The sequence below is a fragment of the Urocampus carinirostris genome, chromosome 1 (assembly GCF_059441175.1).
Source record: "Urocampus carinirostris isolate Australia breed hairy pipefish chromosome 1, RoL_Ucar_1.0, whole genome shotgun sequence".
Lineage (NCBI taxonomy): Eukaryota > Metazoa > Chordata > Actinopteri > Syngnathiformes > Syngnathidae > Urocampus > Urocampus carinirostris.
This window is the reverse complement of record NC_142349.1, coordinates 34,484,855-34,750,067: the sequence shown is the minus strand read 5'-3', so window position 1 is coordinate 34,750,067 and position 265,213 is coordinate 34,484,855. Positions and strand designations below refer to the sequence as shown.

Sequence of the window (265,213 nt, the reverse complement as noted above, 5' to 3'; positions counted from 1 at the left end):
TGGCTTGGCCGAGGTACTACTAGTGGTACTTTAAAACATCAAAAAGCTCCCGAGCAAAGCACTGGGCTCTGCGACTTTGTTGATGACAATGTCATTGTCCATATACATGAGAATTTCCTTCTCAGTGTACATCAACATGAATACAGTGAGTTTCTTAGCCTAGTTTTTACACAGTTTAGAGTAGAGAAGCTCCGCTCAAATGTAACCAAGTACAGGAAAGGGCCAACAGAAACTTGTATGCCAGCACAATGACATGTTAGACATCTGTGAGGAAGTTATTCTGTGAGGGGACCTGTTTTTGGGCTTTTCCTTCTTTTTTCTCATTTTCCTTTTATTTTTATTCTTCGAGCATTTCATCTCCGTTTTCCTTCCTTAATTATTGTTTCTTCTTTTTTCGCTCTTTAAGCCTCTAGTTAATTTTTTCTTCTGTTGTTTTATTTTACATTCTAGTCTTTTTTCTTCGTAAGCTTTGTTTGTCCCCCAAAAGTAATTGTGTGCATGATGTTAAATAATGTGTGTTATTTTTATGGATTAAAGCAACAAGATAAATCTGAAGAGCCATTTAGGAGCCGAAAGAGCCAGCTCTTTTTAGTGAGCCGAGCTGTGAAAGTCGGTTTTCGAAAAACCGCTGTTTTTTCTCAAACTTGTGCAACTTTGAAATTGACTTCAAAATATTGCATTTAAAACACACCACCAAAGGAACCCCATGTTGTTTTTACCTACATGCATTGTAATTTGAGATTAATTTGCTCCTGAATTCTAAAGTTTGAAGCCTGATTTTTATGTGCTGTATAATATATATATATATATATATATATATATATATATATATATATATATATATATATATATATATATATATATATATATATATATATATATACTGGTATATATATATATATACTGGTATATATATATATATATATATACAGGGAGTGCAGAATTATTAGGCAAGTTGTATTTTTGAGGATTAATTTTATTATTGAACAACAACCATGTTCTTAATGAACCCAAAAGTCTCATTAATATCAAAGCTGAATATTTTGGAAGTTGGAGTGGGGCTTTTTTAGTTTTAGCTATTTTAGGAGGATATCTGTGTGTGCAGGTGACTATTACTGTGCATAAGTATTAGGCAACTTAACAAAAAACAAATGTATACCCATTTCAATTATTTATTTTCATCAGGGAAACCAATATAACAGCTCAACATTCACAAATATACATTTCTGACATTCAAAAACAAAACAAAAACAAATCAGTGACCAATATAGCCACCTTTCTTTGCAAGGACACTCAAAAGCCTGCCATCCATGGATTCTGTCAGTGCTTTGATCTGTTCACGATCAACATTGCGTGCAGCAGCAACCACAGCCTCCCAGACACTGTTCAGAGAGGTGTACTGTTTTCCCTCCTTGTAAATCTCACATTTGATGAGGGACCACAGGTTCTCTATGGGGTTCAGATCAGGTGAACAAGGAGGCCATGTCATTAGTTTTTCTTCTTTTAGACCCTTTCTTGCCAGCCACGCTGTGGAGTACTTGGATGCGTGTGATGGAGCGTTGTCCTGCATGAAAATCATGTTTTTCTTGAAGGATGCGGACTTCTTCCTGTACCACTGCTTGAAGAAGGTGTCTTCCAGAAACTGGCAGTAGGACTGGGAGTTGAGCTTGAGTCCATCCTCAACCCGAAAAGGCCCCACAAGCTCATCTTTGATGATACCAGCCCATACCAGTACCCCACCTCCACCTTGCTGGCGTCTGAGGCGGACTGGAGCTCTCTGCCCTTTACCGATCCAGCCACGGGCCCATCCATCTGGCCCATCAAGACTCACTCTCATTTCATCAGTCCATAAAACCTTGGAAAAATCCGTCTTGAGATTTTTCTTGGCCCAGTCTTGACGTTTCAGCTTGTTTGTCTTGTTCAGTGGTGGTCGTTTTTCAGCCTTTCTTACCTTGGCCATGTCTCTGAGTATTGCACACCTTGTGCTTTTGGGCACTCCAGTGATGTTGCAGCTCTGAAATATGGCAAAACTGGTGGCAAGTGGCATCTTGGCAGCTGTACGCTTGACTTTTCTCAGTTCACGGGCAGTTATTTTGCGCCTTGGTTTTTCTACACGCTTCTTGCGACCCTGTTGACTATTTTGAATGTAACGCTTGATTGTTCGATGATCACGCTTCAGAAGCTTGGCAATTTTAAGAGTGCTGCATCCCTCTGCAAGATATCTCACAATTTTTGACTTTTCAGAGCCTGTCAAGTCCCTCTTCTGACCCATTTTGCCAAAGGAAAGGAAGTTGCCTAATAATTATGCACACCTGATATAGGGTGTTGATGTCATTAGACCACACCCCTTCTCATTACAGAGATGCACATCACCTGATATGCTTAATTGGTAGTAGGCTTTCGAGCCTATACAGCTTGGAGTAAGACAACATGCATAAAGAGGATGATGTGGTCAAAATACTCATTTGCCTAATAATTCTGCACTCCCTGTATATATATATATATATATATATATATATATATATATATATATATATATATATATATATTACAAACATTCGAGTTATGAAAAACGGTAGATACGAACATTTTTTTCGGGATGTCGAAAAATACTTAACTAAGTAAGTTAGATTTTGTATTCTGCACCTTTTTCCGAGTAAAGGACACTATTGTAGTGCTTCTTTCCGCCACTACCGGCGTGTTACTCTGTGAGAGGTCACCCAGCGTCCACCCCGAAGAAGAAATCTGGCTTCCTCTTCCTAGTTTGTGTGCAAACATACTCCAGCGCATTAAGAACTTTGACATTTATTGTTTAATATCTCGTGCATCCATTCAATATGGTTGGTGTAAAATGTAAAAACGATGCGAGCCGTTTCTTTTCAAATGAAAGTGGAATAAGAAAGCTTGATGCGGTTGAGAAAATGGTTGGATCGCATTTTTTCGTCCACTTTTTGCCACAAGAGAGGAAGTCGCCTAACTCTTGAAGCTCGTCTTCCAAAAGTAAGTTAAACTTAATTGTATTCGTCTTTATAGAGCATTATTTTAAGAAATGTTTTTTAGTACAAAACCATACAGATTACTTATACATGCCTAAATCCTAATTACATAAACCTTAACCATACAAAACATAGCACTGAAGGAAATAAGGAACTAATTCAACTTACGAACGATTGTCCGTAAGTAGGGCATCATCTGTATATATTGTTTCGTGAGCGGAGGTCTGGAGGTTGCGCAACTGCGCAGTTGCACAGTTTATAGGGAACATTCGCAACCTGGGGTTGCGCTAAATGTGGCAAAACAGGTGACTAGAGAATGAATGCACAAGTAATGTTAGACAGTGCAAGTGACAGATAGAAATTGTTTTTCTCATCTCACCAGCACAAACTCCGCCTTGACATGAGCCGACCCGTCGGGAAATCTCCCGTTCTTCCCGATTAGCCACTCCAGCATTGGTTGCGGCTCTATTTATTTACCTTACCTGAAGCGCAGTTTTCCTAAAGACCGCCTGAGGGAGCCCTTCTCATTCCTCTTGTGAAAGGGAGGTTCAGCAAGTGGATGAGGGGCTTTGTGATGAGGATGATGATGAGGATGGGGGCTACAATGATGGCAAGAGGTGGGAGGGGGTTTGCTGAGGAAGGGGGGGGGGGGGTACAGGGGGAGCGAGCAGACCCTGGTAAGCCGCTCAAACGCCACTAGAGCGCTGCGAGGAACAGACGTACGTGAACGCAACGTTTGAAAGTGCACACCAGCCAACGAGTGGAGGATTCGATTTTCGCCCGTTTTTAAACTTAAATATGAACAACAGTCTAATAATCTAATGAACAGGGACCGGTTGGAGTCGGCGGTGGCGCACGTGGCTTGGGGCAACGACGTGAACGCATCATGAAGCAACCTTTGTGGATCCTAACTTTGCTCCTTACTTTTCCGACAGGTGAGCACGCATACGCAATCTACGCTATGCCCAAAGGGGTATATGCGTCTGTTGCTTTGTTTTCCCTTTGTTCATAATAGTGTCCTCTTCAGTTGTCGTTTAAAAGAAGTCCCTTGACGTTCCTTCTCGCTGTCATCTTTGCAGAACGAGAGCTTTCAAGTAGATAAAAGGTGCTTTGGAGGTTCGCCCACTTTCAATTATGCTTTGCACGAACAAAGATACAGCAGTGTGGATTGTAATGTACCTCAAGTGGAAACTCTTAAGAGTTATGTGTGTTTGAGTGCTTTATGTGCCTGTTTTCCAGTCCGCACCTGGGTCTGGTCAAGTTTTACGAACTGTCTTTGTCTTCTTTCTATTGGTGTGCAGTGAGGTTATTGTCGGATGAGGCACTGTGAGATTTACAAATGAATGAACCTACCTCTTATTCATAATTTGATTGACAGAGAACGAAAGCAGTATCATACCTGTCAACCTCAACCAATTGATCCCTTAATAACGATTGAAAATCTCCTTATTAAGCGATCTGAACCTTACAAACACACCGCAGTACCTATTTACTAACAGCAAGACAGACTCTGTACAATACTGAGACAATATTTGTGATCCATGATGACATTGTCGCCTGCCAAGAGTGACAGAGGCAATCCAGATGAGAGCCGAAAGGGGCAAGACAAGATTGGTCTAACTAAAAACAAGTATCAGTATTTTTTTTTTCCAAACACAAAAAGTGTTATACTGTGACTACGTTTACATGCACAGAAAATACTGACTCGGATCAGAATCCGGATTTTGGGCCAATCCAAACGAATCGTTTACATGCGTAATAACAAACAAATCACCTCTTATAAATCCTATTTCTGATTAAATTGGAATTGAGTGAAGCAATAACATCATTAGGTAAACATACATTGTTTCTGCATTAAATGTTTGCCATCGATAAAGGTCTTTTTTTTATTCATGTCTCATACTTAAATCCACAAAGTAAACATGTTGGTTGTTAACAAGTTGTTCTCAGAAGCATGGACTTACACTATATATGTATGGATTCAACCATAGTATTTTCGCTATAGGGCAGAAAATAAAAGGCAAATTTCCCAGGCAATCCACCTCAGATCAATCTCAGATAAGCCTCTTTTAGTATGTTTTCATGTTTCACTATTTTCTAGTCAAGTCTTATTTATTTGTTTAGCCCTTTATCACAAAAAAAGTCTCAAAGGGCTGTACAGAGCACAACAACCACAAAATAACTAGATAAAATATGACATCAGCTTTATAAAATATTTTTGTAGGAATGGGAAAAATTTAAGCAGCTGTTCTTTGCGGCACCAAAATATCCTAAAAGGAGGAAACTGCACATGCAAAAGTAATGGCTATTTATGGATTTTGCATGGTATTTACATGGTCAAGTCATGTTTATTTGAATAGCCCTTAATAATGGCTTTACATAACTGGAATACTAGTAATAATTTCCAGACATGGGACCAAGTCACACATGTGCAAGTCTCAAGTAAGTCTCAAGTCTTCACCTTCAAGTCCCAAGTAAGTCCCAAGTATTTTTTTCTTGGGCAAGTCAAGTCACAAGTCAAGTCCCGAGTCTTAGATTGCCAAGTCCAAGTCAAGTCACAAGTCATAAAAACAGCGACTCGAGTCGACTCGAGTCCAAGTCACTAAGTCTCAAGTCCCCATGTCTGATAATTTCCCTCATTGAACACAGTTTAGTGATTGACCGGATTTCACCGTTAAGTGCTGGAAGAATTAATAGACATGCAGTCAATAAGCTCATGTTACTGCAAAACTTCGATCATGAAAAAAACGGATGCAAAATCCATCCTTGCCAGTATAAAAATGAATTGCTTATCAAAGCGATGTAGCTAACTTTTGTCCGTCTTAACCTAATGTTGATACTCGCAAAATCGTAAATGTGCATTAATACAAAAAAAGTAGCCTATATAATAGTATCTGGTTTGCTTTAGGCTTGAGCAGGGTCAGGCTGAATTTTATTAGGTCTGATCCTGCCTCTAATTCTGCTATGCTTACTTGGTAAGCTAATACCTCAATTCTGCCTTTTAAAACTGATATTTTACAGTTTTTTTCAAAGTCACATGCAAGTTGGAATCACCCTGCTTTTATTCCTGTTTTTGTATTCGTAAAACACATCAAAGTGGCTGTGAAGTAGGATGTCAAGAAAAAGGGCAAGAGAAAGAGTTATCTCTCTTTCAAGTGTTTCTCTTGTCGTTGGTGAATGAAGCGCCCACGTGAAAATCCATTGAGGCGCATCTTGACGAATAACAACCAGCAGAGCTTGTTTAATCAATCGTGCCCTTCGACAAAAGATCATAATCACACACTTTTGTTTGTTTGTGTGAAAGAAAATATGTGTTTGAATGGGAAAGTGTGATGAACGCTAGCATAGACATTCCAGTTAGAGTTAAATTCAACTTGCAACTGTATATGGGTGAAAATGCAGATTTTATAATATATTATGCTGCAGGAGATGGTTTGTTGATAATGCTTAAAAAGTTACCACCAAAGGTCGCTGTAGCATAGAAAAGCACTGGAGGGTGTGTGTTAGAATAAGTTGCACTACGGAAGCCAGAATATAACATATGGCACAATTAAGAAGCCTTATTCCACATTATTATCTTGCTTTTATCAAGATGCATTAGAACAAGCAACAACCATAGACAGACCAAACTGGATTTACTCGGAACTGCTAAAAAGAGTGACTCCCTGGAGTGGGTCAGGGCTTGTGTCGGCCCCAGTCAAGTGGCTAACTTTAGCAGCTAGCAAGACCGGCTACAAAAAAATGCCAATAAAAGCTTGCCAGAGCAAAGCAAAACTTGCCAAGCAGCTGAATCATGCGACTTAACTGTCATTCAACTGTGTGATAGTGTTTTATTTAAATGAACGAAATATGTTTTACACCACACTGGGGATTTTTAAATATATTACAAATAATTACCTATAAGCGTAGGTTTGGTCGCGGCATTGGTGTCATAGCACATTTTTCAAGTGTCCACATGATATCGGTGTGGATAAAACAATGATTGGTGGATATTGGTTCGGCTCATATCAAAACGATGCCCTTGCCTATCAGAGGTAAGGTACTTATCGTACAAGTTGGGATCCACACAGCTTTACTGTCACGCTATCATTCTGGGTTCTATTTTCAGGCCCATTCTGCTTTTATTATTTTTGCTTTTGATGCGCTGGGTTCCGTCTTGAATGAAGAAAGAGAGTTCCTTCCTTAGCTATGCAAACTACAGCAGATCTATGTTCCCTTAGTCCCTGGTGTTATCTGCCTGGACGATGACGATAAAAACTCGTCGCAGCCGAGCAACTCTGCCCTGTGCATCATCTACTAAGAGGTGGGCTTAATAGCAGCATTGTGAAACGCTCGTTGAATTAAGTGTGAAGGATCAATACTATGTCAATATTGCATCCGGAGACGTCTGTCTGGGGCCGCTCTTGACCACAATTATTGAATAGCTGGCATTTGCTCATAAATTGCATTGAAATCAAATCTGGTTTATTGGAAATGGAATACGTAAAAACGAAGGGTGAATATCTGAACAGCGCTGAATTTGTTTGTGGAAATTTTCTGTTAACCACATTTATAATAATAGCAATAGTAAATTGTACTTTGTGTTACAATGTCAATAACTATGTTTTCATGCAGGGAATAGTGCGAGTGAAATCAGAAATTGGATTTTTGGGACAATCTCAATTAATCTTTCACGTGACTAGTGACTGACGAGCATTCCCGTATACATGGCTTTTGTGAATAATTGGATTACAAGGGAAACGTGGGAGTGTTGTCGTTACGCAAATAGATGTAATTTCAGTATTTTTCTTTTGACATTACATAAAGGATGATTTTATTTACCGGTATATCAAGTTAAGTCATGTTATTTGTTTAGCCCTTTTCCAACAAAATCCAAAAAGTACGGCGCTTGTTTGCTCCTCACTCCAAAAGTATGCTCTGTTGTTGCGTCCCGTCTGTTTAAAAATTGGGTTCATACTCTTACTATGTACTTACACTGTATATTGGTGGATACAACTGTGGAGGAAGAAAATGGATTGGAGTTCGATAAAATGCCAAGAAATTGTATCACTACTTAGAATTTCATGAGCGCGAAAGGTGAAGAAAAATATTTGACGTGACCTTCGTTATAGTAAGCGTTAGAATATTGTTGCAATATTGATACTTTGATGCTGTAGTTGTATTTAGAATGACTACATTGTATTATTGTTTCTGGGGTTAGTTCATATACAAGAAATAAAAACAATGAGCTAACAAGCTTGTGATGTAAGTAGCACCTAAAACTAAACTGTTACGGGTTTAATTTTTCTTTCACCCTGGTCATGTGTCAAGTTATCTATCTATCTATCTATCTATCTATCTATCTATCTATCTATCTATCTATCTATCTATCTATCTATCTATCTATCTATCTATCTATCTATCTATCTATCTATCTATCTATCTATCTATCTATCTATCTCTCTACCTTGGTCATATCTCTCAATAATAATAATAATAATAATAATTTCCTTTGTATTGTCATTCTGTGTAACAATGTACACAGAACGAAATGTCGATACACCTGACCCGTTGTAGCGAGTCGGTGCAGCCGCAGCCAGAGGGCGCCGCCATTATACCAATTAGGTATGTCTCGGTCGAGGCGCGAACCAGCGACCTCCCAGTCTCAAAGAGGGGTGACCGACAGCAAGACAAACACATACAATAACAAAGAAATCAAAACAGGGAAAAGAAATAGCAAAAAAACACACTCAAATATTTTTGTCCAACCCGAATGCCCAAACACCCAAACAAGTTAGGCACCTCAGCACCTAAGTTGGTCATGCTTTCGTCCCTCCAGATGAAACGGGACACAATTATTTAGTATATTATTAGCACTCAATACTACAACTCAATACAACATTTTATTTATATCTGTACATTCAAGGAAACTGTGCGGGTCAGATGTATCGACATTTCGTTCTGTATACACGTGTACTAGAATGACAATAAAGTAGATCTGAATCTGAATCTGAAAGAAAGTGGTCATGTCACTCGGGTCAGGGTGTCACAACACACTCATTTGTTCAACAGCAGGGCCCGACAGCTTTCACTGGTTTACCCCTGCCGCATCATACAGGTGCCCTGCCCATCCCTTAAAACGCGTTCAAACATCCGACTATCCTGTTACAACACCTCTCCACTCATTTCTATCACCAACAAGAACTCGAGCTTCCACTAGATTTAGACCTCTTTCCTGTAGTGCAGTCATACCACGATCCATCCACGTCAATCGCGGCCTTCCTCTTGGTCTCCTTCCATTTACTTCCGCTCTGTAGATCCTCTTCAACATTCGCTGCTCATCCATCCTCTCCATGTATCCAAACCAACCGAGTACTCTTTTATCCCCACGCTTGCTCTGTTCCACTACTTACTCCAGTTCTGTCTCTCACAACACATTCATTTCTCAATCCATCCAATCTTTACACTCCTAACATACTCCTCAAACACTTTATCTCAAAAACATTTAATTTCCTTCTCAAATCTGCATTCAGGCTACAAGTCTCTGCACCATACAACACAGTCGGCATCACACTCTCATACAGTCCCCTCTTAACATCCATACTCATACTCTTGCAGTGTTCATTTTACCTCTGAAAAGTGATGGGTCCCGGGGACTCGCATGCTCAAAAATATATGGGTCCCAACAGAGATCTATGGGTCCCCAAAATTTAGTGTTATCGAGGTTGAAATTGTAAGTCGGCGACAAATATATAAATAAATATATAAATCTATATATTCATTCAGTTTTAACCATCACACTTAATTGGTAATACAAAGCAGTTATCACTTCAGATTTTTCACTTCACAAAAATATTGTACATTATACAAAATAATATTGCTGAAATATTAGTCTATATATCCATGCAGTTTTAATCACTTCAGATTTTTTAGTTCATATATTCTTCCTGGTTTGCAGTCCCGCCACAGTTGTAATACCTTCTCAAGGTCCAATTGCAGCAACGGAATTTCCATAGCTAATTTGTGGTTTTCATTGTCGTTGTGCCGATCCAATGTGCTTTTCTGAAAGTTCGTATTGCGAAATGATTTATGCAATCCACTTTTTTGTAACGCTGGGTGCACGCATCACAGAACATGTAGCCTCTATTATCATCCTCCTCATAGCGTAACCAGGGATATAATTGAGTCCATTTTGGCAGAAAAGTCCTTTTCTTGCTAGGAGTATTCTTTTGTTTATCTTTCGTCGAATCGTTCGCTTCAAAACACGTGTTTTCCTTGCCTGACGCGGTCTTCTGAAGAATTTCTCCACCGTTTTTTCGTGACGGAATTATTGCCGTTGTTACCACTTTCTGTGTTATGTTTTGACTTATTGACACTGAAGAAATAACCAATTTTTTGTTGATTTGCACCTAATACCAACTGTTTTTATGAAGGCATACTTCACTTTCACTCGACAACCACCAAAACAATTACGTCATCTTGAAGCAACGAGACCTCGTTTGCCGATATCGGCACGAGGCCAAAACAACAATGGCGATCTGCCTGACGAAAAGTTTGGAGTGCGGTAAATATTTGTTTTTCAAAAAAAAGTAATCGGGTAATAATGACAATTCTGTGTCAAAAAAGTTGCGTCCCGGGGATGCACGTTGATTTGACACAATGCGTCAACTTCTTCCAGCACCTGTCCATGCAACCTTATTTCTAACGCCATGCCAACTCTATCACGTGAACACGTCATCACCTTACTCTTCCCAACATTCACACATAATTTACGTCTATCACATACTCTTCCAAACTCCATTACTCAATGTTTCTGCAGAATCAGCCACAAGTGCTGTGTCATCTGCAAACATCAACTGACTAACCTGCCACACCGTTCCACTGTTATCGATCATCTCTACACCTCTGCCAAATACTCTTACATTCACCTCTCTGACCATTCCATCCATGTACACATTAAACAGCCATGGTGACATCAAGCACCCCTGTCTCAAACCAGTTAACACAGGGAACCTCTCACTTGTCTCACTCCCTACCCTTACGTAAGGTCTGCTGTTCACATACAAACTCTTCAATGCTTCCAACAACTTTCCAACCACTTCATACATTACCATCACTTGCCACAACGCCTCTCTATCAACTCTGTCATACGCCTTTTCCAAGTCCTTGAAAGCCAAATAAACATCCTTACCTTTTGCAAAAATATTTCTCACACACCTGTCGTACTGCAAACACCTGATCCACACATCCTCTTCCTTTCCTGAAACCACTCTGCTCCTCCATTACCACCTCATTCGTTTTTCCTCTCACTCTCTTAATCAAGACTCTTCCATACAGCTTACTCGGCACAAACAACAAACTGATACCTCTCGAATTGCTACATTCATACTTATCACCTTTACCCTTATACAACGGCACCACACATGCACTACACCAATCAACAGGAATCACACCACTTAAAAAGCATACATTCAACAAGCGTACTAACTAGTCAATCATAGCTGTGCCACATTTTTTCAAGCATTCAGCAGTACAACATTCCAACCCGGATGCCTCCCCCCCTTTCATATCTTTAACTGCCTCTTGCACCTCCCATGATTCCACATTGAAATCACCCAAAACGGGCATTCTCCCCATATCATTGATCGCCTCGACTCTCACTTCTCTCCCATCCTCCACATTTAGAAACTACTCTGCCCATCTTGTCCTGACTGTACTACCGCTAACCAGCAATCTGCCAATCTACCGTGTCAAGGTAAACTTGCAGTATTTCATCATAAAAGGCTACTTATATATATTAGTACAATTACTTTTTACTAAGTAAGCTGTATCATTCTCCATTATCCTAATCTCTACACTCTACACTGCATAAATTATTGTCCTATTTCATTGCCAGAAAATTTTGCTTCTTTGAAATATACATATTATTTCTTATTTTGCTACTTATTTCTGTCGTAATATAAAATAACTAACTGACTACATTTTCCGATATGGCTTAAGGTAGTTATTTTTTCAATTTCTTTAGAAAATAATATACCTGATTTTTCCCGATGATATGTCGCATTTTTTTGCATAGTCTGGCAGGTTCTGCGGCTTATACTCAGGTGAGACTTGTATGTGAAATTATTTACACGTTATTATATAATTGAGTTGATTTTAAATTGCTTCTCAAGATGACATTTATGTTTTTGTTGTTGGATTTTATCAAAATAACTTCCTCCAAAAAAAGCGACTCATACTGCAAGGGCGTCTTATACATGTTTTTTCCCTTTTAAAGATGCATTTTTGGGCCTGCGCAACTTATACTCCAGAAAGACTTTCAGTCCGGAAAATACGTTAATTAAAATGAGTGAAACTGTTTTCCATTTTCCATATCGGACAATTTTTCTTAATTTAAGTATTTCTTTCACTCGTAAAACATTATTAATGGTGCTGTATGGAATTTTGAACTTTGTTACCCGTTGACGCCATCTTTTGGTTTGTGTCTTCATTGCTGCCTATGTCTTGCTCCTTTAAGTTGCCGGTGCAAGTACGGGCATTTCTTAGATGCACTTGATTAAACTCTTCCTTTTTCCTCTTTTTGGGTGTTTGGGTTGGTGTTTTGAAACAGGCAGCCCAAACAGTTCTGCTAAAAATAATATAAAAGCAGTTAGGCGTGGTGGGAATAAAATATAAGGGCTCATTGAACTCAGTTGGGCATTTTTAACTCTTACTTAAAAGAGAAAATATTATATTTTCTACGTTTTAAGGACATCTCAAGCAACTCACCTTACTTTTAAGGGGTTTGATGAATGTAGGATAAAATGTTATCAAAATATACTAAAATTAAAAAAATACTGAAGTGAAACGTTATGCTGGTAACGTGTTTTTTTAACAAACTGCAATATTGTCTTATTTGATTTGGAATCAATTTAGCTTTTGCCAAATTATTATTTACATTGTTTAATTTGACCTTTACTTGAGTCATGATACTGTGTACATTTTAACATTTCAAAAATCAACATTTTTGGTGGGGCAAAGCACGAGGAGTCTTGTGAATTTGAGGTATCGATTTGAGCACTTTTTATGCATCCGATAACCGTCATTCATTAAATGATAACGAGCAAGGTACAGTCTTGCAGGAGTATTGCTACTGTGTAGTGTTTAAGCTCAGGACCACATAGATGATCACGATTGTGATCATGGGCAATATTGCGATGATTAAAAATATAAAAGCCATGTGGGGTATTCATAATACAGGTGTGCAACACATCAATATCTTGTTAGGTTTCAACAGACATGGGACCAAGTCACACATGTGCAAGTCTCAAGTAAGTCTCAAGTCTTCACCTTCAAGTCCCAAGTAAGTCCCAAGTATTTTTTTCTTGGGCAAGTCAAGTCACAAGTCAAGTCCCGAGTCTTAGATTGCCAAGTCCAAGTCAAGTCACAAGCCATAAAAACAGCGACTCGAGTCGACTCGAGTCCAAGTCACTAAGTCTCAAGTCCCCATGTCTGGGTTTCAAGGCCTCAGTACAATGCGGCACAACGGCATATCGCAGTTGTGATTTATCGTATCAGAAGTGGAGATAAGGGCATCACCCACGCAACCTCACCACTGATATGCGAATTGAAACACAAGCTGGCGGCAGCGTGGGTGGCGACCGATTCCGCCTTTCATCCTATCTAATCAACATGGTCATCCATCGCAGTTTACAAGGGAAGCGCACGGAAGCGGGATATTTCCGCCCAAAAGACGAAAAGCGCTTTTGCCACAATAAAAGGGTTTGCTTGCAGCAGCCAGTTCAATTTCAGATAAGGGGAATGCGTCGGGGAACCACTGCAAGGTACTAAAATGTTCAATTGCGGCCGGGACGATAGCGCGACCGGAGGCCTGACGCAGATTACCCGGCACTGATTCAATATTAACAACTTTTTCCGCTTCAACGTCCCTTTGGTGAAACGCATCTGAAAGTGCTGATATGCTAATGACATTTAATTAAAATGGTCAAGTGTCATATGACATTTCTGCAGATAAAAGTTACGCTTTTCAAAAATATTAATGGGACTTTTGACGCCAGTTCCGCTTAAGATCAAAGTAAAACCTACCAAATGAAATACGGCTAACGTTTGACTCATGTTGATAATTTTTATCACTTTTTAAGAATTAAATTGATTTATAAAAGTCGGTAAAAAACTGTATAGAATATGCAGCCACTCCAACTTTGTAGACATTAAAAATTTGTATTTGAAGGCTTTTTCATTGATGCATGTGTCAATGGCCAAGATATACAGAAAAGGGTTCGACTGTTTAACCACCTGGACATTGATGACCCCTAAAGGGAAAATGTGCATTATTCACTGCCTCCTAGTGGTAAAAAACGTCATTCATTGAAGAAAAAAACAATAATACAAGAAAAACACTCATATGGTTGAGAAATTAGCATTTATTTTACAAAGCATCTGCCTCACGTAAAGGGAGGGAGTTGACATAATTGTTTGCCATTATGCTATTACAGGTACCCGCCACAAAAAAAGTAAAATGCTGTTTTAAATTTTTCACAGCTCCTTTAAGCGTGATTACATACTGTAAGACTGAATACTAATTAACACAACAATAATAAATAACAATTTTAAGCCAGGAAATCATACTAAATTTGATCCGCCCGAAACGGCTCTGCTAAAAGTAAGATAAGAGCAGATAGACACAGTGGAAAATAAAGCATAAGGGCTCTTTAAACTTACTTAGATATTGTTAACACATACTCAATAGAGACAATATTTAATTTAAATGTTTTAAGCATACCCCAAACAATGCACTCCACCAAAATGATGCATAGTAATACGTAGAAGATGTGTAATTTTATTGCCCATGGTGGTTCCCTTTTACTTTCAAACACAAGTTCTGCAAGTATTCATCCTCCCTGTCCCCACCAACTAACCCCTACTCTGAGAGTGACATTTACACTACGCCACAGTGTAAATAAAGGTAAAAGCAATGTGACCAACAAATGTCACCAAGCTAACATCTGGTGGCTTTCAAGGTGTAAAAAGCACTTACTATGCAGTATAGTGAAAGTGAGAGGATGTTGAACAGGGGGCTAGGTGGGTTGTCTAAAAAAAAAAAAGATAATTTGTTCCTCTTTTAAATAACTGTGTTTCCATAGTAACTGGCCGCTGAAGGAGAAAAGAGGGGAAAGTGGGGGTGTACCAGCGGGATTGAGATTGAGACGGCGTTACCGTGGCAACAGAGGAAAGGGAAAATAAAGAAAGTTTGAAAGGGGAAAAAAATACGAGGGTTTAAAATAACAGACATAGCGCAGTTAAAATTTAATTAAACTGGCGAGAGTTAATTGAAAATGTAATGAATTAGTCAGAACATGCAAGTGTCAGGAAGCCCAGGACGGACGCCTGTCGTTAAGTCGTCAAAGAAGCCATTATTTCCTTATGAGTCCATCTAATGAGGAGAAAGGTGGCCTACAACTTGCATTCGGATTGCACGAAATGGACCTGATGTGAAACCATGTTCATGGTGCACGTAGACCTAGACTGTGTGCATAGTCGAGGCACCACTGAGGATGCACTCTGGACAGCTTTCTTTACTGCCGTCGGTACCTGGCCTGTGTTTGGGTCGTGGCAAAGTTGGCACCAGTCCATTCCTTGACGTCGTAGGCCCAGTTCTTCCTCTCCTCCTGCCACGCTGGACTGTGGCCTGGAGAATGATGTTGGCCAGTCCTGATGATCTTCTGACATGACCTTACCACTCTAGTTTTTATCTTTGCACAGTTGACAACAGTTCTTGGTAGGGTCCAATGTGCCCTCTGATGGTGTTGCGCACTGTTTCGTTTGTCACATGGGCTAAGTAGCTGATGCCTAGAAGTTTCCTGTAGCATCGCATTCCATGACCTTGATCTCCCTTTCCAAATTTGAGGTGAGAATCCATGTTTCGCAAGTGTAGAGGAAGATAGAAGTAACCAGCGCAAGTCTGCTCTTTGATTTTACTGCTATGTTCTTGTCTCTCCAGTCTGGCAAGTGCGGCTGTAGGTTGAGCTATCCTGGCTATGATTTCTGGTTCTGACATAAATTCTAAACTGATAGAACTAAGGTTTTATAATTTGATAAGAAGTTCAAGCTCTTGGTGGTTGAGGGTGATGTTTGTGGTGATACCTTGGGTTTTTTTTCAGATTTTTTTGGTGCTGATTTCCATCGCATGCTTTGTACAGGCAATTGACCAGATCTCTGAGTTCCTCTTCTTATCCTGCCAGTACGGCAATATCATCAGAAAAACGGGGTACGTGACGTTATGACCCCCAATGCTCTCTGTGCCTTCATGTTGCTCCAGGGCTTCAGTTGTGGTCCTCTCCGGGAAATTGTTGAATAGAGTTGGAGAGAGAATGCAGACTTATCCCACACTGACTGCTTTGAAATCAGGCTCCAATCGAGTCAAACCAACAAATGAATTGCCATTTTTTTCCACTAACAAACTAACAAGATGTATTGTAGTTAAAGATTGTTTGATTTGACATTATCTCAAAAGAGAAATATTTGCTTATTCGCAGGACTCAATCTGGCCCTTTTTTGTATAATTTATTGTAACATTATTTACTGATTCAAAGTGTTTTTATCCCTTTTGAATTGAGGGCCAAATGATAAAACATCTTTTTTTTCTTAAAGAAAAAAAAATTGTTCTAATTTGTGTGATTAATCCTATAAACAATAAAGTAGCTTAGTATTAATTAGCATCTGTACATATGTATAATTTACAAATCTGTAATTTGGCTTTTTTTATTTCATCATGAAATCAATCTACTATATGAACAGTTTAATTTAATTTCCAATTACTATTATTACATAAAGAATTAGTCAAAATATACACTCAAAACAGGATGTAGCCTAGCATATGGAGGAGAAAACAGGTATTATCTTAGCTAGCAGTTTTTATTTTTTCATTTGAGCTGTTGTTTTTTGGGTTGTTTTTTCAATGTCGATTTTTGTTGCTTTCTTCACATTTTGTTAGTATTAAAGGTTACGTTTGTTTTGATTTTTCTATTGAAAATATTAGATGTTAGTTTTAAAGGTATTACATCCATGTATGTTACACAATTTATGAAAACAAAATGTAGAATAGCATGTAGATAAACAAAAACAAGTATAAGCCTATCTAGAGTTTTTGTTTTTTAATTAAGTCACATTTAGTAGTAATAAAGGTTAAACTTGTTTTAATTGCCAATGGAAAACATTATTTGTTCAACTTAAAAGTAATAGATACGCACATGTCACGTAATTTACAAAAAAAACTAAGCATAGAATAGCATGTGAATCAACAAAAACAAATATAAATGCAGCATTAATTAGCTTGGATTGGGTAACGATACACAAAACATTAAATCTGTAACATTGTCCAAAAAAATCCATGACATGCCAGCCGTCTGGTCGATGTAGATGATGACATGCTTCAGGTCAAGGTGGTGGTTCGCCGACTCATCCCTATACTTCCTTCTCCCTCATTTCACCAACTAGGCTGCTGGAAACGACAGAAAAAGAAAAGTATGAGGTCAGCATCAATCACAAGCTATACAATAGTAGTGTGTCCTAAGTCAAGATTTTAGAACTTCCACTGAGGAGGCAGGGTATTCCACTGCACCGGGGCCAGTTGGAGATCGCTCTCAAGCTTGCAGATTTCTTCTTGGCTCTTGGAGTCACAATTAGACCAGCATTATCCAGACAGAGGCTCAGTGCTGGAACATAGGGGAAAAAAATAAAAGAGTGCCAATTTTTAGCCCAGCCGTCTGTAAAGTTGTCCCCAACTTTTCTGCTGCTTCAGAATGGTTATGGCTCTGTTGTCTTGAAAGCGGGAGAAAAATCCGCAAACTTAGCAGCAGCGCGTCAAGGAACAAAAGGATTTTTTTCCCAAAGAGTTCCCGACTATTCCCCTCGCTGGCGCATAATCCCCAGTAATTAGTCTTCTTGTTTGCCGAGGAATATCCTTCCCTCTGCCGCTTCTTCCCCCTGTGAGTCGGGAGATAAAAGTGCGTCGTGAAAAAAAAAATGTCCTCTTCCGCCTTGTAAACACTCTTGGTCTCTTTCTGAAGCGCACTTATGTGACACGTGCTCATTAATCATTTCTGTTTGCTGCACTCGAGCTCGCCAGGCTAATTATTTTGCACAAGGAACGGCCATTAGATTTTCTCGGGCATAAATTCATTTTTTCTTCGCCGCGTGCGCTCAGACATAAAATGGGAAATCGTTTTTCTTCCCGATTTTTTTTTACGGCGGGATAATGAGACGCGCGTGCGTACGGTACGGCGCGGTGTTCGGGTGCACCAGCGCGGGACAGCTGTCTATTTTAAGCTATAGCTGCTGGCCAGCCAAGCGCTGGCCTGTTTTACATGGATAGCAAATAGCTATTAGGCCTAACTGCCAGCCAGTTAGCCGGCGGCCATCTGCCGCACGCCGCAATTATGCGGAGGGAAATATACTCGTTATGAGCGTGCCGCGCATTAACGACCCGGCGCGGTGCTAAAGACGCCGGCGGTGGAGAAAGGAGGATTTTTGGGGGAACGAGTAACATGGCGGCCGGGGTCTGAACGTCTTCTTTGAATGGTGTGTTGTGTTTAGGAACAATACGGGAACAGACATGGAGCAATATAGAACAATCAATTTCATCAAAGATTCTAAATTATTTTTGATAAGGTATGGTTTTAAGGCCGGTTTTCAAGTCATAATATTTTCGGTATGTCAAACATGTATGCGTCGATTCCCTAGGTCATTTCTATTAAATGTTGTTTTTTTCAAATAAATGCAAGCCAGAGGGCTGTAACGGATATACTCCCAGTTTTAGGAGGCCATGCTTAGAGGTAAGATTTTGAGCCTAAATGTTAGGGTTGGGCATAAAATATCAATCATTAGGTTTGGGTTCAGGCCATCTTCTCTTTTGCTGACCTTTTTTTATAATCATCCACTCGTCATTGCTCTTTGTTTCTTTTTCTTTGTCTTAAGAATGTACCTGTAGTGGTTTGTGGTCCGATTTTTAAGTCTTCAAAATAACGAACGGCCTTTAAATTTCCCTGTCAGCGCTTGAAAAAAATTAATGTAACTTCAGCAGACACAGAAATATAAAAGATGTAAATGTTTATATAGTTGTGTTTAACTTATATTTTGTTAAAAGACAGTTGCATGACGAGGGCTACGCGAGCGCAGCGTTGGCCATAATCAACCCTCCTCTCTATTTATTTATAGTTATTTCAAACCAGTGTGAAATGTAAGGTAAGGATTCCATTTTTTTCATAGCTCCTGCTTGAGTTTGTATAGAGTGGTGAGTTTGTTCAGGTGTAAAACTGCATTCCCTCAACTATTTAAATAAATTTACCACTATGAAGTGCAATATAATACACAAACAAGTGTGTCTTTTTGACTTATCATATGACAAATATTTGACATAACATGAACCTCCTCTAAAGGAAGCTGACATAATCGTCGGCCATCTTGCAGTTATGGGTGCCCTAAAATTAGAATTAAAACTCATGATAGGCTGGGCAATAAATGAGAGAAAAATTGTGGCCTTTGCTCACTTTCAGTAGTTTGTATTCCGGTCAGCACCTTTTTGGCTGCTCGCCTTTGTTATATCACCTGTGACACAACGCTTAGGAATCCTCTACAAAAACTACCAAAACTACACTCAAAACACTCGTAACCTCTTCGAGTATATCACGTACAAAAAATGGCTACTGGCTTGCTTAGGGTGCTGGTGTTCCTCAGATGATGTCACAGCTCAAGTTGACAAAGACATCGTGCATTATCCCAATGAATAATTAGAACCTTTCAAAACCATGAACCATTTCTTCTCAATTTGCATGTTTAAGAATTTGGGAAGACCTTTAAGTCATGGTTGCGCTTTCAACTCTCATCCATCTATTGACTTACTAATTGACGCCTACGTTCGTCATCCAATTCCTTCAATTTGATCCCGTTTTGAGCCGGCAGCCCCGGGACAATTCGGCACAAGCTCACAACATTGCCACGCGTGTTTGCCGAGGACTAATTAGCAGCTCCTGATAAGCTTTGCCAGTGAGCGCTTATCTCAATTCTATGTTATTGTCTCATGCGCTTGCACACACACACACACACACACACACACACACACACACACACACACACGGCCGTCACAATCTCGAAAACGAAACGCGGAGCACACCGTCTCTAATCTTCCTTTTTGTTGCACACGTTCAGTGGGGAGGCGCGGGGTCGACACACTGTGCATCAAACCGGGGATTTTTTTCTGCAAATGAATCCTTAAAGATGTGAAAATGGATACTGCAAAGATTGTATTTTAATAGCGAAATAAATCTGATTAGCGGTCTGAAATTAAGGTTTCAAATCTACATTAAAATTCTTAAGAGGGTACCTTAGGTTTCATATTAGTTTTCCATAAGTGTTGTAAGATTAGTTTGGGCTTTTAAACAAACAATTTAGGTTAAACCAGTAAGATTTTGAGTTTTGTGGAAAAGTTTTAATCCCGGGCTTCAAAAAGGGGGTTAGGTTAATATTTACAATTAGGGTTTAAAGTTTGGAATAATTTCCAAGCAGGGTTCAGGTTTGTTTAGCATTGTTTAGACCTGGAAATTTGGGTTTCATGCAAGAACTACTGTGTTACATATAAAAAGAAGGGTTAAGGTTCCAAAATAGAAATCAGTGAATCTGAGTTTTATATTAAGATATAAGCAGGTTTTTGAATTACTTAAAAATGCTTGAACTGTACAGTTCTCTTTTTAAGAATTGAAAAGTTATTGAATTTTGGCTGAAGTGCTTGTAAATGCTTGCAATTGTTGCCATTTTTCTCAACAAGCATGCTTAAAAATGATGATGACACTGCTCTGTGGTGGCTTCACTTTGCTATTGAATTTCTTCTTCCCCCATAATTAACTGCAGCTGGCATTAGTTTGTACGGCGTTGTCCTATGAAGTGCCATTGCCCCATACGGGTCACGCCCAAGAGGAAAGGTGAATGCTACACCTAAACAAAGCAGTATGAAATGTGTATTAGTGCAAGGATTATATATCAATTATGGACATTTATTATGGGCCATGCAAAAATTTAAGGTAGCGTTTCCCAGTAGTCAACTGTAATGGAAAGAACTTCTTGCAACTGAAAATGTAAGCTACGTATTACAGTCATTTTTACCCATTGAATTATCTTGAAAACAAATATATTCGCAATTTACTTAAGTTTTAAAAATCACATGTCTTAGAAAATGCACACGCATGATTAAAAATTGCCTTGTAAATCACAGATATCTTCGTGGCTCTGAACATTACGTGATTCACACTGGATTTTTTTAGGTTTAATGGTACTTGAGAAATTGGAAGCTGGGCAGTGGCAGAGTTCTTTTAATGGTTTGATATAATGGTTTCAAAGTAGGGTTTCAAACCCGTGTTGTCGTTTTATTAAAGCCATCTGTTGTGTGAAAACACTGAACTGGTTTGCAATCTAAGGAAAGACCTTTTTTTTCTGCTTTCTTTTTCTCGTTTTCCCTCTGGTATGTGTTTAGGCCTCACTCTGATTCCTGCGTTACCATGACAGCGGCATGCTTCCCTCATCTCTCCTTTGTCCCTGTTACCATGGCAATTTGTCTCTTGGCCTGCCCGCTACCTGTTTGCCTCTCTTTGTCCTCTCTATTCCTTTCCTCCTTTCTTCCCGATCCCGGCCGTTTGTGGCTTTCCTGTCTCATTGTCATGTTAGTCTTCCTTTTCCTTCTCCTCTCGGCATTTGACAATCTGCAACCAAATTTGTCGGTGTTTTATTTTTTATTTTTAACTACCAGGGGCAATGTGGTATTTTTTTCTGATGGTAGCTGTTGCCATGGTGACACAACTTTTGGATTTGCAGTGCGTGGCGAGAGATGAATGAGGGAGGATTGAAAGGCAAGAGGGAAGAGGAGTTGTGGAGTGGAGAAAAGCGCTCCAATTTGTCTCTCTTGCCAAAACGCAGACAAGTGCATTTGTGACGGGAAGACAAAAACACAGCTCCAAAATGAATTAGGGGTTTGCGGGGGCACTTGGGGGGGGGGGGGGGGGGGGCGCTGCCCAATTATAAAACATCAATTTTTTATTTCACACTTTTCCTCATGCGTCCATAAATGGTCCACAACGCTTTTGTCTCATCTAATGCCAAGACTGAGATCTGAAGTGAACAAATGTCATTAGTGAAAACTGCGTTTTGGGTTATAAAGTTCTTACAAGAAGTTAAATAGAAAAAAAAGTTAACAAATATTGTGCATGATTTATCGTTAATTGGATTAAAAATGATAAAATGGATTTTTAACTTGTCAACTGTGACATTGTTGAAGAAAGTAGGTATTAGGGCTGCACGATTAACTAATCGATATTGCGATGTGACAGTGCGATTGTGTAATCGCAAGACACTGCGGTTCGAGCAGAAACCCTAACAAGGCTCCCCAGAAGAATGGGCTGTTCTCTTAACAAAACAAGTCAATATGATTAAACCTCATGTTGTCATCATTTTATGAACCACTGAAGTATTTTTTATACAACTTACATGAAAATGTGAATAAAACCAACATTTCATTTTCCAACTGTTGGGACCAATCTAGGGAAAGTCATAACATTTGAAAGTAAATAGAATAAAATTCAAAGGACTTTTCTGGATATTTTACAACACAGTGGCAGGTCGTTTTGACCCAGACATAACAGGAGGGGTTGAGTACTCCCAAAAAAGAACTTAGCACAGAAAATGTTCTTTTCTTTTAAAATCAAAAATTGCGTCAAAATTGCAACACAGGTCTGAAAATGTGCAAATAAGTTGTGCAGGCCTGTGAGTTATTAATAAAAAAATGAATGCTTAACATTTTATGGGAGCTCTACAGAATTCAGAATTTTCTAACTCTCTACTGTCATCTCCTGGTTTAAAGTCATGATTACACTGGTAATAAGCTCATTCTTGATGCGCGCGTGAATACGTGCATTTTTCAAACGCGCTCGAATAAACTCTTCTTTTTTCATCATTTTGCGGGTTTGGGTTGGTGTTTGGTTTCCATTACAAGCAGGCCTTTTCTTACTTTTTGGGGTTTTATCTTTGGTTTGAATGTCTAATATACTATTTGATTGTATAATTATTGTAGAACGTCACGGATTTTGCGTATCACGGGTTCTTTTAGAAATGTACCCCCAGCAATATATAAGGGTTCACTAAAGATAAGACTAGTCCCTCAGCGCTTAGAGAACGACCAATTACAGCTGAGCCTCAGAAAGTACATGAGCCATGTTTTTACATTGAATTTACTTTCATCTGCATTTTCTACCTCTGTCAAAACGGAAAAACACTGGTTAGAAATCTAGGATGATGCGTTTGTGACTCTTGCAAAAATCGAAATTCCAATAATGATAATAAAGAGTTTAGTAATTTATCAAACGCAGCAACTACTTGGCTGATTATATGAACCGACGGAGGCAATACGTAAGGGATCTAATGTCAAGAGAGACGTGTATCTGGTTGTGTAGGTGGAGTTATTGTGAGGGTCCAGATTGTATGTTTGACGGGGTAGTTTAATTTGGGTCGAGCAAACAAACAATGAGGCGGCGGGAATGTTAAGCGCTCCCTTGTCGAACACAAAGTGGTTCCTCAAAGGTCACGCTTGACAGTTGATGAAATCGAAGGCAATGACGAATAACGCCCCACCCCCCACCTTATTTTTTTCTACTGCCTGTCATTTCCTAACCCCCACTCACCCCTTTCTGTTCTCTATCGCAGTGGTCGGCAACCACCAGGCTGCGGACCGGTACAGAGCCATCGGTAAATTGGTCCGGCCCTTACAGAAAGGAGGAAAAAAAAATCCTTATTTTTTTGCATATACCGTATTCATACGTTTATATCCAGCCTCTGATGAGATGCTCATCATCGCTACAAAAATAATAGCCCAACAAACACAGACATACAACCTGGCCCCGTGATAGCATTTGTTGTATGCTGTCTGCTGCAGAACACAATGCACGGTCCGTTTATATCAATGACAATAAAGACGATTCAGTTCAAAATTCGCAAGCAGTGAACCAGCTATAACCCAAGTAGTGAGGGATTATTGTAAATTATAATTTTTGTTAGATTTATTTTGTATTGGTTATGCTGCACAGCGGCTGGATGGTTAGCGGGCAGATGCAGAGGTCCAGGGATAAATTACAGCTACCGCGGCCTTCCCCTGAGAAGTTTGCATGTTCTCCCCGTGCTTGCGTGGGCTTCCTCCGGGCACTATGGTTTCCTCCCACATTCCAAAAACATGCACTTCAGGTTAATTGTCCGGTCCAAATTGTGATAAAGAGTGAGTGAGTGAGTGAGTGAGTGAGTGAGTAAGCAAGCAAGCTAGCTAGCTAGTTAATTAGTTAAATAGTTAGTTAGTTAGTTAGTTGTCTGTTTCTTTGCCCTGCAACTTGCTGGCAAGGAGTTCTGGGTGTCCGCTGCCCATTGTCCAAACATGGCTGGGATAGGCTCCTGCACCCCCGTGGCCCTTGTGGGGATAAGCGGTGCAGAAAACAGATGGATTTTAATTATAGAAATTATTTTAACTAAAATCAAATACAAACGAACTATAATTTACTTATTTTTTTCACATATTTTCCATTCATGTTTTCATATCTTAATTTTTCTATTTTCTCTTGTTGATCTTTGTCCTCCTCATTTGCTGTAATAATATGTAAAATGTGACATTTTGTCAAGTGTGTTCTGTTGTCTGGGGGGTGTCCAATTGAGGCCGAGAATTGGCCGCAGGCTGGCCCCTGACCCTTACCCTTGCTCCCCTCCTTTATGCTAATGCTGGTGTGCTAATTTCCTTTTTTGGACGTGTTGCGTGAGTTTATTGATAAGATCCCAGCCGCCCTCAGTGAGCTTCTTTCAGATTCCAGCATGCGTAGTTTGAATCAATGGTGTTCCCTAGCTAATTCCGCAGCGCTGCATCCATACCCCAAGGCTCGCATCTCCCCCTCATGAATATTCAGATGAATATTTTAATGGCTTTCCTCTTTTCATAATATGTTGCACTTGTGCTGTGTTTTGTCTAGCTATATGGTTTCATCTTTTTGTTTTCAAACTTCCATCAATGCTAAAAATATTTAATTAAAAAAAAAAAAAAAGAATGGGGATGTTTAGTTCATTCAAGATAATATATTTTCTGGGGGGTTTTCCACAATCACCAAACATACCATTAATTGTGCTTCGCATTTGAAAAGAATGGACTTTAACCAATTGCTTGAAAACTGAATTAGAAAGCTTCTATTGAAACGTGAATAAAAAATTAAATGTGGAATGGGGAAATACAAATACCACATACAGTGAACTCTCGTTTAATACAGGGGTTACATTTCATAATGAACCCTTGATAGGGGAGAGCTAGGAGATCAGATAATCCAAAAACCTATAATACGTTAAAACGAAAGAAAAAAATCTTACCTGGCTCAAGGATTTGTTTTACCAATAAGAGTTATTTATTGTGCATTGTGCACTGCATTTTGACTGGCTAAACAGTCGGCTTGCCCCATTTCTGCCTGTGTCTGCCTGTGCGTTAATAACATCGTGGTCTGAGTTATATGAGTACATAAAATAGCTTGACAAACCTACATTATATATCTAAAATTCATCATGTCGACAAAACGTTCTGGAACGACAAAAGGACCCAAAAATAGAAAAAGATACTTTCTATCAACAACAAATCGAATTTCTGGACTCTCTAAACTTGTTCTTGTCCTTTTCCAAAATGTTTAATTACGAAAAAAAATATGGTTTCTGTAGGAGGACAAACAGGACACATGTTTATCCATCCATTATCTGCACCGCATATCCTCAGTAGGGTCGTGGGGGTGCTGGAGCCCATCTCAGCTGTCTTCTGGCAGTGGGCAGGGGACACCCTGAACTGATTGCCACCCAGTCGCAGGGCACACAGGGACAGACAATTAGCTCGCTCATTCACTCCTAGGGACAATTTGGACCGGCCAATTAACCTGTCAAGCTTGTTTTTGGAATGTAGGAGGAAACAAGTGCCCGGAGGAAACCCACGCAAGCACAGGGAGAACATGCAAACTCCACACAGGAGGTCCGATCTCATGACCTCAGAACTGTGCTGCACACGCACTAACCACTGCCCCGCCGTGCTGCCGACACATGTTTAATGTTTTACAATAATATACTGTAGATAAAAACAGCATATGTTAAAAGCTTATACATTATAGAGCTTTTCGTTTTTTGCGGCTCCGGACATTTTTGGGGTTGGGGTATATTATGGCTCCTTCAACATTTTGGGTATCCTTAAGGAAGGTAAATGCAGTTAAAATGTAGTGTCCTGAAATCATTCACCAGCCCATGGAAGTCTTTCCAGGCTCTGCGAAACAGCAACAGATCATTCTACATTCCTAGCAGTTTACCCCGCAAAATAGGCTGCTCTCTGCCAACACATAACAGGCATTCTCATCGGCTGGGATGGAAAAATGTTGAGGAGATCCCAGTGTATACCATTTAGAAACTGGTTATTTGGGAAAATAAGCATCTGCTTCTCACTACCTAGCCCTTTTCGAACATGTTTTGTAACATTATTTTGTTGTTGAGTCATTGTTTTTGTCCTGTTTTTATTTTTATGTTCGAAATAAAGTTTTTCATTCATTCATTCATTCATTTTTGCACCTTAGTGCAATACATGCAGCAAGATTATTAAAATGATGATTTAGCAGTACATTTATTTGTCAAATAAATGCTTGAGCCTGTTTTTTGGAATGCAACTGCTGTGAAAAATGACAGCGAACTGTACTGTACCTGTAAAAATATATTCTATTTATTTTTACCAGTACTGTACTTATTCGCTTTCAGGCTGTTTAGCCAATCATAGTGCAGAACACAATGCATGAGGAAAATCCATGAGATCCGATCTAATTGATGAATTTCTTTTCAATATATCAAGCCGCTAAAAGCTCGCTGTCGCCGGGATTGGCATTGGTGGACACATTGACTACTGCGCCCGTCCTGTTGTTTGACTGGCAGTATACACCAGCCTATCACAGTCGCGCACACACACAGTCACACCGACCCGACACAAGTTCTCCCTAACTCGCTCCCATCATAAGATTTGCTGTGTGCTATCTGCTCAGAACAAGTTGATATCCACGTTGATATCCATAAAAAAAAGACCATTCAATTCAATATCCACAAAACAGTGAATCAGCGATAACCGAAGTGCAAATTAGCAAGGGATTACTGTACTTGACTATAGTACGAGCAGTGCTGAGAAAACAAATTCACCGTGAAGGGCCCCAAAGTTATAACGTACAAAAGAAGGAACCTGCAATGCTTAGAGCTCGACGCTCTTGTGCTTTGAACCGCTTTTTTTATGGTTGCACAACACAATACAGCGGCATCTAGTGGTTAAATAATACACACTTTTCCTTTAAAGATACATAACACTGCAAAAGTCTAGTCATGCGCGTACTCGTCGTCGCTACAAAAACGCAATCCTTCCCTCGCAATTCCTCCGAGGTTTGCCTGTCGCAGCACACAGAAAACACAATTTTTTCCTCGCTGATGATTTTTACAGGCAACTGAAAAATTCATCAATTTGTAAAAACGTTGCAGGACTTTGAAAGGGTTGTCTCTACTTGTGTGTGCCTGTCTCGTTTTATGGACGCGCGTGTGTTTGTGTGTTGCGATGCAGCTTTTCTGTGTCACTCTTAATGCCGCTGCCGCCGCAACCTCCGGGGGGCTGCGGTCCACAATCACGCGCACGCATATTATATTTATATGGCTCTACGTGCACGTCTGTACTGCTTGCATATGCACCAAGGAAAAAATACAAAACGCAACGCAATGCTACACATACTTTTCATGGCACTCGCCTGAGTAAAACAGACAAATCCGTGCTACTTGTCATAAACACATTGTGTGTGTGCGTGAGTGAGTGTGTGTTGTCACGCAGAGGAGCAGAGGTTGACCCCAGGCTAGCACAGCTAATTAGAACTGTTCCAGCAAAAAACATGGAGGAAAGTGAGTGGGTGGTGATGAAAAGCAGACACAGAGATGAGTAAGTTAGTGCACTAACGTGTGTGAGTGTGTGATTGTGTGCGCTTGTTTATGAATTGACTGGTGTGCCACTGACAGATTTGTTGATTGCTCCCCAATAGGTATTTTCTATTTCATTTGATTGCATTCCCCACGGTTGTTTTTAGCTATTTTCTAGATTGTGCCTTTGGTTTTCAGCTTTGATCCACACAGATTCCAGCCCTAAGTGGGTTACCTGGGATGAAAGAAATTCTACTGAGATGATGCTGAGAGAAGCAGAAGAAAACAATGACCTAAAGCAGGGAGGTCTTAGTTTGGCCCTGGGGCGGGTAACAGACTTTCTTTTCTCAGGCGAGTCTAATTCATAAAAGACAGTCAACATTAAATGTTTAGCTTACCGTAGTATTTCAGTATTATGCTTTATCATTCAGCCTACTTTACTAGCCTATTCTACCTATTATAATCATGGATGACAAGGGATCTTTTCCAAGCATTACACATTTATTCACAAACAACAAGATTTTCCTCCTTGGCACTTATTGTGTTAACTGGTTTGTTTAAATCATTGAATGAATGCAAATTTACACCTGAACAAGTCACTACAATCTCAAGTGGGAGCTGTGCTTATTAATCATAATTTTTGTATTAATTTTGGTACTGGTGTAAAAATAAATAAAAATAAAAGTTTTAGCAGTGCATGCTAACCCCCCTCGGATGGGTCTGGCCTTGATGCGGCGAGGGGGGCTTGCGTGTTCCAGTGACCCTGGAGAGCGATACCGTCGGGAGCTTGCTCCTGGTAGGGTCACCCATGGCGGGCCGGTCTCCGGGGTAGGTTCCAGACAAACAAAGACCCCAGCGTGTCGGTACGCTGTGAGGTGGCAGCCCCACCAACCGACTATCCTGCGGAGGGCTAACAACTCACCCAGGAGAAACACACTTTGTTACGAAACTGACCAGAGAAAGAAGCCGGACTGACCAACACGGTAACGGACCCCAGCCTGCCCCCGACCAACGAGTACGGATCGATCTTCGTCATAAGACCCGTGTCGCCACCTGGAATGTCCAGACACTCCTTCGGCCCGGAGCTGCCACCCTGCTGTCCCGAGAGCTCTGTCGCTATAACATCACCATGGCAGGGCTCTGTGAAGTACGATGGCAAGGCAATGGTGAAACAACAGCTGGCAACCATTGCTACATCTGGAGTGGCCCCGAGAGTCGGACCGGCCTTTACGGTGTAGCTCTTGCCATTCCAAAAGCCCTCCAGAGGTCCCTCATCAGCTGGACACCAATAAGCGACAGACTACTGTCTACTCGATTCCTCCACCATCACGGCAAGATGACAGTGATCGTTGCCTACGCCCCCACCGATGTCGCTGATGAGGATGCGAAGGACGCGTTCTTTGACCAACTCCACCAGGCTGTCAACCAAGCCCCACCACACGACGTCACCATCATCCTCACTGATGCCAACGCCACTCTATCCAGCAATGATCGGTCCCCCGGCTCACCTGTCGGCACCACCTTCGTTGACAGCACAACAAACGACAATGGCAACCGCCTCCTCCTCCTCTGCCACCAAAACAACCTTTGTGTTGCTGACACCTGGTTTCCCCGGAAATGCATCCATCACTGGACGTGGTACAGCCCAGATGGCAGAACCAGGAAGGCATTGGACCACATCCTGATATCACGACGCTGGAAGTCGTTTGTAACCAACTGCCGGGTGTTCAGAGGAGCACAGCTTGGCAACACAGACCATCGTCTGCTGGTGGCCCAGCTCAAGCTAAAGCTCCGAGCCAACCAGCACAAGACTCTGCCTCGCCCCGACTCCTCCCGACTCAGCGACCCCAACATCGCCAGAGACTTCAGTTGCTCCATCCGCCGCTCTCTTGATACCCTGGCTCCTGACAAGCTGACAGACTGGGCGGCCTTCAAGGAAAGTGTCCTCCAGTCTGCTCACAATGTCCTCGGACGCCCGCGATCCTCCCCGAGAAAGCCCTGGATATCAGAGAGGACACTAAACATCATAGACCAGCGGCGTGAGGCCCGACTCCGAGGCGACCTCACAGAGTATCGGAGACTGAATCGCCTGCGCAATGTGGCCATTGCTGAAGATAGGGAGAGGTTTTGGCAGGCAGAAGCCCAACAGCTTGAGTCCGCGGCCAACAACAACAACATGAGCCGCGTATTCAGTCTACTACGCCAAGCCCGTAGCGGCCCACACATAAAGACAGCCCTGGTAAAGGACTCAGACGGCAACCTCATCATGACAGAAGCCAACTGCCTCGAGCGCTGGAAGGAGCACTTTAGCCTCCTCTTGCAGCACAGCACCATCCCGGCTGATCCCACCCTCCTAGGGGCTGCGAGCACAGCACCTCCTAACGACACCTGCTGCACAGACCCTGTAACACCCGAGGAAGTGAGAGCTGCTCTGAAGAAGCTGAACACCAAGAAAGCCCCCGGCATCTGTGCCATTACCGGCGAGATGCTCAAGGCCGGCGGTGATGGCATGGTGGAGTGGCTAACCCGCCTATTCAACCAGGTGTGGGAATCGGAGCAGCTGCCCACCGACTGGACCAGAGGAGTCATCTTGCCCTTCTGGAAATGCAAGGGCGACAGGCTTGTCTGTGGAAACCACAGAGGCATAACCTTACTCTCCATCCCGGGCAAGGTCTTTACCAGGATCTTGCTCAGCCGTGCCCTTCCAGCAATCAGAAGCTGCCGCCGTCCCCAGCAGGCTGGCTTTATGCCCAACCGCTCCACAACGGACCACATCTCTGCCGTCCGTTTGCTGATAGAAAAGACCCGTGAATTCCGTAAAGATCGCCATCTTTATATCGGATTCATTGATCTGAAGGCCGCCTTTGACACCGTCTGCCACTCTTCACTGTGGAACATCCTCCAAGCTCTCGGAGCACCACCCAAGATCATAGCCCTGTTCAAGCTGCTCTACAGCAACACAGAGAGCTGTGTCCGTATCAACGGCATTGACTCCGACTGTTTTGCTATCTCCAGCGGCGTTCGCCAAGGCTGTGTGGCTGCTCCCGACCTTTTTAATTGCATCATCGACCATCTGATGTTCAGGGTTAGTGAGCGCATCCCCGGAGTGTCTTTCGGCAACTACCACCTGACTGACCTGGAGTATGCTGACGACACCATCATTCTCAGCACTTCCTACAGCCAGCTGAGAGACGCTCTGGGCATTTACAGCGAAGAGGCAGCGCGGCTTGGCCTGTAAGTGAGTTGGACGAAAACCAAGTTCATGTATGTCGGTGATGGACCAGATCCACCTCCCATCCAAATTGGTAGCGACATCGTAGAGCCTGTCAAGAGCTTTGTATATCTGGGGTCCATGGTGACAGACAATGGGGACCTAAAACCAGAGATTCTCCGCAGAAGAGCCCTGGCAGCATCTGCTCTGCAGTCTCTCTGGAAACCACTCTGGCGGCACCAGACCATCGCACGCAAGACGAAGCTCCGCATTTACAACCTCGCCGTACTCCCTATCCTGCTTTATGGCTCAGAAACATGGCCCCTGAACGACACCCTGGCCACAAGAATCGATGGTTTTGATAGCAGGGCTCTCAGAACCATCGAGAACATCAGGTGGCCCCAGCGAGTCTCCAATAAAGAGCTCAGAGCCCGCACGTGCCAGCCCCAAGCATCTTCCTTGGTCGCACAACGCCGCACCCGCTGGTTTGGCCATGTCCTTCGTCTACCACCAGACCATCCGACACGAGCCATTCTCCAGTTTGACCCAAAGGCCGCAGGCTGGAGACGACCACGAGGGAAACCCCGCACTCGATGGCTCGACGTCGTTGCGGGCGACCTCCAACAACACGGAGTTGCCGTAGAGGATGCAGAACAGCTGGCACAAGACCGCCAGCATTGGAAAAACCTGGTTCATCTGGTCGGCTCAACGCACAGGGACGGGACCCCCCGACCTTCGCTGGAGCAATAAGAAGAAGAAGAAGAGTGCATGCTAACAAAGCTGATAATATGACCTTTACAGCTGGCCCTCAAGCAGCCAGAGGAAGCATTTGGTTTAGATTTACTTTATAAATCTTAACTTTTAAAAGAAGACTAGAGACTCGCCTGTTTTTATGACCTACTCAGAAATTCTTGATGGGCCTCATTCAATCATCTAACAGGCCAGGTCCAGCCCACGGGCCGTATGTTTGATGCGGCTGACCTAGAGTTTTAAATATGTCCACTGAATGTCGCCAAAGCCAAACGCCACTCAAACAACCCACGCTAGCTATATATGCTGACGACCATTTATCAGAGTATGTGGGGAAACGCCCATACTGATGTTATTTTACTTAACATAAAAGTCTTAGCTGGTGTCCCTTTGTGTACCCTTATAAAAACTATATTCTTCATTACACTCATGGCCAACATTTAAATAGCTGGCTTCATTATTCTGCATCTGCTTTTTTTGGGGTTGTTGTTTAGCAAGATATTGCATTTTATTCAACAAAACACTTTTGAAGTGGCCCTATTGCATTGAGTCTTTCAATGAAAATGATCAAATTTAGTGCTTAAAAAGGGCGATATTACTTTGTTCTTACTCTTAATTTAATTTTTGGTTTGTAAATGAATATATTCATTTATATATTTTCAGTGTTTCGAAACAAATTGGATGATATGGTCCTTTTCTAAACATACTGAAACACAAACTGTGCATGTAAATGAAAACCAGAAAAAAATTGATTGGCTTATATTATTGTCCTCATGCAATCCAAAGTATCAGATTAGAGACTCTATCTGCATATACACAAAATAAACACAACAACCATCTATTTTTTTCAGCCCCTGTGCATTTTTTTAACCAATCCTAATTAAATAAATCAATTCATTTTATCTAACTCGATTTTTTTCTTATTTGTTTATATCTCGTCCTCATTGCTTGCACTTCCACACTCCAAAGTCATTTTTTTTCTAAATACTTTCACAAAAGGGACATGAAAAACACATTTTGAAAGGTTATTATGTTTGATATGGAGCAATTGCAACAAGAAAAAAAACAGATCAATGTTTAAATTACTACTTCAGTATGTCAAGAAAGTAAGTACACCTCTCACATTTCTGCAGGAATTTCATTACAATCCTCGGTAGCCTAGATGGTAGGGCGCCCGCTCCGAGACTGGGAAGTTGCTGGTTCAAGCCTCGGCCAAGTCATACCTAAGACTTACAACATTGGTACTCATTGCCTCCCTGCTTGGCGCTCGGCATTAAGGGTTGGAATTGGGGGGTTTGCTCACCTAATGACTAAAATGGCTGCGCCCTGTTTGGCTGCGGCTGCATCGGCTCGCTACAGTTTAACTGTACGGGTCAGGTGTATCGACATTTCGTTCTGTGTACATTGTTACAAAGAATGACAATAAAAGTAAATTCTATTCTATAATGTTTAAAAGAACATCACTAAAGGAACATCGGTTTGACGCAATGTAAAGATATATGTCATCAAAGGCCATGGCTTACTGGTAAGATATCCTCTCCTCTGATGAGACAAAGAGGAATTTATTTGGCTCAGATGGTGTGTAGCATGTGTGGTGGCAACCAAGTGAGGAGTACAAAGATGTTTGTGTCGTGCTTAAAGTCAAGCATGGTGTTGGGAATATCATGTTGGGGGCTGCATCAGTGCAACTGGAATTAGGTAATTGCATTTCTTTAAGGGAAACACAATCTCAAGTATGTACTTGGTGAAGAGGATGATCCCCTTTCTCCAAAAATTAGGTTTTAGGGTAATGTTTCAGCCTTACAATGACCACAAATACACTACTAAGCTGACCGGGGTGTTTCTAAAGGCTCTAAGGGTAAAGGGGATGGACTGGCCAAGCCTATCTCCAGGTCTAATCCCAATAGAACATCTTTGGGGCATCCTCAAGCGGAAGGTGGAGAAGCACCAGATCTTAAATATCCCCCAACTTAGTCATGTCATGGAGGAGTGGAAGAGCATTCCAGTGGAAATGTGTGAGGCTCTCGGGAAATCCATGGCCAGGAGTGTTAAAGTAGTTCTGCAAAATCATGGTGGCCACACAAAATATTGAACTTTTGGGACTTTGACGTAAGGGTGTACTCACTTTTGTTTCAAGGGGTTTAGGTATTAAAGGCTATATTTTGAGGGGGGAAATGAATTTACACCGCTATATCAGCTTTCCACAGACTACCTTCTATTGTGTCAAAATGATGTTTATTTAGGGGTTGTTAAATCAACATAATGATGAAATCTCTTTTGAGGAGTGTCGTCACTTTTGTTAATCACTGTAAATACATAATGCTAAGCTACAGTACCGTAAGCAACTAAAAGTTTATAGCGTTAGCTTTTTAAGCAAGAATAATTTGCTATATGTCGATTCCATATTATTTTTTTATCATGATATACATACCCAAATTGTTGCTCCCCTAACATGAAACAGATATCATGTTATCAGCTGTGGAAGAAGCTCCCTTTTCTGACACAGATACAGCACCTGCATCTGGTCACCATTGTTTTTTTGGTGTAAAAATAATGGCGACCATCATCCCAGACCTTGGCATGGACGGCAATGTATGGTTACAATAGTGTTATAGGTCCTTTATCACTGGGAAAAACCTATTTTTTTTCTGGTTTAGTGTTACTGCGGATAAAAAGGCCTGCAATGACATCAGCCTATTGTTGATTGGACACGTTCATGGACTAGGGGCTAATGATACTGTATATCTTGCAGTTAGCAGTGCAAGCTAATGTGTGTCATAGCTAGCAAAAAAGACTAAGCCTCGCAACGGAATCAATGAAAGGGAAGTGAAAGGCATGAACCTTACAAGCAACAAATACTCAACAGTTTGAGTATGTTTATTGGCATTTTGTCAAAATACTTATCTACTGGAGTCTTTGACTCTTGTATCAATTGTATTACTAAGGCATCATATAAAAGCATGCTGGGAAAAAAAGCAGGTAGGTTGCCCGTTAAGAAAGTGAAGAGGCATTGAAGCAGGAAGCTGGGGCAATGGTTGGTGTTGAGCGTGTGATGAAACCTGCAGTAACATTTTAAATCAATAGCGCCTGCTGCTTTGACGGGAGGCGTGCTAAGAGCTGCGAAAGCTTGTGTACATTTTACTTTTGTACTGACAACGTACCCAAATAGCTTTCATCAGTTGACATTCTTGCTAATTGCCAGCAGTGAGGCAAGGTTTTGCATACCAAAAGGAATAGTATCTCCAAAAAGAGCAACTGTTATTAGAAAATGGATTTGAACGTTGTATTGTGGTCAGCTTGACAGAAGTTATTTTTGTTGTTGGTTAAAGGTTTTCTGGACATGTTGAGTAAAAATTCAGCTTAACATACCTCGTTTTAAGGACCGTTAGGTGCCGCCAAAAGCAAAATTGGCCAGAAGTTCGAACGTGCACCACATAATTTGGTGCTACTTCCGTACAGAAAAAAAATTGAACATTCACACCGGTTTATCATATGTGTGCAATTATTGATCTGTCAACATTTAGCGCTGATTACAATGCAAACCCAGAAAGCAACAGTGAGAGGGAAAATCTGTAAATTGAATGATGTTCTTGAACTGTTTGGAGAGTAAGGACAGTTTTGCTCTCTTTTAAAAGAGGTTTTGTCCAGAAAAAAAGTAATCGCTACTAACATTGAGTAATCTTAGTTGGAACACACAGAAATGTAAATACAGTATATTTTTTAAAATCTTATTTTAATTAAAACACAAGAATGGATATGTTCCTTTAAATACCGCACTCTAAATGAGGCTTAAAACAATTATTTGAAACCTTCATTTTCTTTTACCACTATTTGGAAACTCTACCCTAAATGTATTTTTTGTATAATGGTTCGATTAAACTCTAATCCGAAACCTTAAAGGGACACTGTATAATGTTCAACCACTACATGCCGCTGTATCATGAAGTGGAATCAAGAATGAGTGCTACAAAGCACAAGGAAGAGAACAAACTACAGAACCTAAAAGTGAACAAAACGCATCACTTTCCTCTCATTTTCTCTGCCCCGCCTTTCGTAAGTTTTTTGGGGGTACCCGTTGTAGCAAGATGGCGGACAATCGTGTCCGCTTTTTTGAGATAAGCCTCATGTTATGTGAAAAAGACCAATTTCTCGACCTACAGGTTTTTTAAGAAATGTATATTTGTTTTGTAGTACATGTACATTTTTTATTGTAGTACATTTACAAATAACATTTTTTTTTTTTTTTTTTTTTTTTTAATATGAATAAAGTTTTATATCACTAGGAGGGTTTACACAATACACAATGTACCCTTAACGTCAGCTTTCAACCTATGGTCAATGGTTTAAAAGCCTAACTATGGCTCCTAGATATTTTAAAATTTCTATGGAAATGCTTTAGGTAGAAATAAATTGTTTTTTAAGCTAAACAACTACTAATGGACAAGGGTCATTTACACAATTATACGTCCCGCATGTAATTTATATCATTTTGAGCAGTCATGATAACTTTTTTAATCGTCCGTCTATTTCCAAATTGCTTATCTCCGTGTTCATGTATTGTTAATAAACTTGCAAGTTAACCTCCAATTGACACTTCATTACGTGTCCTATTTACTGTTGCGAAACTGTCGCGTGAAATCGTATTCGATGAAACCCCAAAGTGGACAGAGAACTCAGAACTTCACCACAAAAAGGGGAAAAAAAGTGAGAAAAGTCGAGAAGGCGCCAAGTCGAGTGTGAAAATGTGTGAAAGCGTGAACATGTGACTCATTGACCTAGACTTGGAAACACTTTTTGAAAGTACATCAGTTGCCTTTATTATTTCAGTTCTGTTTTTTTTTTTCTGGATGACACATAAGAAGTACGTAGGACGTCAATGTTTTATTTATGGTGCCGCAAATACACAATCGATGTCTCCTTTTATATAATTCATTGCTGGTTTTAAATATTTCACTGTCAACAAGCCAATTAGCTTCACATGTATGTCAGGTTTTTTTGAGGGTTGCGGGGGTTGGGAGTAAAATTTCAGATTGAAGTTTGATCTGCTGCTTGTCCCACTTCCTCTGCTCAAGAACCCCCCAGGAGACCAACGGAAAGAAGGCATATTTTTCGTTTTTCTCTTTTTTTTTTTTCTTTTTTTTTTTAGGTTCGTGCTTGTGCAAGATGCCGCAACCTCAAAGAGGCAAAACAGATACACAGATAAACAGACGGATGGAAATAGTCAAAGTGACAGCTAGAGGGGGCTGAGCATGAAGGTGGGGGCTGGGGCTATATGTCAGTAGCTTGACAGCAGAATTATAACCCTTTTGGAAATTAAATCTTTGTATTTTTGACATTTTTAGACTGTTAACGTTATGTATTTTAAATGAATGTTTACCTTTTTTGTCATACCATTTGTACATGTACTGTGTTTTGACATCGTTTTGTGTACTTATAGTGACCTATGATAGTTTTTTTTAGATGTTTACTTTGTATTACGTTCGATAATTCTTTGATTTAAAGAACAGTGATCCCTAGTTAGTTGCGGTTAATAGGGACCAGAACCCCCCTCAACGAGTGAATATACGCAAACTAGCGTCACACCTTCAGAAAAGGCCCCAAGAGTCAAACTTACATCCAGATGATGTCATTACTGACTGAGAGTATACAACTGTAACAAAATAACAACTCAGAACACAGAAATAGTTGAATGGATGCTCTTTATTGTCATTATACAAAAGTACAATAAAATTGTAGGGCTTCTCCTTTTAGTGTAAGATAGCAATTTAGAGAACGGCTGACAAGCTGCACGCTAGCATCTGGTATGTTCAAATTAAGCCAGGTCTCAGCAATAATTGGAATACAAATGTCCTGAATGTAGCAGCTTCCCACAATTTGTAGCTTCAGGTCATCTGTTTCATAGGTAATGGATCTGGAATTGGTGTGATAAAGGCTTGGCAGTGGTAGATGAGAGTTGTTCCGTAGCCTAGCCCTAGCAGTTGGCTGGACCTGCAGTACAGCTTACCGCACCCGGTAATTATTCTGGTGATTGCCATTTCTTTCTGCTTTTGTGACTTTCCTCAGAGTATGATTTAATTTATGAATTTCTTTTCAACGCATTGAGCCGCTAAAATCTAGCTGTTGCCATGCTTTGCACTTTGTTTTGATGGCCACATTGACTTGTGCACCCAACTTTGAAGGGAAATTGCTCATATTGCGCTTCGACTAATTAAAAAGCTAAATATTTCGCAATGCTGGTGTTCCTCTGATGACATGACAGCTCAGGATGACAAAGACAAGACATTTTGCTTCAAAATGCATTATTTCGCAAGATAATTGGAATATACAGATTAAATTTATATAGCTTTCATGCCCAAAAACTTACTATTTCCTCACATTTTGCATGTTTAAGCATTTGTGATTACCTTTAAGGTGCACATCAGCAACTGTGAGGATTTTGATCCTGGCTGCTTGTTTACACCTTTAAGCACTGAAACATATGCATTCATATATATACAGTAGATTTTTTCCTGAGTAGATGATAAAAGCCAACTTCTATCTGCCGCTTAGAAGAATCACTACTAATGCCTTGCCCGATTGCTATCCGAAGTACAAAAAGAGCTTCCGTCGTCTCGCTTGAACAAGTCGTACATTAGAGATCAATTCTTGGAACGCCCGCGCACCGAATCAATCCTCTTCTCGGGCCCCGCCACAGCGCCGGCTCATTTGCATGCGTCACATCCTCTGCCGCATCCCACTCCTGTTTCAAAAATTCCCTTTACATTGCCCCTGCGCTTCCCGCGGCAACATTTCCACGGTTTCCCTACGTCGTGGTTGCCAAAAAAAGCACATTGGCAGACCTGAAAACATTCAACATTCATTATGTTTCCCTCTGATGTCAGCGCAAGATACCTCATCTGTGCTTTGAACATCTTTACACGGAGAGAGACGTCGCTTTCAGTCGGCCTTGTTTTATGTTAAACTCTGCTGTAGCTTTTAGACGGGAAGTGTGGATTTCCCTTTGAAAGGAAGTCGTACGTTTCCCACTTAATTGCGGATTTGAGAAGCAGGCGCTGATATTCCAGAGCTCTAACGCAACTCGTCGATATGTTTTAATGAGATTTTGTGTGTGTGTGTGTGTGTGTGTGTGGCCAAAGTTCAATCACAGAAAACTTCTCCTTAGGAGCTCACTACATCTTAAAGACAAAAAAGGTTTACTGTCTACATAAACAAATTTGAGTTTGACTCTATACTTTAATATATTTCATATTTTCCAGTGTTTTGCTAAGAGGTAGGAATAAAACTACAGTACTGTAAAATTCGAACCATAAGGTGCACCTGATTATAAGCCGCACCCAAGTACATTTTAAAAGGATAAACAACTTTTTGTACACACATAAGCCGCAACTGACTTTAAGCTGCATGTGCCCACATTGAAACATGAAACATTTACAAAGAGTTTTAATAATATACGATACCTTAACCCAGGGGTCTCAAACTCATTTTAACCCGGGGGGCCTCACGATAGAACAAACATTCTCTCAGGGCCCTGACAAGTAGATTAGAGCGAAAGAAAAGGAATAAGTGAAAGGGAGGGAGAGAAAAAGAGAGAGTGTTAGACAAAGAAAGAGAGGATTGGAGAGAGAGAGAGAGAGAGAGAGAGAGACAGAGAGAGATAATGTGAAAAACAAAAAAGTGAAATAGTGAGAGAGGGGGAAAGAAAGGGAGAGATTGAAAGAAATGCAAAAAGAAATTGAAAGAGAGAAAGACAGAAAGAGATAGAGAAGGGGAAAGCAAGAGAGAAAAAATAAAAAAGGTAGAGAGAGCAAAACAAGGTAAAAAGACACAGAGAGAGAAAGAGATCAGGCAGGAAACAGGGCAAAACAGGTCGATGGCCGGGACGGAAGAGCAGGGCAGAAACGGGTCCAGAAACAGGTCGGCAACAGGTAACAGGCAGGAGAAAACAGAGCAGGAGATTGTCAGAGGGTACGGTGCTTCCCTAGCAAAAGCGTAGGTTCCCAGGACGGTCTGACATCTTCCTCTTGGAAGCCGGGGGTTTAAAAGGAGTCAGGGAACCAATCAGCGCTCAGGGCTGTTAGCGCCAACGGGGCATTTGCAGGTGCCCCGAATCAGCAATAATGACAGATCGAGTGAGAGAAATACAAGTACAGCATTTGTGAGAGGCACCTGGCTTTGGCAACATCAAGTGAATATATTTCAACCTGCAGTTCGTTTTCTCTTACACTTCAGCATTGCCTCGAGGGTCGGATTCAATCCCTTCGCAGGCATGGCCCATGGGCCGCCTGTTTGACAACCCTGCCTTAACCCCCTTAATGTTCAGATGGCCCGCCAGTCACCGAAATCGGTCATGCCACATATCATTGGAAAGCTCTAATAATATACCTATCGGAGAAACATCAAGATCAGTCTGAAACAAGATACCCAAAAACTATGAAGCCGAGGTGACTCAACCTTACGTCTCCTGGCCGTCTTCAACCTCTTTTAATGTCCATGAACATGGCTTCTTTACATCAAGGACAATCCATAAAATCCAACTGTGTAAAATATGTATTCCAAAACACACGATAATGCAGTTTTGTGAACATTGTTTTCAACGAGATTAGACATGACACTCCAGGATAAACCTTTAATGAAGACTTAAAGGATAAAAGAATGTCAGGAAAAATAGTCAAAATAGTTACAAGGTAGTTCTTGGAGAATGTCATAATGATCGTTCTGTATCCTCGCAGATTACTTTGCTTGTAAGTGAACAAACACACTAAGTAATATATAATTAGAACATTGTGAGTTAATCTAAAAATGAAAGCAAACTGTTCAAAAAAAGTAAATTTTTCTGATGAAAAAAAAGACCAGTAGCACACTAAAAGAATGTATTTAGATGAACTCTTTGGTCTCATAACTGATCAAATATTCCCTTTTGTGCAGTCTGCAAGATCCTTGATAACTGTTTAATGCAGCCGAGCCGGTCTCTTCAAATTGAAATAATTACTTTTATGATCATCTACGGGCTACATTTACAGGGCGCTGGAAGCCCACCGAATGGGTAGAGTTTTAATGTTTTGTCACGCATTAAGACACTCTTTATCGTCAGAAAAATGATCGTGAGGGGAGCAATTTAGGAGGGGGGGCAGGGTGTTTAAGTGCTAATGACACGTGATTACATACAATGTTGGCTCGTTTAATCAGAGCAAACTTTATGAGGTGCCTTGTACAGGGTTGATCAGCTAATATGGCTTTTTCTGTCAGATTATGTCATCAAGACATCTTTTAATCACTTAATTTTTCGGTGGTATTTAAAGTTACGTTATTTACCTGTCCCACAAAATGGGAAAATGACAGAATTGCTACTGCTGCTCAGTTCAAATATATTTATCAAGGCTAAAAAAATATGAAACACACTGTTGCTAGCTCAAAGTTGTGAAAACGCTCAAATAAGGTTTTGCAACCAACGTGAATAAAAATAGCATTAATCTGGTTTTGTTTGCATAATTTTTATTCATGTATGACAAAATAATAACCTCAATTATGATGTGTCACTGCATATACCAGACCTGGGCACTCCGGTCCTGGAGGGCCGCACGTCCTGCCAGATTTTGAAGTTTGCTCTTCTTTAACTCAGGTGATACAAATTATAACCTCGTTAGCAAGCTAGCAAGTGCTCGTTAACGATACTGGTGATTGGAATCACCTGTATTGGATCAGAGAAACCTCAAAAATCATGCAGAACATGCGGCCCTCCAGGACCGGAGTGCCCAGGTCTGGCATATACCGTAAATTGCGGACTACAAGCCGCTACTTTTTTCCCAAACGTTCAACCCTGCGGCTTATTCAGTGATGCGGCCAATTTATGTAATTTTTCTATCAGCCGCCAGCGGCGCTCGAGTACAAAAGGTAAGATTTAGACCGGTGGAATATATGCGCCGAGGAAGACTGCAGCTTCTAAGCTTATGCACAAATTAAATTAGCACAGACATATCCTCATCATGCAACTTGCAAAAAAAATGGCGCATGACGCAGCTTTCAAGCTAAACGCAACCGAGCAGTCCGACAAAGAAGGAAACAGAGCAACAGCACGTAAACTTTACTTTGCGAGCGTATTGCTAGCGTGTCTTTGAATAAGGGAGCGTGGATCGACGTCTATATGACAAAGTCTCTTCCCCATACTGAAGGAAGACGGCTTTGATGACGTCGATTGTAAGGAGGATGATGAGAACGGTTTACCGTGGTTTCTACATGTACGGTATGTTTTTCTTAACAGCCGCTTGCTGTGTTGCGAGCGTGTTGCTAGTAGCGTTTTGCTACCCTTCACAGGCACGGTTTGGGATGAAAGTTATAATATTATTGTTACAGCTTTGAAAACTCTCTCGGTGTACCGTCTTTCTTTGTAAATATGTGTAACCATGTATAATATGTATTTGCAACTGTATATTTTTGTAATGTATTTATTTTAGAGACTTATTCTGATATGTTTTCCACGGGCGAATCAAAAAGAAGGGGCGAATACAAAGGGGGCTGACGGGAAGTGGAGTAAAGGTGAGACGTGTTTGTGGACGCAGCGGACAATAGTGGATATATATTTTTCCCGCCTTTTACCTTTGGAAATATACTTTTTTTTCCCTTGGATTATTTTCAACGGGACCCGGACTCTGCAGGTCTGCATCAAACCTTAAGTACCTGTATAATTTTCCGTCTATTTTGCCGGCTGTGGTCTATAGATTGTGTACGTTATATTCAGTTACAATCGCGTGACTCAAAGTCGGGTTTGGGTCAATTTTGTGATTGTGTTACATGTTTTAATGTGGACGCATGCGGCTTATATACAGGTGCGGCTTGTGTAAGTACAAAAGCGGTTATCTTAAAATGTGGTGGGTGCGGCTTATAATCAGGTGCGCTCTATAGTCCGGATTTTACGGTAGTCATATTTCTGTGAGTTTCTTTTTATATATTTTTCCTTCTTTCAAATCATCACATCAATATTTCAACCGAGTTAATCTTTTAGTGGTAATTAATGCACCTTATGATTGTTCATACAGGCTAATGTACTTAATTCTTGATTTATCACTTATCTTCACAATATATTAATTTATCTTGTCGTTATATAGTCCGTACATGTTTAAATTTTGTTCCGATTTTCTCTTGGGAGGGAGGATTTCAGTCTTATCAAACCACCTGCAAGATTCCGTCTAGACAAGGGACTTGTATAAATCTGGGATAGTGTTGTTGTTTATTCCAAAGCTAAGGTTGACTCTTTAAAATTTTGGGAAGTTCCCACTAACTTTAGTTTTGCCCCTTTGATTGTCAGCCGTTTTGAAGTCACACTTGTGAAACAATCAATGACCTGTTCTGTACTCAGAAGCCCAGAATATTCAGTTTCATTTATCTAATGTGTTTTGTCGTAATATAAACATTAAAGTAGTCTATCCAGCGGTTGCCTTTACCCGCCTGGTCTCGTGACCCAGATGTTGATCAAAACATGCGAAGAAGAAAACTTTTGTTCTCTTTCAACAATGGATAGATGCCACAGATCAATGTGTGTGTGTGTGATTTGTGCCATCTATTTGTTGTGTAAGGAGAACAACCACATTCATATATATATGTAAACAGAATGTTATTAAATAGTTTATTAAAAACAGAATATATTCCAACCCTTTAGAATTCTCGAATCAAGTGAGAATATGACACAAGTGGGCACTTTCCATCATATGTGCATAAGATTTATTTTTTTACCAGGCAGGCAGAAGTGTGGACAGAAAACAAAGAAAAGACAAACATCAATTCCTCCCCAAAAGTGCCAAAACAGTTTTACGTTTATTTTTCAAAACTATCTGACTAGGTAAGATTAACGCAGTGTTTGCCAACCGTTTCGGAAATGGGGCACACTTTTTTTCATGAGAAAAATTTGAGTCACACCGTCCATCCAAAGACTTTACAAAATTATTTGGGATATTGCTATCATACCTGTTTTACAATATATTTTCATCTTTTTTTTCTTGAAAGTCAACAAAAATAATCCTGCAAAAGAGCACTTTCTAACTTTGTTTTACTAAAATAATTACCATAAATCATCAAAAATGTGTGCAAGGCTTTAACTTTAATCTTTCGAGTATTTTGTTGAGAAACTGCTCCTGAAACGAAATGAGTTAACTAATATGTTTCCTTTTACTATCTCATTACCAGATAATTGGGATATAACAAGAAAACAAATGTAATCTTCTGCCACCTATTTATATGTATAAATCTCACTGTTACTTGGTTTATCAGCGAAAGAAAGCAAACATACTGAAAAATGGCATGCTTTTTAATTCTGCACTTTCCTGCAGCACACTCGTTTGCCCTGGCACACTTGTTAAAACATACTAGTTGACGAGTAGTGCAAGATGAGGTATTAATATCAAATTATATTCAAATTGTTGTGTTGCTAAACAAAATCAATAACATCTTGCAATATCCCAATGTTGCCAACCAAATGTTGGCACCTGTTGACATTTTTTCCCAGTAGCAGAGGACGCTTGAGGAAAAGAGGTAAAGAGTCTGGCACCATCCTGCCGGCTTGTCGGTCTTTTTTTTGTTTGTGGCTCCGCTGTCTGTTTAGATTTGTTCCCGGGCTGTGCCCCAGCTCAGCCTCCTCCACTCAGAACAACTGTGCTCTATTTGCCCTCGTCCTTTTTCAGAATGTAGGCATATCAAACAAAGGTAGAAATTGTGTTGTGGAACACATCCAGGTAAAGCTTCGAGTGTTACTTGGCCAGAATAGTAGACGGATGTGTCAACATGTGTAAGATAGTCACATTGTTTTATTTATATATATATATATATATATATATATATATATATATATATGAGGGAATAAATATGGAGCAAAGGACATATAGCATCATCACTTAGAGTGGACAAGCACTTGACTGTCTTCTTGTTACTTGTTGATGAGACGGCTACAATAGTGTTGTTGTTTATTCCAAAGCTAAGGTTGACTCTTTAAAATATACTTTTGTGGACCTCTAATACGCAATGTTATTTATCTAGGTGAGTCCTTATTTATATGTAATTTAGGGTTCGTACGGGAGCTTGAAATCCTTGAAAATTGTAATATTGCGCTTTCAAGGTGCTTAATTATTCCGGTCAAGTGCTTGTAAAAGCTCTAAATTGTTGTCATGTTTCTCGGCAGTCTGACCATGCCTTAAATATAAAAAATTCAAACAAGTCTGCTTAAAAATGACGCCAACACACCTGATCTGCCGGCTTTGTCATTTAATTTCTTCTTCCCTTGTGATTAACTGCATTACTTTGTATTCTGCATTGTCATTTGAAGGGTCATTGTTCCCTCCGGGTCGTTCCCAAAAAGCACAAGATGCCGCTTTAATGAATGATGGCTAGAAAACTAAAAATACAAACAATAGCTAAAATGTGGAATAAATCCAGGCATAGCATGCTGAAAAGTATGTAAGAAAACAGAGATCCAACTCTTCACAAGGTGAGAGTTAGCTCTCTCCAGTCATGTGAAAGGTAATTCATGGAGATGACTAGCTTAACTACGTTTTTTTTTTGCTACACCTAAACAGGACTCTATGAAATTTCTAAATGGGTATTAGTCTTATTATTACATAACAATTATGGACATTTATTATGGGCCATGTGAAAAACTAATATAGGGTTTGCCAGTGGTAAATTGTAATTGGAAATACTTTCTGCAACTGAAAATGTAAGACAAATATTATTGTAAAACACCTAACCTCTATATAGGTAGAGATGTGTCTCTAAAACAAATTAATTGTCGATTTACGCTAGATCTTGATAAATGCACACGCTTGATTAAAAATGTAATTCACAGATGTATTTGTGTATCTGCAAAATACACGATTCACACCAGATTTCTTATTTTAATGGCACTGGAGAAATTGAAAAATTGGCTTTGAAAGTCCTTAAAAGTGCTTGGCCATGACATTGTGTACGAACCCTCTTAACTAATCAAAATAATTGCGGGTTATAGAAGTCAACAGATCACTGGTTTAAAATATTAACAGAGGGGTGCATCGTTTCTATAGCCCTAAAGATAATTGAAAGTTAAATATTGTCTATATTTGGTACGTGTTAACAATACCCAACTGAGTTCAACAAATGCTGATGCTTTTTTTTACAAGGCGCCTATCTGCTTTTTAGCCTACTTTTAGCAAAGCTATTCGGTACGCACAGTAATGGGGGAACGGAGATTCGGGGCGAGTGGTGAAGAGTGATGGCATGCTCACCCTCATGTTTTTTTGTTTCTATTTAAATTTGTTTCTACCAAAAAATGAAAGTAAGAAAAGGCCTGCTTCGAGTAATTTTCAAACGCTGACCCAACGACCAACAAAAATGAAAAAACAGCGCGTTTAAGAAATACACATACCTACACACGGATCATGAAGGAAATTGACAGAAACTTTAAGGAAGCCACAAGCCAGAGGTGGCAGGTGCAAGTGAAAACGTTCTATATTCTGTATATATAACAAATGATCTCGAATAAAACAATAATTTGCCTCACAAATATACACCATATTTAAATAAACTATTATTCTGCCTTCTGAGTCCCTTTATCATACCTGTCAACGTATACGTTTTTGCCGTACAAAGTACGTTTATTATGCATTTTAAGACGTGTACGACGTACAAGAAAATCTGTACGGAAAAACAAATTTGTCAATTATGGGTACCATACGGTAAACACCGACTATCACGAAACGGCAAATCAATCAAGTCCAACGAGTTCGCCGCGGAAGCCTCTGTCTCGGTATCGTTTTTTTTGTTGCAAACTCAGCAAGCGGTTTTATGCTACTGTGCGCATGCGTCTGCCGCCTGGGGATTTCCCATCATGCATCATTCCGAAGAAAAAAAATATGGTATACGATTATTTTGTATTTTGTACGAGAAAATACGACAGTTTGTACGGGCATGGAGCCGTGGAGGTTGACAGGTATGCTTTATATTATTTTTTTTACTATGCGGCAATTGTATTCTTTACTACTTTCAGTGTAATCATTATACCGACAACTTTTGTCCCACCACAAACAACTTCCATTTATCCACTCATCCCATCTCCTCCTAGCTTCTTGGAAATGTTGTTTTCTGAGCTTGTTCCTTTTCTTTTCTCATCATCTGATTGCATTTATTCCCTCTCCGCTGGAATCTCATCATCTGGTTACGCCTGAGCGGACTGCTCACATCGCCGATTCTTATTGAAGAGGAAGTAACATCGCGGCAGTCGCTGCTGACTGAGCGCGGCGCTTATTTGGATAATGACTCATCTGCTTGCACGGCGGGCCAGGTCGCGCTCTGTGGATGTGGCTAATGATGGGGATGCTGCATTGTCTGGGAATTTGTGCATTCGCACACACACACACACACACACACACACACACACACACACTACAAGTAGGACTGATCAGCGCTACTTTTTCTCTTGAAATGCTTGGCAGCTCTCAGGATCACGTCCCATGCTGACTCGGTCCATGTTCACGGTTTACGTTAAAAATAAGTTATGTACTTCAAAATAAAGGAAACAAAAAGGAGAAATCCATGCCTCAAATGTGTGTGAAATACGAATTTTCCATTTCCTTTTGGATTTGGATTTTAATACAGCGGTCAGCAAAAACAAAAGTTTTCATTGTCTTTTGATATTTTCATGGCCCTGTCCAGGGGCAGCATTACACATGCTCTTTACCCTTTTTCTCAAATAGTTATAATGATAATATTAATTACATCTATAACATATATAGCAATGACAACACTTATAACACTTATAATAATAATGAACGTTTAAGTATGTGGAACAATTGGATGTCTTTGGAACATCACAACACAATCACTTTTCAGTTTTTAAACATCTTATCAAGGGTCGCCAGCGTGCTAGGTGCATCCCAGCCATGTTTTGGGGATAGGAAATGAAACCAAAATACCCAATGAAATGGGGAGAACATGCAAAATCCACTCAAGGAGGCCGGTAGCTGGAATTCAAGCCGGGACCTCTAGTTGGTCAGGCGGACGTGCTAATGGCAACACACTCTGGTCGCTAGGGTAAAGTTTAACGCAAAACGTCACATCGATCCGTAATTTAAAATACAAAGTAGCCAAATTAACCCGAAAAGCTAGTTGGTGTTATGGGGTTCTTGACTTAGCAATCTATGCATCCTTCAAATCTGTCGCCAGGAGTTTTGTTTACAATCGTTCAAGTGAATGTTATTGACCATTCTCCAAGCAGATTGGCCATAAGCTCATAAAGTTGGTTTGATTTATCCTTCACAATATAATAGGCAGGCCGAAATCCTTGTTTTCAAGATGATTGTTGCACTGCCAGACAGTTGACTGTGCCCGTTCGTGCGAACACACTGATTTAAATTTTAAAATACCACCGCAGTTGACACCAGGCTGGGAATAAAATTTAAGAAATGGGTGTTAATTTGTTGGTTTTATGGCTGTTCAAGCCTGTGGCTTTAAAACTGGTGCGGCTCGTGTTGAGACAATTTGAGCTTTATTCTTGAATTTGAGCCTGCAACTTTTAATCAGGCACACTCTAAAGGGCTGCCACTTAATGATATGGATGAATGTTATTTACTTGGCTGATCAATAGGAGGAATCAAATATATTGAACAATGGCATGCTTTATTGCAAATATAAAACTGGACAATTTCGTGCCCCACACAGGACAAGGTCTAAAGGCACACCAGTGTGCCCTGGCACACTGGTTAAAAACACTGCTCTAGAAAAAGAGTAACGTCAGACTGAAGCAGCTTTGTCCTAAAATGTCCGAAAAACCTAGATGTCTGTATTTGATTCTCTTTCCCCTGTTTCATAAATCTTAAGAACCGCAGGGTATCCCTGTGTTGGGTGGTTGTAGAATTTGGAGCAGGATTCTGTCCAACTCTTTTTCTGTAGTTAGCTTATAACCTGCCGAATTTTGACTGTTGTCTATGCCGGGGGTCAGCAACTTAAAATATTGAAAGAAGCATATTAACCCAAAAAAGACCAAAACAAGTTTGTCTAGAGCCGCAAAAAAATAAAAAACATTTACAAGCCTTTTAACGTGGCCTCCTTTTTATAGCTTAGAATTTAGTTATTTGTTTAATACTAGTGGTTGTATATTAAAAGTGTTGTTTTTATTGAAATTACTTTGTTGAATGCAGATGATAGTCTAGCAGTGCCACCAAATACTGCAAATCTTCTCTAGTTTACTAGGCCTGTTTATAGTAAATTACAAAATACCTATTCTGTACGACAACTTCACAGTTCACGGATCCCGTAACTGCTTGGGTCATCGGAGCACCAATAAGGATGCAACTCTGGAAAGCTTTCCACTTCTGATCATTCCTGGCCTGAGTTTGGGTCGTGGCAAAGTTGACACCAGTCCATTCCTTCACATGTTGTAGGCCCACTTCTTGTTCTGTCTTCCTCTCCTCCTGTTCCCTTCGACTGTGCCCTGGAAAATAATCTTGGCCACTCCGGATGATCTTGTAATGTGCCATAACCACTGCAGTTTTCGTTCGCGCACAGTTCACACAGTTCTTTGTAGGGTCCAATGTACCTTCTTATGGTTTTGCACGTTGTTGTTGTGTTTGTCACATGCTCTATGTGGCTAATACCTAGAAATTTGCTATAGTATCGCACCTGCACAGCCTGAATTTTCTTTTCTTCCTTTGAAAATATTTTATTTTACTGCAATGTCCTTGTCTCTGCAGCTTGGGTTTAACTTTAGAAAGTGCGGTTGTGGTTTGAGACATTAAAACTAAATGTAAAAAAATGAAACGATGCTCATTTCAATCTATTGACGGTTTAGATTGTTCAATGATTATTTATCATATAATAGCTCTGTATTTTCTTAACACTTGCAGTAACAGCAGGTTCCATGTGCCGTTTTGGTTTAAGGGACACTTTTTAACAACCACTTTCCACATAAAAGTGGTGCTTAAAATACAACCAAAACAGGTTTTTCAAAATCTGAAAATATCCATTTTGAAAAATGATGTCCAATGTGTTGTGGCTCCAGCATAGTTTTATCTAAACATCTGGAATCCTGCCTTGGCTGGGCACGAAACTGCACAGAAAATCAGCGTCAAACTTGCACACAATATACGCCTCGTCTTATTTTTACAGACCACTCAACATTTACATCCTCCCACCGCACATGCAACAAAAAAGACAACGACTCACGCACATACATACACGATACACACACTTTGCGTTCATTGGCTGATGCTAATACTATCAGACGTTTACAGTGTGCTCTAACAACAAAAGAGAAGCAAGAATGCGTAGGGGGAGACAAGCACACATTTGCGCACTTAGCACTCTCAAAAAGCAATTAAGAGCCGGCCAGAGTAACAGTAGTAGTTGAGAAAGAAGATGGAGGAAGACGGGGTGAATTAAACATCGGCGCCACCAGATGGGGAAAAAATCGGACGGGGAAGAAGGAGAGACGATGAATAATTGAAGGCGTCATAGAAAGGAATAAAAGTGAAATAAGAGGAGAGATTAAATGTAAGGAAGAACATGTCAATTACAGACCAGGCTGAAGAGAGACAACGAATGTGTGTTAGCGTGTGTGTGTGTGTGTGTGTGTGTGTGTGTGTGTGTGTGTGTGTGTGTGTGTGTGTGTGTGTGTGTGTGTGTGTGTGTGTGTGTGTGTGGTGTGTGTCCTTGTGCAAAGTATTGTGTGTGCACTTTTCTCTGTGTATGTATGTGGGTAGTAGCTAAGCTGTGTGCAATATGTATGCGTCTTCAAATCTTCTCCAGGATTTAATACAAAGCAAAGACAAATAAGTGGGCTCCATCCATCCATCCATCCATCCATTATCTGCACCGCTTATACTCAGCAGTGTCGCGGGGGTGCTGGAGCCTATCCCAGCTATCTTCTGGCAGTCGGCAGGGGACACTCTGAACTGGTTGCCAGCAAGTCGCAGGGCACACAGAGACGTACAACTCACTCGATCATTCACACCTAGAGACAGTTTGGACCGGCCAATTAAACTGACATCCATGTTTTTGAAATGTGGGAGGGAAATGAGTGAGAGGAGGAAACCCATGCGTGGACTCATCATTGGAAATTCTTCACCCCTCATGTCACTTCTTATGCCAAGTGTCACAGAATATTCTGAGATGCTATGTAGCTGTTTTATAAAGGAAGAAAGCAGCGGCAAGTTTCTATCAGCAGGCAACATTACATCTACGTATTGAAGCTGTGAATTGTTTTTTACAGCCTTTCTTCTTGAAATGGATAGCTTTCTCCACTGTTGACGGTTCCTGGCCTGTTTTTGGGTCATGGCAAAGTTGTCACCAGTCCATTCCTTAATTTTGTCGGCCCAGTTCTTTTATGTTTTACTCTCCACTTGCCCCTTTGGACTGTGCCGTGGAGAATGATTTTGGTCAGTCCTGATGATCTTCGGACGTGACCATACCACTGAAGTTTCTGTCCGTGCACAGTTGACAACAGTTCTTCGAAGGATCCAATGTGCCCACTGATGGTGTTGCGCACCGTTTTGTTTGGGCTAAGTAAGTAGCTGATGCCTAGAAGTTTCCTGTAGTTTCCCATCTCCAAGGCCTGGATTTTCTTTTCCAGTTCCTAGGTAGGTTTTTGTTATCCGTGGTTGATGCTGATGTTTGTGGTGTTACCTTGGGGATTGTTGGTCAATACTTTAGTTTTTTTCAGTGCTGGTTTCCATCCTATACTGGCTAGTACTGCACTGTTGTTCTTCAGCAAGTTAATTGCCGCTTCTACTTCTCTAAGGAAAGGGAAGTCATCTCTTTCTCCTGTTTCATAATTCTTAAGGACTGCAGGGTATCCCTCCGCCAGGTGATTGTAGAATTTGGAGCATAATTTTGTCCAACTCTTTTTCTGTAGTTAGCTCATACCTGCCTCATCCTGAATGCTGCCGACTTTTGCCTGTTTGGTTTTTGTGAGGTGTTTCATAATCTAGAAGGCTTATTTTAAATTCTTCTTGTTGATGCATTCTTCTAACTCTGAGCATTGGTCTTTGATCAATTTCTCCTTTGCTTCTCTCAAGCTTTTTCTAATTTTCTTCCAGTGTTTTCCTACAATTTATTTTGCTGCTTCAGTCATTATTTCTGAGAACTTGAAGGTCAGGGTTTTAACATCTTTCACCGCCGGTAAAGGCCCGGAAGCTCTCAACCACCTTTGGGTCTTTCAGTCGCTCAAGGTCAAACTGGGTCCATGGGATCTGTGACTTCTTAACCTTGGAGGTGAACTCGGAGGTTCATCATGACCAAATCGTCATTGCTTCCCACATGGCTCATGGATGTATGCACGTACTTGCTGTCTTGATTCCACTTTTGAAACATTGTGGAATCATGATGCAGTCAACCTGACCGTGGTGGATTCCATCCAGTTGGTGCCATGTCCATTTTCTGGAGTTCTTGTGGTTGCCATACACCAGATTGTTGTAGCTAGCTAGTTCAAGAAGCCGTTGTCCCCAACATTTATGTGTAGGTTAGAGCTTGTTCCACATATTTTCTTCCTGTCATTCACACCAATTTGGGCTTTCGGGTCACCTTCCAAGATTAGGATATATTTCTTTAAAGGTTTTTCTATGATGTCTTGAACCTGGGCATAAAAGTCCTCATTTTCTTTGTCACTGTGTTCCAAGGTTAGTGCATCGGCCTGGGTGACTGTGATTTTAAAAGGCAAGGCATTGAGGTGTGTTGTAATGAGACTGCTTGAGACTGTGCAGCATCGTAATACAGAGACCTTGATGTTTTTGTGTGACAAGAATTCCATACTATAAATGTGCTTGTTAGTTTCTCTACTATAGTAGAAGACATGGCCCTCAACAGTTGTTATTTCTGCAAAGTATTTCTACCTGGTCTCACAAAGACCCTAAAAGTACCAAGAGGATCTCTGTCTCATATATGAGTTCTTTCAACTGTCTTTGTGATTTAAGGTGCGGATGTTCCATGTGGCAGTGGTTAAGGTGTTCCTATCTAGCAATCTAAGTGTATTCCTACCAGTCACACACTGTACCGCTGTCCTCCCTGTTATATGTCGAAGTGTCCTTGGGCAAGACACTAAATCCCTAATGCCCCCAATAAGCAGGTTGGCTCCTTGCATGGCTGCATGGCCGCTATTAGTGTGTGAGTGAGTGTGTGAATGGGTAAGTTTGAAGCACATTGTAAAGCGCTTTGGGAGGTCTTCATTGATTTGAAGTGCGCTATATAAATGCAGACCATTTACCATTTACCTAAATTTAGCTGTTTATGTCCATCTTGTAGTGTGTCTTGGGCAAGTACGGCCTGGCGGCGCCCATCCCTCTCCAGACAGTTTTTTTTGGGGGGGAGTTTGCTTTCCCACATGAAACACATAGCACTGGATTCCATGGTTACCAGTAGCAGGAGAAGCCTCCTGATCTGACTATGCGTACAACAAACACACAAAAATAATACAAACACCAACCAAACTTTCTCTATATTCATAATATAATGTGAAATGTAGTCGATTTAAAAAAAAAATCCCCAATTTGTGAACTCAAGTGAAAAAGTACTTTAACACTGAATACATTTTACAGTATATATATATATATATATATATATATATATATATATATATATATACCGGCTCAGTAGCCTAGATGGTAAGGCGCCCGCTTTGAGACTGGGAGGTCGGTGGTTCGCGCCCCGGCCGAGTCATTCCTAAGACTTAAAAAGTGGTCGGCGGCGCCCTCTGTTGGCTGCGGCTGCATCGGCTCGCTACAACGGGTCAGGTGCAATCGACATTTCGTTCTGTGTGCATTGTTACACAGAATGACAATACAAATAAATTATTATTATTATTATTATTATATATATATATAATATATATATATCCATGAAATTTTATGTGAACGATGATGAGTGAGGCCCTGACTGCACGTTACTGTTGTGCTTTGATATTTGTAAGTTGGCGCGATATTACCCATATGGGTCAATGGGATCATCCCATGACTTTTGCTTGCCATGATTAAGAAACACATCTAGCAGAATACATTTTTTGAAACTTTTAAACATTTTGAACCCCAATTCCTAATAAAAAAACAGTCAATGTGTTTTTTTCCCCAACTGTCCGTGAGAATTCTAGCATACTCTTGTCCTCCGAGCATCGCCCCTCCCATTTCATTAAAACTGCTAAATGTATACTTTGGTGTGCACAACTGTGGCGACACTTCACAGCAGTATACACTGTACCTTTGAGCAAGTAACTAAAAAAAGAATAAATTAGATGCCGATCTCAGAAATGGCATCCATACAAGAATTCCCAGGCAAAAACCACTGTTGCACAAAACACATAGAGTTGTCTCACATATGCCAAAAAAGCCTCTCGATTATCCTCAAGACTTTTGGAGAAACAAGTCAAAAATGTAACTTTTTGGAAAGTCTGCAGCCCTTTACATCGGGCATAAAAATTACACAGCATTTGACAAAAAAACATGCCAAAAAGTAAAGCATGCTGGTGGCAGCGTGTTGGTCTGGGGCTTCTTTGCTGCCCCAGGGCCAGGAAAACATGCTGTGGTTGACAGAATAATGAATTCCTGTGTTTATCAAAAGATCCTGAGAGAATGCCAGGGCATCAGTTCGTGCCCTAAACTTCAAGCGCTCATTGATCATGCAACAGGATAATGATCTAAAACACACCAGCAAGTCCACTTCCGAATGCCTAAGAAAATAAGGTTTTGGAGTGGCCAAGTCAAAGTCTGGATTTAAATCCAATTGAGATTCTGTAGTGTGACCTTAAACTAGCTCTTTATGCTAGAAAACCCTCCAATTTGGTGATTTGAAACAAGTTTGCAAAGAAGAGTGAGCCAAAATTCTCCCACAGTGGCGTGAAAGACTTTAACACTTATCGTAAACATTTGCTATCTATTATCATTGCCAAAGATGGCCCACTCGCTATTAGGTTCAGGGTCACACTACTTTTTCAAGGGATTTTTTTTTTCTTCATAAATAGAATTAGCATTTCAAAACAGCATTTTGTATTTCCTTGGGTTTTCTGTGTCATATTAATTTTGTTTGATGATCTGAACCTTTGTGAGTGATAGTAAAAGACACTGGGAAGGGTGGCAAATACTTTTTCACCGCACTGAATTGAAGGCATTGCATGTGTTTGCATTTATTATGGCGAGGGAAGTTGAGTCATGTTTCTATGTGTCAGAATGTTTGTTTGTTAAATGCCCTTGGTTGAGGTATTTGTTGTGAGTGTGTGTGATTTTCTATAACTGCTCAGTTTGATCGCCGTCTCCCCAGTGTCTGGTATTGTTCTCCTGCGCCTCTCCATTGAAAGAGAATAGGAAAAGGTGGCATGGGGATGCTGGAAATCAACAAACGAGAACAAAGAGCTACTGGTGTGCGTCTCTGGGATTTAGATATGTGTATTTGTCTTTGTTTGTATAGATTGTGTGCGTGCATCAAGGGTTTTTGTAACATGTACAGTACGACTGAAGTCTGTATTTGTGTGTGTAGTATCAATGATTGTCTTGCTGTTTGTGTTGTATGTGAGTGGGAATGTGGAGTGTGTTTGGATGTTTCAAGCCACACATTGGACAGTGCACTTTGGCAGTTTTGTGGAGAGTAAAACGTAATTTTGGGCATGATTGATTATTATTTTATACATATATTTTTATATTTCACATTTGATTATCTTTTAGAGCATGTTGCAACAAACAAAAACAACCAAAAAGGATAACGGAACGAAGCCAAAGGCTTAGAAGAGACCCATCCACTAACCTAAATAACCTTTTCTATTAATTTTTTCAAACCGATATTATGTCCTATCACATTGTAACAGTCATTTTGGGTCAATTGCGAAATGGTCACGTTGTTTGTATCACAATTGACTTTTAAATTTCACAGTTTCTGAGTTTTCCCCCTATTCATCTCCTTACACTCTAGCATTAATTCAATGTGTAAAACCCGAGACGAATAGGCATTTTTTTCATGTAATTTTTTTAAATAGGATCAGACATGAATGAAACGGACAACGGGCCATCAGGTTCTCTACCCTGCCCCCCACTTCCATCATGTGCTTTCTTGCAGCTCAATTGGTGGTCGAGACTGTGTGGACATTCAGCCCTTGCTGTATCCCATACAGCAGTGATCCCCTTCCTTTCCTGTACCATTGAATTGTTTAATTTTTGACAATACTCTTACGGCCCAGTTCAATTATAACATTACTAATAATAACAATAAAAATGATAAGCCTAAATCCACTAGACTAGTGGGGATGTAGATTAACTTGGAAAACTCCTTTAGATTTTATCTTACCATCACACTATTTTTACTCATTGTACCAGGGACGAATGTTAGAGAATGGCGAAAACAGAAAGTCGTCCCTAAAGATATAAAGACAAGCAAAAAAGCCTGAAGAGGGTAACAACTCTTTGGTGCATCTGATGATCAATCAGACTTTGAAGGAATTTAAATATATTGCCATTTTAATTTTGGTATTAATAGTTTTCTTTGTTAATAAGTAAATGTAATCATGGGCCCATGTATTCAACAATGTGGTACCCTAAAAATTGTGTAAAGATGAGATAAAAGCGAATGCCTTTTACTATGTCATCTATATCCCTAGTGGTTAGGAATCGGCGCTCTCACCACTGCTATCCAGGTTCGATTCAATGATGTGAAATGTGGTAAGCTATATTTTTCGACGGATCAATAATTCCTCAAATACGGAATTAACTATCATCACAACATTGTGTGTTACACGCACCCCCACTTTGAGTTCATTTGTGGGTAAGCAATAAATGCGCATTATGAATGGAATCAGCAAAAAATAAGGAAACTTTTTACTCTCAGTAAGACAGACTATGTCGAATAAAATCAAAGATAATTTGTCTGAAACAAGTTCATTTTAGTTACTAAAGAAACAAAACAAACGATCTTTTCAAGATCTTTCTTAGTTCTTTCCCCATTTGCAGGAAATTTAGTGTTGCCTTTTATACGTACCAGTGCAGGATTTTGCAGACTTCATCTGTTTTGAAAATAAATGCTTGATCGAGGATATCATGCAAGTGTACCGCAACAATATTAGCAGTTTACAATGACGTTGTCGTTTGCTACCAGTGAGTGAGATATTCCGGATTCACTCCAACACACACAGAAAAAAAAAAAAAAAAATATATATATATATATATATATATATATATATATATATATATATACATATATATATATAGTATGTTCTCCCCGTGCTTGCGTGGGTTTCTTCCGGGCACTCCGGTTTCCTCCCACGTTCCAAAAACATGCATTTCAGGTGAATTGGCCGGTCCAAATTGTCCCTAGGTGTGAATGAGCGAATGAGTTGTCTGTCCCTGTGTGCCCTGCGATTGGCTGGCAACCAGTTGAGTGTGTCCCCTGCCCACTGCCCGGAGATGGCTGGGATGGGCTCCAGCCCCCCCGCGACCCTAATGAGGATAAGCGGTACGGCTGATGAGATGAGATGAGATATATATATATATATATATATATATATATATATATATATATATATATATATATATGTGTGTGTTTCTTTTATTGTATTTTTTTCCCGGTGCAAAAAATTGAAATGATGAAAATATGTACAAAATACGGGAGAAAACATAAGTTGGCAGGTTTGCGTTGCTATTTAGTATGTAATAAGTTGTTGCTTTTGATTCGGTGGCACATTCAGATGTTGAAGGTTCAATCCCTGACTTTTGTCAAATGTCAAAGTGTCAATCAACATGATACTGAAGCCCCACTTGCTCCTGATGTTAGGTACTATACATACAAAGTCAGTGTGAAGTTCTTTCATTGTCTCAATTTCAAAAGTATCGGATTAGTTGAAAACTTATTACAAAACCATTTTGAATTCGTTTGCAATATTTATGTTTAGAGACCTTAAAATTGAATGTTTTTTTATATAAAAGAAATATAAATGTGTATAGTATAGTGTAACTGTTTTCATTTAATCAGATGGCAATTTTAAATTTTGGTGCATTATTAAACATTTATATTTTGCGACAATAAGTGGTTATATTGATACTACATGTTATTCAAAAGATCAATTTTAATTAAAAAAAAGACAAACCTATGAGAATATGAGTGCTTTCTCTCACTGACTATGAATGCCACTCAATAGCTTTGATGCAGTCAACATAGACTGCTAAAAACTAATACAAAAGAAAAAGAAAACAAACCAGTCAGCAATAAAAGCAACCAATCTGCATGTATTCATCCACACGGTAAACTCTTGTGTTCATCAGTCTAACATGACCTGATTCCTGATTCATGCATCCTGGTGTGTTTCCTCGCTCCCTGGTGAGTGTGAGGCTCAACACCGACCGGGCTCCGGTGATGACTAAGCGCCACTATCATGCGAGTGCAGTGACTCACAAAGCCCACTTTTACAATCACATGCACAAAATTGTTCAGATGCATACACACAAACACAATTGAGAGTTGCAGGAGTTTTGTCTCGCCTAATTACACACAAATATCTTCTGGTTGACACAGGCTTTCCAAATCAGATTGTGGTGTCTGAACCTATCTCACTAACTAAATGAACAATAATGTATATTATTTAAAGGGGGATTTTGTTCTCATTTCTGTTAGGTAGTCATAAAGGCCAGAGCTAGATCCTTGAATGCAACATTGCTTTTTGGACATGGAATTTCCAGCTCTGTGTGAATGTGTGGGTGTACTTCCACAGCGGCTAACCAGATTTTTTGATCTGTCTTTTTATAAGTCACTTTTTTGGGGACAAATAAATAGCATAGAAAAATATTTTATTGTCTCACCTTAACTTATAAATGAAGTCTATGCGCTGCTCCTTTTTGATTAAAACATCAATAAATATTATTAAAAAAAAGTCCATGTAATGACAGAATAAATCAATGGATGGTTTGACTTGCTGTTAGCTTAATAATGCCATCACTAGTTCTTTTGTTCCTTCTTAAAACACACTTCTACTCTATAGCATATGAATCACCTATACTTTTTGTGGACAATATATCTGTATTATTTGTAATTGCAACATCCTTTGCAGTCTGGTAATCCTGAAAGGGGGATATCACATGTGCGGTCCCTTCTCAAGGTTTTTTCATTTTCCTCATGTTGAGGTTTTTGAGTTTTTCCTTGCCCTCATGTTGGTTCCAGATCAGGGGATGGTGTAATAATTGTCTGAAATAATAATATGTGCAATAACCTGTGCAGCCCTTTGAGACTATTTGTGATTAAGGGCTATACAAATAAAAATGACTTGACTTGACTTGTTTGGGCCTGAGGTATGCAGAAAATCAGAATCCTTGGTCTCACTATCGTCCTCTGACATGAGGCAAGAAAATTACATGCCTCACTCTGACACCTTTGACGCTCAGCACAGTAATACATTATGTACTAATTCTATTAATAATATTTATAATTTTGTTTGAAAATTCAGCAATTTAGAAAAGAACATCAAAAAATTGTGAGATAAACCCTAGAAAACCCAAGAACCCTTTTCATTTTGGAACATTACGACCTGCGGGTTCTACAGGGTTCAAAACAAAAGGGCTTCATTTTATTTTTGTTGTTGTTGCCAACCAGACTTCATAAGGGCTTTGGGTATAGCCCTGAAGAGATCCAGAGAACTGTTACAAATGAAGTGAAATTGGCTTTATAGAACTCTCATTACACACATTACAATAATACGCATTATATTAAAGACTAAGTCTTTGATCTTCTTGCTCAAATATTCAAGGTCGAACCATAGCGTCATTCTTTGTAAATTTATGGACATTATAGGGATGTGTGCATGCGCGTTTTTGTGTGTGTGCGCTGGTTCCTGTCAGCCTGCAGCGGCGGCGGCTCATATTTTAGACAGGAGAATCGTACTGACAGAGAACAGAGATGTAATTAACCCTACGGGAAACACTGCTGCCCTCCTCTTCCTCCTTCCCGCTGCAAAACCCTCACCCAGGAACGCACACACACTTGTCGGCATTCTCCACCATCAGTATTCCCCGGTGATTTCCTCTCCTGTTTGCTCACTCTCTTTTATTTACAACATCCTTTTCTTGTTTCTCCTTGATTTTTCTTCAGCTCAGACAATCTACATATTGGAATGCTCCAAATTAGGACAGTTTGGCCTTGCCCGAGTTAGCTTAAAGCTGGCATGATTGCCTGAGAAAACCGCAGAATCTACCGCAAAAGTATGTGCATAAAAGGACAATGAAGTCGCGTGTGCAAGAGCTTGATGCAATAATAGGTGTTGCTGTGCAGGACTAACCAGACTAGTTGCATTAATTTATGAGTGCTTCTGGATCAGAGAAGAAATGTCTTCTAAGAATCTGATCGTATCAATGCCCTTGGAAAGGTAATGACGTGATCCTAGATGAATGACTACTTTCACAAGCATGTGTGTCACAAGTCTGAAATGGACCCCAGACTGGCCCCTAAGTAAAGAACCGCGGACTAATGTGTGGTTCATAGGGAGAGCAGACAGCATCTGTTTCTTTTTTTTTTTTTTTTTTCATTTCAACATCTTGACTAACTGATATGTTTATTGTTTTTGTTTTTTTTGTTTTTTTTAGTTCTGTAGTTTAACTTAATTGTGTTGCTGGACAGACATTACCCTGCAGTTCAACAAAATGAGTGACACGGTTTGGTTTGGTTTTCAGGTCTCACACAAAGAACGTAAGGTGCAGTTTTGTCAGTCAGGGAAGGCAAAGCCAATTCTGTCGTCATGGCAATACAAAATTAAAAATATGTTAAACACTTAAAAGTGTTTAGTGTTAAAGTAATTTCTTATTTAGGGTTGTCCATTTTAGAGGTCTAAAAGTCAATTATCACCTTGAGGGAAGATGTTTTAGGTGTACTGAATTTTGAGCTACTGGTCCTTGTCAATTTTAGACATGATTTGGTTCAAAAACTAATATCAAATATGGGATTGTGTTAAGCCTATCCACCGTGAAGCACAATTTGTCCTAAAATCATCATGCGTCTACCTCAGCCTATGTGGCAAAAATGTTCAAAAAAAGACTTTCTTTAAATCTTAAATTCCTCGAGTTCAATCAACAAAGCTAGTTATTGATTGTCTCTATATTGATCATTATACCTGTAGTCCAGGGGTTTGAAACATTTTTGAATCCCAAGAGCATTAAAGCAAAATATAGAAAATTAAAAAAAAAACTAAGTGAGAGCATATAATTTAGTAAAAAAATAAATGAAGCCACTTAACCAAATCTCTAGACAAAACATGGATTGTCTATTATTCTATTTTGTGACGTTTGATGATTTCATTACATACTGTATATGAAATCATGAAAAGGCCAGAGCCTGTGTTTCAACAAATATTCTACTTAGAATTTGTCCCCTGCATTCACTTAGGATCGTTGAGGGTCATTTTGATCATTATTTTTGCCGTGAATAATAGTTTCCAACAAGGTGCGAGCAGTGTTCTTTTGTAGAAAAGTCACTAAATACTGCAAACGAGAAGGATACAGATGTATTTATCTTCAGCTTTGTGCCGTGGTCACAGTTCTTACCTTAGATATTGAGTGGTCATTATTTGTCCTCCATTCTGTTTTATGGATGTAAATCTTCAACATAACTGAAATCTACAAACATTCTCTTAAAATTCTTGATCCACATTGTTGATCAGCCTTCATTTTTGTATAAAAAAACTTTAAGCTTGAAGAAATATCCAGGAAATAGGAAAATGCCAATGTCGCCCTGGCATGTGTATTCTTATGCATCTCATTGGCTCAAAGACACGGAATACATTTTAGTGACATTTTTTTCTCACCAGCGCTAAAGGTACAAAGCTATACACAGCTCTGGCGCTAGTGGTAGAAAAGATGGCACTTTGGCCTAAATTCGGTAAAAAGAAAATTGAAATTTATCTAAGAGCTATATATTTATTTATTTATTTATTAAAAATTAATTTGCCTGTTTCCGAGTTCCCAAAAGTGACAAAAGTTAACCCTAGATGGATAGATATGAAACACATATTCCTGATCACTAAAAACATTCAGAAAGTAACTAAACATAAAAATACAGTAATGAGATAAATAAGATTAAATTAACGAAATAAAATATGAGTTTATCATGAACACTCACCATATAGAGATTCCTTAGTTGGTAATGTGAGGGAGGGAGTTGCGGGAGGAGTGGCGTACGAGAGACTTGATGATACATAAGCACTAACTGTACTTTTAAAGTTAAAAGTTACTGTAACTTTAAATAAACAACACAAAAACATGTTCAGCGCATATTGTTTTTAATTTATTTATTTTATTTTAATAAAGTAAGGCATTGCGTGATCGCTTCCTCTTTTTTATCTGCCCTTGCTGTACCAGAGTGTATGCCAGTCCTCCGTCTAGAATTTCTCAAACCAGCATTGGCTGGCCTTGAAATCCCTTCTGGTTGTACCCGACACTGATTCCCCGTTTGTTGACGATGCCTCAAGTTTCCAGTCCTGGTAGATAGACGGCAACTTTTGCTTTCCGTGTTGCTATCTTCTGCTAGCCCCTTGTCGAATATTCACAATAAATGATAACAATAAACAATGTCTTCCCTAGCAAAGTACTTTGAGAGATTTCACAAAAAGCTACCATTTGACCAAGTCCACAGAAGCACAAAAAGTGATCCAACTTTCCCCGGCCGCGTCATCTCGCCTTAACAGTTTTCAGCCACCCTTCCCTGATTTGCACCTTGCCACCTTGGGGCCATTGAACTCTCACCTTATTAGCCCATGTTGTCGCCTTCATTAGCTAACGAGATTGTTTTTAAAAGGTCAAAATCACTTGTGTGGAAGACGAACACCAAACTTCTGTGTGCCGCCTTAGCATCAATGACCTGCTTTGTGCTTAAAATTACTCAAAGCTTTGTTGCATGTTTGTATTTGCTAATCTGGTATTTTTGAAAATGTAGGTATACGTGAGTGTCTTTGGGAGAAAGGAGTTTGTGTGAGTGTGTTTATGTGTATGTTTTTGTGTGAATATAAGGCACTTTCTCTTCCTTAATAAGCGTGCAAGACTTGCTTTGAGAATGACGAAACGTCACCTGATGATGCAAACGCCTCCTCATCTGATTTTTGTGTGATCTTATGGGTCTGTGTGTGCGTTATGCATGCCGCACTTGTAGTCTTTACACGCCGAGTGCTCCAGCGGGCTGATGCGGTAGCCAAAAGGCTTATTTGCCGGGGGAAATGCCAGCGTGTAAGGAGAATCCTTTGTACTGCGTGATAGAGGTTTGGAAAAAAAAGAGAGCAGCTTTGCAGTGATGTTCTTACAACACACTCAAAAAATGGCTCCATTCTCAAATGTACGCACATGCACACGCACGCGCACACGCCAAACTCACGTACAAACAAAATCTCCTGAGAGACCTTGAAAAGTCATCGAGAAGGAGAAGAAAATACAAACGAGAGATGAGAATGCAAATGAGACTTTTTTATTGTTTTAAAGGAGCTCTCTTTTTTTGCTACAAACACAAGAGTTTGGCTATATCCTATGGTATTAGCATTGGCTGGTTAGCAAAGAATCAGTAGAATCTGCCATTTGAAGGGGCTAAAATTGTGTCGCACAGATGGAACATAAAATTGCTGATCAAATGAAATTTCAACTGCCTTATGTTGCTTCACTATTACAGGTACTCTACCCATTTACAGTTATTAGAATTGTTTTGATGAAAATTGAGCTAACTACAATCTATTTTAAGTTTCACAAAACATGTGGACCTATAATCCAAAATTGTATCTGAAGAAACGATACAATATTTTAAAATCCTTGTCAACCTGGGCCAATTGCTCCCCTTACTAGTGATTGTAATTCCCCATATTAGGCAATAATAAACATGGCACCTATTTACTCACAGACAGACTGTAGAATAAAAACTAAGCTAATATGTGTAAATTGCAGGACCACCAGGTTCCACAATATTCTTGTCCCGCTGGCCATTAGACTGTTAAATGGTCAATCAAACACATAGTAAATCTAAACTGTTGCTAATCTGTACATCTGTTGGTTTTGTTTGACTTTTTTGCACTACTGGCAGTTCTTTATAGCTAGCCACTCCTTGCACATCTGTTCTCCTCTGCACTATCGTACTACAGTGTTATTGTTACTGTTTACCTGACTTGTTTACCTGACTGCCCATTTTGCACATCTGGTTAGCTGCTCCTCTTGCACTCTTTGCACTACTGTAAAATTCTATACATAGCCATAATTATTTAGTATATTATTAGTACTCAATACTCCAACTCAATACAACATTTTATTTATATCTGTACATTCAAGGAAACTGTGCGGGTCAGATGTATCGACATTTCGTTCTGTATACACGTGTACTAGAATGACACTAAAGTAGATCTGAATCTGAATCTGAATCGGAAAACAATTGTGTTTTGTTTAACAAATAAACTATAAGAACAATTCTTTCGGCATCTTTTTTAGTTCTTTCCCCACTTGTAGTAAATTCAGTGTTGCTTATTATGCATACTGTAGCAGTGTGTTAAAAAATCCTGTGCAAAATTTCAAAATGCTCAAAAAATGTTTAAAATACAGGAAAACACACTTATTTTTTTTAAAGCATTTTTGAAGGGGCGTCGCTATTTCGCAGATTTTCACTTTTCACGGGTGGTTTTGGTCCCCATTAACCGTGACAACCGAGGTCCCACTGTAATTATATGGAACTATGGTTTATTGAATGTGCTCCACTAATTTGTGAAAATTTGGAGGCCTGCCTCACTGAGGTAAAAAGAAGGATGTCATTTAACGTCTTGCGCCACAACCCTGAGAAACTGAAATGTTAATTATTGGTCCTTCTCAATGCCGTGACTTGTTCTCAAACACTGTTTTGAGCTTTGACAAATGTAATATCACCCAGAGTTAGTCGGTCAAAAATGTTTGTGTCACATTTGACCTCAATCTGAATATTACTGGAACAGCTTTTTTCTCCATCTTTGTAACATTGCAAAAATTTGCTCTAATTGTCCTAGTCTGATGCCGAGATTATAATTCATGTGTTTGTTACCTCCAATCTCAATTACAGTGGAACCTCGGTTTTCGACCATAATCCGTTCCAGAACCCTGTTCAAAAAACGATTTGTTCGATCACCAAAAATCGTTTTTCCCATTAAAAGTAATGTAAAATCGTTTTAATCTGTTCCAACACCCTGAATGTTTACCATGAATGTAAACATGAAGCTAATCCAGGCTAATCGTACGTCCGCGTTAGCGTAAACTTCCGTACGAAAGATTACGCTAACATGAACGTGTAAAAATTAAAAAATCAAGTCGTTTATACGTCATTTAGCACCCGGGTCTCCACAAAAAGTGGTGAGAGGTTAAAGGATAAAGAAAAGAATTATGAATAGGATTTCTTACCTTTGTGGTGGTCTACAGAAGCCATGCTCTATTCCCTCGAAAGAAGGAAAACTCGCACACCTTCTTCATTTTGCTATTATTTCTTTCTTAAATGCAATAGTTGTACGCACTACTCTTCTTTTTTCACCTGTAGCAACTTTGCTGCTTGCACCGACCTTCTTCGGAGGCATAATTAGGGGCTAAAACACTCATAACGTCATAACATTTCTTCACGAGGGGTGGGGGCAATCTACACAATCTACACCCGTACGCCGCTCAGCATCGCACCCTAGCGTACCGGCGTTCAAACTCCGATTTTTTGAACGAGAAGCGAAGCAAAAATTTCTCGAAATTTTTGGTCGAGAACCGATTTGTTCGAACTGAGAGGCGTTCGAAAACCGAGGTTCCACTGTATTGTAATGTACTTCTCTCCGGTCTTCTGAAGTCTAGCATCAAAAGCTTGCAGCTGTTAGTGAATGCTGCATGGAGGCTTTTAAGTAAGACTCTTTAGAAAGTTTGATCACATTACCCCGATTTTGACTGACTTGCACTGGCTCCTTGTCAGTTTAAGATGTGATTTGAAGGTTCTGTTGGTACCATACAAAATTATGCATGGACTTGCCTTCTCATATCTTTCAGATGTATTTTCCCCCTATGTTCCTTCTCTGAGCCTTTGCTTGGAAATTACTGTTCTAGTCGTGATCCCAAGTGCCAAGAAGAAATCCGCAGTTTCCAGGGCGTTCTCTATTCGGTCCCCCTGTGCTGTGGAATGCTCTGTCCTGAGATTCAATCGGCAACCTCAGTGGAGATGTTTAAATCAAGGCTTAAAACACACTTGTATTCAATAGGTTATGATTGATGTTGACCTCAGGAAGCTGTCAACTGGAGACTATGTTATTACCTATGTATTTCTTGTTGATGTCTGTGTATTGTCTTTACAGCGCTTTGAGACTGTTTGTGATGAAGCGCTATACAAATAAACATGACTTGACATCTATTTCATTTACTTTTTAAATGATGATTTAAGAAGTAAATGAAATAGTGTATGATTTGTAAATTATTTACTTAACACTGTCCCTCAATAATCCTTATGTCATTTTTGTTATATTGTTTGACCTGCTGTTTCTAAATGGTTTTATGTATTGTACAGCACTTTGTAAGGTTGTTTTAGAGCAGACCTGGGCACTTCGATCCTGGAGGGCCATACGTCCTGCCAGATTTTGAAGTTTGCTCTTCTTTAACTCAGGTGATACAAATTATAACCTCGTTAGCAAGCTAGCAAGTGCTCGTTAACGATACTGGTGATTGGAATCACCTGTATTGAATCAGAGAAACCTCAAAAATCATGCAGAACATACGGCCCTCCAGGACCGGAGTGCCCAGGTCTGTTTTAGAGGAAGGCTGAGATCACACCGTATATTTCAATGATAAATTATTTTACTTTGAAATCAATCGTGATTTGTTAGCATCCTCATTTAGCAGCTATCGCCAGCATAGCTGGGTTAACACGCGGTTAGCATGCACTGTAGCTATTTGGGCATCTATTTCAGCAACGAGCATGTTAATCATAAAAGGACACTCAAAGACCACTCTATTTGTGTCTCAAAGGCAGAACTGTATTGTATAATTGTTACTATGCATTTCTAATTTTACCAACAATATTTTCTGATATATAAGGTGCACCAGATTATTACTTTCCAAATTTGGGATTTTTAGGTGCGCTTTATAGTACAGAAAATCCAGCATCCATCCATTATTTGCACCGCTTATCCTCAGTAGGGTCGCAGGGGTGCTGGAGCCCATCCCAGCTATCTTCGGGCAGTGGACAGGGGACAACCCGAACTGGTTGTCCTTTACACCATAACATCTCAAATTCCTATTTGAGTACTCTATACTGATTATACAAATCTGTATTAACAAATCTGTAACTCTTTGGTCACTATTTCGTCTTTGTTTTTTGTCCACAGCTCGGTGCGTTCACTTTTCCCAGGAGCCGGCTGACCAATCTGTGGTGCTTGGTGAGCGAGTAGTCCTTTCCTGCGTAATTTTCAACTACAGTGGCATCGTCCAGTGGACTAAAGATGGCTTGGCACTCGGTGTCGGCGAGGGCCTACGAGGTCAGACACGTTTGTATTAATACACAGCAGTTGCTAGTTTGCTTGATGCATGCTTAATTCAAATCATTCGGATTTATATGCAGGATTGCTTGAATTTTGACGTTGTGTTTCCAAGGATCAAAACGTGCTTAAATTTTGGGTAAATCGCTTGTACATCTTTGAAATTGTTGCCATTTTTCTTAACAAGTTTGCTTAAAAATTATGTCTCCACTGCTTTCTGGTGCCATTGCATTTTTTCTTCCCTCGTGATGAACGAGAGTTGGCATTAGTTCGTATATTGATGTTCTATGAAACGTCATTGCCCCCTATAGATCATGCCCAAGAGGATAGCTGCATGCTACACCTACACCTATGAAATGTGTATTAGTTAAAGCATTATGTATCAATTATGGACCATGCAAAAAAGAAAGGTAATATTTCCCAATTGTAAATTATAATGGGAAGATTTCCCTGCAACTGGAAATAGGCTACATATTACTATGATTAGTTATTTTGATAAACGCAAATGTAAATTGCAGATATATATTTGGTTCAGCAAAATACATGATTCGCACAGGAATCAGCTTTTAATGGTACTGGAGAAATTGTAGAATTGGCTTTGAAAGTCCTTAAAAAATGTTTCAATTAAGCCATGAAAAAGATGCTGGAACCATGCAAATGAGAAGAAAAATCATGCAGTTCAGTCACTTTGAATCTTTGTAGTTTTTCTTCTTACTTGTGCTTTTCAGCACTCGTTTTGGTGGCACAAAACAATACAACAGCGTTTAAAAGCAAAATAAAACACTGTCCCTTTATAAATAAAAACGTTTTTTATACAAACTATTTTAATAATTTAGTTTTTGAGGGTCAACAGTTCCAGATGAAATGTACCTACTGATAGATGCGTTTCAAACATTGATATAGAATGTTTAAATACAGAAAGCATTGATGAGTTGTTTTATTATAAGAAGTTTTATTGTTAATGATGCTGTCTTTTACATTGCTTTTATAAGTCAACAAAGCCAGTTAAACCCAGTGAATTCTGCCTACCAATAAGTGGCCCACACTTTGTAAAAAAATCTGCCGCCATCACTGCCGTTAACAATCGGGTTATTCTATAGTGTAGCCTAGGCGAAGGATTTTCTCGTTGCCTTTACGAGCAGCGATTAACGTCAGGGCGACACTTGAAGAATGGACGCTTGCTCGTACTCCCTCGCTCTCTTTGCAGCTTTTTATTGTCCGAGGCGAGCGCGGCAGCATCTGCGGTCGCCGCCAGAATCTCAATAAAAAGTTATTAAATGTCAAGTGCCGTGGCTTAATGGTGGCTTTATAATCACTTTAGCATATCCCGCGGACAAAATGTGTACAGTTTATTAATTGTGGCGCGAGAGAATGAACCTTGAAGCGTTTGTGGGGAGCTTACCGACTTTTATTGGCCTACGAGCCATATTTGATCGCTTTACCTGAGCGGCGTTCAAAACTGTGGGCTGGTGGGAGAACCACATGACCAGTGTTAGCAATTGTGAAATTGAAAAAAAAACTAAATAAATGCTTACAAAAAGGAATAATAATTTATCAAATCTTTTTTGGTGGTAAATTCAAATGAAAAATATTTAATTTTCGGAATCACATTAGTTTACAGTAATGCCTGTTTTTTTAACTTTTTATTCTTTTACTCATTCTCATTAGCTTTGTTTGCATTCCCCCATGTCCGTTCACTCTTCTTTCTTTCATTCATTCACTCTCCATCACTCTCCATCACCAGGAGGCAAGACCCCAGGTACAAAACATGACTATATGACCAAAAACAGTGCCATATAGATAAAGACCAACTATTGAGACATCACCAAACAAGAATGAACAAAATAAATAAAAGATTGCATGTTAAAGTTTATCGGTTTCCTACCTTGTTGAATCATTCTGAATAAGTAATAATCATTAAAAATCATCCATCCATCCATTAGCTGCACCGCTTATCCTCAGTAGGGTCGCGGGGGTGCTGGAGCCCATCCCAGCTATCTTCGTGCAGTGGGCAGGGGACACCCTGAACTGGTTGCCAGCCAATTGCAGGGCACACAGGGACAGACAACTCGCTAGCTCATTCACACCTAGGGACAATTTGGACCGGCCAATTCACCTGAAATGCATGTTTTTGGAATGTGGGAGGAAACCGGAGTGCCCGGAGGAAACCCACGCAAGCACGGGGAGAACATACAAACTCCGCACAGAAAGGCCGGAAGCTGGATTTGAACCCACGCAGGAGGTTCCCACGACCTCAGAACTGTGCCGTACACGCGCTAACCACTGCCCCGCCGTGCTGCCTCATTAAAAATCAGTTCTCACATAAAATATCAGTAAGATAGAAAACTAAATTAATTCCATCCATCCATTATCTGCAACGCTTATCCTCAGTAGGGTCGCGGGGGTGCTGGAGCCCATCCCAGCTATCTTCGGGCAGTGGGCAGGGGACACCCTGAACTGGTTGCCAGCCAGTCGCAGGGTACACAGGGACAGACAATTCGCTCGCTCACACCTAGGGACAATTTGGACCGGCCAATTCACCTGAAATACATGTTTTTGGAATGTGGGAGGAAACCGGAGTGCCCGGAGAAAACCCACACAAACACGGGGAGAACATGCAAACTCCACACAGGAGGTTCGATCTCATGACCTCAGAACTGTGCCGCACACGCGCTAACCACTGCGCCGTCGTGCTGGCCAAGAATTAACATATAAATGAAATAACATGAAAGTGAATTATTTAATGCCCTCTTCCACAACATCCTTCACGCATTCATTTCATGCACTCATTTTCACGTGTCCACAATTGTGTCCTTCATTATTTTAATCATTGACAATGGAGAGACAAGGAAAGGTGACAAGACATCCGAGATTCTTTTGGAAATTTGGAAAGTCAACCATTTTGGGTTCTTAATGTGCTCTTGATATGTACTAAAACAGAGCATATCTTGTTTGCCATCTAAAATATAGTTTTGTTTTTGCTTTATACACTATACTACTTGGTTTATATGTGAGCAATGCAAACAACTACATGATCTTGGTTTCCTATATTTCTTCTCAAAGCTTACATTGTTCATGTATCCTAAACAACAATTTGCAAATGTATGTATATTACGTTTATGTTGTCTTTTATTAGCATATTTGAAAAGCAATCGAAAGAAATGAAAGTGCATTACTTTAAGATGATGTTACCGATTACATTTTTCAACAGGTAACTAGTAACTGTAACGGATGACATTTTTAAAGTAACCCTCACAATGTGTACATATGTGTACAACTTAGACCACAACGTTATAGAAGCAAAAGGAGACACGTGCAGAAAAGAGGCGGGGGGATTATTTAGCCAATCAGAATGCAGATCACAATGCATGATGAAAATCCGAAAAGTAGCGAAACCGCAAAAAGTCGACCACATTAGGGCAAGGGATTACCTTATTCAACTCATAAACAAGGATGCTTATCTTTGGTTATTAATATTAAAAGTAAACATATTTTAGGGCTGTCTGAGATCTTTTCTTATTGTGATAAAGTTCTTATTTTCTGTAATACAATTACAAAGTTAAAAATGTCAGACATTCCGGATTAATTTCAAATCAACTGAAATATTACAGGTCGCATTGCTTTAATATTAATGATTTTTGCGAAAACTCAATTATTCAACCCTAAAATTATACAACATCATGAAATAGTGTACTAGTAAGCTGTAAGCCATGATTGGAAATATTAAGATAATAAGGTACGCAGCATTCAGTTTAGTTGTATGAATGACATGTTATTATTTTTTTTTAAATGCACTATGTCCGTAGTGCAGCTTTTAGCACATTCGCCTGACACGAGAAAGATCCCCAGTTGGAGACATGGAAACTTGTTTCCCTGGAAAGGGATGGGCGCAACCAAGACACACCCCAGGAAATGGTGCTCCTACAACACTAGTGGTTAAGGGATCCAACCAACCAAACATTACAGTGTTGGGTCAGCAATGTGCGTAAAAGACTCAACTCTGCGCTTCTGAGTTTTGGCAAAGTACTGATGAAATATGCATGTATATGATTTTATTGGCATGGCGCCTGGGTGGTTAGCGCGCAGCCCCACATCGCAGAGGTCCAGCATTCAATTCCAACTGGTCTTTTCTTACTTTCACCATTTTCATGCTACACTAACAAATAGAAAGGGAAAACATGCGGGGATGAGAACGAAGTTACTCTCCAAAACCAACCCCCACTCGCCCATTCCTCCTACCTAATGTGTTCTGAGACCCAAACAGCTTTGCTAAAAGTAAAATGAAAGCAGATATAGGCAGTGGAGAAAAAATAAAAGTGCTCCTTGAAGTCAGTTGGACATTGTTGACACAAACTTAATAGAGAGAATATTCTACTTTCATCTTTTTAAGAATACCTCAAACGACGCAATCTACCGTTAAATCTGGAGAAATACAAGAAAAGATTGAAATCAAAGAAGCAAAGAAGTCAATGTCAGGTGACAACATATTAGAAAACTGAATATAAATCAAATAATAAGGATGAACAAAAGGATTAAACAGATATGCGCTTTAGTTCTTTTCTTCCATGAGAATTTTGTGTTCAAATAATCAGTCAAGGCCAAAACGCATGCGTGCGCACTCAGTCACACGCGCACACCTCTATCGTCAGTGGCTTTATGCGACTGCCTCAACCCCTACCTCCTCCCCTTTCCTTTCTTTTTATGCGCTCTTTGTCCTTGCAGCCGTCGTCTCCGCTAGCCAGGAAAGCGTCTGCATTTGATCAACACGACGTCCCCGTCGGCCCCTCTACCCTCTTTCACCACCACCCACCGACCATTCGTCTTCTTTAAAAGGAACGCGTCGTGACAAAGTGTCGTCCTTCTTTGTCGTCATTGCCACTAAAAAGACACAAAACGCAGCCGCTACCATTTTGATGCCATCAGTCTATGCCAGGGGTTTGTAACCTATGGCTTGCACTTTTCATGAGTACATATGGCTCGTAGATAAAATAGAACTTGTACAATTTTTAGTATGTTGCTTCATGCAAAACTAAGTGTCACACCAGAGGAGCCAAAACTAAGCCAATTCACAAAGGGTTTGGTCCACTATACATGGGACACAATTTTTACTACAGTTTACAGTCAAGGTGTCCCCCCAACAGACCGCTTATTGGTTGTTAATCGCTAAATCATCGTTTATATGGAAGCTCATCAAACAATCTATGTTCATTGTTGAGGCACTTTATCATGAAAAGGCACAAAACAAACTAACCCAAAACAAACGTTTTACCTGGAAGATCTAGCAAAGCACCAAGACCAATTTTATCGGGTGAGCGGGACGAACGGGCAGAGCTGTGGACAGGGCGCGACCACCTTCTCCTTTGCCCAGCGCCGTCTGCACTGGAATTGATAGTTGATATCCTTGTTTGCAGTATTTGGTGACATTTTTTACAAAGGAACTCCCCGTGTTTGCTTGCAACTTCTTTTGAAACCATTATTTAGGACAAAAATGAGCCTCAACACTTTTCTGTTAACTGAGGAAGTTTTAAGTGGTATACATAATATGATATGGGAGACAGGCTCTGGCATAATTATTATTTCATATTTAGTTTTATCAAATCATCTAATTTCACACGATGCAATAAAATGAGGTGAATAATTAGATTTTGTCTGGACAGCGGGTTTGGTGGATTGTTGATTTTGTATTTATGCTGTGGCTCTCTAAAAACAAAATAAAAATAATTTTGCTTTAATGGTTCTTGGGTCAAAAAGGTTCCAGAACCCTGGTCTATGCATTTCTTTTTGTTCCCATGGTTCATGGATCCCTTAACCGATTGTTAGGGCCTCACTTTCTTTTTGTGTGTCTTTGGCAAGTACAGCCTGCCGGGGCCCGTCCTTCTCCAGGCCATTTTTTGGGGTAGGAGTTTGCTCCCCTACATGAAACAGATAGTACTGGTTTCTACAGTTACCAGAAGCAAGAGAAGTCTCTTGATCTGACTCAGATACAGCACCTTCATCATCTGGTCCCGGTTGTTTTTCCGTGTATAGTTTCATGACACTCTTCAAAGATGAGCTGGACCTCAGTATTGACAAGCAGCGGTGTGTGTGACAATGCTTATAGCTTGAGTGACCATGTATCAGTCCAATTTATGCTGGTTTTTCAAATTGATAACTCTGACATTAGCCATTAAGCCAACAATCACCTCCAATTTTCACCAGAAAAATTATAGACCATGGACTTACCCAAAGCACTGAGGAAGAGGGATTTATTGGAAGTCGAATTCTGTCAGGATTGTCATTACTATAACGCATTACGCTTGTTTATCCCCTTTAAAATGTTCATATCATAATTTGATGAACAAAAATATATATATATATATATACAAGCTATTATACACAAGATGTTTCCACTGAATCAGTGCAATGATTGATTAGTTGAAAAATATCGCTGACCACAATCGCAAAAGTTTGGATGCAACAGGAAACAAACCCAAGTCGTGGCGGTGAAAACGTTCAATCCTAACCACCAAACCAGTGGTCAGCAACCTATTCTGTTCTGGGGCCTGGCCCACCAATAACATTACTAGTGATCTAGATGACATACGAAAAGGCATCAGATCTCATCATGACACTATTATTACTCACAGTATGATGTTGTCTTGCCTTTTTTTATATTAGAGGCGTACGTGATTAGTCAATGTTTATACAACGTTCCCGTTGTAATGGAGCATTATGGAAAACAACGTTGTTCAACATGGCCTTATGAGTACAAAAATTTTGATGAGGAGATAAAACCTCATGCCTTTTGCTTCTACTTCCACATCGCTCTCCCCGCTGCGATTCAGGTTTGATTCCCATCGCATTAAATGCTGAGCAATTGCTGTCGGTGATTTTTGAAGACTGACCAATCATCAATTTCAGTGACATTACCGTAAAACATCAGTGTAACGCACACTACTAATTATAAGGCTTATTTTTTCTTTTTGTGTGGTCAGCTAAAGGTCCTCAGCCCGGTGGTTGCCGACCACTACACTAGAACACCAGTGATATACATTTATAAAATAAAAATGTTTCATTTTATTACTACAGGTATGTTGTTATTACATTACGACCATGTTACTACCAGGTTCTATAATCGGAAGCAGAGTTAAATAGATTCAGTCACCCCAAAAAAATCCTTTGAATAGAAAATCACAATGATCAAGCAATGGTGAGCTATTTCCAGAACGGGTCCAGAAGCACCTCAGCTTTCTTTGGGGGGCACTGCGTTGGCGACCCCTGATCTATGTCATGTTTTTGCTACATTGCTGCATTACTTCTTTTTTTAGTCTTCATTTTCTCATCCACCTCCTTCTCTCACTCTCCTGGGCACCGTCCCCTCTCTGGTTGCTATGCTCTGAGGTGCCCGAGTGCATGATGTAATCTCCACTAATACTTTTGTCCAAAATTGCACCCCTCCACCCTCCTTTCGAATCATACCTCATCTCCCCTGACTACCTTTTTTTCTCCTCACTTGCTGCAACCACCTGCTTCACTGCTTCCAGCTTCTGAATCTATTAAGTGATGTTCATTAGGTTGTGTCGGAGAACATCTCCGAGTGTAGCACCTCACTGTTAGCTTGTTTGCCTCAATGTGGACCAGGGGTGTTCACGCTTTTTCAGCATGCGAGCAATTTAAAAAGTTGACCAATTCGAAATGATCAACCCACCACAAAAAAAAACAAAAAACACTGATTTCATAGCGGGGACTCAAAAGTTAGCCATTTTTTAAATAATACACACATATAAGGAAAACCAGACTTTAAGGAGCTTGAGATTTTAACTACTCTAAGAGCACTGGTTGCATAAAATAAACATCAGAAAATTTAAAAAAAGATCACAAACAAGTAGAACAAAATGATTAATTCCCAAATGGTTGCTGTTTGTAGTGGCATTTCATAGTATTTATTCGTACATTGCCAATTTTATTTTTTGCAGTGTTTCCTGGTCTATGGAACACACCAGGATGTTAAGAAGCACTTAAATGTGTCTTATATTCTGGAAAATACGGTAATTATTTTCAAATGTATTGAGGATTTTTGTTTCTTCTTTAATCCTTCCATCCATTATCTGCTCCGCTTATCCTCAGTAGGATGGTGGGGGTGCTGGAGCCCATCCCAGCTATCTTAGGGCAGCGGGCAGTGAACACCCTGAACTGGTTGCTAGCCAGTCACATGGCACACAGAAACAGACAACTCACTCGCTTAGTCACACCTATGGAAGATTTGGACAGGCCAATGAATCTGCCGTGCATGTTTTTGGAATGTGGAAGGAAACCAGAGTGCCAGGAGGAAACCCACGCAAGCACTGGAGAACATGCAAACTCCACACAGGAAGGTTTGATCCAATAACCTCAGAAATGTGCCACACATGCGTTATTTACTGTGCTGCCATGCTGCCCACCATCTTTAATCACACCAAAAATTAAAACAAATAAAAATCTATGGGCAGTTTATCAGGGCAGCAGGGCAGCGCTGTGGTTGGCGCATGTGAGGCAAACCTTCCTGTGTGGAGTTTGCATGTTCTCCCGGTGCTTGCGTGGGTTTCTTCCGGGCACTCCGGTTTCCTCCCACATTCTAAAAACATGGCAGTCCAAATTGTCCCTCATTATGAATGAGCGAGTGAGTTGTCTGTCTCTCTGTGTGCCCTGCAACTGGCTGGTAACCAGTTTAGAGTGTTTCCTGCCCACTGCCTGAAGATAGCATGGATGGGCTCCAGTACCCCCCACGACCCTACTGAGGATAAGCGGTGCAGATAATGGATGGATGGGCAGTTTATCATAAAAAATTGTCCTAATTTGTCTAATTGAATGCTGACACTATTTTTCAATGCCCGGTCTTCAGGTAACCCCCCTAGACCATCTGAGTAGCTCACGGACAGGTTCCGAAAATATATCACGGGTCGAGATTTTCAAGGAAATTTATTTTCTAAGGGCATGATGTTTAGTAGTTGAGCAAGCCTTTATTAAACTCCAATAATTATAATAATTACAATTTGGTGATAACATAGTAATGACATAGTAACAACATAGTAATAACATGTTATTTTAGAACTGCAAATCAAACATGTTGCCTGACACGCTAAACAATAACCAAAAATATCTGGCAGCCTCAAAAAGGTTGGTGATCACTGCTCTAGACAGTGTGAGTGATTTTGAAAAAGAACAACAAATAAGGCATGTTCCACACACAAGAAACGAGCAAAGACAAACAAACAATTAGAAAATTGACGGACAAGTATGTCATAAAAAAGAAAGGTACAAAATAAACGTTTTGTGTGAAGTTACTTTGTGTTAGTTTGGAATCCACCGCAGTCAGGTTGACTACATAATGATTTTACAACGTTTGATAAATGAAATCAATGACGCAGGCATGCGCAGATATCCAGGAGCCGATGTGGGAAGCGATCGTGACCTGGTCATGATGAACGTCAGAGTTCGCGTCCAGAAGGTTAAGAATTCATGGTACCCACGGATTAAGTTTGACCTTGAGCGACTGAAAGACCCACATGTTGTCAAGAGCTTTCAGGACTTTATTGGCGGAAAGTTTGCTCCTTTGCCCCCCTTCGACAAGGATGTCGAAACCCTGACCACCAAGTTCTCAGAAGGGTTGGCAGTCGTTTGGCCGCATGGAACAAAGGAAAAAGAAACCTTTCTCAGAAGAGTCTCTCCATCCTTTTTGTCCTTATCCTTCAGCCAAAGGATAGGGAAAATGAAAACCATTGTTTGGTTTGGCCATGTTTCCTGGCTGGGGAGACAAGGCGGTGGCTTTCAGCCTTCTTGGTCCCCATTGTCCTCATGCTGCATGAAAGGCGAGGCCTTTGACAAGGTATCACCACATAGTGTACATCACCATCAACCACAGAGAGCTAGAACCTGTCACCAAATGTAAATATCTTGGAGCTGCCATATAAAATCGGGGGTTACAACCAGAAATTATGGCCAGGATAGCGCAGACCAGAGCTGCACGTACCAGACTTAAACCCTGCTGGAGGGACAAGATCATCGCAGTGAAATCAAAGATCAGACTCATGCAAACACAGGTCACTTCCATCTTTCTCTAGTATAGCATCCTAAGTGGGCTGAATCTCATGTAAAGGATGGATTTCAATTATTCAGCATCAAAAAGGAGGTGCAGAGGCACGGACTCAGTTTGCTGCTTTTGTTTTTGTCAGATGGCCAATGTGTGCTCTCAAGCATTTATTTATATGATTATTAACTGCCCTTATGCAAAACATGTTCAAAGTAACGTTGTGGGCCAAAAGTAACTTTGTGACCTATCTATCAGTTTTCCTTTGAAATTGTCATTTCTTCGTACAAGACGTTTTAATCAGGCGTAGCCCCTTGGGTGTGCATAACACAGTTTGGAAATCCCTGACCTGATTACATATAAAAGTAACATATTTTTAGCAGACATGTTTGAAGTTTTTTGGACTTCAAATGCTACCAAAAGCATCCTCATGTTCGCAAAAATACTTTTTTCGTATTGGGTAAACGTCACCGTGGCTATTGCTTTGCTGCTATTTCATGGTATTTTGTTGTTGTTTTTATTCTATTCCCAGCATGGCCTCGGTACAGAGTTCTGCGTGATATGGAGACGGGCCAGTACAACCTGGAGATCTCCCGTGCCGAGCTATCTGACGATTCTTTGTACGAGTGCCAGGCCACTGAGGCCGCCCTACGATCCCGAAGGGCCAAGCTCAATGTCCTCAGTAAGTCAGCCGGACTTGTTGGCAAAAATATAGAACAATTAAACATTAATTATCCAACATCCAAACCATTTCTTCACAAGAGTTGCGGCTGATGTATATATAGTATATGCAAAACTCAATAATAATTATCAATGATGCATTTGAATCCTTTATTATTTTAATTATTTTTGACTCACTCAGATAAAAGGATTCTCTTGTCAGAAACCAGCAATTCTGAGAAAATGACAACTCAAACATTATAACGTAAACCAGGGCCCAAAGGGGGAGAATAAGGCCATTATGTCCTCTTTCGATTACTCAATTAATCTTGGTTTTTTTTTTAAATGTAGAGTTCTACTTGCAAAAGAAGTAAATATGCCACCACATGAGTACATTTAACTTGTTTAATCCTCGTCTTCTCACCAGATTTCAATTTTTTTCCTGTCTCGCAGCGCCATCAGTAGGAATTTAAATTCCATAACACACCACACATAAAACCTGTATAAAAATGTTGTTGGTTCATTGCCTTCCTTTATTTTGTTTTCTAGCTGGTCATTAATGGTGAGAGCGAATAAATTGGGAAAGGTTCGGGCTCTCTCGACCTATTTTCTTGAAAGGAGGCTTGAGCCACTTAGGCGCAAACCCTTTACGTACCTTTACATTTACTTCGAAATCCAGCAATGCGCTTCCGCGATGAGTGTAAGCATTCGGACCCTCCACAAAGTATGGAGTAAGGCGAAAAGTGAGGGACACAAGCCCTTTCCTCATCAAGGCAGGTCGGGAGCACCATAGCTTTTCGCTAGTCGTGCACTCTCAGCATTACTGGATGCAATCATGGGCGGGAATTAACCCATTTCCTGTTGAATCGCTTTATAGAATGTATATTCCTACAGAGGGCGTTGTGAGATAAGAAAAAACACAGATGTCCAGGAGAGGTGGTTGCAGTCAAGACGAGGAAAAATAAATGGGAGTGGGCGCAGTAGTAATCTGGCGGCATGCTCATTTATTTTTCAAGTTCAACATTAGCTCATTGTTGTAACCAGTTCTGATGTTTCTGTTTTAAAGTGAGTATTAAAGAAATGAACAATTGTTATATGTATTACATCACAAAAAGCTCAGCTCAATGCGTTGACCTGGTAAGCAAAAGATGTACGTTCTCAATTCCAAAAAGAATCATTCCTTCACCCAAAAATTGGAAGGGAAACAAGAAATATAAGACAAAGTGGGTACGTGAAAGAGAGAGTAAAAGGAATGTGCCTTACTCTACCCCCTTTCCTCCTACTCTTTGAAGAAATATAGTATGGTCAAAATGCTAGAGGAAGAAGGGAAAGAGGAGGAGATATAATATCTTCAGCTCGAGTCCGACCCAAATTTAAGGTCGGGTTGGGTCATTGTTTTTTAAATTCCCCACCTGCCATTGTTCTTCTTTGTCCCTCTGCCTCTCTCCATCTTAAAGTGCCGCACTACATTCTTAAGGAGAGCTGTTGTGGTTTTTGGCCCGATTTTCAACCGGTCAAAATGACCGTCAGGCTTAAAATGTTTCCATCAATTCTAAAAAATTCCAAAAATGATGGAAAATTGGCAGTAAATGTAACCTCACACAGAAACACAAAAATATAAAAGATGTAAATGTTTATACAATCTATTTTAAATCAGATTTTGTTACAAAAGACAGGCTTCAATATGTTATTATAAATCACCTCCCCTCTTCCTAAATCCTAATATCTGGCTTAGCTTGGGCTCGGTCCTACAAATCAAGTTAAATGGTCGGGCTCAGGCTGTTTCAGGCTTTGATATCCATATACCTGGGTTAGGTCGAGCTGGAATTTTCTAGGCCCGATCTTACCTCTGGTTGATCCTTGCTAGCGCTGATTAGCATGCATATTGCTAAGGATTGAGCTGACCTTTACTACCTGCGGGACTGGACTTTTGTGTATTAAATTGATAAAAATTGACAAATTGACAAAGATTGGTAACAAAACCTTCATTGACCATCCTCATGTGCCAAAGCTTTAAATGCATTTTTACCAAAACTCAAAATTCAAACATGAAACATTTTGCTTGAAATTGATTTAACACTGACGTTTATTTAAAACTGTTTTGAGCTTAATTGAGTCAAAATATTAATATTCACTCGGCTAGACCTCCACTACATTCATAATTGCACACACATGCCTAAAGAGAAATGATGAGTAATGTGTGTGTGTGTGTGTGTGTGTGTGTGTGTGTGTCTGTGTGTGTGTGTGTGTGTGTGTGTGTGTGTGTGTGTGTGTGTGTGTGTGTGTGTGTGTGTCCATCTTGCAGTCCCACCCGAGGACCCGATGTTGGATGGATCCCCGGAGTTGTTGCTCACAGCAGGCACACCGCACAACCTTACCTGTGTCACCCGCGGCGCCAAGCCAGCAGCGCACATCCAGTGGGTCAAGAACGGGATGCCCATCGACGGTGCCCACCAGTCCACGGTGACTTCAGCACACTGCCCATACACGTCAACAACACTACGCTATTTTCTGGACTATAAGGCGTACGCAAAAACCCCAAATTGCCCAGAAACTAGAACGGGCACCTTATAATCCGATGTTCCATATATATGGACGAAATTGGAAATGCGTTACAGCATTTGTGCAATTATTGGCCAGTCGGTACCTTTTATTGCAGACCACAATTGCGTCATAAAAGTGGCAACAGGGATCGAACTGGATATCAACGGTAAGAGTATCAAATCCACCAGTTTGCTAGCGATAGGGATGGTTCACAATTGCATAACATTTTATGCTAAAGTCATTGTAGCCAGATCACGACGTGGAATGTGCCAGAACCTGTACAATGGACCTCAAGCGAGACACATGAATCATGAAAATGCATTTGATTTTATCTCATTATCACACTACAATTAGTCACAGTGCCAGAAATGTTGGAGTACAGAGAATGTTGTTTCACTTTTCTCATATCAAACTAAGCATTGTAAAGTGACAAACGATTTTGAATACGTGCAGCCGTGTGTTTTTTAATATTTTTAGGATGACCGAATTACTCTCCAAAATTCCCTTCATTTCATAGAGTTCAGAATCTCTTGTACTTAGTGAACAATTGCTAAGACGGCCCTACCTCAAACTGGTCTAATGTCAATATCTTGCAGCCCTGCCCAGTAATAACAACAATCAACAATTTGGCACCGTGATTAGAATTAGTGTAATGATGAGATAAGACCTAAAGACTTACCGTTTGTCGTCTGTATCTCTTGTGGTTCGGCTGATGGGATCTGGCACGCCGCACCCCATAATATTGGTTTGATTCCCATTGTATCAAATGCTATACAATCGTATGCAAATGCATCGGCCCAGCTATAGATTAGCATTGCCTGCCTTTGCGCATCGCTAGTGTCAAATAGCCCGATGGCTTGAATAAAAGTTTGAAAAGATTCTAACCAGCAGAGCCAAGGGACTGGCGGTTCGCCAGGCAGGGCGAGGAACAGAGGAAGGGGTGAGGGCTGAGACTCCATCCTTGTCACCAATGTTATGTTCAATAAGGCACGTAGAAACCGGCTCTATAGTGCGGAAAATAAGGTACTCTAGAACGAGTCCGGATGACATTAATGTCTCTGACCCTGCCTGCAAATGACACTTTTCATTTGAATAAAATAAGATGGACCATCGACGAGACATCTAAATCTTTCCAAGGAAAGCAGCCTAAAAAGCAGGCGAACAAACAGATGATTCCAGCAAATCCGCAGCTAATCTCACACGCCGAGCGCTGGATTAAAGAGGGGTTATGGTGCAAATTCCCCTACAAAAGCAGAACAAGTTATCTTAAAATTCTCAGCAAAGCTACTTCAGCCTGTTTGTTGGCTCATTTTTTATGCTCTCTGCTTCTGGCCCAGAAAAGTGGAATTAAGGGACTATCTACTCCAAAGTAGATACGAACCTCAGAATCCTGTGTCCGGTAGAAACAAAAACTGGGATCGACTAGCAGGAAAGATAATTATTTGTACTGCCGTATTACCAAAAAAAGTTACATAACATGGGTGATCTGTTCCCGCGAATGTTTTAAGTTCAACATCTTGTGCTCATTTTGTCATCAAGAGTGTTAGATACTGTATTGCAACACTAATTTCAATATTGGAAAAAATATTAAGGAAAAAGAAAAACTCAATAGTCTTCCAATATAATTTTTCATGCATTAATCATATTTCAATTGAAAGCCTCCAAAAAGAACCCCGGCCCTCCAGCCAAGGCACTCTTTTTCTGGTGTTAATTTACTAGTCTAGCCACCGTTAAGAATAGTTTTAGGGAATTCCACAAGAAGGGCCCTGCACGGGTCCGATGTTCCCTCCCGTCACCCTTGTGAACATCCGCCTTGCAAAAAGAAAAAAAAGAGTAAGCTATAGTGTTGTTTAAAAAGGAAAACAGTAGAGGCTCTTGGACCAAAATTTATGGTACTCAAACTCTTTGCGTTCGACGACACATTGGAGAAAGACTAAACCCAACGTGTGTAATAACGTCAGTGAGAGGTGGAAGAGGAAGTGTCATGGTTTGGGGCATGTTTTTGCAGCAGGAGTTGAGCTTCTTGTACAGCTACATGGCCAAGGGAATGCAAATGTGTATCAGAACCTTCTTCAACAGCACATGTGTTCTTACTTGCGTTCATTGCTCAATCAGCCTGCAGTCCTCTGTCACACAGCAAAACAATGTGTGAGACCAGTGTGGCCAAGGATGTGCTGAGATCATTCACAGCAGCGCCCTGTACAATTTTTGCTAATCGCTGACAGTTGTAACCTTTAGAATTTTTTCAATGCAAAAGTCATTGTTCTCTCATTTTGATTAGTGTGTTCTCTGATTTTGATCAAAGCGTTTTCTGAAAATAAATTTTTGTTTTTAATGAATCCTATACTTTTTTCCTGATTTCTCCATTCTCATTTGTTTGGTTGGATGGATGGTTTGAAAATCGCAATTAGTTTTTTTTTTCAAAAATCATGAATACCTGCTGACTACAGATCTATATTAGGGGTGGGCCAGTGGTTAAGGTTTGGCACTCTAACGGCCGAGAACTGGGTTTGATTCCTGTTGCATCCAATTTCTGGGAATTGTGGTCAGCAATGTATTTTGAATGATCACCCATTGCACAAACAAAAGTTTTGTATCAAGGGCTTTTTCCACAGTCTTTTTTACTCCGGCCTACAATGAACAAAAAAAAATCCATCTTTTCAGAATTGCTGTGGTCAATGAAATCTGCCTTGACACACTGCACATAATTGGGTTAACAAGTGGGATGCACCTAACCTTTTAAACGTCATCATTGCATTATGTGGACACTTTGACCCTTTTCTCCCACCTATGTTCACGTATAGACCGGCTTGCTCTCACTCTCTCCTTCCTGCGCTCCACTCGTAAATTCATGCCTTAGAGCAGGGGTGGCTAACCCGGTCCGGGAGAGCCGCATGTCCTGCATGTTTTGGAGGTTAAATGCGAATTTTTTGACACATGTTTTCACACTTGTGCTTATCTCATATGTGCCACGTCATAAGAGACAAAAGAACTGGAATAACAATTTGAGTAAGTAAGTGTTCCTTTTTTGATAGGAGGTGCTGCCAGACCGCAAGCGGGTGACCACCAGGAGCTACTTGCCTATCGTGCCATTAGACATCGACAGCCACAGTAACTTTACCTGCGTGGCCAGCAACCCGGCCGTGCCCATGGGCAAGCAGGCTAACGTCATGCTAAATGTGCATCGTAAGTTTTTAGTTGTTTTTAATTATTTGAGTGTTTAGCGCAGCACAGTTCTGAGGTCACGGGTTCAAATCCAGCTGCCATCCTTCCTGTGCATATTGAAAGCCTCCAAAAAGAACCCCGGCCCTCCAGCCAAGGCACTCTTTTTCTGGTGTTTACTAGTCTAGCCACTGTTAAGAATAGTTTTAGGGAATTCCACAAGAAGGGCCCTGCACGGGTCCAAAGTTCCCTCCCGTCACCCTTGTGAACATCCGCCTTGCAAAAAGAAAAAAAAGAGTAAGCTGTAGTGTTTGCATATTCTCCCCATGCTTGCCTGGGTTTCGTTCAGGCACTACGGTTTCCTCCCTCATTCTAACACGTGCATGTCGGGTAAATTGGCCAGTCCAAATTGTCCCTAGGTATGAATGAGTGAGTGAATTGTCTGTCTCTGTGTGCCCTGTAACATGCTGGTAACCAGTTCAGGGTGTCCCCTGCCTGCTGCCCAAAGATAGTAGAGATGGGCTCCAGCACCTCCACGACCCTAGTGAGGATAAGCGGTGCAGATAATGGATGGAGGATGGATGTTTTGAATGCTAAGTAACACTCAAACCATGGGTGTCAAACTCATCTAGCTCAGGGCCACATGGTAGAAAAACATTCTGACATGGCCAAGGGGGTAGTGACTGATTTCAAGCTCGTGCTGGTTGGTTTTATTTATTCTAGGATGAAAATCGTGAAAGTAAGAAAAGGACTCTTCCAAATCCAGTCGAAATGCCAACTTAAACCCCCCCAAAAGATTAAAAAACTAGTTTATCTGAGCCCACGCCCTTGCTCGCACCCAACAAGCTGCTTTACAGAGGCTTCAATGATGATTTCAGCCACAAGATGGCATGAGCAAGTTTAATTTATTCAAATTGCGGACACCACCAGTAAGTACTTTATTTACAACACTTTTTTACTTGTTTTTAAGAAGAATAGATACATTTCCTTAAATGAGCAGAATCATCCGACAATTATTAAACATTGACCATATCAGATAATTTCGCTCGTTTCAGTGTTCTTTGGTTTGTAAACTATACCTTTGATGTTTTGTTTTCTTTCTGTAGAAAAAAAATGATATGTAAAGTGAGAAAATGTATGTGCAGACAGTTTAGTTTAGAAAGTATGTTTTTTTACAGTCCTTGTCTCTATTTTACCCAAAATTATTATTAAATTTTACATTTTTAATAATAGTATTTAAAATGAGCAACTTTACCTACCGTTAGAAAAATAAAATTATAATTTTCTAATCATATTAAATGCAACATTGTTGATTTTTTTTTTCTTTTTGTTGTATGTGAGCGCAGTTTCATTTCTTTATTGTTTTTTTGTTTTTTCTTATTGGCATTGGACAGCTAATGCTTGCATATTGCTTAATTCTAATTAAACAGATGCTTGAGCAACACCTACACTCTTCTGTTCCCATGACTAAATACCGTCTATTCATGTTGCTGTCCCTAGATCCACCAACGGTTACGTTGTCCATTGAGCCACGCTCGGTCCTGGAGGGCGAAAGGGTCACCTTCACCTGCCAAGCCACAGCCAACCCGCCTATCATGGGCTACAGGTTCAAAGAATAAAACATGCGTCTGATCTACTATTTTAAAATATTGTTTGAACATTCCATTTACTGTGTCCTGGTCAGGTGGGCGAAAGGGGGCGTGTTGCTAGAGGGAGCCAGAGAGAGCGTGTTTGCCACCACAGCAGACCACTCCTTCTTTACTGAGCCTGTTTCTTGTCAAGTGTTCAACGCCGTGGGCAGTACCAATGTCAGCATACTGGTGGACGTGCACTGTAAGTACCTTTCCATATTGGGGATCTTTTTAGTTATTTTTTTTAAATACTGTATTTTCTGGACCATACGGCACACCCCAAAAATCCAATTGGCCAGAGATTCGAGCATGGACCTTATAAACCGGTGCACTTTATAATCCGGTGCGGCTTATCTGGGACAGATTTAGAAATGTGCTACCATATTAGTCAGTCAATAATTGTAATCACTGACCACAATTGGATCCTATCTGATAGACCACTAAGAGACAATACATGAAAATAAATTATCACACTGTTCTCAGTCACACACTAAATGGTAAATGGTCTGCATTTATATCACCTCTCAAGCCAATCCTGACCTCCTAAAGCACTTTACAGTGTGCTTCACACTTACCCATGCACGCACGCACTTACACACCGATGACGGTGACAGAAACTCTAGGCGCCTACCTGCTTATCGGGGGCATTAAGTGATTTTTTTTTGGTTCTTTTTCTTATCTCAAGCTGATCATTGAAAGTGACAACTGTTTTGAATATCTGCGAACATGGAATTATTTATATTTTTTAAGATGAACAAATTAGTTCCAACAATGCCTTTCTCCTTATTCAGTTCAGAATGACTGAAAGTAGTGTGATGATGAGATACAACTTAATGCTTTCTCATTTGTCATCTGTATCCCTAGTGACTTTATAGACAGGATCTAGTCCACTCCCTGATCCAGTTTCAATTACCATTGCATCACTTGCTGTGCAATTCTGATCAGTGATATATTCCGACTGATCAATCAATGCACAGAGACGTTGCTTTTTATTTATAGGCAACCTCAGCCCTAACAGTACTTTTATCCATCCATGCATTACCTGCACTGCTTATCCTCAGTAGTGTCGCAGAGGTGCTGAAGGCCATCCCAGCCGTCTTCGGGCAGTGGGACACCTCGAACTGTTTGCCAGCCTTTCGCAGGGCACACAGAGACGGACAACTCACTTGCTTATTTACACCTAGGGACAATTTGGAGCGGCCAATTTACCTGACATGCATGTCTTTGGAATTTGGGAGGAAACCGGAGTGCCCGGAGTAAACCCACGCGAGCACGAGAAGAACATGCAAACTCGCACAGGAAGGTTGGTAGCTGGATTAAATCCCAGAACCTCAAGACTGTGCCGCAGACGTGCTATCCACTCAGCTGCCATGCCGCCTTCAGCACTTCTAATTCCGCACAATTTTTGGGTGGTGCATCATATAAGCTGGGGCACGTTATGGTTCAGAAAATAGGGTACATATAAAATGAATACAAGAAGATCACAGGGCGTGCTAGATCCCTTGCCCCTCACTTCTGGAGCTTGCACTTCCTGAAAGGGCTGCTTTGGCACTACTCATTGTTTCAGTCGGACCCATTCTGGTGGTAGAACCGCGTCCCATAGCAGTAGACGTGAACTCGGACATCACCCTGAACTGCAAGTGGTCTGGAAATCCCCCTCTCACCCTCACCTGGACCAAAAAGGGCTCTAACATGGTAAGAGATTAGTTTGCCTTATATACTTAACCCTTTCAATTATGAAGTATTTTCAAATTATAATGGCTATTGAACGACATACTTAACAAAATGTTTTCCGTATTTGACAAGTTTTCTTTAAACTACATATATTTCTCTTTATTACTTGTTTATTGTGTTAATGGCCAATTACTTGCCAACCAGTTAAGCTGGCTAACTTCCTATTTAGGGTTATTGGTATGAATTTGAGAATTTCCTCTGTGTGTTCTTCTGGGGCGATTTTAATTTCAGAGCTTTGAGTGTGCGTAGCACTCAGAGTCTTTGGCTGGTTAAAAGCATGTTTTGCTTTTTACATAAAGTGATATACTTTGTGAAATTCAATGTTGATAACATTTAATTAAAATATCTTCCTTTTTGTTTTAAGGCCGTTTTTATAAATTGAATGTTTGCTTCAAGGCCGCTTTTATTAATCGAATGTTCCTTTTTAAAATTGAATTACGACACACAAGGGTTTCATAACAACATTTCACCGTGATACACCGGAGCCTCCACATACAGCACCGCTATGTCGCAAGTGAAACTAGCCGGCAAAAGAGGAGCAGAGAGGGGGCAAGAACGGTATTAGGAATTACATGGACTGAACAGTTTGAAGTCAGCGGAGTATTTCCGACGCTCAGTTGTTCATTTTTTTTTTGTTTTACTTCTTTATGTTTTAGCAGGCTTGTATTCACTATATTTAAGCCTACCTTGTTCTTTATTTATGAAAAGAGAGTTTGAAAAATTCTAACCTGGGTGCTGGGTGCTTGGGCTGAATTTGGGGTTGCTTGAGCATCCGCAAAAACTGGCTGGTTAAACCCATGGTTCTAACTTATTTTGCCTCAATTCTACCGGTTAAACTCATCTCTGCTCAGCATGTTGTGGTTTTGAATCTTTCTTTAAATACTCCAAAATTCTGGGACACTGTAATCCTTGGTCACCAGCAGACAGATTCTAAAAGTCATTTACTGGCGGAGGGGTCTATGTGACTTTCCACAAAATTAACGATAAAGGGTTTTATATTGCAAATGTCTGTTTTGTAACTGACATAAGAAACCATTAACATGAAAAGTTACTTCATCAATTCTTAATAATAACTAGTAATAATTCATTCTAGCTTTAGCATATCAATTATATACTGTAGGTATAATTGTCCTTCACTTTTTATAGCAACCGAATAAAAACTGCATGGTAACAACAAAATTATAACTTGATACAGTTGTTTTTTTCTCAGAAATTTACAGTATACCCGTAGCTCTTTACAGTAATCCATTACAAAGAAGCTTGCAGCTTCAAAAAGGTTGGTCACTCCTGTTAAAAATGTTAGAACAACATCACCGACAGAAATCCAATGTCACAGATAAACTCTCATTGAAAGCCATTCATTGGTGTTAAAAAGGCAGACATCATAAATGTTTACTTAGTTTTAAAGTAGACACTTTGTAGAAAGATTCCACGTGTCATAAATCTTTAATTCATACCCAACAGTTTAAAAGAAAGCTCCAGGAGAAAAAGCTAATGGAGCCTGCTGAGTAAATCAACATGTTTTATGAATTAAATATGCTGCCCTCGCTCGGCCTGTCTGGCTCAGCTTCACGCCTTCCAAGCAGATTCTGCTTTTTAGCCTCTTCCACGCTTGTCTAAATCTCTGTTTGTTTGTGTAGGTGCTGAGTAACAATAACCAGCTGTACTTGAAGTCGGTGAGCCAGGCAGATGCTGGCCAGTATGTTTGCAAGGCCATTGTGCCGCGTATCGGTGTTGGCGAGACCGAAGTGATGCTCACAGTCAATGGTGAGTCGCTATCTAACAGTCAATGTATCTGTACCCATTTGTTTAAATAAAAAGGAAATATCATTAATGTGTGCCAACCTCATTAGCGACTAGCATACAGTGGTAGCTCTTCATAGGACCACTGCTAATCATGAAAACTTCAATATTCAGTGGCACCTCTACTATCGAATTAAATTTGCTCTGGGAATAGCCTTGATAGAGGGCTATACAAAAATGAATAGTGACTTGACTTCACTTGACTTGTAATTTGTAAGTATAGACACCTTTTGAATGTAAATGAACTGATCCGTTCCAAGCCCAGTAAAAGTATGAATTTATTTTTGATAAATCACAAAAGAGCATCAAGGAGAATTGCAGCGCGCGCTGTACTGTTTTCTTAACTTTGTACCCTGAAACGCTTATAATCCTTTTTTAATGCTGTGTTGCTGCAACATTACAGGCAACCTCTTGGAAAGAAAAGTTAGGGTACAATATTTTATTATGACCTGGAAATAAACATCTCATTTTACAATGTGAGCACCTGCGGCTTATGTATGTACATAGTGTTTTTTTCCTTCACAAATGTGTTGAAGGCGGCTTAAAATCAGTTGTGTTCCATATCCCAAAAATGAAGGAATAATTATTGATAACACCTGTCTCCTTTTGTTTTGTCTTGGACCACCCAGGCCCACCCATAATCTCCAGTGATCCAGTCCAGTACGCTGTCCGGGGTGAGCGGGGTGAGATTAAGTGCTACATTGCCAGCACTCCCCCACCAGACAAGATTGTGAGTCCATTTATACAGAATCAGGCTCATTTATGTCCTTTTAGGCATAGGAATGTTAGTCACCGCACATTATAGCACGAACGCGACAGCGCAGTTGTGTGTTTTTTTTCTCATGCTCGCCCGATTTATTGTCCATTTAGTGTTTTTTGAGTGTGCGTGTTAATACGTGTTTTTTCACCCTGACTTTATCAATGGTAACCTCTTGAATGTGGCCTAAATTATATTCTCTGGAGAAACATGTTAACTCAACATTTTTTTTTTCATTTCAAAGCACTTGATGGAACAACACACTTGCACAAAGTGATGGATGATTTCAAAGCATGCATGCGTGAGAACACTTTCCGCCCTCCACAAAAAATGCATTTCAGCTGCACCTCTCTTCGGCAATTATCGAATTTTTGCTGCGCCGACATGACAGAAATCAGAGCTTTTTCGAGGCTTCAGAACCCCCGTCGCCCAGCCGGGGAACTGCGAGTGTATAATGTGATACGACATTATAGTCGCGGCTTAATGCTCAGACACAAGGACTTTTAAAAAAATCAGTTTGAGCTATGTGTATGTGTGTCACTAGATATTCCTAAATAAATCCTTCTGTGTGCTCATTATTTGATAGAGAAGGTTTTCAGGAATTTATGCAGTGGATATGACTATCGCTAATGTAAGGCGTGACTAATCACATTTGAGTTAGAATATAGCCATTGAAATATCAGTAAGGCAAGTTAATGTGCAATTTAAGCTTGGGATGACCAGTATTTTCTCTCCTGCTTCTCAATATGACAGTCTTTCATTTATCCATCCATCCATTATCTGCACCGCTTATCCTCGCTAGGATTGCGAGGTGCTGGAGCCCATCCCAACTATCTTCAGGCAGTGGGCAAGCGACACCCTGAACTGGTTGCCAGCCTGTCACAGGGCACACAGAGGCAGACAAAAATGCACATGCTCATTCACACCTATGTACAATTTGGACTTGCCAATTAACCTACCGTGCATGATTTTGGAATGTGGGAGGAAACTGGAGTGCCCGGACAAAACCCATACAATCGCAAGGAGAACATGCAAACGTTGGAGACTGCGGTATCTCAGTGTGAACTCTGGGCTGTGCGCTAAACACCCAGCCGCCGCTGATCATCCGTATTTATCCATTGAATTGAATCGTCTTAATTAGAATTGTGGTCGTCACCATCGTCGACCGGTTCTCCAAGTCAGTTCATTTTGTCCCTCTGGGGAAACCTCCAAGTCCGATGGAACCCAGGTTGGCAGGCAATCTTGGAGCTATGTCCCCACTGAAGGACATTAGACCAAGCGATTGCAGGTACAAACAGACATCCCGGCAGGCACTCTGATGGAATAGATTGGTTCAGCTGGGCCTCCTGAACAGACCTCTTTACTTACCACACAGCCACTCCCACCACAGAGAACGAGGGAAGGGTGGTCCCCTCCTGAGAAGCAGTAGAGTCGAGGGCGAACTGATGTGACAAGGCATTTTTCTTGACGTTCCGGGAATCCGGGTATAAGTTGAGGGTGAACTGGAAAGGACCTTGAAACAAGGGCCACCAAGCCTGGCGGAAGTTGGTCAGACCAGAACACAAAAGGCTTAGAACCTCCATTCGGCCAATGTCTCCACTCTCGAAGGGCCAGGACCACCGCCAACCATTCAGTTCAGCGGGGGGTAGTTGACTAGAGAAGAAAGCATATGAATGTAACTTTTGGACCGAACCAGAGCGCTGCCACAGGACTGCACTGACCCCATCTTGAAGGCCTTCACCTCCCTGATGAACTGCGCGGAAAGTCCATGATGGGTGAGGACAGGAGCGGAACAAAATACACCTTTCAACTTACGGAAGGCAGATTTGGCTTTGGCTGACCAGGATAACGGAGTCTTGACAGAAGTGAGTATACTAAATGGGGAAGCAACCCTGCTTTAATTCTGAAAGAAACGGCAATAGTAATAAGCAAAGCCAAGAATCCTCTAAAGTTTTCTACGGTTGCAGGGACTGGGCCAATCAACGACAGCCAGAACCTTAGCCTGAACCAGATCTGCTTTAATCCATCCCTGTTCTACAATAAAACCTAGGAAGCTCACGGATGGCACATTAAATTCTGTGCCTTAAAAAGTTGTCAGTTCTGGAAGAGCCACTGGAGGACAACCTGAACTTGCTGCATGTGCTTTGTTTTTGCGGTGATGTCGTTAAGTTCCCTATAATCGATACATGGCCACACGGTTTCATCTTTCTTGTAAACTCAACAAAATTCTGCCCCTTCAGGAGAGAAGCATGGGCTAATAAGAGCCACGGCAAAGCTGTCAGAAATGTAGGTCTCAGTGGCTTCCTGCTCAGGTTTGGATAGGTTGTAAAGTTTACTTGACATTAAAGGACACCCGGAATGACATCCATCTTGCACTAGCATGATCAATGAGGAGCTAACAAGGTGGCTATATCTTTAGAGAAGACTTCCTTCAACTCAAAGTAATCTGCCGAAAGAGGATTAATCTATGGATTTGGGTGGACAAGGAGAGGAAACAGAGGCAGATAGTATGGCTGAACTGAGACAGAGTATTATTTTGCCTCCAGCTTTGACTTAGACTGTGAAAGGGTCTATTCCATCTCTTTCTAATACGAAACTACTCCATTACAATGTGCGCCTTTCCAGAACCTAAAAAGGGTATTCGTTTTTCAAGTCAGACCATTACTTTGACATTAATGACACCTCAACGTGCGTGCGGCCCCGAATTTCATCACATCCCACATGCCGGCTCTACAAGGCCCATAAACCTTCCGTGTACGTTGTAGGTGTGGGCGTGGAAAGAAAACGTGTGGGAGAAGGAAAAAGGAACATTAATGGAGCGCTACACGGTGGAGCAGAGCAAGCCGCCGTCTCAAGGGGGCGCTGTGCTCTCCACGCTTACCATCAATAATGTTATGGAGTCTGACTTCCACTCGCCGTACAACTGCACTGCATGGAACTCTTTCGGGCCACGCACCATGATCATCACCTTGGAGGAGACCGGTAGGGAAATGATGAAAGTTACGTTTGTTTGCTGCCCTTACAAGTTCTTTTTTTGTCTTTGCTGTTTTTTGGGGGATGACCCACCTGAGATCTGTTTGTTTTCTTAATTCTAATGGGACGTTGTGTTATACTTAGCGCCTCCTGGGGGTAAAAAACGCCTTTTATCCCATTGATCGGAATAATAGGCAAAATAGATGAATTATTATATAAAAGTGCATTTTTTTTTAATCCAGTAATCCCTCGCTGTATCAGGGTATACTTTTTTAGGTTTCGCTACTTCCCAGGTTTTCATTGTGCATTGTGTTCTACATTCCGATTTTCTACACAGTCAACCCACGTTTTTCCTGCCAGTGTCTGCCTTTATGTCAATAACGTTGTGATCTAAACTAGGGCTTTAATAATCAATTAATCTGATGATCATTTTTTGATTAACCCATGTATCGAATTTTAAAAAAACACATTTATTTCCTCTTCTTTATTCAAATATTAAAATTCTGTGGAGGAATGAGAAAATGGTGCACAAAACAGAATATCCTACGATATTAATCAATGGAGAAAATCTGTGTTTATCAAAAACCAAACAAAATACATACAAATGTATGCTGTACGCCTGCAAATAAATACTTTATTTTAAAGTGCAAAACAAAAAAATGAATCTTCGTTGTTTAAGGGAGATGACTTTTTGGAACAAGAAATAAATGCTAATGTGAAAACCCAGTAACATTTCCAAGGTTAAAAAGCAAATATAACATCTATCACTCTTGCTCATCAACTCACTCACTCTTCCTGCTTTGAGAAAGTATCTTGCTCTCACACACGCTGTCATTATAATCTAGCAAGCAAACGCTGGCATTGAGGGGGCAAACCAAATGCTAATGTTAGGTTTTCTCACTTCGTCCCTCATACTTTACCAGAAAATTAAAACTCAATGCTCAATCTTACCACCATTGTGTGAAAGCGGAAGTTTTATTTTTTTTTATTTTTTATGAAGCACAATTAAACACTGCTTAAGATTATTTAACTGAAATACAAAGTATCTCTCGCTCTTGCTCTCTCTTACTCTCTCTCTCTCTCTCTCTCTCACACACACACACAGACGCAGTCATTAGCTAAAGAACAAACACTAACATTAGCAAGCTACCAGAGATTAAGGTTACGTTTCCACACTTAAAAATGCAAAAAAAAAACTATGAATACAAATAAATAGTGTAGTGGCCTGCCCTGCTTCTGAGCTTCCTTCACCCTTGTCACTGACTCCTTGTTTTGGTTTTGATTGCTGCCCCACCATTATTCCCGTGCCATATCACTTTTTTTCTTTGGTATAGTGTGGAGTGGTCCCACAATTTTGCAGACTTCGGTTAAACTGTTTTCTCCGTGTCCGTCATGTTTCATGAGATGAATTGACGTAACCTTTGACAATAGCGCCTTAGTCCGCACTCCACCTCGCTATCTTATGCTCGCCGATTCGCGCTGGGTGTGTGTCATTGGCTCTGCGACGTGCTCAGTGACGCATACATCGCGTGACATAACAAAACGATGAAATTATTTGTTGCCAGAACTTTTAATCATTGATTTTAATCGATATTATCTATTCATTGTTGCTGCTCGAATTTCATCTGTTTAGAATAGAATAGAATAGAATATACCTTTATTGTCATTGTTACAAATGGGCTAACATATTGTGACAACGAAATTGGGCATGACACTCCAGTTTTACACATTCATAGTGAGGTATGAGCAAGAAGATAAAGGAACAGAGAAGATAATGTTATAAGACAAGGGGGATAAGGCTATAGTTATAATTTACATGGTATTTACACAAGAAATGTCGGCATGTGGGATGTTACATACAGGGTTGTCGTGATAACGTTGGTAGTACTTTAGTACTTATGTGCAAGTCTGTTTCCATTTCATGTTTCCCTAAAAGTCACAATGTCATCAAAACACTCGTAATGACTACAGTCGGGCCCCAAAGGCAGAAAATCGTGCTGTCCATCTCAAACCAAGTTCTCTTCTCCATACTCTTATAGACCTAGTGTGTAATATTTGACCACTATATGGCACTGTTGTCTAATTGTAACAAAGAACAGTGCAACACAGCAAGCGACAAGACAGCAAACAAACACCTTAGGTACGGATTTCATATTGTAAAAGAAATACAAATTTCTCGACCTATGATTTTTTATAAGAATTAACATTGGTATGATAATTCATGTATTTTTGCTTTGTATTCAAATCAATGTTTCTGGACGGCAGTAGTTCAGGAGGCAAAGCACTTATCTTGGGATCAAGAGATCGCAGGATCGACTCCCAGCTCCTGTCGAAGTGTCCTTGGGCAAGACACTGAATCCCTAATGCCCCCGATAAGCCGGTAGTGCCTTGCATGGCTGATGCTGCTATCAGTCTCTGAGTGTGTGTGAATGGGTAGTTGTAAAGCACATTGTAAAGCGCTTTGGGAGGTCTTCATTGAGTTGAAAAGCGCTATATAAATGCAGACCATACTAATTATGAAATGAAATGAAATGATCTGCATTTATATAGCACTTTTCAAGTCAATGACCCAAAGCGCTTTACATTGTGCTTCACATTTCCCAATAGCGGCCGTGATCTGTGCAGCCATGTAAGGCGCTAACCTGCTTATTGGGGGTAATGGGGGTTCAGTGTCTTACCCAAGGACACTTCGACATGTAACACTTACAAGCCGGGATTCGAACTGGGATCCCTTAATCCTAAAACGATCGCTCTACCTCCTGAGCTACTGCCGCCCCGAAATTAAAGTATATTGTACCATTACGAGGCACTAAATATTGCACACTCTCCCATAAGGAAGATAAAAGCAGTTTTTCCAATCATGTCTACATTTTGGCAACAAAATGTCATGTGAGATAAAGTGGATAGTTTTGAAACATTCAGAATCAATCTTTTATTATTTCCTAATACAGCCTGGCCCAAAAAAGTGAAAAATAGTGATGATACACTAATACCATAAGGGCATGCTGGAATTCAGTTTTTAGGCTAAATTGAGATTATTTTCCCAATAGAAAGCTACTTTATTTGCTAAATTCCCCAAGTCGGACAACTCACTTAATGCAGGACCTTTTTGGAACGCAACCCCTGCGCAAAACAATTACTCTACCCGTAGATCATCGGGAGTGATTATCCGCCATTTTGCTGCGAAGGATTTTCATCATGAAGTGCCTCAACAATGAACATAAATTGTTTAATAAGTTTACGCAAAAAGGATTCCTTTAGAGACGTACAGCCAAAACAGGGTCTGTTGGCATAACACCATGAGTGTCAACTGTAACGTTGAAACGTTGCCCTATATATTTTGAACATAGTGTTTACCGTGTTGCACCAGCTTCGCAAACACTAAATTTGGAAAGTCACAGAGAAGATTGCTTTTGCTTTAATCAAGTTTTTCACAAGGAAATCAATCATACCACTGCTTTTAAATGTTTGTTTTTTGTTGCACGAATTAAGATCTAAAAATAAATAAACATCAAGAATTAATAAGAAAATAAAATCAATCTGTAACAAAAAATCAACAATTTGTATGGACTGCACTAACATGAACGGGACACTATATCATTTGACCATTAGATGTTGTTATATTGTGTAGTGCAAGCGAAATGAGTGCTAAAAATAACAAAGAAGAATACAAACTACAGAGTCTCAAAGTGACCAAGTTTTACCATTTTCCATCTTAACTTGTTTGCCTAGCCTTTTACAAGGTTTTTGGTATTTGGGGTTAACCTCCGGAGAAAAATGGTGGAAAATGGTGTCAGCTTCCTCGGTGCAAAATAAAAGCAAATTTCCTAACCTATGAGTATATTTTTAAAAAGTACATTTATATCATAGTTCGTGTATTTTTTTCTTATTATTTTGAAATCAATATTGTTCTTTCTAACACTCGGAGGCGTTAAATAATATACACTATCCGCTTGAACTTTTATAAGAAGGTGGGGCCCTCAAACTATCACCCCACAGGCCGCAATTCACCCTCGTGCTGTGAAATTTAGATCACAGTCCTAAAGTGATTTTTCTCTGAATTTTGTTCCATGATATGAATTTATTTATGGATTTATTCATTTTGATAAACCAAGAAGTCCTTTTTTTGTGTGTCTTTTTTTTTGCTTTTGATGCGTCTACCAGATATTGTCCCGGTGGGCATTATCGCCGGGGGGACGGTGGGCTCGTGCATCCTGCTGCTCATGTTGCTGCTGGCTCTCACCTTCTTCCTGTACCGTCAACGCAAAAGCAGTGAGTTTCTCGCATCCGTCACTCAAGCTTCTACGGCATATACCATCTGCTTTGGCGTCCTATTCAAATGAGACTCATGAAAATTCATGCAACGAGGCAAACAGCCTCCAAACGCCTGAACACACACACAACGATTACTGTTGATACACCAGATGAAAAAAGCAGCAGAGGGGAAAAAAGATGAGCCTTGGAAAGATTATTCCTTTTTTTCGGCATATTATTTGCACACCACGAAATTAAAAAAAATTGCATGTGTGAATGCCAAATTACTGTGCTTTTATTATAAATGAAAAATGAACCCAGACTTTATTATTAGGCTTGCAATTTTTAAACAAGACTATAAAAATAATGAATATGTTGAAATGACTCCTTGCAGTTTTGCTAAAAGGATTCCCACATTCTAAAACATGTGAAATGTTTTTGCATAATATCTTTGTGTATGTAGTTGGTATATTCCAATTATTTTCCAAAATAATGCATTTTGAAGACAGTCAGCCTCCTTTGACTTCCTAAGCTCTGACGTCATGTGAAGCACACCAGCACCCTAGCAAGCCATTCATCCTATTGGTTACCATGTTAACTGGTCGAAAATGTTTTAAGTGTTTTAGGCCAAGTGTTGGTAGTTTTTGTGGAGAATGCCTCGGCGTTGTGTCGCAAGTGGCTGCAGCAATGACACAACAAATGGAAGCTGCCAAAATGTCATCTGTATCTGGTATTGTGACCAAAACAGGTTGATAATGAAATAAGACCTGTTTCATTTTCATTAAAACCAAAAATATAAATTCTATTGGCAACTCTGAGCATGGTGCTTGAATTGGTTGGATTGTGACCAAGGCTGGGAGGGTTTCTTTAAAAATGTAATTTGATACAGTTGCTAATTACCTGTTGGAAAATGTAATTATTAACATAATCTGAACACCATTATATTATGTTAATGTAACTTCATTACTTTTGGATTATTTCAATGCCAAATATTCTAATAAAAGACAAAATGAACTTAATATGAATACAAATATTAAATTGTGTTCAAAGTGACCATGAAAAAAATTGAGGAAATTAAGATCAGGTAGTTGTTTGGAGTTCAACAAAAATAGTGCTCACATTTTACCTGCGTAGTATAGTGTATTGAGCAAAAATGTAGTGCTCAAACTTTGGGACATCTTGTCATCTTTTTCTGTCTCTCTATTGTCAAAAAATTAAATTATGATAGACACAATTAATCTATAAGTGCATTATGTATATGTGAACATAAGACAAAAGTTAATGAGTGTACTAAGTGAATGAATGGATGCTTGAAAGGACCCTATGGAAGAGGGCATTAAATTGCAATAATAATGTAATTTCATGTGATTTCATTAGTTCATACATGTCTGGTAATGTTGTCTCGTTAGTTGCACTTTGATGAAATCACATTTCTGTTAGTTTTGCGATGCTTTTGTGGTCAGGCACCTTGGGTAGCTCCGCAGGTAGGGGTCGGGCTCCTGAGTGTGCTGCGTGTGTGTGGAACGAATGAGACTGCAGAGAGAGCAACATGGCGAATATAAAAAAATCCAATGCAAACAAGGAAAATAATAAAATAAATAATAAAACTAACGCACACTGGACATCAATATTGTCTGCTGTAGTGTGCAACATAAAAATGCTTTCGAGAAAAATCTTAATCCTGCAAAGTAATACCTATTTACACAGGATATACCTGTGAATTGAATTTTTTTCTGTAACTGTAACAGAATACAATTATACTTTTTTCTATCCTGATTACGTACATTTATTCTGTTAGACCGATCTTGAACCTGAAAACGTCCTTGCAGGTCGTCGAGGAGTGACGCTTGGCAAAGCCGACATCAAAGTGGAGACGGTCAACAAGGAAACGCACAATCTGGAGGAGGAAGCGGCTAATGTCTCCACGGCCACACGCATGGTCAAGGCCATGTATTCGGTGAGTGTGAGCAACCAATCACAGCTCGGCCTGGGGGAACTGCTGAGCCGTGATTGGACGTGACCTGAGCAACTGTGACATCTGCTCACGATTTTGCTACTTAACTAGTTCTCCACAAATGCTAAAACAATCCGAATTTGTTCTGAATGCTTAGGGCAGGGGTGTTTAAACCTTTTTGGAATTGACAGCCGCACTGGGTTAAGAAATTTCGCCTGGGACCTGGGCCTAGGGTCTATGCCAATTTTTCTCATTTGCAATTATGAATAAGTCTATATGCAGACATCTATGTCTATTTATTTTTAATTACATTCCCAACGATTCCATTAATCTGGTTTTGAAACGCTTCCAATTAAAGCAAATAATATATTGGGTCCTAAATTTGCACATAATTTGATTCATAGTTTTTTAATATTTTTGTAGTATTTTATAGTTTTTCTGTAATATTTTTGTAATATTTCTGTAGTAGTATTTTGTAGTGTTTCTGTAGTATTTTTGAAATATTATTTAAGTGTTTTATGTTTTTTTAATTTTTTTGTAAACGCTTTTCGTAGTATTACTGTAGTATTACTTTCATGCTATCTCTAGTATTTTTCTTTTTTTTTTTTTCACAATTAAGGCCAAAAAATATAACAGGTCCCTGTTTTAAACATTAAATGAGATCATTAATTTTGCAGTATATTTGTAGTATTTTTATCGTAGTATTATCCACACAATGTGTTCAAAGATTGCAACAACAAAAACACATTTATCTTTTGTTCATATTACTACATTCATATGTTGGAAATAATCATAATATTCTTACTTGGCCATGGGCCCGAGTTTGCCCATACTCTACACAAGTTATGGAAAAAATAAAAATAAAAAAACAAACCGATTACAAGGGGATGCTGGCACAATTACTGGTACTTTGAAAAGGGAGCAGATATGGGACTAATACTGATTGACGTTTAATTTATAGTATTTTATTTGAATTTTGTTAACTTATCAATCAGCAAGAGTTGACGAAGCTAAATGAATAAAAGTTGCAACTCTGTTTTCCTCCCTGTCTTCCTCCTTCCTCGACATGTGTTCTTCCTTATTTCCCTCTGTTTGTGTTATTTGTCGTTTGACGGTTTAGTTTCTGCCCTCTGTCTCGCTCTCTCCCTCCACTCAGCCCTTCAAAGACGATATGGAGCTCAAGCAGGACGTGCACAGCGACACGCGCGAAGACTACGAGCTTAAGGTAGGATTTTTTTTTCATTATTACTGTACTATAAGCACAGGTTTTTAGTAAGATGTTCAATCAACCCCCACATTGGGGGATACTGCAGGCCTCCGAACCCCCAAGCCCGCCCAGGACAGACACAGTAGTCAAGCTAGCAATTAGTGGACAAAAACTTATTCCTAGGCTCACCAGGTCCCTTACTGGCAAGACCTACCCTGCACCATGAAGTAACCCATCCCAATAGGTGTGCCCTATTGTCGCAAATGCAATTAAAAACAGGGTATAGGAGGTGTCCTAATGGGGCAGGGTGTATTTCCACCCAGGTCCCCCGCAGGTCCTCAGAAGTGTTTTTGAGTATAAATGGTCTAGATTTATATAGCGCTTTTCAAGTCAATGAAGACTTCCCAAAGCGCTTTACAATGTGCTTTACACTTACCCATTCACACTCACTCACACACCAATAGCGGCCGTGCAGCCATGCAAGGCGCCAACCTGCTTGTTGGGAGCATTAGGGATTCAGTGTCTTGCCCAAGGACACTTCGACATATAACATATAGTGAAAAGATGCCTACTATTGCCAACAAACCTGGACTTGTTGACCTACTGACCTTGCTCTAAAGCCACATGCGGGTTTTTGGCGCGTCTTATTGGCTCCCTGGCACTTTATAAAAAATGTTTGTTAATGGAAAAATATAGGGTTTATATGGTTTTATATATGGTTATATATGGAGTATATGGTTTTATAAATGCTTGTATATGGTTTTCCAATGCATATAGATACAGTATGTGTTTCCTTTTTTGTAAGGCTTATTTAAGGCTTTTAATTCTTTGTCGCTCACGACATATTTTTTGTTAGTGTTTTTATCCGTCCAATATTGCAATTTTGGGTTGCTGACCTGTTTTCCTTAAAATCCACCAGATGGCAACAAAGTATCATGTAAAGTGGCTCGTGTTCTTAATCAATATAGTACAGTTGAGGGCAAATTTGTTTTTAAAATTATAATTTTACAGTTTAAAAGTTATTTGTAAAAATGTTCATAAAGTATATATGTCGTTTAACAAATACCTGAGCCTGTAGCTTTGCTTTTTTTGTATTTAATGGAGGAATAACGTTTTGTACTTGATTATGCGTGTTTTTTAAATCCACTCCCGCGAAGAACGAGTGATTACCGTATTGGGTTAGTTTGACAAGTTACATTTATGGTTTCGAATTGGGGCTTCAACCTTCATACACTTTCAAACTAATTACAAATGCTTAATAAGACATGTTAAGTAAATTGTGCTTTTAATTTCAGGATCCAACCAACGGCTACTACAATGTGCGAGCGACCACACATGATGAAGCCCGCCCTCAATCCCGTGTGGTCCACTACACCGGAGAGTTTCGCTCTCCCAACGGCAGCAGCGGGCCGGGGGTTGGCAGCGCTGTGTCCGCTGCTGTACCCCCTGCCCCTACTGGTGCTGTACCACCCAGCGAAGTGCCAGGCTCCCGTGCTGGCTGCTACGACCCGCGACCCCCTTCCCGTATGTCCCACTCCAATTACACCCACTTCAGCACTCTCTCCCGGGCAGCCGCAGCCCAACAGGCGTCGTCCAACCCGCCTGGAGATTACCCTGGCGACTGCGGGCTTTTGGACAGCACCACCCAGTTGGCCTACGACAACTACGGGTACCCATCGCAGTACCACAGCTACCGCATGGCCTTTGTGCCACCAGTGGAAGAGGGGCCGGCCTACGAGATGTATCCAACTGGAGTTGGGAGCGGACTTGAGGAACAGAGCCCTGAAACGGGGAAGTATGGCACGGCAACGCGCTTTTCCTACTCATCGCCCCCTTCCGACCATTCGCAGAAACACACTCAGAGGATGCAGACTCATGTGTGAAGGCTAAACAATGTGGGACGCCATTAGCAATAACTTACAATCAGCCAGAGGTGAGATCGGGCCTAAAAAATCCAGCCGATGGAGGTCCAAGGGTATTAAAGCCCGACTGAGCCTAAGCTCGACCAGTTAACTTGATTTGCAGAACCAGGCAGTGAAACAAACCCGAAATTTCATAATTTATTTGTGAGGACTCGGGAGACGGAGTGCTGATTTCCGAAAACAAATTACAGCCTGTCTTTTGTAATTAAGTCTAATTTAAACAAGACTGGATAAACATTTACATCTTTTAAATTTCTGTGTCTGCAGAGGGTGTTTTAAGATTCACGGTAAAATTTTAAGGCAGTTAGTCATTTTGATGGGATGAACACTGGGCTATTCACCACAAGAGCAGTAAGAATCTAGCACGGCACTTTTAGAGAGAGAGAGAGAGAGGAGAGAAAGACAAAGAAGAACAGTGACGGGTAGATAGTTTATAAAAGGCAGTGAGAAAGAGGCCCAAGTGGACCTGAACGAAATGATTGACATTTTAGGTCCGAGCCGGCCTTAAATTTGGGTTTGGGTCCAGCTCGGGCTTAACATCTTACTTCTGAAATCAACAAAGAAAAAGAGCACTTCCGACTAATTGCGCGCCTTTTTACAGAACTTGAATTTGAAATTTCTTGGTGAAAATGTATTTTTCACAATACCCCAAAACAATTTTGGTCCTGCTAAAACTATTTTTGATAAATGAAATTAAATTTGCTTTCGATGTACGTATACCATTGCAGGAAATCATGATAAAATATGAAAGACTACTGTTTGAAATTGAACTGAAAGTTGGCAATTTTTTGTCAAAGCCGCTGTTTGGAGTTAAAAACCAATTGTCTTGCCTTCCTCGTTAACATACTCCCTACACCATATCCACTTATTGACAGTATTTTTAGCGAGCATCATAAGATGCACAAAAAATCGCCTTAAGGGCCCCTTGTCTTCGCTTAAGCTCCACCATGTTGAGTAAATCTAGGAACTTAGACAAGGACACCCATCCAGTTTTTGTGAAAAAAGCTACTACAAATATTACATTGAAAAGAAAACAATGAAAAAAAGTTCAGGAAAAGTATGAGCTCTCAAATAACGACATAGCCCATTTGATGAATTTCAAAATTTTGAAAGGCAGCTTTGGATATTTATCTTGTACACAAATAAGAACAAATATATTGTACAGTTTCATATCTGTAATGGATAATTTGGTAAACCCTAGTATCCAACAGTTGCTATTCTCCTGGGCAGATAGCCAGTATGCTTTCATCACACCAGAACAGTTAGGTCAGAAATATCCCAATCTGAGTTTCGGTGAGATTGAATCATTACTTAGGTTTATTTAACTGAAAGATAATAATAGTCACAATTGTTTCAGAACAGGTAGTCAAATTGGGGTAGAAACAATTTTGTATTGTTTTGTTTAAAATATACAAAAAAAGAATATTTTTATAGCCAACTCCAGAAAATGCATCTCATCATAATAAACAAACCCTTAAAAACATAGTTGTTTTCATTCAACCCACAATAAAAATCAGGTCACTATGTTTAAAACCTCCAAATTACCTCTTTAATCTGGGTCAATTTATCGAGAACTACTCAAATGATTGGAATCTTCAGTATGCAAAACCCCAGAAAAAAATAGATGAAGCCGTTTGTAGTAGTGAATCAGTTAACGTTTGATTAGAAAACATTTAACAACCTTTTTTAGAATAAATTTTGGGGAAATGTGTCATTTATTCCCTGATTTTACTCTGAGATTTTGTCGAAAAACAAAGCAACATATCTTCCCGTGTACTGCGGCAAAACGGCAGCTTTTTGAAAATTTGTGAGGAAAGTCTCTTTCACCGGGAGCAGGTAGCGAAGTGTCATGCACATTTTCCACACGCATGACACGTTTCAATGGCGGCTTTCTAGTCCATTGAATGACTAAGTTTGTTTAAGATAATAATAAATAATAATAAAAAAGGAACCAAGAAAAATACCTCTGCACCCTGGATCCTCAACTCTTGAAATGTGTATGTTTATCGTCACTTGCACAGTAGAATAGTTTTTTTCTTTCATATTTATACCGAAACCTGCATAAAAATAACAGTATTGTATTTTTATATATAAAAAACGTGGACCAAAGGTTTGGAATTTTGTGTAAGGAGTGCAGGATTTTTACGATGGAGCATTTTTTGCCAACGGCGGACGACAAACGTGCAGCAACAATGGTAATGGGGGTCTTTTTTTTGTTTTGGAGTCGAGCCCCTAAGACCGCCAGTCCCCCCATGACTGGAATGCCTTTTTTGATGCCCGCCGCGTGACAAAATGGACAGCAGGCAACTGATTGCTTTTGACAGCGGTGTGTTAACATATCAAGGTGAGACTGCAGAAGCTTTCGCAAAGCTCATTTTGGTACTGTAATTGATATGCCAATAACATGTAAATGGCATGTAAACTGTAAGGTTTACACTTGTAAAGTACATGTCAACATGTAATGCTTCCTATCTGCAGCAAAAAAAAAAAGTTGTGGTGTTTGTTTTTGGTTGTGTGCGTGTGGTTTTTGTTTTGTTTGTTTTTTTCCAATTATTTTATGGCCAACTGTTCAATCTTTGCTATTTGTGACAGGCTTTCACTGTTCACTGTGGTGTCCCATGCATACTATATCAAAGACACACACTTAGATGCAGACTGGCCAATCAAAACAAAGCAAAGATTATTGACCCTCAAACTAGGACTGCAAAAACATGTCAGGGTAACGGAGGACTTTCTCCATGCGGGAATTCGAGATTCAGAAAAGGATCAGGATTTAGAAAATTACAGTCCAAAAAAAGGAGTGTTTTTATTTTTTTTGGGTGGAATCTCTAATGTTCCAAAAATACATTTTCACTTGTGTTGGGTTTTCACATAAGGATGTCCAGTTGGGGTCCTAATGTATGCCTAGACGCCAAGGCTGGCATTACAAATAAACTTTCAAGGGGGTTTGTGAACAGGGATTAAAGTAATGATCTAGGGTTTAAGAACGACTTGACAATGTAGTTCTTGTCGTAGAGTTTAAGGATTCGAATCCCCCGCAAAAAATGATAAAATAACAAATAAACCTACTGGAACAAAAGTGCGATTTAGTTCTAGGGTTTCGTCATAGTACAATTTATTGTTAAATTCTCCTGCTTGTGCCTCCAAATACCCTTCAGAACTTTTACAAATCAGCACTTGAGTCAGATAAATTCAAATTAGCTTCAGAATTTTGGATATTTTCACCCCTTGTAAACAAAGGAGGATAAATAGTGGCCCAGTGTGACTTGCTTAAAACAAATATGAGTAGAGTGGTGGGTGTCTTAGAGGGGTACAAGAGAATTTAAAAACGCACGACAACAATGGAAATTGAGCTGCTATCGGAAAGACTTTCCAAAGTCTGCATGGCTATCACAGCTGTTTCTATACCTCTACTTCAACCAAGCACCTAGAGCAATTTGATCGGGTGAGTGGTAGGAATGGACGGAGCTATACACAGGGCGTGTGCACTCCTCGCCCAGCGCCGTCTGCACTGAAGGTAAATACCTTGGTATCCTCTTTTGCAGTATTTGGTGTCTTTTTTACAAAATAACTTTGCTCGCACCTTGTTTTGAAACCATTGTTTGGGACAAAAGTGACAGTCAAAATGAGCCTCAACACTCTTAAATAACTGCGGGAGGGAAACAAATTTGAAGTGGTATATTTGTATTGATATGGGAAACAAGCTCTTACGTTTTTATTATTTCATAGATTTTATCAAGTCATCAAATGTCACACATTGTTATAAAATGTGCTGTCGCTTTTATGGCTCTTTGGGTCAAAAATATTCCCGACCCCTGCTTTACACTATATTTCAGGGGTCAATTGCGTTATTGCCTGTCTGTAAACACGCCCATTGATTTATTTGGCATGAATGCATGGAAGAACAGAATAGACAGTGGATGACCAGGCATTCGGCCTATTGAGTGACGCTCACATTCTTCCGGTTAAACAAACGAAGGAAATGAAATACCATACATTGTATTCTAATTTGGCTTGCCGTTTTGCTAACACCCCCTTCTACAAAATGGGATACCGAGTGTTAAATTTGTATTGACATTCACAGTAGAAACTGTACCAGCACTGTGGTCCAGTGTAATTTTCTATTGATGTTTGCTATTTTCATCACATAAATCATCTTTTTGTCTGTTTCGTCTCCCAAAAAATGTTTTTCCATATGTAAAATAGTATGTTATTTTTCTACACAACTCAAGAAAATAAAATTTTCATACAAAAAAAAGCATTATTTATTAGTGGTTATTATCTGTTGGAGTGCTACACATTTTCTGCGGATCTATCAGGCTATATAAATACAAAGACTACCAAATAAAAATTTGGACTGTCATTTATCACCAGGTGAAATACAATGTTGTTCCAAAACCTGGGATTTTACAGAAACCAACCTAATTTCATTCTGTTTTTTAGCAAACTAAAAGAACAAAGCTCTATGTTAGAAACAAAATATATGTACAGTGTGTGTATATTTTGAGTCAAGTTATTGCACATTCACAGTTTCTAGAGGTTCTGATTCTATCAAAACGTTGTCCTACTGTTCTGATCCCAACTGCAGTTCAGATATATTTACCACATTACCAGTTACGTGCAAAGAGGTTTGTGTCTTGTGAGGGACAGTCAAATTTACAAATGCATCAGTCTGCATCGTATTCATCATCTGATTGGCGGAGCAGGACTGCAATATTTAAAGTGTAACATAGAAAAATGTTTTATTGTCTCACCTTAAATTATAAATGAAGTCTCTGTGCTGCTCCTTTTACTAAAAGCATCAATAGCTAGGTAATCCTCAATGATGGAGAAAAGTCCATACAACAACATACTTGAGGGCTCGACTTACTGCCATGAAGGAAGAGAATGTGTGCCTTACTCTGTATCTGAGGACGTTACTAATACATTACAAAGACGCGTTACCACAGGGGGCAGGGGTGGGCGGTGCCCACTCACAAATATGCTCTGCCCACCCTAAGAAAAGTGGATGTTGGAAAAACAAAACAAAACAAGAAAATAAAATGGGAAAATGAAGAATTATAAGAAGAAAAAAAAAATAAGTGGGAAAATAAGTGAAAAGCTAGGAGTAAAGAAACAAGATAAGATAAAGGAATAAAGAAATAAAAAGCAGTAAAAATTGAGAAAAAATAAACTAGACCGATTTTCGGGGGTTCTTTGATCAGTATTTTACAAATAATAATGTAATATTTGGTATAAAATTTGCACAATTCTAATAATTTATAATAGCATTTGTTTTTTCACACTTCAGTGAACTTTTAACTCATTTAAACCTTTTCGTACTTTTATACATTTATACTTTTTATACTCAAAAACTTTAAAGTCAACAACAAAGAATCTATTGGAAAAAAATGCATATTGACCAATGGCAAGAGAAAAAAAAACATCTAGAAGGAAGCTGGAGGTCTATTGTTTTAGATAATGAATCCTGAAGTAAGCTGCTGCTGGATAATACATCCATTGGTTATGTTCAACGTGCATTAGTGCTGTGTGAAAAAATGTGGGGAGTAATGATCGCTTTCTATCTTATGCCTATATACAATACCGGAGTGACTAATCGGAAGAACGGGATATTTCCCAAAGAAGCGGCTTATGTCAAGGTCGAGTTTGGGCTGGCTGAAAGAGAAAAATAATTTGAACATGTATTTGTCACTCTTACTATCTAACCTTACTCAGGCATTCATTCCCTAGTCAGTTATTTGGCCACATTCAGCACAAACTCAAGTTGCCAATGTTCCCTCTAAGCTGCGCGTGTGCGCAATCGCGCACTCTCCAGACCAAACCCAACCAACTCAACCATTATCTGCGCCGTGAATCCTCAGTGGAGTTGCAGGGGTGCTGGTGCCCATCCCAGCTGTCTTCGGGCAGTGGGCAGGGGACATCCTGAACTGGTTGCCAGCTGACTGCAGGGCAAACAAAGACAGACAACTCATTTTTTCATTCACACCTATAGGGACAATACGGACTCACCAATTAACCTGACATCCATGTTTTTGGAATGTGGGAGGAAACCCACGCAAGCACAGGGAGAATATGCAAACCCCGCACATTTGATCCCATGACCTCAAAACTGTGCCACAGGCGCGCTAAATATTCAGCCGCCGTGAAGTATTGTCTATAGTAGAGTCTTTGCAGTATATCTTTAATATTTTTACAAATATTGGAGTTGAATTTTGCAGTATCTGTCTTGTAATATTTCTTAAAAAGGACTTATCTATCATGGTATTACTATAGTATTTTCTTTATTTATTTATGATTTCTTTTCTTTCAGAATGAAGACAAATAATATCTTCCGTCCTGTTCTAAATCATACTTTAGATATGCTCATTTCTTAGTGAGTCCTTGAACAAGGGTCCTGTGCACAAGCTCTTTATGCATCTATTGACACTACACCAGAGGTGGGTAGAGTAGTCGAAAATTGTACTCAAGTAAAAGTAATGTTCCCTCAAAATTATTTTACTCAAGTAGAAGTAAAAGTAGTCATCCAAATACTTACTTGAGTATAAGTAAAAAAGTAGTTGGTGAAAAAATTACTCAAGTAGGGAGTAACTGCAGCAACGTTGCATTTATTGATTTCTTTGAAACAGCAATCAGATCATCAAATTATCAAAATCCGTCCAATCAATATAAAATACAGTCGATTTAAAAATAGATTAAAATAATCAACGTAAATCCAAGTGCTTTAATAAATAATAAAATAAAAATAGTATAAATCAAATAAATTAAAGATACTTGATGGTAGAGGATCATAATAATACATTTTACTTTAAAGAAGCTTTCAGTTCCCTGTATACAGAATATCAAACAACAATAAAACAAAAATAAAACAAGCAAGTTTTTTTTTGGTTTGAACAAATTTATTGACACTAATAACAGCAAACAAACAATGTGAAGTTTTAACAACCCTTCTTGACAATCTTAACAGCAATCAAGCATATTCACAATTTCGTTATATAACATCTTTGTCAGTTTTAATAGATCCGTCCAGTCCAAAATCCCTTTTTTTTTTGCTCTGAACAAATCCACCGACACCAACAGCAGCAAACAAACACGACAATCTCAACATCAAACAAGCATATTCACAATTTTGTTATATCTAACAATATGACGTTTTAACATTTTTTCCTGACATTTTCAACATCAATGTTAACCAACGTGTAAAGGGCAATACTATTGTGCAAGGGCATAGCTCTGCCATCCCAGCCTCCCAAACAGCATCCTCCAGTCCTTTGTGTGGGTCCTCTCCCTTCTTACTTCTACTTTCCACAACCAGGCCGTTGCTGCCGGGACCCCCACAGTGTAGCTCCGGTCCCCCCCTCTGGGTGGGCGCAGACGATTCTTCTCTATGGCTGCGTCCTAGGCCCGCTGCTCGCAGATTGTATAGTATCTGCAGCCATTTGGAGCACAGCCACGGGGGGGATCTGCTTGCACTTCCATACCAGCAGGTTTCTGGAGGTCCAGATGGCGTCCTTGATGGCGTTTAGAGTGAGCCAGTCCCTGGCAAAGTCGTTTTGTGACATCCTCGACCAACTCAACCCGTAAAGCACGTACTGTGCGTCAGGGACCTCCCCTGCTGGCAAGTCCGGGAATTTTCCTAGTTGGTCGGCCATTGTCCACAGGTCCCCGGCAGCGCTGCACTCACAAAAAAGGTGCCTCACCGACTCTTGGGCGCCACAGCCAGGTCAAGGGCACGTCGAAGTCGCTGACATCCCTCGGTGGTGCATTACGGCTCTGACTGGGAGAACCTCATGAGCCACCATCCATGACAAGTCTCGTAGTCTGTTTGGGAGGGCAGGATGATTCAAGTTGCTCCAAACCGTTGTAGATTCGCAAAACGCAAGCCCCCGCACAGGACTTACTGTTGCTCGCTCTTGCACAATAGCAATAAGGGCCCTGTGGTTTTGTAAAGTGTGACTTTCTTGTGTTTCCAGATCAAATTTCTTTAAAAAGTCCCTAATAAAGAGATGTGTTGGTGGCAAGTTAAAGGAAACTGGAATCAAATGATTGTTTGGTACAAGCTTTAGCTTCCGCAAGTACGAGCCCATCCAGAACAGGGTCATCGCTTGACCCCTCGGGTTATTGGGTGGGCCCATAGCGTTTCGGAAGTGGAGGGAGACATATTTGCTTCCCAGGAAAAGCTGGAGGTCAGGCACTCCTTTCCCCCCCTTTTCCTTTTTCTTTTTCATTGTATCTCTTTTTAACCTTTCCCACTTTGAGCCCCAGATAAAGTGAAATATGGCTCGGTCCAGTTGTAGCAGCACATTTCTTTTGGGCATAAGAATTAAACTGATTGATAAAAGCAGTGGGAGGATGATCGCTTTGATGATTAGGACCTTCCCCTCTATTGTCAGTTTTCTTAGTGTCCAAAAAACAAGTCTTTGTTTAACTTTCCTTGTCACATAGTCCCAGTTGGCCTCGCCTCCTCCATCCGCATTGAATATTATCCCTAGAATTTTCTGGTCTGTCTCTAAAACCGTCAGTGGGAGTCCTGCCTTTTCTGTCTCTGACCATGGTCCATAAAACTTCACTTGTGATTTATCTCTATTTAGCCTCGACCCAGACGCCCTCCCAAACAGGTCAGTCAAGTCAAGGGCTCTTCTAACGGATACGAGGTCTGTACATAAAATATTAAAATCATCCATGTACAAAACACACTTAGTAATTTGTCCCCCACTTCCTGGGATATTGGACATAGAGCAGGGGGGACATAGGGCAACCTTGACGTACACCGCAGTTGATCTCGATTGCTTCCGATAAATTCCCATTAATCATGAATTTGCTGTAGATGTCTCGGTATAGCAGTCCCACCTATTTGATGTATTTTTGGGGAAAAACACATTTTTGCAATACCCTGAAGAGGTATTGGTGCGAGACTCGATCAAAGGCTTTCTCAAAGTCTAGGTTTAGGACCGCTAGTCGCATGTTTCTGTCTCTCGCATAACAAGGTACAGGTTTGGTCCGGATCAACCAAGTCTCCCAAGACTACAGACATTCGTGTTGCTAAGCGCTTGCTGAAGATTTTACAGTCCACGTTTAAAAGCGTTATGGGTCGCCAGTTTTTTAAGTCAGTTTTGTCTCCTTTTTTGTGCAATAGAGTAACTATCCCTATTCTGAAACTGTCTGGCATGTTGTCTCGACTAGAAAATTTGTTAAAAACAGTAATCAGATCTGGTGCTAAAATATCCCAAAAAGTCCGGTAAAATTCGAGGTTGAGTCCATACTCCCCAGGTGATTTGCCTTTTTTCATAGTCTTTATGCAATCATTCAGTTGGTCTTGGGTAAAGTCCAGTGTTAACAAAGGGTCTTGACGCACTGATCTTGAAATATGATCTAATACATGCCCCATTTCATTCTCATGTGTTTCTTTTCTTTCATATATTTTTTGTAGTAGTCTTTGACTAATTTGGTTATTTCACTACTTTCCTTTGTTATTTGCCCGTTTTCGCTTTGAAGTTTAAAAAGCCCCTCACTTTTGCTCATAATTTTTTTTTTTAAAGTAGCGTGTACATTTTTCCCCTTCTTCTGTTTATTTTTCTCTGCTTCTTATTAAGATGCCTTTGCTCTTTATTTCCGCCAAAGCGTTTAGTTCTTGTTTGGTCTCTCTGATTTTATCATTAAAGTCCATCCCCTTTTCTGTTAGGATGAAATAGTGTTGGAGTCTTCTTTGTAGCCCCGACATGCGTTTCATCTCTTTAAGTTTCTTGTTTTTCCCTGCATTTTTAAAAAAGGTCTGTGTTCGTTACTTTGTCATTTCCCACCATTTTGCTCGTGAATCATACGAGTCTTGAAGGGTCTGCCAGTCTTTGTACAGCTCCCTGTATTGTGTGGCTAGAGCCTCATCCTCCAGCAGGGAGCAGTTTAACTTCCACAGACCCTTCCCCACAGTCATACCTGAAGGAAATGAGAGAGAGCAGGACAGTAGCAAGTGATCCGAAAAAAAACAGGAATTAATCTTGCATCACTCTGTGTTAAACCCCTTGTAAATATGTAGTCTATTCGAGAGGCTCTGGCATTGTCACTACTGAACCAGGTGAAGCCCTCCTCTCTTGGATGTATGGATTTGAAACAGTCCTCCAGTTTAAATGTCCGGCACATGTCTTGTAATAAAATTGATGTTTTATCTACTTTAAACTCCTCATCGGTCCTCTTTCTATCCTTCCTACTTAGGATGCAATTAAAATCTCCTCCCACGATTAGTGGTTGGTGGCCTAGCATATACGACTGGATGTCCTCTAAAAGTTTGTACCTGAGTTGTATGTTGGGATGGGCGTATATGTTAATGAGGTTAAAATCGTTCCCTATATAGGAAAGTCTTGCTAATATTGCGCGTCCGTCTCTCATCACAGTACTCCCTTTTATGATGAGTTGAGGGTTGTTTATTAAAATGGCTACCCCATCGTTACGGTTTTCATTCGAGCCACTCCATAATGACGGATATGGCCAAATCTCTTCCCACTGTTTATAATTTTTTAGAAAGGGGATGCAGCATTCTTGTAGTAAGAACACATCTGTTCTGATAGTTTTTAAGAACGATAAAACACTGTCAGCCTTAACCTTTGATCTCACACTTCTCACATTGATAGTAGAGAATGTAATGTTCATAAGTGTTGTTAAAGTATTCAAACTACTTAGACAAAACCGGGGGATCCGAGTCCATTCTTTGGTGATCATCGAGAGTGTCACCTGTGTCGGACTCACCACTTAAGAGCAGTACCTCATTTGGAGACTCACCGGGGAAAACTCTGGAATCCTCTGACTCTCTGTCTGTGGTTCCAGGTCTTCCCCTTTTTTCTGGGTTAGGGGGTGAGCCAGAGGATCTATCGAGGGGTCTTTAACTTCCCTGCCCACAAAGGGTCGGAGTTTTTCCCTCCCCGACTTCCTCCGGCTCAACTTCATACAGTTCCCTTGTGGGCTTTTTCATCGGCAATCGGCTTTCTTCTAAATCCCTTCTCTTTGTTTCCGGTGTTTTCACCACCCCCGATTTTATCTTACTTTTACCCCTCTTTCCAGTGCCCGTATGTTTTTTTTGGAGAGTCGTTCGCCTTTTCGATTTGTTTGTCTTTTTCAAATCCCGGTAGTGTCATAACAAACAATTTTGTTATTTTGGACTCTCTTCCAGGCCCTTCCTGATTAATATGTGTTTTTGGAGTGACAGTTGCCTTTTCTATTTGTTTGTCTTGTCCAAATTCAGGTATTGTATGAAAAATCGAATAAGAATTTCCAGGTCCTTCCTGACTCAAATTTGATTCTTTGGTCTCTCCTCCAGGGGTTTTTGGAGAGACATCTGTATTTTCAATTTGTTTGTCTTGTCCATTTTCTTTGTGCATTTCTTGTTCATCTTGTTCATCTTCATTGTGTATTTCCATAACTTTATTCATTTCCTGTTCATCTTCATTGGGTATTTCCATAACTTTTTAAATTTCTTGTTCATTTTCATTTGGTATTTCCATAACTTTATTAATTTCATTGTCTTTGTTGTCTTTATTCATTTCATTGTTTTTGTTACATATATTCATTTCATTATCTATGTTGTCTGACATCATTTCATTGTCTTTGTTGTCTTTGTTAACTGCCTTCCTAGCTTTCAACTTGTTAGCAAACGATTTCGGGCAGTTCCTATAGAGGTGGTTCGTTTCTCCACAGACATTGCATTTTCTGCTATTGGTACATTCCTCAGAGGAATGTCCAATTGTCCTGCACTTTCCACAAAAAATTCGATTACATACCTCAGCCAGATGCCCATGCTCACCACATTTGCGACAGCGTTTTGGTTGTCCTTGATAGTGGATAAAGCCACGGTTTTCCCCCAGGAATATAGTCGACGGGAGGTGTTTCAGTCCCTGAAAGCCCTGAGGATCTTGCCATTGCTGGATGGGTATCCTCCAGGCTCAAGTCCAAACGTTTTGCTCATCCCTCACCTTCATAGCCTGGCCTTTTATTGAGCAATATCTACTCAACCAATAACAGATGTCATCAGCATTCACCACTTCATTAAACATCCTGACAATCACTATCTTGCTAGCATTATCAGTCAGCTTCTCCACTGTAAATCCAGAAAACTGGGGCCTCACCCCCTCAAAACGATTCCAAAACTCTTGATAAAGAGCCACCATTACAAAACTTACATCAAAGCCTTTGCCGGAAGGCAAGCTTATGACGCAATGTAACTCCTCCATTTTAGACTTCAGAATTTTTTCAAGAAACTTGTTCATAAAATCAAGTCTTGACATTCCTACATCTTTGAACAAGAATAAAACAAGCAAGTAATAAAACCAAATTAAAGGCAAGTTTAGAATTTGGAAAAATTACTGCTACAATGTTTCCTCAAGTTCAATGTTGAATTCTTGAACGCAGAAATCTGCGTTTTTTTACGCAAACAAAGGAGACATTGCATATTGTAGCTGGTGTTTGGCGTCATTTTTAAGGGGAACATGCTTTTGATGTGAGGCCAGCGGTGTTTCTCCTCTTTTGTGTTTTCATAGTCAGTATTGCTAAACGACATTGTCCATCTGTTTCATCCTCACCAAATTTCCCGCGCTGAAGTGGAATATGGTCACATGACGAGGCTGCTGCGTTTGATTGGTTAAACACCATAGAGCCTGGCGGAGGTCTCCGCCGTAATAAAGACGGGCGTGTACTTACGTGGAGTGGATTTATTAAGTAACGACGTAACGACTTCAATGTTGCCTAATATAGCGGAGTAAAAGTACCGGGTCTTTTTTCACAAATGTACTCAAGTAAAAGTAAAAGGATTCAAAAATACTCCTAGAAGTACAAAATTTCCCAAAACGTTACTACCCAGCTTCGCACCACACCCACCACATTCCATTTGAACAACCCCACCTTATCGCATTTACAGAACAATGGTGACAAGATGGGCTGTTGAGCTGTTTAAAATAAGAGCATACTTCAAAAATACTACTACAGTAATACTATATTACAAAATACTACTGCAGAATTATTTACTGCAAAAATGCTACAAAAAGACCATTACAGTAATATTACAAAATACTAGAGAAATATGACCAAAATACTACTGTACTGTGGAAATACTACAAAAATTATACAAAATACTACTAAAATACTGCTTTGGAAATACATAAATTACACTTCTACTGAAACACTGAAAAAAATACCAATAGAAACAAAAAAACTGCAAATTACTCGTATAGCGATACTACAAAAATTATCCCATGGAAATATCACAAAAATACGACCCCCCAAAAAAACTACAGTCACACTGTACTACACAAATACTTCAGAAATACACAGATATACAACAAACTTTCTTATATGGAAATACTACAAAATCCAACGGAGATAGTACAAAAATACTAAAAAATAATAATACTACAGTAGTACTACGAAAATACTATAATCATAAAACTACTGTTATAATACAAAAATACTACAAAAATACTACAGATATAAAACAAAAAAATCTACTGTCGAAATACATCAAAAGTACTATAGAAATCCTAAAAATACTACTATGGAAATACTACATAAAACATACTTACAGAAATACTACAAAAATAGTACAAAAATAAAACTACAGTAACACTACAAAAAACTACAGAATTTCAATAAAAATCCGACTTCAGAAATACAAAAAAAACTACAAAAACCTATAGAAATACTTCAAAACTAAATAAGAAATGTAGTGCTTAAAACAGGGACCTAATATACTATTTTGCTTTTAATTGTGGTCGTTTTAAAACCAATTTGATGAAACTAATCTATTTAAAATGAAGTATAAAATGTCACATGCGGCCCCCAACTTCAAATAGTTGCCCATCCCTGGAGTAGAGAGTGGAATGAGTTATAGTAAGTATGCAAATTATCAAGTAATTGGGGGCCCCAGATCTAAACGTGCTTAGGGCCCCATGAAGGTGCAGGCCGGTCCTGACTACAAAACTCAATTTTAGGCCTCCAAAAATGAGTCCAACTGGCAAAAAATGGCTGCCCCCCGCACTTCCCATTCAAAAGAAACGCTTTGCTCTGTCCGGTTAATTCTCTCCCATTCACCTTGGCAGCGCTCCCCGTCTCACCTTGTTGCGGCGGGATATAAAATGAAAAGGGGTGCCGCTGACCATCTTAACTGACTACGCGTCACTGATGTTCTGCTTTCTCCTTCTGGCTGAGAAGTAATGTCGTAAATAACCTTCACAGCGCCATTTCTCTTTTTTCTTCATTTCTTCATTTATAGCCTCCCTCCACCCTTCTCTCCCCTCTTCACATCTCGAGCGCTCGTCCTGCGGATTATGGCACCTCTCATGCCTGGCACCGCCGAAGATATATTATCATATTAGTGCGAATTGATGTCATGCAATTTAAGACGTTTGTCCTTCGCACACCCTCTGAAGAGACCACGGAGTCCCCCACTCACCCCCAGCCCCCTAAAATCATCCTTCTTCTAATGACGTCACATCGCTTGGTATGTGGAATGTAACCCAAGATCGACTTTTCGTTTTTGGATGATTGTCGCCATCTCGCGGTAAGAGGTGAAAAGGTGGTTTGGACTCTTTATACAGAACAAGGATGACGAAAATGCAATAAATCTTATTCTACGTACAGCGAAAAAACAAAACCAAAAATGAACAGTGCACATTTGAATTTTTTTTTCAGTGATTTCTTTTTTCTTTTGGTTGAATGTTAAAATTTGATGTACACTCCCATTGTCCAAAAGATATATACTTAAGAACCATTCCTCTGTATTGAATGAAACATGTCATAATTTGTAGTCTTATTTTTCATTTTTAATCCGTATTCCTACAACACTTTACTGTATGTTTCCCAGAAATCATGTTAACTTTATACTGCTTGACTATTTCATGACATTTTTTTTGTATTTGCAATGTTAGATAAGAAATTGTCCGTAAAAAAATGAGTTGCAGGTTACATAGGGTTAAAACAAATGGCCTTGATGTGTTTAATGTATTTAAATGCCGATACATGCAAAAAAAGATTTTTTGCTATTATTTACCTGTGCCACTTATGTTCCATTGTCTACTTGTTTCAACAAATTGTTTTTGAAACACTCAAAATACAGTGTACAAATGAATAGATGTATTTACAAATAAAAACTTTAATCAAAAGTAATAACAATTTGACATATTTTTGTCAGGACCAGAACGGAGACAGGATCCACTTGCGTTGCGTTTCTTACAAGTTTTATTGGAAGAAAAAGAGAGCATTGCGCCCACGATCCGGTGATTGCTGGACGCGGGAAGCAGGTCCCTCTAATACTCGGATTGTGCTCCAAACGCGGAAGTGGATCTTTCGTGGCGAGCGATGGCGATGTCGAGGACAGAAAAACGGGTCAGTAGCCGGGACAGGAGAGCAGAAATGTGGTTGGGGTCGTAAGCGAGTCGTAAGCCAGAACAGAAGAGAAGACGGGGTCGGGGACAAAAAGAGGTCTAAAGCCGGGACAGGAGATTAGACGTGGTCAGGATCAAAAACAGGTCTAAGCCGGGGGACAGACAGGAGCAAAAAACGGGAAGGTGGGAGTCAGGGTCGAAAAAGGCTTGCCTAGTGTTAACTGAGGTTTGCAGATGGATTTGACAAAAGGGGACAGACAGGACTGGGTACAAATACTGATTGCGAGCCAATCAGAACCCGCGGCAGTTGGTGCCAAAGGAACGGGCACAGCTGAGTCACATCAGTAATCATGACACTTTTTGAATTTGATCTTTTGCCTTGAAAACTCAATGCAATAAGGTTACTTTAGTAATGTGTTATTGCATGAAATGTAACATTAAAAAAATGGATTATTAAAAAAAAATCGCCAGCTATTTAAATGTTGGCCATGAGCGCAATGAAAAATATTGTTTTTATGGGGGACACAGGCTAAAAAATCCAGGTGAGTGCAATCACATTGCTTTAAACAGCGACGTTTATTCTAAATAGAATGACAGTAGAAACGGCATTTCCTCAAGTATTCCCTGGATGTCAATGGCCGTCAGCATATACAGCGACAATGGCTAGTTTGGAGTGGCGCATAGTGTTGGTGACATCGAGTGGACATATTTAGAACTGCAGGTCATTGTTTGACGAGAAGCAGCTCCTTTTTTTCTTATGCTTCCCCCAGCATCGTCTCGGGGGTTGGATTAACTCAGTTGGCGGGCCTGATTCAGCCCACGGGCCTCCGTTATCCCGAGCACTAATTTAGAATCTAATCTTACGAGACACCGGAGTGCATGCTGAACTACAGGATCAGAAGGAAATACAACATGTGGGAGTGTTAGATTAGGCCTTAGAAGTTAGAAGACTTGAGCTGAATTTGACGTGCAGCTAGCTAAATTAGGTGTCACTGAAGTAATTTTAACCACAATACCTGGGGCTTGAGGCATTCAAAGGAAATTTGAGATTTTCTGACTTTTTCAGAAAGAAATACTGGTAAAGTTATGCAAAAAAAATAAAGATTGCCCAGCAAGAGATCCATCTTCAGATAATCATCCATTTGTTCATCAAAGATTGTGGCTGTTAATATTCTATTTTAACGACAACAAACAAAATGCGATCATGTTTTTTTTGCTTTGTTTTCTACCCTTATTCAATGCAACAGATGGTACAGCACTCCCAATTTTTGTTTTTGTTCAATGACAGTAAAAGCATTCGTATAGTATGGCTAGCACATGTGAGCTCATGCTTGAGCTCTAATTTTGAAGGGTATACATACTGTACATAGACTAGAACAATTTGTAGATAAACATAAATCGATTAATGAAAGTCAATATGGTTTTAGAGCAAACAGATCAGCAACAATGGCTTTTAGTGATGCAGTAGAAAAAATCACCCATAGCATAGAAAAAAAGAGATACGCAGTTGGGGTTTTTTTTGACTTAAAAAAAGCATTTGATACCATTGATCATAATATACTATTAAAAAAAACTGGAAAGATATGGCATAAGAGGCGTGGCTTTGCAATGGATTCAAAGTTATTTGACGGGGAGGAAGCCATTTGTAAAAATGGGAGAGTTGTCATCTGAATACTTGGACACCTGTTGTGGAGTACCACAAGGTTCTATCCTGGGTCCAAAGTTATTTAATTTATGTATTAACGATATATTTAAAACTATTGAAAATAGTATTTTTTGCAGAAGACACTAACATATTCTATTCAAATGATAACTATATTGATTTGGTAACCTATATTAAACGTGAATTAATTAACTTAAAAGTATGGATGATATAAATATATTATCTATAAATTTAAATAAAACCAAACTAATATTCTTTGGTAATCGTAAGGCAAATCAAGATTTAGAAGTAAAAATGGATGGTGCTGCAATAGACGCTGTATCAGAAATTAAGTTTTTAAGGGTCATAATAGACAATACATTAAACTGGAAAACACACATTAGACACATACAAACTAAAGTATCTAAAAGCATTTCAATAATTAATGAAGCCAAATTCATTTTAAACTATAATGCATTGTATTTATTATATTGTTCTCTAGTTCTGCCATACTTAACATATTGTCCAGAAGTCTGGGGCAATAATTACAAAAGTTCACTACAGCCTCTTTTTATCCTCCAAAAACGTGCAATTAGCACCATACACAGGGTAGGATATCGAGATAATAGTAATATTTTATTTCTGCAGTCCAAATTATTAAAATTAGATGATTTAGTAAATTATTTCACTACACAACTGCTATTTAAGGTCAACAAAAACAGTGCCAGAAAACATCCATAAATTATTCATTTGGAAAGAGGGCTGTAGTAAATTCATAATTCCAAAGGTGAGAACGACCAGGAAAAGTATGTGTGTGTCTGTGTGTGTAGTCAAGCTTTGGAACGGTCTGCAAGACAAGATCAAACGGTGTCCAACTATTCACTTGTTCAGATTTAGATACAAAGGAACATTCCTGGCGGAATACAGAGATGAGGAGGGTGGGGTATGAGTGGTGCGGGAGATTGGGGATAGTGCGCCTAATTAACTTGTGGTATTGTTGCTATTCTTATATCATAACTGTTATTATTAATATCATTATAATTGTTATATCATTGGTGTATTGGTGGGGAAGATGAAGGGTTAGGTAATATAAGCATTTGCTTCTTACTACCCCTTTTCAAACATATTATGTAACGTTATTCTGTTGTTGAGTTATTGTTTTTGATCTGTTTTTATTTTGATGTTCTAATAAAGTTATCATTCATTCATTTATTCATACATTCATTTGACCATTTTTGATGCGGACAAGCCGACAGACAGTTGCTTTGCTAATTTGTTGGTTGGTCGGATGCCTTGAACACACGGGTCTTAAGGGGCACCAATACCTGCAGTGTGTCCTAGGCAAGTACAGCCTGGTGGCACCCATCCCTCTCCAGGTCAACAGGCTTACTGTTTTACCAAGTAAAGACTACCCTGTATTAACTTGGACAGGATTGATACCAAAAATCCCAGTATTGCACACCCTTGTTAATCATAAAATATTGTTTATTCTGGTGTGGAAGAGAACTCAAGAACTAATTCAAAATTTTATGTCTGTAAAGATTGCTGCTGTGGTGGAGATTTATTGAACTGTCTCATAGTCTCACAAAAAAATACATAGTAAGAATTTTTACTTCTTGGTGTCTACTCAGCAAAAATAAAACTTTTGAAAACTGGAAGTCTAGCTCTTAAATGAGATTTTTTTTTTAAATTTCATCTTGTGCCCTACATTTTATAAGACATATGTCGTTGCATCAGTGTGTTGCACAGTCCCCACTGCCCACCTAAAACTAAATAAAATATTTTCCTTATGGTTTGTGAATAAAAGTGTTGTGTTTAGAAAAGATCACTTGTCATCCGTGATTATAACATGAAGGGCAGGTTACGAACGTAAGCTTGATCATAAAGCATAATACAGGGGAAAAAAGCTTAACATTTTTAAGTTGACATTCTTTTACTGATCCAGCCTTCCTGAAAACAAAAAGTCGGGATCCGGTCCCAGAGCCCAACTGAGTTTGACATCCCTGCTGTAGAGCAATATGTAATCTACAGGTACTTGTCCATCCAGTCTCAAGCCACTTTTTCAAAGTTTTAATATTTCAACAGCTCAAATGCTTGCACTCACGGGAAAACTATGTGTAGGTATGGTTTTATAAATATATTTTTAGTAGTTTGTTCACACAAAGCCCACTCCAGGTTGCTTTTTTATACTTCTTCTTCCATATCAACTGTATCGTCCTCTAAGAAGAGCAAAGGAAGATCACCACGAAGCATCGTGTACTGAGCAATGTTGGGCAAGCCGGACATTACGCAGCAGCTCAGAGCGCTTCGAGAGATCCCCATGTCACTCGCTGCAGACCAGATGCCAAGTTTCAAATCGTAGTACTCCACAAGGTTGGTAGTGGAGACGCCGTTGTAGCCGCCAGCCACAAAAAGACAGTCTTCCACAACTTCTATGCCAAAGTTGCTTCTGGGGCACTGCATGGGGGGCAACATGAACCAAGTGTCTGTCTCAGGGTCGTAGGCCTCTGCGCTAGCCAGACGGTCATCACCGTCATAGCCTCCAACCTTCGGAAACATTAGGTTTAAAACATTTGTTTCTTATGAATTCAAATCCTTCAGCAAATATTATTCCCATTGTGTTTGTCAGCACTCCACTTACTGCATACACAAGGCCGCCATGCGCAATGACTCCGATGCCACTCCTGCGGCAGCTCATCTGGGCCGCGGACATCCACTGGTTAGTCTCTGGATTGTAGTATTCTGCTGTTTGCAGCGACTCGTTTCCATTGAAGCCTCCACAAATGTAAACCTGTAACCAAATGGCGATTATTTTTTTTTATGAATTGTAGATGTAAAGCAAACTAGAATCAACTATTTAACAGCTGATCAATTATCAACGTCAAAAATCATCTTAATCCTTAGCATTTCAAATTCTGTACATGCAATGTCCGCCATTTTTTTTGTTTTTAATCCTTAAGGAAGGGCGGATCGATCTAAATACTGATATTGTCCAAACTGAATTGCTACTTGGGAGGGGTTGATACTATCCTCTTGGGATCAATACTGTCTTTCCAATACAACTATCACTATGATAATCTCAGTAGGTTAAAGGTTATGCATACAGTCTAACTTTCAAACTGGATCCAATTGTGTTTACACTCAATTTGACTTCAACATACCGTGCAATGAGAGGTAATCTAATTGTCCCGTTAATATTGTTAAACAGTAATTTTTTTTTTTTTTTCATAACTGCTTTCATTGGCTCTCTTGACTTTTGTTCTGACACAATAGTAGATGTATTTTATACTGTGTTAGATTATTAAAATAGGTCACTGGGTATGTTGTTTTCCAGCTGTATTAGGTTTACTATCTAATCATCACATCATTACTTTGATGTGAACATTATCCATTTAGTTGTTGTAAATGTACATCATCATATTTATCCCCATGTTTTGTGAAGTATGTATTCTTTCAAATCAGTGTACTTTCACAGCAATAGTCTTATTATACAACCTTGAAGACTCAGCAATGCGCAGTACTAATCTTGTAGAGGGAGTTCCTGTTTTTTATTTTGTAATGTGAGGTCTGAATTCTGAGTGTCTGTAATGATGCATGTACACATTTTTCACTATAAGAGAGGGGCCGAAACGTTCTTGCATGCCTTTTGGTAGGAGAGCATGTCTCCATTGATTGGTCTGGCGTGCACTCTGATTGTATCTTTTTTTTTAAACTTGGTAATAAATGCCCTCAACTGCATTGCTTCTCTCCAGCTCTATTTTTTCAAAGTCTGAATACTCGGTCTGGTCCCGGAAAAGAACATGCGGCGAGACATTAGAATTTCCCCTTGCCTTAAACTCTTAAAGGGTTTTCATGTGGTATTCTTTACACTAATTTCACTTTACTTCATTTTCAAAATATTGTGCAATGGAAGGTATTACACTTGTCGCGTTGACTTTGTTATATTTGTATTTCTGTTACAGAGCTGCTTTTATTATTTGACTCTCTTGAAACAGTAGTAATAAAAGTATTTATATTTTTTTTCTTATACTGTTAGAGTTGTCATTGTAGTTATTTAATTTAAAAAAACTGAACATTTTTAGTGTCAAAAATATTTATGCTGTTTTGATCGTGATTAAAAACTAATTTAACAGGGTTTGGTTTAAGAGGTTCAATGATTTATTGATCATGAAATTTCCAATCAAAAAGAATTGGTATCTATCAATACTTTCCTTGGATCAGATTGATACCAAAAATCCCAGGATTGCCCACCCCCATTAAGTATAGAAGACAGATTATCCAGGTGTTGAGAAATCAAAAAAAAGAAAAAATTCATAGGTCACAATTTGCTAAATTATACTTATTTTCAAAACTCTAATATTAATTAGCACACACATGTAGGTTATATTTTTTTAAATTGTTTACAAACGTGTCTTACTACATGTGATTTGAAAAATATCAATATTTTGACCACTTTTGACATTACGTGAGGTGGAAAGTGATTTTATAAATAGATTTTTTTTTAAATTATGTTGTAAGCTTTACTATTTTGAAACAATATTTTTTTAAGGTCCAACCGGCAACCATTATCCTCATTAGGGACGCCACATGGTAGTAATGACTATAAGCAGCGAGCCAGCACACCCTGGACTGGTTGTGGCCCGGAGAGACTGACAAGCAATCAAACATTCATCCATACTTAGGGAAAATTTGGGCCTGTTAATTGGCTTGCCATGAATGTTTTTTAAATGTTGGATGAAAATGGAGTTTTAAATTTGAAAAACAGAATTCTTTACAGACAATTGAAGCTTTTAAAACCAAGAGATGTGTGCTTTTAAAACGTGACCAATCAAACAAAATCACCGGGAGTTTCATGTTTAAGATCTCCTGGAAAAATACCTTTTTGGAATCACAATCGGCGAATTCCTTAGGGTTGGTTACCCACCTTGCCATTGAGGGCAGTGCAGCTGGCGTCGCTCCTCTGTTCTTGCATATTAGCGATAAGAGTCCATTGGTTGGTTTCGGGTCTGTAGTACTCAGCTGCCTTTAGTCTTACTCTTCCATCGTGTCCTCCTATTGCGTAGATACATCCATTCAATACTGTGACGCTCACGTAGCAGCGGCGGAAGTGCATGGGCGCCACTTCCTGCCAAGTACGAGTGTTCAGATCAAAGCGGCTGACGGTGTTGTAGTGTTCTGTGCCGTCAAAACCACCCAAACAGTAGATTGCATCGTTGAGAAAAGCGGCTCCACAGTATGCCCGTGGTTGGTCCATATCGTCCAAAAGACTAACCCAACTGTTTGCGTGAATGTCGTATGCCTCGTTACACTGTGTAGGGTTCACACCACTCCATCCTCCGATTGCCAGAAGAATGGCCGAAGGCAGACGAGGGCGCGCGACAAGGTTGCAAAATCCAGACACTGAGTTGGCTTTCATGTGACGAATGACTCTGGTTGCGAAATCGACCATGTCCAGACACTTGCTGTTGTTCTGTATCAAATGGTTGGTTCGCACATTGACGTCAATGAACTCCTCACTGGTTAGAGCCAAACGGACCTTCCCAGTGGAGAAAAGGAAAAAAGTTATTGACTTTTTTGCTTAGTTACAGATCAGTTGTTCTGATTACAATTAATACAGTTCTTGGGGTTGTGCTTTTAATATGACTTGTGCGTGTCAACATATTATTTTGTATTAAACTGTGAGAATGCAGGTTTTAGATGAGGGTTATATTTTCAAAACGGAGTGTAACCAGGGACCAGGTTACAATTTAATAATTGTTTACAAATTATGGTTATATCCTTTAAGCATTGCAAGTTTTAACAGTTTTTTGACTTGGCAAAGTATTCTCAACTAAAGTTATTGGTTTGCTTTGATTTACAAAACATTAGAATTTCATATTTCAAATTGTAGACATGATTAGGGTTTTTCAAGCTTGCTGTTATTGCTACGCTAAGGTTTCCAAAAGGCATTAGTTTTCAACCATTGGTAATGGTTATCAAGTTGCAAAGTTGAAAGCTAAAAAGAAGACTTACGTCCCAGAATCACACGCAGCAAGTCAGACTACAGTAATATCGCAACAAAAAGAGATGAACTTATTCGACTCACCCGAGCAAGCAGTGATGCCAAGCTCCTGCCTCGCTCACAGGGTGCATGGCCAATCCAGTGTAGGACAGCCTGGAACACCGTATTCTCCTTCTTCACGATCAGGTCATCACGGTCCAGGATTTCACACAAGTCCTTCACAGAAAGCCGGCGGAGCTCGTGTGAGGTGGCCACATCCTCAAAGTGGTAGAGGATGTACTGGTAGGCCTCCAGCTGTAGCTGAGGAACATAATAGTTCTTGGTAAACTGCCAGATGCCCACGCAGTTCTCCGGCCTGAGCTGCTCTGTTAGAAATGCGCAGCAAGTTTGAACAATGGCAATCATATTGAACTCATCAGCCGCAATCAACAACTCCTTCACATTGTCCTCCGTCACCAAGACAGTGCCGGTGTATGCAAAATCGACAATGAGCTGCATTAAGCGGGCCGTCAGACCACGTATGACATACACCCTCTGTTCTGGGTTGGACCAGCGTAGAAAGAGGGCTCTGAACAACCAGGAGACAACACACACAAGATCAACTTGAATTGAAAAAGTCAATAATCTTTACCTGGAGACATTTCCTCCCAACTCACCCAAAGTAGGGGCTGCAGTTGCATAGTATGATCTTATGGATGTGAAATTCTGTGTTGTCTACTGCGATGACAGCATCGCTGAGGCCTTTGGTGAGATGCTGCAGTTGGCCACAGGCCAACAGACCATCGGAACTCATCTTGAAATTGTTGCTGTGTCTTCATAGTGCAGCTGGGCGTCGGGCCCTGGGTCCGAGCGGGGAGGATTCATGGAACAGACATGAGGGCAAGGGCTGGTTAGAGGGGTGGGGCGTTGGCTGTGACGAGAGATAGCATCATTCTAGGATTCTGTGTCAAAAGACGCCGATGACCACATCAGTGACCTCATCTGCATCATCAAAGTTTTAATGCTTTAAATGAAGCAATCCATCACATCATAGTTTTAATCGTACAAACAAAATGTTCCCGTGCCTTTCTTTGGAGCAAGGCTGCTCATTACATCCATCCCAATCTACTGGTCGATTGCAAAAGTAGGACTGGTTATCTTGGGAATATGTAGTCAGTGTTTTCTATTTGTTGAAGCATGCTGAAATAAAGTGGTCAAATGCATTGTTATACAACGAAATTGTGAATACGCTTGATTGCTATTAAGATTTTCGAGAAGGGTTGTTCAAACCTCACATTGTGTTTGCTGTTAAACGTCATATTGAAATATAATATTGTGAATGTGCTTGATTGCCGTTGAGATTGTCAAGATTGTTTTCTGTTATTAGTGTCAATAAATTTGTTCAAACCAAAAAAATAAAATGCATTGTCAGCAGTGAGTGCAGTGTTTCTTATTATTGGCACATTTGAAAAAGTATTGGTCGTGGAAACAAAACTTGAATTGAAGGATTCTGTTGACACTTTTTATACTTTAACTATTGTATTTTCATCCATTCATCCATTACCTGCACCGCTTATCCACATTAGGGGCGCAGGGGTGCTGGAGCCCATTCCAGATATCTTCGGGCAGTGGGCAGGGGACACCCTGAACTGGTTGCCGGCCAGTCACAGGGCAGACAATTCGCTCGCTCATTCACACCTAGGGACAATTTTGACCGGCCAATGAACCTAACATGCATGTTTTTGGAATGTGGGAGGAAACGGGAGTGCCTGGAGGAAACCCACGCAAGCACGGGGAGAACATGCAAACTCCACACAGGAGGTTCGATCTCATGACCTCAGAACTGTGCTGCACACGCGCTAACCACTGCGCCACCGTGCTGCCCCTATTGTATTTTATTTTTGATTAAATTCATGTCATTTAGTTAAAAGTGCTGTCCGTAAATTGAAAATGTTGTGCTCGTTGAGGCCATCTTCTGGCTTAAGTCATCATTACAGCCTATCAAAGTCCCTCTTTGGCACGTGCAAGTATGTTAATCTCTTAGAAGTGCTCTGATAAACTTTTTATTTCTTTCATCTTTTGTGGTTTTGGGTTGGCGTTTGGACTGCATTTAAAACAGGCCTTTTCTTACTTTTGCCATTTTCATGCTACACTAACAAAAAACTGATGACAAGCATGAAATCACTCTCCAACCGAAAATCCCTTCCACACTTTTTTTATTCCTAATATGTGTTGCGCATCACCACACAGCTCTGATAAGTAAAATAAAAGCAGATAGGCAGTGGGGAAAACTTATAAAGGTGGTTTGCACTAAGTTGGGCAATGTTAACACATACTTAACAGTCAAGTCAAGTCACATTTATTTATATAGCCCTTAATCACAAAAATGTCTCAAAGGACTGCACAGGATTACAATTACAAAATTACACAATTACCTGATCTTAAACCAGCATAATTCAACTTTTTAAGGACACCTCAAACAAAGCACCCCACTTTTAAGCAAGCATTGAGAAAAATTGTCAGGATTCAACTACACATTTTAGGATTTTTTTAATGCAGAGTAGCCTGGAATTATCATTTGACCTTGTTTTTTACTTTAGGCAAAACGTGTACAGACAATACTCAAAATCTCAAAAACAATTACTGTACATATTATGCTGCTTTGTGTAGGATAGATCACTTTCACTTACTCGTCTCTGAACAAGCCCACATGTTAAAAAAAACTGTGTGAACACCTCTCCTTCTATACCTCAAGAATTTGAAATTTTACGGTTAGAGCCCAAAAACTTTATTTCGAGCAAGGTTTGGGGATTTAAACAATGGTTAGGATTTGAAATGCAGTTTAGTTTTAAAGTAGTGTTTGGAGTTAGTAAGAGTTTTAATTGCGAGGTTCAAGTTGGTATAAAAGTTCAAAGATTGACTTTATGCATACTGTATGGTAAATGGTAAATGGTCTGCATTTATATAGTGCTGTTCAAGTCAATGAAGATCTCCCAAAGCGCTTTACAATGTGCTTCACACTTACCCGTTCACACACACACACAAATTGTCATGATTACTGATGTGACTCAGCTGTGCCCGCTCATTTGGCGCCAACTGCCGCAGGTTCTGATTGGCTCCCTGTCAGTATTTGAACCCAGTCCTGTCTGTCCCCTGTTGTCAGTCCGTCTGCGAACCTCAGTCTATACAAGGCAAGCCTTTTTCGACACTTACTCCCACCTGTCCCGTTATTGCTCCCGTCTGTCTCCAGCTACGACCTGTTTTTGATCCAGACCACGTCTGCTCTCCCGTTCCAGCTTACGACCCGTTTCCAGCTCCCACCTACGTTTTTGCTCTCATGTCCCGGCTATCGACCTGTTTTTCCGTCCTTGACACCGCCATCGCTTGCTACGGAAGATGCACTTCCGTGTTCGGATCACAAACCAAGTACGAGAGCGGCTTTCTTTCCGTGCCTAGCAAACACCGGATCGTGGGCACTGCCCTTCCTCTTCCTTTTAATAAAACTTGTGAGAAACATAACGCAATTGGGTCCTGTTTACGTTCTGGTCTTGACACCAATAGGGAGTCAGCCATTCAAGGCGCCTACCTGCTTATTGGGGGCATTAGTATGTAGGGTTTTAAAAATAAGATTACAGGTAAGAATTGAAAATTGAAAAATTTAGATTTTGGATTAAGGTTTAGGATTTTTTTGTTCCAATGCACTCTAAATTAGTTAAATAAGTTGTTATCTTTGCATTGGTTACATCGGTCAAGAAAAATGTATGTTTCATATAGTTTAAAGTTTTAATTTGGAATATGAACAATTGTTTTGTTTTTGTTTTTTCAAATAGGGGTTTCTGATTTGTTACAAAGTAGTGGTATGTTTTCTGTGTTTCAAGTCAGTCACAAATAACTGTCACAAAGTAAAAGTCAAAGATGTAAGAAAAATATGATTGTTTTAGTGTGGCGGACAGTGCATTTCACACTTAGGGTTTCAGTGATTTGTCGTTTGCGAATGACTTGGCTCGATGAGCGGTTACTGGAAGTGAACGACAGGACCTGCTTTCCCACCAAACAAGAGATGCTTTTTCAATGTGCATGTATTTTTTCTCCAGGGGATTCTATGTTGTTAACTTTAAATTTGTTGAGTATTAAAAAGGTTAAAATAGTTTTGTGGTTTATATTTTTAAGTACATCTGTAAGTATTTTAATTTGTTTTCTGTGTTTATCAGTGATAATGTGTTTCACGTAATAAATGTAAAGTTTATTCTTGTATTTTTATAGTTTTGCGTATTTTCAGGACTATAAGTCGCAGTTTTACTCAGAGTTTGGCCAGAGGTGCGAATTATACTCAGGGTGTCAGGGGGACCAGAACAGAGCAGGAGACCCCAGAGCGTTCGTACAATTCTTTTATTTGGGGAAGTGTAAAGGGTTAGCGAGAGACGCGATGACCGTCGAACGTCAGCAGCAACGCCGTGAAGACAACTTCGGAACACGTAGCCAATCGTAGCGTGGGACGGAAGCAGGTCGAGTTTACCGGGACTGGAGAGAAGATCGTAGCGTGGGACGGAAGCAGGTCGGATCGGAGGCAGGCAGAATCAGGTAAACAAGTCAAGAAGGCACAGGTAAATCAGGAGAGTCAAACGGGGTACAAAAGTAATCCTCAGACGAAGAGGTCTCAGCGTAGTGTGCTTAAAAAGGGAACATAAACCAATCAGGAAGCGCATTCCAGCGCGCCAGATGATTACACCAGGTGGCTCCACTTAGGTAATTATGACACAGGGTGTGACTTACATGTGAAATTATTCTCACATTACTACCAGGTATATCATTTTACACATTAATTTCACACTAACCCACAAGAGGGAGCTCTAGATGAAAAATGTCACCCTGTGTGAAATGCGCAAACGTCACTAAAATGACTTGTATCAAAATTTGGCAAGGAATTTAATAGAACTTTAAAGCACAGAGCATCATGCATGGACTTGCTCCCTCATATCTTTCAGATATAATTTCCCCCTATGTTCTAGTCCGGAGCCTTCGCTCTGAAAATGCTGGTTTGTTAGTGATCCCAAGAGCCAAGAAGAGATCCGCAGGTTTGAGAGCGTTCTCCATTCGGGCCCCGGCTCTGTGGAATGCTCTTCCCCCTGAGATTCGGTCTGCAACCTCAGTGGAAATGTTTATATCTAAACTTAAAACACACTTCTATTGTATAACATATGAATAACCTATGTTTCATGTTGACAATATCTGTGTATTGTTTGTTATTGCTACATCCGTTGCAGCCTGGTCATCCAGGAAGAGGGATTACCTCATATGCGGTCCCTTCTATATTCTATAGCATATGAATAACCTAGATTTTATGTTAACAGTATCTGTTATTATATGCCCTCATGTAGGTTTTAGATCAGGTGATGGTGGCATAATTGTCTATGGTTTGCAATAATCTGTGGTATGTGCAGCCCTTTGAGACTCTTTGTGATTATGGGCTATACAAATAAACATGATTTGACTTTCCACCTTGTAGAAATCTCTTTGAAGCAAGTTGAAAATAATAACAGTACTTTGGGAAAATGACACTACTTTTTCACCAATCTGGACACAAATGTTGCGAAGATAAGGCGTCACTTCGCCAAACTAAATATTTTCTGCTCATCAAAAAGGATTTTTTTATTTTTTATTTACAAGTGTAAATGCTCTGTGCTTTACTGTTCTATTGCATTCCCCAAAAGTGAGGTACAAAGTTGTTTTAGTGACGTTTGCTCCGGGGAAATATCCCATGAAGGAAAACAATCAACAATAATGGCACCGAATAGAATATCATATTCTTCAGATTACACTCTAAAAATAGTGAAGTACGCTGCCAAAAAGCAGAAACAAAGTTTGGATTTAGCAAGTGTCTTGTTTGGAAATGGCAAAAAGTTAATGTGACATAGAGACCAAAGAAGAAAGCAGCAGACTCTGACACCAAGGATGAAAATTTAATTGGATTTATTTATTTGGAGTGAAACTGATAGTTTGGTAGGCATGTTTTCCATGCTAGAGTTATCTGAACAACCCTTAATGTTACATCATTACTGAAATTAACAAGCTTGTCAATCATGTACCATTCGTATACTGTAGTTATCAAACCTGTTGTTTTTCTATTTTAAATCTACTTTCAAAATGACATGTACATTTTGGTGTCGAATATTATCAAAAAGATTTCCCCCCAAAATGCAACCTTTTCTCTGGTAAGACTTATATTCCTGAGCGACCCACAGCCAGGAAAATGATGAAAGAAAGCCAACAGACAATTTGTTTTTTTTTTTAATTATTTAGGTATTTATGGACAAAATATGATTACACCACGATTCTGAAATTTTTTAGGTCGTCAGAGAAGGCCTTGCATGTCGTAACGGCCTGCTACTGCTTTACTGACATGTGGATGGTGAATTACATCAAACATTTTACTTACATTGAACTAAAAAGCAAAATAAAATGTTTTTAAAAAATCAAAAGCAATCAGTCACTTTTGTCTGTCCTTTTCAGTCCCTTGATTTTCACCCATAACTCTTTTTCAGGACGAATTTTTTGGAGATTTCACATTTTAATCAGCAGCCTTTTTTAGTCTTTTCCAGTTTTTCTTTGTTAGACATCCTCCTCTGTGTCCATCTCATCCTCCAAAAATAGCAACGGTAGATCATTCCGGAGCATTGCATAGTGTGCCATGTTGTAGAATCCTGACATCACGCAGCAAGTCAAAGCACTTCGTGAGATCAGCATGTCGCAGGCCGGAGACCACAGACCTGTGGTGAGGTCGTAGTACTCTACCAGGTTAGTAGTGGACACTCCGTTAAACCCCCCGGCCACAAAGAGGCGGTCCTCGATGACTTCAATGCCAAAGTTACTCCGGGGGCAGTCCATGGGGGCCAGAATGATCCAGTTGTTTGTCTGTGGGTTGTAAGCCTCAGCACTAGTCAGTCGAGTTTGACCATCATAGCCTCCGATCTTTGGGAGGAAAAGCATAATAAATTGACAAAGACAGTGCAATGTGAAGATATACAAAAAAGGGTTATACATTAAACTTGTTTTTTTTCATGAAACAACTGACTGTTGCGGAGATGAATTATCTGTTAAAAGGACACCAAAAGCAGGCTAGACCCAAATGGTTAACTTAACACAGGCATTTTTGGACAAATTTTTTAACTAAAAATGTCAGAAATAATAACTGAGACAGTGTTAAACATCCAGTTATGGGTTCAAGATGTTTTAGTACTTCAGTTTTTCTATGTGCAAATACCGTATACAGTAGTCTTATCCGCTGTAAAAAGTTGCCTTGTTTTCTTACTGGTCCACTAATTGCTAGGTAACTCAGAACGTTTTTTTTTAATAGTGCTCTTAATTTTGTAACAATATGTTAAGATTTTAAAAAAAGGCTGTCAAAAATGTCAACATTCTTTGGACCTGTCCTCCTCAACTAAGTCAGTTCAGAGGTCAGATCCAAGAAGGCAGGGGTCTCCAACATGGTGCCCTCAAATACAACTGATATGCCGCAAAACTGGTTGTTGTAAAATTATTTTTTTTAGTGGTTGACTGAGTCTAATAAACACAACTTCTAATAAATAACCTGTTGATAAGATAAAGGAGTAACAACATAGTCATAATATGATTTTGTTGTTATTTTAGGAATGCACATTAAACTGGGTGCCCTTTGCACTAATTAGTAACAAAAAGTAACTCTCAGCTTGAGAAAGAAAGGTTGGAGACCCATAGTTGTAGATGTGTATAAAACGATTTCAGGGGTCGGATATAATTGTATGCTGCGCCGGATGTGGCCCACGGGTCGTGAGTTTGACACCTATCCTCTAGGGTGTGAACTAAATCTCCGCATCTACTACTTTGGCATATTTCTGTACACAAAATATATTTTCAATTCCGTTCGACAAGGGGGACACAATTTTTGCACCTGTGTTTTTATGGCATTGACTTTACTAAATTTTTCAAAGGAGAGTTTTAAGACAGCGTATATTCAAACCTTATAATCAAATTAACTTATTTTTCTACCTAGACTTTTTCTACCTAAGCAAACTTATCCATGGTGCTTTACTATCAAGAAAGTTTCCCATGAATATAAAGCATTATTATTATTGTGATTCATGATTCCACAAACACAAAGAAAATCATTTAAGAGTGGCGTTAGCCAAATAAAGGTAACTAAAAAGTCAAGTCACTTGCTTATTGCATGTAAAAAAAAATATATATATATATATATATATATATATATATATATATATATATATATATATATATATATATATATATATATATATATATATATATATATATATATATATATATATATATATATATATATATTGCCTGAACTGAGCAGCTGGCAGGGGACCACCTTGGACCGGTTATCAACTAATCGCAGGGAACACGGAGAAAACCACTGACGCACTCCTAGCAACGATGTGTGGAACAATTGACCTGCCATGCATGTTTTTGGGATGCGGGGAACCAACTGTAAAACCCGGAAAATTCTTATTTAGGCAATGAGTTGGAATTGGACCCGGGACCTCTGTACGCCATAGACACAGTGCAATGCCACTTTTATATATATATATATATATATATATATATATATATATATATATATATATATATATATATATATATATATATATATATATATATATATATATATATATATATATATATATATATATTGTATGTTCGGCACTCCGGTTTCCTCCCACGTTCCAAAAACATGCATTTCAGATGAATTGGCCGGTCCAAATTGTCCCTAGGTGTTAATAAGCGAATGAGTTGTCTGTCCCTGTGTGCCCTGCGATTGGCTGGCAACCAGTTCAGGGTGTCCCCTGCCCACTGCCCGGAGATGGCTGGGATGGGCTCCAGCCCCCCTGCGACCCTAATGAGGATAAGCGGTACGGCTAATGAGATGAGATGAGATATATATGCAGCCTGGTCATCCAGGAAGAGGGATTACCTCATATGCGGTCCCTTCTATATATTATATATATATATAAGCCAGGACGTTTCCTCATCTTTTACTACTATTGTCAATGTTAACCATTATGTTGAACGTACTGCGTAAATGTGGTCAGCAAACCCAATAACTCCAATGCCACTCCGACGGCTGCTCATTGGCGTCATCATTGTCCACTCATTGGTATCAGGGCAGTAGTATTCTGCTGTTTGCAAGGGTTCATTTCCATTAAAACCACCACAAATATAAATCTGAAAACAAACAAATGGTGTTGTGAAAGAGAGAAAAACCACATGACTGAAATTCTGTTGCCACCTACTTTGTCATTGAGGGTAGTGCAGCTAGCATCACTTCTCAGTTCATGCATGCTGGCAATAAGAGTCCACTGGTTGGTCTCAGGTGTGTAGTACTCCGCTGTTTTTAGTCTTACGCGTCCGTCGTAGCCTCCCAGGGCGTAGATGCACCCGTTAAGCACTGTGACACTCACGTAACATCGACGGGAGTGCATAGGTGCCACTTCCTGCCACGTTCGGGCATTAAGGTCGAAGCGGCTGACAGTGTTGTAGTGCTCCGCCCCGTCAAAACCGCCGAGGCAGTAGACAGCGTCGTTGAGAAAGGCTGCACCACAGTATGCCCGGGGCTGCTCCATGTCCTCGATAAAACTAATCCAACAGTTGGCATGTACGTCGTAGGCCTCAATGCACTGCGTTGGATTGGCGCCACTCCAACCACCAATCGCCAAAAGGATAGCGGAGGGCAGGCGAGGTCGGGCCACCAAGTTGCAGTATGCAGAGACTGAGTTTTCCACCATGTGGTGAATCACTCGGCTCGCAAAGGCGACCATGTCCAGACACTTGCTGTTGTTCTGCACCATCTGATTGGACAACACGTTGACGGTGATAAAATCCTGACTTGTCAAAGCTAGACGAACCTACACAGAGGACAGATTGAAATGAAAGATATTATCGAAGCAATTTTCCAACGAAATTGAATGTCATTTCATGCTTATCCCCACGTTTTTGTTAGTGTAGCATGAAAATGGTGAAAGTAATAAATACAGACCACAAACCCCAAAAAACGATAAAAAAAGAGAGTATATTTGAGGAATGGGCTGACTGAGGCTGGGATTATGACTAAGCCAGGTGGCAGGGAGTAACAAAGTTTCAAATTCCGGACAGCATATTTTATGTGAAATATCACCACCATATTAGATCTTTCATTTGGCTTAGACCTGCGCAACACATACATGGTTAGAAATCTTTTTCTGTTTTATGTTACCCGTTTATGGCACAGCTAGTCAAAAATCTCAGAACATGATACTAAATCTAAACTCAAAACTCACATTTTTTATTTTTTTGTGGCTGTCAAACGTAAAGCTTTAAATATTGCATTTAGCTGCTTGATTTGCTTTAACTCCAATTCAAACCTGAAAGCTGCATTAAGATCTGAGTTGAAGCTACTGTAAAAATATGAGCTTTGAATTACATTGACATATATGAAAAATTGGTTGTGAATACATTTTGACTAATTGAACTGTAAATGTTGTCAATAACTAACAGCTAACTGCAAGTTGTCATGGTTCAAATATAAAAAAATCCTAAAACATTGGACCAGTACTTTAGAGGTACAGCCATCCTTAGTATCTAGTGCCTGCGCATTTCAAAATTAACCAATATGATTAATAAAACAAACCCACTTGGTGGGTCTTTGGTAGCTCAATGTTCTGAATTATTGAATTATTGTAACTGTAAATCAGAAAATGTAATTGAGGCTACTGGAGTTATGGTAAAACAACCTTAAATTTGAAAGGCGTGTTCATATTGAGTTTTAGGTGTAGAGTATTTGCATTTAAGTATCAGGTAGGATAGTCTTATTTATCTTGTTGGTAAATGGCTGGTAAGCAGTGGCTTGGTTTAGAATTATGGACAGATACTCAGTCGTTCAACAATCTTGTGATATGCCTTTTTTTACACGCAATCAGATTCTGCAACAAGGTTAGTCAACTTTTGATTGTTTTGCATAAGTCATTACAGAGAAATGAACAGGCAGACACACTACCTAAAACTAAACCTTATAGGCTTTTTTGATTGAGGTTTGACTGTATTCAACACTAAAAAAAGTTCTGTCAATTTTCCTTTTACTGACTTGGAAGACAATTGACCTAAGAATAGGATGTTTTTGATCTCTCTGCAACTACCCATGTTGTTGACTTACTTTTGCAAGAAGCACTGCCAGGTTCCTGCCTCGGTCCCTTGGTGCATATGCAATCCAATTCAGGATGGCTTCGTAAACCGTGTTCTCCTTCTTCACTATCAAGTCGTCTCTGTCCAAAATTTCACAAAACTCCTGCATGGTGAACTGCGGCAATTCATCCGAGTTTGCGACGTCCTCAAAATGATAAAGAATGTATTGATAGGCGCTAATCTGCAGTTCTGGCGTGTGGCAGTTTTTGGTAAACTGCCAGATGCCGATGCAGTTTTCCGGACAAAGTTGCTCGGCCAAGAACTCGCAGCAAGACTGGACAATAGCCGTCATGTTGAATTTATCAGCAGCAATTAACAAGTCCTTGACGTTGTCCTCTGTCACCAACACGGAGTTGGTGTATGCAAACTCGATGAAAAGCTGCATTATGTAAGGTGTAACACCCTGTATGATGTAGACCCTCTGGTCGGGGGTGGACCATCGGAGAAAAAGGGCCCTGAACATTAAAAGAGAGGCACAGGTAGTATTTACATGTTATAGCCAAGGTAAAACGTTTTTTCAATATCCAAAGAACACAACAATATGTTGTCTAAAATTAACTTGATATTCACTTCCACAAGAGACAGTACTTGTCCGTCCCAATGGAGTACTTTTTCCCTTTGAATGCAAGTAATTAAATGTCATTCTACTCACCCAAAATATGGGCTACAGCTGCATAGGATGATCTTATGGATATTAAACTCAGCATTGTGAACTTTGAGGACAGCGTCACTTAGTCCTCCAGTCTGTCGCAGTTCGTTGTATACAGAGCCTGTTTTGTATGGAATTTTACCATCATAACTCATCTTGAAACTGTTGCCATTTCTTCACGCTTTTAGCACCTCCAGAGTCTCAGCAAAAATTATGTACAAAAGAGTGGAACCTGTGGCGGGGGCCGGCAGGTAAGAGGTGTTCTTGCATTACATCATGGTGCCATTCTGTGTCAAAAGCTACGGTCACCGTCAATGACGACATCAGTTGCATCATCAAAGCAAAGCTACCTTAATGTCAAGAAATGCATCATTTTTTCTCCACCGAATCCAAATTATAATCATCAGTACAAACTCAAAAACTCCTTCCAATCAGCTTTACATTAATGATTGCTGTAAAGTCTGCATCGATTTGACCTGAAAATATCTTGGCAGCCTTAAGAATTTTAGGGCAAACTCCTACACCAGAATCTTTTGTAAGAAAATAATAACAAAAGTATGGTAGTTTGGCTTACAATCCTTGTGTTTGGACAGAAAAAAACGAGATCAGGAACTCTCTACAACATTTTTCATTGTTTGCTCTTTCTTGTGCCTTCTGTCTGTGCCTTATAATTGACCTGTCACCATTCCAGCTGATTGTTTAGACAAAATGGACTTCTTAAATGATACTCTCATCACTACCTGAGCTTAATAAAAATGTAATATAACCAGGGTCACTTGTGAGAATGTATTGATGTGCAACAAATTGCTGAGGTATAATTTCATGAGCATCTTTATCTGCTAAGGGTGTGCGGTTTGATCTAAATATCATACAGAATATCGATACTGAGCGGGTACTTAGTTCAGATCGATACCGTTGTCTTTAGATCAGTATCAGGGTTCATGCTAGTGCTTGAAATCGTTGAAGCTTGAATTTTAATGTTGCGCTTTCCAGATGTGCTTGAATTTTTGGTGAAGTTCTTGTCAATGCTTGAAGTTCTCCACGGTCCAATTCCATAGACCATGAAATGAAATGAAATGAAATGAAAATGAAATAATCTGCATTTATATAGCGCTTTTCAAGCCAATGACTTCCCAAAGCGCTTTACAATGTGCTCCACATTTCCCAATAGCGGCCTTGCAGCCATGTAAGGCGCTAACCTGCTTATTGAGGGTCTTAGGGGTTCAGTGTCTTACCCAAGGACACTTCGGCATGTAACACGGACGAGCCGGGATTCGAACTGGGATCCCTTGATCCCAAGACGAGCGTTCTACCTCCTGAGCTACTGCCGCCATGTATTAAGTGAAGAAAAACAAGTCTGTTTTAAATTGACGACAATACGGCTCTCTGATGGTTTTGCGTTGTCATTATATTTACTTCCTTCATAATTAGCGTCAGCTGGCATTAGATTCTAAAACCGCCATGTGAAAGTGTCATTGCCCCTTACACGTTGCACGCAAGAGAACGAGTGCATCAGACCAAGCTGCAAGTAGGCTGTCGTTTTAATGAAGAACGGCTAGGAAACAGAACATACAAACCATGACTAATATGTGGAACAAATCCACGCACAGCATTCTGCAAAGTGCAAAAAAGAGATCCAACTCTTGTCAATGGAAGAGTCAGCTCTGATTAGTCATATAAAAGGTAAATCACAGAGATGGCTAGCTTAGAAGTTTTTTTTGGTACCCGTTTGCTACATGCTACACCGAAACAGGGGACTATGAAATGATGAAATGAGTATTAGTGCAAGGATTACTGTATACTGTATATTAATTATGGCCATCTGTAATTGTCCAGGTAAAAAATAAGGTAGCGTTTCTCAGTGGTAAATTGTAATGAGAACTTCCAAGACCCGAAGAAGTAAGCTACATAGTACCGTAATTTTTACTCAACATCTACAGTTAGACCCCTTTCCATGATGTAGCCAAACCACAAGCATTGGTAAGGCAGAACAGAATTCATGTCAGTTTATACCAGACAATTGACAGAAAAAGAAAAGTTCATTGTGGATGGTAACATCTTGAATAAGAACAAATATGTGCTAGCAGCAAGATACCAACTTTATTTTAGTGATAAGGGGAATAAATGTTTTTAAAAGTGTTTTTGTATTATCGCTACACATAGATTGTGCCGGCCACCACATGCTTTTTGTGTTACTTTGTCGCCTTATATACTGTACAATGCTGGTTCATATCAGGTGAGTAGCGAGTAAAATGCCTTTTTTATGCCAGCAATTTAAATGGACGGAAAAAGTGGCTCAGGTGATTAGTTAATATATACGATTGCTTAGATCACACTTAAGTTAAACTTTAGGATAATACATTTTCCATTCTCTACAGTTTTACAATTCACATTACATTTTTCTTTAAAGGGTGCCAGAGAAATTGGAAAATGTACATTAAAAGGACAGGCCAATTCTACACAGAGTAGCAAAATAGGAATTTAACCCAGGAACTTCTGAAACATCACCACCATACAGCCCTAACCTGAAAAAAGGTCACTTATTTTTTTCAATGATTTTTTTTTAAATATGTCGACCTTAAACAATCTGGGAGCCGCACAGTTTTCATCATGTTTTAGCAGAGTACAAGTCCCCTCCTCCAAACCTGTTAACCCTTACTCATTGGATTGACAAACCTTCCCTTCCCATTTGCATGAACAGTAAACACCCGTGTCATCAGAATCAAAAGTTGCACCAAAAAATTATTTCTGGATCCTTTTATTTGCAAGATGGCAAATTTGATAACAAATGGCAGAAGCATGAACATTACAAAGGTAAGTATGTTGCATTGATTCAACAAAGCGCTGTTGTTTTGTTGTCCACTTTGTAATGGTTGACTGGTAGAGCTCATACACTTGATTGCAAATTCTGGTGTTTCAAAGCAAAATATGCTTGTTTTGCATGTATTTATTATTCAAGCTAAGTTGGATTTTTCTTTTTTTAACCATCATTGCTGCTATTTTGGCCACTGTGTTAACTGTTTTGAAAATTTGAGGTTTAACTAGAAAGCTGCATCACAGCGATCCAAAAAAAAAATCTAACCTTTAATACATTGGAATATAATATATTTATGAGCAATAAACATGAATCGGTATTGATAAAAAGTTCTCTATATAAAAAGTGTAATACATTTTACTGCTGATCTTAATTAGGGGTATTTAAATGTTAACTGTATAACTCCCAGACTAGCTGCATTCAGATATCTATCTGCAGTATGTTGGGAAATTAATTATCAAGATGTACCGTTTACTAAATTGTTCAAAACAGTTATCTGACTCCTTTAACCAAACACAACCCACATTCATCCAACAATTTATGCACGCTCGTTTCTTGAGAGAAAAATGACCAGGAAAGCCGACATTTGCACACGAGGGCGTATTTATTTTCCTTAACAGAAGAACGGTCGAAGTGACATTGGAGTGTGTGTGAAGCCTTCTTCTGAAGTCCTTTAGCTTTCTCTTATTGGCCCACGTTTCCCCGCAAGATGGCGTCTCAGCTCCTCCCATGGGCATGCCAAGCAATTGTTTGCGCCCATCGTTCTCACAACACAGCACCTTGATGTCTGGCTTTCCAAAACAACATTGCCTCCACGAGTCTTATTATCAAAATTCCCTAGACAAAATATTATGCATTTCGAACAGCCTGCCCTGACCTTGTACATTGAATTAAAGCCCACTCAGTGAAAATCTTCATTGCATTATGAGTCAATCGTATAAAATCCTTTATAGTCAAATGTATAAAATCCTTTAAGTAACACAAATCATGGCCTATCTGCAAAAGCTCCCAACTGAGCAGTTTGCCTAATTCTGCCTTAATTGACATAGCAGTGAGGACAGAAGAAATCTCTTGTTTGCTATCTTTTTAGTAGGTGGTGGGGGATCTATGTGAACCTTAAGAAAAAATACACACCTTAATACAAAGGGCAGGATACGATTCTATTTTACAGGAGCTGATACTGTACAAAAATATACAGTAGAGCTTTAGTGCTCATTGGTTTCTGTTAAACACATTAATTATTTGCCAAAGTACAAATGTGCTTTTATCTTACATGTACTAAAATAAAGTTTGTTTGCTTAATGATTGCAACATAATCTTTGAGAAGTGAACCTGTTATGTTAAAAGCTGCATTCAGGAAGAATTAGGAATACAAAAGCCACTTATTATTCTGTTACTTTCCAAGCACACCATACTTTTATTATTTTGCTTTGTTTTGAAACAAAGACATATACCTTAAGGTTAGTTTAAAACATTATAAAAAACTATCAGTTGTTGATTTCAATCTTGTAATAATTGACTTGCATTAAAGGGTATTATAAAAAGCTTTTAAGTATATCATCGTTTTTGGAGGGGGGGAGTATATCTTTGAGTAAAGGCTGCAGCCCACTGAAAATAGTTGACTCCACTGTAATTTGTACAATGGTACAATCTGGGAGGCTAACAAAAGTATCTAAGTAGTGTAGGTTTAGGCGTTTCCAAAAAGTGGCCATTTAAAGACCAGTTTTAACACTAAAATCTCTGCAAATGTGTATTTTACTTGGGCCAATTTTTTAGACATTGTGCAAGTTTTAAACGTTTGAATTCTCTTTCTAGAAGTCAAGCAATGATTGTGCACACTTGCACGTAAAAATGGTGCATAAAAACGAGTTAACTAGTGGGGTTATGCCCGCTTATTCATACAAAACGGACATCCTCACAAAGATTTATTCAGAATTTCATGGGCAAAACAATGTGTTAATTTGTAACTATTAGCTGAAGTTATTCTGAGGTAAAGATGGCGGTTCTTATCTTAACAAGTGCGTAAACACTAAGGCGGATTGACTGAGGTGAAGACAAAGCCTGTAATTGGCCGAAAAACATGCCAATCACAAATTCAGATGCAGCAGCCTATAATTTCACTAGTCTATTTATTTAGAAATGGGAATTATTGGTTTGGACAGACGACTAGAATTGAGGAAAGTCCATTAATACAGAATTGGTTTTCGGTGCATTTTTTTTCTTTATCTGCCGGCATTATCATTTTTTGGAGAAAATATTTTACACGGTTAAATTCAGTAGACTCTCGCAAACATAAGGAGCCCATGGTTGCTTCTTTTGGTGAGCTACCCCGCATTTATAGTTTTCGGGCATCTTGTTTCAGACTGATGGTGATGTCTCTGTGATGAGTATATGATCGTCACATCTTGAATCCCAAGAGTTTAAACCTCCCAATGATATGATGCGTGACATATTTCAGTGACAGGTGATATCATACAGAGACGTGTTTGCTTCTCAACAGTCTGACGGCCCACCGGCGAGCTGACAGGACAAGTTTAGTGTCTTCCTGGAGCTTCCTGGAGCTTTTAACCCTAAGGTCTATTGTATGACTCGTTCCTCTATCTCTTTGATTTCATCTTCCAAATCTAGCAAAGGCAGCTCATCCCTGTCCATGGAATAATCTGTCACAGTGCGGAATCCAGACAAAACACAGCAAGTACAACCGCTTCGAGAGATCCTCAGGTTCCTGGCCGGAGACCAAAGACCAGTGGTGAGGTCGTAGGATTCAACTAGCTTTATCGGGGAGTCTCCATCGTAACCCCCAGCGACAATGAGGTGATCACCAACAACTTCAATCCCAAAATTGCTTCTGGGAAATTCCATGGAAGGCATAGCAATCCAGCTATTGGTCAGGGGGCTGTAGGCTTCAGCACTTGCAAGACGAGTATTTCCATCATAGCCTCCAATCTTAGAAAAAACAAAATTAAGAAAGTTAAGACATTTTTAACACCAATACAAAACACATGTGTTTCATAAATTCACAGTGAACCCTAGTATATTTTCCAAGTGCAGTTTCGCACTTGGAAAAAATACTAGGGTTCACTGTGACTTTATGAAACTTTATGAAACACAAATTGACATCGACTTTAATCTCCTAGAACAGGGGTGGCCAACCCAGTCCTCAAAAGCCGCATGTCCTGCATGTGTTTGAAATTTCACTGCTCCAATATCAAGCCATTATCAAGCTCTCACAAAGCTTGCTAACAAGCTGAAAATTGGCATCACCATGTAAGATATACGGCTCTCGAGGACTGGGTTGGCCACCCCTGTCCTAGAATATAAGGGTGTGTGGGATATTTTCGCTTTTTTTTTTTTAATTAATGGCAGGGTTCACTTGCTTAGTGCAGAGGTGCCCAGGGCATTTTCTCTGAGGGCCACATACTGTATAGAAAAAACACAGTATACAAAGGACACTTTTAGTGTAATTTCTCAAGAACACCAAAATAAGGTGTGTACTTTGTACAAAAAAAAATGTACAAAACGATACTGTAATATTCTAAAGATTTTATTTTGCATAAATGGTTGTAATGTGTGCAAAATAAATGTTTCAAACCATGTGTCTTATTTAGTGTATATAGTGCGGGAGAATTGTGAGACACTTATGGCTGCGCGGCCATGGTCTAGCCACCTCTTTGACTTACTGCATAAACATGGTCACCAAAGCTAATCACTCCAGTGCCGCTGCGACGGGTGCTCATGGGAGGCATCATTGTCCATTCATCAGTCTCTGGGCTGTAACATTCTGCTGTTTGCAAGAACTCCTCTCCATTAAAACCTCCACAAATGTAAACCTGGAACATGAATGTGACGAGTCAAAAGTCAGAAAACGGCAAATGCACCCTTTGTAGCTCAGGAACAGTACCTTATCTTTGAAAGTGGTGCAGCTAGCATCGCTCCTCATTTCATGCATGTTTGCGATAAGCGTCCACTGATTTGTCTCGGGCTTGTAGTACTCTGCTGACTTAAGTCTCGAATGTCCGTCGTGGCCTCCGATTGCATAGATGCACCCACGAAGCACCGTAACGGACACGTAGCATCGGCGAAAGTGCATCGGCGCCACATCATACCACTCGCCGTCAATGGGGTTATAGCGGCTGACACTGCTGAAGTGTTCTGCTCCGTTAAAGCCTCCAAGACAATAGACAAAGTCATTGAGAAAGACGGCACCGCAATATGCACGGGGTGGTTCCATGTGTCTCAACACCCAGCCCCAGCAGTTTGTGTGAAGGTCATACGCCTCCATGACGCTTGCAGCATCTCGGCTGTTGCGACCTCCAATGGCCATCAGGATGGTTGGAGACAGGCGAGGACGGGCAACCAGGTTAGAAAATCCAAACACAGAGTTGGGATTCATTTGACAGTCAACCGTGTTAGCGAAGTCCACCATCTGTAGGCATTCGGTGCTGTTCTGCACCAGCTCATTAGTTAGCACATTGATGTTGATGAACTCCTGAGTAGTCAGAGCCAGGCGGACCTACAAGATTTAAAAAGACACGAGAACTACAGATGTTGTTCTTTTGAGAATTTGGGGCAACATTGACTAGGTATGTGATATTTTTGTTATTCATTCTATAAGTCCCAGAAGCAAAATGAAAGCTTGAAATGTATTCAAACAAGACTGCTTAATATTGACCAAGACAAGTATTGAACATTTTAAGGATCTTTAGTTCAGCTGCAACTTTAAAAAAAACATATAGAAGCTGACAGACAAAGGGAAGACTCATGTTTAGGTGTTTTTCCATAACCCCGAGGTTTGTGCAAAATGCAATATGATCACGTCGTCATATCTATTTGTACAGTACAGCCCTTTTAAGCAAACTGGAAAAGGGAATGCGCGTGGCTGTTTTGTTGCACAAGGTCTGTTGAAATGGTCTTTTTGAGATTTATTTTTCATTTGCAATTTACGTCTAAGATTGGTGGCTTGAAACCAAAGTAGGTTCTTGACCGTTTCCCATTTAGACCCTTTTCATAATTTCATTGCTAGTGTTAAGGAAAAAACAAAGGCGAGGGTGATAATCACCCCACGATTGTGTACACGACAAACCCAGATTACAATGTGTTAGAAATTACAACACCAAGACAAAACTTGATATCTTGGGACTCAAGCAACTATCTCATGTTTTGTTCTAAAAGCCTCGTGACATACCCAAGAAAATATTCTGCATGAAACAACGGCACATTCTCAGCACAATTCCCAACACGATTGACTTACTGTTGAAAGTAGCAAAGGCATACATTTTCTTCGTTTTCGAGGAGCATATGCAATCCAGTGGAGTATGGCCTTATAAACTGTGTCTTCCTTTTTCACAATCAAGTCATCCCGGTCTAGAATATCAAATAAATCGTGAATGGAGAGTTGCCACAACTCGTCTGATGTGGCAACTTCCTCAAAGTGGTATAGCATAAACTCATGGGCATTTTCCTCCAGCTCTGGAGCATTGCATTTCTTTGAGAACTGCCAGATGCCAATACAGTTTTCTGAGCACAGCCTCTCTTTGAGAAATGTGCAGCAGATTGAAACAATGCCAGCAACGTTGAATTTATCAGCAGCGATCATCAAGTCCTGAACGTTGTCCTCCGTCACGGAAACAGAACTGGTGTAGGCAAAGTCGATGAATAGTTGCATGTCCAGAGCTTTCAGACCATTTATGATGTAGTCCCTCTGGTGTTGGGGGGACCACCGAAGAAAAAGGGCTCTGAAAAGAACAGATGAGATTGTTTTTAAATGTCTTCCGCGGTACATTGCAGAGGATGGAATAATTCACATGTAGATAAAGATAAAGTTGAATTGCCGATTAAACTAAAAACGAGTCAAATTATTGGGTAAAATTGGTGGTAATTCAAGTCATACCATTTTGCCTTCACAGTATGTGTCATTGTCTCACATTAGCCGCTGTGTTCAAAAAAAATCTATTAAATGTTGTAATTTGATCTTCTTTGAGTTGCGATTACTTGTCATCATTCTCTACCATATTATGATAAAAAGAACTCATTCTTGAGAGCAAGTACAATAATCTTCAGATACAGTATCTCTCAAAAATATTGTGTCAATAGGTGACAACTGATCTGTTTGCCATAGCGTACTGTAGGGTTGCTAGAATCACATTCACAACATAAAATTGCAAATTTTCGAACAGGAAATGTAAGTCGAGTTTTAAGGCAAGACTGTCTTTTGCTGTATTTAGTTTAAACCACTTTAATTCTTGTGACTCTGATCCCCCACCATGGATAACCATTTAAAATTAGAGAAACTCACCTAAAGAACTGGCTGCAGTTGCACAAAATAATCTTATGGATGTGAAACTCGACTTTATCGACTGTTATGACGGCATCGCTCAGTTCTCTTATTAGGCGTAGTTTGTTGCACACGGTGCCCGACTTATATGACAAATCCACATCGTAACTCATCTTGATTTTATTGCCATGTCTTCAACGTGTTTTACTTCTGCCGAAGCCTCAGTGAGATTCGTGTGTGCCATTGCCCGTGGGACTCTTCTACCATAACATCATTTAGCATTCTATGACAAAAGTTGGGCTAACACCTGCACTGACATCATCAACATCATCAGGGCTTCCAAGCTTTACAATTAAGGCAAACATCACTTAATTCAACTACACTAAATTGTGAACACCATAATGCTCATATTCTGCATTGTCACACCCAAGCCTCCACGACAAATATCTTCCTTCCTGTTATCATTTTTAACAGAAGAGACAGAGCTTTCGTCATAGTCATACATTCCAGATACAGTGGGACTTCGCGGTTCCACGTTCGCGGGTTCAGAGCTTCGCGGGTCTAAAAAAATAATAATAATAAAATAAGATAATTTAAAAAATATGTATATATTATCCTTTTTTTTTTTTTTAACCATTTTTGAAGGGGCGTCGCTACTTTGTGGTTCCACGTTCGCGGGTTCAGAGCTTTGCAGGTCTAAATAATAATAATAATAAAATTAAATGATTTTTTTTTAAAAAGGTTTTTTTTTTTTTGAAGGGGCGTCGCTACTTCGCGGATTTTCACTCTTCGCTGGTGGTTTTGGTCCGCATTAACCTTGATAACCGAGGGATTACTGTACATGAAATATTTAGAATTGTATTGAAATACATTTTTAGATACTTTTGCTTTTTCCAAGGCTTGGTTTGACCTTGGTAAGTTGTTGTGGAAAGCCCATCTAAGTTGTTGGCAGCCGTTTCATCACAAATGGTCACACCTTTTTGTATGCAAGGCCACTATACGATGTTATTTGTCGAGTTTTGGCCTGAATTCCTCAGTCATTCACTAGAAAACACTATTTTGTAAATCTCCACAAAGTACTCTTTGACCCAATTTTAATTTTAAATTTCTGTATTGTCATTAGTAAAAAAGTAGCGAACATTGTTTACAACAAGGTAAGAGGAGGCTTTTCAAGATAAGCATGTAATATAAGACTTGCAAAATAAAATAAGGGAATTTTACGATAAATGTAAAGACAATTAACAAGTGAAGCCACGTGATGATGAAAACATTACAATTTGCGAGGGAACTGTTTATTGATCTCCAATTCAATTATATTGTGGGCTATGGACAGGTGCTGGTCACACAGATGCTCGGGAGAATTAGTCTGTGGTAGTTTTCTTAGTCTTGCATCCAAGCCGGACTAGCAGCTTCATTTCTGCCTGCACCCCAGCCACAGTCTGTCACTTTTTGAGTGGTGTGGCCACCCAAGGAGATTAGGGCTATGTGGATGTCCCACTGGATACAGCCGCTCCCCTATTTATGACCATTCGACGTACGGTAGATACGAACATTTTTTTCGGGATGTCGAAAATTACCTGGACATTGTTGTGAGATTTTGTATTGTTCACCTTTTTTTCCGAGTACAGGATACTAGTAGTGCATCTTTCCGCCTCCACAGGAGTGTGGTTTGGCTGTGAGAGGTCGCCCAGCATCCACACCTGAAGGAGTCTGCTCCCTCTTCCTAGTTCGTGTGTAAACATACTGTAATGAATCTCCTGCGCGCTAAGAACTTTGAAATTTTTTTGTTTAATATCTTGTGCATCCATTCAATATGGTTGGTAAAAATGTGTAAAGAAGAGGCGAGCCGTTTCTTTTGAAATGAAAGTGGAATAACAAAGCTTGATTCGGTTGAGAAAATCGTTGGATGTTTTTTTCGTCCACTTTCTACCATAAAGGAGGACCTCTTGTTGCCCATCTTCCAAAAGTAAGTCATACTCAACTTTATTTATCTTTATAGAGCATCTTATTTTATGAAAGGTTTATTTTTTAGTACAAAACAATACAGGTAACTTATACAAGCCTTAAACATATTTAAATAAACAGACACTTACGAACGACTATACGGAAGTAAGTAGGGTAGCATCTGTATTGTGGGTGTTGAAGTTGTTGAAAAAAGTTGAAATTCAGTATTAGTCCCAGGTTGATGAGTCCTCCTGGTACAGGCATTATTGGCCAGGCTTGTATTCAACAGGGAAAGTAAAGATAAAAAAAAAACAGTAAGAAACCTGTACCTGCACCTATCTTGAGAATTTAGTTTTCGTCAGAGAAAGTCAGAAAATGACAAGTATTACTCCATGTTTTAAAATAATGACTTGTGTCTCTTTAAATGATCTCCCCCTCTAGGTGATGAATTTATTTTCAGTTGGTTTCTTTGGCCAATCAGCTTGTTTAGACACCATCGTCCATTCCTGTCATTTCATCTTCCAGGAAAAGCAAAGGGAAATCGTCTCGAATTAAGGCACATCGGGTCACGTTGCAATGTCCGGTCATCACGCAACAAGTCAGACCACTACGGGAAATCTGCATATCGCTGGCTGGAGACCATAGACCAGTCGTTAGGTCGTAGTACTCCACGTGGCTTGTAGTGGAGACACCGTTGTAACCCCCAGCGACAATGAGACAGTCCTCCACTACTTCAATGCCAAAGTTGCTCCGTGGACATTGCATGGGGGGCAGCATGATCCAGTCGTTTGTTAGAGGGTTATAGGCTTCAGCGCTGGTCAAACGGACTTCACCATCGTAACCTCCAACCTTTTGAGAAAAGATAGCTCATTAATCGCAATGCTGTGATCTACAATTTTCACATCGTTTTGAAATATTGCAGACCTCCCCTGTTTATAGATGTAAATATTCAAATGATACAGATATTTTTTGCATTTATATAATTTTTCAATTTTTTTGTAAAAAAAAGAAAATGGATATATGTTTTTTTACATAACAGTGACAATATGTATACTTTTTTGTATTATTGTTATTATAATATGTGCTTTTTGGGAGGGGACCATAAATGTCCAAAAACATAAACAAAATTTTGCAAAAGTCTGGTCCAAAAATCTATCATAATTTATTATGCACTCCAAAAGCATGCATTCTTAATATAGTGTACCAACATTTTTGCAGAGGATCCCAAAAGTGTAGACATGCACTTTTTGTACAAATGCTGAGACTGTCTCACTCTGTTCTCACCGCGTAAACATGATCGGCAAACCCAATGACTCCGACACCACTGCGACGGCTACTCATTGGGGCCATCACTGTCCACTCGTCAGTTTCTGGGCTGTAATATTCAGCTGTTTGCAAGGGTTCGTTTCCATTAAAGCCACCGCAAATGTAAATCTGGAATCACAGGGTGGTTGTGGGGATTTTTTTAAAGATTAATTTAAACCTGAATGACAAGCCACCCACATTCATGTTTCACCCACCTTTTCGTTGAGAGTTGTACAGCTGGCATCGCTCCGCTGTTCATGCATACTGGTAATAAGAGTCCACTGGTTGGTTTCGGGCGTGTAGTATTCAGCTGTCTTAAGTCTTACATGTCCATCATAGCCCCCTAATGCAAAGATGCGACCGTTTAGCACAGTAACGCTCACATAGCAGCGCCGTGAGTGCATAGGCGCCACCTCCTGCCATGTGCGTGTTTTCAGGTCTAAGCGACTGACTGTGTTGTAGTGTTCCGTGCCGTCAAAGCCGCCCAGGCAGTAGATGTTGTCATTGAGAAAAGCGGCGCCGCAGTATGCCCGCGGCTGGTCCATCTCATACAGATAGTCCCAGGAATTGGCGTGGACGTCATACATTTCAATACACTCTGTGGCACTTGGGCCACTCCAGCCACCGATTGCCAACAGGATAGCAGAGGGAAGGCGAGGACGGGCCACCAAGTTGCAATATGCAGACACGGAGGAGGTCTCCATGTGATGAATAGCGCGTGACGCAAAGCTCACCATCTCCAAGCATTCACGGCTGTTCTGTACCAACTGGTTGGTCAGCACGTTGATAGTGATATACTCCTGACTAGTCAGTGCAAGCCGGACCTACATATCGCAAAAAGATTTTTGGGGTTATCACATATCTTAATCCGTTATTCATTGCAAGTTTTCAGCAAAGGGTACATTGGTTGTTTGACAAATTTGACTGACAATAATGGATGAAAAGCTCAGTTGCTTGGAACCAGGTTGTCAATTGTGCAGGGTTGCTTGGAACCAGGTTGTCAACTGTGCAGGGTTTTTAATAGTAAATTGAAAAAATTCTTCAAATAAAGTATAACTGTATTTTGGTGAATTTGGCGCTTGTGGATTAAGTTCACGAGTGAAGTTGCTGAGAGGTGAATCAGGTGTTGAAGTCTAAAATGTTAAAATATCAAGGAGTTTCATAACCTATTCAGCATAGTTGACACCTTACAAACTATTTGATGAGTAAGGTTGGAGGGCTCAATTCCAATCCTATATCCAGTGCTAGCTTTTATAAGAGAATTCACCCTCCTCAGTATATGAAGCATTTATCCTGAAATATCTAATTAGCAACGTACCAAACTTTGTTTTTGTTTTTAATTGTATGAAAATATTCGTTTAAAACAAAAGAGGACTAATTCAACAAGTAAGTTATTACTTGTGGATGTAGCATATTTATAGTGTTAATGAATTGTAATTTAGGCGACTGACATTGAGAATTAGAACTTTTTACATCATTTGGAAAACTGAACATAAAGTAATGTTAGCAACAGTTTTACGTGTTTCCAATGGAAAAAGATTGCTACCAATTGCAATCAAACTCTTGTTTAGTACTTTTTTAAAGTTATACTGTTCTAATTTCTAGTATCTTTCTGATTTTTTGGGTGACACAAAAGTAAGCAGTCAGTGCTCTAAGAAATATAAGTGTGCCAAAGTTGGTGTTTAATGTTATGGAAATTGATATCATAATCCATAGTCCAGAAGAAACGCATAGATGGGTTTATTAACTGCAGATTGCAGTTTGGCTCTATGGGAATTTACTCCAACTCAATCTAGGTTTGAATGCAGGAGTGGAATCCAGTTCCATAAAGTAAAACCTGCTTAAGTTTAGCTTTAGCCAAAGTTGCTTCAAGTGCTACATTGTCCTGCCTGTGGCCAAGGCAGACCGAATTTGGCAAATCTGGGTCTGACAAGAGTAATCCTTGTATTTCGTTGCCATTTGTATCTCTTCAGCTTACCTTGGCGAGTAGAATTGGCATGTTTCTGCCGCGCTCCCAAGGCTCTTGTCCAATCCAGTGAAGGATGGCCTCGTACACGATGTTCTCTTTTTTTATCATGAGATCATCTCTGTCCAGGATGTCACTTAAGTCCTGCATGGAGAGTTGCCGCAACTCGTCCATGGTAGCGACCTCCTCAAAGTGGTATAAAATATATTGGTAGGCATTTATCTGCAGCTTCGGGGTGTGGCAATTCCTCGTAAACTGCCAGATGCCAATACAGTTCTCTGGGCAGAGCTGTTCTGTTAGAAACCCGCAGCAAATTTCAACGATGCCTATGATGTTGAACTTATCAGCTGCGATCAACAAGTCTTTGACATTGTCCTCTGTCACCAACACAAAGCCGGTGTATGCAAAATCAATGAAGAGCTGCATCAATTGAGCTGTAAGACCTTGTACGGCATAGACCTTCTGGTCTGGGTTGGACCAACGAAGAAAGAGGGCCCTGAATATTTGGGAAACATAGAAAAAGGCTTCAACATTCTTTTGTACAAAATGATATAGATGACCACCAAACAAGCACCTCAGATTTACCAATGGTTTCATTTATTATTCCCCACAATTATGCCCTTTGTGGAACGGGGGAATCATATTGTCTTAAGTTGTTTCCTAGTTGCCAAAGGAACTGAATATGTTTGAAAAACAACTATTAACCCTGTAATGCTGAAGGGAGCACACGTGTGAGTGTTTGTGGAGGTTGTGAATATTGTTTTATATAAAACTTACATACATTTGCCATGGTATTTTTCTTAAAAAATACTGTTAAACCTGTTAATGGCTAGCAAGCAACTGTTCTGTTTTATACCTCAAACAACACCCAAAAAAGAGACTATTTGCTGCTTATGGAAATCATCCTTATAGTGTTTACGGCCATTATTTTCTGAAAAAAAATTCAATTTTCTCAAAAAAGCATTGAAAATATCATTTCTTTTTTTCAACTTTACAATTCTTCACCAAACCAGATTTTTCGTGCATGTCCCACTCACCCAAAGAACGGGCTGCAGTTGCACATAATAATCTTATGAACATGAAACTCCTCATGGTCAACCACAATAAGTGCATCGCTGAGTCCCCGTGTTTGTCGAAGTTCTTCATACACCGTCTCCACGCACTTGCTTGCAAGTTTACCATCCACGCAATTCATTTTGAATTTTGACCATTTCGTTACTCTTTGGAGCACAGCCGAGTTGCGGCACAAGTGACCTGCTGCAAAGGTGCTGTGTAGGGTGCGGCGGGCTTGGCTCACGACATTACATCACAATGATGTCAAAAGCTACCTGACGCATCATCAAAGCGTTCACGTATTCGAATTAAGGGAAACATCACTGGTCAACAGCTCTTTCATCCCCAAAACCACATTTGAATCAAATTCAAGAAAAAGAAGTCCATACAAGTCAAACTAAGGTAAATGAGTTTTGGTTAAGTGGAGGGTTGTTTTGAGTATTTGAAGCTGCGGGCGCTAAGGGGATGTCCTCCAGAGCTTGTAGCGGGGCAGGTGTTTCTAAGGCCAGGGCGAAAACAGTGAAGATGACTGTGGTTATGGTGCTTGCGTACGTTGTATGCTGGGCGCCGTTTTTCACCGTGCAACTGTGGTCCGTGTGGGACCATAAAGCGCCCACGGAAGATGCAACCTTCACCATCTTGATGCTGCTCGCCAGTCTTAATAGCTGCGCAAACCCTTGCATTTACTTGCTGTTCAACGTAAAACGCCCAAAGAGGTTTTGGAATCCGTGGTCCACGGGCCAGTCCCATCGGCGGCAATCAGCGCAGGAAGATGCTACCGTGGTCAGCTCCCTTTTCGTCAATCTCAAGAACTTTGGCGCCATTGTGCTAATTAATGTATTCGGTATCAACAACGTGCTTAAATGTTTACTGTAAAGTCGTTTAATTCGTCGAAGGTTATCTTAATTGATCGTGTAGCAATAATGACTATGATGCATCATAGTCATTGTGGGGATAATGAAAATGGTGCTGGTCCTTTTGTGATTAGTTATTTGCAGAAGATAAAGAATATATGTTTAAGTCTTGTGACTTAAGTTTGAATGTGGTGCTATAGTGTTTGTTTCAAATTCCATCCATTCATCCATCCATCCATCCATCCATTCATAAGTTTATAGGTGTTCTTTGTAGAAGATAAAGGACATATTTTGATGTGTTGTTATTTAATGCTACCGTGTTGCTCTTATGCTCTTGTTCGAAATGTCAGTTGCCTAAAGTGTTATAACACAGAAACATAAATGTTGTGTATTTTTTCTCGTGGAATTATTGTGTATGATGTTTTCATTTTCAGAATTTGTAATTATATGTTTTATGTTCCTTTGAAATGGCTGTTTATCAGGGAGTTTTTAATAAAGATTTCCCCCCAAAAAAATTGGGTGGAAAATTATTTTTTTTCTGTTCCTACTTGGGGATGTCTCGTATGTTTTTCTAACTGGTCTTTCTACAAGCCAATTAGTCGCTCACTGGCCTGGTAGCAGAAGTACCTCTCTTTAAGGTGGTCTTAGTTTTCTTTGCTTTTTTTTTAAACTTCTTTAAAAAAAATTCTATCTCAGAATTTGGACATGTTTCTCATGAAGGATTAAGCCTTCATTTTTTTGTTTATTGCAAATGAACATTTGACTCATGCAACTGCAATAAGCCTACTGTATTTTGGCTGAATTCATCAGCTTTTTGAGGCTTACCACATTGCTTTTGTCCTTGATGATTATCCTGATAAAACAGCCATTTTCAAAAGCATTACCTTGAACTTTTTGTATTTGGGATCAGGTGTGGTCGTTGTCATCTTGTCCATGTAGGCTACCATTTCTATAAATATCTAGTCTGTTTGTCGTTGAGGGTGCTAATATCTGCCCAGTTTAGGGATGTAAAACAACTTGCTGTCATGGGGTCAAGGCATCGACCACAAAATTGGGACTGTAGAGTGCACCTGATTATAAGCCGCACCCAGGACATTTTAAAAAGGAAAAAACATGTTTTACATAGAATAGAATAGAATATGCCTTTATTGTCTTTGTTACAACATGGGATATGCTGTGACAACGAAATTGGACGACTCCAGTCCCACATTTACAGTGAGGATAAGGATACAAAGAGACAAAGGAACAAAGAACTAATATGCTTTGTTTTCATCCGGGGGGGGGGGGTGTTTTGATGAGGGGGGTCTCGTTCAGAGTCGTCCTCAGTTTTTCATACTGACTTGGTGGTATACGTCTGTAGGGTAGCCGGAACGGCTTATCATCAACAAGGTGGATACGATGTACAAATTCTTTGGCCTCTCCACAGTCCATCTTATGGCGAGAAAAGATTGACTCGAATTGTTCGATGATATGAAGGAGCTTGTCTTTACACTGCAGCGAAACCTCGCATGACTTCAGGTCAATGTCTTGCAGTCCCAGAGCTTCCAATGTACACATCATGTCCTCTTCTGACCTGGGTTGGACCTCTTTGCTCTGTACACTCTGCACGTTGCACTTGGCCTCCTCTGCACTGGGCAGGTCTTCCGCTGCGATGCAAGGAGACACATCTGCAATTTTTCTGTTTCTTCTCAGCACCACAACAAAAGAAAGACAGTACACAGAAAGAGTTTTAATCATGTCTGGTACCCCAACTCCTTAATGTGCCGGTGGGCGACTGGACTTTTGATAAACAAATGGGTGTCTGTATGATGTCACCGGTTACTGAAATATGTCATGCCACATGTGATTAAACTCTTGGGATTCAGGATATGATGACAATTTCAAAATATTCTCGTCAGAGACACATCAAAGTCAGTCTGAAACAATACACCCGCGTAAACTTATTTACAGTTGGAATAAATAAATGTGAATGTAACAGGCAGGTTTTGATTTAGGTAACTTGAAAATCTTGTTGAAAATGAACGGGCTTTTTAAAACAAATTTTGGAATCCTTTTTAAAATTGTTAGTTGACATCACAGAAGTAAGGCAAGTGAGACAAAACAGTACATTGTAACAGGAGTATAAACATAACCTTGTATTCTGATTGATTTCAACATAAAGAACACAACGGTAATCATATACAAATGCACTTTTGTGATTTTTATAAGTCAATATCATGGTGCTCATAACAATATCTTGCTATCATAGTCATTATAGTTATCATAGAAAAAGTAAATATAGATTGATTAAATACAACTCTTGCTCTTTGGAGACATGTTTACTGGAACTGTATAATGTTATTGTATTGAACAAAAAAGAGGCACATTAAGATAATTGGATTTTCAGTGTATTTTTTTTCTAGAACTTTTTTGCAAGAACAAAATATGATGAAGAAATTCACAAAACTCTATTGAAATGTGCTATCTTTTTAAGTATACGTACCGTAAATTACGGACTATAATGCGCACCTGATTATAAGCCGCACCCACCGCATTTCGGGAGGAAAACCGACTTAGTACATACACAAGCCGCACCGGTATATAAGCCGCATGCGCCCACATTAAATAATGTTTTTTTTTTATTAAATAGATTTATTGATGGGGGGTATTTTGTATAAGTTTATTGTTCTATATTTTCTATCATTTACCCAATATCTATTATCAGTCATTTCATGATACATTTCAAAGCTAATAGGCCGAGACACTTGCTCCCTGCCAAGGGACTGAGTTAAGGTCCTAGCTAAAGGGCCAAGAAGATACCAGTGCGAATGGGGTTTTGGGGTTTTTAAGTGTTATTGTTCTATCTTCGTTATTCATTATCCATTATCCGTTATCAGTCAGTTCATATTACGCTACAAAGCCTAGGAGCCGGGACACTTACTCTCGGCCAAAAGGCCAAGCTAAGGTCCTAGCCCTAAAGCCTTGCTGCGATCATTGCGAATGCACCGTTCCCGGAGGTACTGCAATACCGGGCCGATGCGTGGAGTGGACAGAGCAACCTCATATTCCATCTCCGGATTGTAAAAATCTACTGCAGAAATGACAACACATGCCAAAACAGCTAGAATCCCACTTCCAGCAGAAATGGGGTTTGGGGTCTCTAAGGGTTAATGTTCTATCTTCGTTAATCATTATCCATTATCAGTCAAGCCATAATACGCTACAAAGCCTAGGAGCCGGGACACTTACTCTCAGCCAATAGGCTAAGCTAAGGTCCTAACCCTAATGCCTTGCTGCGATGCGTGGCGAATGCATCGTTCCCAGAAGTACTGCAATACTGGGCCGATACTTGTAGTGGATAGAGCAAGCTACTTATCATTTGATGCAGACCTGCAGAGTTGGGGTACCCGTTGAAAGTAATCCAAGGAAAAAAAAGTGTATATTTCCAAATGTAAGGGTGGGAAAAATATATATCCACTATGGTCTGCCGCATTCACAAACACTCACCTTTACCCGTCCCCAGTTCCCATCAGCCGGCGTTTGTTACGCCCCTTCTTTTTAATTCGCCCGTCCAAAACATTTTAGAATAAGTGTCCAAAATAAATACAAATAAATACATCACATAAATATACAGTTGAAAATACATATTATACACGGTTACACATATTTACAAAGAAAGACGGTACACCGAGAGAGTTTTCAAAGCTTTAATAATAATAATATAACTTTCATCCCAAACCGTGCCTTTAAAAGGTACCAACATGCTACTTTGAACACGCTCGCAACGCATCAAACGTATCTATTAAAAAAGCATACTGGGATTGTTTAATTCACGGTATGAGCTTGCTCTGTCCACTCCACGCATCGGCCCGGTATTGCAGTACCTCCGGGAACGGTGCATTCGCAATGATTGCAGCAAGGCTTTAGGGCTAGGACCTTAGCTTGGCCTTTCGGCTGAGAGTAAGTGTCCCGGCTCCTAGGCTTTGTAGCGTATTATGAACTGACCGATAACGGATAATGGATAATGAATAACGAAGATAGATCAATAACCCTTAAAAACCCCAAAACCCCATACCGTCCTCATCTTCCTCCCTATAACTGTCGCTATCAAAGGCGTCTTTCTCGCCACCTGAAAGAGCTTTTGTCATATAGACAGTTTTTGCATAAACTAAGAAGATAAAATCTTCCTCGACGCACGTACGCACGTGTTCCACCGGTCCAAATCACAAGCGGCCGTAAGAAGAATTACATAAAATTGGCCGCTTTACTGGATAAGACGCAGCGGTGAACATTTGGGAAAAAAGTAGCGGCTTATAGTCCGGAATTTACGCCATATTCAGCCCGACTAGATCCCGTAAGCATAGGTACCAGGTGTTCATCAGCGGGACCCACCACCAGGTCTTGCTCCACTAGAGGTTCTGGCAACCCATATCCAGGCAAGGGAAATTCGTCCTACGGAGTTATTACTTATCATCAGGGGGTGGGTTGAAACTTATTCCCTGCCTATTTAGGTCCTAGGTCCGAGGACTTTCACGTCCCAATAATCCTAGACTAAGTTTATTGGGACATGCAAGCCCCTCTACTGCGTTAAGGTGAAAGGAATTGAATACTAACACTTTGAAACATAACCTTTTTTGGGGTAAATATTTCAATAAGGAGCATAGCTGTAATCCCATGTGTAATAAAATCACTACAATGTCGATAACGGATTATTGGTGCACCCTGGGCTGAGCATGGCCTCCTCTTCCAGCATCTCTTGTGGTTTTTCAGGTTTCAGAACTTGAGCATACAAGCTATCAACAGTCGGTGCTGTGTGTTGTCCCACCAAGGATTAGGTGGTGTTAGGATCGGTGTCATCATAAATATTACTGGGATTTAGATTCTGTGTCATGTTGATCTCCTGCAAGCAAATCAAATACAAAAAAACGAACACTTAATTTATTTCTGTGCCTTTTGTTTTTCTGGAAATTCCATGGACTTACTTGAGCAACTCCATGTTGCTTGCTGGCTCGTATATTTCTTACTGAAAAACATGGGTGTCAAACTCATGTTAGCTTGGGAGCCACGGGGTAGAAAAACAATTCTCACAGGGCCCGGGCTAATGGCATAAAGAATATGGCTTAGCTGGAGGCCTGAGGGTCTTTTTGGAGGCTCATAATTATTATTTGTTTTCAAGGATCTAAGATTTGATGGTAGGGTTATCTTCCTTATCATTGTTTTTCCTTCTTTGAGATTAAATCTCTAGTAGTGTTGATCAACAGTGCATTCGTAAACAAATAAAATAAAAGCAAAACATAATATGAATTATTATGAATATAACTTCTCCGACAGTCAACTCGGAGTATCACAAGCAACTTGGAAAATAACAAAAATAGGATTGATTTATTGATATCAAAGCACGGTGACGCAGTGGTTAGCGCGTGTGCGGCACAGTTCTGAGGTCATGAGATCGAACCTTCCTGTGTGGAGTTTGCATGTTCTCCGTGTGCTTGCATGGGTTTTCTCCGGGCACTCCAGTTTCCTCCCACATTCCAAAAACATGCATGTCAGGTTAATTGGCCAGTTCAAAATGTCCCTAGGTGTGAATGAGTGAGCGAATTATCTGTCCCTGTGTGCCCTGCGACTGCCTGGCAACCAGTTCAGGGTGTCCCCTGCCCGCTGCCCGGAGGTAGCTGGGATGGGCTCCTGCACCCCTGCATCCCACTGAGGATAAGCGGTGTAGATAATGGATGGATGGAAGTCTTTTTGCTTTTTATTATTCATTCAAATGTTTACCTGTATATGGGAACTTCACTGTTAGATTTCATACATGTTAAGGAGCTAAAGCTTCTTTAAACCTCTGCAAAGACACTCTGTTGCTATTTTCTTTTACTTTTGTATTTTTTCATATTGCCTTAAACAGCGCGTCAGTGACTTTTATTTTAAGTAAAATAACATTTTGGTGGGGCAGCACGGTGGTGCAGTGGTTAGCGTGTGTGCGGCACAGTTCTGAGATTGTGGGAACCTCCTCCGTGGGTTCAAATCCAGCTACCGGCCTTACTGTGCGGAGTTTGTTTGTTCTCCCCGTGCTTGCGTGGGTTTCCTCCGGGCACTCCGGTTTCCTCCCATAATTCCAAAGACATGCATTTCAGGTGGATTGGCCGGTCCAAATTGTCCCTAGGTGTGACTGAGCGAGTGAGTTGTCTGTCCCCGTGTGCCCTGCGATTGGCTGGCAACCAGTTCAGGGTGTCCCCTACCCACTGCCCGGAGATGGCTGGGATGGGCTCCAGACCCCCCGCGACCCAAATAAGGATAGGCGGTACAGCTAATGAGATGAGATGAGATGAACATTTTGGTGTTTTTTAACGTCCTCTGGTTGTAGCAAATACAGCTACAACGGGTGCTCTGGGAGTGGCGCCTGGCTTTGGCGACATCCAGTGGACATATTTAAGACTGCAAGTCATTTATGCGAGGCAGCAAATTTTTCTTTTGTGCTTCTATCACAATTGTCTCACGGGCCACATGAAATGATTTGGCAAGCCATGAGTTTGAGACCCGTTTCACAGTTCATGGATCCCTTAACCGCATCGGGGCACCAATGAGGATACAACTCTGAACAGCCTTCTCCACTGTTGACGGTCCCTGGCCTGTTCTTGGGTTGTGGAAAGGTTGGCACCAGTCTATTCCTTAATATTGTAGTTTACTTTCGGTCTTCCTCTCCTCCTGCCCTCTTGGTCTGTGCCCTGGAGAATTACCTTGGTCAGTCCAGATGATCTTGTGACGCGACTATACCCCTGAACTTAAGGGCTGCAACAACTACTCGATAAAATCAATTAAAATTGATTATTTAAAGCATTGGATACAAATTAAATCATTGATTCAAGGGATCACACGATTAATGAGGAACAAAGTACGTCAAAAAATGTAAATATGAGTGCACTGTAATCTGTTGTGACGGTAATAATTGTATTACCACTTTGGTCTGGCAGAGGGCGCCTAGACCATTTTTATAAGAAAGTTATGTTACATTTAAAAGAAATCTCTTTATATTGAACATTTCAAGGTGAAAAGTTTGGTCATTCGGGAAGGACTCAGTGTAGAGCCGCTGCTCCTCTGCATTGAGAGGACTTAGTTGAGGTGGCCCAGGCATCTGATAAGGATGCTTCCTGGACCCAACCTCCGGGAGGTGTTCCGAGCAAGTCCTACAGGAAGGAGGCCCCGGGGACAACCCAGGTCACGCTGAAGAGACAACGTCTCTAGGCTGGTCTGGGAACGCCTCGGGATCCTATCGGATGAGCTGGACGAAGTGGCTGTGGATACAGAGGTCTGGGCTTCCCTGCTAAGGCTGCTGCTTATGGAGGGATTGATTATGTAAATAATCGTTAGTTGCTGCCCTACTGAAGTTTCTGTCTGTGCAAGGTTCTGCGGAGGGTCCAATGGGCTTCCCGATGGTGTTGCGCACCATTTCGTTTGTCACATGGGCTACGTAGCTCATGCCTAGAAATTTCCTGTAGCATCGTATCGCATTTCCATGGCCTGGATTTTATTTTCCAGTTTTGCTGTGAGAGTCCATGTCTCGCAAGTGTGGAGGAAGATTTACCAGCGCTTGCATGAGTCTGATCTTTGATGTCCCTACTATGTTTTTGTCCCTCTAGTTGGGTTTAAGTCTGGCAAGTGTTGCTGTAGTTTGAGCTATTGTGGTCATGATTTCTGGTTCTGACCGCTCTTCTCATTTCACAATTCCAAGATATTTAAATTTAGTGTTAGGTTTTAGCTATTTGTCGTTAATGGTGATGTTAAAGAGGTTGGTGGTCATTACATTTGTTTTTTTCTCTTCTGATTTACATCCTATACTGGCTTGATGCTTTAAGCAGGCATTTGGCCAGATCTCTGCTAATCCAGCAATATTATCAGCAAAACAGAGGTTGGTGATGTTGTGTGTCCCAATACTGACTGTACCTTAATGTTGTTACAGAGCTCCGAACATGATCCTCTCCAGGGAGAGGTTGAATATAGTTTGAGAGAGAATGCACCCCTTTTTTACACCAAGGTTTGAAACATGATTAACACATGTGATCTAAGGTAAAACACATTTCATTGGCAATTTTTGTTATATTATGAACCACTGTCATCGTGGTTTGATGTAGGAGGCAAAGTTGAGGTATGGTGAGAAGGGTTTGAATAGATTTAGTTGGAAAAAATGTCACTGTTTGAATACACAGGGTCAGACATTCAGGCTTAAAATTTACAAAAATGGTAAAAGTGTGAATAAGGGACAGGTTTGAAGGTTCAGGTTTCCTGAGCTTAAAATTTTGCTTACATGAAACAGTCCAAAAGCAGCTATACTGTAGAGTAGATTCTGTGTTATGCTCTGTGTTGGGCCGAGGGAATTAGTTAGGTTGAGGATGTTGATGTGATGGCACTATTTGGACAATGATAAAAATATGAGTGGAAGATTCAAGGGACCAATGGCTAAATGTCACATTGTTGTTAGGCACTCTGTTAGTTTATAAATGGTGAGAGTCAACAACTGTTTAAAACACGTTCGTATTTATTTAAGTCCCATCTGGATAACAAATCTACAGCAGGCATATTTGACAACAATGCCCCACATGACTTAAAAATGCCAAGGTATGCAACCAAACACAAAAAAGAACGATGTGTGGCTTCTGTCTGAAGTAAAAGGAATGCAAATATTTTGGTTACAGTAATAGCTAAACTTCAGAATAATTTAGAGTTATTTCACATCTATTGTGAATGTTTTTATGTATTAAGGAATATTTATTGAAAGGAGCTTGCCAGGTTTTGATTTTACCCTTTACAAATGACAGTTTTATTGTGGCCGTAATTTGAAAAAATAACCATAAAAATGACTATTTCTTTGAAATTATTTACAAAAACCCATTATGGTCTTTTTTAATGAAATGTATACATTAAAATCATCATGAACATTACAGTATTTTGACATTTATAATGCAGTTTGGGTGATACCATGCAGAATATAAACATAAAAAAAACACTTACCTGATAAAACAAAACCTGTGGTAACACCAATGACAGCAATGACTGCTATCAAAGTCCAGGTAATGATTGACCTTCTGTTGGACACTGGAATTGGAATAAACACATAGAATACAAAGAAACGTTAAATTTTCCAATACTAGTTATGCTACCACCGCACCAATAGCAGTTTCAAACACGCAAGCTTTTCTGTATTTTGAAGGCAAGCAAGGCCTTCTCTGCTAGCTTAAAAGAAAATCAGGAATACATTTGAATTTGAAATGTAGTTTCCCCCAAAGCAAGAAAGTGTCTTCAATCGACAATGTGCACTAATGCACAATAAAATATTGCCGTAACATCAAATGGAACAGAAGCTTGCTCATTAAATTAAAGATACCACTTCAAATATTAGCAAGCCTACTTCCAAATCTTCAAACAAGATAAAACTTGGCAAGTGACAGGACGTGAAAGCTGATGTAAATCCCCGCAAGTGACATGAGAGACAGAGCTAGCCCGAATTATCATGAGCAATTAGCTCGAGTTGTTCAGAGATGGAGTCGGTCACAGTCAATGCGCCTCATTTGAGTGGCAAGTGGAAAAAGCTTGAATACTTGCAATGCCACTGCCAAAGTGCGTTCTGTATTGAAGTTTTTCTCAACTGGTGGGTCAAGAGCCAAAAGTGAGTCGCGGACCCGTTTTCAGTGGGTCGTGGAAAAAAAAAGAAGTGAAAATCATGTTAACTCCATAACAGGAAATGGTGATAATTCCCTGCAAATGCGAGTTGACAACAGTCATTTCACACCACACAAAAAGACCAATAATAGAATAAAAAGTGTCATTGCACAACTAAATTAAAACGCATCATCCTCATGGTGCAAATACATTTACAAGATCAAATATCACTGTTTAAAATAAGTCAAGCGTAATATTGCAAAAATAAATAATATTGAGTTTTAAAAAAAATAAAGAAAAAACTCCCTAGTCAGTATCCTACATTCTCTAAGCATAGTAACCAGTGTTTCATTTTTGCAGTACTGAGGGTGATTATTGCCTTAGCTGTTTTTCAATTTATTTGTTTTGGACTAGCCAGCACAGTGGCACAGTTCTGAGGTCATGCGATCGAACCTTCTTGTGTGGAGTTTGCATGTTCTCCCCATGCTTGCATGGGTTTTCTCCGGGCACTCCACACATTCCAAAAACATGCATGTCAGGTTAATTGGCCAGTTCAAATTGTCCCTAGGTGTGAATGAGTGAGCGAATTGTCTGTCCCTGCGTGCCCTGCGACTGGCTGGCATCCAGTTCAGGGTGTCCTTTGCCCACTGCCCGAAGATAACTGGGTTGGGCTCCAGTACCCGCGTGACCCTACTGAGAATAAGCGGTCCAGATAATGGATGGATGGATAGTTCTAGACTTGATGGTCCTTAATCATAAAGGGAACACTTAAAAAAAAGTTTGTTTACATATGTTGATCATGGACAAACAAACAAGTGCTTTGGATTTCATGGAAAGTGCCCTTAATTGAGCATTAAAGGAATATTATTACTTGAAGTATTTTTGGTTTTTTTGTTTTTTTAATATGAATATATTGATCCCTGGTTTAAACTGCACAATCCTTTTTTTTTTTTCAATAAATTTGAGAAGTAGGAGTTTTCTTGATTTTGGCCACAGCTTGTAATGAGGATGCAAAGTAAGACCAGTTGAGAACCACTGCTTTATTGGATATTCTCGCTGCTGGTCATCCAAGAATTTATCAGGTGGAGTATTTGTAATTGAAGGCAAAAACCATGGCCACTATAGATTCCTAGGGGAAAAAAATGTACTTTTCATGCAATGAAATGAATTATTGGGAGATGTGGCGTGTAACCAAACTACAGAGAAAATAGGGAAAATTGGGTTGATGCAATAAAAACAAACAGTATTTCAGTTGCGTAAAAATAAAGTGGTATCTCTTCATACGAGCACATTTACACACGAGACCTTCGATACATAAAAATTGACCTCGCTATAAGAAGGAAAAATCAGTTCACGAGCAGTGCCAGAGGTTACCATTAGAGTCCGCTCTTTAATGAGCCCAAATAACCAAAGAAACATAACGTGGCACCTACTCACTCACAGCAAGACATACTACGTAGAATACTTGAGCAATGTTAGCAATCTACGATGACGTGCTCGTCTGCTATCAGGGACCTAGACAATCCTGATTACAGGCAAAATGGACAAGACAGAAATCGATCATTTTTAAAAATATATATTTTCCCATATGAAAATTGTTGTATGTCGTACACAATTTTAAATGACAGTAAAATACGAGGAACACGTATAAAACAAGTATGCGATCACTGTCACTCTTGCAAACGGCTTTTGGGAGGTGGGGAACAAGCCGAGTTTTAAATATTGAATGTCAGGAAAATTAGCCCGTTACGCAAGCATTTTCAAACTTTGGCATGATCCTGGAACAAAGTGGGCTTTAATGAAGGGATACCACTGTATACAATTTGGGACTAAATGATAATATTCCTCCACAATTGTCACAGGCTTCAAATCTATATTCCTCTCTGTGTGCTCACCTTCAGGTTGACGGCACACTTGTTTTAGCAATTTGGCATCCTGGCTTTTGCTTATCTGGTTACTGTGCTCACAACCAATAGAGGAATTGATGAAGAAGGCCCCAAGTCGCCAAGGTGCCTTCAATAGCTCGCCTCCGGACTGATTGCAGGAATTATTGCGGCATCCAAAAATGGCCACTGTGTGGTTTTTCTTGGTATTGCAGGTCACCGTTAGGTTGCAAGTGTCTGACTCAAAATATATTGCCACCACCTCCATCTTGACAGGGGTTACTTCATCTGTACAGTAACATAGTTAGCATGCAGGTGGTAAATAACTTGAAATGAATTTATTGGACAGAAATAACCTTTTTTAATAAATGCGGGCCTAGGAATGATTGACCTGCACATTTCTATCCACCACTTATGCACATATTTAACCTGGATTTAGAAATAGAAAACACAATACTATAATCATGGGATTGGTTTATTTGCGCATAACGCAAAATGAACACAAAGGGGCCTAAGAGAACAGCCAGCCAAGTCAGGCTCTCTGTCGGTTTAGCTTGCCAAGCTCAATCCTCGTAAATCAGACTAGCAGAGGTTTTGGCTAGCCTAGCCGTATCTTGTGTCCATCTTGTGTCCACAATGACCCACTGCCGTGCCGTGTCCTTATGCTCGCCCCTCGTCTGACCTGCGTTCCGATTGTGATTGGGACCTCATCTCATTTTATTGTGATTTAGGGCCCGGTCACACAGCCGTTTGCGTCTGAATCACGCCAGAAATTTCTGCCTGTGAAGCAGACGCTGTTGGACGCTTTGAGATCGCCATACGGACGAGATACAGCAGTGCTTTGCATGCGGTCGGAAATTCACACGCGGTTGGCAGCGCGAAAAAGTTTTGCGCTGCTCAAAACTTTAGGGCCCGGTCACAAAGCCTTTCACGGGCGTGTCAAGGCTGAATCACGGCCAGGAATTTCTGCCCGTGAAGCAGACGATGTTGGACGCTTTGAGATCGCCATATAGACGAGATACAGCAGTGCTTTACACGCGGTCGGAAATTCACACGCCGTTGGCCGCGCGAAAAAGTTGTGCGCTGCTCAAAACTTTAGACCACGTGTTAACCGCGGGCGGCACACGAGGTAATGACGAGGAAATGACGCGGAACGACATGCTCTGGCCGCGGCCAGGGCGTGGTTACACATGGGTAGGACGTGAAATCTCAGCGGGTAATCGTGGGTGGAGCACGGTCATAGCATGTTCTGCGCCTGTATCGCGGTGTTATTACGTGAAATTAGCGTGTTACGCGTGTGACGGTCAAACGCCTTTCTCCGCGTATATACAGCGCGATTTGCCGAGCACACGTCAGTTGTGCTCGAGACGTCAAGGGGTGGACATGGATCCCCGTCACCGTAGTGACCTCGTCTTAATCCATTTTTATTTCTTGACATTTCTTTTCATTTCATAACAAGCTAATAAAATAAAAATGAAAAACTATTACAATAATAACATATTGGCTTCTTCGGTGCCATAGCTTGAAATCTTGATCTTCACGGGACTGCGTCTTGAGCGGTTATGATTTCTACAGCCCGGTGTTATGCCGAGAAATGCATCCCTGCCGAGATTTGCATCCCCTCGCTACTACAACCACTTTTACCTCGTTTTATCTCACTTTTAGGGAATGTAATGGCGAACATATAACCAAATCCACTTCGTCTTGCATTTGTTGGGAATGTAATACAACATAAACCATTCCGTCTTTGTTTTTGTTGTGAACATAATCGAACGGTAATGCACACCGTATATAAATCACTTTTGAGAATTGTTATGCACTCTACCGTAAAGCTTATTATGCAGAAATAAGCTTTATGGTAGAGTGCATAATAGTTTCAATATGAGCGATTTGAATAGAAAAAGGCAAAATAAACATGTTACCTGCTCAAAAGTGATTTGTATACGGCGTGCATTACCGTTTGATTACATTCACAACAAATACAAAGACGGAATGGTTTAAGTTGTATTACATTCCCAACAAATGCAAGACGAAGTGGTTTTGGTTATATGTTCGCCATTAAATTCCCTAAAAGTGATATAAAAGTGAGATAAAACGAGGTAAAAGTGGTTGTAGTAGCGAGGGGATGCAAATCTCGGCAAGGATGCATTTCTCGGCATAACGCCGGCTCGGCAGCTTTTATACCCGTGGTCCACACGAGAAAATGACGCGGAAATGACGCGATGAGGAAGCGGAACAGTCGCCGGCGTCTGTTTTGCGGGCATACCACCGATGAACAGCGGGTTGGCCAATTTTGCGCATTTTCCATCGCGGGCAACCACGGGCAAAAAAAAAAAAAAAACGCAATACAGACCCAAACGGCTATGTGGCCGGGCCCTTAGTTTGTTTCATTGACGTTTTTGGCCATAATAATGGGTCTAGCTGGTTAATGATAAGGAGAAAGTGAAAAACAGTCACAACGACTTCAAGGTGGAAATGAATGCGAAATACAAAAATAGTGTACGCGTATCTGCCATCAAGGCCATGCTTAAAGGTACAGTACATTGTTTAAAATGGTTTTATTTTTATCTTTCTTACCCATACATTTATCTTTATTATCTACACATACATATCGTATAAGTACCTTTTTCAAGGATATTTTGGGTACTTGTTTCTTTTTCAGTACAAAGCAATTTTAGGGGGTCAGCTTATATGAGATTTAGGCCTAAATGGGAGTTGGTTTATGGAGTGTTTCATCAACGGCAGTGATCACACCAAATCTAATAGACACGATCTGTTATTTTATGAGACATTTTGACTGTTTTGCACCTTGCGCTTAATTTTCCAGGAACATTAACAATGTTTATGAAACAATGCCATACCTTGGATGTGAACCTGGTAAGAGCTCAATATCTTCGTATTACCACCTAGCAATACAGTGTAAAGTCCAGTATCATGCTCTTGTACATTTTCTACTAACAAGGAATAGTTTTCAAATAAGTGCACTCTTCCCCTGTGGTCTGGATATATTTTCGGATTTGTTTCATCTTTATTTATCCTGAGAATGTCATTGTCATTGAACTTCCAGTATAAAATATCATTATACTGCGTAAAATTGATAGGTTCCTTTACATCAAAACGCATATCTTCTCCCTTCTTTACGAACTTGGTGTCTGCACTCGACCCTGAAAAAACAAATCAAAAAAAGACATAGATAAACAACACAACAAAACAACATGTCACAGTACATAAACTCATGTAAAACAGGCCTGTTTGAAGAACCCAATAAAATGCACGGAAGAGGGAGTCTTTGAAAAACACTAGCAACCAGTTCAGAGTGTCCCCTGCCCACTGCCCGAAGATAGCTGAGATGGGCTTTGGCACCCCCGCGACCCTACTAAGCATAAGTAGATAAGTATATATATATATATATATATATATATATATATATATATATATATATATATATATATATATATATATATATATATATATATATATATATATATATATATATATATATATATATATATATATATATATATATATATATATATATGTGTGTGTACTGTTTGTGTTTTAATTTTTAAATTTTAGTTACTTTTGCGAGATTCTGGTAATTCTACCTTTCATTCCAAAAATACTTTACAGAGGTTTTTTTTCCGTGCAATCTTTTTTTTTTCTAAAGAGTGTTCTCCAGAGCATGTTCCCTTTAAATTGAGTTCATAAAAAAAAAAAAAAAAAGGCAAATAAAAAAACAGCTAACTTGAAAAGAGGAAGTTGAGCCTGTTGGATAGTGGAGAAAGTTCCGTTAAAGATAATGCAAATTTTGTTCTCTTATTGTCCAAGCATTATCCAAAGATGGAAACCTTGCGGAGCGCCCCATCCATTCTGTAGGCAGTGTGAATCCGGCTTTAGGATTGCTCACAAGTTTTAGTTGTCTTAAAGTGCAACTTGAACTTTGTTTATTCCAATTTTGTTCATTCGTATGTTGCTTGATGACAGAAACCGAAACCTCTTTAGATAGATAGATAGATAGATAGATAGATAGATAGATAGATAGATAGATAGATAGATAGATAGATAGATAGATAGATAGATAGATAGATAGATAGATAGATAGATAGATAGATAGATAGATAGATAGATAGATACTTTGTTCATCCCCGAAGGGAAATTCACATTTCCAGCAGCATCCCTGAGCTGAGAACAATCGAGAACAATCCCTGAGCTGAGAACAATCGAGAGCAATCGAAAATAACACGGGAGCTGCTGGAGTGGCTGCCATTCGTGACGGCGCCGGAAGAAAAGATTCAATTTGAATCATGTACAAACAAACAAACAATTGAATCATGTACAAACAAACAAACATTAGTATTAGCTACAAAAGATTCATTGTTAAGGTAATAAGATAAAAAATAAGATAAAACACAGTTGAAATTGACTGTAGAGCAAGGATAGTCCAAGTGTGCAAGAATAGTTCAAGTATAATTAAGGACGTTTAGTCTTGTTGATGTTAAAATAGGAAAACTAATCCTCAAAATAAGCTAAATTAATTCATCTAACAAATTGTCAATAATTTTGCTTATATAAGAAATATTTTCAAACCAAGGCTGAAAAAAATAAACAAATAAAATGAACATTTTAAATGTGCAGGACAGTCTTCCATCTGCCAGATGAGGCTGGTTATTCTATGGTAAGATTTTACAAGAAAAACAAGTTTAGCTATCTTAAAATAAGTTTGCCATACCAAGTATTTGTTCTTATTTGCCACCCCACCTTGCAAAAATCTTACTATGTCTCTCCTTTTAAGCTGTATTTCACTCTAATATTGTTTTCTTAACCAAAAAAGGCTGTTGCCGCCAACATTTTAAATAAAAAACCCTCGCCTTTACTTAAATATTAAAGTATTTTCACTGCCATACAAAGACTTACCGTATTTTCCGCACTATAAGGCGCACCTGGTTATAGGGCGCACCCCGAAAAAATAGTTTTTGGTCCTATATTTGACATACATAAGACGCCCCGGATTATAAGGCGCTACAATGGGAACGTCGACAAAACAGTCAGATAGTTCAGTCAAACTTGTTACCCCCTTAACATTCCCAAAGCTTGCAAAGACACAAATACGTGTCGAGAACACGTGCGGATGCGGTGTCCGTACGATGTCACTCAAATACATCGTTCCATCATTCGGAAGGTTAAAGTCTTGGGATTCAAGAAATGCCAACCATTCCTCAGTTTCTATTTTCGCTCGCAACTTTACTGTGCATACCTGTATAAACACTTGGAATTGAGTTTAATTTAAAAATAGACACTCCATTCCATCTATTATCTGCACCGCTTATCACAGAAACATCGAGTTTAGTCTGAAACAAGATACAGGGAAAATATATAGCCGAAGTAGCTCACCAAAGTCGTTGTTCTCAATAATAATGTGCAGCCATGGTCCTCTTATATCGTGAGTTTAGTAAATCCAGGAGAATAAAATATTTACAAATACAGAATAGTAAAAAAATGCTTTCTGTCTGCCGTCAACCATGTGCCCTTTCGCATTCATCTTTTTCGGCCAATTGCAGGCTTTGTTTTGCCGCTTCAGCCAATGCCAGCCTGTAAATGATAAAAAGGATCCGCCCCTTGACCTCCGAATAACTTTAGCCAATAGTGATCGATTCAACTGATGATTGACACGTCTTTTTCGGCCAATTGCAGGCTTTGTTTTGCCGTTTAAGCCAATGCCAGCCTGTAAATGATATAAAGGATCCGCCCCTTGACCTCAGAATAACTTTAGCCAATAGTGATCGATTCAAATGATGATTGACACATTGGTTAGCCAATGAAACGCCGGTAAATAAATCCCAGCATACACCGCGGACAACTTCGCGTTCGGGGGAAAATCTAGTCGGCGGCTGCTTGCCTTAGTTGCAAGACTTTGCGACTTAATATTGATCCATAAATAAGGCGCACTGTATTATAAGGCGCATGGTCAGCTTTTGAAAAAAATTAAGACTTTTAGGTGCGCCTTATAGTGCGGAAAATACGGTACATCTACTCAAAGTTTTCTTACAGCGTTCATTAACAGTCAAGGGAAGAAAGACCGACACCATAATCATACATATGCAGTCTAAACAAACACGCACACACAAACAGAAATGTTCCTCAGAAGACATGTCGAATTTATATTACCTCATCGCAGAGAACTTCATTTTCCTCTCACACATCTCTTAGGCATCAGTTAGTCTAAGAACAAACAAAAAGCAATGTTTACCTTTTAGTAGGAGCAGAGAGACGACCAAAACTGTGACTATCTTCATGTTGCTAAAACGGGAAGTAACCCTTTTTTGTCCACAGCCAACCAGAGGCGAAAAAGTGTAATTCTATCATACTTTTGGCTATGTTCACAGCAAACTGAAATGATCTTTTGAAGCATAATACAGGTGTCTTAAAAGTTTTCACCCATCCAGCTCAAATTGTGTCAGCACACATCTAACATCTGCCTGAATTAAAAAAAATGTAAATATTTGTTTTGGCGTGTCTATCAGCCATTGTGTGTGCATATGTAACTTACCAGGAGAGCTGTGCAACAGTATAATTTGCATCTCTCTCTCTCTCTCTCTATCCATCTATCTATCTATCCATGGAACAAACAATGAAAATGGCTACAGCTAAAAATGCGAACCTGGGAGTAAATCCGGCGTCAAATACCAGGCAGCCAGATAACAGCCAACATGTGTGCAGCCAACATGCGCTAGCCAGGAGCAAACAAAACAGAAAGCACTCGGCAGCCCAGATTGTAACAAAGAGCTCATTTCATCTCATCAGCTGTACCGCTTATCCTTATCCATCTCCGGGCAGTGGGCAGGGGACACCCTAAACTGGTTGCCAGCCAATCGCAGGGCACACAGGGACAGACAACTCACTCGCTCAATCACACCTAGGGACAATTTGAACCGGCCAATTCACCTGAAATGCATGTCTTTGGAATGTGGGAGGAAACCGGAGTGCCCGGAGGAAACCCACGCAAGCACGGGGAGAACATACAAACTCCGCACAGTAAAGCCGGGAGCTGGATTTGAACCCACGCAGGAGGTTCCCACGACCTCAGAACTGTGCCGCACACGCGCTAACCACTGCGCCGCCGTGCTGCCTGTAACAGAGAGCTATCTGGCTAAAATTATACCATTGGGAACACATGTGGCAAAAAACATAAATGAGAAGCCACAATCACCTACCAAAAAGGAGGCGGGGCAAACATGGAACGCAAGTGGATAAACTTACTTCACGCCGCTTTTTGAGGACGAATCACGCAACTTCGACAAAACAGTCACAAGTCTCCTGCGACAGGATAAGCAAAGTTCTAATTTCTCCAAGCGGAAATGAGCAGTGTGCAGTCACTGTTTACTACAATCCACAGGTGGGCTGTCAGTGCCTGCAAGGCCTTCTCTGCAGGTATAGAATATATCTGAATCATCTCATCTCATCAGCTGCACCGCTTATCCTCAGTAGGGTCGTGGGGGTGCTGGAGCCCATCCCAGCAATCATCGGGCAGTGGGCAGGGGACATCCTGAACTAGTTGCCAGCCAATCGCAGGGCACACAGGGACTGACAACTCGCTCGCTCATTCACACCTAGGGACAATTTGGACCGGCCAATCCACCTGAAATGCATGTCTTTGGAATGTGGGCGGAAACCGGAGTGCCAGGGGAGAACATACAAACTCCGCACAGGTAGGCTGGTAGCCGGATTTGAACGCACACAGGAGGTTCCCAAGACGCGCTAACGACTGCGCCGCCGTGCTGCCCTATCTGAATCATGTGATGTTAATTATATTTTGTCCATTATTCTATTTGTCCATCAATAAGAAATAATTACAAGTTGTGTTCCAGCTTCCTTTAATTGCTTTTCCCCAGTTCACGCTGCTCCCAGTTGTGTGCTTTGATATTTAAACATTTAACCCCTTAACGTTGCGACGGCCCGCCAGCAGGCCCCCGTACTTTTGATAAACACTGCCTACAGATAAAATATATCCGCCTAAAATCATGGCTATTTTTTTCTGATGTTTCTTCTTGTAATGTGTTTGTTTTGTTCCAAAACTCCCCTTAAAAATAAAGGGCCTCATCAGATGGCTTCATATATTTCTGTTAGCCTCTGACCTTTTAATTGACACCACTCTCGGCCAATAATAGGCTTTTTTTCATGGTCCACAGCCCGCATTAGCCAGTACAGGCCAGTTTGATAAAAGAAAGATCGCTTCCTGTAGTTCAGAATATCTTCAGCCAGTAGTAACCAAATCGAATGATGATTGGCACATTGGTTAGCCAATAACAATCCTAGCATATCTGGATGCCATTTTCCAGGAGTGTATTCAAATCGGAGACGAAAAAAACGTGCGCAAGACAATCCGTGATTCATTTTCGCACGCATTATTACGCGCACAATCATTGATTTGACTTCGGGAAAGAGAAGTCAAACATTTACAACTCTTTCACAATATCTAAAAAATTGGCCAAAGTAAAATACACATTTGCAAAGGTTTAGTGTTGTAAACTGCTCGTCTCCAAATGGCCTAAACGCCTAAACCTACCTTTAAAAGAATGTGTAAAATACAATGTTTAGTTTTTCAGATTGTGATCAGATTTGACAAGGTACCAGGTAAGGCTTTAAGCTTTTTTTCTCACCAGTTTTCCAGCTAAAAAGCCCATGGTACACTCATCTGCAGGGATTGAATTACCAAAAAAAATCAGTCAAGAATAAAAACCTTTTATTTCTGTGTGTTCCAACTCAGATTACTCAATGTTCGTAGTACTTGCAGAATCAGAGTGTGACCTTTCAAAAGAGACCAGAACCATCCATATTTTTCAAATGGTTCAAGAACAGCATTCATTTTATTTTGAGTATGTCTTGGATTGTGATTTTAGGCAATTTTACATGAACGTTAAGGAGTTAACTAATGACATTTCAGCCATCAGTTGTTGCTAGACTCAGGAATGTACCTGAAGGCCTTCACAATCAGCTCTGCAGGCCCTGAGAAACAAGATACATCAAGATAAATCTTTTATTTTAGCCAATCAGATTCCGAATTGGAGAGGCAGCGTCTGCTAGAAGGCAGAACGAAATGTCACCGGTTTCGCAAACAATGATTGACTAAGGGGCGGTAACGGAAGTATCACGACAAAAGCGTGAAAAAAAAATCCCTGTGTACACTGCTTCTGTCGAACGGACTAATTCAACCCCTAAATTTAATAAAAACGTATGCCAGAACCATGACAGGACAAGCTTGTCTTTCAGCATTTGCTTCAATGGCGATAGAAAAGAAATTTTTAATGAAACTGAAAAGCATGGAGAATCTGTAAAGCAGAGTTATTAAAATCTTCTTGAGGAAAGAGAGATGGGTGGATTTTGTACACAAATAAAATTGATTTTTGCTGGGTAAAATGTAGCTGTATTTCTAAATAATTTTGCTAATTCATGAGGAATTATTATATGATGAGAAACACCACACTGGACTCATGTCCTTCTAGGATATTTTCTTTTCTGAAGGAAAATAGCACAATAACTTTTACTCAACTTTATTTATATAGCACTTTCAAACAGCCATTGTTTACAAAATGCCCAAGAGTCATTTACAGTGATTCGCATGTGCCTAAACTGGTAGAGATTGTATTTAAACCACTCTTCAAATTCACAGCCAGGGAGTTAAGGTTTGTCTTTTACCTCTTACAGTGTTCACAGACAGTAACATAATTCGAAACATAATTACAATATCAGTAGTGATTTTTTTACATTTTCTACCAACTGAACTTGGCACATCGAGTGTAACAACCACCTTGCAATCACTGGCCACTTCATGAAATCTGAAGAGTTAAAGCTATGGTTGCCGACAAAAACGTTCATGTTTGTGAATTTTGCGTTTTTCAAGCATTTTGTGTACATTGACCAAATCAGGTAGGAAAATTGTTTGAAAAACCTCCAGCTTTTGGGGGGAAATTAACCTGTAAATTATAAAATCTCTGACTTGTGCATTTTGCCAATGGCTTCTTTAGAATTTCTTAATGGTGAAGTCATGAATCTTTCACACATTGTATGCCGTTTTGGGATTTCTCATTATATGTTGCCACTATGCTCCTTCAATTAATTCATTTTTAGCCCTAACTCAACTCTACTCACGTACAAATTAATGGCAAGTTTGGGGTCAACTTCCTGTTAAGCGATAAAAATAAAACAAAATCTTAACATGGAGTTTTCAAATCAATGGGGCAAACATGAGCACAGATTTTAACGTAAAACGGTGCTGAATTTTGGTCTTTTGATTTATAAAAATATTTTTTCAATGCTTCATGCTTGGAGAAAAAAGGAAAACGTCTTGGACAGTACCCAGAAATAGAGGAGGAGATATTCGAGTGGTTTGAAGTTCAGAGACAAAATCAATATGGAGTGTCTCGCTTAAGTGTTCATTTAAAAGCTCTCACAATTTCACAAGCCGAGAAATATTAAGGGTTCACTACTTCCATAGCTCGGTGTACACCTTTTCTTCTATTTGTTCTATTATCTGGTTATGTTAAAACAGTTCTTGGAGGTCGGCTTTTATGCAAGTATATACGGAAATTTGTAATTAGTTGGTTACCTTCAGAGTAACTCGTTACTTTTTGGTGTCATTAGTCAGGGAGGTAAGTGAATCACTTTCTAAATGAAATAACAAGTACTGTGTTTTCAATAACGCGACCAACACTGCTTGGTTCAGCTCTGTGAAACCGGCTCAAGGGACTGAACAATCAAAAAAACGGGGAGAAAAAAAATGGACACTCATTTTTCCCAAATACAAATACTGTGGCCAGTTAATGTAAGAGGTTTACATTGTGAATGCAAATAGTCCCCCAAAAGTGCCTTTTTCACCCTATATTTATAAACACATAACACTTTTGAGCACACAGCTACAGAAAACACATGAAGGCACAGAGGAAGAAGGTTCAGGAGGAAGTGTGAATGGGTGTCGGTTGTATGAGTGGTCAAACAGTTTTAGTCACATGTTTGGTTTGTGTCAATATTTTTCCACTGAAAGCCGGAAGCTCATCTGATAACCACACACACTTTTTCATGAAAGCAGCACATGATGAGTTAGGTCATGTTATCATTCGTATGTTACATTTCCTATCATACAATTTTGTAATGTTATGTCTGCATATATACAAATATATATAAAGTTATGTGCGCTCACTTTAGGATATAAAAATAGAGAGGAATGGCAAGGCCACACTGTAAAGAAAATACTGTTTCATACCATAGAAGTTGCAATTTTACCAAGAATAAGTTCTTAACACTTTTTTGTGTGCGTTTGTGATGAAAAATAACATATTTGAATATATGTTTGGGCAAATATAAGGCAAAAGTTGTTTTTTTACATGATGCGTTTGGATATAAATTTTACTTCATGATTTCATAGAACTTTGAAAAGAATTCAAAAATCAAACTTAGACATAATTGTCCGTCATCTTTCTGTGACAGGTACACCTAAAAATCCAAACTCTTTAAAAGACTGAAAACTTGAGAAGAAAAATGGTGCGTTTTGGTCACTTTGCGTCCGTGGTTTGGATTCTTCCTTGTGCTTTTTGGCACTTTAGGTTGTACTACACAATACAGCGACATCTGGAGGCCATATCTTTAGGAGATACCAGCAGTGTTGGGACAATTATTGACATATTTTAATGTACTTTTTAAGTTAGTCTCATGAAAGATGTCAATATCACAACTCCCCTCCAACAAAGCATTTCCCTTGCGTGTGGCCCGGGAGTGAAACCCAGCCAGCAGTTAAAAATAGATCCCAATATTTTCAGTACTGTGACAATCGATGCGAAAAAAATAAAATAAACAGTAACAAACAAAATAACAAACCAACCACATGGAAAGCATTAAAAGGGTTAAAAAGGGTGCTGTTTTGAGGGCCAGAATAGATTAATTGATTTGCAGTACCTTTATCGTGTACAATTATCTTAGCTGTATTGTTGGAAAATGAATGGGCAACATTAAAATTTAATGATACAAATTCGAAAATATTTTAAATAAGAAGAAAATATCCTGTTTTTAAGAAAAACATTTCCTTCAAAAAAAAAAACCCCAATGTTTTTTAGTTTATAAAAAGGGAAAATTATTAAGAGATTACCAGTTCATTTTCTTATGTACCTTTCAAAATGAATTATTTTCAAAAATTTTAAAAACAGCATCATTAACATGTAATGCCATACTTCTGTGTCCTTCTCCAACCACTTCATTTAACACTAAAATGTAAACAGGGCAACCAATAGACATTTAGGTTGGCCCTAATAATTATAACTACACACCCTCCAAAAATATTTTCCTCAAGCGGAAAGTGTTACTTGTTCTATTTAAAAGAAAAAAAGGGGTTTAAATAAATATATACAGTTATAGGAAAAATATACTTTGAATGACTTTATTAAAAAAATATTTTACCGAAATTTGTTTATATTCCATTTAATCAAAAAAACAAAAACAAAAATATACTAAATCTGAAAAGAAAACAAAAATATACATATCTTTACAAGGGGAACGCTTTCACTGGGAAAAATAAATATTTTAGTTATAAACAACAGAATTTTCTTTTCAACAACAAGTTTTGTTGTCGTAGAATGTATCGTTTACTTGTGTGGCCCCAATATCCTTCCTTTTCTCAACATTGTCATTTCTAAAAGTGCCAAGTAAAACCACCCCAATAGTGGGCGCTATTTCTAATCCAGAATATAAAGAAAGTCTAGTGTGCAAAGCCAAGGCTTACCCAAAAGGCACTTGTAAATGTATTAGAGTGCCTAAAAAAGTGTTGTGGACACTTTAAAAAACTGAAAATCAGTTGTGAGAAAGATTCAAAATGAACATACGGTACAAGGAAGTGAAAGTGGGAAGTTCACGGGGGTGTTGTTGGTGAGCAAGTAGATGAGAATGTTAAGTTAGGACAGAAAATATTGGAACGCTCATGGTAAAAATGTAGTGTTTTCAGAAAACAAGAAGTGATTTGGAACATCTCCGGGAAGTGAAGACTTGACTTTAACTTTCCATTATTGGAACATCGAAACATCATTCTCAAACAGAGAAAAGGCAACCTCATCCATGAGCGCATTTCCTGCATGTTTTTGGATGTTTCGCTTCTTTGACTAAATGCCCAATTTCGTCGTCACAATATGTTAACCCATTTTGTAACAATGACAATAAAGGTATATTCTATTCTAAATTAGGGTTAAAATGCAAGTAAGCATTAGTAAGGCAGAAACTAAATGTGTAGATTAAGGGAAGCATTAACTAGAAAGGGATGAAGGGAGCAGAGGACAACAACCGCATAAAATTCAACAAAAGGACAGCAAGGGTTGATAGCAAAAAAGATGGAGACTGTGATGACCAGACTAAAGATTGAGCTAGAGCAGTGGTTCACAACCTGGGTTCGGTAGAGCCTCTGCCATGGAGTTCAAGATTCATTATGACATGCCCGGCTTTCGACAGATACTTCCCTGCACAAGACTCAGATACAGCTTGGGTGACACAGCTGTTCATGTTTTGAGTTGAAGGCAGCAGAAATCAATGACGAATACCATAACAAAATCATTATTACTTCGCGAAGCAGGTTCAGCAACAACTCTTCAGAAAAATAAAACTCTAATCCAAACCTTTTGATGATAACAAAAGGAAAAGCATACGATTGGACCCAAGAAAAGCCTGGGGATTTTTATATGATTTGTGAACATTCCTCGAAGAGAATGCTAATAACCAAAGGAACAGACTTTGCCGTTCAAATTACATGAAAGTAGCACTCGTCACAGTAAAGCCATGCAAAACGTTAAAGTAGAGATCACGCTGATCTTTAGTCCAGTAATTTGTAAGTTCATGTACTATCTTGGTTTTGTTCTGCACGGTTCATGTTGTGCACCAGTAGAAAAATTATGTGTTGAATCGGGAAAGTAAGTCGTATTTCATGTTACACTCAACGAGTGTTCAGTAAATGCACATATTAAACTGGTGGGGTCTTGTAGCTCCAACAGCTTTAAGAACCACGGGACAAGAGGTAAGATCTTAAGCCCAAGCCTGAGTCCGAGCCTGAGTCCTAAAATTACAATAATTATATTCGGGTCAGGCCGGCTTTTCTCTCGCTGACTTATTTTCTTGAATTATCCAACAGTCATTGTTCTTCTTTGTCTCTCTGACTCTCTCTCTCATTCTCTCTCTCATTTTCTTTCTCTCTCTCTCTGTTCCTCTCCCTGTCTCTTCTCTTCTCTCTTCCCATCGTTGTTTTTCTTTGTCTCCCTGCCTCTCTTTCTCATCTCAAGGACATACTACTGCTGTGGTTTATGGCCCAGTTTTCAACAGCCTTAAGATTTCCCTGTCAACACTTAAAAAGCATGTGTCAATTATGGAAAATTGTCTCCTCCTCCCCCCGAATCTTCACAAATTAAATATGAAATTTGGGGTTTGCTTCAGACTCTGTCCTGTAAATGAAGTTAATTCGTCGGGCTGGGTCGGGGTTTAATACGCACAGGCCTGTATTGGGTCGGGCTGTTTTTTTTTAAAGCCAAATCTAAGCTCGAGATTGGACGCAGCGCCTTAAACAAAACGTCAAAACTGATGGGGAGACATTACACTGGATTTTATGAAGACTTTCAGAAGAAAGAATCAGTAGAGCATGCAAAGGAAAAATACAAAGAAGGGGCTGGTAGGTGAAGGAATGAAGGCAATGTCACTACAATGTTTGTTGGACTTGAATAATAGGCCTCAACTAAGAATACTTTTACAATTATTTAGAGGAGAACGGGACTTTTTAAATGGAATTTCTATAATATCCATAAATATAAGATTGGGTAACGCTCCAAAATGATGGATGCCAACCGCCGTTAAACTTGAATAAGAAGAAGAGAAACTTCCAAAACCATACCAGACATACATCCACCGAGGACCAGGTTGCCCATTCCAGTTCATTTTTAACCATTTTAAACCAGTTTATCTTCAAAGTGCTAATCGGTTTTGCTGAGTCTTTGCTCAGGTGAGTCCATTCCCACGTCAGGTTTTCACACGTTGCTAATGCGAACGCTGACACGGCCTCTTTCCTCCCGGTAGCTTTGCTCTAGACGGATCTTCTCTGGATCGGACACGTCGGCAAGCTTGCCGCCACCATTGCTGTGATAGCTGTGTTGCGGGTCAGCTGACGGCTTGAAAACAGGCGCCGACTTGCTCTTGGCCACCTTGTCAAAAAAGGCGAAGTCTGCCACGTATTTGCCCGATGGCGACAGAGAGACAACGGGCGGGAACTCGTAGCCCCAAAGGATTTCATCGGGCAGGTAGGAAGTACGAACTTGGCAGGTGGCTGACGTGGGCTCTATCGTCGCGCTCAGAATAACCAGCAGCTCAAAGTCGGCCAGTTCCGGATCGGTCCAGCCACCGCCTGGATAGGTAGATGGAGAAGACTTATGTTGATACAATAATGAACTTTCCTTATAATGGTATTTCCCAATTCTTAAACATGCCAAATCTGAGAAAAAAAGTCCATGGTTTTTGCATAAAACGTATACATATTGCCCTGGTATATTTCAATTATTTTCCAAGATAATGAATTTAGAAGACAGCTTGTTTTTGTCATTCTGAGCTGGGACCTCATCAGAGTTACACCAGCATCCTAACAAGCCAGTCGCCTTATTGTTTGACGTCTTAATTAGGCAGAGAAGTTACGAGTGTTTCAAGCAAAGTTTTGGTATTTTTTGCGGAAAACGCCTAGGTGTTGTATCGTAGGTGGATGCAGAAATGGAACAAAAGTCGAGCAGACAGAAAGGGGCTAACTGCACAAAAACATGCAAAGAGCCGCCAACATTGGGCTAACCGGGACAGATAAACAAAATGCAGCTGCACGGCTGGCCGACAAAAAGACAAGCAGTGAATAGCCAGGCTAACTGGGAGCCAGCAACAAAAAGAGGAATGGCTACAGCAAAAAACACGAAACCTAGATGGGAATAAACCAAGGGACGCGGCAAAACAAGTACTAACCCCAGGCTAGCCGGCCAAACTACATAACTTTACGTTTTGAATCTGAAAAAATAAATCGTATTTTATTTTACACTAAACTAGGGTTTAGCGAATGCTCATATTAAACGAGTGGAGTTTATTATACGACATCAGGTTTGACCACTAAAACTAATTCATTCATATATAGTGACGGTGCTGGAGTATGCCTTTTTTGCTGGCTAGACAGCTAATGAACTATGTCCCAAATAACTAGACTTATTTTCTTTAGATGCTATTAATTCAGACAATTGCCTCAAGCATTACCCTTATAAGGTCGCCATAATAGTAAAAACAAAAAAACGAAGTACAAAAAAGTACCCCACGATACAGATACATTCGTTACCATGAACAAAAATCTTCACTGAAGTCATAACAATACGTTTCATACTTTTGGACAATTATTGTCCAAAGCAACAACAAAAGAGGGTTTGCAATGGGCATATTAACCACAAGAGGGTACTCGAATACCACTTTATATGTTTCTTAAAGGCAGAACAGTATAATTGAATAATTTATTGTAACTATGCATTTCCAGGGCGCACCGGATTATAAGGTGCATGATCAAATTTCTGGCCGATTTCGGATTTTCAGGTGTGCCTTATAATCCGGAAAATACGGTACAATTTTATTCAAATCAAATAGATGTTTATCACCCCGAACTCCTATCCACAACGTTCATAAGCACAATGTATACTGGAGTCGCATGCTGCTCTTTAGCGCTGCAAGTGGGCCCCTGGCACTTTTCCAAAAATGTTTACAAATTGACAAAGATGGGGGAGGAAAATACATTTTTGTTTTAATATGGTTTCTGTAAGAGGGCAAACATAACACAAACAGGTTTAACATTTTCCAACAGAAAATAAATACTACATTTCAACTAAGGGTGTAACTACGACACGAGAAAGAAGATCAGCTGGTAAAAGTTCACGGGTGGAAGTGACGGGTTTGACTGCTCACTGGTATCTGGTTGTAAAAAAACAGGATATAGGTTGTCCCCTTGAACGCAGCAAAGTCATTTATTGTGACATGAAGTCGTGGTTCTCGGGTTTGAAATCCTGACTGGAGAAATATCTGCAATGCAAAACTCCGGGAGCGTTCTCCATTTGTTTTTCTCTCTACTGTGTCCCCGGTCACACAGACATTTGCGGCTGAATCACGGCTAAAATTTTGCGTTTTTTTTTTTGCCCGTGGTTGCCCGGGATGGAAAATGCGCAAAATTTGACAACCCGCCGTTCGTCTGTGGTATGGCCGGAAAAAAGACGCCGGCGACTGTTCCGCTTCCTCATCGCGTCATTTCTGCGTCATTTTCTCGTGTGGACCACGGGTATAAAAGCTCCCGAGCCGGTGTTGTGCCCAAATCCGACTCCTACGCAACACACCCCCCCCCCCCCCCCCCCCCACACACCCTCGCCTGAACGCGCATTCTGCTGCGATCGCTTTTGACCTTGTCATCCGCGTTAACAAACGCATTTTGTAGAATACGATCGCACTTTATTGTTTAAATAAACGCGTTATATAGACTAGGATCTCCCAATTATTATAATTAGCTCGCTTTATTGTTTTAATAAGCGTTTAATATAGAATACGATCGCTTCTGATGAAAGCGCAACAGAATGCGCGTTCACGCGAGGGGGGAAGAATTTACCGTTCGATTACGTTCACAATAAAAATAAAGACGGAAAGGATTATGTTGTATTACATTCCCAACGATTACAAGACGAAGTGAATTTGGTTATATGTTCGCCATTACATTTCCTATAAGTGAGATAAAACGAGGTATAAACAGATGGAGAAGCGAGGAAATGCAAATCTCGGCAGGAATGTATTCATCGGGCTGTAGAATTCATAAACGCTCTAGACACAGTCCCGTGAATATCAAGATTTCAAGCTATGGCATCATACCAGCTCAGTAGCCTAGATGGTAGTGTGCCCGCTTTGAGACTGGGAGGTCGCTGGTTCGCGCCTCGACCGAGACATACCTAATTGGTATAATGGCGGCGCCCTCTGGCTGCGGCTGCATCGACTCGCTACAACGGGTCAGGTGTATCGACATTTCGTTCTGTGTACATTGTTACAAAGAATGACAATACAAAGGAAATTATTATTATTATTATTATATTTATTTTATTATCTTGAAAAGAAATGTCAAGAAATTAATATGGGTTAAGACGAGATCACTACGCTGATGGGGAGGGGTTTATTGAGGGTAATTGTTTTATCTATTTTCTAATTATTCATTATCGATCAGTTCATAACACTTTACAAAGCTTAGGAGCCGGGACTCTTACTCTCGGCCAAAAGGCCAAGCTAAGGACCTAGCATCAAAGCTTTGCCACGACCATTGTTAATGCACCGAAAGATTTATTCGAAATGAAGAGAAACTACGCTGACGGTGATCCATGTTCACCCCCTTGACGTCACGAGCACAATGGTGTGCTCGGCAAATCGCGCTGTATATACGCGGAGAAAGGCGTTTGACTGTCACACACGTAACACGCTAATTTCACGTAATAACACCGCGATACAGGCGCAGAACATGCTATTACCATGCTCCGCCCACGATTACCCGCTGAAATTTCCCGTCCTACCCATGTGTAACTACGCCCTGGCCGCGGCCAGAGCACGTCGTTCCGCGTCATTTCCGCGTCATTACCTCGTGTTGACCACGTGTGCGGCACGCGGTTTAACACGTGCTCAAACTTTTGAGCAGCTCAAAAGTTTTGAACGCGGCCAACCACGTGAAAATTTCCGACCGCGAGTAAAGCACTGCTCTATCTCGTCTATATGGCGGTCTCAAATCGTCCAACAGCGCCCAACGACATCTGCTTCACGGCCAGAAGTTTACGGCCGCGGTCCAGCCTCGATAAACTCGTGAAAGGCTGTGTCCACGCGCTCTCAAGAATTGAACAGCGCAAAATTTTTTCGCGCTGCCACCCGCGCGCGAATTTCCGACCTCGTGTTATGCACTGCCGTAACTCGTCTGAATGGCGATCTCAATGCGTCCTGTAGCGTCCGCCTCAAAGTCAGAAATTTCTGGCCGTGATTCAGCCGCAAATGTCTGTGTGACCGGCCCCTTAGAGACGAGCTGTGCGGGCCCAAGCGCAGCCCTTTTTAAAGAGGCAGAATCACAAGCCAGGCAGGTGGCTGTTTTAAACAAACTGGTGGATGTGTGATCGGCCATGGACCACAAAGGTAAAAGGAGCAAATTAACTGAACAGAAATCAAACACAAACTGTATCAATGTGATTTTAATTAGTTTACATTTTCAAAAGGCTGCTATTTTATATTTTAAAATGCATTCTGGGTTTTACTGCTCTCTCTTTGTTGCCTAGATAAGGAGCACGTTATGCATGTTCCAGTTTTTTGTTGTTTTTATCAAATCCTCAAAACAAAAATTACATTAAAAAAAGTTGATTTCATCAGTGTTTTTTGGGCCCCTTTAACATTTTGGGTTTCCAATGCCTGGTTTAGGACTCGTGAGTGTATATTTTTAGAAGTAAAATTTGAATTCATGTGAGCAGGCGGAACACACCCTTGGCTGCCCAGGCCCTGAGGGGGCTGTCGTCGTCTATGACGTGGTAAAAGGTGAGCGGCAGGATGAGGAAGGGGCTGTCACTGGAGGTGTCCACCTGGAAGGCCACGTTCCTCTGGTCCAGGCGAACAGTCTCGCCCTCCTTGGTCAGAGACGACTGCAGAAGCTTTCCTGTCACCTGTAAACCGATGCCCAAGCCAACATTTTGTTCACCTTTCACTGACTTTGCAGAAATGCTGAGAGTAATGCATTACAAAGAAAATCCTTTCTGGAACACGTTTTTTTTTCCGCAGAAACGACTTCTGTTTCGCGTTAGTGGTGACATTTTGTAAAATAATGGTTATTACAATTTGGTGCATTACTTTACTACTTTCTACAATGCATTATTTTCATTGGCGGTTCCTTTTACACTAATAAAGTAATACATTGCCAGCAACTCAATGCTAAACACATCAACATTGCAAGGCTGGTGTGTTTATTATGACCTACAAATTACAACTGAATACAGTTACGGTGACACCGTCTCAAGCACAGGTACCTGGACGTGTAATTTATCTTTACTGATATTATGATATTCGTCCTACCATATATACTCACATCCCAGCCATAGTTACAACTAAAAGATAAAATACTCAAATCAAGTTGTCAGTTCATAAGCAAATATTTGATTGTGTGCCACCAGTAGCGCATTGGGAGGTGGTGTGGCTTATACAGGAACAACGAAAGCAATGGGGCAAATTTGAAAACTGAAATTATGGTAAAAGAGTGCTGAATTTTGGTCTTTTAATTTGTAAAATGATTTTTGCAATACACAATGCCTGGATAAAAAAACATTTGAAGACCAATGACAAAATGGATATGGAGTATCTCGACTGTTTGTTTGGAAGCCCTCAACATCGCACATGCTGATAAATATGAAGGCTTCAATGCTTCCACATGTTGGTGTACACATTTTCTATTTCCCTTATTATGTAGCTATTATTAAACCGTATTTAGGGGTTCGCCTTTAATGTGAGTATATATGGTAATTTGTAACTAGATAGTTACACGCAAGTTTTGTGTGTCAGTAATCTGGAGGAAACTGTTTCACTAATTACTATAACTAATTATTTTTTCAGTAACCCGCTCAATAATAATAATAATAATAATTTCCTTGTATTGTCATTCTGTGTAACAATGTACACAGAACGAAATGTCGATTGCACCTGACCCGTTGTAGCGAGCCGATGCAGCCGCAGCCAACAGAGGGCGCCGCCGACCACTTTTTAAGTCTTAGGAATGACTCGGCCGGGGCGCGAACCACCGACCTCCCAGTCTCAAAGCGGGCGCCTTACCATCTAGGCTACTGAGCTGGTTGACACGAATATTAAACATTGCAAAAATGAAATGTTGCGTTCTTGCAGAAAGATGAGTGAAATAGCGTGGCGGACACTTGCCTGGCAGCCGAGCAGGAGGCTTTTGCGCATGTTGGCCACCCGGATCATGAGGCACGGGCGGCCTTCCTGCGTGGACACCACCGCGTGTTGGCTAAACTTGACCGTCTCCCCTCTCTTCTTGGGACGTGCCACCTGACGTATGACATCACAAGACTTTGGGATACGGTGCAATCAAACAACATTCTTGAAACTCCATCAAAGAAATCGAGTGATATCTCACTCTTTCTTATCTACATACATACATACATCAATCCCAAGTTTTTTACTTGGGTTGTGTTAGAAAAAAAGTAATTGTCCGCCATCTTGCTGCTGCGCACATCCCCAGTAACCAAAAACCTTTTCAAAGGCCTGGGGCCAAAAAAAGAGAAGAGAGATGGTGCGATTAGGCGACTTTGAGTCTCCATGGTTTGTATTCTACCTAGTGCTTCTACGCACTTGTTCTTGGTTAAACTGCACAATACAGCGACATCTAGTGATCAAAAATTGCACAGTCTAAAAATTAGGCACCTCAACACGCAGGCCGCAGGCCAACTGCGGCCCGCTGGTTAATCGTTTATCGTATATATATATATATATATATATATATATATATATATATATATATATATATATATTCCAACTAAATGTGACTTGTATGAGATGTCCTGTGACTTCTATGTGTCTTTGTGAATGCTACAAGTGTCCCGCTTGTGCAGAAGAGACCGCGAAACTTCACAGGCAATGTGGTTTTAGTGTTTTTTTGGGTCATTTTCCCATCACTATTTGGGTTGTTTTTGTAACTTTCAGTCAATTTCCTATCCTTTTTCGTCCGATTTATGCTCTTATGACCCGTTTTGAAGGTGATAGACTCATGCAGCACAAGCAGGAACTGAAGGCAGGTGTGCTCATAACAAAGACAATCTCTATTACCAAAACTAGATCCGAAACAAAAACAAAAAGTAGGCACATATCAAATAACAAAAATGCCCAACCATAAACAAAAATCAAATGTGGAAATAGAAAAATGCAAGGAGAAAACAGAAACCAGAAACATAAAACAGCTTAGATATGGTAACAGCGTAACAGCAAAGGCCCTAAGCAGCGTGGAATAGAAACGACACAACGAAAGATGGAGTCCAAATAGTCTTATATGAGGGACTAAGATGATAAGCGACGGGTATGTGAAGATTTGACCCAACTGTGCCCAGATCCAAACCCATTCAGTGACTTGACTTATTTTTCTTCCATCTTCAAGGTAACAAAAAGCAGTTTAGCCCTAAGAGGTTTGGAAATCAAACAATGGCAACAAGATTGGTCAACAATGACAATGATGTAAATAACGCATCATAATCAAATTAACAAACCCGAGTGCATAATAGTCAAAACAATTAACAGTGAGCCAAAATAACAAGAAGCTGTGCACAATAATACACAAAATGTTATATTATTTTATAGTAAAAACAGCATAAATGATGAACTTTGCAGCAGCCCAGAAGAAAAGAAATATACAACTAATTACTTACTTGGAATTTATGTTTTTTCAGGACTTTTCATACTCTTTAGTTCTGTTTCAGTACTTTCTTTACTAGCTTTTGCACTTCTCCCGTTCTTTTCAGAATGTTTTCAGTTGTTTTTCACTTTATAGAACATTTTGTGATTTGGTCATTTTCCAGACGTTTTGGGGGTCGCTTCGGTTGTTTATTTTGGGTGGTTCTCTGTCATTTTTTGGTCTGCTTTCATATTGAGATAAAATTTGTGGTCATTTTTAGTTGTTTTCTTGTTGTTACTTTTGGGTTGTTTTTTAGTCATTTTTGTAGAAGCAAAGAGTAAGCAAGAGAAGCCGTATTCGGAACACTTGTTCACTGTTCACTGTTCCATTCATGTTTAGAACGTTAAAAGTTGAATAACTGTTAATACAGACAGGCAGATGAACTCAACAACTATATGTGGTTTCTTCAGTCCTTTATATCTCCTGTTTTATCATTGAATTCGTTTATTTCTGATTGATTGATGTTTTTTTCCGTCTCCTTATTTCCTTCGTACTTTTTTATGTTTATCTTTTTTTATATTATTTTGCGTTAGAACGTAAAGATTTTCAAGAACACTGGAATGCTTTTATCAGTCCTTTTCTAGTGAAAAACATGATGTGGCCAAGCCTCACCAATACTCCGTTTCCAATTGAGTTTGAAATCCCAGTTTTAAATACAATTTGAGAGTCTATAGAAATTGCATCTTTTCATTGTTAATGAACATGTGTCTGATTTAAATTACTATTTTAAATATTTCCAAGGTGGGGATTATTCCCCACATGTCCACATGTCTGGCTAAAAATAGTCAAAGCCTGCACCTTAGCCAGGAAAGTTCCAGTGATGAAGATCTCCATGAGCGTTGTGATAAGCAGCTGCGTGATGAGCAGGACGATAGCGACGGGACATTCCTCTGTGATGCAGCGGAAACCGTAACCGATGGTGGTCTGCGACTCCAGCGAGAAGAGGAAGGCCCCCGTCAGCGTCTGTACCTGCATGACGCACGGAGTGTGGTTGGACGGTGGCTCGAACTCTGCAATCACAATTACATTGTATCAGTCCTGCAGGCTTATTTCTCCCCAGATCATGTTGACATTCTACTTACAAAATTAATAAGTACAGTAAATTCCAGACTTCAAGCTTTTTTTTCCACATTTTAAACACTGCAGCTGACAATAACATGCAGCTTAATCCTTTTTGTTCGTGAGCCGGATGGTCACACAGGTGTCAGACGCGTGCCGGGCCCTTCCGGTAGATGTCCCCAGCTGCGGTGCCTGTCGGGGCCCCGCCTTGACGCGGTGTGTCTCCCCGACCCATTCAAACATTTGGCTTAGAACTGGTGTGGAACAGGGGAATCAGATTGCTTAAGTAAAACAAGCATTACGAGGGCATGCGCCAGGTGATAGCGCAATATGATTTCTGCCCAGTGCTCTAATATTATCAAAGTGAAAAAAATTCTGTGAAGCGCGGGTTAACGACAGGAATAATGAAGGACCCTTCAGTAGCCAAATGCCATGTAATCTAATTAGTGACGTGCATGAATGGATGAACAGAATTCCCATTGAATCAGCAAGGAAATGTCTAGAAGAGAAAAGTAACACGTTGTGCTGCGATGAAGACACCTGTTTGCGTACTGTGTCTGCAGGAGTCAATCTAAATCAACTTGCACAGCAGTCAATATTAATTTAATTGGCATTAACATATACGCAGGAGTACGACAAAAACATTCTCAAAACGAAACTCAATATACCATCTATCCATCCATCCATCCATTATCTTCCGCTTATCAGGGGTCGGGTCGCGGGGGCAGCAGCCTTAAAAGGGAAGCCCAGACATCCCTATCCCCGGCCACCTCCTCCAGCTCATCCAACGGGATCCCGAGGCGTTCCCAAGCCAGCCGAGAGACATAGTCTCTCCAGCGTGTACTGGGTCGCCCTCGGAGCCTCCTGCCGGTGGGACATGCCCGGAACACCTCCCGAAGGAGTCGTCCAGGAGGCATCCTTATCAGATGCCCAAGCCACCTCAACTGGCTCATCTCAATGCGGAGGAGCAGTGGCTCTACACAGAGTCCCTCCCGGATGACTGAGCACCCTGCGGAGGAAACTCATTTCGGCCACTTGTATCCGGGATCGTGTTCTTTCGGTCATGACCCAAAGTTTATGACCATAGGTGAGGGTAGGAACTTAGATCGACCGGTAGATCGAGAGCTTTGCCTTTCGGCTCAGCTTCCTCTTCACCACGACGGACCGGTACAGGGTCCGAATGACGGCAGACGCTGCACCGACCCGTCTGTCGATCTCCCGTTCCATCCTACCCTCACTCGTGAACAAGACCCCAAGATACTTGAACTCCTCCACTTGGGGCAAGATCTCATCCCCAACCCGGAGGGAGCATGCAACCCTTTTCCGGCTGAGTACCATGGTCTCGGACTTAGAGGTGCTGATCCTCATCCCGGCTACGAATCGCTCCAGCGAGAGCTGAAGATCACGGCCTGAGGAGGCCAACAGCACCACGTCATCTGCAAAAAGCAGTGACGCAATGCTAAGGCCCCCAAACCGGACTCCAATCCCACCAACGCTGCGCCTAGAAATTCTGTCCATAAAAGTTATGAACAGAATCGGTGACAAAGGGCGGCCCTGGCGGAGTCCAACCCTCACCAGGAACGAATCCGACTTACTGCCGGCAATGCGGACCAGACTCTGGCACCGGGCATACAGGGACCAAACAGCCCGGATAAGACTGTGCTGTACACTATACTCCCGAAGCACCCACCACAGGCCCTCCGAGGAACCCGGTCGAATGCATTCTCCAAGTCCACAAAACACATGTAGACCGGACAGGCAAGCTCCCATCCACCCTCAAGAACCCTGCAGAGTGTGTAGAACTCAATATACTGTCCTGACTAAAATTTTGAAGCATGTACAATCACAACAGCCTGTACCTGTGCTGAGTTATGCGACTGATTTAAGCTTTTCCATCCTTGCTGACATGACAAAGTGATAGAAGAGAGACAAAGTATTGCTACAAGTACATAAAAATTGTTATACATGCCGACACAAGTTACTAACTAAGAAGGGGTACACAATCGCGCTGACAGTTATCTTACTGCTATCAGCCTAATTTGACATCACAGTTTTTGGCCCGACAGGAAATATATACCTGATAATTAATGACAATCTACCACTATAAAATATTCAACCAGTTGACACTACTTGTTAGAAAGATTCCAAGCGCTTATCTATTATGTTTTTTTTTTTTTATGAAGTAGAAATACTTGGTCTCCTCTTTATCTCATTGTGATAAGCACAAGGAATGGGAGAGCTTAAGATCAGTCCCATGGCTATGCTGTTGGGATTGTACGAGCTTTTGAATTTTAGTCAGTACTTTACATTGAGTTTTTTTTTTGAAAATGTTTTTTTGCAGTCCTGCGTATATGTTAATGCAAAATTATTTAATATTGACTGCTGCACTAGTTGATTGAGATCGACGGCTACAAACACAGTTTGCAACCGAGTGTCTTAATTGCAGCGCAATGGTTACTCTTTTGTACTAGATATCTCCCCGCTGATTTTTTTTCAAATGTTAAACATGGACCTGAATTATTTAATTTTTATGGCTCTTCAAGTCTGTGGCTTAATATTGCGCAAAAACAAAATTGAGTTTCTTTCTTTAATCTGCGCATGCGGCTTTAATTGAAGTGCGCTCCGTAGTCCGGAATTTAGGGTAATCTCTCGTGTTCTCACCAAGCAGGTCTCCGTGCACTAGCGCCAGCAGATACCACAGCACCCCGAACAGGAACCAGGTCCCGGCAAAAGTAGCGGTGAAAAGGAAGAACTTGTAGCGCCACTGCATGTCCACAAAGGTGGTCCACAGGTCGCGCATGTAGAGCGACCCCCTGCCGCTGACGTGCTCGATTCGGATGTTGCTGCGGCCATCTTTGGACAGAATGCGCCTTCTTTTCCTCAGTGTGCAGCCGGGGTTGGAGAGGCCACCACCCAGCAGGGGTTTTAGGACATCAGTCTGGGTCTGGGAGTGGCACACTTTTTGGGGTGAGGAGCTATGGGATGAAGGGGGCGTGGCAGACGTCATCTGCAGAAGGAAATAACCACCGAGCAAGCGCCATGGCGGTTCAGCGACAGAAAGTTTGAATATCCTTTCATAAACATTTGGAGTCCTTGTTTTTGTGGGAAAATTGCATGTGTATTTTTTTTTATTTTCAAATGCATTCCACATATGTTAAAGGGACACTGTGTCATATTTGACCGCTAGATGTCACTGTTATTTTGTAGTGCAACCCCAAAAAAAAACGTGTGGTACAAAGCACAAGGGTAACTACAAATAACACAGACTCAAAGTTGCCAAACTGCACCCTTATTCCTTCTTGTTTACCCAGTCTTACTCAAGGTGATTTATGAGGGTACCCTAAAGCCCTGTGCACACCTACCCATTGTGTTCGCTCGAACAGCTTTGCTCAGCTTAATAAATTTTATCTTACAAAGCTCAAACAGCTTTGTAAGATAAAATTGGATTGAACTTGTGCATTGTTAAAACTTACTTAATAGAGAAAATATTGAACTTTCAAATTGAAGAACAGGCAAAAATATTTTGAAAAATCCCAAAATGCAAAAACATTATAAATCAAAATAAATAACCTGTTCTACCTCCTGGGCCCCAGTGACCACAAATGATAATAAAAACCTTATAATGTCAATTTATGCAACATTAGAGTTTGAGCTTTAACTAGAGTGGCTGTGCGCCGCTAAACCATCTCCTGTGTTGAGATGTGAGACCATTTGAATGCATTTTTTGGGAAAACCGCTTAGTCAGCAATACTAAAAATGCCGAGTGAGCTTTTTGGGGAAGTTTTCACATCGAGGGTAACCTATCTGACTGCCTGTAAAATATGTTGTTTATAGTCAATGTTGTTCTGGTTTGGGAGAGAGAAAAAGGGGGAAAATGCAGGGTCAACAAAACCTAAAGTGTTGAGGCAGATTTTCGGGCATTTTTCACCTCTAAGGTAACAGAACTGACTTACTGTGAAAGATGGGGGTCATATTTAAACTCATCCCCCCTTTTCTTGTGTTGACAAGAAAAACGATAAATACTTTTTATGCATTTGGTCCCATTAGGGAAATTCATTTTCACAGACTATACCAGGGCAGTACAGTCGGTGCTGTCGCAGCAGAGTATGCAACAAATGATTTATTGTACTTGGTATTCCCAGGCGGTCTCCCATCCAAGTACTAACCAGACCGTAAACGGGTCTATGTACATACTTAGGTCCCAAATGAAAACATTAACACCCCCCTCGCTTAGCTCGCAGGTGATTGAAAAATATTAAGCTGATGCGTGGAATTCATTATCAAATATTTTCGATCAATGGGGTGATCTGAGAAAAGAGTGCCTTGGCTCAAAAAAGGTTGAGAAACACTGGTTTAATCTATAGAGCGTCACATCTGATTATACGCCACTTGGCATGAATCAAGAAGCATGAGCTCACAATGTTGCCAAGTTATTGCTCGAGCTGTTGGTTTTATGGCATTATGCTAACGTTGCCAAGCATAGCTTCCCCACGCAGAAGCAGACAAACGCTTGCCTGTGCGGGCGGCCATTAGACACGCTAAGTTAGCTCCGAGCCGTGGCCCATCCCGGCGGGGCGGGCAGGGCGGACAAAAAGAGGAGACTGCGAGGATGCGAGAGAAAGAGAAGCCTCGGTGCGTTAAAAGACAACGCGGTGATTTGCCAAAGACGAAAACACTGCCGCTTCTTGTCCGAAGGGTTTCGGCACAAAGAGCGATCTCTGACTATGACTGGAAACTAGAGATGGCTCGAAGCATGTCATGGGAAGGTGCCAAAGCTTTCTTCTCTGGGCATACAGTACACTTGACCACTGTTTTAGCAGCTGAATACAAATATTTCCATGGTCACTCATCACAAAATCTTCCAAAGTATTTGAAAAACACGCATAATTCATTGACACCAGAAGTGAGATCTTAAGCCTGAGACCGAATCTGACCCAACCCTAATTTTGACCCTGGGTTCAGCCTAAAATGTCAATCAATACGTTCAGGTCAGGCCAGGCTTCTTTCTGGCTGACTTTTTTTTTTAAACAAATAGATTATTTTTTTTTATAAAAATGTATTCTAAAACAATGTGTGAGTATTTAACCTAAAAAGAATAAATTTATTGAAAAGGTATATTTAAAAAAGAACATCTCTCTGTGCTTTGGCTCCTTCCTCTCTGTCTCTCGTCCACCCGTCATTTTTTTTCTTCCTCGCTCTGTCTCTCTCTTTTAAAGTGTTGTGGTAGATTCTTAAGGAGGTACTACTGCTGTGGTTTATGGCCCAATTTTCAACAGCCTTAACATTTTCTCGTCAACTCTAAAAAAAAGTCTGTCAATGCTGGAAAAAATGTCCAGTAATGTCACCACTGCAGACAGAGAAATACAAAATAGGTATATGTTATACAGTTTTGTTTAACTTATATTTCATTTTAAATAGACAGGCTTTCATTTGTTAGCATAAATTACCTCTCCTCCTCTCGAGTCCTCGCAAACAAAATGTGAAATTTGCGGTTTGCTTTTTGAAAATCAAACTAACAGGCTCAGGCTGGATAGGGTTTTAAAACCAGCTGGCCTGGGCCGAATTGGGCTGGCTTTTTTTAGGCCCGATCTTACCTTTGATTGACACCAATATTTCCCCTTTGCTCCAAATTGTGAGCCTCTTTGGTGACTTAGAAATAGTGCTTATATTGAAAAAAATCGCAGGCCACTCTTGGCAAAAACAATCAAATGGTCTCGTAATATTTTGCAAACAAGATGACAAACAAAACATTTCGAACCCATTTTCGATTTGGTGAGCAAAAGAAGGGCACATAAGAGGCACAAAACATTTGTCTGTCATTCAAACTAACTAATGAAAACATCTTACAAGCAAACCTGGATTTTACCTGGTGGGGGGAAAAGGCAAATAAATTCAAAGCGGCTGCAGCAAAGGTCTGAAGAGCTTTTCACATCAAGAGTGGTGAAGCCAATGGCTCGGTTTACAGGCCTGATGCCGATTTTGCCCAAAGCGAAAAGGGACAGAGTGTGTTTTTTCACCTCTAGGTGTCACTGTGTTGTATCTTGTAACCCACAATTGCTAAAAAGCACAAGTAAGAATACAAACTACAGAAACTCCAAGTGACCATTTATCTTCTCAGGGGTTTCAAAAAAAAACAACCTGAGGGCCAGTTGCAGCCCGCGCGATGATATTGCGAGGCCCCAGACCGAATATGTGAATTTAATGTAAGAGTTTGAGATGGATGCATACTCTGGCTATAAAATGGTCAAGGCTGTTGAACTAAAGCTTAAAGAAAGGTAAATGCTACTTGCCCTTAACATGTTAAACATGTTTTATCTTATTGGGCATTGTTTTAAAACACAACTTGGCTGTATTTGCTTTTGTTGTCATACGCAGGGTTGGGTAGGGTTACTTTAACTTGATTACTTTACAATTATGACTCATAACAAGTGGTAAGCTTTCTCTCCTGGCTTTGATCTCTATGATCTGAGGCAAAACTAACGTAAAATGCGACAGAAACAAAATGAAAATAAATCCAAACAGCTTGCCAACATCATTTTTGCCGTTCCATGTGTTCCGTTACTCCCCATGCCTGCACAAAATGTAGTAATTTTATTCATATTTAGTTTCTTTTGTCTTTTATTAGCATATTTGGTATTGGAGTAATCCAAAAGTATTTGAAAGTAATCAAGTTAAAGTAACCCTAGCCAACCCTGGTCATACGTCATATCAATTCAAGTTTAGAGTGAATAATTTAGGAGGAAGCCATGTTCAGAACCATCTGCGTTCATAAAAATAAAGGTTAAAAACTGCTAATACAAACAAATCAATCATTTTATTTTCCTACTTGCATAAGTAATTTACGTTATTTTATTACTTGCAGTATTGTTTTGCTTATTAGTGATTGATTGATTTTCTTGATAACTCGTAATATTTTTTGTCTAATCTTGTTGCAAACAATGTTAACTTTGTTGTTAACAACGACAATAAAGACAATTTTACTATTTTGTGTAGAAATGTGGCCCAATCCCTGCTCAAGGTGATAGTGATGGGAACTTACTTCATGTGCAGTCCCTTCTCAAGGTTTCTTCATTTTTTGAGTTTTACCTTGCCCTCTTGTCGGTTTTAGATCGGGGGATGGTGTCATAATAGTCCGTAGTTTTCAATAGGCTTTGATCTGTGCAGCCCTTTGAGACTCCTTGTGATTAAGAGCTATACAATTAAACATGACTTGACTTAACTTAACTCTTTTTAGAGAACCGGCTCTTTCAGCTCAGCTAGCTGAAAAGAGCTCCCAAGCGGCTCTTCGGAGATTTTGTTGTAGCTTCATTCGATAAATTACCATTTGTTATGTAACTACTTAGCTACAAAACTACATGGTGAGGCTCATCTTTTGTAGCTTCAGCCTCACAGAGGCCAGCGAGCAACTGGTGACATAACCCGTCGTCTTTCGTTACATAACTTTTTGGGGTACCGAGACCCCAAAAAGCTTCGCACTCACAATGATGCCATTCAAGAGTTAGTAGGCGTGCACACACAATCACACACACACACGTCCATTCAAAGTGGGGGCGACCTCTTGAACGAGATGTATTTCATCTCTTTGGCAATGCCGCTTTCCCCAACATTCAATCCAAACTTTTTTGGAGACCCTACAAAGCTTCACACACTCACAAGACACCATCAAGAGCAGTAAAACATAAAGCCTGCGGGCCGGATTAAGTCCACCAACAGAATCTGGCAGGCGAGAGAGAGAGAGCACTGTGAAAAACGCAAAAGAAACAAGCGTCACCAAAGCCATTATTTATTTATCTCTCTCTATTTAATTCCCTCCTTGTCTCTTTCTGTCTTTTTTTTAAATGTTTTATTTCTTTCTTTCTTTTTCTCTATCTCCTTTTCTATCACTTTCCCTTTTTTAATTCTCTCCTTCTTTCTCTGTCTCTCTCTCTCTCTCTCTCTCTCTTCCTGTCTCTATCTCGCCTTACTTTCTTTATCCCCCTCACTCTCTTTTTCTCTCTCTGACTATCTCTTTTTCTCTCTGACTCTCTTCTCTTTCTTTCTACCTTCATCTCTCTTTCTCTTTTTCTCCCCCTCAATCTTTCTTACATTCTTTCTCTTTATTATTCTCTCTGTCTTACTTTTTCTCTCATTTTCCTTTTCTTTTTTTTCAAATTTTCTCTTTCTTTCCCTTTCTTTTTTCTTAATTTCTTTCTCTCTCTTTCTGTCTCTTTGTTTTCTTTATCATTCTGTAATTCGCTCTACCCGTCACACACTCTCTCTTTTTATTTTTTTCTGTCGATCGATCTTTTTTTGTCTTTTTTTTTCAATTTCGTTGTCCCTCTCTTTGCCTCTCTCTCTCCACCTCTCCATCTTTCTCTTTAATCTACCAATTCGGCCCCTGCGAGAGTGCTTTTTTTACCGTGTGGCCCCTGGGCTCAAATGAGGTTGACACCCATTAACAAGAGTGTGCACACACACTCACATTCAGACACGCATCTGTCCAATCAAATTGCGGGTGAACTCTAAGGCAGGATGTATCCCGTCTCCATGGCAACACCACCCCGTTTACCCACATGGCGATGCCGCTTTTCCCTTTTTGATCCAAAGAATAAAACCTGTTTCCTCCTATCCTTATTCGCTCTCTCTCTCCCTCTCTCTTTCTACTTCTCTCTCGCTTCTCCTCTTTTCCTCTCTCCCTATTTTCCTCCTTGTGCCTCCTCTCCTCCGTCCACACAGGAATGCTTTGTTTGACTCACACATGAAAGACACAAAAGACGCCATTGACAAAAAGCATCCCCACACTTGTGTGCCCGTGTGTGCGTGTGTGGGCAGGCTATTATGCGTGAACTTGTGTGAGTGTGAGAGTGCAAGTAAAGTTGTGATTTTGTGTTTGCGCGCAAGACTGAAAGCCAAGTGTTGTGTGTTTGCGTGCACGCTCCGTTGCATCTGTGAGAGGAAAAGGAGAGTAGGGCGACAAAAGACCTCGGTTAGTATTCTGCGAATGACGGAACTCCATCGCCCAGCTGCGCCGCGGCAACACATGCACCTTATCACGTGTGAAGGTGTTCAAGTGGTCTCGTGTGTGAGAGTTGCACTTTTTCTGTGAGAGTATTTGAGAAGTGGGCAGGAGAATGATTCACTTATGTCTTAGAGCACAGGTGTCAAACAGGCGGCCCGCGGGCCAAATCAGGCCCGCTTAGGGTTTGAATCCGGCCCGCGAGACAACGCTCAGAGAAGCGCAAGAGAAAAACAAGCTGCAGGTTGAAATATGTTAACTTGATGTTGCGAAAGCCAGGTGCCTCTCACAAAGACACTGTACTTGTGTTTCTTTCTCTCTCTCTCTGTCTCTCTGTCTCTCTGTCTCTGTCTCTCTCTGTCTCTCTCTTTTCTACCCTTTTTCTCCCACTCTCTCTCCGTCTCTTTCACTCTATGCCTCTCTTTTTCTCTTCCTTTGTTCCTCTTTCTCTCTCTCTCTCTGTGTCTTTTTAACTTCCTTTGCTCTAACTTCCTTTTTTCCTTTTCTTTCTTTTCTCTTTCTCTCCTTCTACCTTTTGCGCTTTCTTTTCTCTCATTCTATCTTTCTATTTCTCTTCAGATTTCTTTCTTTCATTCCCTTTTTTCCCCCTCTCTCACGACTTCTCTTTTTATCTCTTTTGTTTTGCACTCTCTCTCCCTCTCTCTTTTTCCTTTTCCCGCCCTCTTTATTTTATTTCTTTTTCTCTCTTTTTCTTTCTCTTTAATCTACTAGTCCGGCCCCCTACTAGTCCGGCCCCCGACAGAATGTTTGTTCTAGCGTGTGGCCCCCGAGTTCAAATGAGTTTGACACCCCTGTCTTAGAGGGTGTTTTGCTTTCAATTAAGTGAGTTTTTTGTTATGTTTGTGATGATGCAGTGTTCTTTTTTGCTAGTAGGAAAAACCCAACGTGTGAGAGCATTTTTGTGGTATGAGATTCATCAGTCATGGGTCTTTTCTTAAGATGCTCTTTGAATATGTGCGCGAATGTTTGATGGTGCTGCATTTATGTGTGAGAGCAAGTTAAAAGTGTTAAAATGTTTGAATGAGAGAGCCTTTCCTTCTTGTGTTAGTGTTGCATGTGTATATAGTTTTACAAACAGTGTGCATGAGTTTTGCTTGAGTAATGTGTGCCTCTTTTGATAATAGAGAAGAATATATAAGAGCCCTTAAACTGTATTTGTCACGGTTGCCATGGCGCCCAATTGGCCCCGCCCGTGTGGCGCCAGCTGCGGCTTGTTGACAGATTGGTTGGTCAGTGCTCTCACTCTTCCTTTGTCAGTCCGTCAACGAACCTCTGCCCCGCAAGACGTGGGTTTTGACTCGGTCCTGTTTCCTGTTGGTATTTCCTGTCCGGAATTGTTCCCGTTTATTTTGTCCTGTTCAATATCGGTTTCCAGTTTCGTTCCCGTCTAGTTTGACCTGTTTAGTTTCGATATCCTGTTTTGATATCACTCCTGTCTGTCCCGTTGTTTGATATCGGTTTCCAGTTTCGTTCCCGTCTAGTTTGTCCTTTTATTTTCGATATCCTGTTTTAATATCAATCCTGTCTGTCCCGTCTTGTCCGGTATCGTACCAATCTGTCCGATATCTGCTCGGGCTATTGGTATCGATCTCGTCGGCCTCTGGCTTCCTATCATTCCACGCCAGACTGCTGCCTAACGTGCATCCCCATTTCCCGTAAAATAAAAGGCTTGTGTGAGCAAAGTCACGCATTTGGGTCCTGATCCTGTTACGGTTCTTGACAGTATTTAATTTTTATACATAAGTAAGAGCATTTTGGGATATTGAGTGTAATTCAGTAATTGTTTCAGTTAAATGTGCAAGAATTAATTTTAGCTCTTAGAGTAAATAGGGGATATTTCAATTAAATGAGAGCAAATGAGGAAGTGTAAGGGCATTTCTCGTGAAATACATCACACACTTGAAATATTCGAATCTAGTATATAAAATCATATAGCTTGTGTGAGCATCAGTGTGTTTGCCACCTTACTGTGCAAAAGAGTCCATTTAGTAATATGTGAGATAATTAAACGTTTCAATTCAATATAATGTATTAAACAACAGAATATCATTTTGGAGTGTAACTGTTGTGTTTCAATTGTGGGTGAGATTTGTTTCCCTGTTTTTTAGTTTATGAGTCAAATAATTGTGCTTCTACCTGAGTGTTTCTATAAACTATTCTTAAAAATCGTATTCCACTCTCATGTCATGACTCAATTTGGTTTTCAGTTGTCAGATTTTCGATTTGAAAATGAAAAGTGTTTATACACAAAAAACAAATATCGAATCAAATATCAAACCTTTTAAAAGCCAAAGGTTACTTTTTTGTTACTGATTAGCACAATAGGCAACTAGTTTTATATGCATTTCTAAAATAACATGTTATTATTATGTCATTACTGTGTTGTTATTATTATACTATTACCTTCTAGTATTTTTAGAAGTAGGGTTAGAAAAAGCACAGTCAACCATTAAAACGTGGTTTCAAAGATCATGTCAATTATTATTAATGCTAGTTAGAAATCTATTTTTCTAGAAAATTACTATAGCCCATCACTGGTAAGTAACCAGCCCCCGGGCTATTGAATGAAATGAAAAATGAAATGATCTGCATTTATATAGCGCTTTTCAAGTCAATGACTTCCCAAAGCGCTTTACAATGTGCTCCACATTTCCCAATAGCAGCCTTGCAGCCATGTAAGGCGCTAACCTGCTTATTGGGGGTATTAGGGGTTCAGTGTCTTACCCAAGGACACTTCGAAATGTAACACGGACGAGCCGGGATTTGAACTGGGATCCCTTGATCCCAAGACGAGTGCTCTACCTCCTGAGCTTCTCGCGGGCACCACGATTGAGACCCTAGTTATCGTCCCTCAAAACACTTTTCGCTGAGTTCAGGCGAAAACGTTGTTAATGTTATTACAAGTTTGTAAATATTGGAGGTTAAAAAAAGGCTGAGCCACTAAACATGCTAGTGAGAAATCAATTTTACTAGAAAATCACAATGACCCATGATATAATTTCAGAACCAGTCACTCGGGAGGTCATAGGGGGCTACCCAGTGCCCACGGGCACCACATTGGGACACCCGAGGTAGACTATGTTGTTTCAATCAAGAAAATTAAAGGAAATAAAGATTTACTTTTTGAGAATTTTTGTAGAAGTAGCAAAGAAATGTAGTATTATTGTATCATGGTTACATTATGTATTATAATGTTCTAATATCTAGCATTCTAATAATGATTCTACCTGTCAACTGATGTGTTTTCCCTGTATTTCATACATATTTTTCATCTTTTCAATTGGTGTAATAATAATAATAATAATACATTGTACTCCGAAGCACCTTTAAGGACACCCAAGGTCGCCGTACATACAGAAGGACACAACAACAATGAAGAATGAATAAGGAGTAATGTATGTATACTGTATTGAAAAAATTGCACTGGAATTTATTTATTTTAAATATACTGCTACGTATAATAAGCAACACTAAATGCTCTAATAATTTTTGTGATGTTTATTTGGTAAATAAAATGAACTTGTTTTACACAAATTATCTTTTCATTCATTCTTCATAGTCCGTCTTGCTATGAGTAAATAGGTTCCGCGTTGTGTTTGTAAGGTTTATTATCGTTTAATAAGGGGATTTGCATTGTTAATAAAGGAACAATAGACTGAGGTTGAGAGGTATGAATGATGATTATCATTGTCCAATTTCAAATAATAATAATTTGTATTTAGGAGCATTTTGTTTAGGCCTACTAGTCGTCCAGAGTTTATTACAGAGGTTCCCAAAGTTTTTCCGGTTAGATGCCACATAACTTGTCCCTTCTCTGATGAGGGGCCGGGCTCAGTTTGCAGGAATGCCTAAATGTAAGAATATAATTTTCCAGAAAGCCAAAATTAAATAACCCTTCTGGATTCAAGAATAAAAGTCAGCATCAAATAAATGATAACCAAAGAACCCTTCTGGATTCTTACCAGAATATAAATCAGAAAATAAATAAAATCCTTATTTATATAAAAAAAAAAGTAATAACCAATTCAAACTCTGCGTTCTCTAAAGAAGAAAAAAGGCAATGGCAATGCTGTGCACGGTTTTAACAGGTCCAAGATCAGCTGAGTTGTCAGAAACACTGGAACACCAGTGGTATAGATGACTTGCGAAAAGGTGTTCGATTTAATCTCATAATTACACGATTTCTGTCATGGTACCAGAGAGGTTATGTTAATTTCATTGTGTGTTACACATCTTACAATGACGATAAATTTGTCACATACAATGCATAGAATTAAATTCAATTTATCGTCATTGTAAGATGTGAAATGCACAATGAATTTTTTCTCTGGTACCATGACAAAATTTTGTAATTTTGAGTTTTAATCAAACGCTTTTTTGTAAGTCATCCAAAATTTAACCTTTATATGTTAATTTATTTTTTCATTTACATGTATATTACTCATAAGCAATACACACTATATGTTAATTTTGTTTTCATCTGGGGAACCGGGGGTTCAGAAAACATAAATACAACTAGGCAATAATAACTATATAAAATTATAATAATACAATAACTACGCATTACCATAGGTTTCTATCCCCCCACTATACAGCAGTTTCACTTTAAACGGACCAACCTATTTCCCGTTATATCAAGTCTTACAATGACAATAAGTTTGTCACATACAATGCACAGAATTGAATTCAAATGTATTGTTATTGTAACATGTGAAATGCACAACTGAATTTATATTCGGCTCTGGTACCATGACTTATGATAGTGTGATAAGGAGATAAAAATCCAATTACTTTTCATATGTCATCTATATAAATGGTAGTCCAGTGTTAAGGGTTTGGCGCTCTCACTACCAATAACGCAAACCCAGACTTCAATCTCTTTTTTGTCTAAAAAAAAAAAAAGGTACATCAAAATGCTCTCTGGTATTGTTCAGTGGGCCGACAATAATGAAGAGGCAGGCCAATATTTGGCACGGGGGCTGTGGTTTGGAGACCACTCGTTAATTTAGTCGATTAGGAGAAATATCTTTTTTATTTGATATTGAAAATGTCAGTCCCATTTGTGGAGAGAGATTTCCCTAAATTCTCGAGAAAATCTGCCCCAGTGAAACACACCTAAACAATAATAATGTGCAATAAATAAAGTTGAAGTTGTTGACTTACCATTTCGAAGCGTTGCCGGGTTCAGGCTTTTGTTCGACGGGACTTGGCGTCAGCCGCTGATGCGCATGGTGCAAGTCCAGTTGGGCATGGTGCGTTCGGTCTCTCGATGCCCTCAAACTCGCGGACTTGACCCCTCCTTGGTCTTTATAAGAGGCCGCTTTCTCTCCCTCACGTGTTTGCCCCCGTCCCGGCATTCCTGTCGCGTCCCGCGAACGCTTGCATCCGAGCCGGCACCCTTTAGGAGTTCCGACTTCGAAAGTTGAGCAGCGGAAGAAGGGTCGTGCACGTGGAGTGGCGATCCCCCCGTCCTCCTCCTCCTTCCACTGCCGCTCCTGTTAAAAGAAAACAAGACACGAATACGCTTTTTCTCCCCCAGACCCATTCATGAATGAAACTGAGCAAGTTGGCCGGTACTGAGCGTCCTGTTGGGTCTGAAAGGCAACGGATCGTGAGGCGAATGAGAGCCCTTAGTCTCCTCACGATAAGGTGACCCAGCATGACTTAGGGAAGGCGCACCCCAGGCAATGAGTCCACGTGTGTGCTGACTTTCTAAAAAGTGCTTGAAAAAGAAGGCCTCTTCCTGCAGGTTCGTTATGAGTGAAGCATACCTGTCAATTTATATGTTTTCTCTTTAAATTGTGTACGCCATATAAAAATCTTTGTATACGTTTTTTTTTCTCAAATCACAAAACGCATATTTTGTTCAACATATATCATCTCGCCTATTACGGCCCTGATCTGAATCTTCTCAGTTACTGATAGCATATGACAACGTACACATAGATTGATAATAATATTGTCGCAGGATAAATCCAGAGTCTTTTTAGCCCGACATATTTAATTTAAAAAGTCAATTTTGACTAGATCTCTTACTAATAATGAAATAGATTTCCAAAGATTTGCTCTACCTTCCTCACTTTAATGCTGTCGGCAAGAGAGTTTTCTGTCACGTTCAAGGAAACTGGAATGGAGGCAGGTGTGCTCAACAAAGGATGATATTCATTCACAAAAACCACCAACAACAAACAGAAACAACTAGCAGAGTGTCCAAACCAGAAACAAAAACAAAACCTTACTCCAAAAAAACAAACCTGACACATAAATCAAACCTGGTATGTTAACAAAAACAGGGTAGTAATGACCATGACCAGACCCTGTGTGCTGTCCTAACAGTCCTCACAAAGAGATATGGTACATGTGTGTCCAGTTTGAAACCAGGTTGGCATCCCTTTGGGGGAAGGTGCCATTCCAGATCCTGGCATTGCATCCCCCTCAAGGGTATGTTACACCAAAAAAAGATCAGAGAAGCAAAAGCAGATGGTCTTTTTTTGCTGTAACAAGGGACGATGGTGGCTGAGGGTGCTTATCCGTGTCCGCTGTAACAGGGCCAAAAGCAGTCAGGGGCTCTTCTTCCCACCAGAACAGGGACCTTCTCCTTACCGCTGGGACAGGGTAACAAAAGCGTCTGGAGGACCTTATTTTGACTGCCGTAACAGGGAAGTGAGTCTTTTGGTGGTCGGGTCATTCTATCACGTTTGCGAAGGTGGACCCACAATCAGATGTGCTCAACAAAGGATGGTATTTAGAAACAAAAAACAGGAACAATTAAAAAACAAATTAAGGCTTAAATCAACAAGGAAAGTACCAAAACCTGAAGAAAAAAACCCTGACATGGTAACTGAGGCAGTGGCAAAGATCCAAACATGTTTGCTCTTCATACATTCATTATAAAGGGCCAAGGTAATAACAGTCTGGTGTAAGGAGTTTGGGCACAGGTTTTTCTAGTTTACCGTCCATTTGGCGCCTTCTAGGGGTAGGTGATGTACCAGATCCTGACATTTTCAGCCATGAGAGAAAAGTATGTACTGAGTATAGGAAGACAATGGGTATTGATGTTATGACTTTTTATTGCAAATGAAACTATATTGTGTTACAGAGACCCCTCGCTACTTCGTGCTTTGGTTATCGCTGGTTAACTCCTTGTCAGATTTTTTATTGAATTGCCTTTATTGTCATTGATATCAATGTATCGTGCATTGTGTTTCTAATATACAGCAGACAGTGCAAAACAGATTAGGGAGGGCGCCCTGTGTAGGGTGGGTGAGACTTTATGTGTGGGCGACTGTGATAGGCTGCTGTTGGCTGTCAGTCAAACAGCCGGGGCATGCGCAGTCAACATTTTTGAATCAAAACAAAGAGGGAAGCATACCAGCCCGTTACTTTAAGCAACTTGTTACATTGAACATAAAATAATCAAAAAATGGACTCAAAGTTAGAAGAACACAAAGAAATGCTGATGACAAGCGGGTGCCGTGTGGTTTGTAACACAACCCCTAGCAAAAAGTATGGAATCACCAGTCTTGGGAAAGCACTCATTCAGACATTTTGTTCTGTAGAAAAACTCAGATCACAAACATGAAACAATCGTAAGGTCACTCAAAAGTGCAATATATTGGCTTTCAGAAACACTAAATTAATTTAAGAAAAAAATATTGCAATGTCAGTAAATGTTACTTTTATAGAGCAAGTGCAGGCAAATAAATATGGAATCACTAAATTCTAAGGAAAAAAATATGGAATCATGAAAAACATATCACTATTATTAAGTTGCACCGCCTTTGGCTTTTATGACAGCTTGCTGTCTCTGAGACATGGACTTGATGAATGAGTGTCAAACAGTATTCTTCACCAATCTGGCGTCAACACTTTTTGATTGTAGTTGCCAGATCATCTTTGCAGGTTGGAGCCTTGCTGCGGACATTTTTTTTTTTCAATTTGGTTGAGATCTGGGTGATTTGCAGGCCATAACATTGACTGGATGCAAAAAAACATCTGTAGATCATGCAAAATCCTGCAATGCTACTCATAATAAGCGATATAAGTGGGGAAAGAACTATGAAAGATGCTGAAAGAATTGTTGTTATTTTTTTCTTCGGTAAATGAACTAAACTTGTTTACACCAATTATAGTTGGATTCTTTTCTACGTAGTGTGCTTGCTGTGAGTGAATAGGTGCCATGTTGAGTTAGTAAGGTTTATTACCTCTTAAAATTGAATCTTTTCTTCCGGCGCCGTCACGAATGGCAGCCACTCCAGCAGCTCCCGTGTTATTTTCGATTGTTCTCGATTGTTCTCAGCTCAGGAATGCTGCTGGAAATGTGAATTTCCCTTCGGGGATGAACAAAGTATCTATCTATCTATCTATCTAATAAGTGGAGCAATTGGCTAGGTTGACAGGTATGCTAAAAAGACTGCACAAAGGTTAAACAAAGTGCAAATAATCCACATCACTCAAAAAGCTGTCAGCACATATTTTAGCACTTAATGTACACTTAAAATTAAAGTTACTGTAACTATAAATGAGCATACACACAAACACTTTTTATAGCACAATCGTTACTTTTTTGGGGGAGGACTGTATTTCGCATGTAGTACTTTAAACTTGTTAGCGGGAAGCGCAAAAAACAGACAAATTTATGCTAGTGGTGTGCGGTCTCAAGCATTAAGCGGTTTCTAGTGGTAGCATCTGAAAAGGCTCGTAGCTTGGATTTTCATTTGTATGTTGAGAAAGACCTTTGTTCCAAATAAATCTCATATATAAAATGTTCTTGTCTATAGGTGATCATATATAGAGGTACCACTGTATAAATGTTTTCCCCATGTGATCTTGATCGGCCAATCAGCCACTCCCCCTATAAATACTCAAGCCTCCCATGCCTCCTTGCTAAACCGTCTTGGATCCCTGAAGTATTTTAACGGTTATGACCCCTGAAGCATCTCCAGCCCCAAGACGACAAGCCTTCGCTTTCCAGCTTCACCATAACTTCTAAACCACCCCGTCCTCCAGGTCCCTCCTTGTCCTCACTATTATCCACCTGGGCTATCTAGCTTAAAGGTATTCCCTAATCCTCACCTCAAGACCTTTTTTTACCCCAAGACCCCTCTCTGGTTTTCCTCACAAGCCTCCTTTTAAGGTCACCTTCTCTGCCATCCTGGTCCTGCACTCGATTCTCACCGATAGAGTTCTCTTGTTCCCGTTTAAATAAACGTCACCTCTAGTGGTCGGATCGGACCGTATCTCTTTTGTCTCACGTTTTGGTCTGACAATCCTTGACAGAACGGTTCAACCATGACACTAGACCTTGCAGACACACGGAGCATCGGAACTGTGCTAAACTATCATGGCGCAATCCTCGACCGACATGCTACAATCTTCTTGGGAGGAACGTCTGAATGGTCACATTGCCCAACTAGCAGAAATTACCTCCACCGCAGCGAGTCTTTGTCGCCGTTTCTGATGCAGTGCTACTTGTTGTTCGATCAACAGCCCCGCTCCTATCCCTCTGAGAAATCCCGGGTGGCCAACCTGATCAACCTGTTGTCCGGCAGAGCCCCACAATGTGCCAGGGCTCAATTGGGGAGCCAACAAAACCATCTTCTCATCCTATGCGGGGTTCACCTGTGAGCTACGACGTGTTTTCACCACCCAACTCGTCAGGCTGAGGCTTCCCGATGACTCCATGCCCTTCGCCAAGGCCTCTGTTCAGTAGCAGAGCTCTATTGAGTTCCCAAACCTGGCGGGCGAAAGTGGGTGGGAAGACGACCAAGCCCTCCAAAGAACCTTCTATCATTGCCTTTCAGAAGCCGTTAAGGACGAACCTGCCACCCGGGATGAGCCAAGACATCATAACGCTCTCATCGGCCTATCAATCTGTATAGATGACTGCCTTTGGGCCAGACGAAGAGAAAGGCCCCAAAGTACCTCCTATCACACTCCACCTAACAGGTACATGCTAATTACCTACTGCTAACAACTCCATGTTAACATGCTAATTCAAAATGTATGAGCCTATTCATTTTCATTCATTCATTTAGTTATTACAGTGTTCTTACAGTGTTATTATTGTAGCTGTGATTTTAGACTGTACCTAAAGGCATCTCTCTATTGCTAACGACTACATGCTAACATAATGAATGAGCCTATTCAAAATGAATGGGCGTATTAATTTTAATTCATTTTGTTATTACTGTGTTATTCACAGTTCAGCGTTCACAAATCTCCACTGTTGACGGTCCCCTAGCCTGTTCTTTGGTTGTGGCAAAGTTGGCACCAGTCCATTCCTCAATGTTGTCAGCCCAGTTCTTTTTCGGTCTTCCTCCCTTCATGCCCCCTTGGACTGTGCCATGGAGAATGATCTTGGCCAGTCCTGATGATCTTGTGATGTGACAATACCACTCAAGTTTCCGTCTACAGTTGGCAACAGTTCTTCGTAGGGTCTAATGTGCCCTTTGACGGTGTAACGGTGTAAGTAGCGGATGCCTAGAACTTTCCGATGAAATACTGTGTTATTACACATTGTAATATAATAATGCCATTTTTGTGCAATTACTGTAGCTAACGACTGCAGGCTAAAGACTACATTGCCAGAGCCCTGCCTAACCGTCACAATTGCCGCGGGAATTGTCTAGTTCATCGGTCTCCAACCTTTCCGAGATCCGCTTTGTTACTAATTAGCGCAAAGGGCACCCATTTCTAAAATAACAACTTATCATGTTATTACTATGTTATAACCAAGTTCATTCTTGGAACTAATGTTGAGTAGACTCAGTCAACCACTAAAAACTTAATTTTACTGGAACATTACAATGACCCAACACTGGTAAGCTATTTAAAAAACAGGTCCGCAGGCACCTCATCTGTCCTTAAGAGGGCACCCTGGTACCCGCCAGTACCACGTTGGAGATCCCTGGTCTAGTTCCCCTTTTTCTTCTTTGATGACAGGTTCACTGAGAGTTCAGGCCAAGTTCACAATAACCATTTACACAGATTCCCCATTTATGACATAGCTCATCGGTGGTACCCGGGGTTGCATTTAGGAACAGTTAGAAAACATGCTTACTTTGATCCAGACATTCATCTGATTCAAACGATCGAGTGGAGCATTAAGGAACAGCCCCAAAAAATCCATTTTCTACGTGGTTGGGTCACTCTATAGATTAGTTTCAGTCACGTTCATCAATATTTAGAAAGGATAAATTTCACCACTAGGTGGCAGTAGCAGCGTATTTTTGCGTTTCATTGCAGGACACCTGCTTTCTTGTGCAGAAAAAGATTGTTCTGTTTCTGGTTGCTGTTTTCATTCAATCCATCCAAAGATTGCGGACCTGTTTTGAAAATAGCTCGCCATTGCTGGTTCATTGTGATTTTCAAGTAAAATTTGTTTTTGTTGGTTGACTGTGTATATTAGATGGTAAATGGTCTGCATTTATATAGTGCTTTTCAAGTCAGTGAAGACCTCCCAAAGCGCTTTACAATGTTCTTTACACTTACCCATATTAAATCCAATTCTTAATAATTAACCTCGTAATATCATAGTAACAAGATTGTTACAGCCTGATAAATTGTTATTTTAGGAATTTTTAAAAAATCCAGTTCATAGGCTTTATGAACAAAAAAAAAATCAATTCAAGTATTGTTGAATATTTTTTTAAGAAAGATTACAACGTATTTGTCTACTAAACAAATGTATTTATTGATCTTTTTATTGATTTATTATACAGGAAATACAACAAACTAAATTCCAATTTATGGGTTTCAGAAAGTGAATCAGCGGAAAATGTGCTGTTTTTTTAGCTAACTATCTGGCTAACCTTTTGGCAATCTAGCTAGCTTTTTACATTGTTTTGCATGCTAATGTTGATAGTTATCAAGCTAAATGTTTTCCTTTCTAGTTAGCAATCTAGCTCCTTTTTAGTTTTCTACCAGTTGACTTTTCTAACTACTAACTATCAAGCTACTTTTTAGCTATTTAGCAAGCCATCTAGCTAAGTTGCTATTTTAGAAATTCATATCAAACTGGGGCGCCACAGTAGATGAATGGTTAGCGCATCTGCATCAAAGTCCTTATGTCACAGTTCATGGGATAAAATCCAGCTACCACTCTTTGCGGAGTTTGCATGTTCACCTCGTACTTGCGTGGGTTTCCTCCGGGCACTCCGGTTTCCTCCCACATTCCAAAAATATGCATGTCGGGTTAATTCGCTGGTCCAAACTGTCCCTAGGTGAGAATGAGCGAGTAAGTTGTATGTCTCTGAACTGGATGCCAGCCAGTCCCGGGGGGGTCCCCTGCCCACTGCCCGAAGACCGCTGGGATGGGCTCCAGCACCCCCACGACCTGACTGAGGATAAGCTGTGCAGATAATGGATGGATGGATATCAAACTGGGTGCATTTTGCGCTCATAAGTAACAAAAAGTAGCTCGATGCAATAAAATGGTTGGAGAGCCCTGCCCCTACCCCTTATTTATTAACCTTCACAGCAACCTATTTTGTTGACTCCCATAAAAATAAACAATTGAATAATATATAATTGTATTTTAGAAACCAAAATAATGAACATTTATAGTAACTTACCATAAACCCCTTTCTGCCATTCTCCCTTGGATAGTTGTGAGTGGCACACCAAATATGCTAGCAAATTTTGAGCTCTTGTATCAGACAGCACCCAAATCTGTGTGCTTTACTTGGAATCTCAAACTGGACGACCAGTGCATGTATTCTACATACACACCTTGCTCAATTACTTGTAAAGTATGTAGTCATTAATTTAGGCATTAAGAGCAATAACATTCATTCAGGCATTTTAAAAAAAATCCTGTAGTAAAAATATCATCCCATGCAGGTTTTGAACGTGATCTGCTAAATTTAAAAAAAACGCAGAAACTCTGTTTAAAGTTAAAGTTAACCATTTGTGTAGACTTCCGATTGCAGTGGTTCTGTGAATTAGAGTTTGCCACCTACAGGACAGAGCAGGAATGACCAATGTCTGGGGAAAATCCATCTTACGGGTCAAGCGCAGGCCCCACCCACCAACTTTGATTGACAGCAAGAGTCATCCTGCATGGTGCAAATGATCAAAATGTGATGTGCTGAAACAGGCTTCAGAAAAACAGCATTTGAGAAAACAGCATTCGAAAATGCAAACGGCCATTGGGCAAAATTTCGTTTTGAATTAAAAGACACTTTGTTAAAAAATGATTTTAGAAAAATAATTGCAACAAAGTTGCAATTATCTTTCCATTTTCCTCACTAGTGTTGTGGGGCTGCAGGAGCTCATCCCAGCCATCTTTGGACACCAGTGGACACCATTAACTGGTTGCCAGCCAGTTGCCCATTCTCACATAGGGACAATTTTGACCAGCCAATTAACCTGACATGCGTGTTGTTTTTTGGAACATGGTAGAAAACTGGAGTACCTGGAGGAGACCATGCAAGTTAACTGGATTTGAACCCCGGTACCTCTGCACCGCTTCGCACTAACCACTGAAGGATTTTATTATTTTGTGCAGACATGTAGTGCTATGCTAACTGTTTTTTAATTCAAGACTGTATTGCAAATAACTAGAATAGTCCTGTTTCAAAGTTGTTCTTGAGGCTTAATCGCAAGAGAGAGACAACAGGAACCGAAGGGCAGGGGGTCCAAGGCCAGATCGAGCGAAGAATCCCCGCCCTTGGGAACCCAGATGGTAAGATGTTTCCACCCAGACAGTCATGTACACAAGGAAAGGCGTGATCTGAGAACACGAGAGAAGAGAGACAATAAGCATGTTAAGAATAGATTGCAGATGTTATGTAACCAATAACATGGGAGTAGGTAGCGTTTTTGCTGTCTAGATTTGAATATTGTATAGGTAACTCTTTGGGGATGCTCAGGAAAAAGTGTCTCTCCCTGATGGCCACAGGGTAGCACAGATTGTATTGAGAAGGACCAGAGCCCCCGATACGGTATTAGTTTTTTGCTGTTAGGAATAAAATCTCGGGTGATTCTGCTGATTTGTTTGCTGGTCTTCTCTCTTACAGAATGATGGCACTCTTGGGCCTCCATATCACCTCATAATCACCTCGATTTTGTATCCAAGATTTTACATAGACAAATTAGTGCTACCTCTTCCAGTCACTCCAAGAAAAGGCATTTGGCTGTGTTGGAGGGCTCGGTAATTGTTTTGCAGAGGCACACTGTCTGGTTTGGTGCGAAGCATTCAGGCGAAACCTTTCTGTGATTACAAAAGAGCACTTATGTAATATTAGACAAAGCCAGGACCGTTTCCGTGGAGAGCCACACGCGTGCTCTCACACGCACTCATTCAATGTTTGCGATTATTTTTTAATAAAACAAAAGTTTTTTGCATTTGACTCGCGTCTGACAAAACTAAATTTCAGTGAATGCAAAAAGCCACCCTGCAGATTAATCCAGTTAGAATGTGGCCTTTGTGGAAAATTAGAATTTGCAGAACTAGTTATAAAAACACAGCATGAACCCAGCATACCCGTTACTCCTTTCTTGTTAGGACTTTCGTGACGACCCATAAACAGAACACTTGTATTTTGTTATGTTATGTTATTTTATTTTATGTTATGTTATATGACACTATGCCTGTCTGTCTGTCTGTCTGTCTCTATCATATGTTCTGACACACTACAGTATGTTTCATTTTATTGTCCTCCATCAGTCTTCTGTAGAAACCAATGTTCAATTTTGAAGGTAATGCGAGTAAAATAAGTGTGCTGATGTTCAAAATTACAATAATTCAAGCATCTGTCAATTAGGACTCATTATCTCACTGTTAGTCTTCCTAAATTAACTCTGCCTGGATACAAATGACCACAAGCTATTCTGTAGATCAGGGGTGGCCAAACTTTTGGGTTAAAACATTTGCAAAGGGGCCGGGCCAGCAGTAGTGTCTCCATATCTGTCAACCTGTAGGTTTTTGCCGTACAAAGTACGTTTATTATGCATTTTAAGACATTTACGACGTACAAGAAAATCGGTACGGAAAAACGCAAATTTGTCAATTATGGGTACCATCCGGTACACACCGACTATCACGAAGCGGCAAATCAATCAAGTCAAACGAGTTCGCCGCGGTAGCCTCTCTCTCTGTATCGTTTTTTTCGTTGCAAACGAAGCGAGCGGTTTGATGCTACTCTGAGCATGCGTCTGCCGCCTGGGCATATCCCATCATGCATCATTTCATGGTAGTTGTGTAGTGAAAGGAAGTTCGTCTTTTTTTAGAGAACTGGCTTTTTCGGCTCAACTTATTAAACGGCTCACTTGCTTTGATGCATTATATTACGAATTATTGTGTTCCAAAAACATGCATTTCAGGTGAATTGGTCGGTCCAAATTGTCCCTAGGTGTAAATGAGCGAGTGAGTTGTCTGTCCCCGCGTGCCCTGCGATTGGCTGGCAACCAGTTCAGGGTGTCCCCTGCCCACTGCCCGATGATTGCTGGGATGGGCTCCAGCACCCCCGCGACCCTAGTGAGGATAAGCGCTGTAGCTAATGAGATGAGAGATGAGGTGTTGTATAAAGAAGTTAAGGAAAAAAGGAAAAAGGACAGGTTTGGGGTTATCCCTTTGATCAGTATATTACCAACAATGATTCAATGCAGAAAATGAATTAATAATTGTAAAAAGAAAATGTATTGTTCTACTTCATTATATTTGCATGTATTTTTCCTTCTACAGTGAACGTCCAAGCTACTTCATTTTTGAACTTTTTTTTATAATAAACCTCATTCATGACGAGAAACTCAGTATCTCACAACAAAATGTTAATTAACAATATATGTACATTATATAACATGTTAAACTACATAAATGAACACGTTTGAAAAAAAAATATGGTGTAAGATTATTTTGTATTTTGTAAGGGAAATACGACAGTTTGTAAGGGCATGGAGCCGTGGAGGTTGACAGGTATGTGTCTCTCTGTCACCCCAGTTGTTGATATTACTATTTTATTTGTAAAAAGAATAAACATCACTTTTGTTTGTCATATTGGATAGATTTTTATAGCAGAGTCGTCATACTCGAGCTGCCTCCTATTTTCCTTGCAGACAACTTCAAACTACGAGGAGACTGTGAACGCATCTTTGCCATCGCGCCTGCGTCATCACAACAACCCTCGGCCTGGGAAAGTATACGGGGGCTGCGGCTGCTTGTTGTGAGTGGGGCGTTCCCGGGTTGGCTGTGAAAACGAAATAGAGAGGGGAGGGTGACCGCGGTTTGCCTCTTTAAAGAATCCCTCCGTAGCATCTCGAACGCTCCGACCCGGCGCTGCTGCTCGACGTTTCGCCAAGACCACCATCCCGATCCACACCTGCAGTTCCCTCAACAATGGAAGACAAAGTGTGAGTACATGTACAGTATTATGCGCATGTCGTACAAGTGAAATCAACCTCAGCGTCCATGAACGCGTCACGCCGCGGGCATATTGGTTAAGTATATTAATGGTGAGCCAAATTGTCCGCCTGCCAAGTTTGAAATTGGTCCAAAGGGCGCTGAGATATGAGCAAGCTTTTATAATACGAACAAGTTTGTGAAGAAACAGCCATTTACGCACTGTAGGAAATAAAGAGTCATTCAAAAAAAAGCATCCGCGAGGAAGTGATGAAACATCGCTCAACCCTCTGGCTCATTTCTCGGAATGTTTTTTTTTATTACTAATAAAAAAATATATACATGTATCAGTATGTACATTTGTCTTAACCTTTAGAGGATGAACGTCGTTAAAGAGCAATGGCATCATAATATGTAGTGATTTATTAAGAGGTGATAAAAGATGACAAGCACATAAAAAGATTGTTCACGGTGCATGAACATGTGATTGCTACTCATCCGTTAAGTCTTGTGTTAGTCATACTTTGATGTCGTTGATTTAAAAGAATATTCTTTTCTAAAGCACATACAATTAAATAAAGCCAAAGTGAAATATCAAAGAGAAAGATTATCCCGGATTAATGATTGTACTTGTATGTTTCTGTCCAAAGAACACATTGTTAACCAGACCGTTGTTTCTTAACCTTTTTAAGACCCAAGTACATTTTTTACTGTTTAATTTTGTTGTTTTAAAATGCTGGCATGATAATATTGCCTTTACTGACTTTACAATTTTTACTCATTAATTGTGGTCACCGTGGCTCTGGGTGTTAGCTTCAATTTCGGGAACTTTCGATATTTCAAATCAGTTCCAGTTTTATTACACCCTATCTCGTTTTTCTAGAAAAAATACATTAAAAAAACACTTAAAATGAGCAAACTTTAACCAGGTAGTGCAACAAAATTGTTTATAGCATCCATCCATCCATCACCGCTTATCCTCAGTACGGTCGCGGGGATGTTGGAGCCCATCCCAGCTATCTTTGGGGGCAGTGGGCAGGGGACACCCTGAACTGGTTGCCAGCCAGTTGCAGGACACACAGAGACAGACAACTCACTCACTCATTCAAACCTATAGGGAAATCCACGCTAGCATGGGGAGAACATGCAAACTCCACACAAGAAGGTTCGATATCAGAACTGTGCCGCACGCTCGCTAACCACTGCGCCGCCATGCTTCCCCTGTTTATACCATGTTTTCTTTTTTCATTAAAATAAATAGATAATTTAAATCAGCAAAAGTAGATAGAGAGATAGATAGATAGATAGATAGATAGATGGACGGACGGAGAGATAGATACTTTATTCATCCACGTAGGGAAATTCACACTTCCAGCAGTATCCTTGTGTTGAAAATAAAACAATAATAAAGTAAAAGGAATATAATACATAAAGATTCAATGTAACATGTTGATATAGAGTATTTAAATATTGCCACATAAAATACACACTGTAATAAAAATAGGGTAATATGCAATGTGGGGGTGTGGTTTAATGTGGCCTTTTACTGCAAGAGTCCTCATTTATTTGATTTATTTGAATATTTTCAGCAGTGCAATCATAAAGAGCTTCAATAAGAAAACATCTGCCAACATTTATTTATTACATTTAAACGTATTCTCTCTTTTTTAGTGAGAACGTTTTTAACAATGAGCAAAATTATGCAATACTTTCATCGTATTTTATTTATGTTATTATAAACCGGCAACCAGTTCAGGGTATTCCCTGCCCACTACCCTGAAGAATGCTAAGACGGGCTCCAGCACCCCTGCGACCATGAAGAGGATAAGTGGCGCAGAAAATGTATGGATATTATTTTTTTGCAGTGCAATTTCAAACAGTTTCATTAAAAATGTATTTCACTGTACTACCTCATAAACATTCAATTTCTATTTACAGTGGTACCTCTACTTACAAATATCTCTACATACAAAAGTTTCGGGTTACAAAGTACCCGAACAGAAAACTATTGCCTGTAGTTACAAATGCGTTTCAGGATACAAGTCAAAAATACACGAAAGGACGCGCTGCTATAAGACGCTCCCAGAGTTTCCTGAACATAAACAAACTGGCTATCGCTTAAAATCAGACAGGTAACCCAGTGCCCATGTGTGCTCCCGGCATGCTCTTAGCATCACTGTCACAGTCTTCAGAGACAAGGAGGATAAGGGTTCCATCAAGATAGCGGGCAGGAGGATGCAGTCATCATTCAATCTGTCCATATTAAAGACATTTTAGCAAAATTCCACTCAGTCTCAGAATTTGTGAAAAGGAATCATCCGTAAAATTATTGACAAGTTGGGCTGTCGCTACGTCTCCCTTGAACATTTCCGACAGATTGGCAAAAGCCAGCAAAAGCAGACGTCATTGGATCAGTTTTTTCGAGGAGGGTGAGGCAAAAAGGTAAATTGTTTTTGTTTGGTTTCCTTTTTGTTTGTTTTTTTACATTATGTGCCTCTTGTTTTGTATTTAATCTAATTCTAACATTTATTTGTTTCTCTTTTATCATTTATTAAATAAACATAATCATATACTTTTGCAGGGCATGGAACAGATTAGCGCATTTACATTCAAAATGTGTCTCTACTTATAAAGCTTTTAGGTTATGAAGCTTCTTCTGGAACAGATGAAATTCTCAAGCTGAGGTACCACTGAAAAAAGAAAACAAAAAGCACTCTGCTGTCACTTAATGGTACAAATGAATGATACAGTTATTCAGCTGATCATTGGAAGAAAGCAAAGATACTGAACAATCGAATGATAAAATTGGGCAGTTTCCTGGGGTGCACTAGACGAGGTCTCGTGGCAGTGAGCCACGGCACACATGTTGAAAAATGCTGCTTAGGACAATCAACATTTTACTATTTCTTTTGTTTTCTTTCAGATACAAATATTGTAAATATTATTCAAATATTAGGAAAACTTTAAATAAAAGTGCATGAAACGGTACTCGCTGCTAATAAGGCATCACACAACTATGAAAACAACAAAAGCAAGACTGAAGTGTTTCACGTGCTGATATTCATGTGTCAAGAACTTGCATCCGTCACATGATTTTGGAATTTGCTACCATTGGGGGGGAATGGACAAGACATAGCGCATGGTGTTTTCATGCCTCGTGGAATATAAAACTCTAAAACGTAAAAGACAACTTTGATGTCCATTGTAAGGAAACAAGATTCTTATATCATAGCATTGACAATACATGTACGATTTGCTGCTTGCTAAATATCTTATTCAAAAAACATTTAGCTAATTGACACTCTAATCCAGTTTTTGAAGCTGAGGCCTACATATTGTTACTAATTAGCGTCACGGGCTATAATTTGGATATACATTTATAAAATTACGATTCATGTTATTACTATGTTGTTACTATGCTAATAAGTAAGTGTTTGTAATTATTATGAATTAAGTCAAGTTTGAAATCAAGTTTACTAGATAATCACAATGACCCTTCACTGGTGAGTTATTTTCAGAACCTGTCTGTGGCCTACTCACGTGTTCTTAGGGGGACACCTGGCACCGCGTTAAAGAGCCGTGCTCTAATCTAATCGTTCCGATTATCCTTTTTGGGAGGATGATAGTGTAGGACAAGCATTTTCAACATGGTGCCTGCAAGCACCAGGCAGCTCCCTAATTAGATGTGAAATGAAGAGAACTGTTCGGTTTATCACCTTAACATTTATAATAAAACACTCTGAAATAAAAAGACAATAGGGAATCTGATCAGTTTTTAGATATCTTGCAAGGAGAGCGATCGAAGATTGTATACCGCCAATCTCCCAAATCACTCTGAAGAAATCTTCGATCTCTCTCCTCTTTTTGTTAGGGTTCGCCCTATCGTACATAAGTCTCAACTTCTCTAAAGGGAGCTGTCCTATCTAACTGGTTGAGACCGCATTCTAACTGTTGCTACGCAGAGTTACTTAATCTTCTTTCGCACGCCTTGGTTTCCGCCCGATGATCACAGCTAGTTTCTGTTTGGACACCTCCTTTCTTCTTTCAAGGCTTTCGGTGAAAAACAACTTGAGTTATTGCATGCATAAAAGGAAAATTATTACACAGATTATTCCAGGGCTGACATCCTTCATTTTTTGGGGTGATGATAGTGTAGGATACGTTGGCTACTTACACACATTGGAGTAGTTCTTGTGAATGAGATTACACCAAGACAGGCTGTGACATACTGAGAACCACTTCCTGACTTTTTGAATAGCAGCAAAAATCCCCAAGAAGACTTCATTTTTGTTACTGTTGCCCGCAGCAACGACGAGTTTCAAGTGGCGGCCGATTGGCTGATGTCCAAGACGTCTCTGCGGCCCACCGTGGGAATCGTGTGCGGATCAGGTTTGGGCGGCCTGGCCGATATTCTAAAGGAGCGTCAGGTTTTCAAGTATGCCGACATTCCCAACTTCCCGCAAAGCACCGGTATGGCGGCGCGTACTGTACTACTCTACATGCAAAACGTGTGATAGCATGTCTGCCTGTTCTGTGCATGTTCAGCTAGCTGACTAAAACATACGTGCTTTGTTGCTTTTCAGTGCATGGGCACGCCGGTCAGCTGGTTTTTGGAACGTTGAAGGGAAAATCATGCGTTTGCATGCAGGGCAGGTTCCACTTGTATGAGGGATACCCTGTCCAAAAGGTCAGAGTTTTTGTGTTACTCATATTTGGGGGTCCAAAAAAAAAAAACAGAACCATTTTTTTGTTGTTCATCATTACTTTTTAATATTTTAAGAAAATAAGAATAAAAAATAAGCAAATGTTTTGGGGGGGATTTCCTTAAAAAATATATATTATTTATTTAAATTGTGTGCTATTTAGATAGATAGATAGATAGATAGATAGATACTTTATTCATCCCCGAAGGGAAATTCACATTTCCAGCAGCATCCCTGAGCTGAGAACAGTACAATAATAAAGCCAAAAGAATACAATATACAAATACCCAGTGTGACGTGCAAATGCCCACTGTAGCGTGTTATATAGAATAACTAAATAGTGCTACACAGAATACATATTGCAGTAAGATTCGGTAATATCCAATGTAGGTGGTGTGGTTTAATGTGGGCCTTTACTCTTCCGGGTGGAGTTAAAGAGCCTCATGGCATGAGGAAGAAAAGATCTCTTCAGTCTGTCCGTAGTACAAGACAGTGACAGCAGTCTGTCGCTGAAACTGCTCTTCTGTCTGGAGATAATGCTGTGTAGTGGATGCGATGGATTGTCCATGATTGACCGCAGCTTTTCCAGTGACCGTCTCTCAGCTTCCGTTGTTAGGCTGTCCAGCTCTTTGCCCATAACAGAGCTCGCTTTCCTAGCCAGTTTATTGAGACGAGAGGCATCCTTCTTCTTGACGCTGCCTCCCCAACACGCTGCCGCATAGAAGAGGGCGCTTGCCACTACTGTCTCACAGAATATTTTCAGGAGCTTTTTGCAGATGTTGAAGGAGGCCAGCCTTCTGAGGAAGTAAAGTCGGCTTTGCCCTTTCCTACATAGAGCTTCTGTGTTGGCAGTCCAGTCCAGTTTGTTGTCCAGGTCCAACAAACTTAAATTAGTAAAAAAACAAAACATTGATTTGAATACTAGGGAGAAATACAAAAACTATTATACCAATGTTAATGTTTTTTTAAAATAGTGGAATCCATACCTAAGTTTCAGCCATGTTTGTCTGCCGTCTTGCTGCTTGCTGTGGCGCTGGTTTTCCTTTGCATTAGATATGTCACACTGGGCCTTTAACAACAATGTGCTCATACCTCATCCCCCAGGAAATAAATAAGTAAATGAAAGAATAAGTAAATAAATGATAAATGGACGTACAGACAAACGGCGGAATGAATTCAATTAAATAAAGCTTCCCTTTTGAATATGCGTCTTTATTATCCGTGTATCATTCGAGCACTACGTGTCGCTGTATTGTGTAGTGCAACCAAAAATGAGTGCTAAAAAGCACTAGAAGGAATACAAATGACAGAGACTTCATGTGACCAAATTTTTGGCAAGGCATTTGGAGGTTTTTGTGTGAAATTACATTCCCTTTATGTGAGGCTCATGTTATGTAAAATAAATGCTAATTTCTCAAAACAGGAATACTTAAAAGAAACATGATTGTATTATATTCTATATTGAGCTTTTTAAAAAGAAACACCACTAGGGGGCGCTAATTAATACACGCTGTCCCTTTTAAAATAAATCAAATAAGTATGATTGTATTATTTGTTCTCGTACAAGGAGCAAAATGTAATTTTTTAGTTGGTACTAAGAAGAATATGAGACGTATCAGATTGTTAAGATATTATTGATATCCTACTTTTAGATGATTAAAATATTTAATAGTGTTTTTAAAAAAAAATAAATATAAATTTAAATATAAATAGTCAAGTCATGTTCATTTGTAAAGCCCTTATTCAATCAAAAAGAGTCTCAAAGGGCTGCACAGACCACAAATTATTGCCAACCACAGACTATTATGACACCATCCCCTGATATCTAAAGTTAAAGAGAGTTGTATAACTGTCACAACCGGTACAAGAACGGGACCCAAATGCATAACATTTCACACAATGCTTTATTAAGGGATAGGGGAAGTCAGGGCGAGTGGAAAAAGACAGCGACCTGGTGCTCGCTAGCCAGTATGAGCTGGAAGCCCTCGCGAACGAAGCGTGGTAGGGGATCGTAACAGGTCGGGCAGCCGGGACAGGAGAGCGGAGCGTTGTCGGAGATCGAAACAAGTCGTGTAGCCTAGACAAGCAGGAAGTCAGGGATCGGGGATTGATACAGAAAACGGAATCGAGCAGGATACGGGTAGCCGAGACAGGAGAACGGAGCTTGGATTGGGGATCGATACAGGAAACAGAATCAGGATACGGGTAGCCGGGACAGGAGAACGGAGGTTGGATCGGGATTGATACAGGCAACAGAATCAGGATACGCGTAGCCGGGACAGGAGAACGGAGCTTGGATCGGGGATCAATACAGGAAACAGAATCAGGATACGGGTAGCCGGGACAGGAGAATGGAGGTTGGATCGGAGATTGATACAGGAAACAGAATCAGGATACGGGTAGCCGGGACAAGAGAACGGAGCTTGGATCGGGGATCGATACAGGAAACAATCAGGATACGGGTAGCCGGGACAGGAGAACGGAGCTTGGATCGGGGATCGATACAGGAAACAATCAGGATACGGGTAGCCTGGACAGGAGAACGGAGCTTGGATCGATACAGGAAACAATCAGGATACGGGTAGCCCGGACAGGAGAACGGAGCTTGGATCGCAACAGAATCAGGATACGCGTAGCCGGGACAGGAGAATGGAGCTTGGATCGGGGATCAATACAGGAAACAGAATCAGGATACGGGTAGCCGGGACAAGAGAACGGAGCTTGGATCGGGGATCGATACAGGAAACAATCAGGATACGGGTAGCCCGGACAGGAGAACGGAGCTTGGATCGGGGATCGATACAGGAAACAATCAGGATACGGGTAGCCCGGACAGGAGAATGGAGCTTGGATCGGGGATCGATACAGGAAACAGGTCGGGATCAAAACGGGGGCCAGAGTGAAAGGTGCTTCCTTTGCATGTGCTGAAGTTCGCAGACGGACTGACCAGGATTGAATGAGAATGACGTGTTTGAATAGGAGGAGGACCAATTAGGGAGCGAGTGGCAGCTGGGGCTGAACAAGTGAGCGCAGGTGAGGGCAATTGGCAAATCATGACAATAACTGTATATGTTTTTATGATCAATAGTACTTTTTCCCCCAACTTAAATATTACTATTGTTTTTTTTTTTTCAATTACAGGACCACTGTGTATTATTTAGCACTTTCTATTGGCATTTTTTTCATGAATTCATAAAAACTAATATTGATATAAATAATAAGCAATAATGCATTGAATGTTATCTAAACGTGCATTTTTAAAAATATGTGTCGGTTGAGTAATTCGCGTTAATTTTACATAACATGAGCTTCGCCCAGAGGCAGCCAACACATTTGTCCACCATCTTGCTGCAAGAGTACCCCGGGAATCCAAAAACCTTTTGAAAGGCTGGGGCAAAAAGAAAAAAGAAATAGTGTCGTTTTTCCTATTCCTTTTTTTTTTTGCACAGGATTGAATTACACAGCAACAAATAATGCACACTGTCTCTTCAAATAATTTTCACTGTGCAGTAGTATGTATATGATGAACTTAGATTACAGCTATCCTAAATATAATCTCAGAATGTCTCTTTTTGATTGCTTAGCGACAGTGTGCAGACATAGCAAGCGATGTAACGTATATGTCCTCCTACCTCCTGCAGGTGGCGCTGCCCATGCGTGTCTTTAAGCTTTTGGGCGTGGAGACGGTGATCCTGACCAATGCTGCTGGAGGCCTCAACCAAGACTACAAAGTGGGCGACGTCATGATCATCAAAGACCATATCAACATGCCGGGATTCGCCGGAGTCAACCCACTAGTGGGTCCCAACCATGAAAGGTGAAACAAGGATATTGCGGGAAGCACAATTACCTGTCTTTGTCTTTCCATTCGATTGAATTTTTTTTTTTAAAGTTGCTCAGGAAAGAAGAAGAGCATTGTTTCTCTTGTGGGCAAATGTGATTGAGCACAGAGGACTGCATCCTTTTCTGTACCACCGACCGTTTTAATGATTGACAAAATTCTCGCGTACCAGCCCAATAACACCAACGATGTGGTACCCTGACAAAAAGTAGCGTGATGATGAGATAAAACCCAATGCCTATTAACGTATCATTTGTATCCCTAGTGGCCATGATCTGGGTTCCATTCCCATTGCACAGTATAATGCAATTGTGATCAGAGTTGAATCCCGGCTGATCAATCAATGCATAAATATAATACTAATACTATAATACTTAAATTTTTTGCAACCCTGGCCCTTACCGGTTTTTTTAATTATATGTGCCTTATATATAAAAAAAACATTGCAAAAGACTATTTTGGGGGGTTGCCTTCTAGCGCAGAAAATACGATATTGATCATTTTAAAATTCAGACTAACCATTTTTTCCCTTTAGCATTTGCCAACACTTTAAATTGCCAGCACAGTGTTCTGTTTGCATGCGAAAAACCAAATGCTTCCCACTGCCATCTACTGGAGTGAATGGGCAATTTTCCAGTACATTGGGGTTACATTTTGAACACAGTCCCTTTAAACACACATCCAGCCATCATCCATACTGCTTCTCCTAAAAAAAGCCACAGGGGGTGCCCGAGCCCATCCCAGCGATCTTCGGCCAGTGAGTAGGGACACCGTGAACTGGTTGTCTTCCAGTCGCAGGGCACACAGAGACAGATAACTCACTCGCTCATTCACACCTAGGGACAATTTGGACTGGCCAATTAACCTGACATGCATGTTTTTGGAATGTGGGAGGTAACTAGAGTGCCCGTAGGAAACCCACAAAGCAAACATGCAGCCCAGCACGGAGAGGCTGCGGTAGCTGGAATTGAACCCTGGACCTCCGCACCGCAGGGCTGCACGCTTACCATCCAGCCGCCTTTGAACACACATATGAACTTTAAATGGTGGAAACTAAACAAGATTTGTATCGACAATAGTTTTGTTTCGGTTCTGTCATCCGTTCTGGGATCGCGCATCCACTCAATTGTTGAATGTTTCCGTGTACTCGTGTTTGAAATACACTTATTCAATTGCACCCTATCTTGTACTGAACTTTAGACTTGAGTTTTGGCAGTGACAGTCATGTGTCAGATTATTTGTTGCCACTGACGGTAAATCCAGTTAAAGATTCTGTAGAACTAACAAACCGGAGCAGCCCGTTTACAGCTATTCTGGAATTCGTGAGCAGGTTTAATTCTCACACTCCAACTGGAATTCATAATGTAAACATTGATGTTTTTTTCATAATTGTACACTACCCTTCACTTTTTTCGGGTCACACAGATAATTTTGTAATTCCAGTGAAAAAGTCCCATTTTTATTCATCAAGGCAGGTGTCCAATGTCAGTGTTCTTTTTCCCATAATAATCTTTTCCTTTGATCGGCCAGTCTCAGATATGGCTTTATCTTTGCCACTCTGCCTACAAGGCTAGAATTTTGGAGTCGCCTCTGCACTGTATATGTTGACTACGGTGTTCTAAGGTAGTATTTAACCAAGATGCCAGTGAGGTGTGTTTGAACAATTTTATTGACACTGATAACAGAAAACAAACAGTGCTAGGTTTGAACAACCCCTCTTGACAATCTCAACAGCAATCAAGCACATTCACAATTTCATTATATCTGACAATATGACGTTTAACAGCAAACACAATGTGAGGTTTGAACAACCATCTTAACAGCCAAGCATATTCACAATTCCGGCATGTCCGGCAACACGACGTTTTAAATTTTTTCTGACATTTTTAACATCTTTGTTAGTGTCAATAGCTCTGTCCAGGCCCAAAGTCCCGCGATTCTTTTAGTTTGAACAAATTTATTGACACTAATAACAGCAAACAAACAATGTGAGGTTTGAACAACCCTTCTCGACAATCTTAATAGCAATCAAGCATATTCACAATTTCGTTATATAACATCTTTGTTAGTTTCAATAGATCCGTCCAGGCCAAAGTCGATTGTTTTTTGGTCTGAACAAATCCACCGACACCAACAGCAGCAAACAAACATGACAATCTCAACATCAGACAACAATATTCACAATTTTGTTATATCTGACAATATGACGTAACAATATGACGTTTTCACATTTTTTCTTGACATTTTCAACATCAATTAAACAATTTCAGAGTTATTATCTTTTAACAGTAGTTAACCAACGTGTAAAGGGCAATACTATTGTGCAAGGGCATAGCTCTGCCATCCCACCCTCCCAAGCAGCATCCTCCATTCCTCTGTGTGGGTCCTCTCCCTTAGTACTTCTACTTTCCACAACCAGGCCGTTGCTGCCGGGAACCCCACAGTGTAGCGTCCTAATCATCAAAGCGATCATCCTCCCACTGCTTTTATCAATAGAGTAACTATCCCTATTCTGAAACTGTCTGGCATGTTGGCACGACTGTAAAATTCGTTAAAAACAGTAATCAGATCTGGTGCTAAAATATCCCAAAAAGTCCGGTAAAATTCGAGGTTGAGCCCGTCCTCCCCGGGTGATTTGCCGTACAAAGACTGGCAGACCCTTCAAGACTCGTATGATTCACGAGCACAATGGTGGGAGATGACAAAGAAACGAACACAGACCTTTTTTTAAAATGCAGGGAAAAACAAGAAACTTAAAGAGATGAAATGCATGTCGGGACTACAAAGAGGACTCCAAATAGGCATCATAATAGGAAGCAGAGAAAGAGAAAAAGAAGAAGGGGAAAAATGTTCACGCTACTTTTTAAAAAAAATTATGAGCAAAAGTGAGGGGCTTTTTAAACTTCAAAACAAAAACGGGCAAATAACAAAGGAAAGTAGTGAAATAACCAAATTAGTCAAAGACTACTACAAATAATTATATGAAAAGAAAGAAACACATGAGAATGAAATGGGGCATGTATTAGATCATATTTCAAGATCAGTGCGTCAAGACCCCTTCTTAACATCGGACTTTACCCAAGACCAACTGAATGATTGCATAAAGACCCGACATGCATTTCATCTCTTTAAGTTTCTTGTTTTTCCCTGCATTTTAAAAAAAGGTCTGTGTTCGTTTCTTTGTCATCTCCCACCATTGTGCTCGTGAATCATACGAGTCTTGAAGGGTCTGCCAGTCTTTGTACGGCAAATCACCCGGGGAGGACGGGCTCAACCTCGAATTCTACCGGACTTTTGGGGATATTTTAGCACCAGATCTGATTACTGTTTTTAACGAATTTTCCAGTCGAGACAACATGCCAGACAGTTTCAGAATAGGGATAGTTACTCTATTACACAAAAAAGGAGACAAAACTGACTTAAAAAACTGGTGACCCATAACGCTTTCAAACGTGGACTGTAAAATCTTCAGCAAGCTTTTAGCAACACGAATGTCTGTAGTCTTGGGAGACTTGATTGATCCGGACCAAACCTGTGCCATCGTGGGAAGAAAGATCAGCGACAGTCTCATGCTGATTGTGAATATGCTTGGCTGTTAAGATGGTTGTTCAAACCTCACATTGCCATGCTAGTAGAAAAAAAAATCCTGCCACTAAAGCGAAACATTGTGTTTGCTGTTAAACTTCATATTGTCAGATATAATGAAATTGTGAATGTGCTTGATTGCTGTTGAGATTGTCAAGAGGGGTTGTTCTCAAACCAGACTCGAATGTACATACCCCTTTGTTTGGTTATGCATCCCTCTTCAGTTTCTTAGCAATTTCTCCCATGGGAAAGCCTTCATTTCATACAACAAGAACCGTATGACGAGTTTAACATCAAAATTCTCTTTTTACGGCCACTCTGAAAACTCAATCACACCAACAAATGTGATGCTCCAGATAATAGACTAGCTCAAAAGGACAGTATAGCTTCTCTAAACAGCTGTGCTGAAATAATGTTTGAAATAAAGCAATGTTTTTTTAACTAGGCTTTTAACGCATTTAGCAAACACAACCTACTATTACCACACTGGACTGCTGGCTTCTGTAAATGAGCCTCTATACACCTTTGTAGATATTGCTTTAAAGAAACGGACATTTGCATTTAAAATATGGGTATTTATTTTTGGTTTCAAGTTATCTTCATTTAACAACAGCAAGTGGTAACATCCAACCAGGAGCATTATTACCTTTGTCTGAGCAAGAGAGAAACCTCAACCCACCAAGAAGACTCGGGGGGCTGCTCACAACTGCAAGGGACTGGCATCTTCTGGTGGATATAGGGATGCAATTGCTATTTCCACAGCTACAATACTGGGGCCAGACAGACGGAGCGAGCAAGCAGGTGGGCCAACAGTCCCCTGGGAGGACCGGCTGGGTGAAGCTCTGGAGAGGAAGAGGGCAAAGTACGTCAATCTTGTGGCTTAACGTCGGAGGAATGGTTGGAGGGCCCTTTGCAGGCAGGTCTTTACGCCGTGTCCTGGGGCTCCTTGGGATTTGTATACTGCACAAGTGAAGAGCCATCAATAACATCGTGGGAGCAGCTGTAGAGGCTTCATGCTGGCTCTAAAAAAGAGGGGAGAGGCGTGGCGTGGCGGAAACAAGTAGGGGGATTGATCACTCTCGGCTGGGTCGCCAAGGTGAGGGTGTCTGACTAAGACATGAAACACCCGATGACCCTCGAAGAGTCTCTGATGATGTGTCCACAAGGAGTATTGTGCAACTAAAACGGTGCTTTTCCTTCAATAATAAAGGCATTTCTAAGCAACCTCAAACTTTTGATGGATACATGTGTCATATAAACTCCTGTGTGTTCATTAAAGCTAAATGAGGGTCCACTTTTTATGCCCAGGTTCGGAGTGCGCTTCCCCTGCATGTCGGACGCGTACGACGGCGATCTGCGCAAACTGGCGCACAACGTTGCGGCCGAGCTGGACTTCCTCGACTTTGTGCGTGAGGGGGTCTACGTTGTCATAGGGGGGCCCTCCTTTGAGACCATCGCAGAGTGCCGCATGCTGCTGAAGCTTGGCGCTGATGCCGTGGGTGAGCATACAGAACATGTTGAATGAATGATTTAACGTGTTTTTATTCTGATTGCATGCTACTAACAGATAACTCATTACTAATTGTTTTTGTGACATTAGAGCAGACTATTCAAACACACCCAAAATTGTGAAAATAATCATTCTTTCTTTTCGGGTTTTTTAAAAGACTATCAGTTTACACTCAACAAACACAAGACATGTTCCGCTGAATTATAGAATAGGAATGGAAACCAATAAACCTAGTCCCTTTTTTTCTAAGGCTGTATATTTTGTCATTTTTAGCAAAAGCTAATGGTAAAATGGTTGCACCCTGAAATTGCTTAAACGGGTGAATTTTTCTTCGAATATTCCACTACCAAAACACTGACTTTAGTGGTAGTGCTGTAAAGTATTTATTTTCCAAGCGTCTCTTTTAAACAAACATGGACATTGCATGTCCTTTGGGAGGCCCATATGCCATATTTGGATAACAGCTTTTCCAACTTGTTGAGCCCAAAGATGTGTTTAAAATTGCCGTTTTTGTTTAAAAACAACCTCACTAAGTATTTGTCTACGTCCATTTTTATTGATATATATACTGCCAGCGAAATATTCGGTCCTGTTTGTAAAATATTTTGCACAGTAATTTTCTTAATTTACTGTGTGTTTAAAACTTACTTTTGTATTTATTTCTCTTAATTTTATGTTATTTTTGTAATAACGGATTTTTTTTTCTATTAGCGCATTTTACTTGTTGAATGTGTTTTTTAACATTTTAACTTATCGGGGCAGTGTGTATCGTTTGACCATGAGACGTTGCTGTATTCAAAAGAAACGGCTCGCCTCTCCTTTACACTTTACACCAACCATATTGAATTAATGCACGAGATATTAACCAATAAGAATGTCAGAGTTTTTAGCGCGCTGGAGATACAGTAAAGTGTGTATACACACAAACTAGGAAGTAGGAGCTGGATTTCTTCCTCGGGGTGGATGCTGGGTGACCTCTCACAGCGCCACGCGTCAGGAAGAAGCACTACAGCACTGTCCTGTACTCGGATAAAGGTGCACACAATACAAAATCTAACTTACAGCATTTTTCGACATCCCCAAAAAAATGTTCGTATCCACCGTTTTTCGTAAGTCGTATGGTCGTAAGTAGGGGAGCGTCTGTACTATATTTTCTTGTTTTTCGGCTATCAACACCTTTAAAATATTTATTTTATTTTTTTAGCACCTTGGCACTTCTTTTGAAACTTCTTTTAAAAAATAAGTTTTAAATATAGACATAGTCTTTTTATTCTTCTATTGAACTAAATAAGAATAGAAAATTACGTTAATGAAACATTGCCAATGGGACTTTTTTTTCTGCAATAAAAGTAGACACAACATCAGCGCTGTGAGTTTTTAACGGATGCAACTTTTAAAGAAGTAATTTAAGATGTAAATACTATTTGAACTGTGTTCAATTGGCCCTCATTTGAGAAACCCAACTGTCGGTATTACTGTGTTCCCATATAAATCAGATCTTTTCTCACAAGGATTCACAAAATCTCGTAAGAGTAGGTATTGTCATTGCAACAAGTAAAAAGCACAACAAAATCAAGATACAATACCAAAGTTAATATCAGAAGTTTAAGGTAGTAGTAAGTTACACCCTTTGGCACTGCTGTCTGGCAGCGTAGTGCGCATTATTCAGAACAATTTGCCATAAAGAACATGCCTATAACACAGTATCACTCCAAATCATAAAATCCAAAGAAATTTTCATCCCCGGTGTCACGGTAGATGCGCCGATTCTATTTCTGCTTCTCGCCAATAGCTTACAAGATTTAGGAACTTTGTTTCTGCATTTTGGCCAAATATTTGCAGCTTGTAATCTGCACAATATGATTTTCTTTTCGGTGCCGTTTCTTCTATTTTCATTCGCCGTTCATTTCAGCGCTGCACTTTGAAGTCAACACTTGATTTTGAGAGTTTCGGCTCCAAGTAAACCCCAAGACTGCATACTCGGCTAAAAAGGACACTGGCGCTGAAGAATTTAACACAATGTAAAATCGTGACTAAATTTGGTTTCTTTTCACGATTGCGCGCTTTAAGGTTTCTTCATTTCTTCATAGTGAGGTTTTTAGGTTTTTCCTTGCCCTCATGTGGGCTTGAGATTAGGGCATGGTGTAGTCTACACTGCCCTTTGAGACTTTTTGTGATTAAGGGCTATACGAAAAAACATGACATGACCTGTAAAAATGAACAAAAATAGACAAATCAAAAACTGAACCATATTAAATTCGCATTCCTGTCTAAGCATTTTACAGAATTGAGAGTGATTACTGCCTGACGGTAAAAGGTGTCTTTTCAATCTATTCTGTCTGAATGAAAACGGGAACTCACTGTATTCTTCCTCGTTGGTGCAGGCATGAGCACGGTGCACGAGGTGATTGCGGCACGCCACGCCGGCATGCGCTGCCTCGCCATGTCGCTCATCTCCAATCAGGCTGTGATGGACTACGAGAGCCAGGAAAAGGCAACCCATGAAGAGGTTTTAGAGACGGGCCGGCAGCGGGCGGCGCAGATGGAAAAACTGGTCAGCACACTGGTCGGCCGCCTGGAGATGTGCAACAAGAAGTCGTCGTGAGGAAACCAGGTTGTTACGAAATGGTTGGGTATTTCATAGGGTTCCAATGTTTTGCGGGTATATTGATTCCGATTTACGATACCGGGTGTCCCAATAAATATATATACACATTTTAGGAGCCGATAATGCAATTATTTATTCTTCCTTAATAGGCTGTTGGGCAGAAAGAAGAAAAACTACTGGACTATTTTTAGGTTTTATCAGATTAATAGAAGTAACACCAGAGTTGAAATTCATTTGAACAATAGCCAGTAATTTAATGAACAATGGGCAAGACAATAGACAACCTTTATCATTTAGTTAAGGGTTTTAAAAAAGAAATCCTTAATCTTAGTTTACTAACCATGTTTTATTTCTATTCTCAAATTTCAAGTTGCAAAATTGATTTATGTGCACCGATTGGGTTTCAACCGAAATCTGTATTTGTGTCACTGAATAATACACTTCAAATTTCATTGACAATTCAAATAGATGACAAGAGGGTTCAAAGAATAAGCAAAGAAAACACAAGCTCGACGTTCTCCAAGAATCTCAAATCATAGTTATGTGCTCTAAGCACACACTGGTTTCTCAAAGTTTAGCAATTGACAGGTAAGTCCAAAAGAATAATCCAATTCCTACTACAACCTCCATGATAAATCCGATCCTTGTTGTATTCCTGGTCTGGGGTAGCTTTCCACTCAGATAAGAGATTTCCAATTGTCCAAGAAATTGAGAATCTTCCCGGTAGGGGAAAAACCAGGCAAGAATTTGAAGAAAGCAAATTCATTCTGAAATGCTACAGAAAGTATCAAAACACTACTTAGGTGTAGACGATTTAGGAGGGAGTTAAACACAAAGGTCCACCAACACAAAATGAAATGTTTCAATGGAGTAGGTACATTCCAAAATTAGTCCATTCTTCTAATGGCGATGATCCAGACTGAAAAGTGCAGAATGTCGAGTGGTACTTGGAACAAGGTAAAAAGGATCCACACTTTGCCACAAATATTAAGTAAACTGATGAGGCCACACATAAATCAAAGGGTTTCACAGACACAATTTGCACCTACTGGGGGCCTGAGAATCCACATGTTATGGTGGACCACTATGTTATTATACCAGTTATTTATTGCGTTTTCATATTGCCATTAGAATTATAGAATAAATGATTTCTTCAAAGTCAGTTTTGGTTGCCATTCAATGGGTTCTGTCTATAAAATGATAATAAATGAGTTAAGAGCTGCTATAATATATATATATATATTTGGGACACCTGTTATTTGCATGGCCAAAGTCCTTGAAACTCAACCAGGATCATAGAATTACTTTTATGAAATAGTCCTCCTATGATTCTGAGCTTCAGCCAACAGTCAGTCAAGGATAGTGTAACATTAGCTTAAGCTTCTAACTAACAGGGTTAATACTTCAACACACATGACTACTCAGTCTATGTTGATAAAACATTCAACGCTCTGGAGTCTCGCTCTACTTCCTGCTGTGTCATGGCGCACTGGAAAAAAAAATAGCACTTATCTTGAAACGCTCTTTTCCTATTAAATGACTTACTGTCTTGACTCCATATCTGCTTTTCAAAAAAAGGGATTTTTATCAAAGATGTGTTCAGTTTGACAAAATATTTATCCAAAAAGTATATTTAACTGGAGTAGTTATCTCGATTTCTATTGCTATATGAAGATTATAATACAATATGTTGTGTGAAGATGGAGCAAAACAGGGGAACGAACAAAAGTCTTACTCCAGTTTTAAGCAGATTTGTTTATTGGTGTCTGAACTACTTTTGCCATAAAATGACTTGCATCAACAACTTGTGTGCTATCATTGATTTGAGCCAAACTATCGTCAATCTACCATGCATTTGGATTCCTCTTGTCTTTATGGGAAATTCAGAAGCGCATCGGATAATCAAACAAAGAGTAGGGTGGCAATATTGTCGCTAACATAACAAATTGTAATTACAATTTCCAACGACACAGGTAATGTATCAAGGAACTGCTACTGCATTATCTTAGAATATAGGTAGGTGTGTGTTTATGTATGTATAAAATACAATTAAATACAGTTATAGTGGTGCCTTCTCAAGCACATAGTAGGAAGACACTGAATTTGTCTCTTTTGCTATCCTACTTACCGTCGATACTTGCATCAAAGCTGCATTTACTACTATAAAATAAAACACTGAAATCAGGGGGTCTGTTTATATGTGCATATTTGGTTGTGTTACCAATGGCAAATGTTTGGCATCACTTGGGGATGAGGGTGGGGGGAGGGGGTGACTTATGCAGGAACAATTACACCAACGGGGGAAACATGAGTTCATAATTTACTGTAAAAACTGCTGAATTTTGGTCTTTTTATTTGTAAAATTATTTTTGCGATACACAATGCTTGGAGAAAACAAAAAAACGTCTCAGACATTAACCAGAAATGGGGAAGAAAACTGTTTGAAGTCAAAAGACAAAATTGATATGGAGTGTCTTGGCTGTGCTAGTTTGCAAGCCTTTAAGATTGCACAAGCCATAAAATATAAAAGATTTACCGCTTCAACAAGTTGGCGTACACATTTTCTTATATTATATCATGTGGCTAGCAGTTTTAGGGAGTCTGCTTCTATGTGAGCCTATATGGTAATTTGCAACTAGTTACTTTCACAGTATGCTACTTTAGTGTGTCAGTAATCTTTTGAAGTAACTAGTAACTAATTTTTTCAGTAATGCGCCCAACACTGTCATTGAGTGACATAAAGTGACAAATGGCTGTGTTATGATTTCGCGGGGAAGAAAGAGGGCAAGGTGTTCAAAAACAAATGGCATTTAATAACAAATTTATCAACTAAGTCACAATTGGTCAAAAACAAACACAAAACTAAACTAGAAACAACAAACAGACCCCACAAATCAGAATGGGGAAAAGGTGATGGGGATTTTGCTGGCGGAGAATAAATGTGGAAAACACATTAACCCGACCATGAAAGGACCCAGCGAAAAGCACTCTTTGCCCCGGCCGAAAGGAGTCCCCCGGCCACTTTAGCTCACTGCCCCAACTGCGAGGAGATTTACCGGCTGCAAGGAGAGTCCCAGGACCTTAGTTCCGTGTCTTGGGCTTCGTTTCCTGGCTGCGAGAAGGACCCCGGCCACTTCAGCGTCCTGCCCTGGATGCAAGGAGAGCTCCTGGCCACTTGGGCTCCATGTTCCAGCAAGAACCTTCAGCCGTCCCGTAGTAGCAGCTTCTGTAAAAAAAATATTTTGGGCAGTCCAGTATTCAGCCCTTGAGGGGGAAGTTATGTTAGGGTTCCATATCTCCTTTTACACACCTGCTCCCAATTTTTCTGAACCCTTTAAACGGACATGTTTGATCTGCACACCTTGTCGGATCATTTTCATTCTCCACTTGAATTTTTAATCTTCGTTTTTTACCATCACCTTTCCCAGTCCATCCTGCTCCCTGAGGTTTGGTCTTTGTTTTCCGGTTCAGACAGTTTATTTTTTATTTTTGCCCATTTGTTTGTTACTTGGTTGATTTATTTTGTGATTAAAAATTATCATTTTTGAGCACACTACACTGCTACCTGTGATTGGGTCTACTGTAATATAACAGGCTGCCCCAGGACTGAGTAAAAATGGATTTTGAACTGCTTTTACACAATGTGAAAGAAAAATGACCTGTTTTAACTTCCCGCACTGATGCTTTGTAAATACTTTTAAACTAGTCAGACAATAAAAAAAACAATCTAGTGGTATTTACACATAGCTTATCCTCACTAAGTTTTTCCCACAGGATTCGTCCTTCATCTTATCTCCTACTGGCTTGTTTCTATTTTTCCTTTCACCTAAACAGAATCTTGCTCGAAAACGTTTTTCAACACATTAGCCGAAGCTGGCCCCTGTCAAGGTTGTGAGGCGTTTATGAGAGTATGGCTCGCCTGAGGGCTGCAGAAAAAGGGCAGCAAGTGTTTTCACCACATTTATGTGAAAAAATGGCCTCTCAGCAGGCACTTTGCCCATACTAGGAATTCAGCTTGCTTATACAAAACATTACGTGTTTGTAGATGTTACCTTTCTCTGCAACTTCAAACAGGGTACAAGTGTAGTCGTCTTTGCACTAAAGGGACCTAGTGTATTGTTGAGTGCCTCTTAGTAGCCTACTAAAGAAAATGTAATTAATTAAAAAACAATTGATTTAAATAATAAGCGAAAATACATGAACTATCATATAAACATGTTTTTTTTTTTTCTAATACTCGTAGGTTGAAAAATGTGTATTCTTAGTGGCGAACTCTGCAATTTGCCCATACGCCTTCAGCTCCAGTCTGAATTAATTATGCGATGTTTGCGAACAAACCGGCTCTTGGAAGTGAAATTCCCCATTTTATTTTAAGGACTCGGTTGGATTGTGATTTGGGCCGACTCCAACCCCTGCCACATGTGCGGTTCCCTGGGTCTGGACGTCGCAGCTAAGCGTGACACATAAAGCCTGTCTTATGTAAATCTGAGGTAATCAAGACTTGCTTGAACAGAAGATCAATGACTCTTGGATAATAATAAAAAGCAGAGAGAGAGAAGCCCAGCCAGACCCAAAAGGTAAAGATTGACATTTTAGACCTGATTGGCCCGAAATTCTTTGGCTTGATCATATCTCTAGGCTGAAAGTGACGGACAAAACATTTTCCTGCTTGCTGGCTTCAGAGTAGTCTGACCTTTAGCTATTAAATAAACACAGTATTATTTCCCTGTTTAACAAATACCGCACCATGTCTTTGTAAGTTCTTTTGAGGCTAAATAAACTTCCCATTTGAATCAACTGGTTGTGCTTGAATGCTTTTCCAAAATACACGTTCTATTTGCATGATTACATCCACTCAACCAGGCACCGCAAATAGAAATTAGAGTATGAGACAATAAAGTAAAAGCTACCTATTTTTTATCTTGCAATCAAGAGGTTGCAGGTTCGATTACCGGATCCTCCGTGTTACATGTCGAGGTTTCCTTGGGCAAGACACTGAATCCCTAATGCCCCCAATAAGCAGGTCGTTGCCTTGCATGGCTGACGCTGCTATCGGTTGGTAAGTGTGTAAAAGGGAAAACTGTGAAGCACATTGTAAAGCGCTTTGGGAGGTCTTCTTTTACTTGAAACGTGCTATATAAATGCAGAACATTCATTTACAAAATTTGCATTATTTGCATAGGTTTGGCTAAATTTTTAAAGTAAGATAAATAATATTACGTCATGTTTTTAATTCTTGATTACTTCCATGCTTCAATGCCTCCGAGGTATTGTTTTAACGTGAAAAAAAACGAATATACATTGTCGTCTATTTTTATATATACAATTATTTTTAATCACAAGCCAATATATGACGCAAATGACTTCCTTTTAAAAACAGGATTCCACATTCGTTCCAAGACTGCAGACCTGCACACATTTGAGCTTACACACACTCTCATGCACAAGTATGCAGCAAAAACATGCGGACAAGCAGGCCTTGTTAGCAAAAGGAAGTCATTCAAGTCTGGAGCTGGATTTGAACCCACGACAGGTTCCCATGACATGAACTGTGCCGCACAAGCGCTAACCACTGCGCCGCCGTGCTGCCCTTGGTAAAAGATACATTTTAATATTTAATTCCCAACAGTGGGTACAACAAATCAGAATCATTGGTCTTACTATCGTCCTCAGCCATGAGGCGAGAGAATCGCTCGCCTCACTCTCCATCTGTAGACACTCAGCACAGTATTACTTGGAACATGATTGATACCTGTCAACTCAACCTGTCAAGTTTTTTTTGTTCGTTTTAAATTGTGTATATAACAATTTTGAACAGCAATTTTTATATTTTTTGAACTATTTTTTTCTTAGACCGATCTTGTCTTGCTTCATTCTGCTTCAACCCAGATCGTCTCAGTTACTGGTCACAGATGACGACAACATTGTAGATTGCTAGTGTTGTTGGTGTATTCTAGTCTGTCATACTGTGAGTAAATAGGTGTCGCATTGCATTTGTAAAGTTTATTTTTGCTTAATAAGGGGGATTGCCATCATTAAAAGGGAAGCAATTGGCTGAGGTTGCTAGGTTTGAGAGTATGTGGAAAACTATATCTGCTTGTTCCTTAATGCAAACTTGAGTGTTTAAATCTGTTGACTGACTGTATTTAAATAGACACTGAACAAATGTAGAGATCATGACACCCCCCCCCCCCCCCTCGACTCCACCAGACTCAATCATTTTCCATAATAACGAACTGAAAAATCGATCAATTAAAGCTAAAATAGAAAAAAGGTCTAAAGTATTACTTCCTTCATTATAAATGCTAGACACAATATCATGCAATGTCAGATTCATTTGAGTGAGAAACCGTGAGCACTTCCTGCAGGCCAAATAAATGAAAAAGGGTCAGGGCTTAATAAGGTGGAGGGGTGTGGAAGAAATGCCGTATTTATTTGTGTATAACGCGTACCCCTAAAATGTTATTAAAAATCGGTATACAATTTTGTTTGACGACCGAATTTTAATCTCAAATGAATAAATATTTAAGGCAATTAGACAAATAAAGGTGTTTTGCTAAGTGATGGTATGTTTTCTAACTGTCCCCAAATGCAACCCCGGGTACGATCGAGGTTGACATGTATGCTAATGGTATTCATCGTTTTCATAATATACAGTAATGTGAAAAGACACTCCAAAAAATATCAAGTTCAATTAGAAAGAACTATAACACTGAATAAATATAATTACTTATTATTAAATGTATTTATTTGGGAATACAAGTGAGCCTGTGCCTCCCCAGCCTGCATGTCACAGCCAGTACTAAAGTTTAAAAAAAAAAACTTTAAAAAAAAAAAAACTTATTTTGTCACATCGATGTATAATTTTCTTTAATTTACCGCCAACTAGTGCCATGCGATATTTATTTGATGGGGAGGGGGGGGGGGGGGGTGATTTGCCCTGAGTATCGGTGACTTGACGGAATATGAATTTGTGACCTTGTTGATGCGTGCCAGAAAAGCTGATAAAGTGCAAGTTACATTGTTTAGTAATGGCTACAACAAAAAAGAAATCGTTTCAACAAGAATAATTTAATCTAATGAGACGTCAGAATAAATTCCAACACTTGAGTCATGCGAGTTTCTGTTTAGCTTAGCATTCTGTCATCTGCGTCACAGGTGAGTCATTTTGTTACCTGTCGCAACAATGCGCTTGGCGGAACTCAGTTCGGTTGATTTTAGTGCTGATAACAGATATCCTCATTGTCAAAAACAAGACTTTATAAAGTAGCACCGAGCTAATTCGGCAAAGTCCATCAGCTGCCTGCGTTGATGATGCGTTTTGGCGCTCGGAAGTTGGATAAATGCTGCAACCCCGATGGATGCTTTTCCTGAATTCGGGTCATCTTCTGTTGTGGATCAATTTAATTTCAATCACAACATATTCTTACAGGAAACCAGTCAAATCAAAGTGTTTAACCCAGAGGTGTGCAAACCTTTTTTTTCCGTGGGCAGAAACAGTAAAAACTGAAGGATCCAAAGGCCTATTTGACATTTTTAAAAAAAACGAATTCTAAACAAAATTAGCGAATTTGATTTAAAACAACTCAATATGGTTACTTTAAAAACAAACAAAAAAATGAGTGTAAAAAAAGTTACCGTTATAATTTGTAAAAAAAAATGTTTTATTGTGAAAGTATTTCTGTCTAGTCAAATGTAATTCCGCTGATTTTCTGCTTTGAAGATTTCCTGAACTGGAATATTATTTAGCAACATAATACTTATCTTAAATAGATAGATAGATAGATAGATAGATAGATAGATACTTTGTTCATCCCCGAAGGGAAATTCACATTTCCAGCAGCATCCCTGAGCTGAGAACAATCGAGAACAATCGAAAATAACACGGGAGCTGCTGGAGTGGCTGCCATTCGTGACGGCGCCGGAAGAAAAGATTCAATTTGAATCATGTACAAACAAACAAACAATTGAATCATGTACAAACAAACAAACAAACAAAATATTCATGTTTCAATAAGTGGAGTGTTAATAAAATGGGGGGAAAATAATACTGATATAACCAGGTAAAACTAATTTTAAGTTACCTGTCCAAATGAATGTTGTGCCATCTCACCTTTCCCACTCTCTCTCCTCTCACCTTTCCCACTCTCTCTCCTGCAGTTGACTTGCTGCTGCTCGCTCCTGAAACTAATACTTACCTCTTTGTGTATTGTGCAGTCCCTTCTCTAGACAAGGTCTCAATGTACATTGAATATTACACCACCAGATGTCGCTATATTGTGAACTCTAACTGAAAACGTATGCTCAAAAGCACAAAGGAAGAATGCAAACTACAGAGATTCAAGGTGACCAACCACACCATTTTTTTTCTCTTTTTTTGTCAAGCCTTTTTTGAGGTTTTTTTGGGTACCTGTAGCAGCACGATGTCGGACAATGACGTCCTCTCACTTAGAGTGAGCTTCATGTTGTGTAAAATGAATACAAATTTAGTGACCCACGAGTACTAAAAAAATGCACGTATTAACAATTGCTTATTCAAACTATTTTTTTTAACGAATTAAGTTTTTTTTACCACCAGGAAGCGCAAAATAATAAACATGGTGTCTTAAAAGGACATTAGCAAAAATAAACAAAATACATGAACGATTATATAAACGTACATTTAGAAAAAAAACTTGGGTCAAGATATTTGCATCGAGTTTACATGTCAAGATTTTCACCTAGGTGGAGCAGACAAACTGTAATTGTCTGTCACTTGCTTCTACGAGTACCCAAAAACCTCGCTGAAAAAAATGTAAGAAATAAAAGTTGCAATTTGGTCTTGTTGAGTATCTGTAGTTTGTATTCTTCCTTGTGTTTTTAAGCACTCATTTCTTGGTTGACTACATACTACACTGTACATACTACCTTACCGGAGAGCAGGGCATTACACATTTTATAGTGTTCCTATAAGATAGGGAAAATATTTGCTACTACCATATAAAATAGTTATGCTAATTTCTATTTTATCATTTTACTCACAAAATGATTAATAAATATAGCACACTTCAGTAAAATAAGAAAAAATATACTTAAAATGAGCAAATATATATTTTTGCATTGTCAAATTTAAAAAGCAACAGGGTGTGTTCAACATTTTTTAGTACAGTGGTACCTCTTTAAATGAGCTTAACTCGTTCAGGGATCATGCTCGTAGCTCTAATTGCTCGTGTAATGAGCACATTTCCCAGATAAATAATTTAAAACTAATTAGCCTCAAAGCGAATCCAAAATAGCTATAAAACACATCTTCCTGATCACTAAAAACACATTGAAATAGTAGTTGGTGGGCGGTTACTTGAATCCCCTAACCAACAGGTGTCAAAGAGGCGGCCCGCGGGCCAGATCAAGCCCGCTAAGGGATTGAATCCGGCCCGCGAGACAACACTCAGAGAAGCGCAAGAGAAAAACAAGCTGCAGGTTGAAATAGGTCAATTTGATGTTGCCTAAGCCAGGTGCCTCCAACAAAGACACTGTACTTGTATTTATATTTCTCTCTCACTCTCCCCCCTTTTCTCATACTCTGTCTCTTTCACGCTCTGTGTCTCTCTTTTTCTCTTCCTTTGTTGCACTTGTCTCTTTCTCTCTCTGTGTCTTTTGACTTCTTTTGCTCTAACTTCCTTTTTTCCTTTTCTCTTCCTACCCTTCGCCTTTCTTTTCCCCCTTTTTCACGACTTTTTATCTTTTGTTTCTCACGCTCTCTCCCTCTCTCTTTTCATTTCTTTGTCCCGCCCTCTCTCCTTTTCCCTCCCTCTTTCTCTTTTTTCGCGGAAGTTTAAACACCTCTGGTTAAATTCATGCAGAATGCCATTCCCTTTTTTTGCATAATTTAAAAGAAAATCTGTTAAAAAAAAAGTCTGTACAAAAATGGTCTGGAATATCCGGTCAGCTGTACGTGTGGATGATGCGGTGGCGTTTGAGGTGGTGCATAAGGATGAACGTCTTGCCACAGTCGGCGCAGTTGTACGGCCGCTCGCCGCTGTGCGTGCGCTGGTGCACGCGCAAACTACTTTGCTGAGTGAAGCGCTTGCCGCACTGCACGCAGCCGTACGGCTTCTCACCCGTGTGCGTGCGGTGGTGGATGCTCAGATGCGATGAACACTGGAAGCCTTTGCCACACACGGTGCACCAGAAGGCCCGCTTGCGTTTGTGGCTCTGCTGGTGTAGCTTGAACTGGTGCAACCGTGAGAAGGTCTTGCCGCACTGCCCGCAGGCGAAGTTCCGCGCCAAGGGGCGTTGGCTCACCTGCAGGCATGAAAATGGGGCAGGGCTTAAAAAGGTGGAGGGGCGTGGAAGAAATACCGTATTTATTTGTGTATAATGCGTACCCCTACAATTTCATTGACTTTTCCTCAGCTCAGACCAAGCATTGAAAGTAACAAACGGTGTTGAATACATTCGGCCATGATTCAAATCATTTATTGACAACTATGAACACAATACCAACATAATATTTTCAATGCATGTGTTTAATGTCCTTTAACTCACCAGGACCACAAAAGAAATGTTCCTCTTGTTGTGCTTTTTTGCTTTTATTTATAACTTTAGGGACCATTTTGTTTTCTCTAATACTTCAAATGAAATCAAATGTAATAAATTGTTATTCAAAGTGCTGCATAAATCGTTCAGTGTAGAAAAAGACACTAAATCGCCTCCTTCATCCCAACCCAACAACCCGGAAGACAAAATACAGACACACAAAATGGTGAAAATACAGGAAAAACACAATAAACAGTAATAGAAATAAAATGTGATTATGACAAGGCACAGACTAACCATGTGAGGAAAGGGACCTGAGAAAAGGTTATCCACACTAATAGAGATGGCAGCAGATGGCCTCGGGATTTCAGCCATTTAACCAAAGCTTACCAATGTGGGCCTCCAAAATGAGGAAACAGTAAAGTATAACAATATAAATCAAAACAACTGCAAAACAAAACATGAAAATGCAATGTAAAAGTAAATTATGATTAAATAAAAGATTTAAAGTTTAATACATCAAAACTAAATAAAAAATGAGCAGTTAAAAGCCATATTAAAAAAGTGGGTCTTGAGCCTCCCATTAAAAGTAGCAAGTGTCCCCGCAGACCTGATGTCCTCCGGCAGACTGTTCCCAAGGTGATAACCAAAGTGGCTGTATGCTGCTTCACCATATGTTTTGGTCCTCACCCTAGTAACAGTTAACACACCACTGCCAGAGGACCTCAGGTACTGCGAGGGCTGATTTAATAAAAGCATATCAAAAACATACTATGGCTCCAAAACTATTAAGACATTTAAAAACTAGTAAAAGCACCTTAAAATTGATCCTGAAACGCACAGGGAGCCAATGCAGCGATTTTAAAATTGGTGTAACGTGATAACCTCCCAGCGCCAACCCCTCCCGGCCCACATAAGCACACGTGCTCTTGAAAAAGCATGCATCACCAACTCAGTGTTTCCTGAGATTGAAATGGGCGGATTGTGGCTATAATTTTGAATTTAAAAAACTCAATTTTGGTTACGTCCACGCGCTTGGCGGGTCCGTGGCCTGCTTTGCGCAAAAGGGTGACGGAATCCACAGCGCTGATCCCCCTCAAAGAAAAAAAAATTAAGAACAATTACAGGTGGTTGTTTTTTTTTCAAAATAAAAAGAGAGAAGGCCTTTTTTTTTAAAAAATCCTCACAAAAATATGAAAATTTGCGTTTCCTTTGTGCTCAGTCCCTCAAATCAAGTTAATTTGTCAGGCTTGGGCTGGTTCGGATTTCAATACCCGCAGGCCAGATCTTACCTCTAAACTACATTAACTTTCATCCAAACGTACCCCTTTAAAACGCCCGATTCACTCTGGGAAACCTTACAATGTCCCTCTCCCTACCACAAAGCATTTTCTCCATAGATGTATACAATTCACGTAGGTCACCCTTTTTTACTTCAACATGGTAAATTTCCCTGAAATGGAAGAGATTTTCAAGCCTGCACCTGCTGGTTGGCTGATGTGATCTGCAGGGATGCGGTCGGCGTCCCAACCGACGGCGATTCCGCGTGCGGACGCCTCTGCATGATGGTTTGCTCGTTGCAAGGGTCTGACGGAGGTCCGTTTACAAAGGCGAGCGGGGGCGGCTCCCTGGGATAGGCCACGTCATAAACACCGTTACAAGAAGGCGCCGACTTGCGCGGATGCTCCGGAAAAGAATCGGAGTACTCGTCCACCACGCTGGAAAAATCTGGGAAAGCTGAGTCGATGTCGTCCCCCTCAATAATAGATGACCACATCTGCTGGTCCCGCTCATCTAGGGACATCTCAGCCAGTTGGTTGGGTTTGGGGGCAACGATTTGGCACCCGTCCCGGCTAAAAGCTCCTAATGCCGGCTCCCCCTTTTCAGTCTTGACCAGCATGTGAAGGCAATTTACCTCGCCAATGTGCCCTCCCGACGTAAACGAGCCAGTAAAATCAAAAGACATCTTCCGGTGGTCCTCAATTGATCTCTCAGACAGGTTCTGGTACCGTAATGATGGACCTGCAGGTGCTGGATACAATATGGCAAAATTACAGTATTATCCGCACTATTAGGCGAACCAAATTAAAAGGTGCACCCCCCAAAAAGGGCTTCTATAGTATACTTTCCATATTTTCGGCACATTGAACTATAAAGGCACACAGTAAGAGCTACCTTATATATTCATGTTGCACATTTTATCCACTTAGGGTCTACCGTATTTTACGCACTATAGGGCGCACCGGGTTATAGGGCGCAGCCCCAAAAAATAGTTTTTGGTCCTATATCTTCCATAGATAAGGCGCACCGGATTATAAGGCGCTACAATGGGAACGTCGACAAAACAGTCAGATGATTCAGTCCAACTGATTACCCCCTTAACATTCCCAAAGCTTGCAAAGAAGCAAATACGTGTCGTAGACACGTGCGGATGCGGTGTCCGTACGATGTCACTCAAATGCATCATTTCAAATATCATTCGGAAGGTTAAAGTCTTGGGATTCAAGAAATGCCAAACATTTCTTAGTTTCTATTTTCTTTTTCGCTCGCAACTTTACTGTGCATATGACAATAAACACTTGGAATTGAGTTTAATTCACTCAACTCATCACAGCAACATTAAGATCGTTCTAAAACAAGATACCGGGAAAATATAAAGCCGCATAGCTCACCTAAGTTCTCACGTTCAATAATGATACGCAATCATGGTCTTCTTACAACCGTGAGTGAAGTAAATCCAGGAGAGTAAATTATTTGCAAATACAGACTAATAAAACATGTTTCTTTATGGTGTACTTTAGCAAGCTTGCTACGCCATTGCTAAACTCGGCCAATTACAGGGTTTGTTTTGGCCATCTAGCCAATCCGAGGCTCCGAATAACTTCAGCCAATAGCGATCGATTTAACGGATGATTGACACATCTTTTTCGGCCAATTGCAGGGTTTGTTTTGGGCCTCTAGCCAATCCAAGGCTCTGAATAACTTCAGCCAATAGCGATCGATTCAACGGATGATTGATACATCTTTTTCGGCCAATTGCAGGGTTTGTTTTGGCGCTCTAGCCAATCCGAGGCTCCGAATAACTTCAGCCAATAGTGATCGATTTAACAGATGATTGACACATTGGTTAGCCAATGAAACGCCGGTATATAAATCCCAGCATACACCGCGGACTACTCCACGTTCGGGGGAAAATCGAGTCGGCGGCTGTTGCGTAAGTTGCGAGACATTGTGATTTAATGTTGATCCATAAATAAGACGCACTGTATTATAAGGCGCATGGTCAGCTTTTTAAAAAAATTAAGACTTTTAGGTGCGCCTAATAGTGCGGAAAATACGGTATATTAGTGAAATTGTTGATCAGACAAACAATGTAGCTGACCAAAATCAAAACACTGTATGCAGTGGAAAAGGAACCCGGGTTGCTGTGGTGAGAACAACGAAACCCACCCACTAGACCACTAGTGTTACAGATGACATACAAAAAGGCATTCGATTTTATCTCATTATCACACATTTCTTACTCAATGTGCCAGAAAGGAATGTTAGATGATGGAGAAAACGACGAGGGAAATAACTCTTTCGCGTTTATTTATCTTTTAAGACGAAATTTCCATTTTCTCAAATCCTTAACATTCGGTTCTGGCACCGAAAGTAAAAATAGTGTGATAATAAAATACCATCTAAATGCCTTTCTCGTATGACATCTAATCTATACAAAATCATACATGGACTTTCCCCCTCATATCTTTCAGATCTGATCTCCCCCTATGTCCCGGCCCGAAGCCTTCGTTCCGAGAGCGCCGGTCTCCTGGTGATCCCAAGAGCCAAGAAGTGTTCCGCTGGTTCGAGAGCGTTCTCCATCCGGGCACCGGTGTTGTGGAATGCTCTTCCCCCTGAGATCCGATCTGCAACCTCAGTGGAAATTTTTAAATCTAAGCCTAAAACTCACTTCTACTCTATAGCATACAAATAACCTCAACTTCTTATATATAATAACTTGTGAAGCCCTTAGAGACTAGTTGTGATTAAGAGCTATACAAATAAAAATGACTTGACTTGACTTGACAGGACATCTGTATCAAAAGTCTTCTGGTGGTTAAGTGTCGGCGCTCTGACCGCCGCAACTCGGGATTGATTCTCGTAGCAAAGTTTCAATTGATCAGTCATAATACGGTAGTACACCGTAAAACCAAGTATAGTACAGCACATGTATGCATACTGTTTGCATTTCAAATCATATCCACTGTATTTTGCTGTATAGAAGGCCTCTTCGAGTTATAAGGCGCTAGTATTTAGCATGTTAGCATTTGGCTTGTGTTTCACTGACCAGAGCTGGCAGGATTGCTGATCCACAAAACCTCATCCAGACTTTCCTCTTTGATGCAGAAGGGAGTGTTGACAACTTTAACTTCAGGACACTAAACAACATACAAAATAAGGTAAGACAATTGCTTTTACTGTAGGCCAGCGGTGGGAAAACTTTTTGAGTCGCGGGCCGCAACAAATGAAATAATTGGGGCTGGTTCTTAAGACCATTCCAATTTTTCCCATTTATGAATAAATATATATGAATCTACATGTTATATTTTGTATTATATTTGTTTTTAAGGTTAATATCATGAAATTGGTTTTCAAATGCTAACAATTATCACTTTCCAATGCATTTGGTCTGTTTTATGCACTGAATTCGATATTTAGTCTTGTAGTATTACTATAGTTGTATTTTATCGTGTTTTTGTAGCAGGATATTTGTGGTGTTTCCGTCATAGTACTTTTGTAGTATTTCTGTAATATTGTTGTATTTTTCTTCCGTATTTCTGTAGTAGTATTTCTGTATTATAACATTACTGTAGATGTACTTTTGTAGTATTTCTGTATAGTATTTTTGAAGTAGTACTTCTGTAGTAGAACTTCCTTATTATAGCATTTACACACTAGTATTTATGTAATAATCCAGTACTATTTTTTTTCTTTTCAGAATAAAAGCTAAATTTTATATGAAGTCCCTGTTTTTAGCACTAAATGTGATATTTAGTTTAGTTAGTAATTTTATAGTATTTTTTTAGCATCTATGTAGCAGTATTTTTGTAAAAGACACACGGAGGGAAAAGGGAGACAAAGATGGCACTAAAAAAAACTATATTCTTGAATAAGTATTTTATATACTATTAATAATATTGTCATTATACTTCGACCGTTTTTTTTTCGCCAGACCAGATTAAAATTCACAATTTGTGTCTTTTTGTGTGTAACAAATTTGAAAGTTTGTTCTTCTTTTTCATAGTTACTTTGTTATTGCAATGAAAAGTAAACATTTTTAATTTACATTTAGTGGTGTCGTGCCTTTTTTCAGGGATTCTGTGTTGTTTGACTTTCTGAGTGTAAAAATGGTTTAAAATAGTTAAAAGTTCCCCTGTAGAGTCAAAACAATGAACACTTGTAATTTGTTAGAAAAATTATTTTCTAAATTAATTATTATCTAATTTCATGCATAATGCTAATAATGATTGTTAAAATTATTAAAAAAGAGACAGTTCTCCACAAAGAGTTGGAATTTCACCCCCCCCTCCCATCTAGTCGGCAGCTCATATCTCAGTGCAAAGTAATGGGTTGCTAACAAAGATGAAAACCATCACAAACTAAATCAACCTCAGTTTGAGGTTTCATCAGCTGAGCAAAAGGGACAAGTTGAGCAGTTACACCGCCACAAGTGGAGAGTGTTAGCTTCAGTGTTAACGCTAGCAAGGATGCTTTTTTGCATTACTGACTGTGTAAAGGTGTCTTGTGTGACTAACCTCGATTTCTCCTGTTGGAAGGTGAGAATTGCTTCCTTCGTTTCCACGATCTACCAAATTTTCTGCAAACCACAGAAGCACAAAATTTGACATGTTTTGGTCCCCAAAAAATGGTGAATGTAAGTTTTCCTTCGTTTTATGTGTGTTTTTAAAATAAATTAAAAAACGATATAATTTATCCATCCTTGATCCAATTTTTTACCGTGCATCATTCACGTTGTCAAATACAACACTCGATTCGCCAGCAATACTCTTAAAAGCTTTCATTCAAAAAAGAAGCATCCATTGGAGTACTAGTCAAACATACATGAACTATCCAACCAATTAAAAAAAAATCATAGGTAGAGAAATTTGTATTCCTTTAACATAGTGGAATCCCTACCTAGAAGTCGCCGCCATGCTTGTCTGGCATCTTGCTGCGCTCTTAGCACTAGTTTTCATTCACATTTGATCAGACAGTGCAGTGCTACCTAGTGGTCAAATATACTCAGAGTTTAAAGCTTGGGGGTGTTTATATGTACCTTCAAGCAAAGAGCATGAGAACATTGAATATCATATCTCATCAAGGTGATATTCTCCCTACCATATAGCCTCGCATCCAAGCCGGATTATCATCTAAATATAAAAATACTCAAATCAGGGGGTTCTAAGCACATATTTGGTTGTGGGTCACGAGTAACGAAAGGTAGGCAGCAGATGCGGAGGTAGGCAACGTGAACAACAAACGAATCAATTAAAGGGGCAAACTTAAGCACACAAATTTAAGTCAACTTGTGCTGAATTTTTATGTTTGAAAGGACTTTTGCAATTCACCATGCCTTGAGAAAAAAAGAAAATGTCTTGGACTGTACCTAGAAATGGAGGTCTTTGAGTTGTTTGGCGTCCAGAGATAAAATTGATATGGAGTGTCTCAGCTAAGTGTAAGCTTGCAAACTCTGAAGATTACACAAGCCAAGGAATACAAAGGGTCCACATGTTGATGTACATGTTTTCTTCTATCTTTTGTTATGTGGCTATTTTAAAACCACTTTAGGTGTCAGCTTCTGTGCGAGTATATGGGGTAATTGTAACTTGATAGACTTTTGGAGTAACGTGCTACCTTTGGGTGTCAGTAATCGGGCAGGTAATCGAGTTACTTCTCAAATGAAGTAACTGTAACTATTTATTATTTTTCAGTAATGCGCTCCGCACTGACCTAAACACAGAATTTGATCTCAAAATTTGAAATATTAAGTAACAAAAAAAAGCCAATATTCCATTTTCTTCTGACTAAGGATGAGAGGCGGTGCTCGTTACCTAGGACTCGCTGCATCTGCGCGTTTTTATTCTCGAAGGCGAGCAGCTTCCTCTTCAAGATCTCGTTCTCGTTCTGTTTCTGCGAGATTTCCAAGTGCAGGAGGGCGCTATTGTCATCGACCAACTTGCTTATTTCAGCCACCGCCGCCTTCACCAAAACCTCCATGATGGACGAAAGCTGCGTTTGAAAAGCGACGCACGCCATGTCTCCTTACACTCTTCAAGCACACGCGCATGAGATAAAAACAATAAATGGGGGGATTCTAATAGCTAAACGTTGCTTAAATGACACAAGGATACGGTGGAAAAATGTCCCATCCCTATTACCGAAATCACTTCCGTTAAGGGAGCGATTTATGGACGCTCAACCAATAAGCGCACATGACGTCAGAAAATTATGTAAACAATGTTGACGTTTAGAAATAAAATTGTTTTTTTTTAACGACATGATTAATATTACTGCATACGCAATGTGTACAGTATACATATTTTTGAAAAATCCGAACATTTATTTCGCTTGAAAAAATAATAATGAAAACATGACTCATAATGTTGAGTAAAATAAATCCATTTTGCTTTTAAAGACCTGTCGGGAAGCATTCAAATATTAGATTAAAAATAGACTATATTGCAACTGTAACTGGTTTTAAAATAATAAAACCACCACCACTGCTTACAAAGTGTGGTACATGAAGTGACTAGGCCATAAAAACAGATATTACCTAAACCAGCTTTTTTCGACCTTTTTTGAGCCTAAATTGACTTTGAAACGTTTTTCATATGTGTTTACCGTGGCTCAGGAGGTAATAAGGCTACTATTTTTGGTTTATAGTGTTGGGATTTTACTATATTTTAATCAGTTTTACTGTATTTTTATCTTGCCTTGTGATTAAGGGCTATACAAATAAACATGACTTGACTAGAAAAACAACGCAAAGTATACTTAAAATGAGCAAAAAATGTTGTTCTCTTGGAACAAAAAAATGTTTTATAACATTCTAACTTTTTCGGTTTGGTAAAATAAAAAAAATAAGTAAAATCACACACACACACACACACACACAGAGGGAGTCAGCCATGCAAGGTGCCTACCTGCATATTGGGGGCATCAGGGATTCAGTGTCTTGCCCAAGGACACTTCGACATATAACACAGAGGAGCCAGGAATCGAACAAAGTAATCTGCTGCCACCTACTGATATGGATGAACTTTCCAGTTACTCTGGCAATTTCCTGTAGCACATTAGTGGTTGGTTGAAAATCACTGACCTAAAAAAATGTAACTCCATCCACTGTGAAAACTAATACAATTGACATTTTGACAAATCAGCATTTATGTTTGCCTCAGGCTGTCCAACATAATCTTTACTTTAAAAAAAACACATCCACCAACACACAATCACAAATGGCTAAACAAATCGACTTTTAATTGTATTTTGATACAAAAATCACACAATTATCACGGTTAAATGTAATACGTTGTGACATCAAAGACAAGACGACAAAGTAAACAATTCAGAATTTTGATGGTCATACAAAACGGCAGTCATTTCTCATTTGTATGGACACAGTAGCGATCCCTCACTCATGAATCGCTCATTAAAACAAAGACTGCCAAAAAATAAAAACCCAGCTTTGGTTTCAAACTCTTCAGTGGCATATCAAAAACACTGCCGTAATATATTTACAAGTGGTAACAGCTTACTTGATAGCAGAAAGGTGTACGAATCACATTAAATACAGCTTTTGAAACACATTCTTTCAAAACAGTATTGGCTCAACAGAACACATGAAATGCAACCACTTCTGTTCTCCATAATAGTAAGCATTAATAATCATTTCAAAAACTGCAGGGAGTTCATCAAAAGCTCACCAACATCATCTATCCACGATGTATGTAAAACATTTTTTAATTTATGATAGGTTTCTCACCGGGATGCGTAATCCACCATGTGAAAAGTGCAAGCAGGCTACTCATTTTGAAACGGCTTGGACGCTTGTTGACGAAGCTGGAAAGACGCGTCATTTTAAAGGTGCATTGCTGATGTCAAATTTCTGGCAACTAACTGTGCAGATACAATGCTTGAAAGTTGAAGCTATTGTGTTTGTTACTTTTGTGCCAGGGAAGTTTCAACAAGTCTATAAAAAGAAAAAAGAAAAAAAGTTTTGTTGTGCCGGTAAATGTATTTCTCTGTTGTCATTGTTTTTCTGCTGTGCACTGTAGTGGTCTGCATTTATTTCTAAATAACTATTTCCATGTCAGTAGGAGGCAGACCATCACCGACACACACTGTTTACATTACTGTATATGGAATAGTTGTCCTGTTTATTTTGTAAAATGCGTTTTTGTTGAACGTCTCCTTAGTTACAGTACCGATTTTTTTTACAGGCCCTTTTTTGTATCTACTACATGTAACGTTTATGTATTTGTCATTTTGTTTGTTTTTATTGTGCAAGGTGGCCCTGACTTGCATTATTATATAAGCTGTACACAGACTATCGGTACTCTCAATGTGTCTAAAAAAAAGTAATAATGATTTAGTTCTTTAAATACGGCAAGTTAAAGCTGATATGACAAGAGTTAATCTCCCAGAGTTCGTTTAACTTTAAGAGTGTAACTCCAAAAGAAAATCAACTTTACAGTACTATGCAGGTTGTATCCAACACACACTGGTGGGATTTACAAACATTTGCAATTTTTAAGGTTATTTTTATTGTGCAAGGTGGCATGATTTTTATTTTGTTTATTTAAGCTTGAACTCTGACACCTATGTGAAAACTAAATGTTTATAGCTGCTTTAACTCATGTGTTAAAATGGAGAGTTAACGCATCTTTGGAGCATCGAACTAGAAATAGAAGTATTTTGAAGACTGAACTTGCTTTGCTAGAGTGTGAATGAAGGGCGGGTATTATTTTTGTAAAATGTCTTCGTATCTGTAAAAAGCCTGGTGAGTAATATGGGTGGCAACTCATTGGATTTTCACTTTTTGCATTTTAGTAAAGAAACAGTGTTTATTATTTGGCCACCAGATATTGCTGTATTGTGCAGGGCAATGGGAAAAATGAGTACTCCAAGGCACAAGGAAAACACAAACTACAGACTCAAAGTGACCAAACAGCACGCTTTTCCATTCATTTTTTTTTTGCACATCCTTTCAGAACGTAATCCGGGCTCCCTGTGGAAGCAAGATGGCGAATAACCATGTCAGCTCCCTCAAGGTAAGCCTCATATCATGTAAAATAAATGTAAATTTCTCGACCTACGAGTACAGTATTCCATCGCTTTTCACAGGGTTGCGTTCCAAAAAAAAAAAGTCATGGGATAGTCAACCCGTGAAGTAGAAATATGTATTTATTTACTAATTCAAATACTCTTCTATACAGTGAAAACAAAGAACAAACCAAATTTATAGGACCTAGAACCAGTGACTCCGTGACCAGGGGAAGATGTCAAACCACTTCTCTATTTCCATCTCCATTTCTCTCTGGCCGGCTAGCATGTTCTTTAGCAGCCACCGCCAACGCTTGCACCACACATGAAGCAAGAAGACCCATAACAGTCAAAGCCGAACAGTTATAAATCAATGCTACGGCACTAAAAGTGCAGCAACTCAAAAGAGCTTTAAAACATGCACAAAGCCTTCATTTACTTGTTGACTGACTGCAGCCTGCTTGAGATCTGAGTGAAGTCATTTACCCTGCCTATTGGTAAAGATAAAGAAATATTAATATCAATTGAGGGATAAATCCCCAAATCAACTACAAAAGAAGGGAAATGGACTTGGACAAACAAGCATTCAATATCTAGGGCACAAGCAGCCTTCATCAAAAGAGGCAACCGCGGGCACTTTGAAAATCTTAAAGGAATAAAAACAATTCAAGACTGATCTCTCAAAGGTGATAGACGCCAGATATGAGTATGTGGCGGCTATGACGGAGGTCTGCGATGAAGAGGCTTAGCTATAGCAGTTGCCACCGTGATCGAGGAAAAGACGGTTATCTTCAGGTGGAAACCTACACTCAGAAATCTTCTGGAGTAGGCATGCGGAACAGGCCTTCTTCAAGCAAGCCAGGATTGCAGAATTAGCAGTTATGATTGCTGAATAGGAGGAATAAGACACACTGAAGGCAGTGAAGTCAAACAGGCTCAGGAACAGGGGCCTTGACCGTGAAGTAGCCGAACTCTCAGACATGCTTCACGATTGGAAGGAGTTAATACCTGGACCAAACAGTACTTGGTACAAAAGCCTAAATAAAAAAGTCCTGTCATTTGAAGACCAGCTAGTTAAGGATGAAGAAGAGCTGGCAAGAGAAAAGCAATGGACTACTGGAGCCAGACTCCCAGAGTTAGTTTAACTTCAAGAGTGTACCTCCAAAAGAGCAGAAACGAAGGTGTATTTGACCACAACTACCTGCTGTGTCCAAAGCCAACACCCCCCAAAAAGATGACAGTTGAGCTCACATAATTCAAGAACACAGTGGAAGTGTACTGGTTTATTATGAGCTCCTTGCGCCGATATAGCTTGTGAGCAAGTGTCCTCTATAATGTCCCATTTAAATCGGTAAGGTTCAGGCTCTAATTAGTTGTGTCTATAATATCGCATTGGCCTAACAAGTAATTAACATTGAAGAGTAGCAAGATATTTCTTCTTGGGGTAAATGCAGCGGCAGAGGGGCAAAGAACGAGATTAGATACAGAGACAGGAGAACAGCAAGATTGGTTTAATTTCACACACAGAAAAAAACTCAAATCGAGTAGTTGTAGATCATGAATAGCTTATTACAGCAGCAACTTAAACTTTCAAAATAAATTGATATTTCAAAAGTGTGTATTTTCTAATGCAGCAGAAGGTCTTCAGAGAAAGAACGCCTAAACTAACATAACCTGCAAATCAATGATTCTGGCAAAATATTATATTTTGCAAGGGCACACAAAGAAAAACTCTGAAAGAACATCCCTTGAAACAGAGATTGTTCATCTCAAAAGCCAACTTCATCAGGAAAAAGAGCAGGAAACAGGGCAGGTTAAGAAATTACTAAAGGAAGTTGGCCAGCTAAAAGAACAGTTGGCCGTGGCAAACAATTTACTGACAAAAGCAGAGCAGGCCAAATTTAAAGCTGTTTGACACGCCAACATTCAGGGCATTGAAGGGAAAATCGCAGAGTCTGCCGAGTGAAAAATTCGAGAGGACAATTCCCAAAGTGGCAGCAATGAGTTTTTCCACCCTGGCGATGAGGATGGCGCCATCGCAGAGGACGGCAGAGGCAAGGAATTACATCCAAACAAATGCTGACTTAGGAAGAACCCACCGGTTTCTAACTGGTCGGCTTTGACTGTGAGCAACTAATGTGGACATGGTACTAAAATAAATTAACCCTTTGGAAACATTTTGAAAAACAATCAAAGCCGAACAGATACTTTGTCACAATCATGTAGAAGTTATGTAAAACTGCATTTATTTTCCGGTCGGCAACCGAAACTGTTGTAAGAGCTATAGGAAGCGTTAAAGAGACACATGTGGTTCCACAGCAAGTTTAGTGGGTCAAAAAGCAAATCTTTGTTGGCGATAGAAAGCATCTTCCTCTGCCTCTTTGCCCTGGCTACCAGTGCACACAATTTGTTGTCATAATGGCTTTTAAAAAAACTTGAAGTCGAAACAAATTTGCACATAAACAATGTAGCTTTGTCAACCCGTTTTGCGTACGAGTTCAGCAGAGACGGCAACTCTACTGACGCGCAGGCGGACACAAACAGAAAAGGGTTGGGCCAACTTTTTAGCTAATCTGAAAGTAGAACACAATGCACGTACCGAAACCGTGATAAGTAAACCGCAATACAGTATGGAATTACTGTATTTAAAAATAATGCACGTTTATATGGTAATTTATGTATTTTTGCTTATTAATAAAAAAAATCTTTTTATGTCAATGTTAAATGGTCACTTAAGACCTCCCAAAGCACTTTACAATGTGCCTCACATATTTGAATGTAGGTTTTTTTTTTACAACTAAGGGGCGCTAAATGCACACAGTCCCTCTAATGAAACAATTGAAAAAGTGTAGTTAGAACAGCCAAAATCCAAACAAGAGATGCATATGAAGTCCGCAAAAGTTATTTTTTTACTGGTGGACAGTCATGTGCAACTGCAATTTGTCGGCATTGTCGAATCCCTGACCGCAAACTTCGCACTTGAACACTGCCTCGCTTTTGCACTGGTGCCGCTCGAAAAGAACAAACGAGTCGAAACTCTGCCCGCAGGACGAACAGATATAGCAGTTTTGAGCCAATTCCGAGGGCGGCGGACCGAAGTCCAGTGCCGTTCCATCCTCATGTGCCGTCATCCCCGCCTGAGAAAACGCATCCAGCATATCTAGATCGCCATTGACGGCGTAATCACGCCACTGGCCGGTGTCTAAATACGCATCGCTCTCACCCGCTTCACCGTACGGTTGAACAGTCAGCGGATCGGCTAAAGTTGTCTGTCCGAGCGAGGGATCGGTCCCCGGCTCCAGCGGAGGATTGTCGGGCATCTGGCACAGGAGCGGATGTGGGCCTTGTGCTTCTTTGCCATCGTCTGGGAACAAACAATTGCAGGTGTCATCAGGGGACATCAACCAATTGCAATGATATACTGTATTTTCCAGATAATAAAGGACACCTCAAAACCAGAATTTGGCCAAAATTTGAATATGTGCCTTATAACCGAGTGCGCCTCATACTGTGGAAAACAGTGTATAGGATTGGAAATGCAAACAGTAATTATAGGTATGTGTTAGGGCTTCACAATTATGAAAAATAACCCAAACACAATTTTTCAGACAAGTATTGCAGTTTCGAAGCAATTTTCGGTTAAAAGAAAGAGAGCATTTTCTGCTGTAGTTTTGTTTTTGTGAGTACCTAATTATAGTGTCAAGGTTTAACCTTAGGTAAAAAGCACCCACTTCTGGGGAGCTTTGTTAAGATTGCTTCGTACTGACCATTATTTACTTTTTCACTCAACAAGGCTTAAACAGTGTGTGTGTGTGTGTGTGTGGCATAGCGTGCTGCTTGCAAACTTTGCCTTGCCTTAATTGGCTCGTGCCGTTAACGCGAATGGTGGTGGTGAGAGCGTCGACATCGGAAAACTAGGCCCTAATGCAAATCGTTTTTTCAGGACCGTGAGTAAAAATAGAGTAAGAAAATGAGATACCATCTAATGCCTTTTTACATGTCATATGTACCACTCGTGGTCAAGTGGAAAAGTGTCAGCGCTTTCACAGACACTACTCGGGTTTGATTCCCGTTGCATACAATGTTTTGCGGTTTAAATCAACGACATTAATCGACTGATGAGTCATTGCAATAATATATACTGTAAGTGTTATACAAGAATATACATCAGCTCTTATTGCAGTCTCAATTTCACGGGGCCTTTGGTGCAGTCCCCTTTTATGTATGAAAAATAAATGACAAGACTATTATAATGCCTAATAATCCGGTGCACCTTACAGGGCGGAAGTTACGATAAGTGCTTGGTAATCAGAGCATCTTCAACTGGACTTGACTTCAGAGTCTGCCAGTCCACGCTCATTTTAGTGTATATAACTGACTGTGCAAGGCGGCAGTACCGTTTCTGTGGGTCTTCATGTGGCACTTGAGGCTGGATTTTTGATTGAAGCATCGGCCGCAGATCTGGCATCCGTAGGGCTTCTCACCCGTGTGGATGCGCAGGTGCCGCTCCAGGTGACCAGCACGCACAAACATCTTTCCGCAGTACGAGCAAAAAAAGCACTTCTTTGGCCGGGAGCACTGGAAAAGGGAGGCGGTGCCATTACTTGGACGGCCGCACAGCTCCCACGGCGGACCCGGGGGGTATCCTAGCTGAGTGGACATCACGTTTTCGCTGTAAAGTTTTCCAGGGAACGCAAAGGCGCTACAAGAGGCTTCGGCGTGAGACGGGATAAGCTGAGATTCCACCGGAGCCACTGCACCATTCTGTTGTGAGCTGTTGTTTGTCCCATCGCGCAAATTGATCAACTTCTTGCTGTCAGCCGTGTCCTTTTCGGGCTGGGTCACGTTCTCCTCGACCGGCTCCGACTTGATGGTTGGACTTTTGGACGATTGAGGACAGTAGGCGGAAATTTTCTCTGAAGGTGACTTGACGTTGCCCCCTTCCGGACAAAGACTGTTGGTGTTAGAGTGCTCCGTGAGGGGGTGTTGGATGTTTTTCAGTGCCAACTGATGACCTGCAAAGGAAAAGTAGTTGACTGGAGACTAAAAAGTGCATTGCAGCAGTTGCCATGCTTTTTTATCTTAATATATTCTGGTGATAGCCCTTTCTGGTCTGAAGTGTAAATACAGCCTCCGCAACAAGCCGGTGCATAAAATCCTCAAGGTCTAACTACATTTGACAAGAATTTGAAAAGCTCTTGGTCAACATCAAGGGCCGGAACATAGTTACTGGACTGTCTCAGAAAATTAGAATATTGTGATAAAGTTCTTTATTTTCTGTAATGCAATTAAAAAAACAAAAATGTCATACATTCTGGATTCATTACACATCAACTGAACTATTTCAAGCCTTTTATTATTTGAATATTGCTGATTTTGGCTTACAGCTGAAAAAAACTCAAAAATCCTATCTCAAAATATTAGAATACTTCCTCAGACCAAGTAAAAAAATAATTTTATAACAGCAAAACTAAATCAAACATTTGAAAATGTCCATTGATGCACTCAGTACTTGGTTGGGAATCCTTTTGCACGGATTACTGCATCAATCCGGCGTGGCATGGAGGCAATCAGCCTGTGGCATTGCTGAGGTGTTATTGATGCCCATAATGCTTCGATAGCGGCCTTCAGCTCATTTGCATTTGTAGGTCTGGTGTCTTTCATCTTCTTCTTAACTATACCCCACAAATTCTCGATGGGGTTCAGGTCAGGGGAATTAGCAGGCCAATCAAGGACAGTGATGCCATGGTCAGTGCACCAGTTACTGGTGGTTTTGGCACTGTGGGCAGGTGCCAGATCATGCTGGAAAATAAAATCCTCATCTCCATAGAGCTTTTCAGCAGATGGAAGCATGTAGTGCTCTAAAATCTCTTGGTACACAGTTGCATTTACTCTGGACTTGATGAAACACAGTGGACCAACACCAGCAGCTGACATGGCTCCCCAAACCATTGCTGACTGTGGGAACTTCACACTGGATTTCAAGCAACTTGGATTTTGCTCCTCTCCAGCCTTTCTCCAGACTCTGGCGCCTTGACTTCCAAATGAAATGCAAAACTTGCTTTCGTCTGAAAAGAGGACTTTGGACCACTCTGCAACTGTCCAGTGCTTCTTCTCCATAGCCCCAAGTCAGACGCTTCTTCCGTTGTCTTGAGTTCAGAAGTGGCTTGACCATGGGAATACGGCTATTGTAGCCCATTTCCCGGACACGTCTGTGAACTGTGGCTTTTGATACCTGGACTCCAGCTTCAACCCACTGTCTTTGAAGCTCCCCCAAATTCTGTAAGTGGCTCTTCTTCACAATTTTGTTAAGGCTGCGGTCATCTCTCTTGGTTGTGCAGCGTTTCCGGCCACATTTTTCCCTTCCAACAGACTTTTTGTGGATATGCTTTGAAACTGCACTCTGTGAACAGCCTGCTCTTTGAGAAATTTCTTTTTGTGTCTTACCCTCCTGATGGAGGGTATCAATGATGGTCCTCTGGACAGCAGTCAGATCAGCAGTCTTCCCCATACTTGTGATTTAGTTTACTGAACCAAGCTGAGTGTTTTTAAGACTCAGGAAACCCTTGCAAGGTGTTTCGAGTTAATTAGATGATTCAGGTGATTAGTTGAATAGCCTACTTGTATACTTTTTCATGATATTCTAATATTTTGAGATAGGATTTTTGAGTTTTCTTTAGCTGTAAGCCAAATTCAGCAATATTCAAATAATAAAAGGCTTGAAATAGTTCAGTTGATGTGTAATAAATCCAGAATGTATGACATTTTTGTTTTTTTAATTGCATTACAGAAAATAAAGAACTTTATCACAATATTCTGAGACAGTCCAGTATACATACAGTTATACATACAGTGTCTTGCATAAGTATTTAGGGTGGTGTGCAGTGTTTCTCTTAAGCCAAACGTAATGCTTTGCATTCAGCCCAAAAAGTTCAATTTGGGTCTCATCTGAGCAGAGCACCGTTCCATGTATTATTTGCGTCTCCCAAATGGCTTCTTGCAAATTCTTTTGCAAGGCATGGTATGGTATAGGTGATATCAAGATGATAGAAATACACCAGACATAAGGAAAAAGTAAATGTAAGTCGTCAACATTTATATTGCGCTTTTCAAGTCAATAAAGACCTCCCAAAGCGCTTTACAATGCGCTTGCCCATGGACACTTCGACATATAACACGGAAGAGCCGGGAATCAAATCTGCAACCTCTTGAAATGTGAACATTTTTTAAAAATGTGTTTTGTTTTAAAATATAATTTACATGATCATTGCCTCAAATGTCAGCTTTCTACTTTTATAGCCCACTTGTCAGACTACATTTACTGTTCTAATTTCACAAGAATGCGCTTAATGAACTTAAATCAAAAAGTATCACTTTTCACTCTGAAAGGCATTGGTAGTAACCACCTACAGGATGCAGAAGTCAAGAAGAATCGGGTAAAGTAATTTGCGACGTAACTAAGGTAATCTTTCAGTGACTTACGTCTCTGGTGGATCTTGGTGTGCTCCTTTAGACTGCACTTCTGGTTGAAACGCTTTCCACAAATGTCGCAGCGGTACGGCTTTTCTCCCGTGTGGATCCTCTTGTGCCGCTCCAGGTTTCCGGAATGCTCGAAACATTTCCCGCAGAAAGGGCACGTGAACCCCCGCTTGAACATCAATCGGTTGACCATCCTGCGCCGCATGCTGCTGTACAAGAGGCGGTGCGCACCACGGACGCCGCCCCCCGTCTGCCGAGCGTCTGCGATAGCATCAGTCGGATTTTCCCTCGGTATTTCCGTCTGTAGTCTGGATTGATCACATACCAACTGTTCTACGGGTTCGCGCTTCATCGCTACTTTGGCATCAAGGAAGTTTGGGAGATTTTCAACTCTCTCAGCAGAGCCAGCAACAACTACAGACAAAAACACAGCATGTTTTACTCAGACATGATTCAATTATTGTAACACAAGTAGCAATCCTACAACCAAGGGTCCATTTTACATGGGAGATTCAAGAAGTGCTAAATCGAACCCTGAATGATTTCTGAATTTTGCCTTCCAGGACTGCAGATTTGAGTGAGTTAAATCATGTTATGCGTGAGTTGTTTCTGAAGTAGAGGGAGAATCTTAGGTCAAGTTACAAAAGTTGGGTTGGAAATTTAAACCATTAGTTTGGGTTCAGGCCGGGCTTATTTCTTATCATCCACTCATCATTTGTTCTGTATTCTTTTCTTTGGGGAGGATTCACAAAGCGCAGGCACAGAGAAGCAGGGGGTGGAGTCGGACAAAATCACCATTCCTCATCCTGAGTCCTCACAAATAAAATATGAAAATTCAGGTTTTCTTCGGGCTCAGTCCCTCAAATTAAGTTGATTTGTAGGGCACGGGCTGGGCTGGGCTTGATTTGACCTCTATTTGACCACTACTTTCATCATGCCAATCAGACAAACCCCTTCAAGCCACACCTTAACTCACAGTTCCTGAATTTACAAAGGAAATCTGCCAAATTGTTCCCCATGTATTAGATTTAGGTGGAATGTTGCATTAAAAAGTGGACTAAAGGAGAACGGACTTCCTCTGAGTTTTTCTTTAACATGTGGTTTGTGCATCACGACGGGTAAAACAGGAATTGGGATTGAGTCGTTCCATTGAAGGTTTTTAGTCACAATATAACAGATACACTATGTTTAATGCTCAAATTGCACAATGTCTGACCATTTCCTGTTTCATGCTGACTATTTTTGCACTATGATGACTTTGCACCAAATGCAATATTGCACAACCGTTACGATACCAACGTTATCACGACAACCCTGTATGTAACATCCCACATGCCGACATTTCTTGTGTAAATACCATGTAAATTATAACTATAGCCTTATCCCCCTTGTCTTATAACATTATCTTCTCTGTTCCTTTATCTTCTTGCTCATACCTCACTATGAATGTGTAAAACTGGAGTGTCATGCCCAATTTCGTTGTCACAATATGTTAGCCCATTTGTAACAATGACAATAAAGGTATATTCTATTCTATTCTATATTCTATAAAAGAAATACAACTGAATATTCTGGCCTTCTGAGTACAGATCAAGGCTATGATGCTTTCATAAGTGCGCTTTCAAAATGGCTATATCATTAATTTACCATAGGAGCGGAACACTGCGCACTGCGACAAAAAATAAACATAGGCCAGTGAAAAACAGACATTATCCCGGCTTCACAATACAGATGCTGCCCGACCTACGAACGAGTTAGGTTCCAGACGATCGTTGGTAAGTTGAATTTGTTGGTTGCTTCAGTGCTATATTTTGTATGTTTAAGGTTTATATAAGGATGTTTAAGGCTCATATAAGTAACCTGTATTGTTTTTTTACTAAGAAAATAAACATTTAATAAAATAATATGCTCTATGAAGATAAATAAAGTGAGATTTGACTTATTTTTGGGGCTTGCGCTTCCAGAGGTCCTCCTCCGTCATAAATAGTGGCCAAAAAAAAGTGTTTGACCATGTTCTCAAACGCATCAAGCTTTCTTATTCCACTTTTGTTTCAAAAGAAACTGCTCGCCTCTTCCTTACTCTCCAAACCAATCATATTAAATGGATGCACAAGATATTAAACAATAAAAACGTCAAAGTTCTTAGTACGCTAGCGATACAGTACACATGAACCAGGAAGTAGAAGCCAAATTTCTTCTTTGGTGTGGATGCTGGGTGACCTCTCACAGCGCCACAAGGTGGAAAGAAGCACTACAGTACTGTCCTCTATTCGGAAAAGGTGCACACAATACAAAATCTAACTTACAGGAATGTCCGGATATTTTTTGACATCCCGAAAAAAATTATCATATCTGCCGGAATCCGTAAGTCGAAAGTATGTAAGTCGGAGAGCGTCTGTTGTTCATTCCCCAGAGTGAATTAGACCCAAGGCCTTCCTCCCAAAATTAATCTGAACACCACTTGGAACAATGTCAAGACTGTATGACTAATAGATGAATAGATACATTGAGAAGGTGTCAAGTGAATAAAATGATAAATAAATATTATTATTATCATATTATATACCACAGCCATATCCCCCTAGTGGGAGGTGGCTAGAGTCATTTCTGACTCTTTTTGGGAGATTGATTCAGAGGAGGGGATTCCCAGCCCCCTCGCTCAGTCATTAGGTGACCCCTAATGACCCCCAATTCCAACCCCTAATGCTGAACGCCAAGCAGGGACGCAACGGGTATCAATGTTTAAGTCTTAGGTTATGACTCGGTTGAGACTTGAACCACAACCTCCCAGTATCGGGGCGGGCACCATACATCCAAGGCCACTGAGCAATAAGTAAATAACTGTGGATAATCATTAAATGCATCAATTACCACTAAATTATTAACTTGATTAAAATAATCAAAAGAGACAACTCATTGTGACTATTTGCAGAAATACATTCAATTTTAAACAGAAGGCAGAACTACAGAATATGACCCTGTGCAGAATCCAGCCAGCTGGCTGGATAAATGAGAAAATCAATTTTCATATGTAGCTCAACAAAGTGCAGAAGAATGAAAAAAATTGGTTCATCAAGAGCACCCTTCAGAGAAGTGGGCTACTTTGGTACAGGCTATTTGTATGGTAACTGACCAAGATCTCAAATTATCCCTCTTTGTGAAACAGTTAAATTTACACCTCTTGTTCTAGTTTGTTGTAAGTGCTTTGTGAAATGGACTCAGCGTTCCCCTTACTTAATGGTTGACACACTCAGGGTTCTCATAGAAGTCGTGCATTGTGAAACAAACCCCTAAGGACCATAAGTCCCATATTTTCCAGACTACAAAGTGCACAACCATCCACCCAACCATTATCTGCACCGCTTAACCTCAGTAGGGCCGCGGGGGTGCTGGAGCCCATCCCAGCTGTCTTCAGGCAGTGGGCAGGGGACAACCCGGATTGGTTTCTAGCCAGTCACAGGGCAAACGGGGACAGACAATTTGCTCCCTCATTCACACCTTGGGACAAATTAGATTGAGCAATTTATCAAAGTAGCTTTTATTGTAGACTAAATTTCATTTGTCTTTGGGCCAGGGTGCCTTCTATGCAAAAATAGATGACAAGGCTGTTTTGAGAGGGTGCGCCTTATAATCCGGTAAATACAATTATCGGTGCAAATGGGTCTCAAAAAAAGAAGAAAAAACACTGTAACCTTATAAGGTCCATGCGTCAAGACAAACCACAACATAATCGTCGTTAAACAGAGCCGATTGCGGTGCTCTCCAAGCTGGGTCCATCGTACTCACCTCGGGGTTGGGTCATCGACTGCTGTTGCTGCGCTTCCCGCAGGCTATCCGCCGTGCGATGGGCGGCTCTGAGCTCCCCGTGCAGCACCTCCACGCTGCTCCTCAGTCGTCGAATTTCGTGTTCTCGCTGGGTCACCTCCAGCCGCAGCACCACCATGCCATCCTCCACCACTTTGGTGATTTGTGCTGCGGCTGCGTTGCACAGGGCGGTGATGATGGAGCCGATCTGGTTGTGAAGAGCCGCACCGCTCGACATGTTAGCGGGGAAAAGAGAGCGGCTAACAATAGCCTCAACAAAGGGGGAGGAAATTTACACTTGCGTCGTTGACTTAGTACGAAGTCGGCATTGTACGTTCTTATGCTTTAGCAAACCAGCTCGTAGCGAAAACAGAAACTTAGCTTGAGCCGGAAATGATATGGGCGAGTTCCGTAAAGCAGCTTGAAACGACGTAAATGTCATACGTAAATCGTGCAACCAGTCGTAACGCAACACACAATGCTTTTCAGCGCTGCGTTTCTGTCAGAATTAGTGACGCGATCGTAGTGTCTGTATCGTATATTTCGAGACATATTTAATGCAAACGTCACCAACACTGCAGGCGACCCGATGTAGCTAATAGCTATAATATTCGTGATTGTGATTAGATGTACAAAAGTAGGCTTTATTTGGTGTACTATAATAGACTTATTGCAGTTCACGTTTATTGTACGTAGTTGTCCACCCATCGCTGTAACCAGACACCATTGTGAAAAAGACCCTAGTTTCATTGGATTGCCCCTGATAAATAAATGTTTAAATTGGATTTCAAATCTGACTCCCATATCTACTCTTTGCAAAGTAAGTCACACTTCAAGCAGTTTGTGTTGTAAAGCTTTGGGGGACTGCAAAAGAATACCACACTTTTTGGTGTGTTTCTAAATATAAAAATAAATCTTCAGTTTTGATTCCATCCATCCATTATCTACACCGCTTATCCTCAGTAGGGTCGCAGGGGTGCTAGAGCCCATCCCAGCTATCTTCAGGCAGTAGGCAGTGAACACCCTGAACTGGTTGCCAGCCAGTGGCAGGGCACACAGGGACAGACAATTTGCTCGCTCATTAACACCTAGGGCCAATTTGGACCGGCCAATTAAACTAACATGCATGTTTTTGGAATGTGGCAGGAAACCGGAGTGTCCGGAGGAAACCCACGCAAGCACAGGCAGAAGATGCAAACTCCACACAGGAAGTTTGATCTAATGACGTCATAACTGTTCCGCACACGCGCTAACCACTGCGCTGCCATGCTGCCCTCGGTTTTGATTATTATCATTAAATATTGATAATAAAAATAATATTATGACCACCAAATTATTCCCTGGGCGAGTCGCCCTTACGAGCGCCCCTCACCCCCAGACACCCTTCCCCACCAAAGAATTAACAAGACACGTAAAAATATATTTGTCAATTGCACAAATGCTTGAATAAATCAAATATAAATACACTGTATACAAAATAAAGTGGCAACCATCAAAATACTTAAATAAATACAAAAATACTATATACCGGTACATAAAAGTCACAAATATTAATCAATAATGTGAAGAGAACAATAAGAAAAACTTACATTCTTATTCAGCAAATCATTCACATTTGAAAACACACTAAAGAAATGTAGTTGTGTCATGAAAAAGAAATGCACAGCAGTTGGCCTATGTTTTCAAAGTTATAAATTATGTGCTATTTGGAAGACAAGTAGTATTATTTAATACAAAACACAGAAATACTACAAAAAACTACTATGTAAATACTATATAAAATGTTGAAGCAAAGTACAATTAAAGTAATATTATAATACAAAAGTATTACAAAAGAAATATTACAACAGAAATACTACAAAAATACAAATACAGTAAGACCTCGGTTATCGCGGAAAATGGGGACCAAAACCACCCGCAATGAGTAAAAATCCGCAAAGTAGCGGCGCACCTTCAAAAAAAAAAAACATTTTCTTTTGGGATTTTTTTTTTATTATTATTATTTGTTAGACCCGGTTAATGGGAAGCAAAACCACCCGCAAAAAGTGAAAATCTGCAAATCTCATCTCATTATCTACACCTAACCTGCGGCGCGGGTACTTTCGGGCGAGATACACATGACACCGCGACAAGTCGAGCGGGTCGGGCGCTCCGCGCGGAGGCCGGCCTGTCGGAAGCGCAGCATAACGCGCGTTCACGCGACGGGGGGAGGATTTTGTACGGGAGTCGGATTTGGGCACAACACCGGCGTGCGGTTTTGGTGCGGCTTCCGCTTCACTGCCCCCTAACCCCACAGGTCCCCCCTACCTCTTTCCCCCGCGCCCGCCCGTCCGTCGGCCGGAGCCATTCGAGGGCCGTGTAGCACCATGTAGAGCCATCGCGGCCCGAGCGGGAGACGTGACGTTGGTGACTTTTTCATCCGCGTTAACAAACGCATTTTGTAGAATACGATCGCGCTTTATTGTTTAAATAAACGCGTTATATAGACTACGATCGCCCAATTATTTTAATTAGCCCGCTTTATGGTTTCAATAAGCGTATTACATAGAATACGATCGCTTTTGTCGGAAGCGCAGCAGAATGCGCGTTCGCGCGAGGGGGGGGAGGATTCTGTACGGGAGTCGGATTTGGGCACAATACCGGGAAACGAGAACGGCGCGCCGTGCTAGGGTCGTCGGTCGAGGGGGATTCCCGCAAAAAGTGAAAATCTGCAAACCCTTCAAAAAACCGCGAAGCTCTGAATCCGCGAACGTCGAACCGGGAAGTAGCGAGGTCCCACTGTACAGTAATACTAGAAATATACTCCAGATATAATACAAAAATACTACTATGGAAATACTCCAAAATACTCTTGCAGATATGCGACAAAAATCATCAATATGATCATCCAAAGTATGATTTTGTTTTCATTTTGGTAAGTACTTGGATCAGATCTATAATATCAAGTCAAGTCATGTTTATTTGTATAGCCCTTAATCACAAAGAGTCTCAAGGGGGTGCGCAGACCACAGATTATTGCAAACCACGGACTATTATGACACCATACCCTGATCTAAAACCTACATGAGGGCAAATAATACACAGCTATTGTCAACATAAAATATAGGTTATTCATATGCTCTAGAATAGAAATGTGCTTTAAGCATAGATTTAAACATTTCCACTGAGGTTGCAAATCGAATCTCAGGGGGAAGAGCATTCCACAGCACCGGGGCCCAAATGGGGAAGGATCTCGAACCTGCAGGTCTCTTCTTGGCTCTTGGGATAATATGGTCCTCGGATCAACACTTCACCCCTCTACCAGTTTCCTCAAA

At 40.1% G+C, this 265,213-nt stretch overlaps 11 protein-coding genes, 2 long non-coding RNA genes and 1 pseudogene across 21 annotated transcripts; 3 read left to right on the top strand and 11 right to left on the bottom strand.

Annotated features, from left to right (window-relative positions):
• The first annotated feature begins 3,700 nt into the window (after positions 1 to 3,700).
• On the top strand, positions 3,701 to 102,030 carry kirrel1b (kirre like nephrin family adhesion molecule 1b). Of its 2 annotated transcripts, none has more exons than XM_088336585.1 (15): positions 3,701 to 3,931; positions 67,244 to 67,393; positions 77,971 to 78,120; positions 80,404 to 80,561; positions 83,678 to 83,828; positions 85,305 to 85,410; positions 85,489 to 85,637; positions 87,003 to 87,130; positions 88,810 to 88,936; positions 89,602 to 89,702; positions 92,495 to 92,711; positions 96,867 to 96,974; positions 98,786 to 98,913; positions 100,067 to 100,135; positions 101,413 to 102,030. In XM_088336585.1, exons 1-15 carry the CDS (start codon positions 3,883 to 3,885, stop codon positions 101,998 to 102,000), a joined length of 2,379 nt encoding a protein of 792 aa, XP_088192711.1. In that variant the 5' UTR covers positions 3,701 to 3,882; the 3' UTR covers positions 102,001 to 102,030. The 2 variants fall into 2 exon arrangements, with proteins under 2 accessions (XP_088192711.1, XP_088192701.1); XM_088336575.1 differs by having other exon boundaries at positions 100,031 to 100,135.
• LOC148374450 (uncharacterized) lies at positions 17,160 to 18,411 on the bottom strand. 2 transcript variants are annotated; one of them, XR_015852933.1, is made up of 3 exons: positions 17,760 to 18,411; positions 17,570 to 17,689; positions 17,160 to 17,475 (listed from the first exon to the last, which is right to left on the bottom strand). It is a non-coding gene; the product is annotated as an uncharacterized LOC148374450 (long non-coding RNA). The 2 variants fall into 2 exon arrangements; XR_015852935.1 differs by having other exon boundaries at positions 17,160 to 17,472.
• A 19,065-nt stretch (positions 102,031 to 121,095) lies between the features above and the next one.
• Positions 121,096 to 125,957, bottom strand: LOC148374448 (kelch-like protein 10). The gene is made up of 5 exons (XM_088336561.1): positions 125,698 to 125,957; positions 125,126 to 125,609; positions 123,965 to 124,576; positions 121,682 to 121,831; positions 121,096 to 121,587 (listed from the first exon to the last, which is right to left on the bottom strand). Exons 1-5 carry the CDS (start codon positions 125,832 to 125,834, stop codon positions 121,225 to 121,227), a joined length of 1,746 nt encoding a protein of 581 aa, XP_088192687.1. The 5' UTR covers positions 125,835 to 125,957; the 3' UTR covers positions 121,096 to 121,224.
• A 5,555-nt stretch (positions 125,958 to 131,512) lies between these two features.
• LOC148374447 (kelch-like protein 10) lies at positions 131,513 to 137,157 on the bottom strand. The gene is made up of 5 exons (XM_088336549.1): positions 136,887 to 137,157; positions 136,206 to 136,689; positions 134,311 to 134,922; positions 134,093 to 134,242; positions 131,513 to 131,989 (listed from the first exon to the last, which is right to left on the bottom strand). Exons 1-5 carry the CDS (start codon positions 137,036 to 137,038, stop codon positions 131,630 to 131,632), a joined length of 1,758 nt encoding a protein of 585 aa, XP_088192675.1. The 5' UTR covers positions 137,039 to 137,157; the 3' UTR covers positions 131,513 to 131,629.
• Positions 137,158 to 140,283: 3,126 nt separating this feature from the next.
• On the bottom strand, positions 140,284 to 146,230 carry LOC148374446 (kelch-like protein 10). Its single transcript, XM_088336536.1, has 5 exons — positions 145,994 to 146,230; positions 144,950 to 145,433; positions 143,600 to 144,211; positions 143,379 to 143,528; positions 140,284 to 142,644 (listed from the first exon to the last, which is right to left on the bottom strand). Exons 1-5 carry the CDS (start codon positions 146,143 to 146,145, stop codon positions 142,276 to 142,278), a joined length of 1,767 nt encoding a protein of 588 aa, XP_088192662.1. The 5' UTR covers positions 146,146 to 146,230; the 3' UTR covers positions 140,284 to 142,275.
• A 167-nt stretch (positions 146,231 to 146,397) lies between these two features.
• Positions 146,398 to 149,041, top strand: LOC148374445 (uncharacterized). The gene is made up of 3 exons (XR_015850547.1): positions 146,398 to 147,511; positions 147,601 to 147,938; positions 148,442 to 149,041. It is a non-coding gene; the product is annotated as an uncharacterized LOC148374445 (long non-coding RNA).
• Positions 147,939 to 152,471, bottom strand: LOC148374444 (kelch-like protein 10). Its single transcript, XM_088336518.1, has 5 exons — positions 152,225 to 152,471; positions 151,200 to 151,683; positions 149,437 to 150,045; positions 149,201 to 149,350; positions 147,939 to 148,765 (listed from the first exon to the last, which is right to left on the bottom strand). Exons 1-5 carry the CDS (start codon positions 152,380 to 152,382, stop codon positions 148,403 to 148,405), a joined length of 1,764 nt encoding a protein of 587 aa, XP_088192644.1. The 5' UTR covers positions 152,383 to 152,471; the 3' UTR covers positions 147,939 to 148,402.
• A 1,892-nt stretch (positions 152,472 to 154,363) lies between these two features.
• Positions 154,364 to 171,111, bottom strand: LOC148374442 (CD48 antigen-like). The gene is made up of 5 exons (XM_088327442.1): positions 170,855 to 171,111; positions 167,469 to 167,771; positions 164,620 to 164,895; positions 162,077 to 162,160; positions 154,364 to 154,740 (listed from the first exon to the last, which is right to left on the bottom strand). The coding sequence occupies exons 1-5, from the start codon at positions 170,898 to 170,900 to the stop codon at positions 154,364 to 154,366; spliced, it is 1,086 nt and encodes a 361-aa protein (XP_088183568.1). The 5' UTR covers positions 170,901 to 171,111.
• Positions 156,069 to 156,348, bottom strand: LOC148374443 (U2 spliceosomal RNA; annotated as a pseudogene).
• A 7,677-nt stretch (positions 171,112 to 178,788) lies between the features above and the next one.
• On the bottom strand, positions 178,789 to 202,644 carry LOC148374441 (ATP-sensitive inward rectifier potassium channel 10-like). 2 transcript variants are annotated; one of them, XM_088336504.1, is made up of 6 exons: positions 202,368 to 202,644; positions 190,850 to 191,132; positions 187,928 to 188,139; positions 185,602 to 185,733; positions 184,166 to 184,343; positions 178,789 to 180,019 (listed from the first exon to the last, which is right to left on the bottom strand). In XM_088336504.1, exons 1-6 carry the CDS (start codon positions 202,368 to 202,370, stop codon positions 179,646 to 179,648), a joined length of 1,182 nt encoding a protein of 393 aa, XP_088192630.1. In that variant the 5' UTR covers positions 202,371 to 202,644; the 3' UTR covers positions 178,789 to 179,645. The 2 variants fall into 2 exon arrangements, with proteins under 2 accessions (XP_088192630.1, XP_088192623.1); XM_088336497.1 differs by having other exon boundaries at positions 190,850 to 191,195; positions 202,368 to 202,643.
• A 10,702-nt stretch (positions 202,645 to 213,346) lies between these two features.
• Positions 213,347 to 231,597, top strand: LOC148374439 (purine nucleoside phosphorylase-like). The gene is made up of 6 exons (XM_088336483.1): positions 213,347 to 213,557; positions 217,853 to 218,016; positions 218,130 to 218,233; positions 221,891 to 222,066; positions 226,984 to 227,174; positions 229,570 to 231,597. Exons 1-6 carry the CDS (start codon positions 213,544 to 213,546, stop codon positions 229,788 to 229,790), a joined length of 870 nt encoding a protein of 289 aa, XP_088192609.1. The 5' UTR covers positions 213,347 to 213,543; the 3' UTR covers positions 229,791 to 231,597.
• Positions 218,468 to 219,497, bottom strand: LOC148374440 (uncharacterized). The gene is made up of 2 exons (XM_088355035.1): positions 219,236 to 219,497; positions 218,468 to 219,133 (listed from the first exon to the last, which is right to left on the bottom strand). The coding sequence occupies exons 1-2, from the start codon at positions 219,337 to 219,339 to the stop codon at positions 218,650 to 218,652; spliced, it is 588 nt and encodes a 195-aa protein (XP_088211161.1). The 5' UTR covers positions 219,340 to 219,497; the 3' UTR covers positions 218,468 to 218,649.
• A 1,280-nt stretch (positions 231,598 to 232,877) lies between the features above and the next one.
• Positions 232,878 to 247,728, bottom strand: LOC148374438 (uncharacterized). 6 transcript variants are annotated; one of them, XR_015850535.1, is made up of 7 exons: positions 247,406 to 247,728; positions 246,110 to 246,171; positions 244,642 to 244,732; positions 241,795 to 242,342; positions 239,894 to 240,077; positions 236,969 to 237,181; positions 232,878 to 233,019 (listed from the first exon to the last, which is right to left on the bottom strand). XR_015850535.1 is itself a non-coding variant. In XM_088336455.1 (5 exons), exons 1-5 carry the CDS (start codon positions 247,608 to 247,610, stop codon positions 239,718 to 239,720), a joined length of 1,266 nt encoding a protein of 421 aa, XP_088192581.1. In that variant the 5' UTR covers positions 247,611 to 247,728; the 3' UTR covers positions 237,038 to 239,717. The 6 variants fall into 6 exon arrangements, 1 of the variants encoding a protein (XP_088192581.1); XR_015850536.1 differs by having other exon boundaries at positions 232,883 to 233,016; XR_015850537.1 differs by having other exon boundaries at positions 232,936 to 233,057.
• A 1,080-nt stretch (positions 247,729 to 248,808) lies between these two features.
• On the bottom strand, positions 248,809 to 262,324 carry LOC148374437 (uncharacterized). Its single transcript, XM_088336442.1, has 4 exons — positions 261,882 to 262,324; positions 258,099 to 258,509; positions 255,014 to 255,631; positions 248,809 to 253,980 (listed from the first exon to the last, which is right to left on the bottom strand). The coding sequence occupies exons 1-4, from the start codon at positions 262,135 to 262,137 to the stop codon at positions 253,526 to 253,528; spliced, it is 1,740 nt and encodes a 579-aa protein (XP_088192568.1). The 5' UTR covers positions 262,138 to 262,324; the 3' UTR covers positions 248,809 to 253,525.
• Positions 262,325 to 265,213: the final 2,889 nt, after the last annotated feature.

Coding starts and splice junctions, on each gene's coding strand:
- kirrel1b (XM_088336575.1), top strand. CDS start 3,883: ATGAAGCAACCTTTGTGGATCCTAACTTTGCTCCTTACTTTTCCGACA. Junction 83,829..85,304: donor CGTCATGCTAAATGTGCATC/GTAAGTTTTTAG, acceptor TGCTGTCCCTAG/ATCCACCAACGGTTACGTTG. Junction 85,638..87,002: donor CATACTGGTGGACGTGCACT/GTAAGTACCTTT, acceptor TCATTGTTTCAG/TCGGACCCATTCTGGTGGTA.
- LOC148374448 (XM_088336561.1), bottom strand. CDS start 125,834: ATGAGTTCCGATGGTCTGTTGGCCTGTGGCCAACTGCAGCATCTCACC. Junction 124,577..125,125: donor TGGCATCACTGCTTGCTCGG/GTGAGTCGAATA, acceptor TCCACTGGGAAG/GTCCGTTTGGCTCTAACCAG. Junction 121,588..121,681: donor ATGGCGGCCTTGTGTATGCA/GTAAGTGGAGTG, acceptor ATGTTTCCGAAG/GTTGGAGGCTATGACGGTGA.
- LOC148374440 (XM_088355035.1), bottom strand. CDS start 219,339: ATGAGCACATTGTTGTTAAAGGCCCAGTGTGACATATCTAATGCAAAG. Junction 219,134..219,235: donor CAAACATGGCTGAAACTTAG/GTATGGATTCCA, acceptor TACTAATTTAAG/TTTGTTGGACCTGGACAACA.
- LOC148374441 (XM_088336497.1), bottom strand. Junction 188,140..190,849: donor AGTGCACGGAGACCTGCTTG/GTGAGAACACGA, acceptor TTGTGATTGCAG/AGTTCGAGCCACCGTCCAAC. Junction 180,020..184,165: donor CAGGGCCTGGGCAGCCAAGG/GTGTGTTCCGCC, acceptor CTACCTATCCAG/GCGGTGGCTGGACCGATCCG.
- LOC148374438 (XM_088336455.1), bottom strand. CDS start 247,610: ATGGCGTGCGTCGCTTTTCAAACGCAGCTTTCGTCCATCATGGAGGTT. Junction 246,172..247,405: donor GCAGATGCAGCGAGTCCTAG/GTAACGAGCACC, acceptor TGTGGTTTGCAG/AAAATTTGGTAGATCGTGGA. Junction 242,343..244,641: donor CAGCAATCCTGCCAGCTCTG/GTCAGTGAAACA, acceptor TATTGTATCCAG/CACCTGCAGGTCCATCATTA.
- LOC148374446 (XM_088336536.1), bottom strand. CDS start 146,145: ATGAGTTACGATGTGGATTTGTCATATAAGTCGGGCACCGTGTGCAAC. Junction 145,434..145,993: donor AACTGCAGCCAGTTCTTTAG/GTGAGTTTCTCT, acceptor TGTTCTTTTCAG/AGCCCTTTTTCTTCGGTGGT. Junction 143,529..143,599: donor GCACCACTTTCAAAGATAAG/GTACTGTTCCTG, acceptor TTCATGTTCCAG/GTTTACATTTGTGGAGGTTT.
- LOC148374447 (XM_088336549.1), bottom strand. CDS start 137,038: ATGAGTTATGATGGTAAAATTCCATACAAAACAGGCTCTGTATACAAC. Junction 136,690..136,886: donor AGCTGTAGCCCATATTTTGG/GTGAGTAGAATG, acceptor TTTAATGTTCAG/GGCCCTTTTTCTCCGATGGT. Junction 134,243..134,310: donor GCACTACCCTCAATGACAAA/GTAGGTGGCAAC, acceptor GTTTGTTTTCAG/ATTTATATTTGTGGTGGTTT.
- LOC148374439 (XM_088336483.1), top strand. Junction 218,017..218,129: donor CAACTTCCCGCAAAGCACCG/GTATGGCGGCGC, acceptor GTTGCTTTTCAG/TGCATGGGCACGCCGGTCAG. Junction 227,175..229,569: donor GCTTGGCGCTGATGCCGTGG/GTGAGCATACAG, acceptor TCGTTGGTGCAG/GCATGAGCACGGTGCACGAG.
- LOC148374442 (XM_088327442.1), bottom strand. CDS start 170,900: ATGAAGATAGTCACAGTTTTGGTCGTCTCTCTGCTCCTACTAAAAG. Junction 167,772..170,854: donor CTCTCTGCTCCTACTAAAAG/GTAAACATTGCT, acceptor TTGTTTTTTCAG/GGTCGAGTGCAGACACCAAG. Junction 162,161..164,619: donor AGTGTGCCGTCAACCTGAAG/GTGAGCACACAG, acceptor TTCCAATTCCAG/TGTCCAACAGAAGGTCAATC.
- LOC148374437 (XM_088336442.1), bottom strand. CDS start 262,137: ATGTCGAGCGGTGCGGCTCTTCACAACCAGATCGGCTCCATCATCACC. Junction 258,510..261,881: donor GTCGATGACCCAACCCCGAG/GTGAGTACGATG, acceptor TTTTGTCTGTAG/TTGTTGCTGGCTCTGCTGAG. Junction 255,632..258,098: donor CACCAAGATCCACCAGAGAC/GTAAGTCACTGA, acceptor TTTCCTTTGCAG/GTCATCAGTTGGCACTGAAA.
- LOC148374444 (XM_088336518.1), bottom strand. CDS start 152,382: ATGAATTGCGTGGATGGTAAACTTGCAAGCAAGTGCGTGGAGACGGTG. Junction 150,046..151,199: donor TGCCAATTCTACTCGCCAAG/GTAAGCTGAAGA, acceptor TGCGATATGTAG/GTCCGGCTTGCACTGACTAG. Junction 148,766..149,200: donor TTGCCGATCATGTTTACGCG/GTGAGAACAGAG, acceptor TTTTCTCAAAAG/GTTGGAGGTTACGATGGTGA.